We start from the raw sequence: 288,358 nt of genomic DNA, 5'->3' as shown, positions 1-288,358 counted from the left end.
TGTGAAAGCTATATAAGCGGAAGAGAGTGTGTATGAACAACTTGAAAAGCTAAAGGTGGACAAAGCCATGGGACCGGATGGGATCCACCCTAGGATATTGAGGGAGCTCAGAGAGGTTCTGGCGGGTCCTCTTAAAGATTTGTTTATTATATCCTTGCAGACGGGAGAGGTTCCGAGGGATTGGAGAACGGCGGATGTGGTCCCCCTTCACAAAAGTGGTGATAGGGAAGAAGCTGGAAACTACAGGCCGGTAAACCTCACTTCGGTTATTGGAAAAGAAATGGAAGCGATGCTGAAGGAAAGGATAGTGAATTTCCTGGAAGCCAATAAGTTGCAAGATCCGAGACAACATGGTTTTACCAAAGGGAAATCGTGCCAAACGAATCTCATTGAATTCTTTGATTGGGTGACAGGAGAATTGAATCAGGGAAAGCTTTTGACACGGTTCCCCACAGGAGGCTCTTAAATAAACTGGATGGGCTGAAGATAGGACCCGAATTGGTGAACTGGATTAGGAACTGGTTGATGGACAGATGCCAGAGGGTGGTGGTGAATGGGATTCGCTCGGAGGGAAAGGTGAGTAGTGGAGTGCCTCAAGGATCGGTGCTGGGGCCGATTCTGTTCAATATATTTGTGAATGACATTGCCGAAGGATTAGAAGGTAAAGTTTGCCTATTTGCGGATGATACTAAGGTCTGTAACAGAGTGGACACTCCAGAGGGTGTGGAAAACATGAAAAAAGACCTATGGAAGCTAGAAGAATGATCTAAGGTTTGGCAATTAAAATTCAATGTGAAGAAATGCAAAGTGATGTACTTAGGGAATAGAAATCCACGGGAGACGTATGTGTTAGGCGGGGAGAGTCTGATCAGTATGGACGGGGAGAGGGATCTTGGGGTGATAGTATCTGAGGATTTGAAGGCGACAAAACAGTGTGACAAGGCGGTGGCCATAGCTAGAAGGTTGTTAGGCTGTATAGAGAGAGGTGTGACCAGCAGAAGAAAGGGGGTGTTGATGCCCCTGTAAAAATAGTTGGTGAGGCCCCACCTAGAGTATTGTGTTCAGTTTTGGAGGCCGTATCTTGCTAAGAATGTAAAAAGAATTGAAGCGGTGCAAAGAAAAGCTACGAGAATGGTATGGGATTTGCGTTACAAGACGTATGAAGAGAGACTTGCTGACCTGAACATGTATACTCTGGAGGAAAGGAGAAACAGGGGTGATATGATACAGACGTTCAAATATTTGAAAGGTATTAATCTGCAAACGAACCTTTTCCGGAGATGCGAAGGCGGTAGAACGAGAGGACATGAAATGAGATTGAAGGGGGGCAGACTCAAGAAAAATGTCAGGAAGTATTTTTTCACAGAGAGAGTAGTGGATGCTTGGAATGCCCTCCCGCGGGAGGTGGTGGAAATGAAAACGGTAACGGAATTCAAAAATGCATGATATAAACATAAAGGAATCCTGTTCAGAAGGATCCTAAGGAGCTTAGCCGAGATTGGGTGGCAGAGCTGGTGGCGGGAGGCGGGGATAGTGCTGGGCAGACTTATACGGTCTATGCCAGAGCCGGTGGTGGGAGGCAGGACTGGTGGTTGGGAGGCGGGGATAGTGCTGGGCAGACATACGGTCTGTGCCAGAACCGGTGGTGGGAGGCAGGGCTGGTGGTTGGGAGGCGGGGATAATGCTAGGCAGACTTATACGGTCTGTGCCAGGGCTGGTGGTTGGGAGGCGGGGATAGTGCTAGGCAGACTTATACGGTCTGTGCCAGGGCTGGTGGTTGGGAGGCGGGGATAGTGCAGGTCTTTTTCTGCCGTCATCTACTATGTTACTATGTAAGCAGCGTTGATGCAGTGAATTCCGATGATCCTCTTTACAAAAATATTGAAATTGTTACTAAGAAAAAACTTTTTTGGGCAGTATGATACTACAGTTCACGAAAAAGATTTTTTTTTATTGCCTACTCTGCCAATAGATGATACTTAGAGGATTAGGTAGGTACCTGGGACTGAACTGGTTTTATTTTATATGTCCTTGCATATTATAAAATAATACTATCTGTTTTATTGGATTTGTTCAGCAATATTAGCACTTACTGGCCGATTTTCAATGCAGGGCTGAATATTCAATGCTTGGCAGTTTCCGGTGACCCACATTGAATATCTAAGTTTTTTTAGCTGGTTTAAACTTAACCAGTTAAGTTTATAGTGGCCAAAGATAGGACTGCTATATAGGTGGTCTTATTTGGCCAATAAAGTTAGCTGGTGATGCGCTGAATATTCACGGTTAGCCGCTATGGGGGAGATTCTATATACGGCGCCTAAAAAATCAGCGCTAAAATCAGTGCCAACTAAGCGTATTCTAGAATTAGTGCCTAGATTTAGGCACTGATTATAGAATGCGTTTAGTTCGTATTTCAGCACCTAAATCTACGCGCATCCATTTACAGCAATGAAAACATGGTGTAAATCCCTGGGTGTTGATTTTAGGCTCACTAGGCCATATTCTGTAACTAGTGCGCTGGCCAGTAACTGCTGGGTAAGCGTGGGAGCCCTTTCCGCCTCCTGAATGGGTGGCGGTAAGGGCTTCCCTGGGAAATGGCCACACGGCAATTTTTTTACATACCGCAGGGCCAATTCCCTTTTTTTTTTTACCCACTGCGGTAAAAGGGGGCCTCAGCGCACGGTAAATCCATACACCAATGCTATTGCAGGGCTCCTTTTACCGCAGCTTGGTAAAAGGGGCCCTTAATGAGATGGGGAAATCCCAAAATTTCACTGGTTCCCCCCCCCCCCCCATTGTTTCAGACTTAAAACGATGTGATACAGTGTGAGTAATGTTACTTGCGTTTCCAATGTCTCTTCCTACTGCACATCCCTACTAAGATCAGCACGCACATTCCTGAACCTCCACTACCCCAGCTGCAAAGGACTAAAATATAAATTAACATATGCATCCAGCTTCTCCTACATAAGCACACAGCTATGGAGTGCATTACCACTCGCCATGAAAAAAATGGGCGACCTAACTAACTTTCGGAGATCACTGAATACCAGCCTGTTCAATCAACAAGGCACACCACAACGATCCATCCTCATACCAGACAATGAAACTCAAGCCAGAACTGGATAAAACCTAACTCTATACTCGACTACCAAGGTCTACTCTACCACGAATGAACTTTAACGCAATACCACTTTCACATCTCTCATTCCGAATATGAATTCTTTATACTTGACTGCTTAATCTGCTATGTCAATCATGATCTTTAATGCAATACCACTTGCATCTCTCACTCCGGAAATGGCAATCGTCATGACAGAACAATGCAAGCCACATTGAGCCTGCAAATAGGTGGGATACAAATGCAACAAATAAATAAATAAATACTAACTAGGCATGAACATCTGTGCGTCAACTCAGCACTTGTTCCAGTCACTTTTCCAAGTTCCTCACAGCATTCATTCAAAGCAATGGTTATATGGGGAGCCCTGTTCAGATCTAATCACCGAGGATCCCTTTTACTAAGCCACATAGGCGCCTACATGTGCCCAACACAGCCCAATTTGGAACTACCATCCGGCTACTGCATGGCCCCGGCGGTAATTTCATTCTGGACGCGCGTCCAGTAGGCACGCTGGCAATTTTCTGGTGCGCAGTGCTAACCAGGCGGTAATCGGCATTGTACGCGTGCTGATGATTACCGCCCGGTTAAAGCGTGAGACCTTACTGCTAAGTCAATGGGTGGCGGTAAGGTCTCAGGCCAAAAATGGACACGTGCCAATTTTCATTTTGCCGCATGTCCATTTTCAGCCAAAAAAAGGGCCTTTTTTGCAGATGCGCTGAAAAATGAACCTGCGTGCGTCCAATACACATATCTACACCAGCGCAGGCCACTTTTCTGCGCACCTTGGTAAAAGGACCCCTGAATATTTATTTAAAATGTTTATAATCCGCCTATAAATCTGATCCAATTAAACACCCCCTTGGCTAACCTGATGGTTCGAACGTTCCCACCATCCAGTGTCATTACTCTGGCTTTGATCTTTATGTTCCAACTGATAGATTGTTGTCTTCATAATTGTAAGACTGAGTGTTTCTTGTGATAGTTTAATTGCGATGATATGCATAGAATCTCCTGTCGTTTTACTCCAGTGCAGGGGGAGATGAGGATTTACAGAGGAACTCTGAGTCTACAACGTAGTTTAGGCCCAGTGAGGCATCAGGATATGTTTCCGTGAAGCCCTTACATGAAAAATAACCCCAGGAATAGGACCTGTGAGACTTAAAACAACCTCACAATGACTGATTTTACAATATGCAGAAAAATGCCTTTCTGGGAACCCACCAAGCCTCTATTTATATAACCTGCATTTTTTCCTCTTGTAATTTGTTTTGTTTTCATTTCTGGCTCCGAATTTTGACAGCTCTCTGCTCTAAACTGTATTTGAATTTGCGACTTCAGTGGGGAATTATCCCCATGCTACTGTATATCAGGGCTCTGGCTGCAAGGTTACCCCATAGCTGATGTCAGGCCTGAATGATTAGATGAAGAATAATATGTTCCCCAATCAAACCGGCAGCTGTAATTCAATCTCTGAACGCTGGCGATGTCATAAATTTGCGAGAAAGTGCAGCCACAGCATTTTGTGAACAACAGCTGAGCAGCACAATTGAATTACAGCTGCAGGATTCAGGCTTAATCCACAGGTACAGAATTGTTATTAATGACATCAAGGGAATGATCACTGACGATTTTAATGAAATTGAAGTTTAATTTATAGTTCAGACAGAGCCTGTGACACAAAGTGGAGAAGGTTGACCTGATGTCAAATGTTTGAGGGGGAAAGGAACCAAAATCCCCCATAATTAGACTCAAAACACGAAATCTGACAGTTGACGTATTGCTGTAGCTGTGTGACTAGAGAGCCCTGGAATTGTTTAGTTGAGAAGGGATTAAGGGATACATTATTTAAATTCTTTAAAAAATTATGATAGATTATAAATAATTCAATGATAAATAATCACTTTAGTTTACTCTTACACCTTCCCTACGCTCAAGGCATATAACAACATAGTACATTGAAAAAAAACATCATATTAAACAAAGCATAATCCATTCAAGGTAGCATACCTCACATATTAGTTTGGTTTAATCATTTAGATTCCACCATTTGTTTATGCATCAAAGTGGTTTACAATAGCTCAAATGTACAGTACAGGTAAGTATTTTAGGTTTTAGCAAAGCCTTTAACATCGTTTCACAAAGACAACTAATAAACTGAGTGCCCTTAAAGTGACTGACTGTGTTAGGAACTGGTTGTGTGGAAGATGGCAGAGGGTAGCGGAAAATGGAGCTCACCCTGAGGAAAAGGATGTCACCGGTGGTGTACTACACGGTTCGGTTCATGGGCCGGTCTTTTTTAACATTTTTGTTAGCGATTTTGCTGAAGAGCTGTCTGGTAAGGTTTGCCTCCTTGCAGATGATACCAAAATATGCAGTAGGGTAGACACCCCTGATGGTGGAGATAAGATGAGGAAGGACCTAGTGAAGCCTGAAGAATGACCGGAATTTGGCAGCTAAGAATTCTTGCTAAAAAAGGTAGGGTCATGCATTTGGGTTGCAAAAACTCGAAGGAATGGTACAGTTTAGGAGAACTTTTGTGCACGAAAGAAGAGCGGGACTTGGGTTTGATCACATGCGATGATCTTAAGGGTGACCAAACAGGTGAAAAAGGCGATGGTGAAAGCTAGAAGGATGCTTGGGTGCATAGGGAGAGGAATGACCAGTAGGAAAAAGGGGGTAAAGATGCCCCTGTATAAGACTCTAGTAGTACAATTCTGGAGACTGCACCTTCAAAAAGATATAAACCGGATGGAGTGGTCCAGAGGGCGGCTACTATAATGGTCAGTGGTCTTCATCATAAAGCGTATAGGGACAGACTTAAAACATCTCGATATGTATACTTTGGAAGAAAGGCGGGAGACAGGAGATATGATAGAAATGTTTAAAAACTTACATGGCATAAATGCACAAGAGTCTCAGTTGAAAGGAAACTTTGGAATGAGGAAGCAGAGGATGAAGGTGAAAAGGGACAGACTCAGAAGTAACCTGAGGAAAGATTTCTTCACAAAAAGGGTGATGAATGTAAGGAATGTCCTCCTGGTGGAGGTGGTGGAAACAAAAACTGTATCTAAATTCAAGTACACAGGATCTCTAAAGGGGAGGAAGGAATGGTAGATGGAGTAACGCCCCTAGTGGTTGATATATTTTTTTTATCTATTTTACAGCATTTATATCCCACATTTTCCCACCCACACGGGCAGGCCCAATGTGGCTTACAGTAATTTACAAAAGCATACATCAAATCTTCAACAAACAGTCAATGGCATTGTAGGGAAAGGGACAAGTGAGTAATAGCAGAGGTGGGAAAATATGGATAGAAAATAGAATTCAATAGGTAGCGGTGCGGGGCGGGTCAAGAGCGTAAGCCTTTTCGAATAAGTAGGTCTTAAGGTATCTTTTGAAGGTCAGATGATCAGGGATGACTTTCACAAATTTAGGTAGACCATTCAACAGTTGTGCACTAATATAGGAAAAGGTGGAGGCGTAAGCGGTTTTATACTTGAGGCCACCGTAAATTGGGTAATGCAGATTTAGGTACAAGCGAGCTGATCTGTGAGAGTTTCGAGGTGGTAAGCTGACAAGGGCGTCCATATACGCAGGGGCTTCACCATAGAGAATTTTATGCACCAAAGCGCAAATTTTAAATGTTATTCGGTCCTTTACAGGGAGCCAGTGCAGTTTCTCACGCAGTGGCCTTGAGCTTTCAAACCTCGATTTACCATAAATGAGCCTAGCAGCTGTGTTCTGGGCAGTTTGTAATTTTTTCAGGAGCACCCTGCATATATCCAGAGCCGTAGCGAGGGGAGCTGACACCCGGGGCAGGTCGCCGCTGCGCACCCCCCCCCCCCCGGGTGCAGCACGGCGCACCCTCCTTCCGCTGGAGCGCACCCCCCCCAGAGTGCATACCTCCCCCCCCCCCGGAGCGCATACCTGCGGCGAGGGATGGGCAGGAGGGCCGATCCGTCCCGACTGCACGTTGCTGGGGTGTGTTGGCTCCACACTGGTTCACTGCTCTCTTTGTCCTGGAACAGGAAGTAACCTGTTTTGGGGCAGAGAGGGCAGTGCACCAGCACGGAGCCGACACCCCCCAGCGGCGTGCACCCGGGGCGGACCGTCCCCCCCGCCCCCCCCTTCCTACGCCACTGCATATATCCCATTACAGTAATCAAGGCGGCTAAGGACTAAAGACTGAGTTAAACCACTTTTTTTTTTTGCAGTTTGATCTAAATTTTTGTCACAGTATTTGTCAGCACTTAGGGGTGCCACAAAGAAAAGTGAGTAAGCGTTGAGTGTATTGAACAATTTCCTGAACCTTTTACAGTTTCAAGCAATTAGTCAGCAAGCACTGAGTCAGTTTTTCAATTGTTAAAAGTTTTATTGTACAAAAATGTTTTAATAAATAGAATAATTTTTTAAAATGTTAAAACCAGCTGCATTAAAAATCAATCAAAGTGCTCTAGTTATTTAAAGTGCACAATTAGGATAATGTGTTGTGATGATAAATTGTTCCAAACCAATTGTCAATTACTCAGCAATTTCAACTTCAACAGATTTGTCAGTGCTTACCTGGAATGTGCACAACCACGCTTCCCCTGCTAAAATTCCACAATATCAACCGTTGTCCAAGGACACTTGCCAGATAAGTATTCCTAAATACTATTACCCCTTTTACTTAAGATTTTAACTTTTCTATATCTTAACTTTCTTTTAAAAGAATGGATCCTTTGTGTGTTTTATAATAACCCACTCTGAGTGTGCGTTGAGCAATTTTTGTAAGGGGGGGGAGGGAAATGGGACTTGATATACCGCCTTTCTGAGGTTTTTTTTGCAACTACATTCAAAGTGGTTTACATATATTCAGGTACTTATTTTGTACCAGGGGCAATGGAGGGTTAAGTGACTTGCCCAGAGTCACAAGGAGCTGCAGTGGGAATCGAACTCAGTTCCCCAGGATCCAAGTCCACTGCACTAACCACTAGGCTATACACCCCCAAGCGCTAACTTGAAAAACTGAATGAGTGACATTGACAGTGAGAAGCGTGGTGGAGGCTGCATCAGTGTGAGAGATCAATAATCTGCGGTGGTGTTGCCGGACCCGTGGTCATCCAGGGCCCCGTCGGCATTGTCCGCCTCCAGCTGCTGTCGTCTGCCTCTGGTGACCGCTGCCACTCTCCTGGCCGCATGCTGCTGCTGTTTCTTCAGTGCTTCGTCTGCGCTAACTGTGTATTGTTACAGTTCCCAATTGTGGATCGCCTTGCCGGGAACTGTTCGAGCCACTCTGGTCCATCTGGATTTCCATCATCCATCTTGGTCCACCTGGATTTCCACCGTCCATCTTAGTCTCTCTTCCCTTTCCCTTCTTACCCTGTTCTTTCTCCCCTATCTAATGTAATTGTAATTGATTTATCTGTGCATTGTAAGCCACTTTGAGTCTGCTTCATGTGGAAAAAAGTGGGGTATAAATGTTCATAAATAAATATTTTCCAGATTCTACTGCCCAAAGCGTATGTCAGGTTTACAGAGCTCTCCCAGGTAAGTGTTTGTTTTTTTAATTCTTTCTCCAGCTGTAGTAAAGTCCCCAAAATGTTGTTTTGCACTCCTTAACACATAGGTGTAGTCCACTTATCTGGAACCTTTTCTGGCACAGCTTTGGTCTTGCTTGCACGGGGGCCCTTGCTGTTCTGGTGAAGGAAGACCACCACCACCTTCAAAATCGGAGATACCTCTGCTTTAAACTAATAAATAGGAAACAAAACCCTATCCTCCCTTTACTAGAAATGAATAACTACATTGGATTTTTGGACACTGACACTCTCTAATTTTAAATAAAAATGAATTAGGCTTCCCTGAAGAGATATCCTATCTTTTCATTGCAATCCCTATTCTAAAAGAGCCTATACTGTGGAGGACTGAGCCCACTCAACAGTGCCACATCAGACAGCTAGTGATACAGGCCTTTATTATTATACCTTTTACCCTTCAGGCTTGACCAACTCCACTCCCAGTCACGCTTCAGAGTCTATAGATTATTGATCTCTCACACTGATGCAGCCTCCACCACGCTTCTCACTGTCAACGTCACTCATTCAGTTTTTCAAGTTAGCGTTTGGGGGTGTATAGCCTTTACAAAAATTGCTCAATGCACACTCAGAGTGGGTTATTCTGCTTTTCAGCCTTAAGCTGTTACCATGTCACCACAGGCTTAACTCAGGCACAACTTATTAGCAAATAGAATAAAGTTTACTTTCTTCCTCACAACAATTATTTTTCAGACAGATCTCCACCACTGCCTTTTTCTCCAATCACTCCAACTGTTTTTAAAGAGTCTTTTATAGTTTTTTTTAATTGTTTCTCCTGCATAGACACACAGACCAGCTCAATCACACAAATCGCTCTCTTCAACTTCTTGGGCTCCTTTGATAACTGTAACAACTTCCGTTGCCCAAGCAATGGGGACTCAGCTGGGCCACCTGACTCTTCCGAGCCAATCAAATGATGGCACACAGAATGTTTACTGATTTTTTTTTAATATGGAACCCTGGCAGAATCTCCATTTTGAAATCCCCTTTTCCATTAATTTCTATGGGGAAAATGTATTTCATTATAACACACAGTTAACATTACACTCAATTTTAATAAAACAGCACATAACCATCCATGCCATGTCAAGTAGAATCCAATCTATATTTTAAAATTTGAAAACCACCGTCTATTACCATAGTGCACAATTTTGCCCTCAAATTACCCTTAAAATTCAATATATTTTTTCCCAAAATTTCAACAAGGGTTAACTTTTTTTGCTTTCAAGGGCGCAACCATCAGAATTCAAAAATTCACACCAGAAGTGGTGTTAGATGCTCCACAATAAATACAATAAAAATAACCACTAAAATTAAATTTAAAAAATCCTAGCCATCTGAGCCCACCTAAAAGGAAAAACAACCACAAAAGTGGAGAAACTGGATCCGCTACAAGGGGAAACACAGAAACAGAGGAATAGCGTGATCAACAGGACACTTCCAAAGAAACCAAGGAGATGAAAAATAAGGAATAAAAATGTTCTTTAATAGTAGAAGATAAGACTCGACATAGCACTGTGTTTCGGTGAGAAACATCTGCCTCAGGAGTCTGTGTACGGTAAATGCCAGTAGGTGGAGCTGAACCGAATCAAGCCTTTAAAAAGACTAATGATTGGTGGATATGTAGACACAGCATTTTGTGGACACGGTTGTCCTTTCAGTTTAGCTTGTGCTTTCTACCAACGTATCCCGCATATCCACTGGGAGAATAGCAAGGTGATGATTACAAACATGTTGCAACGATCACCCTGGAATATGCATTGAATTCAGGGAAGACAAATATAAGACAGAGATCAAGTGCAAAGCTTTATGGGTCAATATAAGAATTTTAAATTGTACACAAAAGCCAACTAGAAGCCAGTCATGATGAAAAAGGAGTGAGGTAATGTGATTAGACTATTTGGCATAACAGAGGAGCCAGATTTATTTATTTATAGCATTTATACCCCGCTCTTTCCCACTCGATAGCAGGCTCAGTGCATCTTACAAGGTATGGTACAAAGTACCACAGAGGTAACACAAAGTATGGTATAAGGTATGGTACAAAGTATCACATAGATACACAAAGTATAATACAAAGTATCAAGAGATGTTCAAGTTATAAAGAGTAGACCAATGGGAAAGATGTGGGGGAGAGGATTGGAGTATGGGTAGTGCTGGTGGTGTAGGATCAAGTTTGAGGATTAAGTTGAGTTGTTTGGGTATGCTTGTTTGAAGTCTTAAGCAGCTTTCGGAAGCGTAGGTGTTCATTGGTTGTTCTGAACAGTTGGAAGACGTTTTAACAACAAGTGGGTAATACCTGAGTAAATTGAATTGCAGTAATTGAATCACGAGGCCATGAGTGAGTAGGGAAGGTTCAATTGGGAAGGGACATCTAGGTAAAAATTTACCAACTGGAATTGAGGCAGGGCTGCAAAAACAAGTTCTCATTAAGTTGCTAACCTGCTTATCAAACACAAAGGGCCGATCAAGGATAACACCCAGGTTCTTAATTACTCAACAAGGGCTATAGGAGTGTCCTCAAGGGTTGGTGCCAAGTAGATCTGAAGAGGGCAACGAGTGAACCAGGGATGTAGCCACACAACAAATTTTGGGTGGGCCTAGGCAAGAAGTGGGTGGGTACCAAGTGTTCTCCCCCCTTCCAACCACCACCACCAAAAAAAAATATTTCAGCTGGCGGGGAAAATGCTTCTTTCCACCTTGGCAGTATGCTGCAGGCATGCGCTGAAAACTGAGCGTGTGCAGGTGCCAGTATCGTGGAGAGTAGCGTTTTTGTTACCATCAGGGGGCAAGTCTTCAGCTGGCTGAGCTTGAGATCTCCATCAGCTACCGCTAAATGTGTGCTACTGTTGGGTGGGCATGAGCACTAAATGGTTGGGCCCAAGCCCACCTGTGGCTACGCCACTGGAGTGAACCAACAGACCATGGTTTTGAATGGGTTGACAATGAAATGATGGGTGGTTAACCATTTTGATACAGCAGTCAACAGCTGAGGGGACTAATTTCAGAGGCAAATCAATATCGTGGATCAGAAGGATAGCATCAGCATAGAAGAATGCACTGATATCAGAGTCATGGATTAAGGGGACCAAGAAATATGTTAAACAGAAGGAGAGCCAGGAGAGGTACCTGAAGGACACTGGAGAATAAATGGTAGAGTGAAAAGAGAGATACAGAATGAGAGACTGAAAAATTGGCAATCATTTAAGTATGAAGAGAACCATTGAAGCATAGCTCTTGAGAAGCTGATGTCTGCAAACCTTTGTAGCAGCACCGAGTTGTCAACCAAGTTGAAGGCCGTGGTCAAATCAAGCAAAGTAGTTAGAGCTGCCTCACCATGGTCAGAGGCGGAATGGAGTTGTCTCTGTATCTGAGTGTTTGCCTGTGTAATTTTGTTTACTGAATTACTTATTTGTTACTCTTGTAGCATAGTGGGATATTTTCACAGTTTGGTTAGAAGCAATTTGAGCCATCTTTTCGACACGTTCTGATCTCACAGTTCCCTGTAAAAGAAAATGCTCAAATCTATATGTATTTTTTATTGTGCTTCAGGTTAAATACAAATGTGGTTAGAGCACAGATTTTAAATGTCAGCAATGCAAAGTTTCTTTTGCACATTTATTTTTTCGCACTGCACAGTCTCTAAGGTCAAGTAGGATTAATTACATTCGTAGAATTTTATACTTAAAGAAACAGGTGTGGAAAGTAGGTGAGAAAAATATGCAACCTAATTGGTGGAATATTTCTTTGGCGCCCTTTTGAGAATAAAACCTTGGGTTTATTCTGAAATTCTTACTTCCTCCCTTTCTCTAGCATAAGTGATTTTAATATCTCTTTGGCCACCAGGGGGAGCTATAAAACCTTATCAACAGAGCAGAAGCTCAAAGGCTTCCTTTTACTAAGCACTAATGCATGCTTACCACAGGTTATAAAAACCTACTGCGCGGTGCGCTGAGGCATCCTGCAGTACTTTGGAGATCAGCGTGTGCTTCCTACTTGCTAAAAAATAGAAAATATTTTTTAGTGTTGGGGCGTGTTTGGAGCAGAGAGTAGGCGTGCCCAATTGGCTAGTGCAGCTGCATTGCCGTTCGCTAATCGATTAGTGCATGGTTAGCGCGGGAGCCCTTACCACCTAGCAAATAGGTGATGGTAAGGACTCCTACGCTAATTGAGAAATTAGAGTGTGGCTATTAATTGAACATATGGAAAATGCGTCATTTTACAGCCACACTAAGTGGCCTCAGTGCGTGGGAAGCACACATGCAAGTAATAGTCCAGGCCACCTTTTAATGCAGCTTAGTAAAAGGGCCCCTAAGTGTATTGTGTATCCCAGTGGATTTCAGGCACGGCAGCATATAATCGCAGTACTGTAGAAATCACAATGTTAACAACGTAACATAACATAGCAAATGATGGCAGATAAAGACTTGAATGGTCCATCCAGTCTGCCCAACAAGATAAACTCATTGTTCATGGTATGTGATACTTTATATGCATACCCGAGTTTGATTTGTCCTTGCCATTCTCAGGGCACGGACTGTAGAAGTCTGCCCAGCACCAGTGGCATTTACCAAGGGTGGGGCGGTGAGGGCGGTCCGCCCCAGGTGCATGCTGCTGGAGGGGTGCAGAGAGCAGCTGCGCGCCTGTCAGCTCCGCTGGTTCCCTGCTCCCTCTGCCCCGGAACAGGTTACTTCCTGTTTCGGGGCAGAGGGAGCAGGGAGCCAGCGGAGCCGAGAGCCACGCGGCTGCTCCCAGCAGCCAAGAATGCACCCGGGGGGGGGGGGGGGGTTGATGCGCCAGGGGGGGTGTCATTGCGCTGGGGGGTCGTGCTGCACCCGTGGGGGGGGGGGGTGCATTGGCGATCTGCCCCGGGTGGCAGCCGACCTAGGATCATCACTGCCCAGCACTCTTCTTGTACTAAACGTTCTGAAGCTAATGTTGAAGCCCCTTAAAACTTACACTCAAGCCCATCCATATCTATTCAATTACGATCAGGGCATAGACCGTAGAAGTCTGCCCAGCACTGGTTTTGCTTCTCAATTACCGGCGTTGCCACCCAATCTCCGCTACGTTTCCGTAGATCCATTCCTTCTAAACAGGGTTCCTTTGTGTTTATCCCATGCATGTTTGAATTCCATTACCGTTTTCGTCTCCACCACCTCCCGCGGGAGGGCATTCCACTAAATTGACTAAATCTGTGTGTTCCTGCAGTAACCCAGAGAACCAATTCATTCCAGAGAGCCAGATCATGGGTGGTAACAAAATTCAGAACATTATGAACGTAAAGACTAGTCTTTACTGAAGCCTGGTTTAATTGCACAAGTCATGTTAAAAGAAGGCCAGGGTCAGTCAGTTTCAAGTCTGAATTTTGAACAGGTGAAGAATGCAGAGCACATTTGTAGTATGTTCTGTTAACACAGAGAAGAAAACCCCTCTTTTCTCCTCCGTCCCCTCCCCCCATGTATTACGATTTTCTTAAAATCTCTGGATCAGTACTATCATTTCGATTATATCAGCTGTCTTTAATAACATACTACCGTAGTCATGATTTATATAGGTCATGCCAAATGTACTCAGCAGTGCACTCTCATGTCATGGATAGGCTGTACTCCTTCGAGCCTCAACAAAATGGACAGACAAGACACAGATTAAACTAAACTACCCTAGGAACAAACTAGACCCTTCGAGGTAAGAGAACAAAAGCTACAAAAATGTATTCATTTTAATGTGTGAAAAACATTTTCCCATTTCCAAGGAGCAGCCAAAGTAGAAAAGCAGAGACTGCTGTGGGTGAAGAAGGAGCTACCAGACAGCTTCTGCAGACAAAATTTCACTTCACCCCTTATGCGACTGGGAGACTTGGAGGGGCATAATCGAGTGGCGCTGGCCATCTATACATTACATTACATATATTTAGTTTAAGGCTTTTACCATTGCTAAAGCAGTTTTTAATTTCCCCTCTTACCTCTATTTACAAACACAAATTAGCAAATTTTGAAATTTGTGAGCAGCAGCACCATCCTCAAGGCTAAACGTTTGTTAATTTGTCTCTTTTTGTGTCGGAAAGACTGTGGTGTATGAGAAAGAAGATCACAATGGGAAAGAGGCTGTGAGTGGGGGGTTGGATCAGGGGGAACAGGGAGAGTGAGGCCATCAGAGAAGGGGTAGGAAAAGTATGAGTGATGAGACCGGCAGAACTGTGGGTTGTGATCAGAGAGGCTGCAGGTGGGAGGGAAAGAGGACAGTGAGCAGAGCACGAGGTGGCGTTCCTTTCCTTTCCCCGAGGAGCAAACAATTCTAGACCCTTTTGGCCAAGGAAGCCAAGGAGAGTGGGTGGAGTGGGCCAGTCCACGCTGTCCCCAACGGCATAAGAACTGCCATATTGGATTAGACCAAAAGGTCCATCAAGACCAGTATTCCGTTTCCAATAGTGGCCAATTCAGGTGACAACTGCCTGGCAGAATCCCAAAAAGTAGCTAGATTTCATGCTGCCTAACCCCAGGGACAAGCAATGACCTTTCCCAAGGCTATCTTAATGGTTTATAGACTGCCCCAAGAACACGTCCAAATATTGTTTAAACCCAGTTACACTAACTGTTTTTAGCACATCCTCCAACAATGAATTTCAGACCTTAATTATGCATTGAGTGAGAAAAACAGAAGAGAGCTAGCTGATTCTGTGGGTTGTTCCCATACTGATCTTGAAGTCCCGGTTGTCAAGTTCATCGCAAGAACAGGAACACCTTATGGCTCAAACTGGCAGAGAGCTGTGTGATGCCAACAGGAGTAGTCAGGAATGCATGAGCCTTTTCAAAAGCTGGTTTTGCCAGGGTCTAAGTGGCACCGGCCATTTCGATGCCAATATTCTGGTCCAAAGAAATCTTGTATGCGTTACTTTCCCAAGCAACTCTTCTCCTCTTGGTCAGTCAGTTTTCAGCCATGAGGAATTAGTGACGACTGGGGAAATTTAAGAACCACCAGAGATTGGGAAGTGAGACTTGGGAGCTGAAGGGTCACTGGTGGGGAATAAGGATCGCAGGGAAAAGGAAGCTGTTAAACATTATGTGACAAGAACCGGCAAATATGTGTCTGCCCGTGAGCTTGGAAGAGAGAGTGTTCACACTTCCACTGCCTTTTTATCTACAAATTAAATCCAGCCTTTAATACCTGGAAACCAGAAAATTAGTCAGGCTGTGTTAGGCAACTCAGCTACCCTACATCAATGTACTTGGAGCACAATATAACATCATACAATTCTTCATAGCAAATATTAATCTGTATTCCTTCATTATGCATGCTTTGAAATCTGTTTTACTGGTGGGTGCATGCATAAGATTATGTTAAGGAATTTTAGCACTGAATATAAATTTACCAGCTGCTTACCGAGGCCCTCGGACACTGAGAACACAGGCACTTTTCACTAGGAGTGCTTTCCTAAAGATGTGAAATCATTTTCTTTCAGGGCATTTGATTAACTAAAGAAAGATTGCACTGCTAGTGGGGAAACAATTTGTAAGGAATAAATCTCTAGAATTTAGCCCATCCATCTTATCTGAAATATTGACAACTCTCCAAGCCCCTGGCCCCTTGCTTCCCCCTACCCATATATAATCTCCCTCCTCTTCCATGTCACACAACCTGCTGATTAACGAACACATTAGCTCTTTCTTTAATTGTAGTGGAGTAATCTTGGAATTACAATGATTGTGCCCCTTGTTAAAGGTTAGAGGGAGCCGTGCAACGATTCTTTATATACAAAGGTAAAATAAGTCATTCCGTGATCTTTTTACTAAAGGGTTGCCGCATGGCAACCTGGAACTACCGTCTGCCCAACGTGGCCACTGGCGGTAGTAATGCCTCAAGCCAGGGGCGTAGCCAGTATGGGGCCACGGGGGCCTGGGCCCCTGTAGATTTGCCCCTGGACCCCCATGCCAATGACCCAATGACCCCCCCTCCCGCCGCCGCCTACTATCTTTGCTGGCGGGGGACCCCAATCCTCGCCGGCCTAGCCGAGGTCCTCTTCTTCCCAATCCTGTGCAAGGCTTCGTTTTAGTCTGACGTCCTGCACGTTGTACATGCAGGACGTCAGACTCACAGAAACAGAACGAAGCCTTGCAGATCAGCCAGCGTCAGCCGAGGTCCTCTTCTTCCGGCGCAAGGCTTCGTTCTGTTTCTGTGAGTCAGACTAGAACGAAGCCTTGCGGCTTTTAGATCCAAGATGGCCGCCTGACCAGACGTGTGTGCGAGAGCTCCAGAAGCTTACCTTTGAGGACTTGCGATACGGAGCGCTCCCCAGGTACAATGGGGAAGAGAAAAGGTAAAACTGCTGCTCCTACCTTCTCGAGCGCAGTTAATGTACCCACCATGTCGCAACCCACACTGGAGAGCTTCGGAATCCGCCCACCGGGAACGCCGGTTCAAACTTCTAGAAGTTCCATAACACTATCTTTGGAACACAGTACTGAGGGAGCTACATTGAGCCCCCCTTCCGGTTTGACCCCTCCGCAACCTGGAAGGAGTAGCGGAGCTGAGAGAGGGCCGTATGAGGGAGCGTCCGGAGTTGGCGACTTTCCAACGGCTGCGGGAGGACCAGCCCTCGCCTCTACTCCAGGTACTATAACAACAAAAGGGGATATTTACCCCTAGGCATAATCCATGGAGAGTTTTCCCCTGGATTAGGAAGAGGTTCGTCAAAACCTGAAAAAGTCACTATGGACACTCTCTGGGAGGCCATCCAAGGGGTAAACACATCTCTACAGCAGATATTGAATTATGCCCAGACTGAAATAAGTCAATTAAAATCTACTAATGCACAGATATCCACTAAGGTTGAAAATTATGACTCTGAATTAAAATCAATGCAATCTACTGTGGAATTAAGGAAAATAATGCCCAGGCACGTAAAATGGAGTATATTGAAAATCAGCTTAGAAAGAACAACTTAAGATTTTTGAACTTTCCTTCATCTTCGTTTATTTCACCTATTGAACTTTTGAAAAAGTATTTCTTAGAGATTCTGGATATTCCTTCAGAAAGTCACCCTCCAGTGACTAGAACACAGTATTTAAAAAAAGCTCTGCGTTCAACAAATGGAACACCAGAACAACTGCAAAATTTCAATGTAACTGATTTTCTTGAAAGGTCTGAAATTACAGACCGAGCTACATTGCTTGTAACTTTTGCACTGGAGTCGGATAAAAACTTGGTATTGCGAACTTATTTCCGGAAAATGAATGGCATCTTTATGGGAGCTAAAATTCAGATCTTTCCAGATTTAGCGAAAGAAACTTTAGTTAGGAGGAAAGAGTTGATGGTTTTTAAACCAAAAATTCTTCCACTCGGTGGAACTTTTTTTGTTAAATTTCCTTGTAAGTGTTTGATTTCTTTGCATGGAGTTAATTACCTTTTTTCTTCACCCAAAAGATTACAAGAATTTATTACTGCTAGAGAGAATGTGATGGATACCCCTGAAATGGTAACTTCTAGTTAAAATACTGTCTAGGCTGTATGTTCCTAAATTCCTTCTGGTCAATGTGACTTATAACATAATGTTTATTTCTGATATGTATCTAGATACGTGGGTTTATTTCCTGCTCTTGGATCCACCTATTGTGGACAAATTATTTTGATTTTTTTCTTTTTATTATTAGGTTTACTGTATTATATAGAATATTGTGAATTTCCAAAGCATTGTGATGTAATGTCATCTTTATGTGATAATATTAAAATTAATAAAAGAAAATTTAAAAAAAAAGAACGAAGCCTTGCACGGGATTGGGAAGAAGAGGACCTCGGCTCGGCTGGCGGGGGTTGGGGTCCCCCGCCAGCAAAAGTAGTAGGTGGCGGCAGGAGGGGGGTCGTCAGGTCGTCGCAAGGGGGGGGGGGGGGGTCGGCAATGGCGGGGGGGTCAAAGTTGGTGGGGGGGTTAGCAATGGTGGCAGGGGTTCAGCAATGGCGGCGGGGGGGGGGGTCGGTGGCACCGGGGGAGGGGCTAAAATGTGCCCCCTCACCTCGGGCTCTGGACCCCCCTCCCGCCAAAGTCTGGCTACATCCCTGCCTCAAGCGTGAGCCACTTCTAGCGCTTGGAAAATAATTCTGTAATTTCTAGCGCAGCGCTAACATGGCAGTAATCGCTACCCAGTTACTGCCGGGTTACTGCAGGAGCCCTCACAACACCTCAATGGGTGTCGGTAAGTGCTCCCTCCCACATGGCCGTGCGGTAAGAATAATCTTACCGTGTGGCCGTGTCTTTATTACCCATTGCAATAAAAAGGACTGTGGCGTGCAGCAAAAACAGTCCCTGCTGCTACCGCAGAGCCCTTTTTACTGCAGCTTGGTAAAAAGGACCCCACAATTCATTATTATGAGCGCTATGATCTGACTGGATAACTGACATTTGCATTTTGGTTTCTTAATCACATGGGATGTGATTTTGGACATTCAGGGCCCCTTTACCAAGTTGCGGCGAAAGGGGGCCCGTGCTGGTGTCGGCGCGTGTTTATGAAGTGCATCAAGGTCCCCTTTTACCACAGAAGGTAAAAGGTAGGTCTTTCTTTTTTTAAAAAAGAAATGGCCACGTGGCATTTGAAGAACTTGCCACACGGCCATTTCAGGGGGGAGCCCTTGCTGCCACACATTGAGGTGGCGGTAAGGGCCCCCACACTAACCCAGCAGTAACTGGGTAGCGCAAGGCACTGCCCGATTAAATCCGGGTACACAAGTCTTTGGCGCTTCCAACATGTGAGTCTGTGAGGCGAGAATGGATGGGTGGATTTCCCTTGCAGTGGGAGACTAATTCTTTTCCATACTTGGGTATTAGGCTCTATACTAGAACATCACGGTTGTATAGATGTAATGTAGAGGGATTATTGGATTCCATGAGAGAATGGCTATTGAAGTGGGCGCATTTACCAATCTCACTCCATGGCAGAATACAGTTATTTAATATGGTGATATTCCCCAGATGGTTGTATGTGCTCCAGATTCTACCGCTGCGACTATTGAAACGAGATCTGGGAGTGCTAAGAAAGTTGTTATCTAAATTTTGTTCTGCGGGGAAAAAGCCAAAAATGGTCTTTCGGTATCTCTTAGGAGCTTGGAAACATGGAGGCTTAGGACTGCCGGATCTGAGAGTGTACAACCAAGCCTGTCTAATACGGCATTTTGGAGATTGGTATTTGAATGAGCAGAATTTTACACCATTGGAGCTTGAAAGGGAGTATTATGTGCCCTGGCATGTCAACTATTTGTTGCAGGACATAAGAAAACAGCTGCCCAAGGGGCTGCGTAGTAGCATAGTATTGTAGTCAATACATGAGGCCTGGAGATACTTGGTCACTCTGTTAGGGGGAGATCCTGGAACTTCGGACCAGATACCTAGTTGGGGTAATAAGCAATTTCCCCCAGGGCAAGACAATGCTGAACAGGGGTTGACTCTTTTTAGACATGTCATGGATGAGGAGGGTAGATTGCTTAATTGGGGGCAACTTCAAACTAAGTTAGGGGTAGGAACTAGAGATGTCCTAGCCTACTTACAGCTGCAGCACTATTATAAATCTCTAGATAGGAGGGGATTGGCTGCCCGGATGGGAGATCATTTAGATGAATTTTTTTGGCAGTTTCCTGAGGGGGGGGGGGGGGGGTTGTCAGTCTCGTCCCTTCATAAGGAATTGAAAAAATGGGTAGCGAGTCGGCCCCGAGTGGCGATTTTAAGCCGATGGAACCAGGATCTAGGGGAACAGCTGATGGAGTCAGATCTGTTGGCTTTGATTAGGAGGATTTCAGAGGTATCTATCAGTAATGAGCTGAGAGAATGTCAATATAGGGTTTTACACCGAGCGTATATGACACAGGAGCAGTTGTTCCGGTTTGGGGGAGTGGAAATGCCAGTCTGCCCAAAGTGTAAGCAGGGACATAATTCATTTTATCATGCTTTTTGGGAGTGCCCGGGAGTGCAATTGTTTTGGGCAGCGATTCTGAAATATGTGGGGGGTCTCTGGAAATGTTCTCTGCCGATGACACCTGCTGGATTACTGTTGGACAAATATGAGAAGTTTGCGGTTAGTAAACGGGAAACAACACTTTTTATACGGAAAGCAATAGCTGCTGGGAAACGGATTATATTGAGAGGATGGGTTGGAGATGAGAGCCCTTCTTATTGGGCCTGGAGGAATCAACTAAAAACCTTACTGTTATTAGAGAAACGAGAGGCGTGGGGTACTCCAAAGAGAAAAAAGTTTTTCTTGCTTGTTTGGGAACCATACTTACAATCACTCCCACATAGAGCGAGGAGTTTAATTTTAAATACGACCTAATATGGATTTCTTGATGCGGGCAGTGTATATGAGTAGAGGCGATTAAAGGAGCTTAGGTTAGGGTGCACGTGCTGGATCAAAGGAGGGGAAGCACCGGGGAGGGAGCAAGGGGTGTTTTTTTTTTGGGGGGGGGGGTTTGCCTCATCGCACAGGGGGATGAACTATATGGTGGTGGCCATTGGGAGGGGGGATGGGGATAGAGGGGGTTGGTTAGTTCTCTCTCACCGCCTCTGGGGGCTATCAGGACACAAGCCTCCTGGGGTATTGCTGAGGAGAGTTTCTTCATGAGAACGGGGGAGGGAGTTGGGAGTAACAATGTTTAAATGATATGTATTAGTACCGAATTTCTTTGGATATGGAATTTGAAAGCTATTGTTCTACGGGTTGGCTTAAAGGGATTTTCCTAGGAGAGGAAGGGAAAAGGGGGGGGGGGGGGGGTTTAGGGGAGGGGAAGGAAGGGAGGGGAAGGGGTTTACATTGGTGCAACAGTTTGGGTATGGGCCAGCTCTGGGTTGTTTCTGTATAAGATATAATGCTGATGTTCTATGTACAAGGAGCTGTGTTGCTTTGTCTTATGTGAAAAACTTAATAAAAACCGTTTAAACATAAATCCGGGTACTCACTGGCGCTACAAAAGTAAATATATTTTTGTAGCGCTGGATATAATGACACACTGGGGGGTGAGAATTACCGCCGAGTTGGGCTTACTGCCCTTTTGTAAAAGGGGCCCTCAGTATCTTAAGTCTTAATTGTTTGGACATCTTACTTTTCATACACAAAATTGGAAAGACATGATAGCACTACAGGAATGACCAGTGATTTAATTTAGGAACCACGTTTGAATAGTCACTGTTGGGTGACATTTTCAATAACGTTTTGGCTCTCATGATTTAAACACAAAGGGACCGTCTTTGTTCCGAATACATGTGCAAGGCAGAAAGCTCCGTTACAGCACATTGAATCAATTAGATGTTACAACACATATGATCTCCGATACCCGTGTCGGGTCATTTATGGAAGATTGATGTTCAAGTCATTCGATTAAAGGAACTTTGTCCCGATTTTGAAGGTTCTTGGTGCTTTTTTTTTGCTACAAGTAAATGCACCATAACTGTTTTATACTATCGGTCTTCTGTCAGAATCAGCCTCAATGCTCAGTGGTGGCCCGCCTCCTCCGATACAGACTTCCTCTATGCTTGGGGGGTGGGATGTGACTGGGCATTCAGAGCGCAGTGTGCAAGAGTTCAGAGGCCTCTCGCCAGCTTCTTTTCTCTTTCATGGCCATTGCCACAACTACAGGTCCAGGGGAGATATGGTGGTGGTGAGTGGGAGATTGAAGGCCACCACTGAAGGAGCATTTTGAGGGTACATTCTGCCACTCTCCAGCATTTGTAGTGGTACCTGGTCAAAATAGCCCTCCCCCCCAAAAAAAAGACAAACAAGCCCCCGGCAAATCAGCCCCTGACAAAAAGGCCTGCCCACAATTTGGCCCCTGACAAATGAGCCCCCTGACAAAAGAGCCCACCCCGCATATTTTACCTGCTCCTACTGCTGCGACTGTGTGTCTTTCTGAGTCCCGTTGCTGCTTTGAGCTGAGGTATATCTCCTCTTTTCTCTGGAAGCGTTCCCTCTGTTGTGTCCTGCCTCATCTGATGAAAATTCCTATTGTAACCAGGTACCTCTAGGTGTAGCCAAGGATAGAACAGTCTCCTCTAGCCACAGGCTCCCGGTACAGTCAAGAAATAAATGTCCACCAGCAACTTCAATCTTAAGGACTTTATTCCATGCAGGTTTCTAGTAGACCTGATACACAGTTCCAACAGCAGCATTCACCTTCAATCTTAAGCACATGTAATCCACCTGAAAGTGTGTGGCAAATAGTCCCTTTTAAGCAGTAGGCTATCAGCACATACCAGGATTCAATACAGGCTCACAGTCAGCTCCAGTCTGGGCTCTTTATCCAGTGCACAGTAAACAGTAGTTCAATTCCAAATAGGCAGTTCATTCAGTTCATCATCACAGTTAAACCACAAAGCAGAAGTTTCTACCTCCTTCTCTCTTTACCTTCATGATGGGTTCAATACTTTAGGGACTTCTCATACCCAAGGGTTTTCACCCTGCATCTGCTTCACTCTACCCTCTTCTCTCCTGCCCCTGGGACTCCTTCCCACCTGCCTAATCAATCCCTGGCTTTTGCTACAACAGCCAATCATTCTCCTTCCATTAGCTTCCCCCACACCCATACCAGCTGAGTTAAACATTAGACTAATGATGAGCTCCCGCACACAGGGTTTCCTATCTCTCTTTCCCCCTAGTGGCAGCCAATCTACACGTCCTGCCAGCTTACACATGTCTTCCCCTATTGCAGCTAGGAGTCCAGTCCGGGTTCTTCATCTCACCCCCTGGCTCCTTGCCTGCAATGCCTTCTGGGACTTGTATTTCAGACTGAAACTGCCTTAACCCAACTATCCTGGATGTGACTCTATCACACTATGTTCATGTAGGCAGGACACAACAGAGAGAATGTTTCCAGGGCCAGCCAAAGCAGCTTTTTGACACAGACGGCAGACCACAGGAACATTGGTGAATTGCTGGTGGGGGGGGGGGGGGGGGGGGGGAGAGAAGGGCAGGAGAGATACCAGACTGCTGAGAGTAGGCAGGATGAAGAGGGAGACATGTTGGACTATGTTGGGAGGTGGGGATGGAGTGGGAGAAGAAATGCTGGACCCTCAGAAGGAGGGAGGCAGAGTTTTTACTGTTCTTCTTATTTTTGTGAAGGGCTATGGGATAATTTTTGACAGGGCTATTTTGTCCAGGCTATTATGTCGGGGTGTTGTTTGTAGCACCAGCCCTGAAAAAACATGATGAAATAGGTCAGCTAAAAAAAAAAAAAAAAATATGCCCTGGATTAGTAAATCTATACAAAAACTTGCAGACATCGATTCTGCAGTATACCCACACATAGCACTTTGAAGTTCAAATAACAGTTTTGGCCCATCCTTATATTGTTTTCAGGTCACTTCTGGATTTGAAATCCTACTTTTCTTGCTGAGAACATTCACAGTGCTTTAACATTATTAAACATAAACACAGCAAGTACCTGTACACGAGGGAAAAGATGACACGACAGCGCAAGGATTTTGTTTTCCAACACAAACAAGAGCACCCAATGCATATATGATATACAGATTTATTCTTGTTTAGGTTCCGAGCCCTGGACTTTATCTATCAAAAGAAAGTCCCGGGCTTTGCACAAGAATACCTTCATGTGATTTCTATAGCGTGTCCCCTTGGCCTTCCAGTAATGCAGCTTTAATTGGGCTAATTGAGACTAAACCTCTGGAGGGTTTTCCCATCTAAACTGCATCTGTTCAGATGAAGAAAATAATATTATACATAGAAAGAGAAGATTGAGTGTGCTGATGGGAAAGTAACTCATGAGTGACTATGAACCAACATTTCCAGTAATACCACAGAAAGACTTATGGAAATTTGCAACTTGGTTTTTCAGTATTGAAGTGTATTTATTAACGAAGAAGAAAAGTCTGCAAGAACTGAAACACCTGCCGGCTGCCCCCTCGTTTGTGAACTGGGGTTTATTTATACAGTAGAACAGAAAAAGGAAACCTTTCTAGCTGCTTTGTACCTCCTTTTCTTCCTCATGTGCACATACATCCTACGCCTACAACTGCTGCTGCAGGCATTTTCAGGTAAAACACAGCGAGAGCAGGACTCTGCAGAACATGCAGCTTCCAGTTAGCTTGTGATAAGGAGAAATAATGAAGGGATAGAAACAAACAAAAATATAAGGATCATCTATGAACTCAGCTCTAGGAGCTGTTCCTTTATCTCAGCAGAAGATATTGAATTCCAAGATCCCTGTCTTGAAAATAAGACTATAGCACTGGGACATACCTAGCCAATCAGGTTTTCAGGATACCCATAATGAATATGCATGAGATAGATTTGCATACAATGCAGGTAGTGCATGCAAATTTAGCTCTTGCAAATTCATTGTGAGTATCCTGAAAATCCTCAGGAGAACCCCTGCTTTAGAATCTTTTCACAGAAGGAGGGCTCCTTCTGAAGAAGATGTAAGAGATCTGCCTGTACCAGAGATGGTTTTCAAGGGTGACCATGCAGAGAAATTGAAAGAAATCTCAGTGAACCAGGAAGATCCCAAATCGAGAAATTGACAAATTAAAGAGTAGTACATCACCTGGACCGGATGGCATACACCCCAGGGTATTCAAAAAAACTGCAGATCTGCTGTTGGTGATCTGCAGGTAAAATTGTCCATAGTACCTGAAGATTGGAGGGTGGCCAATGTAATGCCTATTTTTAAAAAGGGATTCAGGGGTGATCCAGGAAATTACAGACTGGTAAGCCTGACATCAGTGCAAGGCAAAATAGTGGAAACTATTATAAGTCAACATAGATTCAGCCAAAGGAAGTCTTGCCTCACCAATCTGCTTCATTTGTATGAATGAGTGAATAAACATGTGGATAAAGGTGAACCAGTTGATGTAGTGTATCTAGATTTTCAGAAAGTGTTTTACAAAGTCCCTCATGAGAGACTCCTGAGAAAATTAAAAAACCATGGGAGAGGAGACAATGTTCTGTTGTGTATTAGGAATTGGTTGATGGATAGAAAACAGAGGGTAGGTTTAAATGGCCAATTCTCTTGATGGAGGAGGGTGAATAGTGGAGTCCCGCAGGGATATGTACGGGGACCAGTGATATTTAACATATTTATTAATGATCTGGAAATGGGAATGATGAGTGAGGTGATTACATCTGCAGACAGCACAAAACTATTCAAAGTTGTTAAAATGCATGCAGATTGTGAAACATTGCAGGAAGATCTTAGGAAGTTGGAAGACTGGGCATCCAAATCACAGATGAGATTTAATGTGGACAAGTGCAAAGTGATGCACATTGGGAAGAATAATTCATATCATAGTTATTTGATGCTAGATTCCAATGTAGGAGTCAGCACACAAGAAAAAGATCTAGGCGTTATCGTGGACAATACACTGAAATCTGCCCAGTGTGTGGCGGTGGCCAATAAAGCAAACAGAAGGAATTATTAGGAAAGGGATAGAAAATAAGTCAAAGAATATTACAATGTCTCTCTATCACTCCATGGTGTGACCACACCTTGAGTATTGTATGTAATTCTGGTCACCATATCTTAAAAAAGATATAGCAGAATTAGAAAAGGTTCAAAGAAGGGAGACCAAAATGATTAAGGGGATAGAACCCCTCTCATATGAGGAAAGGCTTACAAGGTTAAGACTCTTCAACTTGGAAAAGAGACGGCTGAGCGGAGATAAGATTGAGGTCTACAAAATCCTGAGTCTTGTAGAACGGGTAAATGTGAATCGATTATTTACTCTTTCAAACAGTACAAAGACTAGGGGATACTCGAGAAAGTTACATGGTACTACTTTTAAAACAAATAGGAGGAAATATTTTTCACTCAATAAGTAATGCCACACTGGGAAAGACCAAGGGTCCATCGAGCCCAGCATCCTGTCCACAACAGCGGCCAATCCAAGCCAAGGGCACCTGGCGAGCTTCCCAAACGTACAAACATTCTATAGATGTTATTCCTGGAATTGTGGATTTTTCCCAAGTTCATTTAGTAGTGGTTTATGGACTTGTTCTTTAGGAAACCGTCTAACCCCTTTTTAAACTCTGCTAAGCTAACCGCCTTCACCACGTTCTCCGGCAACGAATTCCAGAGTTTAATTATGCGTTGGGTGAAGAAAAATGTTCTCTGATTTGTTTTAAATTTACTACACTGTAGTTTCATCGCATGAATAGTTAAGCTCTGGAACTCATTGCCATGGTATTGGTATCAGCGATTTGTGTATCTGAGTTTAAGGAACGTTTGGAGATGTTCTTGGAGGAAAGGTCCTTAGTCTGCTATTGAGATAGACATGGGAAAACCCACTTGTTGTCTCTTGGATCAATAGCATGAACCTTGCTACTATTTGGGATTCTTTCATGTACTTATGACCTGAATTGGCCACTGTTGGAGGCAGGATACTGAGCTAGATGAACCATTGGTCTGATTCTGACCCAATATGGCTATTCATATGTTTTTATGGGAAGAACTGGGAGTTCAGCCAGGTTTGTACAAGTGGAACATTTTATATTCTTAACTTTAATTCCATATAATTTTCCAGATGACCCTATCAGCATGATAATATCACCAGCCAGGATCAGTGCTGACAACTTTGACTTCACAAGATAGCCAAGGGGGCAAGCTGTAAATTCTCCGTTAATATTACTGGTTCTGTTGAAGGGTCTTACCTCAACCTTTTATTGGTCACATGGTTTTCATCCTAGGCTATATTATTACTTTGGGAACAAAGGGATCCTGTAAAAGATGCCTCTCATCCATTCTGACACCACCCCAAGTGTATCTCATTTTATTTATTTATTTAGAAAAAAATTTAATATACCACTCATCCAGGTACAAATTTCTCTCGGCGATTTACAATAGAAACATTCACAATAGACCCAGTTCAAATAAAGCAAAACAACCAACAAACAGTAAACCTTATTGAATCATCCTTCTCAAAACACTTCCCTGAAAATAAGGACTTCACCCTTTTCCAAAATCATGGCCTCCATGATTGACGTCTCAGAGAACTAAGGGGTCCTTTTACTAAGACCCGTAGGTACCTACACATGTACAACACGCGTCAACTTAGAATTACCGTCCGGCTACTGAATACCCCGAGCGATAATCCTAATTTGGGCGCATGTCCAAAACATGCGGCAGAAAACAATTTCTATTTTCTACCGCGTGGTGCTAACCGGGCAGTAATCAGCAGTGTATGCGTGCTGATGATTACCATCTAGTTAACGTGTGAGACCTTACCGCTAAGTCAATAGGTGGCAATAAGGTCTCAGGCCCAAAATGGACACGCGCTGATTTTTATTTTGCTGCACGTCCATTTTCGGCAAAAAAAAGCCTTTTTTGCAGGCGTGTTGAAAAATGGACCTGCGCGTGTCCAATACACACGCCTACATCAGCGCAGGCCATTTTTCAGTAAAACACTACGGCTAAAAACTTTCCTATTCCACTTCCTTCTCTTGTTGTGATCACTATTTCACCAGCTTTATTCTTTTTGCAAATAGGAATAAACCATTAAAATATAAACTTAAAGATATAGTTTGGGGTCGTGCTTTTTCCACGGGTAGGAGACCTGTTTGAAAATAGCCTTTAATACAAAAGGCAGGTTGCTATTTAACGATGCATAATCCATAACTTATGACCAGCTTCTGAAACAGCTGTCCCAGATACCTCTGTTACCAGCCTGAGAATAAGAAGGAAATGAAACATGCTGCTTGGTTTTTTAATCTCCCTATATCACTAGAAACAATGATTGGTTTGCACAGCATTTATCTTCTTTTCAGAGCTTTTCCTGAGAGTAAAGGAGTTGTTGGGTTTTTTTTAATGCAGGTTAATGAACTGTGCAAACCTTCCTTAAACTAAACATCCAAGCTATAGCTTAGTTTATACAATTTTGTTTTTTCTTTTTGTAATATTATGTTGTTGGTTTCTCTGTGATTACTCATAACATGCCTACGAACATAATTCTTTCTCTCTCAGGAGTTCCTGCATTGGGTTTATAGTTTGTAATAAAGCACTGCAAAGGGGCATGCTCTAGCATCAGATGAGATTTGTTATTTGAAGAATTCATGCACTAGATGCTACGAAAGAGTGGCAGTGACATTTCTGCTCCAAGCAGCAATTATTAATGAGGATTTTGTAGCTGCTGGGTCTACTATGCAGATAAAACACATATTATGAGTCTGGGGGTTTGTTGTTGATTCCACCCTAGTGGATCAAATTTTGCCTGTATTTAAAAATAAAAACCAAACCATTCTGGATTTTACAAATTCTTACACAGATCCCACCTCATCTGAATGAAGTGGATTGGAAAAATGTGCCCCACGCTGTCATCCTTCTCCAAGTAGACTACAATAACCCTTTATGTGGTGGGAGTAGCCTCATGATGGGCTGGGGAACTGGGTTCAGTTCTCACTGCTGCTCCTTCTGACCCTGGACAAGTCACTTAGGGGGTCTTTGACTACGGTGCGCTAGAGTTTTTAGCTCACGTTACAAATCAGCTGGCCTCCCTTGCCCCAGGTACAAAAACTTAAGATTGTCAGCCATAGAAAGGTGGTATATCAAATCCATGACCCTTCCTTTGAAGCTTGGAGCTGCTTCGAAATACTGCTGCTAAGAGTCAAAAGAAATTGTACGACGTGACACCTGCCAGCGAGTCTCCTCAGGAGTAGACCCACACTCTGGAATTTACTCCCAGAGGGGCTACGTATAACTCGAGACTACCTCTACTTTAAGAAGCAGGTGAAAGCCTGGCTCGTCTCCCAATCCTTTAACACATAGGGTGAGTTGACTATGCACTCATTCTGCACCTGAGCTAGTTCGCTACACATACTGTAACTTAGATCTGTTCCTTATCTCTTGCTTAACTATACAACAAACTAGCCTTGAGTTTAGCTAACCACCAAATTATTCCAACTGACTGTACAACACACATCTTGTTCCCATCATATATCTGCTCTTGGTCCCTCAGCTAGATGGTAAGCCATATTGTAGAAAATCTTTAGCATCATATCTATGTTAGTTGAATGTTCTAACGCGTGTTTATTAGGTGTATCATTAGTATTATGTTAACATTGTATTGTATCTACAGTATTTGAATCCAGTTCTGTTAAATGTGTATATTTGTGATACTGTTTTTCAAGTTTACCTCATTTAGGGCCTCTTTTACAAAGCCGTGGTACTGATTCCCGGTGCGGCAAATGAGAAAAAGTCCATTCAATTCCTATGGGCTTTCTCCCATTTGCCGCACGGGAATCGCTAGCGCGGCTTTGTAAAAAAAAAAAAAACCTTTATTGTATTTATGTTTATTCTTGGTTATTTTACTATTGCTATGCTGTTAACAAAATTGTTAGTTTTATGTTGAACTGTACCTGCTGTACATTGCCTTGGGTAAATCCCAACGAAGCCAACACCTACAGAAGGTGATCTCTCCACAGGAAAAATGGAAGACAAATATATGAACAGTGGATCCAAAAGAAGTCCTCTCACAAATGGTCTTTATTTAAATCAATAAAACGACCTGACACGAATCGTGTTTCGGCCGTAAAGGCCTGCGTCAGGGGTCTATCGACCTTTGATGCAAAAAACTGGTAAAACAGATGACTCACAGTCAAATTATCTATTGACAAAGATATCGCGTCCAGTCCACCGCTGCACAAGTCTCCCTGTCCTAAGTAAAGTGGAGAAAAGGAAAAACCGGGTCGTTTTATTGATTTAAATAAAGACCATGTTTGGGAAACATCATTTGTGAGAGGACTTCTGTTGGATCCACTGTTCGTATATTTGTCTTGGGTAAATCCCTTCATAAAGGCAGTTAATAAATTCCAATAAATAAATAAATAAAATAAGAGAATGCTTGTGAGAAAGGGCAGCTCCTTATGTAATTATGCTTCATTGGCTCCAGTAGACTTACATTGGTCTTCAAATGTTTTCACGAGACTGAATTTAGATTAGACCTTGTGTGGTCAATTATGTTCACTGATGTCTACTTCATTCCCAGTCTGACTGTAGAATGGTTATTCCACCTTCTAACGAAATGCATTTGGCAGCAACTAAAGGTCAAACATTGTCAAGAGCAGCCCCTCAATTTCGGAATAATCTGCCTGTTGAATGCAAACATGAGCCTTCATATTTATTCTTCCAGAAAAAAAATTGAAAATGTTTTTGTTTGAACAATTATTGCAAAGGTTATAGGCTGTAACTCCAGGTGAGGTGTAGCTGTCTGAATGTGATGGGTTATAATGGGTTTGGGGTTGGATGAGAGGTTGATTTCTATTGTTTTGATGAAAATAGGTGAATTATATTTTGTACAGAAGATTTTATGTTTGGTAATTACAGGTTATGTACAGAAGATTTCATGCTTGGTAATTACAGCTCAGGATGTTTAATGACGGGCTTACTGTAATGTGCATGTACTGATTTTAAGGTAATGGTGCTTTTATTGGAATCCTGTTATTTTTTGTTTTCAATTGTACATCACATAGATCCCAGTTGGATATAGCGCAGTTTATAAGAATTCGTATTAAAAGAAATTACAGGAAAGCAAATGGGAGAAAGCTGAATCCTCTAGCTCTAGTTGTGAATATCAGACTTGTCTCCTTCATGTCATTCCCCCACTTCTTTAAGATTTTGGGAGTCAATTTTCTGTCCTTCACTTTGATTCCTATGTTTAGGTTTCTAGCTTTTGGCTAAAAGTTCCTTATTTGATGGACCTATAAGTGAGGGGGAGGGGTCATTTTAGGAAGGCATTTCTTTTGCATTTAAAGCCTTTTTTACATTAAGAAAAGTTTGTTTTTTTAACTGTGTGGCTCTATGTGTATATAAGTATGTATTCAGATAGTCGAGCAGGTGCTTACATGCATGCTGCATGTAAGTGTTCAGGGAAGATGTTGGGGCAGGGTTGCAATGCATGCATGCACTGTATAAAACACAAAAACACAAACAGATTATGCCACACATTTACAGCTGTCTCGGAGCAAGTGAATATTTGTGCATCTGCATTTGCTTATATTCTGGGTACTGATTTTGTAAAGGCACATAGAGGCATATTTTCAAAGCATTTAGACTTACAAAGTTCCATGGAGGGGCATTTTTGAACGGGGCCAGCCATCTCTAAGGGCGCCCATCTTCGAGGACGGCGCCGCGAAGGGGCAGGGCCAACCGTATTTTCGAATGAGATGGTCGGCCATCTTTCATTTCGATAATACAGTTGGGGCTGGCCAAATGTCAGAGATGACTGGGTTTGAGATGGCCGGCCTCGGTTTTTGCCGATAATGGAAACCGAGGCCAGCCATCTCAAACCCGGCCAAATCCAAGGCATTTGGTCATGGGAGGAGCCAGTATTTGTAGTGCATTGGTCCCCCTGACATGCCAGGACACCAACCAGGCACCCTAGGAGGCACTTCTAAAAATTAAAAAAAAAATTAAAATAGCTCCCAGGTGCATAGCTCCCTTACCTTAGGTGCTGAGCCCCCCAAAACCCACTACACTACCCACAACTGTACAACACTACCATAGCCCTTATGGGTGAAGGGGGGCACCTACATGTGGGTACAGTGGGTTTTGGGGGGGGGGGGTTGAGGGCTCCCATTTACCACCACAAGTGTAACAGGTGGGGGGGGGGGGGGGATGGGCCTGGGTCCACCTGCCTGAAGTGCACTGCACCCACTAAAAACTGCTCCAGAGACCTGCATACTGCTGTCAGGGAGCTGGGTATGACATTTCAGGCTGGCATTGAGGGTGGAAAAAAAAGTTTTTAAAGTTGTTTTTTGAGGGGGGGGGGGTTAGTGACCACAGGGGGAGTCAGGGGAGGTCATCCCCGATTCCCTACGCTGGTCATCTGGTCAGTTCGGGCACTTTTTTGGGACTTGGACCTGAAAAAAAGTGACCAAATAAAGTGGACCAAATTCTCGTGAAGGCCGGCTTTCTTTTTTCCATTATTGGCCAAGGGCACCCATCTCTTAAGCACGCCCTTGCATGCCCCTGGCACACCTTCGCTACCCTTCCGACATGCCCCCGGAAACTTTGGTCGGCTCTGTGACGGAAAGCAGTTGGAGCCAGCCAAAATCGGCTTTCGATTATACCGATTTGGCCGGCTTCAGGAGATGGCCGGCCATCTCCCGATTTGTGTCGGAAGATGGCCGAAGATGGCCGGCGATCTCCTTCGAAAATAAGCTGGATAGTAACCTATAGAACTTTGCTTTGAAAATGGCACTTAGTCCCATTTTCTAATTTGTTTTAAGAGCCCCTCTGTGGAACGTATTCTGTAAACAGTAGGGGCCCTTTTACAAAGCAGTGCTGAAAATTGGCCTTGGCGTACCCTTAGTTAGCTCAGTAAAATGTACAATTTTTGAATTTTTATATTAATGGCCACGCCCTAATGTTGGCATTAGCACGAGCCAGTACTGCCACCTATTTTGGAGATGGTAAGGGCTCATGCGCTAATCATTTACCCCCCCCCCCCCCCCAATATTCGAAAGGAAGAGCACCTGGCTGGTTAAATAGCACTTAACCAGCTATCCTGCGATATTCAGTGGGGGATAGCCAGCTATTCCCCGCTGAATATTACTATCCAGGGCTTTTTTTGAGAGGGTACTTGAGGGTATTGAGTACTGGCACCTTTTCCATTGTCTGCTAAAATTGACCCATGGTCCCCAAGTTTTAATGAAAAATCTCAGGCTCTACATACTAATTCTGCCTGGTTATTGTGGGGTGGGTCTCTCAGTGATCACCCCATCCCTGAAGGGTGGCCTGGCAATTGAGTACCGGCACCTTTTTCGCTAGAAAAAACGCACTGTTACTATCACTACTGCTACTACTTATCATTTCTATAGTGTTACTAGATGTACACAGCGCTGTACACTGGACATGTAAGAGACAGTCCCTGCTCAACAGAGCTTACAATCTAATTAGGACTGAACAAGTGAGTAAGGGTTAGGAGTTAAAAGCAGCATCAAAAAGGTGGACTTTCAGCTTAGATTTGAAGACGGCCAGAGATGGAGCTTGATGTACCGGCTCAGGAAGTCTATTCCAAGCATATGGTGCAGCAAGATAAAAGGAACGGAGTCTGGAGTTGGCAGTGGAGGAGAAGGGTGCAGATAAGAGAGATTTTCCCAGCGAATGGAGTTCTCAGGGAGGAGTATAGGGAGAGATAAGAGTGGAGAGGTACTGAGGAGCTGAATTTTGAACAGATTGAAGGGGAGAGAGATGGCTAAGTGGGAGACCTGTGAGTCGCAATAGTCTAAATGAGAGGTGATAAGCGTGTGGATATTCCCAATTAATGGCTAGGAGATAACCAGCTATATCACACAATATACAGTATATACAGTGGGGGAAATAAGTATTTGATCCCTTGCTGATTTTGTAAGTTTGCCCACTGACAAAGACATGAGCAGCCCATAATTGAAGGGTAGGTTATTGGTAACAGTGAGAGATAGCACATCACAAATTAAATCCGGAAAATCACATTGTGGAAAGTATATGAATTTATTTGCATTCTGCAGAGGGAAATAAGTATTTGATCCCTCTGGCAAACAAGACCTAATACTTGGTGGCAAAACCCTTGTTGGCAAGCACAGCGGTCAGACGTCTTCTGTAGTTGATGATGAGGTTTGCACACATGTCAGGAGGAATTTTGGTCCACTCCTCTTTGCAGATCATCTCTAAATCATTAAGAGTTCTGGGCTGTCGCTTGGCAACTCGCAGCTTCAGCTCCCTCCATAAGTTTTCAATGGGATTAAGGTCTGGTGACTGGCTAGGCCACTCCATGACCCTAATGTGCTTCTTCCTGAGCCACTCCTTTGTTGCCTTGGCTGTATGTTTTGGGTCATTGTCGTGCTGGAAGACCCAGCCACGACCCATTTTTAAGGCCCTGGCGGAGGGAAGGAGGTTGTCACTCAGAATTGTACGGTACATGGCCCCATCCATTCTCCCATTGATGCGGTGAAGTAGTCCTGTGCCCTTAGCAGAGAAACACCCCCAAAACATAACATTTCCACCTCCATGCTTGACAGTGGGGACGGTGTTCTTTGGGTCATAGGCAGCATTTCTCTTCCTCCAAACACGGCGAGTTGAGTTCATGCCAAAGAGCTCAATTTTTGTCTCATCTGACCACAGCACCTTCTCCCAATCACTCTCGGCATCATCCAGGTGTTCACTGGCAAACTTCAGACGGGCCGTCACATGTGCCTTCCGGAGCAGGGGGACCTTGCGGGCACTGCAGGATTGCAATCCGTTATGTCGTAATGTGTTACCAATGGTTTTCGTGGTGACAGTGGTCCCAGCTGCCTTGAGATCATTGACAAGTTCCCCCCTTGTAGTTGTAGGCTGATTTCTAACCTTCCTCATGATCAAGGATACCCCACGAGGTGAGATTTTGCGTGGAGCCCCAGATCTTTGTCGATTGACAGTCATTTTGTACTTCTTCCATTTTCTTACTATGGCACCAACAGTTGTCTCCTTCTCGCCCAGCGTCTTACTGATGGTTTTGTAGCCCATTCCAGCCTTGTGCAGGTGTATGATCTTGTCCCTGACATCCTTAGACAGCTCCTTGCTCTTGGCCATTTTGTAGAGGTTAGAGTCTGACTGATTCACTGAGTCTGTGGACAGGTGTCTTTCATACAGGTGACCATTGCCGACAGCTGTCTGTCATGCAGGTAACGAGTTGATTTGGAGCATCTACCTGGTCTGTAGGGGCCAGATCTCTTACTGGTTGGTGGGGGATCAAATACTTATTTCCCTCTGCAGAATGCAAATAAATTCATATACTTTCCACAATGTGATTTTCCGGATTTAATTTGTGATGTGCTATCTCTCACTGTTACCAATAACCTAACCTTCAATTATGGGCTGCTCATGTCTTTGTCAGTGGGCAAACTTACAAAATCAGCAAGGGATCAAATACTTATTTCCCCCACTGTATATATATATATCCCCGAATATTCAGCGTATAGCCGACTATTGTAAGTGGCTACATCGTCACTGCTACCACCCCTCCAACCCCACGAGGTCGACGCCGCAAGCACTGCATCCTCCTACACCCTCCTCGAGGTCGTATCCGCTGGAGCACCAACCTCTACCCCCTCCACGACGTCGCCGCTGCCGCACCCTTCCGTGAAGGGCCCAATAACTACGCCGGTAAACCCTCCCCAAAGTCACTGGTGCAACAACCTACACCCCCCTCCACGACGACGCCCCCGCCCCCTCCATGCCGGGCCCCCCTGCACTGACATGACAGCGTCTCTCGCCTACGTGTTAAAGCGCTGCAGATCGATGCAATCTTCTGCTGCCTGCAGCGCTTTAACACAGAGGCGACAGATGCTGTCATGTTAGTGCAGGGGGCCCGGCACAGAGGAAGAAGGGAGCGGCGTCATGGAGGGTTGCTGGACATGGGGGGAGGCCACAGGAGAGAGGAGGGTTGCTGGACATGGAGGAAGGGCAGGGGAGAGAGCAAGGCAGCCAATGGGAATGTTGTGTTGCAGCAAGCCTATGATGGGCTTGGCACGCTGTAGTAAAGGGGCCCCTAAGATGGCTTATAATTTTTATATAAAAAGTATTCATAAAAAAATCAAAAAGTGAAGTGAATTAGTAATAATAATAGTTAAAGATTTTTTGGGGGGGCAGGGCGGGGGGTTGACCAATGAAAGAGAAAATGGAGTCTTTTAAGAGCTCAATATTTGTATAGGCTGTGGACATCTGAGGTCTTTTCTCCCTTTTTACAGTAATTGAAGAGAGATTGTTTATGTAATTTTTGCACTTTACACTGGGGAATATGCTTTTATGAGTTACATATTGATGTGCAAAGGTACTCTTGGTTCATAAACCTAAACCTACATGAAGTGCGAAATGATGTCTTCACTTCTGATGAGATCAGTATTCGTATGGTTAGAAGTGAATCCAGATAAAAGTCTTTTAGTTAAAGAGACATTAGAACAAGGTAAATTAACTGAAAGATCTAATGCTGTTTACACAAAAAACATAGTATATAAAAGTGTACTATAGACATCAACTGACATTATGTTCATCAACTTTTAAATTACATTTCAGAAATAAAAAATTCTTGCCCGTTTTAATGGGCTTAACGGCTTGTATTTTATCAAGAAAGTAGGTGCTTAATAGAATTATCCTCTATGAGTGAAATTAGTGTCAGGTTTCTAACTTTTTTCCTCTGTCCTATCACTGCACCTGCAGTTTACTTAGTAGGAGGCTAAATTTAGGTGCTGTGCCATAGTCACTTTTCAATGGAGCCAATTTGAAATTGACCCCTCAGTAATTCATTGTTGAAGATATGTTCCCTCCCTTATAGCACGTACAGCAAAATCTAGATGCAGTAGACTGAATCTGGTAGGTTCTACTCTGCGAGATCGGAAATTGAAAATTATTTGGTCTGTTAGGCTGAGCTCAACATAACATAGAAAAAACTGAATTCACTTCCTGTTTTCACATCGTGCTTTTCATATTACAGTTCTGATGCTTATGAACCAGCTGCAGCTCCCGATGGCCCTTTCAGAGAATGACAGAGGCCTGGACCAGGACAAATTAGGAAGCCCCAGAAGCCTGGAGCTCATAATTTAAAAAAAGAAGGAAAAAAAAGATGTAGAAGCAGTTGAGGCAAATTTGTAGCTGTAGAAGGATGAAAACTACAGTAGCTGAACTGGGGCAAAGTTATCAATATGGGATACTGTTAAGATGTGTACTTTACCACTAACTCATGCTATTTTAGCACATGCCCCATTTTATATAATGAGACCTAGCTACTAATAACTGGGGTTAACAGTAAAATAATACTTTTTAATGATAACCCACAATGATAACTTCCCCCATTAAATAAAGAAAAAAAAAAGGGAATGTCTCTAGAAATTGAAGTCACTGCTATATGTAATAAAAGTGAGCCAAGTATAGGACAATCAAGCCATTGTGACATCACTGATGAGGTTGGCTCTTAGGCATTGGTGGAATGAGGCATTATGACATCACAATATCAGAAGTGAGCCAAGTATAGAGCAATCAAGTCATTGTGACATCACTGATGAGTTGGCTCTTAGGCGTTGGTGGAATGAAGAATTATGACATCATAATATCAGCTCTGGTTACCAGGCACTGAAATTCTTCAAACTAAGGGGTGGGGGTGGGGGGCAGTTATCAACGTGGGCTACCGTTAAGACATGTTATTTTACCACTAACTCATGCTATTTTAGCAAAGGTCCCATTTTATGCAATGAGACCTAGTTACTAATAACTGGGGTTCACAGTAAAATTATGTCTTAACTGTAGCCCACATTGAAAATTCTCCCCCTCCTTAATTTCATGTTCAGTTAGAAAAAATATTAGACAAATATTTTTCCAAAACAGAGGCCCCTTTATTGTGTGAGGCTTGAGTCAAAATAGTCCTGCAGACTCCTCTCCCCTCCCCTCCCCTCCCCCCACAAGGCCTTTTGTGCATCACCTTTTCATAAGGCAGTTAATAAATCTTAAAACGAAATAAATAAATAAAGTAAGTAAGTAAGTAAGTACTTTTTCATCTGATTGGTTCTGTTAAATAGTCAAGACTTGATCTGCAGCTTTGTGTGTCTTAGGGCAGTGTTTCCCAAGCCCAGAGCTTGATTTGCATACACTGCCTCTATTATATGTAAATCTCTCTCATGCATATTCATTGTGGATATCCTGAAAACCTGAATGGCAAGGGGTACTCCAGGATCGGACTTGGGAAACACTCTTAGGGAGCTCGTCATTAAGGTTCATTAGGGCAATACTGCACGATATTTGCCTCTTAACATGTGTAAAATGGTAATATTGTTCATTTTATTACCGTAGCATGTTACTGTGGGAAATATAATAATGAGATGAAAACCATGCCAATGCATGCAAAACGCATTATTATGTAAATCAAATAGATCAGCTTGCGGTGAACACTGAAAGCTGTGATATTTCAGGAAAATGAATGCCGCTAACCAGTGATGTTCCTAGGTTGGCTGCCACCTGGGGCGGATTGCCGATGCGCACCCCCCCCCACCCGGGTGCAGCACGACACCCCCCCCCCCCTCCGGCGCAATGACACCCCCCAGCGCATCAACCCCCCCACCGGGTGCATTCTTGGCTGCCGGGGCCTGTTGTTCTTGGGTAGTATGAATAAAGCAGTTTGTGAGGTTGATTGCAAACTGTGTTTTTCATATATCATGGGAGTGCCTAACCCTGTAGTTCTTAGATACCGCAGATTGGTCATTTGTCAGGGAAAAAAGCTGGAGTTTTACTGCATCTTAGTAAATATACCCCTTAGAGAGAAGAGCTCTCTTCTCTGTTGGTCTTGATAGTTCAACAATAAAGTTATTATTACAGTTAGCGTATCTGGGTTTAAAAAAGGTTTGGACAAGTTCCTGGAGGAAATGTCCATAGTCCGCTCTTGAGACAGACATGGGGAAGCCACTCCTTGCCCTGGCATTGGTAGCATGGAATCTTGCTACTCTTTAAGTTTCTGAAAAATAGAAAGAGGGGAAAAACACAAGAAAATCCAACAAGGGGAAGTAAAAAAACAAGTGGCAATTCAAGATCAACTAACTTCACTAATGCAACTTATAAAAAGACACAAGAAACTAGGAGGCATGAGATTAGCATGTAAGTGAGCTATCGGATCTCTTAAAGCCCCAGCTATTTCAAATCCAAGCTCTTTTCAAACTATCTTTGTCTGATCTTCCAAGCCCTTAAAGGAAATGGCCCTGAATACCTGAAGACCAGGATGATCCTCTAAACACCGCCAATGACATTAAGGTCCTCCCAAGGGGTATCCCTAACCACACCCTCTCCAAAAGACATTACAAGATGTGATACTTCAAGAGAGCCTTCTCCAGAGTAGCCCCCATACTCTGGAATACACTGCTTGAAAAACTTCGCTTAACACAAGACTATCTCTATTTCAGGAAGCAGGTGAAAGCTTGTCTCTTCAACCGGTCTTTAATGGAAGAACTGACTAACTTGTTAATCTCATTCACACACACAATGGGTGACTTGGGCTGCACATACTGCAACAGGACATGTTTCTCCACTCCTACCCTAGCTGAGATAATATTTAACCATCTCTCTGACCCCATGTGCAACTTTCTTTAAATTAGTCACCTTACTTTCTAACTCCTCTTACTCTCTTATGGGGTCCTTTTACTAAGGTGCGCCAAAAAATGTCCTTCACTGTTGTAGACGCATGTATTGAATGTGTGCAGGTCCATTTTTCAGTGCACCTGCAAAAAAAGGCTGTTTCTTTTTTTTGCTGAAAATGGAAGTGCGGCAAAATTAAAATTGGTGCGCGTCCACCTTGGGCCTGAGACCTTACTGCCACCCATTCACTTAGCGGTAAGGCCTCAAGCATTAACCGGGCAGTAATCATCAGTGTGCGTACACTGCTGGTTACCGCCCGGTTAGCGCTACGTGCTGGAAAATTTCCAGTGCACATAGTGGATGCACATAAAAAATGAAATTACCAGCCGGGCCACGTGGTAGCTGGGCGGTAGCTCAAATTGGCTCACATTGGGCACAAGTGGAGGGGCATAATCGAACGCAAACGCCCATCTCCATGGGCACCTTTCTCCGAGGACAGGTACGTGAAGGGGCGGGACAGACTGTATTTTCGAAAAAGATGGGCGTTCATCCTTTGTTTCGATAATACGGTTAGTGCCGGGCAAATGCATCGGATTTGGGCGGATTTGAGCTGGACGGTTTCGGTTTTCAGCGATAATGGAAACCGAAGGCGCCCAGCTCAAAAACGAACACATCCAAGGCATTTGGTCGTGGGAGGGGCCAGGATTCGTAATGCACTGGTCCCCCTCACATGCCAGGACACCAACCAGGCACCCTAGGGGCACTTGTAAAAAGTAAAATAAAAAATTAAAATACCTCCCAAGTCCATAGCTCCCTTACCTTGGGTGCTGAGCCCCCCCCCCAAATCCCACCCAAAACCCACTCCCCACAACTCTACACCATTACCATAGCACTTATGGGTGAAGGGGGGGCACCTAGATGTGGGTACAGTGGGTTTTGGGGGCGGTTTGGAGGGCTCCCATTTACCAGCACAAGTGTAACAGGTAGAGGGGGATGGGCCTGGGTCCACCTGCCTGAAGTCTACTGCACCCACTAACAACTGCTCCAGGGACCTGCATACTGCTGTCAGGGAGCTGGGTATGACATTTGAGGCTGGCATAAGGGGTGGCAAAAAAAAGTTTTTAAAGTTCTTTTTTTTGGTGGGAGGGGGTTTGTGACCACTGAGGGAGTCAGGGGAGGTCATCCCCAAATCCCTCCGGTGATCATCTGGGCAGTTGGGGCACTTTTGGGGGACTTTTTCGTGAAAAAAAAGGGTAAAAAAAAAAGCGGCCTAAATTCTCGCTACTGCCGCCCTTCTTTTTTCCATTATCAGCCGAGCGCGCCCATCTCTCCTCGGCTGATAAACGTGCCCCAGTCCCGCCTTCACTACGCCTCCAAGACGCCCCTGCCAACTTTGTTTGTTCCCGCGACAGATTGCAGTTGGAGGCGCCCAAAATCGGCTTTCGATTATACCGATTTGGGCACCCATGGCAGAAGGGCACCCATCTCCCGATTTGGGTCGAAATATGGGCGTGTTTCGCTTTCAAAAATAAGCTGGATAGGCACCTACGCGGCTTAATAAAAGGGTCCTTATATGTTCCATCTTTGCTTATACCCTACGCTGTCAATTAAAATGTTCTATTACGTATTGCGTTTACATTGTAAGTAGTATACTAGGCCATACTTTGTATTGTTATTTGAATATTTTTACTGCTGTAATTGCCTCCTGTTCATGTTTGATCTATTGTTACTGGACACCACCTTGAGTGAATTCCTTCAAAAAGGCGGCAAATAAATCCTAATAAATAAAAAAATATCAAACATTTGCCTCCAAAGCTTACGACTGCTTATCTCATACCCAGTGGCATTCCTAGGCTGCCTGACACCCGGGGCGGATTGCAGCCCCCCCCCCCCCGGCGAATTTACACCCTCCCCCCCGGGTGCATTTTTACCTGCTGGTGGGGGGGGAGTGCCGCGCGCCTGTTGGCCGAGTCCGCTCGTTCCCGCCCTGCTGCTCCGGAGCAGAGGGAGCAGCAGGGAGGGAACGAGCGGACTCGGCCAACAGGTGCGCGGCACCCCCCCCCCCCCAGCGGCGTGCACCCAGGGCAGACCGCCCCCACCGCCCCCCCTTGGTACGCCACTCTCACACCACAGAAGTGGATACAGCGCTGTGTAGTTTTTCAAGAACTACACAGCGCTGTATCCACTTGTGTGGTGTGAGATAAGAAGTCATTGTTTGCTTATATCTTGTTATTTTGTATGGCTGAGTTTGCCATACCATATCTTTTTATGTGAAATATGAAATGGAATAAAAATTTAAGCTTTGGAGGCAAGTGATCGATAGTTTGAAAAGAGTTTGGATTAGCTGGGGCTTTAAGAGATCTGATAGCTCACTGAGCCGCTCTTTTACAAAGGCGTGCTGAAAAATGGCCTGCGGTAGCGTAGACGCGTGTTTTGAGCGCACGCAGAATCATTTTTCAGCATACCTGTAAAAAAATGCCTTTTTAAAATTTTTGCCGAAAATGGACGTGCGGCAAAATGAAAATTGTCGTGCGTCCATTTTGGGTGTGAGACCTTACCGCCAGCCATTGACCTAGGGGTAAAGACTCATGCGTTAACCGGGTGGTAATGACCTATGCGCGCCAAATGTCACTTGACGTGCGTCCGATACGCATGGCAGAAAATAAAAATGATTTTTCGGCTGCGCGCCAAAAATGAAATTATCACAAGTAGCCATGCGGTAACTCCATTTTGGCATTGTTGGGCGCACGTAGACGCTTGCGCAGCTTAGTAAAAGGGCCCCTTAGATGCTTATCTGTTGCCTCTTACAAATACAAATCAACCTATGCATCCAGCTTTTCCTACATAAGCACACAACTGTGGAACGCATTACCAAAAACTGTGAAAACAATGTATGACCACATAACCTTCCGGAAATCACTAAAAACTTACCTGCTCAGAAAGGCATACCCTACCGATCCACCTTAACTGCCTGAACTCTGCTACACAACTAAATCGAAGCACGTAATCTCTAATATAATAAAACGCACCGTGAACGTTCTGAAGACAACGTTCTGAAGCCACTCAAACACTCCCTGGCTGTAGGGTTCGTGGATTCATGGTGTGAAGCCAGCCAGCCGTCTCTGCCCCGCCCTCGCGTCAAACGTTATGACGTCGAGGGCAAACGTCATGATGTCGAGGGCGGAAAAAAAAACAAACAAAGCGCAGCGTCAGGGAAGGAGGCGGCGCTCCCGACGTCTCTAGCATTCCCTTCGCTGTGTTCCGCCTTCTTCTGACGTCAAGGATGACGTCAGAAGAAGGCGGAACACAGCGAAGGGAAGGCTAGACGTCGGGAGCGCCGCCTCCTTCCCTGATGCTGCGCTGCCAGAACCGCCACCGAGGTAAATTTAAAAAGAAAAAAAAAAAGGGATGTTGGGGGGAGAGAAGAGGGTGGGCAGTAAAGTTGAACAATGGGAGAGGGAGGGCAGGGGAGAAACGACAGCATGGATGCGAAGGGGGGGGGGGAGAAGAGGGCAGGCCAGGCTGGGACATGGGAGAGAGAGGAGCATGGATGCGAGGGGGGGTCATGGAAGGGAGAGAGGGGAATTGCTGGAAAAGGATGAATGGAGGGGGCAGGGGACAGAGGAGCATGGATGGGCATGGATTGGGATGGCAGGGCTCAGGGAGAGAGGGGAATTGCTGGAAAGGGATGAATGGAGGGGGCAGGGGACAGAGGAGCATGGATGGGCATGGATTGGGAGGGCAGGGCTCAAGGAGAGAGGGGAATTGCTGGAAAGGGATGAATGGAGGGGGCAGGGGACAGAGGAGCATGGATGGGCATGGATTGGGAGGGCAGGGCTCAGGGAGAGGGGAATTGCTGGATAGGGATGAATGGAGGGGACAGATGGGCATGGATGGATATGGATTGCAGGACAGGGCTCAGGGAGAGAGGGGAATTGCTGGATAGGGATGAATGGAGGGGGCAGGTGACAGAGGAGCATGGATGGGCATGGATTGGGAGGGCAGGGCTCAGGGAGAGAGGGGAATTGCTGGAAAGGGATGAATGGAGGGGGCAGGGGACAGATGGGCATGGATTGGGAGGGCAAGGCTCACACTCTCTCTTTCATATACAATGTCTTTCTGACTCTCACTCTCACACACTCTGTCTCACACTGTATCACATTCACTCTCTATGTGCCACACAGTCACTCATACACTCACTCTCACAGAGAATCTGTGTCTCACACACACTCTCTCTCTCGCACACACACACACACACACTCTCTCTCACACTGTGTCTCACATACACACTTGCACACACTCTCATTCTCACACACACACTCTCTCACAAACACACTCACACCCAGACTCACTCTCTCTCTCACACACTCACACACTCACACTTTCACTCTGACTCTCACACAGTCACTCTCACATACACTCTCCCAAACATACACACTCCGAGGAAAACCTTGCTAGCGCCCGTTTCATTTGTGTCAGAAACGGGCCTTTTTTACTAGTAGACATAATATAACTCTTCCGCTATACGATTCCATAATATGTTGTTACACATGAACCTTACTCTACTCAACATCACGTTGTATTTGTTCTTACCGGAGTTGGCGATCGCCTCTCCGGTACTATGTAAGCCACATTGAGCCTGCAAATAGGTGGGAAAATGTGGGATACAAATGTAACAAATAAATAAAATAAATAAATAAATAAAAGTACAGGTCTTTATCTGCCGTCATTTACTATATATATGTTACATAATGATTTGTATTTCAGGCCCTTGCATTTGGAGTAATGGAGGGTTAGGTATCATTCTTTAAGATCACTCTTCGGTTGCGTACCTTTTCTTATTCCAGTAACTGATGACAAATTTAGCCCAGCTCGTCAGGCAGTCTCAGCATCAGAGGAACAGAAAGAGAAAGCAGAGGGGAGGGGAGGGGGGGGGGGGGGGGGGTGACGGTGACCACAAACAGGCCCCAGCCGGGGAAACTTCCTGTTTTTCTGAATTCGCCTCATTGCTGCCGTTTTAAAGGAAAGATCTCACAAACTGCAGAGCATACAAATAAAAATCTTCTTCCTTCTGTTCTTGGCCTGGATTTTCTTTCCAGTAGTTTAATGATTTTTTCTTCTGAATTAATAGGAACAATGAATATAATTGTACAGTAAGAAAATAAAAACGGGAAGACTTAGGGGCCCTTTTACTAACCTACGGAAAGCACTAACACGTGCTTACCGTAGGCTAAAATGCACCACTGCAAGGGTGCACTTAGGCATCCTGCAGTAGTTTAGCAATTGGTGCGCGTGACGCATGCCTTAAAAATAAAAAGTATTTTTTAGCACTTGGGGCATGTTAGGCAGGGCTGCCGAGAGACTGGGTCGGGCCCGGCCGTCCTCACCACCCTGCCCCCCGAGGTCGCTGCTGCCGCTCCCTCTTCACCCCCCCTGAGGTTGCCACCGCTCCCCCCCGAGATCACCGTAGTCACTGCTCCCCCTCCACCCCCAAGGTCGCTGCCGCTGCTCCCCCCTCCACTCCCCTCGAGGTCGCCACTGCTCCCCCCTCCCTCCGCCACCAGGCCAGGCCCCCTGCATTGAAATCGCAGTCTCACCTTCGTGAAAGCAGCGCTGCAGGTAGCAGAACGCCTCCCTTCGGCCATCCTTCCCTCCTTGTGTCCCGCCCTCGCGGAAGTTACGTCAGACGAGGGCAGGACACAGGGAGGGAAGGAGGGCCGAAGGGAGGTGTTCTGCTGCCTGCAGTGCTGCTTTCATGGAGGTGAGACTGCGATTTCAATGCAGGGGGCAGATGGTCGACAATGGGGGGCGGGTGGGACTGCAGCGCCGGGCCCCCCTTGGAGGCCCGGGGAATTTTGTCCCCCCTGCCCCCCCTCTCGGCGGCTATGATGTTAGGGTGTGGATAGTAGGCACAGCTATGTTAGTTGGTTAGTGAGTGGGTGCACAAAATTGCACGCATAGTTTATAGAATAATATCAATTACGCATCCAACTTAGAGGCTCTTTTACCAAGTCAATCCTGTACGCTAAGGCCATTTTTACCACTGGGGTAAAATCAACAATTTTTAGATTTTCACTATTAATGGCCATGAGCTAATTTCTCTCACGCAAGAAGCATGCACTAATTCGTTAGCGCAAGGCATAAATCCTGGCGCAAGTTGAGTGTTCATCCCTGGGATTCCATAACACTGTACACAACTTTTCAGGATGTCTTTGACGCACCCATGCCTCTCCCATGGCTACGTGCCCTCTTGAGATCCACACGAAAGCAGTTAGGCGCAGTTGGTGGAGACCCCCAATTGGTGTCAATTAAATGATTGTTAACCCAATAATTACACCAACTAGCCAATAATTGACCCAATTAAGCAATTAAGCAGAGATCCTTGCACAAATTCTGGTACCGATATTTCAGGCGTTTCTCGCCGAAACACGGCTCCGTGTCAAGCCTTTTAATTTTTTTTACACTGTTTTTTAAATAAAATTTGATTATCTCTTACTCACTTCCACAGTGTCGTGTTGATCACGCTGCTTTTGGGGGGCTTTTTTTTAACTGATATTTCAGTGCCACATATAGAATCTGGAGACATGTGCATAGGTAAAAGCATGACTCATTTTACAAGCAGTCTGGACTCATTGCACTTTCTGTCCTCAAAGAAAATGATGCAACCAGGGCTCAGGAATGGCATTAGAGGAGGGATTTAACATGGCAGTGCAGGGCCCGAAGCACTTCTTCAGAGTCCATCTCCTCTAAATGGAGCAGCTAGAGCTGAGTGGGCTGTGGCAGGGTGCCCTCACCCAGCTGCCCTCCTCCTTTCCCGATGTTGGTGCTTTCTGTTCAAAGGAGGTTAGCCATCAGGAGAAGCAGCATTGCACAGATGTAGGAGTCTGCATCTGTGTACTGGTGCTGCTCAACAGAGATTGTGAGAAACATCAGAGAAGGAAGGACAAGAGAAGGATGACTGCAGAGGAGGGAGAAAGGGAAAGGTAGGGAAGAGATGACAGAGATAATGGAGGGTGTGGCGGGGAAGTGAGAGAACTGAAGAAGGGATGGGAAAGAGATGAGGGATGCAAGAATGGAGAACACCTACACTCTGGAATATGCTCTTAGACTACAGACATCCCTTCAAAAATACAACGCCAATCTCAAAATGTTTTTATTCTCAGATACCTATACCTAACCTCCTTTCTGCACAAATCAGATGTGAAACCTAATACACAGCATATGTGTTTCCTTTCCCTACTGTCCTATCTTGTAGTTCTGCCCCACCCCCACCCCTCACTGATAATGTTGTCCAGTACTACCTCCCTATTCTCTATTCTACTTTTCTTTTTTTTTTTTTAGAACGTAAGCTGTTCAGGCATCTTTTTGATGGATGGGATAGGAAATTCTTTAATAAACTTGGAAACTTAGATGAAGGAGGAGGAGGGAGGAGTAGGTAAATAGTGTATATGTGTGAAACCTGGGGAGGGGTTGTGTGTTAGCAAGAGGGGAATGAGGTGTGTGTGAGGAAGAGACCTGTATGTGTGAAAGAAAGTAATAATAATGACAGAAAACAAATGGGAGGTGAGACTACGATCAGCAAGGGGAAGCAGGATGGAAACATCTAGAAAAAAAAAGTGACAGAATAGAATGGGTTAAAAAAAAATCAGAGGCAAGTACAAATGTATAAAAATGAAAAATGAATAAATAATGAAAATGGGATCAGAGAGAAAAGACACCATAGGATAAAGGGTAAGAATAAAACAAGAGATACAAATATTTGAAAACGTTATTGAAAAATACGATGCCTTAGAGGACAATTTTTCAGACCACATATACCAGCAGACTAGATGGACCATAAGGTCTTTATCTGCTGTCACTTACTATGTTACTATCCAGCTTATTTTCGAAGGAGAAGGGTGCCCATCTTCCGACACAAATCGGGAGATGGGCGCCCTTTTCCTAAGGGCGGCCAAATCGGTATAATCGAAAGCCGATTTTGGCCGCCCTCAACTGCAGTCCGTCGCAGGAGCGGCGAAAGTTTAAGGGGGCATGTCAGAGGCGTAGCGAAGGCGGGACGGGGGTGTGGTTAAGGCATGGGCGCCTTCAGCCGATAATGGAAAAAAGAAGGGCGGCCCTGACGAGCATTTGGCCTTTACTTGGCCCATTTATTTTCAGGACCAAGCCTCAAAAAGGTGTCCGAACTGACCAGATGACCACCGGAGGGAATCTGGGATGACCTCCCCGTACTCCCCCAGTGGTCACCAACCCCCTCCCACCCAAAAAAAAAATAAAAACATTTTTTTGCCAGCCTCTATGCCAGCCTCAAATGTCATACCCAGCTCCATCACAGCACTATGCAGGTCCCTGGAGCAGTTTTAGTGGGTGCAGTGCACTTCAGGTAGGCGGACCCAGGCCCATCACCCCCTATCTGTTACACTTGTGGTGGTAAAAGGGAGCCCTCCAAAACCCACCCGAAACCCACTGTACCCACATGTAGGTGCCTCCCTTCACCCCTAAGGGCTATGGTAGTGGTGTACAGTTGTGGGTAGTGGGTTTTGGGGGGGGGGGGTTGGGAGTTCAGCACCCAAGGTAAGGGAACTATGTACCTGGGAGCAATTTATAAAATCCACTGCAGTGCCCCCTAGGGTGCCCGGTTGGCGTCCTGGCATGTTAGGGGGCCAGTGCACTATGAATGCTGGCTCCTCCCATGACCAAATGCCTTGGATTTGGTCGTTTTTGAGATGGGCGTCCTCGGTTTCCATTATTGGCAAAAACCGAGGTCGCCCATCTCTAAGGCCGACCTAAATGTCAAAATGGTCGACCTAAATGTCAAGATTTGGGCGTCCCCGACTGTATTAACAAAACGAAAGATGGACGCCCATCTTGTTTCGATAATACGGGATGCCCTGCCCCTTCACCGGGGCGTCCTTACAGATGGACGCCCTTAAAGATGGGCGCCCAGTTCGATTATGCCCCTCCACATATATGTTGTATATGTTACCAGGCTGTGGGAGCTTTAGGGTTGTTCAGGCCTGAAGTCATTTGGGACTGTTTAGAGGCTTAAATTAGATGACTCATGAGCAAGTCAGGCTTTTTTTTTTTTAAATTTTAATTTCAATTTCACTGTAACCTAGTCATGAAACCACATTGATAGCTGTACCATGAACCTTAATGAAACCAAACTCTTACTGGACATAACTAAACTCTTCCTCCCTATGATTCCCTAAAGGGTCTGTTACACATGAACTTTCTCTTCCACAACATCACTTTGTATTTGTTTATACCGGAATTGGCGATCGCCTTTCCGGTACTATGTAAGCCACATTGAGCCTGCAAATAGGTGGGAAAATGTGGGATACAAATGTAACAAATAAATAAATAAAAATTCTTTTGGGGAACTAAGTAAATATTTGGGGGCTTGTTTTTTTTACAAAGTCACACTTGCGATTCCCATGCAGCAAATGAGAGAAAGCCCATAGGAATTGAATGGGCTTCCTCTCATTTACCGCGCAGAAATCACTAGCGCGGCTTTGTAAAAGAAGCCCTGAGTGTTGAAATGCAAATAAGCCACTTCTTTGCAAAATCTCCACCTAAAGTGTGGTGTAGTTCTCCAGTTTGTCCCCCTCCCCCCTCCCAAAAGCCCCCACTGGTCCTGGGATTCATAAGTACTAGACAGGATGACGAGTGTTTTGCGTAGTTCATGCACTTTGTGCAGCGAAGGGCGACTAAAATGATAGCGGGGATGGGACAACTTCCCTATGAAGAAAGACTAAGGAGGCTAGGGCTTTTCAGCTTGGAGAAGAGACGGCTGAGGGGAGACATGATAGAGGTATATAAAATAATGAGTGGAGTGGAACAGGTGGATGTGAAGCATCTGTTCACGCTTTCCAAAAATACTAGGACTAGGGGGCATGCGATGAAACTACAGTGTAGTAAATTTAAAACAAATCAGAGAAAATGTTTCTTCACCCAACGCATAATTAAACTCTGGAATTCGTTGCCGGAGAACGTGGTGAAGGCGGTTAGCTTGGCAGAGTTTAAAAAGGGGTTAGACGGTTTCCTAAAGGGGCTTGGGAAAAATCCACAATTCCAGGAATAACATATATAGAATGTTTGTACGTTTGGGAAGCTTGCCAGGTGCCCTTGGCCTGGATTGGCCGCTGTCGTGGACAGGATGCTGGGCTAGATGGACCCTTGGTCTTTTCCTAGTGTGGCATTACTTATGTACTTATTTTATTTCTTCAGATATTTTTTATTTATTGGGATTTGTTCAGACGCTCTAGTTTTGCAATAATGTATCTAGTAAAACGTATTTTCCTATCAGTGTTGTGCAGCTCAGATAGCAGTATTGCTCTGGGAGAAAAGCGGAGTCTTTGTAGGTCGCAAGAAAGGAGTGTTATGTCCAGGTCTGAAATGTCCAGACAACAAAGGCAGAAAAATCATTTTGGTTTAGAGATTTTGAATATTAACTTTGGGAATTTGAATGTACAGCATCTCTTCTGTCTTATAGTTTGCATAGTGCAAGAGCAAAAGCCTTTCTCCTATTTTCCAGTGCTGTCCTGCACCAAGAGTCTGCCTTCTTGGGGTTTCCAGTTCAGTGTTTGCATGCTTCTGTTTCTAATTTGCATTTGGTGAGGGTCCGTGTTTTGCATGTGTGACCATGGTGGGGGATTGCATCCCAGTTTCTCTTACTCTATAACCACTGTGGAGGGTGTTTAGGGAAATGCAGGGGAGGTTTTCGTGAATGGATCTGAAGGGTTCATACTGAGGTTGAGTCCTAACCTGTACAGAGTCACGTTCTGTCTCTTGCTTCTACTACTACTATTTATCATTTCTATAGCACTACAAGGCACTGTACACTGTACACCATACACAAAAACCCACCTCCTGGGAAAATCAAGTTTCCTCCCCTCTTATTGTTCCAACGCTCCCCACCCCTCCTCTTTGGGGATTAGTACAAAACCAGCAGGTTAAGAGTACACATGGTCTTTATCCCAGTCTGATAAGAATAATTTTGTTCTAGTTACGAAACCAACACATGTGAAGCTCACAGTGACAACTGAACAACTGTGTGTGTGTATGTATGTGTGGGGGAGGTGTCTCTGGGTGCAGGGTCTTCATACACACTCGAGTGCGAGAACAACATTCTCATGCAACAATCTATCATTCCTTTCTACATCACCTCTTTATGTATCTGAATAACCTCACTTCGCACTCTGAGTTCAAGAAAACGTGATACATGCATGGAAGACCTCTGAAGAAGGGCTAGAAATGGTGTGGATGGGCAGACCAGATAGGTAAAGTGGTCTTTTCCAGCCATCATGTTCTTTGTTTCTATGGGTGTGACCTTGTAGAGATGTAAGAAGGAGTGAAGGAGTAGCTGCCTAGTCGTTAGAGAACTCGGCCAACAACCAGAGAAGCCTGGTTCAAATCCCACTGCTACTCCTTATGATCTTGGGCAAATCGCTTAACTTTGCATTACCTCAAGTGCAAACTTATATTGTGGGCCCTTCAGGGACAAGGAAATACTTAGTGTGTCTGAATGTAACACACCTTGAGCTACTACTGAAAAATGTGTTAGCTAAATCCAAAAAAAAATAAACTTTCCAAATAATCCTCCTCCAAATCTAGAATATAAAAAGTTGGTCTGAAAGGCATTTGAGGAAGATCCCAACTCTATCAAGAGAGGAAAAGCTAAAACAAAAATCACAGGTACAGGTCTCCTGGTTAGATGAACATCCAGAGGCATTGCTAAGTACTTAGAAGACTTGTGATGGGGCCATATAACCATCTCTCCAAGAGACTTTGATAACTAAAACACTCATCATAATCCCAAGTGAGAGGGAATGATTGGGGAGATTCAACTTAGGGGTGATTTGAGAGACTGGTTTGAGAATACCAAGAAGGATGAGGCTGTTGGAGGGGAGCCCAAGAGTGGAGATTGGAGAGGGAACAGATGCGGGGAACATTGGCGAGGTGAAAGGCTGGAACAGGGAGAAGGAAGGGTTATCTGTGATGATAAAAAGGATATGACAGAGAAAAGTCCATTTCAGACACAGATGCATCGGAGGAAGTGAAGCAGACAAGAGAAGAAATGGAAAATGGAAAGAATACTCCAAAGAGTGATGTGTGACAGTTTTTAATTGTTCAATGAATTGTTTATTTGTTGTTTTATTATATATATTGAATGGGATTGTATTAAAATGCTTTAGTGAGTTTTTGAAGAGAATTTATAGTGTAAGAAATACCTCTAAGGTATGCTCACATTGGAATGCAATTGTGGAGTTCCTCAGGGGTCACCGTTATCACCCTCTCCCAAAGTACTGGTTTATTCATATGCTGACAATATTTTCCTCTTATGTGAAGCTCGGGAAAAGTTTGACAACACTATGATATTTTACAAGGAAATTGTTATTAAGACTGATAATTGGGCTAAGGCTCATTTTAAAAAATTGATTAGACTAAAGACTAGGGTAGTCTGGTTTGGAGATTATGAGAAGTTGCCAGTGAAGCGTTTGGAATTGGGAACAGGTGAGATATTAGTGATTGAAGGTCATTCGAAAGTGTTGGGAGTCGATTCAGGCTTAACTTTTGAATTACATGTGAAGACCTTATTAAAAAAAGTTGGCTTTTTTTTTTCCAATTACGGCAGTTAAGAGCAATTCGGTCTAAGCTCCATCCAGATAATTTTAGAACAGTGACACTGGCAGTTTTAATTCCATATTTGGATTATTGCAACTCACTGTTTGGGGGTCTTACTAAAAAGTTGCTACAAAGATTGCAATTCTTGCAGAACACAGCCGCAAGATTGATTTACGGTTTGGGAAAGCATGCAAGAGCATTCCCCTTAGCTTGTGCGATGTATAAATTATTGTATGGTGATGGCTCTGGTAATTTGATTAATTATTTGGATTTTCCATCATCCTTTTCCTCAACTTGGTCAGAATGTAGTTTGAAATTAATGGTATTCAAAAGAAATCCATGCTAGAACTGTCCTTTTTATATCAGGGAGTGAAGCTTCGGAACAGATTGCCTTTGGAAATTCGGAGAATACCATGATGTTATTCTTTTCAAAAAGTGTTAAAGTCAATTTTGTTTGATGAAAAAGGTGTTTTATAGAGATGATGAGGGTTGCATTTTAGTTTAAAATCTATGGATGTTTTTTTTTTATTGTAATTCTCCTGAATGAAGGAATTCTTGTTTGTAATCTACTTAGAATCTTTTGTTTGAACTTAGCGGAATATGAGAATCACATAGCGTAGCATAGCATAACCGCACTGAACCCTGGAAAGGGGAGTTTGGCAGTACATAAGATCTGTTTTGATTTGATTTGAAAAGGAGTTGGAAGATCAACAACAACAGGAAAATGGCAAAACAAGACCAGAGCCAACGTAATTTGAAAAATAAAATGTCCAGATAATGAAGGTAGAAAAACCATTTTATTTTCAGCTTAGTGATTGGGGTGTGTCAGTTTTTGGGAAAGTGTATTTCTTGTAACTTGTGTTTTGTACAGTACAGGAGGAAATACATTTCTGCTTTTGACTTTTTCAGTGTTGCATTTCATACACAGTCCGGCTTCTTGGGCATTCAGGTTCAAGCTTTGTGCTGTCCTTTGTTCTCCGTCCATGTTGTGCTTGTGACCGAGGTGCGGTGCTCCATTAGTGCTGTTTCTCTGTAGGGATCTGAATCGCTCTGTCTTGTTTTGTTTTCCAGTGGAAGGTGCATTATTAGCGGTGTAAATCCTGGGAGTTACTGCTGTCATGATGTGCTGCACCCACTGATTCTGTATTTACAGGTTTTTTATTAAATTTATATTTGTACCCCGCGCTTTCCCACTTTCCCACTCATGGCAGGCTCAATGCGGCTTACATGGGGCAATGGAGGGTTACGTGACTTGCCCAGAGTCACAAGGAGCTGCCTGTGCCTGAAGTGGGAATCGAACTCAGTTCCTCAGGACCACCACCCTAACCACTAGGCCACTCCTCCACTGTTGCTACTATTTGAGATTCTACATGGAATGTTGCTATTCCATGTAGAAGTCGGCCCTTGCAGATCACCAATGTGGCCACGCAGGCTTCTGCTTCTGTGAGTCTGACGTCCTGCACGTATGTGCAGGACGTCAGACTCACAGAAACAGAAGCCTGCGCAGCCTTCTACATGGAATGTTGCTAGTGGAATAGCAACATTCCATGTAGAATCTCCAATAGTAGCAACATTCCATGTAGAATCTCCAATAGTATCTATTTTATTTTTTGTTACATTTGTACCCTGCGCTTTCCCACTCATGGTAGGCTCAATGCGGCTTACATGGGGCAATGGAGGGTTAAGTGACTTGCCCAGAGTCACAAGGAGCTGCCTGTGCCTGAAGTGGGAATCAAACTCAGTTCCTCAGTTCCCCAGGACCAAAGTCCACCACCCTAACCACTAGGCCACTCCTCCACTCCTTCAGCAGTGACTTTAAATATAATTTATATGTTGCAATGAGTGAGAGTTTTACTTGTACTTTGAGTGTCTCTTCTTTAAATATCCAGTAATATTGTCCTTTTTCATGTACAATAAACCTGTTACTGTAAATATAGAATTTTTATTCACACCATTTATTTACAACTCAGCTGTTCTCACCTGTTCTAGGCATGGATCTATTGCTATGGGCCTTGAATTGCACTAGTGCAGAATTCCCCCCCCCCCCCCTGTCAATTTTTCTCCCATGGACCCTTACTTTGATCATCTAGCTTTCACTCCAATGCAGTGATCACAGCTTCCCTCTTTCCCCCTCATCCCTCAAGAGCCTTAAACACTACCTTCACAGCAGGGGCAGACTGAGAGTACTCTGGGTCCCCTCCTGCCATGCTGATGCTGCCGCCACCAGTACCCCCACCCCCGCCATGCTGCCTCCCTCCCACTGTGTTGCCGCTGTCCCCCCCCCCCCCACCTCGAAGGTTCCTTTTTCGTGGGCAGGAAATAAATCCCCTCTTTCCTGCCCATCCGCTGCCTCTACTCTGTGTTAACAAAATGGCTGCCGAGACTTCCCATGGTACCATGGGAATCTCGGCAGCCATTTTGTAAACACAGCAGTGCTGTGCTATTCTTCCTGGTTGCACCAACCAGTTAGAATAGCGGCAGTGGCCACTAGATCACCAGGGCTAGGGTTACCATATGGCTCCAGAAAAAGGAGGACGGATAGAGCCAGCCGGGTTTTACTTCCATTGCTTTCCATTGAAAGCAATGGAAGTAAAACCCGGCTGGCTCAATTACTTCCATTGAAAGCAATGGAAGTAAAACCCGGCTGGCTCAATCCGTCCTCCTTTTTCTGGAGCCATATGATAACCCTAACCAGGGCCCCATGGGGGCTGTAGTGTGCGGTGGCAGGCAACCGGGCAGAGACTCCGGGCCCTCGGGCACTGCCCAGTTGCCCAAATGGTCAGTCCGCCCCTGCTCCACAGGGAGAAGAAGAGCTGAGCTGTGAATTAGATTGGAGACCTTTTGCATGGTACCACCAGCACATACCATCAAAGCCACTGGGTTGGCAGGATTTCTAAGCCTGTTTTCAAAAGCTAATTATATGTGTGTGCAAGTGTATGGAAGAGAATGAATGGGGAGGGAGAGTGCAAGGCTGACGGTCCATCCATGGCATCTAATACTCTGCCACCAGCCCAGTGCAGGCAGAAGAATTGTATTGGAAGGGGTCTGATCAGTGCCGTAGCGAGAGCGGCTGACACCCGGGGCAGACCACCCCACCGCCCCCCCTTCCTACGCCACTGGGTCTGATAAAGAAAAACTTCCATACCTGCTTTCCCTGGAAGCGGTATGATGATGAAAGGTCATGGTTTGTGTAGGACAACCAAAGTGGTTTATATATTATATGCAAGTACTTTCTCTGTCCCTCGTGAGCTCACAATCTATGTTTTACATCCGGGGCAATGGAGAGTGAGGTGATTTTGCCCAGGATCACAGGGAGCTGCCCTGAGAACTGAACCCACTTGCCCGGGTTCTCAGCTCACTGCACTGACAGACCATTAGGTTACTCCTCCACTGCTATAAAGAAAGCTCCTCCCCTTCTCCTCTGGAAACAGTTTAATTATAGAATGTGCAAGGGACCCTCCCAAGGGAGGAAGAGGGGCTGTAATTCAGAAGAATCAAGGTCTTGGTTATAATAATTGGCTGGGAATTTCTTCCTCAGAATTCCAGTTTTTAGTTGCCCCACAGCTGTACTCTGTCTGCTTCAAATTACCCACTTTGCAAACAGAAACAATCATGACAGGGGAACTCCATCCTGCAAATCTGCCATAAGGCACATTAGGAACTTCTGTTCACCTCACGCCTCATTAGGCCCCAAAATGTGGGTTTACTGTACCTGAGGATCTCCTAGAATGCCTAATTAACACCGTGCACCTGGCAGGCACAGATGGCACTGCAGAACGAAACGGTCTCTGAGACGCTACAGCAGAGCTGGAAGCCCAGTAGTTCTACCAGTCAACCTGCTCGGCTCAAACCTTTCTTGTTTATGACTCGCTGTGGCAATACAGCCTGAATAATTATTGAAAGTAGGAGGTGGGCACAAGGGACTTGTGGGTGGGAATGGGTAGGATAAAGGAAGAAACATTCATATCCTCCCAAAACATTATGATTAAAAAAAAGAAAACATAGAACAGAAACAGAACACAATATGAGATATTCCAACTAATGTGTTTGTAGCTTTTGATTCATGAACTGCCACCCCCATTGGTGAACACAGAAAAGCATTAAATTAAAGCAGATTTAACAACAACAATGCATTCTAATGTACGACTGGAATATTTCTTTTTAGACAGGTACACGCATGCACACACACACACACACACCAGTGGCGTTCCTAGGGGGGCAGACACCCGGGGCGGCACCTCGCCCCCCGGGTGCAGCACCCCCCCGGGTGCACGCCGCTGGGGGGGGGGGGTGCCGCAGTGCGCGCCTGCTCAGAGTTCCCTGACTTCGCGCGTTCGCTGCAGCTCCCTCTGTCCCGGAACAGGAAGTAACCTGTTCCAGGGCAGAGGGAGCTGCAGCGAACGCGCGAAGTCAGCGAACTCAGAGCAGGTGCGCGCCGTGGCACCCCCCCAGCGGCGTGCACCCGGGGTGGACCGCCCCCACTGCCCCCCCTTGGTACGCCACTGACACACACAAAAACACACGCACGCAACACACACACCTGAGAACTGGTACTAGTTTGGCCAGTCAGAGCACTGTGGTTCCCTGCTGAACCCCAAACTGTAATAGACAGGCTGCATTAGCCTGCATGTGTCTGTTCCCTGATTTTTGTCAGGACTGCTTGATTAAGGTAAGGAGGTTCGGGCTTGTGGGTTTAATAAATTAACTGTCCTTAAATGCTCTGTGGATGTCTTTGCAGCAGGAGAGCTGGTTTTTCAGGCCTGAGATCTGACTGCTGTCCTAGCTGAGCTCCGGAAAGAAATCTCCAGGGCAAAAGTCTTCCTTTCAATCCCCACATAACATTCTGTCTTAAAAAACTAGTGTTTGAAACTGGTAAGGATGAAACAGGAGTGCTACATTCCTGGAAGTTTCAAAAAGGTCCAAATCTGGAGTTCAGGAAAGCCCCTAAATATGCGTCTTCAAAAGTCCCAGTCATCGCTGACAGACTCTGGACAGGTCCAGGCCTCTATTCCCAACAGATCCGGATGCGAGGCCCCTGAAGCCTGAGCGAGCACCTCCGAAAGACCACACGTCATTCTCTCTCTCTCGTTTACTTGGCTTTACAGTTGGTCTTCGTCTATCCAAACAGTTTTTCGCTGGTCTTCTATAATTCTTTCCTTGATGATGCGGATGAGATCGTCTATGCTGCTCCAGGACTCCACTTCCACGGAAGCATAAAGACACGGCAGGGCCTCCAGCTCCTTCTCCTTCAGACGGCACATGCGTAAGAATTCGTCTTCACTCTCTGGTTTATTCAACAGCCTCCTGTATCAGGAGATAGCAAATGCATGTATGAACGAGGCTACTGCCGTTATCCTCGGTGGCTAGATAAGTCACTGATCACCAGGGGTATAGCCAGACCTTGAGGTGGGAGGGGGCCAGAGGCCAAAGTGAGGGGGCACATTTTGGTCTGGCTCCCCCTACCCGCTGCCCTGCCTCCCCCCCCCCCCCCCCCCACTGCTGCTTTGCCGCCTACCACTGCTGCTGCTGCACATACCTTAGCTGATGGCAATAGTGTAACCAAGGGTGGCTGGGCCCACCCACTTTGCGCTCAGGTTCATCCAGTAGCAGCACACCTATGATGTGGCTGGCAGGGATCCCCAAGCCCCACCAGCTGAAAACTCCCAACAACTGTCCCTCCTGCATACTTTGTAAATAGCAGATCTTCGCCTGCAGCGAGCAACAACTGATACATACTGTTTGCACCGTCCCCGCAGCCTTCCTTCTGATGCATTCCCACTTATACGGAAACAGGAAGTTGCATCAGAGGGAAGGATGTGGGGCCAACATGAGCAGTGTGTATTAGTTGCTGCTCGCTGCTGATGAAAATCTGCTATTTAAAAGGTATGCGGGAGAGGGGGATGTTTGAGAGACCATATGGCATGCAAACAAGAAAGGGTGGAATTCTTCTGCCCACCCATCCCGGGCCCAGGCCCACCGAAAATTGGGTGTCTGGCTACGCCCCTGGCCTTGTCTTCGGCACTGCCGCATTTCTTGCGCCGCTCTCTCTTCCCCTCATGTCATGTCCGGCATGCTTGTGAGGGGGAGAGCAGGGCAGAAAATGCAGTGATGCTAGAGACCAGCGCTGTGAAAAAAACACTTCAGCTGGTGGGCTTTGGGGACCCCCGCCAGCTAAACCAGGGGCACAGATCCAATTGGGGGGGGGCCCAGGTCCCTGTGGCCCCCTGTAGCTACACCACAGCTGATCACATAGGTTATTTTCATTAGTTTATATTGCCAAGATATACTGATGCTTTAGATACCACCTTGCCTTTTGCATTATACACACAATAACTGCTGTTTTGATTTAATATACAAGATGATATAAGGATATGCACATACCCCCTGATATTCAGCTGGCGGTGGGAAGCGCTTTTGCTGTCCATCACCAGCGTTAAAAATGGATATTCAATGCCAGGGTCATTTCCGACGACTGGCACTGAATAATCCGGTTTCATTTTTGACCGAGTTAAAACATGGAAAAGAAAATAAGATGATACCTTTTTTATTGGACATAACTTAATACATTTCTTGATTAGTTTTCTGATCTGATGAAGAAGGGCAACCTTCGAAAGCTAATCAAGAAATGTATTAAGTTATGTCCAATAAAAAAGGTATCATCTTATTTTCTTTTCCATGTTTTAATTTTGTTTGATTTCTATTGATTACCTTTAAGAGTGGACTAACATGGCTAACACACCTCTTTATTTTTGACCGAGGCAACTTAACCAGTTAAGCTGATACTCAGCGTGAACCGATCAAGTGCTCAGCGCCTGGCCTGTTATTTATGCCACTTATTTTAACCGCTAAACATAGCCAGTTTGGCGCTGATTATCCGCACTTGACTAGTTGCGTGATATAGCTGTAACCGCAGATATTCAGCGGCAGATAACCGGTTTTCTCCCGCTGAATGTCCGCTATTTAACTGACCAGGAGCCGTTCCTGTAAGCCTCAAGAAGACCGGGGGGGGGGGGGGGGGGGGGGGGGGGGGGGGGGGACCTAAAACAAACAGTGGGCAAGGAACAGCCCAGAAGCTGAGGAAGAACTCAGCAAAGAAGCTAAGCTTGAACTGGACCTTTGGAAACCACTCTTATCCAGAAGGCAAAGACTGTGGGTGTTTTGTTAATAAGGCAGCAGTGGGAGGGCCAGTAAACAGGGCAAGGGAGAAAGCTGCCCTAGTCCTTATGGTTGAAAAGTAGAAAAGCCAGGGCAATGTTTTGAGTGGTTTGTTTGGGGACTGGAGGGAACAAACTTGAATCAGAACTGTGAAAGAGGAAAAAGAAGAAGAGGGTGGGGGTGGGCCCAGGCCTGGTGACCCAGAGCTTGGCTAAAGGAGAGGAAGCACTGTGCAAACTGACTTGTACCCACTTCAGTTGGGATACTGCAGGGATAATATGGCAGTGGAAGCCAAGGCTGTGTTTGCATGTTTGAAGCCCTAATATGGAGTGGCTCTCGAGAACTATGTTTATAGAAGGATGAAGGCTATTGAAGAGGTGGTCAATGGTGAAAGGCAGCTAATCTGTGTCAGAAGCATCATGCCTGTGACAACCCGCAACTAGCAGAGTGGCTGGCAGATCTCTGAGCATGTGTGGCTCTTAGGACCTATTGATTTTCTTTGACTGCAGCTGCTATTTGTTTCCCCCCACCCCTGAAGCTACCATCCTAGGGGATTACTTTGTTAGCTTAATGGTTAAGACAGACCCAACTCTGGCTTCCCAGAAGAAGAAACTGCAGCTTTTTGGTGCTTGACCCATTATAGAGAATGGCACAATCAGTTCTGAGTATTTCTGTGAGAGTGAGAAACAGAAAACATAAGAGAGAGAGAGATACAGAGAGAGAGAGAGAGAGAGAGATAGCGAGAGAGAGAGAGAGAGAAAGAAAGAGAGAGAGAGAGATAGCGAGAGAGAGAGAGAAAGAGAGAGAGAGAGAGAGAGAGAGAGAGAGAGAGAGAGAGAGAGATGGTATGCAGGTGACTCAGAAAGAGACCAAGAAAATCTTATCCCATACTTGTTTATTTATACGAGGTGCTTCACAATGTACTAACACATGTAGAAATGCCAGTAATCCAAGCATTGACAGAGGAGGACCAGTTGATCCATCTAGTCCGCCCAAGGTGGGAGTTATTCTCAGTACAGTTGGTCCTAAAAAGAACCCATGAACCAGATAATCCAACAGTGGAGATGTTAGGATCAAATACTTTTCTAAGTGCGGGACTCACTGGAGGACAGTATATGTATGCTGAGTGTTGGAAAGCTCCAGGAGTTCAGTCTACATCTCAGGGGAAGAGGAAGACACAGACTATTGCTGTCCACATTGTGCGATTACTGATGTAATGCAGAGAACGAAAAATTAAATGCTTGAAAGGCAAGCTATACGTTACCTGAACCTCTTCATGTTTTTTTCCGAAACCTTGATGAAAAGAACTATTGGGTAGATCTTTGCTTTGATTAAATCCTTGGCGCAGCTCAGTCCAACTTCAAGCAAACAGTGCTTGTTCTGAAAACACAGAGCCTTGTTAAAACGCACAACAAACACGATAGCAGCACATTTTCTAAAAACTTTACATACACCAGTAGCGTACTGAGGGTGGGGCAGTGGAGGTGGTCCGTCCCGGGTGCACATTGCAGGGTGGGGGTGCAGGGAGCAGCCGCACGACTGTCAGCTCCACTGGTTGGTTCCCTGTTCCCTCTGATGTTACTTCTTGTTCCGGGGCAGAGGGAGCAGGAAATCGGCGGAGTCAACAGCTGCATGGTTGCTCCCCTCAGGAGGTAAGAGCAATGCACCGGGGGAGGGGGGGAGACGCTGGACCCAGGAGGGGGAGGGACAACGCTGCATCCCGGGGGGGGGGGGGGTGCACAGCGGCGATCTGCCGTGACAGCCCACCAAGGAACACCACTGACATCCACTGTTCATCCCGGGTACAGGGAAAGACCTGGATTTAAGAATAGCAAATCCACGGGTTATGGGAAATCTGTGCCTTTCCGAGGGAACAGGAAGTTGGAGGTATGGAGGGGCAGAGAGCAGTACGAAGAAAATACATATATAAATCTGTGCCTCAGTTTAGTGCCACCTCTATAACGCATCTAGGTGCCAAGACCTGGACCTGACTAAGTGGCAGAACTTAAATTTGCTTTTTCCTTTTGAACTCATCCCTCTCCGATCCATTATTATACATTCTTTCTTATTCACAATACTTTACCCAACTTACACCCTCTTCCGTTCCCTGCCTCTTCCACCTTCCTCCCTTATCCTTTCTTAGTCCACCTCTTTATTATATACTATATTTAAATATTTTATCCATTTTGTGCTGTCTTGTACATTTTGTTTTATTGTAAGCCGCATTGAGCCTGCTAACAAGTGGGAAAGTGCGGGTTATAAATGCTACAATACAATACAATTATAGAATGCTAGCCTTTGTTGACATTGGTGGCCCATGTATAGGTGTGTGTGGGTCTTATGTCATGACAATGGTAATCTCTGAAAAACCTATCTTTTCAACAAGGCCTACCATGAGAATCCATAGCTTAATTATAACACTTCATCACTCTTCCCTTATTCTGAACGTCTTCCTTCTATACTGTTTGTCTAGCTCTTTTTTGTCATACTCTTTGTAACACCAATTGCATCTTTACCCTGGAATGGCGATGCCATAACAGATCTCTGTAAGCCACATTGAGCCTGCATAGGTGGGAAAATGTGGGATACAAGCGCAATAAATAAATAAATAAGCGTAAGCTGGTGTGCCTACGTGCACCAAGTGAGGCGCATAGTTTATAGTATTCTATGAACTACGCACGTAGCTGGGAGACACACCCATGGCCTACCATTCCTCCTGTTAGGTGTTAGGCACTATGGATCTTGGGTGCAACCTTATAGAAGAGTATCATGCACAAGGCTGCCTCTCAGTCAATGGCACCCTTGACGTGCCTAAATGACGTGTACCTCTAGGCACCAGCTTCTAGAATTGCTCCACATATGTTTAAATATTTACACGGATTCAGCACCGCTATTCACAGAAATAACAGTGCTTGAAGAACAGGATGACCCTCTACACACCTCCAAGGACACTAAGGTCCTCCCAAGAGGTATCCCTAACCACAACCTCTCCAAAAGACATTACACGATGTGATACCTGCAAGCGAGCCTTCTCCGGAGTAGCCCCCACTCTCTGAAATGCACTGCCTGAAAGGCTCTGCTTAACAGAAGACTACCTCTACTTCAGGAAGCAGGTGAAAGCTTGGCTCTTCAACCAGGCCTTTAATGGAAGAAGTAACTAACTCGTTACTCTCACTCACACACACAAGGAGTACTCAGGCTGCATATACTGCAGCAGGACATGTTTACCCACTCCTAGCCTAGCTAAGATAACATTTAAGCATTTCTATGACCTCATGTGCAACTTTCTTTAAATCAATCACCTTACTTTCTAACTCTTCCTGCTTTCTTACCCTTCTATATGTTACGTCTTTGCTTTACCCTTTGCTATCATCTATAATGTCACAATATACATTCCTTATAAACATGAACTGACAGAAATCACCAACAAAATCAAACTCAGCTTGAACATCATGGACTCATGGGCGAATGCATTTCAACTAAAGCTCAATAAAGAAAAAACACACTGTCTCATCCTCTCATTCCAATACAGCATGGACAACCCCATAAATATAAACACCCCAGATTACACCCTCCCTATCTCAGACAGCCTGAAAATCCTCGGCGTTACAATGGACCGTAACCTTACACTAGAGAGCCAAGTGAAATCCACAACAAAGAAAATGTTCCACTCAATGGGGAAACTCAAACACGTGAAACCATTCTTCCCGAGGGAAACATTTCGCAACTTGATACAATCAATGGTACTAAGCCACATAGACTACTGCAATGGAATTTACGCAGGATGCAAAGAACAAACCTTAAAGAAACTTCAGACCGCTCAAAACAAGGCAGCCAGGCTTATATTTGGAAAAACGCGATTTGAAAGCGCAAAACCCCTCCGTGAAAAACTGCACTGGCTCCCAATCAAAGAACGTATTGCTTTCAAAATCTGCACCCTGGTTTATAAAATCATCTTCGGCAAAGCCCGGGGATACATGACAGACCTCATAGACCTACCAACAAGAAACACATCCAAATCAACACGAACATATCTAAATCTCCACTACTCAAGCTGCAAAGGGCTTAAATACAAATCAACCTACGCATCCAGTTTTTCCTACATAAGTACACAACTGTGGAGCGCATTACCAAAAGCCTTGAAAACAACTTATGACCACCTAAACTTCACTAAAAACCAACCTATTTAAAAAGGCATACCCTACCGATCCAACTTAAATGCCTGAACTCTGCAACACAACGAAACCAAAGTACGTAATGGACATAACACAACTCTTCCACTCTACGATTCCCTAATGTGTCTGTTCCACATGAACCTTATCTTACCACAACATCACTTTGTATTTGTTCGTACTGGAGTCGGCGAACGCCTCTCCGGTACTATGTAAGCCACATTGAGCCTGCAAATAGGTGGGAAAATGTGGGATACAACTGTAACAAACAAACAAACAAACAAACAAACAAATAAATAAATAAATAAATAAATAAAATAATGTTCTATTATGTATTGTGTTGACATTGTAAATAGTATACCATGCCATACTTTGAATTGTTTTTGAATATTTTTACTGTTGTAATTGTCTATAACTTATGTTTCATTTATTCTTACTGTACACTGCCTTGAGTCAATTCTTTCAAAAAGGTGCTAAATAAATCCTAATCATAAATAAAATAATAATAATAATAATAATAATAATAAATGTATGTATCCAGTGGTGAATGCAGTTATTCTACAGGTAGTTGGTGATATTCAGCTGCTATTGGTATATCTATACAGATCAGCTTAGAACAGCCTTTTTGCTGGCTTGTTATTTCAATATTTTGACTGCTGTAACTATCTATTGCCTATGGCCAGCTTCTTCTCGATGTACACCGCCTTGGGCGAATTTCTTCAAAAAGGCAAAATGATGGAATATTTTGACACCCACCAGACAGGTCTTAACAGGGATCTGGGCTTTTCTATCCCACTATAAACCATAAAATTCTACTGCTTTGTCACTCTCTTCTCGGCCATCCATCTCTCCCTGTCTCTCACCCCTCACCTAGCCCACCCCATCCTCTTCCTCTGACTGTCATTGAAATGCGTTTGTGTTTCACTTCTATATTCTGGTATTTGTCAACATTTGCTTATTAACAAACTAAAGAAAGCTAATCAAAAATGTATTAAGTTAGTCCAATAAAAAAAAGTATCATCTTATTTTCTTTTGTCTGTTTTGATTTATTTCCATTTATTACCTTCAAAAAGGCAGTAAATAAATTCTAAAAAAATACACTTATCTCTATAACTATACGGTCAGTGGCAGAATATCAATGATCCACACTCCAGCCTTTCTCTGTATAGCACTGGGATGGGCTGTAAGAATTCGTAATGCTGCTGAACATTTACAGTCAGAGGGTTTGTATATTTACCAGCAGTCGGTAAATGTATGAATTATTGGGCCTAAAGAGGCATATTTTCAAAGCACTTAGCCTCCCAAAGTTCCATAGAAACCTATGGAACTTAGCCTCCCAAACTGCTTTGAAAATATGCCTCAAAGTGTCCTAGTATTGGTTAAGGAAGTGCACCCAAGTGCAGCAAAGTGTGCTTGAGTCAATAATCAGCTGGCAGTGGCCAACGTTTTCTTTTAAACACTGATCACTGTCAGCTAAATTAGCCCCAGATACTCAGTTTTAGGCCATATCCAACCACTGGCCCTGAATATCCCAGCCTAATTGTCCTTGTGGTGGCTTCCGGGGTTCATGCGGATAGCCAGTTAAGTGCCATTTAACCGGTCAGATGCCATTCCTGGCCGGTTAAATGGTTTTGAATATTGGGGGGGGGGGGGGGGGGATATGTTAATTTGGAAGTAATTGAACCAGCCGGGTTTTACTTCAATGGAAAGCAATGGAAGTAAAACCCGGCTGGCTCAATCCGTCCTCCTTTTTCTGGAGCCATATGGTAACCCTAGCGCCCTGCATGGAATTCTGATGAGGCTCAGCACAGTACTGCCTCTGCTTAATAAGATTCAAAATGGTGGACGTGACTATGCAAGGGAAACATTAGGAAAGAAATGCACTCACCATGTATCCCTACCACCCTTCACCTTACCTCCACCACCTAAAGCAAATTGAGGGGCGGTGGGGGGGGGGGGGGGGGGGGGGGCAGAAGAAGATAGGAGTACTTGATGAGTTACATTTCTGGAGGAATTTCAGAATCCCTGCTGATATAACATCTTTTCTTTTTTTTTTCAACCTTTTCAACAGATGCATCCACAACCTACTTATCCCGTCATGTGGTGCATTCCAGATCTTTTCACACCACTAAGAAAATGATTTAAAAGAAACAAAAACTCTCTTTAAAATTCATAGAACACTCAGAAAGGTTTTTTTTTTTAATCAATTTTTCCTCAGGTTTAATCCCCTTGTAACCTGTAAGAACTAACACTCCTACTTTTGCATGCTTATGCCTGTGCTTTGAAGTTCACTGTCTGTGTGTAAATAAAACATTCTCGATTTAAGCAGTGCTGTCAGAGAGCAACCCACAGCAATCCCTCAGATATGCCAGCTCTCACAGAGAAAGATATAATGCTTCCCCACCTTCAACTAATGAGGATTTTTCTCCAATCCCAGAAGGGATCCCATAAGACCGAGCCACTGTAACTCAACTTCAAGCAGAAAATACATTTCAAGGAGCAGCTCGGAAAACTTGTGACCCTTCAGTGGTAGCAGACAACAGTATTTTGATTACGGGAAGAATGAGTAAAACGTGATGCACTGCAGGACTTACCTTAGCTGTAACAGCCTCAATATTCAGCGGTGTGATACATTCGTAACTGTTAGGATTCTTTTCCCGGGAATAGATAACAACTTCTGCTTTCTGCTTTCTGTTGAACTCCTCCTTTGATACAATATCTAGAAAAAGACATGATATCCTTGGCCAAGTTTTCCGAAAGATGAATCATCAGACAACTAAATGGAAGACACACTTGCACAGTCCATAGTACCACAACTTGCTTCTGTATGTTGATTTCCACATACCAAAAGAAATGTTTTGGTCAATATTCTTTTTAAACACTAGCTGTGGTGTTTAAATATGTTCATTGCTGCTATCTGTAGAACTGGCAGCACTATAGTTATACAGATAGATTGTAAGCTCTGTGGAGCAGGGACTGTCTCTTCATGTTCAAGTGTACAGCGCTGTGTACGCCTAGTAGTGCTATAGAAATGATAAGTAGTAGTAGTAGTCGTAGTCTTTGGGATTCCGGAATCTTGCTACTCTTTGTCCTTATCTCTTATTTGTCCTGTTTGTCTGTCCTAATTAGATTGTAAACTCTGTCGAGCAGGGACTGTCTCCTCATGTTCACGTGTACAGCGTTGTGTACGCCTAGTAGTGCTATAGAAATAATAAGTAGTAGTAGTCTTTAGGATTCTGGAATCCTGCTACTCTAGGATTCTGGAATCTTACTACCCTTTGGGATTATGTATGGAATCTTGCTACTCTTTGGGATTCCGGAACGTTGCTACTCTTTGGGATTCCGGAATCTTGCTACGCTTTGTCTTTGTCCTGTTTGTCTGTCCTAATTAGATTGTAAGCTCTGTCGAGCAGGGACTGTCTCTTCATGTTCAAGTGTACAGCGCTGTGTATGTCTAGTAGCGCTATAGAAAAGATAAGTAGTAGTGGTAGTCGTAGTCTTTGGGATTCCGGAATCTTGCTACTCTTTGGGATTCTGCACAGAATCTTGCTACTCTTTGGGATTCCGGAATCTTGCTACTCTTTGGGATTCTGCACAGAATCTTGCTACTCTTTGGGATTCCGGAATCTTGCTACTCTTTGGGTTCTGGAATCTTGCTACTCTTTGTCCTTTTCCCTTATTTGACCTGTTTGTCTGTCTTGATTAGATTGTAAGTTCTGTTGAACAGGGACTGTCTCTTACATTTTCAAGTGTACAGCGCTGTTTACGTCTAGTAGTGCTATAGTAGTAGTGACATCTAGCCACTTTCTGTATAGCTGTATGGTGTTTTTGCTGGCCTAAATTAATTTGCATAATCACAAGGACATATGGTTGGCTATCCACAGAAACAGGAAAAACAACCATGCTCTACCCTGGCACAATCTGGATAGTGCCGGGGCAGTCTGTAAGAATTTTCAGCAGCGCTATACCTCTAATTTATTTATTTATGGCATTTGTACCCTGCGTTATCCCAAACAAGTTTGGGTTCAATGTGGCTTTCATCAAACTTTGAAAGCAAATTACAATAAAAGATCTATCATGAAAATGCAAAACAATAATAGATAAAAACATCCAAGCAGTAAGTTAACTCATTTTGAAATAACAAATTAACTAAAAGAATAACAATCACCAACAGTGACGAGGAATTCACTAAATAAGAATGTTTTCAACAATTTATGAAATTTCAAGTACTCAGTAGCATATCTGAAAGGTCCTTTTACAAAGCTGCGGCAAAATCTGGCCTGCAATAGTGTGGGTGCGTGTTTTAAGCACAAGCCGGGCCAGTTTTTACCATGTCTGGGTAAAAGGGCTTTTTTTTTTTCAATGGGCCGGGAAAAGGGCCTGCGGTAAAATTGAAACCAGCGCGCCAGAGCCCTCATCGCTAGATCAATGGATGGCGTTAAGGGCTCAGGCCATAAATAGACACACACAAGGACCAGCCTATGACACTGCAGATCACATGATGCAGGCCTGGTCCAGCACTGGTGACACCATTCCACAGAGCAACCCGATACAGTAATGGCCAGTTCTATAATTGGGTACTTGAGTCTAGGGACCACAATGACGTGTGGTGAGAGTGAGACTCTATTCCATTATAAAATGCTAGTGTAACCTATTATCAGCACGCATTACATTTAGGTGGCTGCAATTACATCAGCCATAGTCCTGGCGTACTTCTGGGTGCCTAAATGCAGGAAGGGAATGTGTAACTTACGGTATTCTATAAGATGTATGCCAAAGTGGCAGCCCCGCCCATGTCCTTCCCATGCTTCGCCCATGTGAAAGCCCCCTTGCAGTTACATGATATGCTATTTAACATAAGAACATAAGGGTTGCCATACTAGGACAGACGGAAGGTCCATCAAGGCCAGTATCTTGTTTCCAACAGTGGCCAATCCAGGTCACAAGTACCTGGTAAGATCCCAAAACAGTTCAATACATTTTATGCTCGTTATCCTAGAAATAAAAAGTGGATTTCCCCAAGTCCATCTTAATAATGTCTTATGGACTTTTCTTTTAAGAAATTATCCAAACCTTTTTTAAACCCTGCTAAGCTAACTGCTTTTAACACATTCTCTGGCAACAAATTCCAGAGTTTAATTACAGGTTGAGTGAAGAAATATTTTCTCTGATTTGTTTTAAATGTACTACTTAGTAGCTTCATTGCATGCCCTCTAGTCCTAGTATGTTTGGAAAGAGTAAACAAGCGATTCACCTCTACCCATTCCACTCCACTCAGTATTTTATAGACCTTGATCATATCTCCCCTCAGCTCTCTCTTCTCCAAGCTGAAGATCCCTAGCTGCTTTAGCCTTTCCTCATGGGGAAGTCGTCCCATCCCCTTTATAATTTTCGTCGCCCTTTTCTGTATTTTTTTCTAATTCCGTTATATCTTTTTTTGAGACACGGTGACCAGAATTGCACATAGTATTTGAGGTGTAGTTGCACCATGGAGCGATACATGTGCCACTACAGAATCGAGCATAGGCATTTTGCTGCCACTTACACACATAAATGTACATTTAGCTGCAAAAGTGATTGTATTCTATACACTTATGCCAGTGGTGTAGCTATAGGGGGCCATGGGGGCCTGGGCCCCCAAACTTGCTCTTGGCCCCTGGTTTGGCTGGCGGGGGTCCCCAACCCCTGCCAGCTGAAGCCTTTGTCCAGTGCTGGTCTCTGGCACCGCATTGCCTGCCCCGCTCTCTCTTCCCCTCACATCCAGCACGCTTGTTTTAGTGAAAGTGAGCATGCAAGCAGATGCCCCCCCACACACACACTTTGGTCTCTGGCCCCCTCCCACCTCGAGGTCTGGCTACACTCCTGATACGAGCTCAAGAGTCGCATAAACGCGGGTGCCCTCGTAGCACTGTTCTTTTAAAAGACTGAAATACCAAGCTGAAATTCCAAGTAGTAATCACTTTCACAGTGAGATGTTAATATTAGATTTAATCCTTAATCAATTATTTTTATATTGAATGGAGAAAAAGACCTCAACAGTCTACGCTTGGCAGCAGATCAAGATTTCTAAGTGCCAGCTTATTTAGACTCCGGTATTATTACTGGTCAAACAAGCTCCATATTTTCTATTAATGTTTGTTAGTTTTTAGTGTTCTGTTAATTTTTAAATATTTTAAAACTAATTTTCTGTGTATCAATTGTAATTATAACAATCCAAGGCACATTAGAAAAATATTTAAAGCATTTAGCTTAGCATTCCGCCCAACAGGGTCTCCATTTCACTGTTATTGAGCTTCATCAGGGGACAAAGCGCATTTCAACTGTTCGTTGTGCCAAGATTCTTTCAAAATGGCGTCCACTGAATCTAAAGACGCCGGCACTTTTAAAAGACTGACCAGTGGTCACATAGAATATACAGAGAGTCCAGATTAAATTCATAAAGCATAGATTCTAAGACATCTTCGGGGCTCCTTTACCTGGCTTGCACATGTTGAACTCCATGGCACCTCCTGAATTGAGAAGTTTCTGTACCAAACTCTTGGCCAGCATGGTGGGTGTGAAGATGACGGGACGCCGGCGCTCACAGTGGAATGGGCGCACCAGACTGTAAGGGATTAGACTCAGCTTCTTTGTGAGGGCACTTTCAGGGTCCAACTCTGACAAAATAGAAGGCATTTTTATCAGCGCTAAAGGAGGGGAGAGGGAAAAGGGAAAGGGAAAAGGAGTCTGCTTAAATACTTCCTCCGACCGCACCTCTGGAACACCCCCAACATTGCTGGCTTTATTTTCGGCACTATCCAGGCATTTTCAGTGGCAACAACTGGTTAAATGCCACTGAAAATGACCAGTTATTTGCTAAGACACAAGTTCATCGGTCAGTGGCCATTCCCAGCTGGTTAACTTGTGCTTAGGGTATTTTTGAAGGGTTTTGTGTGGACCTATTTGAAAATAAGCTCTGGGCAAGGGCCACCTTTGGCTTTCCTCTGTCTTCTCTTAACTACCTTGTCAGAGTCTCCTTGTCCATTTGAAACTTCTTTTCTCTCCGTGTCCAGCATCCGTCTTCTCTCTTCATCCCTATCTATCCTCCCCACATTATCCCTATGTTCTTGCCCCTATCTTCCTGCCATATTGAGCATCTCCCATGTCTGTGCCCCATACCCTCCCCGTGTGCCAGCATCTCTCCCTCTACCCCTCCCAGGGGTCCAGCAAATGCTCTTCTCTTTTTCCTCGTTCTGTCTTCACTTTGCAGGTACAGCACCTCCTCTCTTTCCTCCCTTCCCCACAGATCCTGGCATCTCCTCCTCCCCCACCCCCCTCCCACCGTAGCATCTCTTCTTCTCTCCTCTGTCCCCCACTATCTTGGCATCTCTTCTTCTCCCCCCCCCCCCCTCCCACCACCATCTTGGCATCCTTTCCTTTCTCCTCTCCCAACTCTCTCTCCCTTTTCTTCCATCCATGTGCAGCATTTCCTCCTCTCCCTTCCCTTCCACCCAAATGCAGCTTTTCTACCCCTTCCATTCAAGTGCAGCATTCTACTACTACTACTTATCATTTCTATAGCGCTACTAGGCGTACACAGCGCTGTACACTTGAACATAAAGAGACAGAGCTTACAATCTAATTAGGACAGACAAACAGGACAAACAAGAAATAAGGGAATATTAAAGTGAGGATGATAAAATAAGGGTTCTGAACAAGGACTACAGAAAACAAACACAAATAGGAATGGAAGTGAGGTAGATCCCCCCCTGTTCCCACCCCTTCTATCCAAATACAGCTTTCCTGCTTTTTCCATACAACTGCAGCATGCCCTCCCCCCCTCCCCCCCTCCCCCACCATTCCTACCTCTTCCATTCAAGTGCAGCATTCCCACTCCTGTATATCTGGCATCTTCCCTTACCTGTTCCCTCTGTCTGCCCCCTCCCCCCCGCCACGTGGGCCCTACAAACTTGCAGGTTTGTCGGCACTGTATCTCTCTGGCCGCTCTGAGGCTTCTTTCTGTCTGCCATGTCCTGCCTACGTAGCAAGGAAGGATCCGGGGCTGGTCAGAGAGGGCCTAATGTAAGAGCGCTGGCAAACAGATTGGAAGATGCTGGGCCTGCCAGAGGGAACGGAGGAGGGGAAAGAGAGGTGAGGCAATGCCAGACTCACATGGGAGACTGCTAGGGAATAGGAAGGAAGCCAGTGCGTAGATTGGGCCCCTTAACCACGTGAGCTGGAGAAGAAGCCCGACCGTATGTGTCACACGCTGAATACATGTAACTTGGCACGTCTATATTTTTCGTTTTTGTTTTATTTGTTAATTTATAATGTAGCAATTGGAATGTCAGCTTGTGAAATTTACATCTGCTCTCTTTATCTTTGCACTGTACAGAGGGGCATCTGTCACTTTCTATTTCTCTGGTGTTGAACTGTGTATACAGTGTGGTTTCTTGGGGTTTCAGGAAGATGCTGGACTGGGGATAGTGAGGGGACGGGAATGCAGAATGCAGGGACGGTGAGGGGATGGAGTTACAAAGTCTGCTTGACTGCGAAGATGGGAAAAATATTTATGGCTGCGGGGAGGGAATAGGGATGAATTTTTATTCCCGCATCATTCTGTAATTCAAAACCATTTAACCAGCCAGGAACGGCACCTGGCCACTTAAATGGTACTTAGCTGGTTATTCAGCAATATTCAGCGGGAAATAGCCTGCGGTCTCCCACTGAATATTGCCAAGTAGCGGCTAGCCGGTTGTATCGCCCCGATATAACCGACTATCCACTGATTTCCAGCCTGAATTTGGTGGCCATCTTTAGCCACGTGAAACCCTGGAATATCTTTGGCCAGTTTAAACGTAACCGGCCAGCGCAGAATATCAACTTGGCTGTTTAAGTTCATACTGGCTCAAAATAAATCAGATATTCAATGTCGGTCACCAGAAACGGTCCGGCATTGAATATCCAGCATCACGTTGACCGCAGGAGTTAATATCGGCCCTATTGAAGTGTATTTATTTTCTAGATGTTAAGTTTTAGGACTGTTTTTCTATTTCGTTCTATTTTATGGTACACCATGTAGAATGGGTGTACAAAATTTTTGTAAGTAAATTAATAAATAGTGTGTAATTCAAACTTCGTTCTGTGTGTTCTCAGAGAGTGTGCGAGTGCGTGATTTTCCGAAAGAGAGCATGAGTGCATGTGGCCCCTGATAGGAAAAATGTTGGACAAGCCTGGTGTAATTCTTTGTGCCCAAATATGGGCGCAGATTCTAGCACTAAGCGCTGTTCTATAAACGGCGTTCAACTCCCGAGCGCGTTTGATATATTAGCACTCAGCGTTCATTTTTTTTTCTACGCCATTTACAGAATCTACTCCTAAATGGATAACTATCCAGATACAAGTTAGATCAGAACAACTGCTGTCCTAATGTTATCCGGAGAGCTATTGGGTAGCTCAGTGGCATAGGAAGGGGGGGGCGGGAGGGGCGGTCTGCCCCGGTGCACGCGCTCGGGGGGTGCTGGTCCCACTGGTTCCCTGCTCCCTCTACCCCCGAACAGGTTACTTCCTGTTCCGGGGCAGAGAGAGCAGGGAACCAGCGGGGCCGACGCAGCTCCGAGTGACGTGCACTCAGGGCGGATCGGCCCTCCCGCAGGTAAGAATGTGGTCCGGGGGGGGGGTTCGCGGTCTGGAGGGGGAGTGCGCCGCAGAGGGGGGGTCGCGCCGTGCTGCACCCGGGGGGGGGGGGGGTGCACAGCGGCGACCCGCCCCGGGTGCCATTAGCCCTCGCTATGGCACTGGGGTAGCTGGCTCTGTAATACCACTATCCACATAGTGTCGGCACTGATTGCACTGCATGGATATTCAGGGTCAACTGCAAACCGGACACTGGTGCTGTATATTCCCGGTTTATTTCACAGTGGTTCCCAAACCTGGTCCTGGAGGCACCCCAGCCAGTCAAGTTTTCAGGATATCCACAATGAAAAATCATGAGAGGGACATGCATGCACTGCCTCTTTAATATGCAAATCTCTCAAGAATATTCACTGTGGATATCCTGAAAATCTGACTGGATAGGGCGCCTCTAAGACCAGGTTTGGGAACCACCGCTTCAACATACGGTGAAGGATATCCCTCCTCTATGCATCGATTTAATAAAAATCTCTTAATTTTCTCACTCTGGTATCAAGAAAGCATCTTTCTTTTAGACAGTCTTGCCTGAAGTACACCTCTATCCATCACCTTCATTCTGACATACTTAAGTAGAGGAGTGTGGTAGCCGTGTTAGTCCACTCTTAAGGTTATCAATAGAAATCAAACAAAATAAAACATGGAAAAGAAAATAAGATGATACCTTTTTTATTGGACATAACTTAATACATTTCTTGATTAGCTTTCGAAGGTTGCCCTTCTTCCTCAGATCGGAAATAAGCAAATGTGCTAGCTGACAGTGTATATAAGTGAAAACATTCAAGCATTACTATGACAGTCTGACAGGGTGGGAGGATGGGGGTGGGTCGGAGGTATGCATGGGATCTTTCACTTGCTCATCTTCCAATGTGGTATATATCATTCAGTGTAAAAAATGTAACGAAGGATGCTATATTGGAGAAACAGGCCAGATGCTTGACAAGATTCAATTTACATAGACATCACATGAACAATACAGCCAGTAGGGCCCCCATCCCGGTGGGACAGCACTTCACAGAACCAGGACATTGTACCAGTGATTTCACTGAGAATACTGAAAGGTAACTTTAAAACCATACAAGAACGTAAGACCTTTGAAGTCAGAATGATTGAATATTTTAACACCCAACAGAAAGGACTTAACAAGGATCTGGGGTTCCTAGCCCATTATAAACCATAAAGCTGTATGTCTCTGTTGATCACCCCACCCCTCACCTATCCACACCCATCCTGTTAGAATATCAATGATATGCTTTGATGTCCCCATGCAAACCTCCTACCCACCCCCATCCTCCCACCCTGTCAGACTGTCATAATAATGCTTGAATGTTTTCACTTATATACACTGTCAGCTAGCACATTTGCTTATTTCCGATTTGACGAAGAAGGGCAACCTTCGAAAGCTAATCAAGAAATGTATTAAGTTATGTCCAATAAAAAAGGTATCATCTTATTTTCTTTTCCATGTTTTATTTTGTTTGATTTCTATTGATGACATTCTGACATACAAAACTGCCTGTACTTTTTCTTGCCCGATTCTCCCTCATCTCTACGTTTCCACAGGACACAATTCAAGGTTTTGCTCCGGCGAATAGCGCAGGAACCTTCACTGAGGGTGGAAGAAGAAGCCAGTCTGGGCGTTTCACTTCCATACCTTCCTGCTTATCCGGTGAGAGCTTCACAACTTCCAAGGACGGCCTCCCCAGACTTGGAGAGCAGCCTGTGACTATGCGAACTCTCTCGTTGCTGTTCATCCTTTTATACTTGTTCTCACACCTGCTGACAAACTGAAACAACAGACAAAGATTTAACCCCCGTTCTTTCTGTGGAGAGGAAAGAAACTGCCCTCCCCCCTCCTCTCTCTTTGTCACTATGATTATCAGCCAAGGACAAGGTACTACAGAGTCTGTAACAGAGAAAACAGCATGTGCTGTACTTCATTCACTTGGGCAAACACTAAAGAATGAAAGACTTGTATTATTATTATTTATTATTATTAGCATTTGTATAGCGCTACCAGACGCACGCAGCGCTGAACACCTGACACAGAGAGACAGTCCCTGCTCAATAGAGCTTACCAGAGCGAGGGGAGCTGACACCCGGGGCGGGTCGCCGCTGCGCACTCCCCCCCCGGGTGCAGCACGGGACACCCTCCTCCCGCCGGAGCGCATACCTGCGGCGAGGGACGGGCGGGAGGGCCAATCCGCCCTGACTGCACGTTGCTGGGGTGTGTCGGCTCCGCCCTGGTTCACTGCTCTCTCTGTCCCGGAACAGGAAGTAACCTGTTCCGGGGCAGAGAGGGCAGTGCATCAGCGCGGAGCTGACACCCCCCAGCGGCGTGCACCCGGGGCGGACCGCCCCCCGCCCCACCCCTTCCTACGCCACCGGAGCTTATAATCTAAAAATACAGACATGTATGAAGCTTATAAAGCCACAGACATTCACATCCCTTTTGCACCATTCACGCAATAGAGACTCACCATAGGGAAACAGAAACCCTGGTCAGGCTCAGATGGGATTGGAAGATAGATGGGTCCTTATTTTAGAAGCATTTCTACATATTCATTGCACAAACCTGTAAACGGTGATTTCAGAAAGCGGCTAATTACTCATGAAAATCCACACCGTGCAGAGATTTCAAGAGGGCTTGGTGGGGATGTGGTTGGGTGTGTATCGGGCGGGACAAAAATCTACCCAGATGATATTCTTTTCAATCTTACTTTTTAAGCCCTTTTGCTACCCTCATTCAATCTTTTGGAATTTCAGTCTTCTTCTATGTGGATAACATTCTTTTACTATACCCCACCTCCCCATCTACGCCGTCCCTCGCTCCACTACATACATGTCTCCGGTCAGTTGCTGCCTGGGTTCGGAACCATCAGGTTTCACACTAACTAAGGTTAGCTTTCTGGTTTTCCATCAATTCGACATATCTTTGATACCCCAAACTTCCATGCACTTATTCTGTCCTTTTTTACTTCCTGCTTAGATTACTGCAATATTATTGGCCATCAGGCTGTTAGGCTGTGCTCATTGTTCGGATCACATTTCACCTCTGTTGCAAAAGTGTTATTTCAGTCTAACCGTTCCCTACTGCCCTTCAAGGTCTCTTCGGTCTATAAACGATCATCGACTGGTTCTACCTAGTCCAAGATTATCTTATCTGGAATCCTCTTTTGAGGACATGTCCAGGGGGTTTTGCCCGCCCGTCCATTTGTCCGGATTTCTGGACAAGCGGGCGGGCGGGCAAGTGAGCGGCGCCGTGGGTCCCCCCTCCCCTCTCCTCCCCTTACTTACTATCTGCCCTGATGGGCTAGTGACCTCTTCGGGGCAGGAAAGAGCTCCCTCTTTCCTGCCCGGAGCGCTGCCTCCCCTTGCCCTGCATCCTTCTCAGTCTCGGCTCAGGATTCATAATGGCCGCCGAGAGTTGAAGCGGCCTCGAGAGACTTCAACTCTCGGCGGCCATTTTGAATCCCGAGCCGAGACCGAGAAGTATGCAGGGCAAGGCAGCGCTCCGGGCAGGAAAGAGGGGGGCTCTTTCCTGCCCTGAAGAGGTCACTAGACCACCAGGGCAGTAAATAGTAAGTAAGGGGAGGGGAATATGTGACAAGGGGGAGGGGAGGTGGCAGGAGGGGCAGGGGAGAGGAATATGTGACCCGGGGGAGGGGAGGGGAATATGTGACCCAGGGGGAGGGGAATGTGACAGGGACGGGGCAAGGATGCAAAAGGGGCGGGACAAGGGAGGGGCATGAGTCCTCTTTTTAAGAGGACAAAATATGGTAACCCTACCCCCCGGAAGCAGCAGCCCTAGGTCACTGCCTAGTTCGCCTGTTGAGTAAATTGGACCCGCACATAGGGGTCAGTTTGTATAATTCATCTTAACTACATGAATAAATAAACCCAGGCAGTCTGTATTGAGGAGGTTCAGTAGCTTCTCTTCAGTAAAGACATGATCTCATTCATCGTCCCTTTATGCAATCTCTTTATTTTCTCACTGGGAGAAGATGAATGCAGTTACCTGTAGGATTTGTCCAAACAGGAAGCTTGCTCTGGAGAGACGGGGACTCGCCTTGGGGTCACTCTGAGGAGAAAGCTCTTCAGGTTGCAGTGTATTCTTTAAAAGACAACATGGGAAACCACCATTAAACACAGAAAGAAGTATCCAGCTATTCTAATTCAATGCCATTGGTGCAATGGAGCTGAGAACCAGAGAAACCAAATCCCACTGATGCTCCTTGTGAACCTAAGCAAGTCATTTAACCCTCCATTGTCTCAGGCACAAACTTAGGGGTCCTTTTACTGAGCTGTAGTAAAAATAGGCTTTAATGCACCCTTGCAGTGGGTCTTTCCTGCAAGCTAAGGCCATTTTTACTGCGGTCATAAAACCCCCAATTTTATTTTTCCATTAATGGCCACGTGCTAATGTTCACACCCCATAAATATCTCTGCAGTTTAAATTCTTCAATACTATTTTGTTCTGCTTAATGGACCATCAGAGGTGATCTTCCACTAAGATAACTATCTCATTTTATGGACGCAGGCATAACATCTTATATCATCATCAGTGCGTGTGAGATTTTTAATTATTTTAAATAATTTTAACTGTTTTCACTCCATTTTGTTTTGCCTAAGGGGAGCAGGATGCAAATGCACCGTAGCACAATTTAAGCAGAGGCAAAACATGTGCTGGAATCTATTCCCTTTGGAAGAAAATTCGAAGATAAGTACTTCGTTTAGTAGAAGAGTAATGAAATTACAAATGTGAAAGATGATGCTCATTAAGTAATGAAACACGAAAAAGTGGAAAAATGGAGTGAAAACAGTTAAAATGATTTAAAAGAATTAAAAATCTCACACGGACTGATGACGATATAAGGTGTTACGCCTACGACCATAAAATGAGATAGTTATGTTAGTGGAAGATCACCTCTGATGGTCCATTAACCAGAAAAATAGAGGATTGGAGAATTTAAACTGCAGAGAGATTTATGATGTGTGATTATACTGAGGTACCTGCTGTTACAAAGTAACATAATAACATAGTAGATGATGGCAGAAAAAGACCTCCACGGTCCATCCAGTCTGCCCAACAAGATAAACTCACATCTGCTACTCTTTGTGTATACCTTACCTTGATTTGTACCTGTCCTTTTCAGGGCACAGACCGTATAAGTCTGCCCAGCACTATCCCCGCCTCCCAACCACCAGCCCCGCCTCCCACCACCAGGTTTGGGGCTGTTTGTAGATTGAATATCGAGGCCTAATTGATACACACGCTAATGTTGCCGTTAGCATGTGGCCATTTAAAAAAATTACCGAGAACACTTACAGACACCCAGTGGTGATCCTAGGTCAGCTGCCACCCGGGGCGGATCGCCGCTACACCCCCCCCCCCCGGGTGCAGCAGCGTCCCCCCCAGGGTGCAGCACAGCACACACACACCCCCAGCGCAATGACACCCCCCTCTCCGGTGCATCAAGCCCCCCCCGGGTGCATTCTTGGCTGTTGGAGGGTGCAGAGAGCAGCCGCGTGCCTGTTGGCTCCACTGGCTCCCTGCTCCCTCTGCCCAGGAACAGGAAGTAACCTGTTCCGGGGCAGAGGGAGCAGGGAACCAGCGGAGTCGACAGGCGCGCGGCTGCTCTCTGCACCCTCCAGCAGCGTGCACCCGGGGCGGACCGCCCCCACCGCCCCGCCCTTCCTACGCCACTGCAGAACACCTATTTTGTAGGTGGTACAGGCTCCTGTATAATTTGTCCACTAACTAGTTAGCACATGCTAACGTAGATGCTCTAACTGGATTGCAAAGGAACACCCACTTCACACCCCTTCCACCCTCAAAAAAAATCCCCAGATTATTTAGCACGCAGTCAGTGGTTGCATATTTAAAAGCTACTGCAAGATATTGTAGCTGATACCACAGAAGTCCATTTTTTTGCCATGTCAGGCTTGCATTAGCACCTAACACAGCTTATTTATTTAGATTTTGCTCACACCTTTTTCAATAGTAGCTCAAGGTGAGTTACATTCAGGTACTCTGGATATTTCTCTGTCCCAGGAGCAGCAGTGGCGTAGCTACATGGGGCCACGGGGGCCTGGGCCCCCATAGATTTGGCCCTGGACCCCCCTGCTGATGACCCTCTCGACCCCCCTCCCGCCACCAACCCTCCCCCGCTGCCACCGTCGGCTACCTTTGCTGGCAGGGGACCCTGCCAGCTGAGGTCCTCTTCATCTGGCACAAGGCTTCGTTCTGGTTCTGTGAGTCTGATGTCCTGCATGTATGACTCTGAAACAGAACGAAGCCTTGCGCCGGAAGAAGAGGACCTCAGCTGGTGGGGGTTAGGGTCCCCCGCCAGCAAGGGTGGGTGACAGCGGCAGGTCGAGAGGGTCATTGGCGGGAGGGGTCAAGGTTGTTGGTGGTGGGGTCAGTGATGGTGGGGTGCCCCCTCACCTCGGGCTCTGAACCCCCCTCCCGCCGAAGTCTGGCTATGCCCCTGCCCAGGAGGACAAACAATCTAAGTTTGTACCTGAGGCAATGGAGGGTTAAGTGACTTGCCCAAGATCACAAGGAGCAGCAGTGGGATTTGAACTGGCCACCTCTGGATGTCAAGACCAGTGCTCTAACTACTAGGCCACTTCTCCACTAGCAACATTCTGTGTAGAATCTCAAATAGTAGCAACATTCCAGAATCTCAAAAAGTGGCAACATTCCATGTAGAATCTCAAATATTATTAATTTAGATTTTGCTCACACCTTTTTCAGTAGTAGCTCAAGGTGAGTTACATTCAGGTACTCTGGATATTTCTCTGTCCCAGGAGGGCTCACAATCTAAGTTTGCACCTGAGGCAATGGAGGGTTAAGTGACTTGCCCAAGATCACAAGGAGCAGCAGTGGGATTTGAACCGGCCACCTCAGGATGTCAAAACTGGTGCTGTAACCACTAGGCCACTCCTCCACTCTTAGTGAAAGGGCCCCTTAGATTGTGAACCCTCTAGGGACAAGGAACTAACTACTGTACCTGTGTAACATGGTGTCAGAATTATTGAGCAGTATGTCAGTTGATTGTGCTGAATCAGATACAAATATATATAGCAATACAAAAATACAGCTTTAAAAATATATTTGAAACTGCAGCAGAAACTGGCTCTCATTTCAAGCCCATCTTCCCCCCTCCCTTTTACTGGGAAACTTTTGGGAACACTTAACAGAGACAAAAGGGCACTGCTTCACAGAGATATAAAACTTCCTTCTCCTCCCACTTGAAGGACTGGTAACAAAAGCATGACTAAGGTGGGTACCTGAAGGCTCACCAACATCAAAACACAATTGCAGACAGAGGGTCTGGGAAGGCGTAACTCCAGCTATTGACAACAAAGAACTCAGAGGAAAACCATAAACAAAACATTTGCCTGTCATCAGAGGTATACCTGCCCCCTCCCATCAGCTATCAGACATGAAGACGCCAAGACATGTGCAGAAAGGAAAGACTTATAATGTGATCATGTGAACAGACTACAATAACCATAATGCCTTGCAAAATATCCAGTGCAACCCAGGAAGCAAATGATCCAGGACATGCACCCACCATGCTTCTCTGCTAACTATAAAAAGCCTGGAAATAGCCCAGCTTGCTCTCTTGGGACCTGCCTCTTTCTTTGGGATCTGCTGCTCTGGGCTGGGAAGACATCCCTGCAAAGCAACCATGTGCTCATCAATCTGCTGGACCACAGCATGCTTGTAACAAGGACTGTAAGTTAACCTAGAAACCTTTGATTTGAACCTGTTATTTTGTTGTTTATGCACAAATTCTCTGTAACGATCCTTAAAATACCTCTCGCTTGCCATATTATTTGTATATTAAATAAACCCTTTGGAAGCTAAAAATATGGTCTCATTGTGTTCTGAGTATATGGTATCTTTTAAAGTTATACTGATAGCACATGGTTTTAAAATTTAGTGCCATGCTCTGAGTACATACTTTTAAATCTTGCAGTACATGCTAGTGAAATTACAAAAATATAGCATTTAATTCCTTTGTATTCTTGCAATTGTAAATCATTCTTACCTTATAGGTAAGTGGTGGAGAAATATTAGCGAGTGCTCTTAAAATATTCCCTGCTCTTTGTTCTTAAATATCATATTAGGACTGTGTCAATTTTGTAACATTTTTAATGGATATTAAGAACATTTAAATTATTTCCTGTAACACCTGAATGTAACTCACCTTCATCTATAACTGGGAAGCCATAAGCTATATCCAAATGTACAGTGTGGTGCTATTCTCATCTGCTTTTCCGTTCTCTATCTACCCACCTAGTTTCTCATTTTCATCAAGTTTCCAATGCCCATTCACATGACACAAAAATCGCTAACCCTTACCCGTAATCCTCGGAGTGTGTTATATGAACTCTCAGTGTCATCCTTACTGCCTCTGTGCATTAAGCGCTGGAGTTTTACCAGAAGGAGTTGCTGAGCCCTGTAGGGTGAATTAAACACACCAAGAAGCCAATTCAGACAACTTCTGGAGAACAGAAGAAAGAAGAAGGAACGGCACTATAAAAGATAAAGTATAATCCAACCAAAGCATGCACCTAGTCTAGGAAGCATGAGAGGCAAAGTTGGCCATGCTGGGATTTGAACCTGTGAGTAGATGCACAGACACGATGACGTTTCAAACCCGGCAGTGGCAGCGATTCCCATAAGCTGCTCTACCACTGCTGGCACTCACCTCTCCCCTTTACTGCGGCTGCCTGAAGTAACTTCCTGTTTCCGATTCTAGCCCAGAACGCCCCTCAAAATAGCCGGTTTTCAGTTCGGCGCTAACCAGTTCTTTTCAGTTGCAGTAACTGGTTAAATGCTGCTGAAATATTTATTTATATATTTATTGGGATTTATTAACTGTCTTTATGAGGAGATTCACCCAAGGCGGTGTACACTACGTACAGTTTAACACATAGGAGCCAACTTTTCAAAATGAAAGGGGGTGCTGAAATTTTTATTTTCTACAGGTGGTGCATTCCCCCATCCCCCTCCTCCCCCTTCCTCTCCTCCGAGTTCCAGGCCCCCTCCCTCTCCTCCGAGTTCCAGGCCCCCTCTCTCTCCTCCGAGTTCCAGGCCTCCTCCCTCTCCTCCAAGTTCCAGGCCCCCCCTCTCCTCCGAGTGCCAGTCCGACCCCAGCCCGACCTCTTCTTCCCCAGGAAATGAGGGCGGGACCACAGCTGAGAGAGAAGGGAAGGCTGAAGTGCCGAGCCTGCTCGCCTTTCACTGCTGCCGCCGGGACCCCGAGGTAAGATCACTTTTAAAATTCTGGGCGGCACGCAGGAAGGCGAGGGCGGAGGACTGTTGGGGGAGAAGAGGGCGGGCACTGGGCAGGTCAGGCTGACTGGGAAGGGAACTTCCGACTTCCGGCGGGTGAAAATATTGGGGGTGCTCGAGCACTCACAGCACCCACGGAGTCGGCGCCTATGGTTTAACATAAAACTTTCAATTTTGTTAACAGCATAGCAATAGCAAAATAACCAAGAGTAAACATAAATACAATAAATGAGGTAAATTAAAACCTAATAATAGAACTACCGTGAAATAGTATCAAAAATATACACATTTGACAGCACTAGAATTCAAATACCAGAGATATAATACATTAGCATAATACTAATGATACACCTAATAGGTAGTTTAGAGGGGGATAATCGAACGGGGGCGCCCATCTCTAAGGGCGGGGCAACCCGTATTATCAAAATGAAAGATGGACGTTCATCTTTCGTTTCGATAATACAGTCGGGGACGCCCAAATCATGAAATTTAGGTCGACCTTAGAGATGGTCATCCCCGGTTTTTGGCGACAATGGAAACCGAGGACGCCCATCTCAGAAACGACCAAATCCAAGCCATTTGGTCGTGGGAGGAGCCAGCATTCGTAGTGCATTGGTCCCCCTGACATGGCAGAACACCAACCGGGCACCCTAGGGGGCACTGCAGTGGACTTCACAAATTGCTCTCAGGTGCATAGCTACCTTACCTTGGGTGCTCAGCCCCCCAACCCCCCCCCCCCTAGGTCCGCCTGCCTGAAGTACACTGACCCACTACAACTGCTCCAGGGATCTGTATACTGCCGCGATGGACCTGAGTATGGCATTTGAGGCTGGCACAGAGGCTGGAAAAAAGTATTTTTAAACTTGTTTTTTATGGTGGGAGGGGGTTAGTGACCACTGGGGGAGTAAGGGGAGGTCATCCCCGATTCCCTCCGGTGGTCATCTGGTCAGTTCAGGCACCTTTTTGAGGCTTGGTCACAAGAAAAAAATGGACCAAGTAAAGTCGGCCAAGTGCTTGTCAGGGACGCCCTTCTTTTTTCCATTATCGGCTGAGGACGCCCATCTGTTAACCACGCCCCCATCCCGCCTTCAGTACACTGCTGACACGCCCCCTTGAACTTTGGTTGTCCCCACGACGGAAAGCAGTTGAGGACGCCCAAAATCGGCTTTCGATTATGCTGATTTGGGCGACCTTAGGAGAAGGACATCCATCTCCCGATTTGTGTCCTTCTCTTTCGAAAATAAGCAGGATAATCAACTAGGACTCCAAAATGTATACTGGATTTATATGTCTAGCACTATGGGTGTGTGTCTATAGCTAGGCCCCCTCCATTTAGGCTCCCTGAGGATATATGGTGGGAGCATAACTTAGAACGGCATCTGGACGCTCAGATAACACTAGTATAACTGGCAACCAGCGAATGTTACATTCAGGGCCTTAGCAAGCGACATGCGGGCAGTGTGGCCGCAAATGGGGCAAGGGAAGCATGGGTGCAAAAAATGTTGCCCCTTCCATTGGCTTCCCTTGCACAGTGGGAAGGCAGGGGCACGTCAGCAGTGTTTGGGGGTGTGTTGCACAGTGCACATGCCAGACTTGCTACACTCCTGCAGCTCTACCATCCATAGACTGGCGTAACTGCGGCTGCAGCAAAGATGTGCATAACTTGCAGTATTTTGAAAGGGGAAAGGGAATGGGACTTGATATACTGCTTTTCTGTGGTTTTTGCAACTACATTCAAAGATGTTTACATAGTATATACAGGTACGTATTTGTACATGGGGCAATGGAGGATTAGGTGACTTGCTCAGAGTCACAAGGAGCTTCAGTGGGAACTGAACCCAGGTTGCCAGGATCAAAGTCCACTGCACTAACCACTAGGCTACTCGACAAAGAAGTGGGAGCCCCACCCATGTCCCGCCCCTAGCACATACGTTGTGTACGTTACTTGTACCTTTGTAGAATAGCCCTCAAGTGCCTCGATTGCACAAAACCGGGAACTGTGGTTAGTGCAGTGGAAGTGCAGTGGACTTTGATCCTGCAGAACTGAGTTCGATTCCCACTGCAGCTCCTTGTGACTCTGGGCAAGTCACTTAACCGTCCATTGCCCCTGGTACAAAATAAGTACCTGAATATATGTAAACCACTTTGAATGTAGTTGCAAAAACCTCAGAAAGGCGGCACATCAAGTCCCATTTCCCTTTCCCCCTTTCCCTTATGACATCACAATATCAGAAGTGAGCCAAGTATCGGGCAATCAAGCCATTGTGACATCACTGATGAGGTTGGCTCTTATTGGTGGAATGAGTGGAGGAGTAGCCTAGTGGTTAGTGCAGTGGACTTTGATCCTGGGGAACTGAGTTCGATTCCCACTGCAGCTCCTTGTGACTCTGGGCAAGTCACTTAACCCTCCATTGCCCCAGGTACAAAATAAGTACCTGAATATATGTAAACCGCTTTGAATGTAGTTGCAAAAACCTCAGAAAGGCGGTATATAAAGTCCCATTTCCCTCCCACCCCTTCCCCTTTCTCTATAAGGCACTGCCACCCTTACATACCTGCTGTAGCTGGGAATAGTTCCTGTTTCCAGGTCCCTGTCATTAAACGGATCGACCCTGGCACACAGCCACTCGTACTTCCCCAGGTACATGGTGTCAAGGACATGCACAATCTCATCACACCTCAAGGACAGGGAGCAGCAGTCCACCTGGCTGGAGATGTTGAGATTCAGGCGGATGTAAAATGAATCTCCCGACACGATCTGCCCCTCTTCCAGTTCCTTCATCAGCTTCCTATAACCTGTGGCATTACATAAGTTATCTATTCAGACAGGATGCTGTGAATTTCTGATCTGAGCCCTAAATCTACTGGCTGCTAATCCCACTGCAGGAAATAAAAGCAAGGCTAGAATCCTAACGAGAATCAAGGCAGAGGTGGGGGGGTCTGAAGAAGCTAGCATTTGACAAGGCATAACTGTTGCCAAGCTCCCACCGAAGATGCCCCAGGAGACGCAAGCCATTTCTGTTACAAAGGGAACCCTAGCTGGCACAGACAAGCAAGTGTCAAAGCTGGAATTAGTAAGACAAGTGGGTGACACTACAGGAGTCGCAGCAGGTATTCACAGGGCACTGTCGGGATGCTCTTTACTCTACAGATGGCATTGATAGCATGCTCCGAGCTCCACACTACAGCATTAATTGCTGCAACTGTTGAGAACAGATGTGTCTATATTGCCGGTGTTTAAGTCTTTCTGGAGGTAAGTCTGCACCTCATGACTCCTGCAAAGTCAGTAAAGCATGAACCACAGGCTAAACGAACGGCACCAAATAACAGAAGAGCAGCAGCACCGTTTTCGGCACAACATTGCTTTGGGTTCAAGTCATTTATGCATCGCGTGGTCTCTATAGCATAGAAACTCCCAGAAACCCAGTAACATCACTTTAGCATACAGCAAAAATTTGCAGGCCTGTGCAAGGGAGCTGGGGGGGGGGGGGGGGGGTTACCTTCATGGTTTGATTTATAGTGCAGAGTAATCGGGCCGCTGCACCTCTGGATCGTCCAGTGAGCTTCTTCTTTCGTACACGTGTCCAAAGGAACGCTCTGGGTTTCTGCTTTAATGCAGCCTTCTAGCTATGAACATAAAACAGACACTGACTGTGAGTTAGCAGTACCGCAGTCATACGCCAAAGTGCTCTCTGGAGATCAAACAGTAGCTTCTTTAAAGAAAAAACACAATACACTACCTCTGGTTGGTATTCTGAATCGGTCATTACATTTTTTAAATCATTTTTTGGGGGGGGGGGTTCTTGCTTGATTTGGTCACTAATGACTTTAGAAGGGAGAAGGTCAACAATCCAACTGGATGTGAACAACCGTGTTGGGATATCCCCCAGAAAATCAGCGTGAGAACAGTACAGGAGCGCTGGCTGGGAACGCACGCACAGCTGTCTCATTCACAGCTGCTCATTCCAAAGAATAAATGTACAAGTTCCAACCATGGAGCTAATTTACAGCTCTCGGGGGCAGATGGTCAAAACTCCAGTGCTGTTCCAAACAGTGCTGGAAAAATATCGCCAGATCAGCGTGGTGAAGGAACTCCCTAATGCTCAACACTAATGAGATGCTAATTTAGGCGTGCTCATAGCATTAAGCATTCGTATGGTGGGAGGACGGTGTCTGGCGCGTGCCCTGAAGAGTTCTGCGTTAAGCGCAGCTCTTCAGCGCACGCCCAGAACGTCAGAGGGGGTGGAGGAAGAGGAGCCCAGCAAGCCTGCAAAGAAATGGAGAAGGCTTTTCCCTGCTTCCCTAGTCCCGGGGGGGGGGGGGGGGGGCGGTCTGGCTGTTGCTGATTTTGAATCCTGAGCCCTGACCCGGCAGAGGATGACACTCCTGCAACTACTTGCAAACAGCTTTTAAATTTTCTACCCCGGAGCAACACCGCTTTGCATATCCTTTTTCTAAGCTGACTCGTTTTTCCAAGGTATACGTGGGTGCTTTTTTTTTTTTTTTTTTTAACTACTGATCTAAAATGGATTGCTTTATTAATCACGCCAGTTTAGGTGAGTGAAACGGGATTTTTTTTACGCATTTCCTTCTGCCTGTTTTGTTTTTTGCTTTGGCAGATGTGCAGGTTGACAGGAGAAGCCTGAAGCGTATGTAGACATTTTTTTTTCCGATACACAAACTCAAATTTTTTTTTTTTAGGAGATAACAAACTTTACCGTTTACAATTGCACCCCTGAAGGACGCTGCTTTGTAACCTGTACTGGGGGAGGGGGCTCCTGTGCCTTTTGCTGCCTGCCTTCCCTATTGTTTATGCTGGGCACAGACAGGGCCACCGAGAGGGGGGGACAAAATTCCCGGGGCCCGGGCCTCCAAGGGGGGCCCGGCGCCGCAGTCCCACCCGCACGTGCAGGACGTCAGACGCATAGAAGCCCTGCAGAGTACAGCAAAGATCAGCTGAAAGGAGCGTGTCTGTGGGCTGCGCACGCCGGAGTCAGAAGACAGCACTTCTGTGCGGGGGTTCGGGTGGAAGGGGTCCGGCTTGGTGGCGGAGGCAGGTGGGACTGTGGCTCCGGGCGCCCCTCGGGGGGGGGGGGGGGGCGGTGACAACCTGGGTGGGTGGCGGTGGGGGCGGGGCCCGGTGGCGGCCTTGTCCCGGGCCCGGCCCAGTCTCTCGGCGGCCCTGGGCACAGAGCTGGCGTAGGGTTTCCAGCGGCAACAGCGTCCTTGTTTGGCGCGCTGTCCTCTGAGCATTGGGGGAGGAATAGCTCATTAGCATGCATTTACATGTTCTTTGCACTGGGAGCCGGTGAGCTCATTGGTTCACTCGCTCTTCGGCTCTCAACATTGTGCATTAGCAAATGTGGGTGCTAATCTGGCACCAATGGTCTATAGCGCCCACATTTGCTACTGAGCATCGGGGCCTCAGTCGGTCCCAAACGTTGGTTCTTAACTCAGTCTTTGGGACCCTCAGCCAGTCTGGTTTTCAGAATATCCACCATGTGCATGCTACTAGATTTCACACATATTCATATGTGGAATCGAGGCCAAGCTGAAACCCATTAATTTATTTTGATTTTGCTCACACCTTTTTCAGTAGTAGCTCAAGGTGAGTTACATTCAGGTACTCTGGATATTTCTCTGTCCTAGGAGGGCTCACAATCTAAGTTTGTACCCGAGGCAATGGAGGGTCCAAGATCACAAGGAGCAGCAGTGGGATTTGAACCGGCCACCTCTGGATTTCAAGACCGGTGCTCTAACCACTAGGCCACTCCTCCACTCCATTGCTGGAGAAAACAGTGCAGACTGGCTGTGGAGGAATGTACAGTTATTTCGATCTCTCAAACAAAAGCCCTAGGAAGTCATTATAGAATAAGGGCAGTTGCGCATGCAACTTAATAAATTGGCCGTTAATTGGCGTTATCAGTCAATTATTGGCCTGAATTTTTTTTAACTGGTGCTAATTAACACCAATTAGCATTTGCGCACACAACTGCTCTTAGTCACTATTCTAGAAATTGCGCACAACTTCTAGGGGGAGCATGGACATGGGAAAGGCATGGGTAGGTTGGCGAGGGCCAAGGAGATAGGCATGCAGGTTATAGAATACTAGGGGTTAAGCGCCTACCTCACAAGCTTTTGACATGTGTAAGTGCTCGCACCTAAAGTTAGCCGTGAAACTGCGGACTTATGCTAATATTCTATAACGGCAATTCTATGTGGAGTTGCTGCTATAGAATTTATGCTTACCACCCATCATCCTGGCCCAATGGCGGCCCTACCATTAGGCCACCTGAGGTGGGGGCCTCAGGTGGCAATCTTGTGAGGCAGCATCACCCCCTGCCCTTCCCTCCCCAACCCGCTACCCTGAAATTACCTTTTCCTTTTCTTGTTTTTTAAAAGAAGGCGGCGGCAGTGATTCCCATAGGTTGCCCTGTCGCCAGTCCCAGCCTATTCTCGCTACTGCGGGCAGCCTACCTCCAAGGAAACAGGAAATTGCATCAGAGAAGTGGGCTGCCCGCAGTAGAGAGAAGGAGCCAGGACCGGCAGCAGGGCAGCCTATGGGAGTTGCCGCCGCCTTCTTTTGAAAAAAAGAAAAGAATAGAAAAGGTAATTTCAGGAAAGGGGGTTGGGGAAGGAAGGGACAGTGATGGCAGCGGCAGAGGAGCTGGGGCAGCAGCTCATTTCTTGCCTCAGGTGGCAGATTGTCTTGGGCCACCCCTGGCCCCTAAACTGTGGCGCTTTTTCTTGAATCTACCCCATGTGTATGTGCTGGTGGGGAACGAGGCTCATGTTTATGACAGTCCCAAGTAGAATTAATTAGAAATAACTACATAAGAAGAGAACCAGAAGGAGTGCACAGTAAATTTTGAGGAAGCCTTACCAGTAAGAGCTGATGTCCTTCCCGAAGGCCAGCCTTCTCTGCTAGGGAACCTGACTTCACAGAACTGATAAAAGTTCCTTTCTCATTGCCTCCCACCAAGGTGAATTCTGTGGTGAGTTTGTCTCCATTCAGTACGATATGTTGTACAGGGTGGGTGGTGCTGCGAATGCGACCAATGGATGTGACCGAGGGACGGAAAGGCCTAGGTCAACGAGAGAAACATCTTCTAAGGTAATGTTTCCTCAAAGTGAAAGCAAACTTTCTACTCATCGCAAATACATTTTCCCTTAGCACACAGATCATCAAACAGATGAGGCTACAGTTTCAATAGGGCGCCAAACCTCACACATGTACTTAAGTCTCCACAGAATAAATGTTTTTGAAACTTCTTATTTTCTATGCATAGATCCTCTAGCTATGCTTTGACAACTGACCCATGATTTTCTGATATTGCCTTCCTGTACCTCTGAGATGTTACAGTATAGCATCAAACAACACAAAGCACTGATAAAGGAGTTCACTGACTTTATTATAACCAGGGGGTACTCAGGGGTACTAAGTACAGGCACCTTTTCCATTGCTTGCTAAAATTGCCCCATGGCCTCCATGTATTAATAAAAATGTCCAGGTTCTGCATACCAATTCTGCCTTTTCATAGGTTCTGTGGTTGGTTGCAGGAGGCCTTGCTGTTGGTGGTGGGGGGGGGGGGGGGTCCCCTCAGTCATCACCCCCACCCCTGAAGGATAGACCGGCATTTGAGTACCGGAACCTTTTTTGCTAGAAAAAATACACTGACTACAACCGACTCTAGATACACTAGAACTGCAGCCTCTGTTATTTCAGATAATGCAGCAATCAGTAGTAAAACACAACCACGCTCTTCCCCCCCCCACCCCCCCTTCAGACTGAGCTACGATATCCTTGATTTAGATCTGAGCTGAAGATACATCTTTTCTTGTTGACCTTCCTGGGATTGCTTGGTCGGTGGGCCATGTGGAGGAAGTAGTCAAGGCTTATTCCCTTCTTGATGGATCCCTTTCCTCTTGGTCCTGTCTAAAATTGTATGTCCTTTCCCCTTTCCATATTTTTAGTCTGTACACAACTTTGCTGGCCTTACTGAAAGGTGGTATAGAAAGCATGCAATTTAAAGGAAAAAACCCCGATTTAATCTACTGTATGACAAGACCATTGGGCTACCTACAGCTCTGAAATATAAATCCCTCCTGGTTGCTAGAGAAATAACAAAGATTCCTAGAGTTGGAGTATTTCCGTAACCTGCAAAGCTAAGAATCATGACAGTTTCACCAGATAAATCCCTTTTCTAGGCTGAAGCTCTAAAACCAGCCTATCCCAGGCCACAGGATGCAGCAAAACAGTGTAAGACTGAACAGCTGTAGCCACTTTTCCTGACTGCAGGAATGACAACAGTGCACAGCTGAACTCGCTTAGCTTGGTATCCAAAAATTATTAATTTTGAACTCCTTAAATACCTTTCCAGAGAAAATTTCCTGAAAATAGAGTTGACCTGCTCAAAGTCGTAGCTGTCAAGGCTCTCAGAGTGATGAGAGGAAGAGGAGGAGTGAACTGATGAAGGCCCATAAGAGCACCTGTCATGAAACTCATCTGAAAAACAACGGAAGAATGGTAAGCGGTACAGAACACTGAAAATCAAATGCAATGATAATTATTATCATAATAAATGATGGTGTCTGCAGAGGGGAGACAGGTCTTCATGCTTTTTACAGACACAGCTGTTATTAGGCAGGAAGCAGGTTGCCTCCGTTCTACTTCCACTGTTTCATATTCCCAACATCTCCGAGATTCAAACAAGACAGATTTGAAGATTGTTCCTTCTAACCTTTCACCCTCCACTGCCCCATGTGCAAAGCAGGGCTAGATTTAATAACCCGTATTAATCTATTACCATATGCTATTGCAATTTAACATGGATTATGATCTATTTAACACTCATTAACAGGACCCACTAATAGTAAAGGGACTTAAATGCAATAACATGTATTAATGCAGATTACTTCATCTAGCCCTTAGATCAGGGGTATCAAACTCATTTTAATTTGGGTCTCATTGCCAAATTCTTTGCTGTAAGTGGTCCAACTGACTGGCGGGAACCTCTTAAATATTGTGCATGACTGGGGAGGGAGTTATTGCTGCAATTGATGGGCTCATGGATTTGGAAGGGGATAAAAAAAACCTGAGAGCTCGAATGCACCTCCCTTATACATGAATCAGTGGCCTCATCCTAACATAATCTGCACATACAGACTCCAACACATATAGAAACTTTCCACTCCCTTCAAACACACCACACTTAGTTACTCATTCAGGGCCAGTCTAAGGGTATCTAATGCCTTAGACGAAGCTTCAGTCATGTGTCCCTACCACATCACCTTTATGAGCGAGTCAAGGCCATACACTTCCATGTCTAGTATATCCTGCCCCCCACCTTTCCTCTTCCTAAACATCCCAGGTGATCAGCTTCTCCCCTTCCCTTCCCTAACCTCCCCCCCAAGTCCAGCATCTCCTCTTCTCTTCCCTACCCACCCTTGGTCTAGTATCTCCCCTTTTCTTCCCTAGGTCCAGCATCTCTCCTTCTCTTTCCTATTCACCCTGGGTCCAGCATCTTCCCTTCTCATTCCTATCCACCCTGGGTCTAGCATTTCCCCTTTGCTACTCTATCTCCCTCCCAGATCTAGAGTCTCATCTCCCATTCCTTCTCCCAGTCCCTGGGCCAGTATATTCTCCCCCTTCCCTTCCCCATGCAACCGCTGGGTAATGCTCCATAAATACTCTATGCTGGCATCGGGGCTTCCAGTAGCTAGCTATGCTCAAGTGCTGCTGCAACCCACCCTCCCCTCAACAGGAAATGTGTAAAGGAAGAATTGGCCACAACATCACTAGAGTGCAGGCCCGTACTGGAAAATATGATATAGTAGAATTAGAAAATGTATAGAGATGATAAAACGGATAGAATGATTTCCCTATAGAGAAAGGCTAAAGAGGTTAGGGCTCTTCAGTTTGGACAATAGACAGCTGAGGGAGATATGACAGAGATTTACACATTCATGAGTAGAGTGGAACAGGTAAATGTGAACAAGTTGTGTAGTCTTTCAAGAAGTACAGACTAGGGTACACTGCAGGAAGCTACTGAGAAGTACATTTAAAATGAATTGAAGAATAAAAATCATATCATACCAATACAAGTATAAAGTAAGGAAAAGTTTTCTTCACTCAATGTGTAATTAAAGTCTGGTATTTGTTGTCAGAGAATGTGGTAAAGGCGGTTGACTTAGCGGGGTTTAAAAAAAGGTTTGGACGGCTTCCTAAAGGAAAAGTCCATAGACCATTATTAAAATGACTTGGGGAAAACCCACTGCTTATTTCTGGGATAAGTAGCATAAAATGTATTGAACTTTTTCGGGATCTTGCCAGGTATTTGTGACCTGGATTGGCCACTGTTGGAAATAGGATGCTGGGCTTGATGGACCTTCGGTCTGTCCCAGTGTGGCAATACTTATGTACTTGGGATTCTGAATGGAATCTTGCTACTCCTTGGGGTTCTACATGGAATGTTGCTTTGAAATTCTGCATGGAATCATGTTATTCTTTAGAATTCTAGAATCTTGCTCCTCATTGGGGTTCTACATGGAATGTTGCTACTATTTGGGTTTCTGCCAGGTACTTGTGACCTGGATTGGTCACTGTTGGAAACAGGATGCTGGGCTTGATGGACCCTTGGTCTGTCCCAGTGTGGCAATACTTATGTACTTAAGGTACAATGGCGTCTCCATGGAATACAAAGAACACAGGGGAGTGATAGAACTACAAAATCAGTGTATATTACAACAAATCCCAACCAAGCCAACCCCCCCCCCCCCAACTCCACCCCTCCATATGTCCAAGATAGCATAATCTGGCAAAGACAAAAAGCATGGTTCTTCCCAGCTACTGAAAATTCAAGAATCTACTATGAGCAACTGGCGTGAGAGTTTTCCAAACCGGCTCCCAAGTCTTCTTAAAGGAGAGTCCTTTAACTATGTTTAGGTCTTGTATTCTAAAGCGCTCCATCAGCATGGTTGTGTTGCTTTTCTTTTTTCAATAAAATTTTAATTTTGACATAAAATGAATTGGGAATAAAAATGTTGTTGTTTTTCTCTCGATGCATAATTAAGCTCTGGATTTTGTTGCTGGAGAAGGTGGTAAAAGCAGTCAGTGTAGGTGGGTTGAAGAAAGTTTGGACAAGCTCCTGGAGGAAAGTCCATAAACTGTTAAGGCAAGCTGGAGAAATCAACTGCTTATGGCAGCCTGGAATCTATCTACTTTTTAGGATCTTGACAGGTACTAGTTATCTTAGCCATTGTTGCAAACAGGGTACTGGGATTGATGGACCTTTAGTCTGGCTCAATGTGGCAATTTTTATGTTCTTACATTCTTAAAACAATACACCTTTCATAAAATGAAGACCCTGGCAACTGATCCCCAAATTATGGGCTATGTAGGAAAACGTTCTATTGGTAGTACTTCTTAGCTTCATCGCACATAAAGCTGGAAGTTTCAAAAGACAGTTTGTTGGTTGATCGTAGAGAATGAGCAGGTGTAGAATCTAGAGAAAGGGGCTGGAGGATAGAAGAAAATGAGTTCAGGATGGCATTGTAGAATGATGTGCTGAATTATTGATTATGCTGGATTCAGAAACAAAGATAAAAATTGGCTGCTGAAACATGCCGGTTGAACTAAAAGCTCTGAGCAGCAGATATAGCCCCCTTCTTCCTCTTAGTGATCATGGCCTACCTGAACAAAAGAAATGTTTAGTAGTCAACCGCCTCACAGCTAATACAGCAAGGTCATTGGGAAAGTGTAATTAAACTCTGGAATTTGTTGCCAGAGAATATAGTAAAAGCAGTTAGCTTAGCGGGGTTTAAAAAAAGGTTTGGATAGCTTCCTAAAAGTCCATAAGCCATTATTAAAATGGACTTGGGGAAAATCCGCTGCTTATTTCTAGAATAAGCAGCATAAAATGTATTGTACTGTTTTAGGATATTGCCAGGTACTTGTGACCTGGATTGGCCACTGTTGGAAACAGGATGTTGGGCTTGATGGACCTTCGGTCTGTCCCAGTAAGGCAACGCTTATATTCTTAACTGATAAGGGCTGAAACTGCGAGTCAAAAGAATGCAAACAGGAAAAAGAACTTGGATTGCATAAAATAATTACAACCGCTCTCCAAGTACAGGATATGTAAGTCTCTAGAGAACAGGCCTCAATAAGCAGACTTGGATGTTCAGCAATGTGCAATGCTTACTGTAGACAAAACAGCCTGGGTGTTCAGATAATACATTCCACGGTTCTCAGACAACAGCCTTCAAAGTACAGGGCAGAATCTTATCTGTAATGATAATTAAAAGTCAGATCGGAACATTCCAGGATGGGTTATCTGAGCATCTGGCCTTCAAAGAAACACTACCAGGCCTATACTCAAAAGGATTGAAGAGGGCAGGAGCCTTTGCTGTCCGTTAAATTGCTCACCACCGCCAAAGTGGTGATATTTAGTGGTACTTAACTGGATAGTGGCACTGAATATCACTACAAACAAAAAGTGCACAGGTCAGGGGCACCACTGGGGGTGCTGTTGGGGAGGAACCGGGGGTTATGCAGGTTCTGGCACATGCATAACTAAGTGGGTGAAATAAAGACAGCTCAAAAGCTGTCCTAAATTCATCCATTTAGCTACGCAGGCCCCGGAATTTCCCTCAATTTCCCTTCCCATCTCCCCAACAAGGTTCATATGCTCCCAACCCCGCACCCCCCGCCAATAATACTGTCTGTGTGCCATATATGGCAATCCAGTTTAGGATGGGCTGGAGAAGATTTCAACGGAGACTCCAGAAACTGGAACGTGAGGACAATGACAGGCAGACTTTTATGGTCTGTGTCCCGCAAATGGCAAGATGGATTCGGATAGGCTGGAGTTGGGCTTTGACGGCAATACCAGTAATTGGAACATAAGGACAGGGCCGCCCAGAAATGCCAAAGACAGACAATGATCAAGTATTTTATATCACATTCATTGTTGGTTTAATCATGATTTGATAAGGAGTGTGACTGTTTGGCAGACTGGATAGATCGTTCAGGTCTTTATCTGCCGTCATTTATTCTATTACTATAGAGAAAATTATCTCCTTAACAGGAGACACATTCAAGAAAAAAGTGGATATCCAGGAGCTAGAAAATAACACCCAGAATGAAAGAGCTGGTAGGTTTAAACCTTTAATTCGAAGGATACCAATCTTACGTAAAGGATGCTAATATGAGACAACTCTAGCTTTGGTTTAGCAGAGGATTTCAGATCCAGGAACCCAACACACTAAGAATGTCCTGGCCAAGCTCTTCATTTAGAAGTGTCAAATGGAGAGTGTTCCCTACGGGGCTGGTCTCTGGGGAAGTGATTCGGCACCAAACAAGAGATCACCTTTTAAATAAAGAGCCTATGTACGGGAAGGATTTCAAAATGTGAATCTGCACAAGCAGCAGTTTAGAGAAATCAAAGGAAGCTTCTGGAAATGAGTGCGTCAAAATGGAATGTGTTCACATCCAGAAAATTGTAAAAAATGTTTTGATGTAATCTGCTGAGGTAAGATTTCTAGATCAGGTAGAGCGTGAGATGTGCAAATGAAAATAATTAAGTAAGCAAATAAATAAATAAAACTCTTCACCTCAGGCTGCACTCAACGTGGAAATGAAAAAGAATAAGACCATACTTCCCAAGGACCGTCTTCCGTAATCTGGTACAATCATTGGTACTCAGTCACTCTATGCCGGCTGTAAAGAGCAAATACTCAAAAAACTCCAGACAGCCCAGAAAACTGCAGCTAGACTCATATTCGGAAAATCAAAATATGAAAGTGCTAAACCCCTACAAGAAAAGTTACATTGGCTCCCACTCAAAGAACGCATCACGTTCAAAATATGTACTCTAGTTCATAAAATCATTCATGGCGATGCCCCAGCCTACATGTCAGACCTGATAGACTTACCACCCAGGAATGCTAGAAAATCATCTCGCACATTCCTCAATCTTCATTTCCCCAACTGTAAAGGTCTAAAATACGAACTAACTCACGCATCAACTTTTTTCCTATCTGAGCACACAATTCTGGAACGCACTGCCGCGCAACCTAAAAACGATCTATGAACTGACCGACTTCCGCAAGCTACTGAAGACCCACCTCTTTGACAGGACATACCACAAAGATCAACACGTGAACTCTCCCACATGTAACAAAAACTGTTTTATTAGGTTCTCTTGCTGTATTACTATCATGTTTATAATGTTTTCTTGTTATATTACTTTCTTGTTTTTCATTGTCATGTAACCCAAAATCCTTCTGTAATACCAAATGTCTAATCTATTCTTATTTCCACTATTCATGATGAATTGTAAGCCACATTGAGCCTGCAAAGAGGTGGGAAAATGTGGGATACAAATGCAACAAATAAATAAATAAATACATTTTATGGCGTTTTAATTTGGCATTCTTTGCTTTCTCTATTTTTGGTCTTGGAATCAACTTTATGCGTCTCTTCGCCTTTCCTAATGGATAGACTTTCTTCTATGCAGTACCTGACCTAAGAAATCTTGCTGAGGACCTCCACATGAGCTTTAGCAAGCACAGCTGATGTCAAAATCAGTCTGGTACCTCCCCTCACTTACCATCCAGGTCCAGAGCATCATAACACAGACACTCATTGTCCTCATCAGTGAAGCTGGGAAAGAAAGGAAAGTGGTTATATATTTTCACTTTGACAGTATCATCAGCAGACCTCTGGGGGTGGGGGCGGAGGGGAGATGAGGAACATTCCTTGATTTAAGCACAACTCCTAATCTATCCAGAGCATCAGAGTGAGCAAAGCCAGAGGCCAGGGAACGCTAGATCAGGCCAGGTGCCAAGAAGAGAATGTAGCCAGCCATTTGGGAGTGTTAAGACTAGACTGAGGACAAGCTTGGTGACCATGACTGCTTTGTGCTGAGAAGGGTTTGCAAGGGTTAGTTTGGAAGACTGGCTATAAAACATAAAGACAGACGATAGCCATGATCTAATGCTTGGACTCAGTGTGATTCCCTGCTAGAAAAACAGCACAGGTCGCATTCATTAAAACACAGTTATTTCTGGGAAACTCAATTACATTTAGATTCAGAGAGTGTCAAAAGAGCAGCTGTGTGGAGGATATCGCAGGCAACTTGCTATGTGCTTTTAGGCATTCATCAGCCGAATCAAACCTCTTGACAGTATTTGCTTTATCTGAGCACTAACTGGATGATTTTTAAAAGCACTTAATTGGCCAGGAGTGGCTCCCGACCGGTTAACTGGCACTTAACTGGCTATCTAGCAGTATTCAGTGGGAGATAGCTGGCCATCTCTCGCTGAATATTGCTAGTTAGCGCTGAGTGGATACCCGATTATATCGTGAGATAAAACTGGATATCAGCCAACATTTGGTACATTGGCGGCTAAATTAGGCCGCTGAAAGAGCTGGAATATCTTTGGTCAGTTTAAATTTAACCAGCCAGCACTGAATATCGGCTTGGCTGGTTAGAAATGGGCCAAAAAACGCCCAGATATCCGACCACGGGAAGCAGCAGGTCTACCTCCCGTGGTCTGAATATCGGCCCATCAGTACTTACCACGCTACAGGAAGAGAACCGAACCATCTACCATGGAAGCTACCCATGGCTGATGACCCCGTCTCATTGTGCAGCAAGCACTGCTTCTACACTGGATTACCTGCGAGGAGGAGCATCTTCTTTGCAGCGTCGGACGATGGATTCATTTCCTGGAGGTTCAGGTGCTGTGGAATTGATACTATCTTTGCGACCCCTGAGCTGCTGCTTGAAAAAAATAAATAATTATGAAAAATCTACAGAACGAGCAATGTTTTCTTCAACTTTTCACTCTGTATCTTGCCCTTTCTTTCCCTTCTGGTTCTTATCGATGTGCCATCAGTGTTTTATTCTCTTCCCTGTACGTGTGTCCTATACCCCCATTCCCCGATTCAGGCTTCGGCATTGAGGGGGGGAGGGGGGAGGGTTGAGCCGACTAACTGTATTGGAATCAATGCACAGCTGTCATCTCAACTAGGAGCAATGTCTTAAAAACAGAAAATATAGGCAGGTAAAGACCATCCCCAGATACTGAAAAGCATTTAACCGGCCAGGATCGGCACCTGGCCAGTTAAAAGCTGCATAACTGGCTATCTGCAAATTTTCAGTGGGACATGAGCAGCTATGAACTACTGAATATTGAGTGATATAACCGGCTAAGTTTGGCACCCATATTTGGCTGCGTGAATACCGGGCCTATCTTCGGCTGGTTTAAACTTAACCGACCAGCACTGAAAAATATAAGCTTGGCCAGTTAAGTTTAAACCGGCCCAAAATAAACTGGATATTCAGTGCCAGACACCAGAAATGGCTCGGCATTGAATAGCTGGGATCAGCACCGACCACAGGAGTTAGCTGGGCTAACCATTCACAATTCTAATACAATAAATATCTAAATATCACTTGTTCAACAGTATAAACTTTATTCCACAATGTAATCCCTAATAAAGTAACCTCTTAAAAACTGCAGCCACCCCCCAAAGCAGTTATACCCATACAGAATGTCCATATGACGAGGAGGTTTTTCTTCAAAATATTCTCTTCCACAACAAAACATTTTTTTTTGTAAAATCGTTCCAAGTTTCAAGCTCTCAAAGTTCAAAAAACATTTGTTGTGTAAAATATGGTGTGGATGAAGATTATCTGTGGCACTAAATTTATTTATTTTATTTATTTATTGCACTTGTATCCCACATTTTCCCACCTATTTGCAGGCTCAATGTGGCTTACAAAGACCTGTTAAGGCATCACCATTTCAGGGTACAAAAGATACAATTGGTGTTACAAAGATATCAAGGCTAACAAGACGATCTAATCAAGCAGATATGGAAAGACAGTCAAAATAAGGGGGGATGTGGTGATGTATTGTAGTTAATTATGGATTCTCGTGGTAGGCTTAAAGCTGTGGGAAGCTCTTCTAAGTTGCATATCGAACTGAGATTTAGTGCGAATGATGTTTTGCACATGCAGCTTGTTGAACGTTGAGAACTTGAAACTTGGAACGATTTTACAAAAAACTTTTTTGTTGCGGAAGAGAATATTTTGAAGAAAAACCTCCTTGTCATATGAACATTTTGTATGGGTATAACTGCTTTGGGGAGTGGGTGCAGTTTTTAAGAGGTTACTTTATTAGGGATTACATTGAGGGGCATAATCAAATGGGGCGCCCAAGTTTTCCTGAGGGCGTCCTCGCAGGACGTCCCCGCGAAGGGGCGGGGAAACCCGTATTATCGAAACAAGATGGGCGGCCATCTTTCGTTTCGATAATACGGTTGGGTACGCCCAAATCTCCACATTTAGGTCGACCTTAAAGATGGTCGTCCTTAGAGATGGTCGTTCTTGGAGATGGTCATCCCCGATTTTCGGCGATAATGGAAACCGAGGACGCCCATCTCAGAAACAACCAAATGCAAGCCCTTTGGTCATGGGAGGAGCCAGCATTCATAGTGCACTGGTCCCCCTCACATGCCAGGTCACCAACCAGGCACCCTAGGGGACACTGCAGTGGACTTCAGAAAAAGCTCCCAGGTGCATAGCTCACTTACCTTGTGTGCTGAGCCCCCCAACCCCCCCAAAACCCACTACCCACAACAGTACACCACTACCATAGCCCTTATGGATGAAGGGGGGCACCTACATGTGGGTACAGTGGGTTTCTGGTGGGTTTTGGAGGGCTCACATTTACCACCACAAGTTAAACAGGTGGGGGGTGGGGATGGGCCTGGGTCTGCCTGCCTGAAGTGCACTGCAGTACCCACTAAAACTGCTCCAGGGACCTGCATACTGCTGTCATGGAGCTGGGTATGATATTTGAGGCTGGAAAAATATTTTTAAAGTTTTTTTTAGGGTGGGAGGGGGTTAGTGACCACTGGGGGAGTAGGGGGAGGTCATCCCCAATCCCCTCTGGTGGTCATCTGGTCATTTAGGGCACATTTTTGTGGCTTGGTCATTAAAAAAAAAGGACCAAGTAAAGTCAGCCAAGTGCAGTGGTGTGCTGGAGCAGACTCTCACGGGCTCACGAGAGCCGTTTGTTAAATTTTTAAGAATTTTGGGAGCCAGTTGTTAAAGTAGGCCTCCCCATGGCTACTTTAACAACTGACTCCCAAAATGTGGGCTTGGACCCCCTCCTGAATTCTCTTTTACTTTGCTGGCAGTGATGCTGGCCCCACTAGCCAAGTAAATAGACTGCTGCTGCTCCCTGCTCCTTGTTTCTGACTCTAAGCATCAGGCTGGGACTTTTCATGCAAGTGCAAGAAGGTTCCATCTTGCTGCTCAGAGCCAGAAACAAGCAGCAGAGAATGGTGGCAGTCCATTTATTGGCTGGTGGGGCTCGACAAAGGTATGCCTAGCGTGCCCGCACAAGGGAGGGGAGAGAGAGGCATGTATTCCCCCCCCCCCCCAAAAAAAAAAAGAATTTCAGGGCCGGCTATGCCTGGAGAGAGAGCCCGTTGTTAAAAATTTACCAGCACACCCCTGGCCAAGTGTTCGTCAGGGACGCCCTTCTTTTTTCCATTATCGGCTAAGGACGCCCATGTGTTAAGCACGCCCCAGTCCCGCCTTCGCTATGCTTCCGACACGCCCCCGGGAACTTTGGTCGTCCCCGCAACGGAAAGCAGTTGAGGGTGCCCAAAATCGGCTTTCGATTATGCCAATTTGGGCAATCCTGGGAGAAGGACGCCCATCTCCCGATTTGTGTTGAAAGATGGGCGCCCTTCTCTTTTGAAAATGAGCCCAATTGTGGAATAAAGTTTATGCTTTTAAACAAGTGGTATTTAGATGTTTATTGTATTGTGAATGAGAGTTTTTATGGATTGTAAGGTAAATGAATTAGTCCTGTGTATGGTTATACTATGGAGTTGAGCCTGCAAATAGGTGGGAAAATGTGGGATACAAATGTAACAAATAAATAAAATATATGAATATATAACCCTGCTTATATATATCAACTCCCTTAGAGATCCTATGTACTTGTCCCAAGCTCTCTTGAATTCAGATACTGGTTTTGTCTCCACCATTTCCACCAGGAGGCCATTCCACGAATTCACCACCCTTTCCGTGAAGAAGTATTTCCTCATGTTATTTCTATCCCCTTTCACCCTTCATCCTACGCTCCCGCTTTCTTTCAATTGAAAGAGACTCATCTGCTATGCATTTATGCCGCATAGGTATTTAAATGTCTTGTTTAGTTCTAATTTGTCCAAGGAAGAGAATTATGATTTAAGCAATGAAGACGGGTCGTGAAGAACAGGCTCAAAGCAGCCTAATCACTTGTAACTTGACCGGACTGCTCAGGCCTCCTGTGTTAAAATCCTCACTGCCAGTTCTGGGCTGAGACTGCATCGTTCTTACACTACAGCTGGAACAGCAGCAGGAGGACCCTGAGATAATAAGGTGGGATGGCCTAGTTTTGTTTTTTTTATAGCAGTAATATCTTCCTTTCAAGATTAAAGAGTTTTGGAGTAATATATGATCACTTGTTCAACAGAATAGGCTAAAAGACCTCCCACCAATTCCCAGAAAAAGAATTTAAGTCCTCAGAATTGAAAGAAGGCCTGGCAGGCGGGCTGAAAATAGGCCAGGAACAGAAAGAGATGCTGTGCTGTTTTTTTTAACTAGTTAGAGCGACAGAAAACCTCCAGGCACAATTCTAGGGAAGTAGATCGTCCAAATCATCCCTTGCGTCAGTGGCGTAGCCACAGGTGGGCTTGGCCCACCCATTTATGGCTCAGGCCCACCCAACAGTAGCACATGTTTAGTGGTAACTGGTGGGAATCCCAAACTCCGCCAGCTGAAGATTTTCCCCTGATGGTAACAAAAACGCTACTCTCCACGACATCGGCACCTGCGCATGCTCAGCTTTCAGTGCATGACTGCTGCCAAGGTGGAATGAAGCATTTTCCCACCAGCCGAGATAATTTTTTTTGGGGGGGGGGGGGGGGGGGGGAGAAAACTTGGTGCCCACCCAATTCTTGCCCAGGCCCACCCAAAATCTGTTGTCTGGCTACGCCCCTGCCTTGCGTTGGCAAAGGGGACATCCTAATCTGACCCCGCACTGCAGCGTGAGGCAATGGAGGTTGGGCTTGCCTATCCCTCACTGATCAGGAGGGGGGGGGTCTCCTCTATTACATTCACAGAGAAGAATTAAAGGTTATAAAGGCAATTTCTATAGCAAGTGAGACAAGGAGGGGCATTTTTGATATGACATCTAAGTCCAACTGTGGATGTTTTGCTAAAAACATCCTAAATTCAAGTGGGGAATATAGCCATTTTCAAAACAGAAAAATGTCTATCTTTTTTTTTTTTTTTTTTCGAAAATGGCTATTTGCTAGATGTTTTTGTGCTCTGTGCCAGTGGCGTTCCTAGGGGTGCTGACACCTGGGGCGGATCACCGATGCGCCCCGCCCCCCCCCCCTGGGTGCAGCGCCCCCCCCATGCAGTATGCCCCCCCCCACCCCGGTGAAAGGACACCCTCCTACCCCGGCAAAAGAACCCCCTGCCCCCGGTGCACACCGCTGGGGGGAGTGCCGCGCGCCGGTCAGCGTTGTTCGTTTCCATGCTCCCTCTGCCCTGGAACAGGTTACTTCCTGTTCCGGGGCAGAGGGAGCATGGAAACGAACGAGCTGACCGGCGCGCGGCACCCCCCCAGCGGCGTGCACCCGGGGCGGACCGCCCCCACCGCCCCCCCCTTGGTACGCCACTGCTCTGTGCATCTACCTTTTTCGTTCATTAAAAATAAAATCCACATAAAAAATGGCAAAATCAAGCCATTGAGATGTAGGAGGAGCCAGCATTCTTAGTAGACTGGTCACATAGAGATCCCAGGAGCACAATGGGGCACCCCAGGAGGCAATGCAGTGGACTTCAAATAAATGCACCTAGGCACACATCTCACGGTTGCTCCCTTATCTTGTCTGCTGAGCCCCCCCAACCCCCTCCCAAAACCCACTACCCCTAACTGTACACCACTACAATAGCCCTTATGGGTGAAGGGGGAACTTAGATGTGGGTACAGTGGGTTTTTGGTGAGTTTTGGAGGGCTCACAGTTTCCACCACAAGTGTAACAGGTAGAGGGAGGTATGGGCCTGGGTCCACCTGTATGCAGTGCACTGCACCCACCACTAGACTACTCCAAGGACTGGAGACTGATTGCACATGTGAATAGGGTGAGAATGGCCTGAATGTGCAGTGACCATTTTATGGACCCGGGACCACAGCTAGAACTGGAGGGGGGGAGGTGGGGGGAAGAGACCCGGCCCGGGAGACATTTGTGTTGCGGGACTATTGGTAAAGATATTTTTATTTAAACATATACCAACCACTGGACCACATTTTTAACTGTTAACCCACAGAGCTCAGGCCTTGCCAATTTCCTCTCCGATCCACCTGGATCGTTTTAGATCAATACTAATCCCACAACAGTCAACGATTACAGGCCTAGTCCAAGCACCAGCAGTGAATACCTGAGGCGGCCATTTTCCTGTCCTAACTTTATCTGGGCATTTGCCTGGACGGTTAGCGGACTGAATATCCCCACTAATTGGGTAAAACCTAACGTTGCCCCAACTCTGCCCCAGGCTCCTCTGGCACTAATCAAATAGTGTTGCGGTGGTCACACAGGATTTTCAGTGGCACTGTGCAGGGATGGCCCACTCACTGCAATCTAACTGGGCAGGAGCCTCTCCTGCCAGGTCAGGGGCAGACTGACAGTGATCTGGGTCCCCGGACAATGAGGATCATTGAGTTCCCCCCCAGTCCTGCTGTCTCCCCCCTCCCCAGGTCCTGTTGCCTCCTTGTCCTCCTGCCACTGACCTTGTCCTTTAGTCCGGCTACTGATGCTGGAACTTCCCTCTGCCACGGCCCACCCTTGTGGAAGAAGGAAGTTATGTCAGAAGGGGGTGGGCCGAGGTAGAGAGAAGTTTCAGCATCAGCGACAGACATCCAGGGTAGGTGCCAGTGCCCCTGCCTGCGAAAGTGTGTGTGTGTGTGTGGGGGGGGGGGGGGGTTGGAGACGGGAGCACAGGAGGGGGAGAGAGAAGGGGCATCCTGGTCCCAGACCTGGGGAGAGAAGGATGTCAGGCACATGGGAGAGAAGCACTGCCCTGGACCCTCGGGCACTGTCCGGTTGCCTGTATGGTTAGTGTGTCCCTGTGCCAGGTGAAATCATTCTGAATATTTACCCCTTTATTTCTTGTGCACTAGTGATTTCTGCTGTCTGCCCCCCCCCCCCCTATTTTTTTCTCAATGTCAGTGTTCTTTTCTTTTCTGCAGTGCCTCCACCCCTTTAGCAAGAGGTACAGCTAGATTACGCAAAGCAATCTGAAAGGTGACAAAGTAAGTGTCATGACTGGATTTAAAGACGAACATGCACATTTCAGTGGGCCTACTAGACTACAACAGCCCTGGGTGAAATTCTTTGGCCATTGTGAAGAATGAGGTAACCCAAACCAGGGGCGTAGCTATGTGGGGCCACGGGGGCCTGGGCCCCCGTAGATTTGGCCCTGGAACCCCCTGCCGTTGACCCTCTCGACCCTCCCCTCCCGCTGCCAACCCGCCGTCGCCTACCTTTGCTGGCTGGGGGACCCCAACCCCCGCCAGCCGAGGTCCTCTTCTTCCTTCGTTCTGTTTCTGAGTCTGACGTCCTTGAGTAGTGCTTAGATGGCCATTCTGGCTGTGAAGAACTAAGGCCGATGCCCAGGGGCGTAGCTACGTGGGGCCACGGGGGCCTGGGCCCCCGTAGATTTGGCCCTGGACCCCCCTGCCAACGAGTCTCTCGACCCCCCCTCCTGCTGCCAATCCGCCATCGCCTACCTTTGCTGGCAGGGGACGTAAGGTGCAGGACGTCAGAATCAGAAACAGAACGAAGGAAGAAGAGGACCTCGGCTGGCGGGGGTTGGGGTCCCCCGCCAGCAAAGGTAGGTGACGGCGACGGCGGGGGAGGGTTGGCGGCGGGAGGGGGGGTCGAGAGGGTCGTCGACGGAGGGGTCAAAGTTGGTGGTGTTGGTGGTGTTGGGGTATCGGCAATGGCGGGGGGGTCGGCGGCGCCGGGGCGGGGCTAAAATGTGCCTCCTCACCTCGGGCTCTGGACCCCTCTCCCGCCGAAGTCTGGCTACGCCCCTGACCCAAACACTACTTACAATCTTGGTGATTTCGGAGCTACTGATGGAATTCAAAGAGTTATTGATAGACATAGTGTTGGAAGAGTTGGTATCAGTGCGGCTGCTGTTGGCATCACCATCGTCTTCATCATGTCCCCTGGCGGCTGTCCTCATACACAACAGAAAAACACAAACAGAAGAAGACAGGGAATCAAATGAAGGGCGAGAACCCAAGATGGAAAGAGGAGCAAACACAGGGGAAAAGTGGCAAAGACAAATATACGAGTACATCAGCATAAAGATGTAGACGCAGACCAGGGCGGTGGAGTTAGACACAGAGGGGACAATCTAACCCCACAGGTAAGTTTTACCCATTGCCTTTGCACCAAATCAGATGGGGCAGTTTAGCTTCGACCATTACCTCCTGCAATATTACCCACATATCCCCGGATTCTACAAACGGCGCTTTAAATTTGTGCGCAAACTTGGACATGTGCCCAATTTTGCGTGTGCAATTTAATTGAATAATGAGCTGACGATAATTGGGCACTAATAATCAGATATGGATGCTAATTGGCAACAATTAGAATTTACATGTGCATCTTGCTAGGCGTATTCTATAACGCTGCGCATGTAAATTCTAGTGCGTGGATCTGGAAAGGGGGCATGGCCACGGGAGGGGCATGGGTGTTCCAAGAATTTGTGCACACTGTTACAGTTTCAGTTCGTATAAATCCTCAGGCCTAAAAGTTAGGCGCAGCTCTTGGCGCTACTCTATAAATGGCTTCCAACTCAGAGCGCCGTTTATAGAAGAGTGCTTAGCGCTTACGTTTTTCAGCAACCATTTTTCAGCACCATATATAGAATCTAATCCATAGTTCTGCATCTGCTTTCTCAGCAGGTAATGTTTCAGCTAGAAACAATGTACTTAGTTTGCATTATGCAAAATTATATACCCTGCTTTCTCCTTGGCCCTGGAACGCTTCTTCATGCAAGTAAACCTTTTTGTGGTGTAGCGCACGAGTACTTTTGCCTGCATTGATGGTGAGCAATAATCAAAGCACACATTTCTATCCATGTACATGTTGCTTTACCTGTGCAAATATCTTTGATTATAGCCCTTGATGCTTGCAAAAAAATACAGAGATACACGCACTTACATACGAGAGGGAAAGAGAGAGAATATGAAAATATAACATTCTCTGCATGTCTAATCATCATCTTTATATGGTTTATTAGCAGGACTCTGTGGAAGCCCTTCGAAGGGGGAAAAAAAAGGAGGAGAGAGATGAATTCCTCACGAAACAGTGAGCATCAAACAAAAAAGTGGGGCCAATGTCAGGAGGATATAAAATGTGTGAGGAGAAAGGGACCCTTTCTACAGTAAAGGTCCTTGCATATATATATATATTTTTTTTTTTTTGTACCCCGCGCTTTCCCACTCATGGCAGGCTCAATGCGGCTTAGGTACTTATTTGTACCTGGGGCAATGAAGGGTCAAGTGACTTGCCCAGAGTCCCACTAGCAACATTCCATGTAGAAGTCGGCCCTTGCAGATCACCAATGTGGCCGCGCAGACTTCTGCTTCTGTGTAGAATCTCCAATAGCAGCAACATTCCATGTAGAATCTCCAATAGTATCTATTTTATTTTTGTTACATTTGTACCCTGCGCTTTCCCACTCATGGCAGGCTCAATGCGGCTTACATGGGGCAATGGAGGGTTAAGTGACTTGCCCAGAGTCACAAGGAGCTGCCTGTGCCTGAAGTGAGAATCAAACCCAGTTCCCCAGGACCAAATTCCACCACCCTAACCACTAGGCCACTCCTCCACTGTTGCTACTATTTGAGATTCTACATGGAATGTTGCTATTCCAACATTCCATGTAGAAGTGGGCCCTTGCAGATCACCAATGTGGCCGCACAGGCTTCTGCTTCTGTGAGTCTGACGTCAGACTCACAGAAACAGAAGCCTGCACAGCCTTCTACATGGAATGTTGCTAGTGGAATAGCAACATTCCATGTAGAATCTCCAATAGTAGCAACATTCCATGTAGAATCTCCAATAGTATCTATTTTATTTTTGTTTCATTTGTACCCTACGCTTTCCCACTCATGGCAGGCTCAATGCGGCTTACATATTGTATACAGGTACTTATTTGTACCTGGGGCAATGGAGGGTTAAGTGACTTGCCCTGAATCATAAGATGCTGCCTGTGCCTGAAGTGGGAATCAAACCCAGTTCCCCAGGACCAAAGTCCACCACCCTAACCACTAGGCCACTCCTCCACTGTTGCTACTATTTGAGATTCTACATGGAATGTTGCTATTCCAACATTCCATGTAGAAGTCGGCCCCTGCAGATCACCAATGTGGCCGCGCAGGCTTCTACATGGAATGTTGCTAGTGGAATAGAATCTCCAATAGTAGCAACATTCCATGTAGAATCTCCAATAGTATCTATTTTATTTTTGTTACATTTGTACCCCGCGCTTTCCCACTCTTGGCAGGCTCAATGTGGCTTACATGGGCAATGGAGGGTTAAGTGACTTGCCCAGAGTCACAAGGAGCTGCCTGTGCCTGCAGTGGGAATCGAACCCAGTTCCCCAGGACCAAAGTCCACCACTCTAACCTCCTGACATTTTGCCTCATTTTTTTTCTTTGAGGCCCTTTGAAGGCCCATCAAATAGCATGGAATGCCACGGCCCGTGGGTTCTTTGGGTTCCCAAGATATTGTCATCTTACCCCAGCCTTGTAGAAGCTTCACAGGCTTCCAATTAAACAGAGAATAATTTTCAAAATTTTACGTTTGGTTTTTAAAGTCTTGAATAGCTTGGTATCACCCATGTTCGGTTCAACTCTGCGTAGTTATCAACCAGCCAGAACCTTGAGATCATCTGATGGGTTTATTGGAAGTTCCTTCCTTTACAGTTATTAGATTACATGAATATCGTTCCACAGTTTTTAAAGTGATCGGTCCTAAACAGTGGAACGATCTACCATTGAGTTTGCGAACAGTGAACAATGTTAAAGAGATACAAACCTTACTGTTTCGGCAGGCATTTGGCACCTAGTACAGTCTTATGCTTTTCTTCTATGGCTTTACAGATGTTCACTGAGTTGTGATTTATGATGATATAATGCATTTTAGTCTTTGTTTTCTTTTGTATGCTTTATTGTTTTTTTAAAATTTTATCAAACATATAAACGGCGAGTGACCGACTCACTCGCAAATGCGCAGTAGAGACTTCCCTCTCTGTCCCGCCCCCGCGTCAATACGTGATGACGAGGGTGGGACAGAGAGGGAAATTGCGCCGCCGAGGTTGATACAGCTCCCCCCGCCCGAGGTCGCCGCTACCGTTACCCCCCCCCCCCCGGCCCAGGCCCTCTCTCCGCTACTAAACTTACACATCCATTCGCCGGAACGCAGCAAGCACATCAGCTGAGCTGCCGTCGGCCTTCTTTCCCTGCCTGTGTCCCGCCCTCGCTGACGTTACGTCACAGGAGGGCGGGACACAGGCAGAGAAGGAAGGGCCGACGGCAGCTCAGCTGATGTGCTTGCTGCGTTCCGGCGAATGGATGTGTAAGTTTAGTAGCGGAGAGAGGGCCCGGGCCGGGTGGAGGGATGGTGGCGACTCCGGGGGTGGGGGGGGGGAAGGTAGAGGTGGCGAACTCACGGGGAGGGGGAAGGAAAACCCCAATACCAGCCCGTTTTTACAGGCTCAACGGCTAGTTTTATTATAAATGTACTGTTGTGAACCGCCGAGTACTTTTGGATCGAGTGATCTATAAATATTTTAAATAAATAATGTCATTTTCTAAGTTCCAAGTACAGTGTAGTATGTTCTCTGAGGCTTCCACAACTGGCATCATGATTGTTGCAGTTGTCTGGGTCTTCTCGTATCTGAGTAAGTGGAACCCACGTTTCAGCCATCGGGCTGTGGCTTTCTTCAGGGTATGCTGTGAGGTCTGCAGTTTGTCTCCATATAAAATGTGACCAACAAACTTTCTCACCAGATACCATCCCTTCCCTCATGGGTTCTGTCACCATTTGTCTCTTTTGAGTAAGAGGAGAAAAGCGTAAGCAAAAGAGGGAGGTACGGCAATTGTAAGAGAGGCGATGAGAAAACGACAAGAGAGGTAAACCTCAAGCTCCACTAAATGACCACATCAGGGGACCATAAGGCTTATCTACCAGTGGAGTGGCACTTGAACTGCACTGTGGACAACATCTGGAAGGATGAAAAGAGCAGGTGACGCAAAACTCGCTCCCGTCAAGAGGCATAGGACAGAATCAGTGCTTTGGTGGGTGAGTGTATAGGCAGGGGCGGCCCGACCATTAGGCCACCTGAGGCGGGGACTTCAGGTGGCACTCTTCCAGGAGTGGCATCTCCCTCTTCCTTTCCTCCACCCTGTTCCCCAAGTTTACCTTCTTTTTTCATGTTCCAAAAGCCGGCGGCAGCAGGCGATTCCAATACGCTGCCCTGCCGCCAGCATCCACCTCTTCTCTTTACTGCAGCCTGCCTCTCTGATGTAGCTTCCTGTTTCCTCAGAGGCAGCCGCAGTAGAGGCCCGTGCTGGCAGCAGGGCAATGTATAGGAATCACTGTGCTGCCAGCTTTTGGAACATGGAGAAAGAAGGTAAACTCGAGGAATGGGGTGGACGAAGAAGGGGGGAGGGGGGGAAACGGCATCTCAGCCCTGCCTCTGGGGGAAGGGTGCAGCATCTTAGCCAAGCCTCAGGTGACATCTTGCCTTGGACCGCCTCTGTGTATAGGCAAAGTGCAAAAATGGTTAGGCCCGATAATTAAAATGTTTTAAATGCCCACCATTTAAATCGTCTGTCTGGGGCTAACCAGGCATATTCAGCAACACTTAATAACCAGATAATGCTGCTGAAAATGTCCCGTTAGCGCCGAAGTCAGGATCAGCTATTCTACTACTACTACTACTTATCATTTCTATAGCGCTACTAAACGTACGCAGCACTGTACACTTGAACATGAAGAGACAGTCCCTGCTCGACAGAGCTTACAATCTAATTAGGCCAGACAAACAGGACAAATAAGAGATAAGGGAATTACTAAAGTGGGGATGATAAAATAAGGGTACTGAACAAGTGAGTAAGGGTTAGGAGTTAAAAGCAGTGTCAAAAAGGTGGGCTTTTAACCTAGATTTGAAGACGGCCAGAGATGGAGCTTGACGTACCAGCTCAGGAAGTTTATTCCAGGCATATGGTGCAGCAAGATAAAAGGAACAGAGTCTGGAGTTAGCAGTGGAGGAGAAGGGTGCAGATAAGAGAGATTTACCCAGTGAACAGAGTTCCTGGGGAGGAATGTAGGGAGAGAAGAGAGTGGAGAGGTACTGAGGAACTGCACAGTGAATGCACTTATAGGTCAATAAGAGGAGTTTGAACTGTATGCGGAAACGGATAGGAAGCCAGTGAAGTGGCTTGAGGAGAGGGCTAATATGAGCATAACGACACTGGCAGAATATAAGTCATGCGGCAGAATTTTGAACGAATTGAAGAGGAGAGAGATGGCTAAGTGGGAGACCTGTGAGAAGCAAGTTGAAATAGTCTTAAGCGAGAGGTGATAAGAGTGTGGATAAGTGTTTCGGTAGTATGCTCAGAAAGGAAAGGGCGAAATTTTGGTGATATTATAAAGAAAGAAACGACAGTCTGCTGAATATTCTGGTGTTTTTTCCAGGGGCGGAGTCAGCACTTGGTTGGTTAAGTAGCGATATTCAGCTCTTATATGGCAAAGGTCACTGAATAAATAGGACCTCGTACAAGTCAGTCCTATCTTTAGCTGGGTCACCATAGGCGGTTAAGTGCTGAATATCGTACTTAACTGGCAATGTTTTCGCCGCAACTCTATACCCAGAAGTTCAACGCTGGAGCCCAATCATAGCCTAGACATTGAATTTCTGGGAATAAGGCTGAATATCGGGTCTAAACCTCACTTTCCCATTTCACTTTGTTTCCTCGTTTATGTTTTCTGGTTGGATGTGATACAAGAACACATTAGGTGATCAACTGAGAGAATACAAGTTTCTTAAACGGAGAAGCCATAGGAAGGTAGGGACATGTATATTCTTTTTAACCTTGAAACTCTGCCGCTCTGGTACCTCCGATGGGAGACTTTGGTCTTGGAAGCTGAAAGAAAGAAGGTAGAACTGAAATCAGTTAAATTATGCAACAGTAACAGACTTTATAGCCTTACTCTAAACCGTAACCTATGGCTTCTGGAGAATATGTTGGAGAAGGCCTATGCCTAGGTTATGCTTTATCTCTATACTGAACCCAAGAATTCCCTTCTGATAAAGCGAGGATAGGATTTGATATCCCACCGTTCTGTACGTATTTACTGGTAAAAAAGGCCCATTTCGGTAGGCAATGAAACGGGCGCTAGCAAGGTAATCCCCCACCCTCCCTCACTGTCTCGCTGTGTCCCCTCAGAGACCCACGCCTCCCTCCCTCCCTTCCTTCCTTCCCTCAGAGTTCCAGACCCCCTCCCTCCCTTCCAGTTCAAGGCCCCCTCACGCCCCTCCCACCGAGTTACAGACTCCCCCCTCCCTCCGATTTCAACCCCCCCCCCCGCGTTACTGTCCCCTGGACCCCCCTGCCGTGACACTCTTGACCCCCCTTTTCGCCGAAGACCCTCCCCCGCCGCGTACCTGTGTGCTGATGGGGGACCCCAACCCCCAACACAGCTGAAGTCCTCTTCTCGTCTGCGCCGGCGTTGCTTGCTGAATGGTCTGATCAAGTTTCTGTGCATGCGTCTAATGTCAAACGCACGCACAGAAACTTGATCAGATCATTCAGCAAACAACGACGCGGCAGCCGAGAAGAGGACTTCGGCTGTCAGGGGTTGGGGGTCCCCCGTCAGCACAGGTACGCGACGGAGTTGGCTCGCGCTGCTATGTTGTGATTGGGCACAGTCGCTGCTGACGCACCCGGAAGTGGGAGACGTCATCATTTCAGGAGATGGATACAGAAGCACAAATACCTCAAGGCTTATGTCCTCGCAGTCAGCTTCAGAAAGTTGGAGGTGCGTTTTATTATATAGGTTAGTTTTAAAATGGGAAGACGTATTATCAGCACTGACACTGCTCTGAGGAACACTAAGCGCTCATCAGGGCCGCCGAGAGACTAAGCAGGGGTAGGGTTACCATTTTGTGTCCTCTGAAAAAGAGGACACATGTCACGCCCCCTACCCCGCCCCCGCCACGCCTCATGCCACGCCCCCTTCAGGTCGGGTTCCGCCACGCCCCCCCCCCCGTCACATAGTCCCCTCCCCCCCTCACTTACTATCTAGCCCTGGTGGTCTAGTAGCGTCTTCTCTTCGGGGCAGGAAAGAGCCCCCTCTTTCCTGCCCGGAGCGCTGCCTGCTCTTGCCTGCTGCATCCTCCTCGGTATGGCTGTGGATTCAAAATGGCCACCGAGAGTTGAAGCGGCCTCGCGAGAGTTCAAATCTTGGCGGCCATTTTGAATCCCCAGCCAGACCGAGAACGAAGGATGATAGACAGGGGAGGCAGCGCTCCGGGCAGGAAAGAGGGGGCTCTTTCCTGCCCCGAAGACGTCACTAGACCACCAGGGAACATGGTAAGGAAGGGGAGGGGATGGGAGACCAGGTCACGACCCACGGCGCCGATCGCGCGCCCACCGCACGCACGCGCCTGCCCGCACCCGCGCCCACGTTTGTCCAGAAATCCGGACAAACGTGGGCGCGGGCAAAATCCGCCGGACGCCCCGGACATGCCCTCAAAAAGAGGACATGTCCGGGGAAATCCGGACGTATGGTAACCCTAAGCAGGGGTAGGGCTGCCCCCCCCCCCCAGGATTGCCGCTGTCGCCTCTCCCCAGCCCGCCACGTAGCCAGACCAAAAAAATGGGGGGGAGGCATTTTGCCCCACCTCTCTGCTCCCCCACCTCAACTGCACATATTTTGGCTGGTGGGGGTCCCCAAGCCCCTCCTCCAGCAGAAGCCTTCCTCCATTGCTGTTCTCCGCCGCATTGCCTGCCCATACTCGAGCTTGCGCGGCATAAGGAGGAAAGGCAGCCGCATGGCAGGCAATGCAGCGAACAGCCCTGGAGGTTCTCCTAGCAGGGCTTGGGGACCCCTGCTAGCCAAACCAGAGGCCCCAAAGCTCTGTGCCTGCTCCTCTCCAGCCTCTAAAGGGGGGCCCAGCGCCGGAGTTTTCTCTCTCCTGCTCCTGTCGGCACATGATCACCTGGATCCCGTCAGGAGCAGGAGAGAGACAGACACTGGCGCCTGCTCCCCCTTGGAGGCCAGGCCCAGGGGAATCTTGCCCCTCCTGCCCCCATTCTCGATGGCCCTGGCACTCATTTGAACTTGTAGTCATTGAAGAACCAGCTGGTGTGTAAAACTAGGCCAGTTTAAAAAAAAATTACAGATATTTAGCTCAGCTCCCTAATTGGTTCATTCTGTACATCCAGTTTTCTAAAATCCACCAAGTATTTATTTATTTGTTACATTTGTATCCCACGTTTTCCCACCTATTTGCAGGCTCAATGTCGCTTACATAGTACCGTAAAGGTGTTTGCCAAGTCCAGTATGAACAAACACAGTAATGTTGTGGTGGAATAAGGTTCGTGTGTACAGACACATTATGGAATCATAGAGAGGAAGAGTTATTATATGTCCATTATATTTATTACATTTGTACCCTGCGCTTTCCCACTCATGGCAGGCTCAATGCGGCTTACATGGGGCAATGGAGGGTTAAGTGACTTGCCCAGAGTCACAAGGAGCTGCCTGTGCCTGAAGTGGGAATCGAACTCAGTTCCTCAGGACCAAAGTCCACCACCCTAATCACTAGGCCACTCCTCCACTGTTGCTACTATTTGAGATTCTACATGGAATGTTGCTATTCCACTAGCAACATTCCATGTAGAAGTCGGCCCTTGCAGATCACCAATGTGGCCGCGCAGGCTTCTGCTTCTGTGAGCCTGTCGTGCAGGACGTCAGACTCAGAAACAGAAGCCTGCGCAGCCTTCTACATGGAATGTAGCAACATTCCATGTAGAATCTCCAATAGTATCTATTTTATTTTTGTTACATTTGTACCCCACGCTGCCTGTGCCTGAAGTGGGAATCGAACTCAGTTCCTCAGGACCAAGGTCCACCACCCTAACCACTAGGCCACTCCTCCTCCCTATATGACCTTCATAAGAAGAGTATTGCGGCTCTCTACAGATGAAATACTTCAAAACCTGTACATATCCATTTGGTCAACTCCTAATTCAGTTAGACCAACTAAATGAAATTGAGATAATAAATATGCATATAAATGCCAAGTTTTACCCATAAAGGTTGCAAAATCAGCAATTACACATTCAAAACCGAGAGTGATTTCACTCTTTTTTGGTTTTGGCTGTTCCTACTAGCTGTGCTGCAAAATAACTTATACTCATGCGTCCTTATACTGCTTTAGAAAAGACTGCCTTCAGCAAGCTTTTTCGTAAGATATCTGAGAGACTGTGAACATTGTGACTTGAACACCCCTTTTCTCACACAGACACCCTCTCCAGATCTGCCTTTACATCTTCATTCGATGCGTCCAGTGGTGACCCTACCATTAGGCCAACTGAGGCGGGACCTCAAGCATCACTCCTTTCCACCTCCCACACCGAAGGCAGTCTGGCTTCTCCCCCCTTTCCTTTCTCAACTCCCTTCCCCAGAGGCGGGCCACAGAGAAGAAGCTGGTGCCAGCAGCAGAGTAGCGTATGGGAATCACTGTCGCCGACAACTTTTGGAAAGCAAAAGAGGAAGGTAGACTCGGAGAAGGAGATAGAGGAAAGGAGGGAAGAGATGCCAGACCTTGGCCGGGGGGGGAAGGGAGTTGGGAGAGAGAGAGAGAGAGTGTGAAGGGAGAGATGCTGGATTCGGGGGGGGGGGGGGCCCATCTTATCCTTCACCTCAGGTGGCAGATTGCCTTGGGCCAACCATGAATCAGGGGCATAGCCAGACCTCAATGGGAGGGGGGCCAGAACCCAAGGTGGGAGGTCACATTTTATCCCGCCTCACCTGCTTCCCCCCACCACCGTCGCCACTTCTGCCCCTCCCTGCCGCCGCTGCAAAACTACCTTGGCTGGTGGGGGTCCCCAACCCCCACCAGCTGAAGTGTTGGTCTGTCCCATGCTGGTCTCATATTGGCATAAGTACATAAGTACATAAGTAGTGCCATACTGGGAAAGACCAAAGGTCCATCTAGCCCAGCATCCTGTCACCGACAGTGGCCAATCCAGGTCAAGGGCACCTGGCACGCTCCCCAAACGTAAAAACATTCCAGACAAGTTATACCTAAAAATGCGGAATTTTTCCAAGTCCATTTAATAGCGGTCTATGGACTTGTCCTTTAGGAATCTATCTAACCCCTTTTTAAACTCCGTCAAGCTAACCGCCCGTACCACGTTCTCCGGCAACGAATTCCAGAGTCTAATTACACGTTGGGTGAAGAAAAATTTTCTCCGATTCGTTTTAAATTTACCACACTGTAGCTTCAACTCATGCCCTCTAGTCCTAGTATTTTTGGATAGCGTGAACAGTCGCTTCACATCCATCCGATCCATTCCACTCATTATTTTATACACTTCTATCATATCTCCCCTCAGCCGTCTCTTCTCCAAGCTGAAAAGCCCTAGCCTTCTCAGCCTCTCTTCGTAGGAAAGTCGTCCCATCCCCACTATCATCTTCGTCGCCCTTCGCTGTACCTTTTCCAATTCTACCATATCTCCTCTGAGATACGGAGACCAGTACTGAACACAATACTCCAGGTGCGGTCGCACCATGGAGCGATACAACGGCATTATAACATCCGCACACCTGGACTCCATACCCTTCCTAATAACACCCAACATTCTATTCGCTTTCCTAGCCGCAGCAGCACACTGAGCAGAAGGTTTCAGCGTATCATCGACGACGACACCCAGATCCTTTTCTTGATCCGTAACTCCTAATGCGGAACCGTGCAAGACGTAGCTATAATTCGGGTTCCTCTTACCCACATGCATCACTTTGCACTTGTCAACATTGAACTTCATCTGCCACTTGCACGCCCATTCTCCCAGTCTCGCAAGGTCCTCCTGTAATCGTTCACATTCCTCCTGCGACTTGACGACCCTGAATAATTTTGTGTCATCGGCGAATTTAATTACCTCACTAGTTATTCCCATCTCTAGGTCATTTATAAATACATTAAAAAGCAACGGACCCAGCACAGACCCCTGCGGGACCCCACTAACTACCCTCCTCCACTGAGAATACTGGCCACGCAATCCTACTCTCTGCTTCCTATCTTTCAACCAGTTCTTAATCCATAATAATACCCTACCTCCGATTCCATGACTCTGCAATTTCTTCAGGAGTCTTTCGTGCGGCACTTTGTCAAACGCCTTCTGAAAATCCAGATATACAATATCAACCGGCTCCCCATTGTCCACATGTTTGCTTACCCCCTCAAAAAAATGCATTAGATTGGTGAGGCAAGACTTCCCTTCACTAAATCCGTGCTGACTTTGTCTCATCAGTCCATGTTTTTGTATATGCTCTGCAATTTTATTCTTAATAATAGCCTCCACCATCTTGCCCGGCACCGACGTCAGACTCACCGGTCTATAATTTCCCGGATCTCCTCTGGAACCCTTCTTAAAAATCGGAGTAACATTGGCTACCCTCCAGTCTTCCGGTACTATGGGCGATGCGAGCATGCTCGGTTTCATTGAAACGAGAGCATGCACGGCGCCACTGAAAACAGGAGAGGCAAAAGAGACAGCATGGGACAGACAAATCCTTCAGCTAGCGGAGGTTGGGGACCCCCGCCAGCCAAACCGGGGGCCCCAGAGTCAATTTGGGGGGCCCAAGCCCCCGTTGTCCCCCATAGCTATGCCACTGACCTGAATGCTTCCATTCAAGATCCTCACCAAACATGGAATTTGCCATTAGCAGTCGACCAGACCCTTATCAGTTTTGTCTTGTTGTCGCTCTATTCATATACGTAGCTTTAATCAGAAGCCTACCTGTAGCCCTTTCAGGTTGACTCGCCTCCTATGGCAGGGTTGCCCTGAAATGAAGAAGTCATTGTTTTCTGGTGACTCCTCAGATGTGGATGAGTCCTCAGCCTCTTGCCCGTTGGCTTTAGGACCAGGTCCTCCAAAAGTCTGAGAGATAATGGTTATGGGCAGATTCCTGGGTAAACTCTGTACAAGAGAAAGAAATGTAGATCAGATGTCTTGTCTTGGACAGATCAATTGCATATGATGTACCTCTTGACATAACTGACTGAACTCAAATACAAGACTGTGCTAATATATTTTCTGGGTTTTTTTTAAAATATACAGATATCACAGTTTTAGAGATCAGTGGCTTCCTTTCTTCTTCATGAAGGCTACTTCCCCCACACGTTGAACCCATCTGGGGCCTAATTAACAGAATTATTTCTTCTATCACAATTATCTTCTGTGCAATGAGTGTTACCTATTTCTCCCCAATTATCTCCATGCAAGTTTGTCATGTTCCTCACAGTGCCTTCAGGCCAAAACCTGTATGCTTTTCTAGCTCATTAGTATAAATGAATGAAAGTTTGATCACATTGTTCCTGTTCTGTCTCTGTAGCAGACCAAAGATACAGGGCAAAAACAGCATTAGAAAGAAACACACATAAATAAATAAATTAACGGTGAACTTTGTTGGTTTCTCTGAATAATTAACTATATGGCTTCAAAAATGGGCCTGGCTCTGATACATTTGTGTACAATGCTGCGGACATCGAAAGAAACATGACAGCAGATAAAGGCCAAATGTCATATCCACTCTGCCCGTCCACACCGTAGCGTGACAATAAGCATAACCCATCCACTATCTCCTCCTCTCCTTAAGAGATCCCACATGCTTGTCCCATGCTTTTTTGAATTCAGATACAGTCTTTGTGTCCAACACCTCCACCTGCGAAAAAGTATTTCCTTAGATTACTCCTTTAACCTTTTAAACTTTATCCTATGCCCTCTCATTTTGGAGTTTTCCTTCAATTGAAATAAACTTGCTTTCTGTACATCAACGCCGCGGAGATATTTAAATGTCTCTATCATATCCTCTCTCTCTCTCCCCCACCTTTCTTCCAGAGTATACATACTGAGGTCTATAAGTCTGTCCCCATACGCTTTATGACACAAACCACCCACCAATTTTGGAGCTGCCCTCTGGACTGACTCCATCCTGTTTATATCTTTCGGAAGGTGTGGGATCAGTGGTGTGCTGCCTGGAGCAGGCTCTCATGGGCTCACGAGAGCCGTTTGTTAAGTTTTTAAGAATTTTGGGAGCCGGTTGTTAAAGTAGGCCTCCCCATGGCTACTTTAACAAATGACTCCCAAAATGTGGGCTTGGGCCCCCTCCTGAATTCTCTTTTACTTTGCTGGCAGTGTTGCTGGCCCCACCAGCCAAGTAAATAGACTGCTGCTGCTCCCTGCTCCTTGTTTCTGAATCTTTTCCGGAGATGGGAAGGCGGTAGAACGAGAGGACATGAAATGAGATTGAAGGGGGGCAGACTCAGGAAAGATATCAGGAACTATTTTTTCACGGAGAGGGTGGTGGACGCTTGGAATGCCCTCCCGCGGGAGGTGGTGGAGATGAAAACGGTAACGGAGTTCAAACATGCGTGGGATATGCATAGAGGAATCCTGTGCAGAAGGAATGGATCCTCAGAAGCTTAGCTGAAATTGGGTGGCGGAGCAGTTGGGGGGAAGAGGGGGTGGTGGTTGGGAGGCGAGGATAGGGGAGGGCAGACTTATACGGTCTGTACCAGAGCCGGTGATGGGAGGCGGGACTGGTGGCTGGGAGGTGGGAAATACTGCTGGGCAGACTTATATGGTCTGTGCCCTGAAAAGGACAGGTACAAATTCAAGGTAAGGTATACACATATGAGTTTGTCTTGGGCAGACTGGATGGACCATGCAGGTCTTTTTCTGCCGTCATCTACTATGACTCTAAGCATCAGGCTGGGACTTTTCATGCTGCTCAGAGCCAGAAACAAGCAGCAGAGAATGGTGGCAGCCCATTTATTGGCTGGTGGGGCTCAGCAAAGGTATGCCTAGCGTGCCTGCACAAGGGAGGGGAAAGAGAGGCATGTATCCCCCCCCCCCCCCCCCAAATTTCAGGGCCGGTTATGCCCGGAGAGAGAGCCCGTTGTTAAAATTTTACCAGCACACCCCTGTGTGGGATCCACAATTGCACACATGGGCCTCACCAGAGACTAATACAGGGGCATTATCACCACTTTATTCCTGTTGGCCATTCCTCTCCCTATGCACCCAAACATCCTTCTGGCTTTGGGTGTTGCCTGTTCAACCTGTTAGGCAGTAGCTCTACAGAAGTGATAAGGACAAGTAGAAGTAATAGTACTAGTAGTAAAAGAAGATGGAGAAAGAAGACAGACCCCAATGTAAACAAGTAACTAAACCTGAATTGTACCTCCCTTTTCCTACCAGCATCTACACACTGCCATGTACTACCTGGTCAAGACAGTTGCTGTCCTTGGAAAGACGTCTGACTTTGCACTCCAGGTTGACGATACGGGCCTCTTTCCTAAGCATCTCAATCCTCAGCTCATCATTCCTTTCTTCCAGCTCCCGGATCTGCTTCCTGTATTTATCCTTGTCAATCAGGCACTGTGAGTACTGGGTCTGGGCCTCGTCTCGAGATCGGAAGGCCTGAGGAGAAGGGTCAACAATGAAGCTGCCAGTACAGTTACACTTCTGAAACCCCTGAAGGAGTCGCAGAGAGCAAATGACCTCCTAATGGAGTTTTTTGTAATGACTCTTGTTAACAAGATGTAATTAATTTCTTCATAATAAACCGTAACCTCAATTTGTGACATTTTCATTCTATAACACTATCACTATCACATGACAGTTCCTGAAGTCCTGTTAATTTAAACATGGACCACTGAATTTTACATGCATTCCTGTGGCCCAGGGGCGTAGTTATGGGGCCTGGGCCCACGCAAAGTTCATCTGGGCCCCTGATCTGGCTAGTGGGGGTCCCCAACCCCCACCAGCTGAAGCCTTCTTTAGCGCCGGTCTCCAGCGCAGCCATGTTCGCTGCCTACCCCCTGCTTAGCATCAACATGCACAGGAGCAGCAAGATGAAAGAAGAGCAGGGGGCAGGCAGCGAACGTGGCTCTGCCGGAGACCGGCGCTGAAGAAGGCTTCGGCTGGCGGGGGTTGGGGACAAAGATATTTGTTTGTGAGGGGAAGCAGCAAAGAGGCGAGGAGACGAGGCGGTGGGGGGCGGCGGGGCGGCACTCAAAATGTGCCACCAACCTTGGGCTCTGGCCCCCTCCCACCATGAGGTCTGGCTACGCCCCTGCTATGGCCTGATATTAGTATGTTTTAAAACTGTTATTCCATATCCTTTTCTTTTAGAACTGGGCTCTAATACGTGTAAAACAATGTCTTGGCTCAGATTTAATCCTTTAGGTTTCTTCTGTTTCTTTCACTTCATTCACTAGACCAAGGGCGGTAACCCAGGGGCAGTAACTGACCATTCAGGTAACCGGGTGGTGCCCAAGAGTCCAGAGGCTCTAAGAACCCAGAGGCTCTGCATGGTTGCCCACCATTACAGCCCTCTCCAGTCCTACTTTGAAAGGCCATGGTGGTCTAGTGGCCTCTGCAGGGGCAGGAAAGAACCCCACTCTTTCCTACCCGCTGCCACTACTCTGCCTGGCAATGCCAGCACCGCCTTTCATTAAAAATGGCTGCTGAGACTGCCGAGACCCGTGAGCAGTGGCGTACCAAGGGGGGGGGGGCGGTCCGCCCCGGGTGCACGCCGCTGGGGGGGGGGGTGCCGCCGCGCGCCTGTCGGCTCCGCTCGTTCCGTGCTCCCTCTGCCCCGGAACAGGTTACTTCCTGGGGGGGGGGGGATGTCCTTTCATCGGGGGTGGAGGGGTCGCATCGGCGATCCGCCCCGGGTGTCAGCCACCCTAGGAACGTCACTGCCCATGAGACTACTGTGGTAAACCTCATCAGCCATTTTGAAAACACAACAGCGCCACCACCGGGCATATTAGTAGATTGGGGTTCTTTCCTGCCCCTGAAGAAGCCACTAGATCAACAGGGCCTTTCAAGGTATGGGGTGGGGCTGAGGGCAGTGGCCGGGGGGGGGGGGGGGGGAGGTTCTATGACCTGTATTGCCCAGGGGCCCTGAACACTGTCAGTCCACCCCTGCACTAGACTACAGAGCAGTTATACCAAAGCCCATGCTGGCTAAGTCCACGAATAGCAGCTCAACGTGAACAGCTGCATGAGATATATAGCTTTTCTCTCTGGTACGTTACTATCTGTATAATTATGAACCATGTGGAAGCTACCTGGTCTCGTTCCTTCTCAACCTCCTCGAGCTGAATCATGATGGTAGTCATACGGTGCTTATACATTTCACAGTCTTTCACCAGTGTTGAGCACTTCAGCTCCAGGTCTTCCTTCTCCTCCAGGTACTGAAACAGAGAGTTTCCAGTCACTGAATGCACTGATAACTTATCTTGGTCGCAACTGCTGCAAAAAAGCTCGAGTTGTTGGAGTCACTTTTACACAACCACTGCACTGACAGAAAGAAAGATTTCATCTGAGGAATCCCAGAGACAGTGGCGTAGCCACAGGTGGGCCTGGGTGGGCCAGGGCCCACCCACTTTGAACTCAGGCCCACCCAAAATTGTGACACTCTTGCTGTGGTTGATGGGGATCCTCAAACCTTGCCAGCTGAAAATTTTCCCTCCTTGGGCAGCCAGCGCTCTTCCAAAAGTCAGCCAGCAGCACTTGCATTGAGCTGGCGCTGAGACCGGCCCTTCTGCACATGCTCAGCTTTCACACATGCAAAAGCACTGAGCATGCACAGCCTGGACAGCAGCATCAGTGTGAGGCGAGTGCTGCTGGCTGCCATTTGGAAGTGTGCTGGAGGAAATCTTCAGCTGGCAGGGTTTGGGGATCCCCACCAGCTCAAGTATTTAATATTTGGGGTTTGTGGGCAGGGAGGGGTGGAGAAAGGAGCAAGAGCAAACCGGAGGGGGGGGGGGGGGCAGAGCAGGGCAAATTCCATATCCACCCACCTTGGGCTCAGGCCCACCCTAAATTAACCATCTGGCTACGCCCCTGCCCAGAGAGCAGTGACAAGGCACTGGTGTAAGGAAACTCTCATTGCTATAAATCCTGCTACATCTGCACTGACAAAAGGGTAGTTTGGAAGTCCGCATTTCCAAACCAACATTCGACATGAAAAGAGTTTGCTCCAAATAGCAGAGCCACAGCTAGTTCTTCCTGGCAGTGGCGTAGCCAGAATGTAATTTTTGGGTGGGTCAGTGGGTAGGTTGGGTGGGCATGCATTTCCTCTTCCCTTCTCCACCCTCCTCCCGACATCCCATCTGAGCCCCCCTGCAAGACCCAGTCCCCACCTGCCTACCAGCTCCATGATCGACAAGCAGACGACCCTCGTCTTCCACCCGGCACCGAGCCTTAAAAAATAAACCGGAGAAACGCCTCGCGACAGCTGTGCGCTGCTGTAAAGCAAGCAGCAAATTGCTTTGTTGCGTCGGCCCTTCCTTCACTGTGTCCCGCCCTTGTGGAAATAGGAAGTTACATCAGAGGGTGGGACACAGTGAAGGAAGGGCCGACGTGATGAAGCGATTTGCTGCTTGCTTTACAGCAGCGCACAGCAGACGCGAGGCGTTTCTCCGTTTTTTTTTAAGGCTCAGTGCTGGATGGAAGACGAGGGTCGTCTGCTCATTGATCATGGAGCTGGTAGGCAGGTGGGGATTGCAGCGCTAGCAGAGAACCCCCCCCCCCCCCCCCACCTGCTTGACACCCGGGGTGGACGTTGGCTGGGCAGGCCTGGAGGGAAACTGGCTGGCCCACCTGTGGCTACACCCCTGCTTCCTGGCAGTGATCTAAGGATGTTCCTTATCCGTGCCATGTGGATAGTTTCCCTTACTAGGACACTGCTTTCAAGACACTCATTATGGTGAGATCCCACATTCGTTCAGAAGGGCATTTCTCTAAACAAGGCCAAATTGGTGCTATCTGTTACCATTCAAGAGATGAAAATTTAGTAATTTACATTCTCTAAGCAACATCAGCTTTACTTCTCCATCCCTGGACCAGCAAAGCTCACTCCGGACAGTGGAAAAGTTGCCACGTCACTCACCTTGTCTCTCAGTTCTTCCACCTGCCGAATCTCCTCTTGTAAATTAAAGATCCTGTTCACCAGCTCATGGCGGTCCTCCAGTGCCTCCTGACGATCGTGTTCCAAGATATCCAAGATCGCTTTGTCAGAGTCTGGCAAACTACGCTTCCCCGCCTGGGTCGGAACGGAGTAGATGGGAGTTGAGGATTCAAAGTCAGGTTCAATTTTGACATATAGGAAATCAAATGAAACAAAGTCAACACTGAATAAAATAAATCTCCCTACTGATTCATGTCTAACCTGATAGTAGTATACTAAACTCCAACACTGGAAACGTCTCAGCGAAGAACTGTGGGCCCAATATTCAGCTGGCGGTGATCTGCATTTTTCTGACCGCCACCTGCATTAAGTCTGGAAATTCTCCAATAAATAAGATCTACTATCTACCTAATAGCCCCAAGGGGGAAGAAGGAGATAGAAGAAACGCAGAAAATGTGAATTTCGATGTTAATAATATATTTGCTATATTGGAACAATCTGCTATAATAAAATGCACCTCCAACGTTCTGAAGCTGACTCCGTGGCTTCAGTGAAGAGTTCGCAACATCGTTACAGGGTTCGTAACATCGTAGCATTTGTAAGTCTGTCACATCTCTCTCTGCCCCGCCGTCGCGTCAAAACGTGATGACGTCGAGGGCGGAACAGTGAGAGTGAAGGCAACGGTGCACACTTACGATGTCGACAGACATATCACATGGAACTGTATGGAAAGAAGGGAGGAGCGTCAGGAGCAGGAGTCATTTTCAGTTAGCAAACGCAACGGTACACGATGTCGACGGACCTATCAGTGGGAAATGTATGAGAAGAAGGGAGAAGCCTCAGGCAATGGTACGTGACGTCCAGGGACCAATCACAGGGACGTGTATGGGACGAAGGGAGGAGCGTCAGGAGAAGGGCTCATTTTCTCTGAGTCAAGTCAACGGTGCACAGTTGCCACGCAACGGTACGCGACGTCGAGGGACCTATCAGAGGGAAGTGTATGGGAATAAGGGAGGAGTGTCAGGACGGAGAAGGGGTCATTTTAACTAGCGCCCGTTTCATTGGTCTCAGAAACGGGCCTTTTTTACTAGTCTTTAGATAATGCAACAGAGCGGGCAACACTTCTAGTTTCCTTTATTTTTGAACATGACCTTAACTCTGTTTTGAGACTCTACTTTAAAAATGCTAATTCTCACTTTGGAGGTGAGAAAATATGGATATACCCTGATGTAACAAAGATGACTCAGCAGAAAAGAAAAGCCTTTTTGGCTATGAAAGCAAGGACATTGGAAGCAGGAGCAGCGGCGTAGCAAGGCCGGCTGACACCCGGGGCGGGTCGCCGCTGTGCACCCCCCCCCCGAGTGCAGCACGGTGCACCCCCCCCTCGGTGCGCGCGTGCCCCTTCTCAGCGCGCACAACCCCCCCCCCCCGGAGTGCATCTTTACTGCTGGCGCTCCGCCCTGCTGAGTGCACGTCGTCTCTGGGAGCTGCGTCAGCTCCGTTGGTTCCCAGCGGCGCCGACACCCCCCCAGCGTGTGCACCCGGGGCGGACCGCCCCCCTGCCCCCCCTTCCTACGCCAGTGAGCGGGAGGACCTTTCTTTCTTGCTTATCCCTGTAAATGTACTGTAAGGTTGGGTCAGACGAAATATGTTTTTTATTCTCGTGATCAGCTGAAATCTTTGCTGGATTTGAAACAACTGAAATAACAACTGCTAAACTAGACTGGGGAACACACAGCCTTGTTTAATTATTTATTATTCCTTGCAATCTTCTTTAATTCTTTAACGCCCCCAAGAGCTTGTGGTCTAAGAAAGCAGAATAATATGTTATAATGAGAAAAGTAACCTTTTTCTTTCAATTATTCCTCAAAATTGTTTTTGTAATTTTCTTTTTGTTATTTATTTGGCTGTATTGCATATGACACGTGTGCTCTTCTTAAACGTTTAAAATTAGTAAATAAATGAATCATAAAAGTCTGGAAATTCAATGTCGGACCATTTCCGGGTATAGGGAGCCAGGTAAAACATAGCCGGTTAAGTGCGATAGCTGACGCTCAACTGGCTCTGAAGAACCACATAAATATGGGACTGTGTTTTACGCAGTCCTATCTATGCAGTTACGCCCCCAAAACAGCCAGTTTCAGCCTGAGCGCTAACCGGGCATTTTTCAGTGATGCCAGTGTTTAATCTTGAAGGAGCATAACCTGTACAGAGTGGCTGGTGTAGCTCTGACTTCCTCAATGGTCAGACTGTACAGCAGTGGCGTAGCCAAGGGTGGGCCTGGTTGGGCCCAGGCCCACCCACTTTGGGCTCAGGCCCACCCAGTAGCAGGGATCCCGAAGCCCCACCATCCGAAAACTTCCAACAACTGTCCCTCCTGCATACCTTGCAAATAGCAGATCTCACTTTAATATGCCCTTATCCCTTATGTGTGCTGTTTGTCTGTCCTAATTAGATTGTAAGCTCTGTGGAGCAGGGACTGTCTCTTCATGTTCAAGTGTACAGCGCTGCGTACGTCTAGTAGTGCTACAGAAATGATAAGTAGTAGTAGTCTTTGGGGTTCCGGAATCTTGCTACTCTTGGATTCTACACGGAATATTGACACTCTTGGGATTCCGGAATCTTGCTACTCTGTGTCCTTATCCCTTATGTGTGCTGTTTGTCTGTCCTAATTAGATTGTAAGCTCTGTGGAGCAGGGACTGTCTCTTCATGTTCAAGTGTACAGCGCTGCGTACGTCCAGTAGCGCTATAGAAATGATAAGTAGTAGTAGTCTTTGGGATTCCGGAATCTTGCTGCTCTTTGTCCTTATCCCTTAATTGTCCTGTTTGTCTGTCCTGATTAGATTGTAAGCTCTGTCGAGCAGGGACTGTCTCTTCATGTTCAAGTGTACAGCGCTGCGTACGTCTATTAGCGCTTTAGAAATGATAAGTAGTAGTAGTAGTAGTCTTTGGAATTCCGGAATCTTTCTACTGTTGGGATTCTGCATGGAATCTTGCTACTCTTTGGGATTCCGGAATCTTGCTACTCTTTGTCCTTATCTCTTATTTGTCCTGTTTGTCTGTCCTAATTGGATTGTAAGCTCTGTCGAGCAGGGACTGTCTCTTCATGTTCAAGTGTACAGCGCTGCATACATCTAGTAGCACTATAGAAATGATAAGTAGTAGTAGTAGTAGTCTTTGGAATTCCGGAATCTTTGCTACTCTTTGGGATTCCGGAATGTTGCTACTCTTTGTCCTTATGCCTTATTTGTCCTGTTTGTCTGTCCTAATTAGATTGTAAGCTCTGTCGAGCAGGGACTGTCTCTTCATGTTCAAGTGTACAGCGCTGCGTACGTCTATTAGCGCTTTAGAAATGATAAGTAGTAGTAGTAGCAGTAGTAGTATCTTCACCTGCAGTGAGCAGCAACTGATGCATACTGTTTGCACCGGCCCCACAGCCTTCCCTCTGATGTATTTCCGCCTATGCGGAAAAAGGAAGTTGCATCAGAGGGAAGGCTGTGGGGCCAACGTGAGCAGTGTGTATTAGTTGCTGCTCGCTACCAGTGAAAATCTGCTATTTAAAAGGTATGGGGGAGGGGGGTGTTTGAGAGACCATAAGGCATGCAGGCGAGAGAGGGAGAGACCAAATCATTTGTTGGACAAGGCCCACCCATCTTCTGCCCACCCATCTTGGGCCCAGGCCCACCCAAAATTGGGTGTCTGGCTACATCCCTGCAGTACAGGTTGACATTCAGCCAACAGCGCTCAGCGTTTTGCTGACTGCTGGTAGCATTATTCCCAGATATTCAATGCTGGGCCCTATCTGCACTTCAGAATTGAATATCCGGCTTTGTGGAACCGGCTAACACATAGCCGGTTAAGCAGGGGCGTAGCTACGTGGGGCCACGGGGGAATTGGCCCCCACAGATTACGGCCTGGCCCCCTCTACATTTGACACCCCCCCCCCCCGCCGCCCGCCAGCCCCCCACCCTGCCACTGCAGCATCAGGTATCTTGTTTGCTGGCGGGGGTCCCCAAACCCCGCCAGGCAAAGAGTTTTCCTCAGCGTCAGTCGACTCCGGCGCCTTCGTTGTGGGATCATCTGTTTCTGACGCCTTACATCCTGCACCGTGCATGTAGCCCCGTGCAGGACATAAGGCGTCAGAAACAGATGATCCCACAACGAAGGCGCCAGAGTCGACCGGCGCTGAACAAGACTCTTCGGCTGGCGGGGATTGGGGACCCCCGCCAGCAAACAAGGTACCTGATGCGGTGGCAGGGGCCGGGCGGGTGGCGGCGGTGGGGGGTTTGCAGTTGCGGTCCAAAGGGGAGGGGGGGTTGCAGTGGCAGCGGTCCAAAAGGGGGGAGTTGCGGCGGTGGGGGGGAGGGTCAGCGGTGGCTAAACAGTGCCCCCCACCTCGGGCTCTGGCCCCCCTCCCGCTGAGATCTGGCTACGCCCCTGCGGTTAAGTCTAATATTCAGCATTTAGCTGGTTATGGGTTACCGCATAAAGCTAGGACAGCCTTTTATGCGGTCGCTTTTATGCACTTAACCTGGCCAGTTAAGTGCTGAACATCGGCACACCTAATCAGCCAAATGCCAACCCCACTCCTGGAACGCCCCCCCCCCCCCAAAAAAAATAGCTGGTTTGTAGTTCGGCGCTAACCGGTTATTTTCAGTGGAACTATCCAGTTAACTATCACTGAAAATTAACGGTCACCCTAAACAGGCGATTTAACCGGCTAGGATCCCTTTCTGGCCCGTTTAAATCGCTTTAAACATCAACCCACCGGTTACTTTGAGATGTGCTAATACGGCCAAAAGACAAAGCCATTTACTTTACAGCCAATAAACAAACAGGGTGGTGACATTTTAGGTTTCTTAATAGTTCCAGAAATGGTCCAGGTCTCAGCTGCATTTTATTTAGAAACATCGACATCCACTCAGTCTGCCAATTTGTACCTGACTACTGTGCTATATAACAGACCTGATCTGTGGTTTTCTCCTTTCCTTTGCCACTATGATTTCTTTGTGTCTATTTGATCTGTACTTGAATTCTGCCGTAGATCTCATACAACACATTTATCATCTTTTGTACCTGAATTTCAAAAGGACAGCGTACAGACTTCAAGGAAAGGCATTTTTCAATCTATTTTCTTGGCACAAAAAAGACCTTTGTATTGATGTTTTGTTTAGGGCCAGTACTTCATCGAAGTAAGTTTTAAAACAAGGAGACAAAATGTGTTTTCAGTATTGACAATTCTACAAACTTATTTATTAGGATTTATTTACTGCCTTTTTGAAGAAATTCACCCAGGGCAGTGTACAACAAGATCAAGCTGAACATGGGCAACAGACAATTTAAGAAGAAAAAAAACATTCAAATAACAGTGCGTTTTACTACTTAGCAAGAAAACAGGAGCGGGAAACAGATCAAGGCTCGTCCAACAAAGACCAATATGAAAATAAAGCTTTTATTGGTGATTCTTAATCATGACTCCACACAGCACCGTGTTTCGGCACCCACGTGCCCGCCTAAGCGCAAATAGTTTCGTTCATTACTTATCAAACGGTCTTTTTTAAGACTTCTTTTAGCGTTTCACTTTTTAAAGACAGACTCATTAGTTCTACAACACAACACGATCAAGAGACTCCTGAGGCAGACAGGTGGGTGCCGAAACATGGTGCTGGGTCGAGTCATCATTAAGCATCACCAATAGAAGCTTTACGTACAAATTGAGATCTCCTTGGTCTTTGTTGGAAGAGCCTTGATCAGTTTTCCACTCCTGTTCTCCTGCTTTGTGCTTCCCGTGGGATTCTTTCCACATCCGTGGTTTGTCTACAAATAGTATAATTCTTACAATGTTGACGAAATGCACAATATCTTTATAGACATAGGCGCCAACATTTCAAATGGTTGTAGATGCCAAACAACCCACATTACCCCTCCCTGGACATCTTGAAGGAGTTTGCTCAATACTAGCAGAGAGTGTAAGCGGAGTTACACGTGAACAGTGGCATAGCCACGGGAGGGTCTTGGGGGCCTCGGTCCCTCCAACTTGGGTTCGGGCCCCCAAAGTCTGCTGGTTTGGCTGGCGGGGGTCCCGCCTCACCAGCAGAAGCTTTCCTGCAACAATATACATCACTGCGCTGCCTGCCCTGCTTCCCCCTCCCCTGTGCAGGGCCACTGAGGGAGAGGGCAGGGGGGACAAAATTCCCTGGGCCTGGGCCTCCAAGGGGGGCCCGGCACCAGGGTCATGCCACCAGCGCTGCAGTCCCTGGTCTCACCTGCCTGCCCTCAGCTCTGTCCGCCACCGGGCCCCCTGCATTAAAATCAGCAGCGCCTCAGCTCCGTTTGGAAAGGCAGATTGCCTCCCTTCGGGCCCTCCCTGTGTCCTGCCCTTGCAGAAACCGGAAGTTACATCAGACGAGGGCGGGACACAGTGAGGGAAGGCCTGAAGGGAGACAATCTGCCGCTTTCATACGGAGCTGAGGAGCTGCCGATTTTAATGCAGGGGGCCCGGTGGTGGACAGAGCCAAGGGCTGGCAGGTGAGACTGGGGACTGCAGCAGCTGCAGGGGGGGGGGGGGCAGCGAAGGCAGTGGCAGGGGGCGAGGACGGTGGCCCGGCCTTGCTCCGGGCTCGGCTTAGTCTCTCGGCAGCCCTGCCCCTGTGCACATGCTGGTTTTTAATGAAACTGAGCATGTGCAAGCTTTGTGCATGCTCACTTTCACTAAAACCCAGCATGCGCACCAGAGCAGGAAATCAGTGCAGGCAGCACAGCACAGAATATCACCACAGGAAGGCTTCTGATGGTGGAGCTTGGGGACCTCTGCCAGTCCAGGTATGTGAGGTTGCGGCGGGGGTGGAAAACAGCGGAAAGGAGGGGCAAAATGGGCCCCTCCCTCTCCTTGGGCTCAGCCCCCCCCCCCCCCAAATTGAGGTCTGACTATGCCTCTGCACATGAAGTCAGAAAGGTGCACGAGTGGATATGAAAATCTGAGGTACAGACTTTTTCATTTCTACCCTGCTTGGTTCAGGGAAACAATCCACTGAATTTTAGGAATAAGGATATTTATTTCTCTCACCTAAATGAGTCCTTGCTGTACAATATATCACTGCAGTTATCTTTTGTATATATGGACAATGCCTAAGTCCTGTGCCTATCTGACACTTTACACTGCTTAGATATTGGATGAATTTTACTATTTCAGGCTGACATTCAGTGGCGTAGCCACAGGTGGGCCTGGGTGGGCCAGGGCCCACCCAACAGTAGCACACGTTTGGTGGTAGCTGGCGGGGATCCCAAGCTCAGCCAGCTGAAGACTTCCCCTTGATGGTATTGAAAACAGTACTCTCCACGATACTGGCACCTGCTCATGTTCAGTTTTCTGCACATGCCTGCTGCAGACTGAAAAGGTAGAAAGAAGTGTTTTCTCACCTGATGAGATATTTGTTTTGGTGGGGGGGGGGGGGGGGGGGGGGAGAGCATTTGGTGTCCCACCCACTTCTTGCCTAGGCCCACTCAAAATCTGTAGTCTGGCTACGCCCCTGCTGACATTGCACTCTTTTGCACTCACCTGGATGATGGACTGCAGCTCCTGGATTTTGGTCTTCATCATTTCATTCTCCCGCTCCAGTTCTAGCATTTGTTCTTTTTTAGGCCGGTTCTCGATATCGTTCTTCAGTTTGAGGGACTGGTTCCGCTCCAGCTTGCATTCTTCCTCCACCTTATTCAGCCAGTGCTTGAGCTGGTCAATCTAGGGAAACCCAAGAACAAGGGGAATGAGAGACACAAATACACAGTCTGCCGGAATTCTGCATGACTGCGCAGTACAGAATTTGCCCAGAATTTCCCAGCTTTCTTCATGCAGAATCTTTACTGCGGTAAAGGCCGGCTGGCCGTCCCATTCCCCCCCACCCCCCCAAGCTTCGGTGGGCTTTCCCCAGGTCTACCTTAACACACCCTTGTGGTCTAGTGGACTCTTCAGGGGCAGGAAAGAATACATTAAAAAAAACAAAACTCTCCACGCTGGCCTTTACACCTGCTCTGAGGCATATGTAAATGCCAGCTTGAAGGGGCAGGTGCACAGGCCTTCCCTGCACCCTCTCTGAACCCCTCTGACATGAGGAGGACTGCGTCTGAATTTAAGAACGTGTGGGACGGGCACGTGGGATCTCTTAGGGAAAGGGGGAGATAGTAGTTGCTGTGGATGGGCAGACTTGACGGGCCATTTGGCTCTTATCTGCCGTCATGTTTCTATGTTTTTGTGATTATCACTTTCCCCACACCCATATGACATTAATAACAACCCCTCTCCGTACCCTCCCAATATTAGTATTACCCCCCCCCCCCCCGTATCCCCTGACAAAAACATCACCTCCCCACATCTTTTCGACAAAGCTGATTTCTGAAGAAATATTTTTTAAAAGAATAAAATAAATAAAAAAAGCATCAATCATGAACCTAACCCCCTCCCCCCAACAAAAGTATCACTCCCTAAACCCCTCAGCAACCCCACAACAAATGCAGAATTCCCCCTCCCCCAGACAATTTAGAAGTGCCAAGTCTGATTTACACTGGTATTTGTATAACGGCATTAATAGCACAGAAATGGCGTTTGAGAATTAGCATTCATTACCCAGCGGTGATGTGACTTTACTGGAGGTGCCAAGTTACAGCATCGCCCCCTCCTTTCTTCATAAGCATGTGTAATTTAACCTGTTTCTTACCTCTAACTGCAGGTCCCGGCTTCGCATTACAGCCATGTTCTTTTCCTCACTCAGCTGGGCATATCTCATGGCCAGGTTATAGTTATCATCCTTCACTTTGATCAGTTCATCGTTGTAGTTGTTTCTTTCCTCTTTCATCTTGTCGTACCTCTCTTGGAAAGTCGCTAGTTCCACGCTGATGAGCTTCGATTGCTTTTTCTCATCCTCCAGCTGGCGTAACTTGGCCAAGAGTTCACATCTCTGCGTGTCCTTGATCTTCATCTGCTGCTGTAGCTTAATCACCTCGTTCATAAGGAACTGTGTAAGACCCTCGTGCCCCTCCTCTACTGAAACCAAGAGAGCACCTCATTATCAGCCAAAGGGTTAAAGGCACTTGAGCATTGCTTGCCAATTTTCTGTGGTCGTCATTCCATTTGTGTGGTCACAAGAGGACATGACCCCCCCCCCCCCCCCGAAGGCTCAGGGCAATGATATCTTTACGCACACCTGCCCAGGTCATGACCCCAAACAGGGGTTTTGTGACACTTTTTTTTGGTTCTGACCCACAGCTTGGGAAGCCCTGCTCGAAGGTAAATTAGCATTACTGTTCGCACTCATTATACACACAGCTACACTAAAAAGGGGGAAGTTATTAACATGAGCTACCGTTAAGGATGGGTTATTTTACCATATAATCTCAATATCAAAAAGAGGGGGATTCAAGCAACTTATAATCAACTAGTAAAAAAGGCCCGTTTCTTAACGCAATGAAACGGGCGCTAGCAATGTAATGAGTTCCTGCCATTAATGTTTCCACGGTTGTATTCTGAATATAATTGTTGTTTACATGTGTAAGATTTCTTTATATACAATATTTTTTGTGTAAACTGTGTTACAATGTGGTAAAGAACAACATATTCACCTATGTACCTCGTTAGCCTATGTGTCCTGTTTAGAACACGAGTGAGGGGAGATATGAATGAGGTCTACAAAATCCTGAGTGGTATAGAACGAGTAGAAGTAAATCGATTTTTTACTCGTTCCAAAAGTACAAAGACTAGGGGACACTCAAGGAAGTTACACAGAAATACTTTAAAAACAAATAGGAGGAAATATTTTTTCACTCAATGAATAGTTAAGCTCTGGAACGCTTTGCCGGAGGATGCGATAACGGAGGTTAGCGTATCTGGATTTTAAAAAGGTTTGGACAAATTCTTGGAGGAAAAGTCCATAGTCTGCTATTGAGACAGACATAGGGGAAGCCACTGCTTGCCCCGGGATTGGTAGAATGGAATGTTGCTGTTAATTGGGCTTCTGCCAGGTAGTTGTGACCTGGCTTGATCACTGTTTGGAAAACAGGATACTGGGCTAGATGGACCACTGGTCTGACCCAGTATGGCTACTCTTATGTTCTTAGAACAATTACCCTGCACTGACTATGGCCCAAAATGTCTGAAATGAACATGACGGCTACTCTTAATTGTTCTCAGGACTGTGTCGGATCGTTGGCTAATATTAAGCGCTGATCATTTTGTGATGAAGTTTATCAAATATCTATAGAGATTATTGAGGGGTGGGTGGGAGTATTTCCATTGAGTCTTCCATAGAAGATTTCTATTGGATGGGTAATTTACAATTTACTATTATTAAGTTTTCTTCCCCCAGATTTTCTCCGCTGTATAAAGTTTTTAAATGGCTTTCTCTGGCTAATTCAGGCCTCTTTGTTAATTAAAGATTGAGGGGGACTTCTCTTTCAGCACGCTTCAAGGACAGCACACACCTGCAGGTTACCCCTCGCTACTACACGCGAGCGGAGCAGTAGCCTTGTGCTTAGAGCAGCAGACTGGGAACCAGTAAAGCCAAGCATCACGTTCCCACTTCTCCCACTCAAATAAGCCCCTTCATGCTCCACTGCCTGAAGTACAGTCTTCAGCCTCATTTACTAAGCTCTGCTCATGTGATTTAATGCAAGCCCCATTATTCTTAACGAGGCCCGTTTATTAACTGAGCTTGCTCTAATGTTTGCTGTACTGGTCATGCAGGTTAGAAAATAAGTCCCTTAAAATGTAAGCCAACCAATACTAAGGGAGCTACCCATGGAAAGGGGTGAGCTAATAAAAATAAATAAATAGATTGTCCTCCTTTAACCCCTCTTCCTGCCAACAGCTCTTCATTTCATCTCAGCAGCACAGCCAAACAATAAGTAACTACTCTCCCCCCAGTCTGCATCTCCTGCCCTTAACATATGCTGATGATACTGAATCTCAGGCGCAGAGCTGTCCATTTTTACAGCAATCTGCTCTAAAGTAATGAGATATTTCTTCCTCCTTTTCCCATCAGGATTATTTTATTCCTTTCTTTTCTTCACTTAGATATTTGACTTGAAGAAGAAGGTTCTGTTATCGAAAGCTTGTCAAAAACATGAAATATGATTAGTATTTAGCGTCTGTTTTTCTCAGTAGTAGCTCAAGGTGAGTTACATTCATAGAAACACAGAAACAGAGAAAATGATAGCATATAAAGACCATATGCCATCCATATCATCCACTATCTCTTCCTTCCTAGGGTTACCATTTTTTGTCCCCCCAAAAGGAGGACACATGCCCCGCCCCTACCACACACCCCGCCCCCCTGCCACACCTTCACTCCGCCCCCTGTCACATTTTCCCCTCCGCCCTGTCACATACCCCGTCGCCCCCTTCCCCATCACCCCCCTCCCCTTGCCTTACTACTGTCCTGGTGGTCTAGTGACCTCTTCCGCCTTCAGAGCCCCCTCTTTCCTACCCGGAGTGCTGCCTTGCATGCATCCTTCCTGTTGGTGATCCTTGGCGCTGATTCAAAATGGCCGCCGAGAGTTGAAGTCTCGCGAGGTCACTTCAACTCTTGGCGGCCATTTTGAATCAGCGCCGAGGATCACCAACAGGAAGGATGCATGCAGGGCAGCGCTTCGGGCAGGAAAGAGGGGGCTCTTTCCTGCCCCAAAGGCGGAAGAGGTCAGTAGACCACCAGGGCACTAGTAAGTAAGGGGAGGGAAGGCTAGCAATCTGCTCGTTTGTCCAGATTTCTGGACAAACGGGCAGGCTGGCGAGCCGCCTACAGGATTGCCCGCCCACCAGCCTGGCTGTTTGTCCAGAAATCCAGACAAAACGGGCAGATCGGCAAAACCCGCCCTGTTGCCCGATGAACTCTCAGCCCCCTTGGGCCCTCCCAACAATCGTGATCACCCTAGCACCCCCTCCCTTCTGATAAAATTAAAATTACTCCTGTTGTCCAAACACGATACAGATCATCCTCCTTGGACTCAAATGAAGGAACTTTAAAAAGGGAAAGGGAAATGGGACTTGATACACTGCCTTTCTGTAGTTTTTTGCAACTATATTCAAAGCAGTTTACACAGTATATACAGGTACTTATTTGTACCTGGGGCAATGGAAGGTTAAGGAGCTGCAGTGGGAATCAAACCCAGTTCCTCAGGATCAAAGTCTGCTGCACTAATCACTTGGCTACTCCTCCACTAGCAACACTCCATGTAGAAGCCTGCCCTTGCAGATCAGCAACGCGACCGCGCAGGCTTCTGTTTCTGTGAGTCTGACGTCCTGCACATGCAGGACGTCAGACTTACAGAAGCAGAAGCCTGCGCGGCTGATCTGCAAGGGCAGGCTTCTATATGGAATGTTGCTAGTGGAATAGCAACATTCCATGTAGAATCTCAAATAGGGAAAGGGAAATGGAACTTGACATACTGCCTTTCCGAGGTTTTTGCAACTACATTCAAAGCGGTTTACATATATTCAGGTACTTATTTTGTACCAGGGGCAATGGAGGGTTAAGTGACTTGCCCAGCGTCACAAGGAGCTGCAGTGGGACTCAAACCCAGTTCCCCAGAATCAGAGTCCGCTGCGCTAACCACTAGGCTATTCCTCCACTAGCAACATTCCATGTAGAAGCCTGCTCTTGCAGATCACCAATGCGGCTGCGCAGGCTTCTGTTTCTGTGAGTATGACGTCAGACTCACAGAAACAGAAGCCTGCGCGGCCGCATTGCTGATCTGCAAGGGCAGGCTTCTACATGGAATGTTGCTAGTGGAATAGCAACATTCCATCTAGAATCTCAAATAGTAGCAACATTCCATGTAGAATCTCAAATAGGGAAAGGGAAATGGGACTTGACATACTGCCTTTCCGAGGTTTTTGCAACTACATTCAAAGCGGTTTACATATATTCAGGTACTTATTTTGTACCAGGGGCAATGGAGGGTTAAGTGACTTGCCCTGAGTCATAAGGAACTGCAGTGGGAATCAAACCCAGTTCCCCAGGATCAAAGTCTGCTGCACTAACCACAAAACTGGGGTGCTCAACACCCACTGCACCCATGGAACTGGCTCCTATGCCCATTGTTTGCTTTACCTTGTGTGGTCCTCAGCACCTATTATTTTGCTGTGACTTCAGCTGCTCTTTGACCCCTGTCCACCTCACACACATACACACAAGCTGCTGTCCTAGGCGACTGTCTCCTCCTGCCTGGTGGTTGAGTCAGTCCTCAGTCACCCTGCAGTTTTATCGTCTTTTTGCTTAGGTATGTAAAGCAGTGACTTAGATTGGAATCTTTCAGTAGGATGGAAATTACAATAAAACATTAAAGTCTGTCAAAGAATTTGAAAAAGCAATTTAAGAGAGATAGAGCTTCTCAGAGAAATATGGATGAGGAATGTAACGTTCAGATACTGAATAAGAAGATGAATGTGGGAATAGAAAGATATCTCCTTCCACGACCATCTTATTTCATATAATGGTTGAAAAAAAATTGCCTTTCGAAAAGTACTGCAGTTGCTACATGTTTTATGCAGCAAGAACTGGACAGCTAAACATGGCTTTTTCCTAGCTTTAGACAGGGGCGTATCTGGACTTCGCCGGTAGAGGGGTCCAGAGCCGAGGTGAGGGGGCACATTTTAGCTCACCCCTCCGGCGACCCCCCCCCCCCCCCGGTGCCGCCGCCGCCACCCCCCGCCACTGCCAGAACCACCTCCATGGCCCGTCCGCCGACCGTCTCGACTGCCGCTGACCCTCCGCCCGCTGTCGCCTACCTTTGCTGGTGGAGGACCCCAACCCCCGCCAGCCGAAGCCGTCTTCCTTCATTGTTTCTTCTTTCTGAGTCTGACTCTGACGTCCTGCACGTTGTGTACGTGCAGGATGTCAGAGTCAGAAAGAAGAATCAAACAACAAAGGAAGACGGCTTCGGCTGGCGGGGGTTGGGGTCCCCTGCCAGCAAAGGTAGGCAACGGCAGGTTGGCGGCGGGAGGGGGGGGGTTGCGAGGGCCGTCGGTAAGGGGGTCCAGGGCCAAATCTACGGGGGCCCTGGCCCCCGTGGCCCCATTACAGATACGCCCCTGCTTTAAAATAGCAATAGTATAGGCTGGCCCACCACATTTCCTTCCTCAGAGGTGGCATTTACTTACCCACAATGGTAGAAAACCTTCGTGTGGGCTCTTTCCCCGTCACTAGCTTGTACAATTCTGGGTAGTAGAATTCAAGGCTCTCCAAGAAAACCACATAGCCCCTTTGGCCCTTGGTATGGAGAATGTCCAGCAGCCGACCTAAGAGTGAAGGAATCAACATTGAAAAGAGCAAAAATGTGAAAGAATATTCCACCCACCAGCCATGACTTGGGCTTGGATTTTCAAATACACAAAAACAAAAGTTGGTGCTGTACAACTAGGGTTACCATATTTTGTCCCCCAAAAAGGAGGACACATGCCCCGCCCCCACCACACATCCCACCCTGCCCCCTTTCACATCCCACCCTTTACCTTACTACTGCCCTGGTGGTCTAGTGACCTCTTCCATTATGGCTGAAAACCGGGGACGACCATCTCAACCCCAATACTTAGCTAACACCGCAATGGCACAGTGCTCCCGACGCCCACTAAACAGAGGACGCGGTGGTTCGGTTGGACATCTGTGTCTTTTTGCCAGCTGATGCCTAAGTGTTGTGGTTTGCAAAGTTGCTCAGCGACCTGTTCACAATTACCCTGGAAGCAGGTTCTTTACAACTGAAATGCCAAGCTCTCTGTATAGCGGGTGTCGGGAGCAAGAGGCCTGGGCAGGACCAAAAAGTTATGCCTGTATCTTACAAAATACTGCAAGTTAGGTACTAAATTGCCCATTTTGGCACCAGCGGCGTAGCCACAGGTGGGCTCAGGCCCACCCAACAGTAGCACACATAAGTACATAAGTATTGCCATACTGGGAAAGACCAAAGGACCATCGAGCCCAGCATCCTGTTTCCAATAGTGGCCAATCCAGGTCACAGATACCCGGCAAGATCCCAAAAATGTACAAAACATTTTATACTGCTTATCCCAGAAATAGTGGATTTTCCCCAAGTCCATTTAATAACGGTCTTTGGACTTTTCCTTTAGGAAGCCGTCCAAACCTTTTTTTAAACTCCGCTAAGCTAACCACCTTTACCACATTCTCTAGCAACGAATTCCAGAGTTTAATTACACGTTGAGTGAAGAAAATTTTTCTCCGATTTGTTTAGCAGTAGCTGGTGGAGATCCCAAGCTCTGCCAGCTGAAGACTTCCCCCTGATGGTAACGGAGACGCTACTCTCCACGATACCTGCACATGCTCAGATTTTAGTGTGTGCCTGCTGCAGACTGCCAAGGTGGAAAGAAGCATTTTCCTGCCAGCTGAGATATTTTTTGGTGGTGGTTTTGGGGGGAAGGGGGGAGAACATTTGGTGCCCACCCACATCTTGCCTAGGCCCACCCAAAATCTGTTGTCTGGCTACGCCCCCGGGCCCACCCACTTCCACCTGCTAGGGCCGTGGTATAAATGAGCATGTCTAAATACAGGCACATTAATGCCGATTAATGCTGGCATTCTATAATGAATCTCAGTGCTGATGTAGAAGTGCACAGTATCTAGATGATTAAATCATGGCACCCAGATATGGAACGGCCCCTTATGCATGCTCAGGGTTAAAGTTTGGGCAGAGTTGAGATCTACCCATGTGTAGCACTTGCATGCATTTACACCTACATACATTCGATCAGACATAATGGGAGAGATTTTATATATGGTGCCTAAAAAAATCAGCGCGGAAATCAACGCCAACTAAGCGTATTCCGTAAGCGGCGCCTATATTTTGGTGCGGTATATAAAATACACTTAGTTGATAAATCAGCGCCTAAATCTACGTGCCTCCATTTACATCAATGAAAATGTGGCGTAAATCCTGGCACGTAGATTTAGGCACACTGGGCCATATTCAATAACTATGCGCATAAATTTCAAAACACCTACAAAATGTCCATTTCCCCGCCCATAACCACGCCCCTTTTTGCTTGTGCATGTTACAAGTTAGGCACAGTTCATTACAGAATGTGCTTAGCGAGTTGTGCGCGTAAATTCTAATTATTGCCAATTAGTGCTCATTATTGCTTGTTAAGAGCTGTTATCAATGCTGACTGGCTTGTTAAGCCAATTAACTTCTGCGCATTGTCATAGAATACTCTTGGATTTCAACGCTGAAATCTAGGCAGGCTATACAGAATCCGTGCCTAGGTGTAATTTATTTATTTATTTATTACATTTGTACCCTGCGCTTTCCCACACATGGCAGGCTCAATGCGGCTTACATAGTAACAATAAGAAGAATTACAAGTCGTAAAAAGAATATACAATTTGTAGTAAACGTAATATTAGTGAGGTTAACAGATAAGTAAATTGAACATAGGAGGAGTGAGGTACAGAAGGAAATGGGTGTTAGGAGGTGGACGTAGGAAGATGGAGAGGAATAGATGGAGAGGAAAAGATTGTGGACAGCAATAAGGATAATGGAAAACAAGGTCAATATATAATAATCGTTGGTAAGGATCATGTGGACATGCTTTAGTTAGTTGAATCGTTAGGGTAGGCTTCCTTGAATAGATGGGTCTTCAATGCTTTTCTGAAGGGCAAAAGGCCGTTGATTGTTCGGATTGGTCTTGGCAGAACGTTCCAAAGCTGGCTACCCAGAAAGGAAAAATTGGTTGCATAGAAGGATTTGTACTTAATACCTTTGCAGTTGGGGAGGTGTAAATTAAGGTAAGTACGGGAAGACGTCATACTGTTTCTCGTTGGGATCAGGTTATTCATGTAGGTAGGGGCTTCTCCGTGTAATATCTTGTGAATCATTGTGTAAACTTTAAAATTAATCCTTTCTCTGATGCTGTAATGCCGCAGGATTTGTTTTAGTGTTTCATAAAAACACATACGTGTCTATGCAGTGCTTTTTTTATCTAACAAAAATGTATTTGTTACATTTGTACCCCACATTTTCCCACCTATTTGCAGGCTCAATGTGGCTTACATAGTACTGTAGAGGTGTTTGCCAATTCGGTTGATAACAGATACAGAGTTATATTGTGGTCAGATGAGGTAGGTGTGGATCAGGCATCAAGGGGTCGAAGGAAGTGAAGATTATAGATTATCCAGTACAATCATTAGTTATGCTGTGTTGCTGGGTTCTGGGATTTATGTTGGATTGGTGGGATAGGCCTTTTTGAAGAGGTGAGTTTTGAGTGATTTCCTGAAGTTTAAGTGGTCATGAATTGTTAAAAATGGTGGCAGTACTCACATGTGAGACCATCCTTAAAGGGATAGCGTGGCCACTGAGGGACCTGCCCCCCTTGCACCTGGCTACAATCTCTATGAAAATGGCAGCACGGCCAATATTATAACAGTGCTCAGACCTAGGGGTGCCAACTAGATCCAGATTCACCCGACAGGGTTGATCCAATCCTGGGCTTACCACATTGCATGCATGGACTTGCGGTTCTGATTTCCCCATTGGATTCCATGGCTACAAATCCCTGCATGCATTAAAGTAAACCCAGGACTAGATCAACTCCGTCGGACGAATCTGGATCTAGTTGGCAACCCTACTTAGAACATACGTCTCGTAGGGAAAACAGAACAAGCTGCACTGCTACAAATCCTCGCATAGGATCCTCATTTCACTCACTTATGCAAAATAAAGACAGAGCCTTACCAACTACAGAATACATGACCTCATGTTAGAAATAGAAATGTGCAGACAAAAGAAAAAAAAACAGAGAAATAGAAACAGGCATTTATTTCCTCCAATCTTTATTTATTTAAAACTTTATATTCCACCATTACAAACCTACAAACACAATAAAACCAAACCAATCAAAAGCAGATCAAAAATCATCACTCATAAAACGGACAAGAGTATCATCTCCATGCATGCTCATAAGAACATAAGCATGGCCATACTGGGACCGACCGAAGGTCGGTCCATCAAGCCCAGCAACCCGTTTCCAACAGTGGCCAATCCGGGTTACAAGTACCTGGCAAGATCCCAAAACAGTGCAATACATTTTATGCTGCTTATCCTAGAAATACACACAAGAAAGTAGAGTACTATGGGAGAATTACTGTGGTGGAGTTTGCAGGCGTGGAGGGGCATAATCGAACGGAAACGCCTATCTCCATGGGCGTTTATCTCCAAGAACGGGTCCGTGAAGGGGCGGGCCGAACCGAATTTTCGAAAAAATGGACGTTTTTGAGCTGGGCGTTTGTTTTTTTTAGCGATAATGGAAACTAAAAACGCCCAGCTCAAAAACATCCTAATCCGAGCCATTTGGTCATGGGAGGGGCCAGGATTGGTAGTACACTGGCCCCCCTGATATGCCAGGACACCAACTGGGCACCCTAGGTCAGTGCGGTGGACTTCAGAAAAAGCTCCCACATGCATAGCTCCCTTACCACGGGTGCTGAGCTCCCAACCCCCCTCCCCCAAAACCCACTACCCACAAATGTACAACACTACCATAGCTCTTAGGGCTGAAGGGGGCACCTACATGTGGGTACAGTGGGTTTTGGAGGCCTCCCATTTACCAGCACAAGTGTTACAGGTGGGGGGGGGATGGGCCTGGGTCAGCCTGCCTGAAGTGCACTGCGGTACCCACTAAAAGTGCTCCAGGCCTCTAGGACTTGTTGCTGCTGTATAACCTTGGCATACCAGTTGACACCTGAAGACTAATCTCTCTGAAAACGTCCTTTATTGGAATAACCGCGTTTACTCACAGTTAACTGCAGATCAGAGGTTCTGCCCCACCACTGGCAACGAGTCTCCCTGGTAGTGAGATTAGCAGGTCAGAGCTGGCAGAATGCTGTACAATGCCCTCTTTCAGCCACATTCAAGGTAAGAACTAAGTTCTCTAACGTGGCTAACACATGGAAGGGATCTAAAACTGGCTAACAAAAATGGCCACTACCTCATGGAATACCGGAAACACAACAGGGCACACTCTGACCCAGTAGGCAGGGGGAAAAGCACCATGGGAGAAGAGCCTACCAACTACCAACATTGTGAGACTGTAACACAAGCTAATGAAATCACGGAGCCCAATACACTACACCCACCACAATGCAATGCTGATGTGACCCTGTAGTGCACCCGAGAGCCACATCTGACCCAGGGAAAGGCTGTGAGAGGATCGAACACATTCTGCTGTCATGGAGGTGGGTACGGCATTTGAGGCTGGCATACAGGCTGGAAAAAAAGTTTTTAAAGTGGGGTTTTTTTGGTGGGAGGGGGTTAGTGACCACTGGGGGAGTCCGGGGAGGTCATCCCCGATTCCCTCTAGTGGTCATCTGGGCAGTTGGAGCACTTTTTTGGGACTTGTTCGTGAAAAAAAAGGGTCCAAAAAAAGTGACCCAAAATCACGGTAAAAACGCCTTTTTTTTCGATTATCAGCTAAAGACGCCCATCTCTCCTTGGCTGATAATCATGCCCCAGTTCCGCCTCCACCACACCTCCGACACGCCCCCGTCAACTTTATTCGTTCCCACGACGGAGTGCAGTTGGAAACGCCCAAAATCGGCTTTCGATTATTCCGATTTGGGCGCCTTTGCTAGACAAACGTCTATCTCCCGATTTAGGTCGCACTATAGGCGTTTTCTCTTTCGAAAATAAGCTGGATAGTCTCATATTTTGGTCTAACTAAACTAAAACTTAAAAAAAGAAGAAAAAAGTGATACAAAGAAATTAGCGCGGCTAGTGGAGTATGATGGTAGGAGGGTGGGCATGTGTCTATGATTAAAAGGTCAGCAGCAAAGCAATATACAATCAGCTGTGACCAAAATATGAGACTACTAGTAAAAAAGGCCCGTTTCTGACACAAATGAAACAGGCGCTAGCAAGGTTTTCCTCGGAGTGTGTATGTTTGAGAGAGTGTATGTGAGAGTGACTGTATGTGAGAGAGAGAGTGAATGTGCGAGTGTGTGTGTGTGTGTGTGTGTGAGAGAGAGAGAGAGAGAGAGAGAGAGAGAGTCTGGATGCGAGTGTGTCTGTGAGAGAGAGAGAGTGTGTGTGTGAGAATGAGAGTGTGTGCAAGTGCGTATGTGAGACACAGTGTGAGAGAGAGTGTGTTTCACACAGATACAGTGTGTGCGAGAGAGAGAGTGTGTGTGAGACACAGACTCTCTGTGAGACTGAGTGTATGAGACCAAGAGAGTGTGTGAGTGACTGTGTGGCACATAGAGAGTGAATGTGATACAGTGTGAGACATAGAGTGTGTGAGAGACAGTGTGTGAGAGTGAGAGAGAGAAAGACATTGACTGTGAGAGAGAGTGTGTGTGACAGAGATACCGTCCCCCTCTCTGGTGTGATGCCTCCCCTCCCTCTCTCTGGTGTCAGGCCCCCCCCTCTCTCTCTGGTGTCATGCCCCCTTCCCTCCCTCCCTCTCTCTGGTGTCAGGGCCCCCCCTCTCTCTCTCTCTGGTGTCAGGCCCCCCCCTATCTCTCTGGTGTCTGAGCATTACTGTGCAGGACGCTGAGCTCTGGCTGTGCTTCAAGGAACTGACCAATCCTATTTAATAGAATGCACCTCCAACATTCTGAAGCCGAGAAACCTCATGTGATTGGTCACTTCTGCTTGTGATGAACCTGGAAGTACGTGATGTCAATTGAGGAGATGGATACAGAGAGCAGGAATGCCTCAGCCATGCAGTCAGCTTCAGAATGTTGGAGATGCATTTTATTATATAGGATGCCTGCAAACTCCACCACAGTAATTCTCCCATAGTACTTTACTTTCTTGTGTGTATTTGGTTGATATTAATGATATGAGTGGAGTTTAGCTGCGTTGTTTGGCAGTTATCCTAGAAATAAGCAGTGGTTTTTTCCCCAAGACCATCTTAATAATAGCTTATGTCCTCGGAAATCTACAAAATTGATCCCTGCTGTTACACAATCTCAAATAACTTGGCTTCCAAATGTGTAGATCTGCAATCAAAAAGGGTACCAGCTTATCTTACTGTATGTGGTTTAACATTTGCTAATAACTGTGCAAAATACAAAAGCTATCAGAGATGCTGCACATTCTGATTCCCAAAGCTGGCAATATTCAACTCACAAAACCACAACTAAAAGCCTTTTTTCTATCTTTGTGGTCTGGACAGCTCAGCCTCTGTAGCCTGTGTCTTCCTCAATTTTCAGGGGGTGAGCTATTACATGCTGGCTGCAGCATATATCTTCTCATTCTGCTGTGAATTTGTGGGCGCTGGTTGAAGGTGGTGTTTCTTCCATGGGGGGTGGGGGGGGGGACACTCTCTATGTGTGTGCTTGGGATGTGCAGATACTGGGCTCTTTCATTAATATTTGGGTCAAGTTTAGCAGGCAATAAAAAACAAATTGTTAAGTGCTCAGTACCACCGAGAGCCTCCTGAAAAAACCTTCTGCTTCTTTATGTTTTTATAGCACAGGTACCCAATACAGGTCGTGTTTTGGTGGAACACCTGCAACAGGAGTCATCAGTATCGGTAACACAGTCTGGGTGGCATCCTTTGTTCTTACTCTGTAAATGGGCAAATACCACCACACAAATAAACAAGAGCAAAGTAGCCTATCCTGTCAGAATGTGGCAAAAACACTGGCAAGGCTCATAAGCGTGAAGAGTACTTTTTGTTGCATGTTTTCATTTTGGAATTTTTCCGTATGCAATAATTGTAATGGCTGAGCTTTCTCTTCGCGTACTATGGGCTACGACTGAATGGCCTCCTGAGCACACGGTTTTCTCCTTAAGTTTTTCTTTTCTAAAGTTTTTGAATTCATTATAATGGTTTCTTCCTTAGCAGTCATCTTATATTTGGTAATTCCCTGCTTAGGATAAATATTTGGTCATTTAAACATTTTTCTCCCTTTTTATATTATAGATTTTAGTCATGCCTGAGCCAAACCCAAACCATTTTGTGTATAGATTGCTGTACTTTATATTTTTATATATATCTCAGATTTATTTATTTTCACTTAATTATACACCTCACAGAACTCATCCAATGCATGGTATAATAAAAATTCAGCAATAATATAACATTAAGGAGTTCTTTTACTAAGCTGCGGTAAGCAGTAACACGTTCTTGTCCAAATATTGGAATTTACTAACAAGACCTTAAAAATGTTGAGAAAAGATAATCTCACTTCTTTATGTTTTACGGACAGTGCCGCTCATACTGGTATAAAGAAGTGAGATTATCTTTTCTCAACATTTTTAAGGTCTTGTTAGTAAATTCCAATATTCGGACAAGACTTTTCCTAGAGAACCAACAGCACTTTGCCATACAGGGACTCCTGAGGCAGGCCTGAGTGGCCAAAACACAACTTGTGTCGAGTCCAGTGTGTTATTTGATTCACGGTATGTTTTGTTATACAACTGATTGAATAGTGAATCTGATCTATTGGGTCACACCTGCTAATGGCCACATGCTAATGGGAAAATTAGCAGGTGACCATTATTGAAGAAATAAGAAAATTGTCCATTGTCCAGCAGCGCTAAAAGTGGCCTTAGCACGCAAGAAAGACCTGAGCTGGGAATAGCACAAGCAACATTTTAGCACTGCTTAGTAAAAAGGTCCCTGAAACAATGTATTATCCTTCCATCCCAATAACTGAACTACATCACCTCCTAAATGTCAACCACTCCCAAACGCCCCACTAAACAGCCATGTTTTAACCCTTTTCTGAAACTGAAGATAATTTCCTTCTAACCGAACCACAGTTTGGGTTTGTTGTATTCAAATACCTGCTAATGGGTATTCGGCAGCTTCAACCCAGGTGGCGTAGGCAGTGGAATGGGGAAGGCCACTGAGGCCAATATAGCCCTAGCTCACACAGCGTCAGCAATTTGGGGGATGCGGGGGGCAGCGACAGAGCTTGGTTTGTTTGGCCATCCAAAGCAAAACTATGTTCCCCTGCCTCTGCCAACTGGAAATTACAAGTTCTTTTGCTGGGACGAGCAGAGTGATCTCGTAAGTTTCTCATTAAGGGTCCAGCTTACTAAGCCGCGTTAACCATGTATGTGCCTACAAGATCCCTACAGGTGCCTACACGGTTAGCGCACGCGCTAATTGTAGGTGCGTTAAAAATGTTAACGCACCTTAGTAAACAGGGCCCTAAGATGCTTTGCCCAGTCCGGCTATACGGCCTTTTATACTGTTGCTCCTCGGGCCAAAAACCTTACAGCTTAGGGGCATGTAAAATAATCAACAAAGAAATGTCTGAGGGGTCTTACCTGAGCGGTTTATTTTAGAGAGCAGCATGGGGGAGCTGAGGACCTCTTCCTCATCCTGCTCATCGATGACCTTGCACTGACGCAAGTAGGGGGTTAGTTTAGCTGGATTAATATAGCGACTTAGCATATGCCGATTGCATTCCACATTGTCCCATAGTGCCTCCTCTTCCTCGTCCTTCAGCGTTTCCATGCCTTCGTCCATCTTTTCTTTACCTAAATGAAACAGGCAAATACAGAAAATATGAATTCAGTGGCTTTCTCCTCTTGGAATTGTTCTACTCTTATAGACTAAGTTTTCCCAAACTCCAGGCTGGCAGACAGGAGCAGAACAGTAGTGCAGCTACAGGTGAGCCTGGGGGGGGGGGGGCACAGGTCCACCCCATCTGGCCCACCCCAAATGTTCAGCTGCAGCTAGCTCGCTCTCCTCTCTCCTTCTCCCGATCCAGTTGTCCTCTATCTGTGGCCCGGCAACTTCCCCTCGTCTACCTCAGCATCTTTATCGGCACTTATATATTCTGATATTTGTCAACGTTTGCTTATTTCCGATCTGAAGAAGAAGGGTTACCTTCGAAAGCTAATCAAAAAAAATGTATCATCTTATTTTCTTTTCCATGTTTTGATTTATTACCTTCAAGAACTAATCAAAATGTATTGCTAATTCAATAAAAATGGTACCATCTTATTTTCTTTTCTCTGTTTTGATTTATTTCTATTTATAATCTTGCACACATGTAACCCAATTTTCCATAGATCCTCTAGATAGGAAAAGAGGCATCCATGTTGGGGTGTTCAAAAGATGTGGAGCCTTTTGTAAAATAACTATAAGAGTGTGGGAAAAACATCTATATTTGATGCCGTGTCCAATGGAAACAGCCATTTCACAAAACAACATGATCAAAAGTGCAGCGGCATCAGTTGGCAGTTGAAACATGTACATGTTAGGACTTACACGTGTAAGCATTGATGTTCACCACCTACATGTGTCAGTGTCACCCAGTGGCGTAGCTAGGTGGGGTCACAGGGGCCTGGGCCCCCCCCCTAAATTTGCTCTGGGCCCCTAGTTGACTGGCAGGGGTCCCCGACAGCTGAAGACTTCGTCCAGCGCTGGTCTGCGGTAGCACTGCCGCATTGTCTGCCTTGCTCGCTCTTCCCCTCACATCAGCACGCTCCTTTTCGTGAAATTGAGCATGCTCAGTTTCACTAAAAGGAGTGTGCCAGACGTCAGGGGGGGGAGAGAGCAGAGCAGGCGATGTGACGGCACCGAAGACCAGCGCTGGCCAAAGTCTTCAGATGGCGGGGTATTTGAGATGGTGGTGTTTCAGCTGCCGGGGGTTCGGGACCCCCACCAGCCAAGATGTTACAGTGGCGGCAGTGGGTGGTGGAGGGGGAGCAGGGAGGCGGCAGCGGAGGGGGGGCTGTGGCGGGGCAGTGACCAAACGTGCCCCTCCACCTTGGGCTCTGGCCCCCTCCCACCTCGAGGTCTGGCTACACCCCTGGTGCCACCCTGTGCATACATAAATTATGGATTTTACAAAACTGGATGTCCAAGGGGAACCAGTTAATGAGCAAGGCAAGAAAACTCAAGTTTGGCATTTTTGAGGTGGTTTCTAATGATAGAGAGGATTGGTACAATTTCCTCCTCCGTACCCCAGATCCAAATGAGCAGCAAGCTGGCACTTACCATGCCGCAGAGTGGGTGTAAATGCCAATGTCTAGATCAGCGATTTTCAACCAGTGTGCCGTGCCACATTTGGTGTGCCATGGCTGGTCTGCAGGTGTGCCGCGGGATTCTCAGCGGCTGTGGTGGCTGGCATGGATCCCCAAGCCCCTCCAGCTGAAGATGCCCCCCAAAGTGCCAAGGAGCTCCTAAGCACAGCTCGGCAGTCAGCAGATGCTTTCTGAGCCGCCGATGTGGGTACTCTGCGCATGCTCAGTTTTCGCATATGCGCTGAGTACCAGCGTCAGGGACATCCAACATTGTTTTTCTTTTCAGGGTCAAGGTCACTGAAGTGTCAGTCAAAGCTGTTGATGAAGCTTCTCCTGCAATTGCCTGTTAAAGTTTTCTACCTGTGTGTTTTTTTTTCTCATTTCTATCTTGCCTTTATCAAATAACTTTAAAAAAACCATTAGTCTATAATATTAAGTGTGTGTGTGTGTGTGTGTGTGTGCGGGGGGAGGGGGGAATAACTCAAGGGGGCAAGGCAGGATGAGAAGGGGGTGGAGAGGGGAGGACATACGTCCTTAAAAAACTCACGGTGTGCCTTAACAATTTTAGCGCCTTGTCAGTGTGCCGTGAGGTGAAAAAGGTTGAAAATCTCTGGTCTCGATTTTATGAAGTTTTCATATATTTCCATTGCAAAACAGGAAATTCACATATACTTCTCAGGCCCACCCAAACCACTTCCAGAACACATCCCTCTGAAAACTGTACATGACATGGATATATACATGTAAGCAGTGGCTGTTCTAACATTGCCATTTAGATGTGTCACACCAGTTACACATGTAAAACCCACAATTTACACATGCAAAAGCCACACAAGCCTTTAAATTGATCATCTGCATTTCCTATAAATAGAATTCTAGTAACACACACCTCTGCACGGCTTTAAATGTGGAGATTTTTACTTTGCAAAGGTTTTGTCACTCAAGCGGCATCATGGTTTAATTGGACAGAGTCAGCATGGATTCAGACGAGGTAAGCCTTGCCTCACCGATTTGCTTCGTTTTTTTTTGAAGGCGCAAATAAACATGTCAATAGAGGTGAGCCTGTTGATCAGTGGCGTACCAATGGTGGGGCGGTGGGGGCGGTCCGCCCCGGGTGTCAGCAGGTGGGGGGATGCTCTGCTTCCGCTGCTCCCACCCAAAGGCTGCTGGCGCCGCAGTCCCCACCTGCCTACCAGCTCTGTCGACAGACGACAGCCCTCTTCTCCTGCCACTGGCACCCTGCCTTTTTAAAAAAAAATCTGTGAAGCGGCGGCGCAGTGCAGTGCCTCACGTCTGCTCTGCGTGTAAAACAAGCAAATTGCCTCGTCGGGCCTTCCCTCACTGTGTCCCGCCCTCACGGAAATAGGAAGTTACATCAGAGGAGGAGGGTGAATACTGAAGTGCCACAGGGATCTGTACTGGGACTGGATGGCAGAGCCGGTGCTGGGAGGCGGGGCTAGTGCTGGGCAGACTTCTACGGTCTGTGCCAGAGCCGGTGGTGGGAGGAGGGGCTGGTGGTTGGGAGGGGGGATAGTGCTGGGCAGACTTATACGGTCTGTGCCAGAGCCGGTGGTGGGAGGCAGGGATAGTGCTGGGCAGACTTATATGGTCTGTGCCAGAGCCGGTGGTGGGAGGTGGGGCTGGTGGTTGGGAGGCGGGGATAGTGCTGGGCAGACTTATACGGTCTGTGCCCTGAAAATGGCAGATACAAATGAAGGTAAGGTATACACAAGAAGTAGCACATATGAGTTTATCTTGTTGGGCAGGCTGGATGGACCAAGCAGGTCTTTTTCTGCCGTCATCTACTATGTTACTATGGTGTTAACATACTATAAATGATCTGAAAATTGGAACGACAATAACCCAAACAATAGTTACCTGATGCTAGAGTCCATCTTAGGACTCAGCACCCAAAAAAAAAGATCTAGATGTCATTGTAGACAATACACTGAAATCTGCCTAGTGTGCGGCAGTGCCAAAAAAAAGCAAACAGGATGCTAGGAATTATTAGGAAAGGGATGGTGAATAAGACCAAGAATATTATAATAATACCTCTGAATCACTCCATGGTGCGACCTCACCTTGAGTATTGCATTCAATTCGGGTTGCCGTAGCTCAAAAAAAATATATAGCGAAATTAGAAAAGGTTCAAAGAAGAGCGACCAAAATCATTAAGGGGATGGGACTGCTTGGAAAAGAGGTGGCTGAGGGAAGATATGAATGAAGTCTACAAAATCCTGAGTAGTGAAGACGAGTAGAAGTGAATTGTTTTTTTTTTTACTCTTTCAAAAAGCGCAAAGACTGGGGGACACTCAATGAAGTTAAATGAAAATACTTTTAAAACAAATAGGAGGAAATACTTTTCACTCAATGAATAGTTCAGCTCTGGAACTCGTTGCCGGAGGATGTGGTAACAGTGGTTAGCGATCTGGATTTAAAAATGGGCTGGACAAATTCCTGGAGGAAAAGTTTATAGTCTGCTATTGAGATAGACCTGGAGAAGCCTCTGCTTGCCCTGGGATTGGTAGCATGGAATGTTGCTACTATCTGGGTTTCTACCAGGTACTTGTGACCTGAAATGTCCACTGTTGGAAGCGGGATACTGGGCTAGATGGACCATTGGTCTGACCCAGTATGGCTATTCTTATGTTCTTATGTAATAGTTAGAAAACAAGAAATATTCTTTTTGGTATTTTGGTAAAACCTTTATCACATATATTTGAATTTCTCAGATAAAGAGGTTTTTTAGAAAATCCTCAGATTTCTTGGACCCCTTCTATTCCTGCTCCATACCTCTCACTTCTTGCTCTGATTCCTCATGCCCCACCCCTGTGTTTTGATCTGCCTGATCTGTCCTCTCACCCCTTGGCCACCTCCATAAACCCCTGGAATCCCAAGGCTTACCCAGAGGTGATCATAAGTACATAAGTATTGCCATACTGGGAAAGACCAAAGGTCCATCGAGCCCAGCATCCTGTTTCCAACAGTGGCCAATCCAGGTCACAAATACCCGGCAAGATCCCAAAAATGTACAAAACATTTTATACTGCTTATCTCAGAAATAGTGGATTTTCCCCAAGTCCATTTAATAACTGTCTATGGATTTTTCCTTTAGGAAGCCGTCCAAACCTTTTGTAAACTCCGCTAAGTTAACCGCCTTTACCACATTCTCTGGCAACGAATTCCAGAGTTTAATTACATGTTGAGTGAAGAAACATTTTCTCCGATTAGTTTTAAATTTACTACATTGTAGCTTCATCGCATGCCCCCTAGTCCTAGTATTTTTGGAAAGCGTGAACAGACGCTTCACATCTACCCGTTCAACTCCACTCATTATTTTATAGACCTCTATCATATCTCCCCTCAGCCGCCTTTTCTCCAAGCTTCTAATCTAGCAGGACAGGTGGGAGTTGGCTCCCTTTTGCTCCTGCCCTGTCTGACTCCAGGTTCAAAATGGTGGCTTTATACATGCATTTTAGAAAATATGAACCACCTCTGGATTCCTGTTGCTTTTCTTCCTCTCTCCCTTTCTAGAATGTTTACATGCAATATACAGATTACTCTGTAAAGTTTTACGATTCATTGTACTATAATGTTACATAACTGTATTTCACTCTATGAGCAGCGTTATGTTCTTTATGGTTTTTCTTCAAATTTGTTTACTGTTTGAAAACTCATAAATAAAAGCTTTTTAAAATGGTGGAAGTCTTGTGGTATTACCACGAGTGGGGTCAACTTTTCCTATAAGGGCTTACTCTTTGATTGTCCTATGCTTTCTTGAATTCCTTGACAATATTTGCCCCAATATCGCCATTCGAAGGGTTTTGCGTATATCCATCACCCTTTCTATGCAGAAATGCCTCTTCAGTTTTCCCTTTTTACATCAGTGTGCCTTGTTAGGATTTTTTCCACTGAAAACATTTGCCAAAAATTGAACTGATGTAACAGTTATTAAATTCCAGGTTGGAGTTGTTCCATCTCCTGCACAGAAAAACTGATGGGTATGTATATAGCAAAATAATACTTGTGTGTGTACGACTTTGGAGTACGTAGCACAAAAATGCCTTCCAGCAAATGTATAGAAGGAAGGATCATCTTTTTACACTATATGCTTTACACAACGGACACCTGTGAAAAACTGCCTGTTTAGAAATGACTAGAACAAAAATGTACCCTCTTAACATTCGTTCAATGCCTCACAACTAAATTAATGAATAAATAAGTAGGGTATCTGTCACTCTCATTGACTGGAGGGTGAGCCCTTGGTCGCTGGAGAGGGTGTCCCAAGCCGAAGACCCAGAGGCCACAACTGGCTGTAGACAAGTCATCTGCATGGGCACCGAGCAGGAGCACCCGAAACAGCCAATACCAAAATGGGCTTTGGCGGAGCTGCAGCACGAACAACCTGAAACGCTTGGGGCAGCCTATCCTTAGATGGGCTTTGGCTGAGCTGAGACAGGAATGAACTGAAGCACTGGAGCTTATCCCAAGACGGGCTCTGGCTGAGCTGAGACAGGAACGAACTGAACCACTGGAGCCACAAGGCAGGAACTAGTTGAAGTCCAGGCACCACAGGAGCCAGCAACATACCAGAAAGAGAGGAAGTTGCAAAGGCAGGAAAATGCTGAATCAGCAGGTTTAAATCTCCCTCCCCTGCCCGAGTTCATCTGAGGGAACCCTGCCCAGCACAAAGAAGAACGTGCCTGCCTAAGGCCTCTGTTCCTGAGGAAGTCTGGGAATGCGCGGCCCCCCTGCCGTGATGACCACGATTGTCAGCGCCCAGCTTGGGGCAATCTCACAGCTGAACTGCAACCCCCCCCCCCCCCCCCCCCCCCGTGGGATGGTAAATGTGGCAGAAGCCGTGACAGTATCCTCACTAACCCACGGATTGTATAAAAGTTGCTAAAAATTGTGTGTGCAAATTTGAGCAAGCACCCGATATGCATATGCAATTAATTGAATAATGATCCAATTAGCACCGATAATTGAAACCTTAACAAGCAATTATCGGTGCTAATTGGATTTCATTAATATTATTTACACGTGTAAATTTTATGCGCAGGTCCAAAAAGGGGGTTGCGGCCACGGGAGGGTCATGGGTGGATCAGCGACATTCCTTTCATTTACACACATTGTTATAGAATAAAGGGGATCCGTGCCTGGGGATCTACACCTAGATTTCATTGATTAAATGGTCGTACTTAAATGTAGTTGCAGTTCCAGGTGCTAAGTACTATCCTATAAAAGGCACCTAACTTTAAGTGCCTTTTTCTAGAATAAGTTTTTATGTCTCCACATTTGAGATAGTTTTTAAATAGATATCCCTGTTTATCAGTCTATTTTTATGTATGTTTTTTATTTACATATATAAAATAGTCCACTGATATATGTATTTACTGCTCATACATATATAATTTACAATCTATATATATTTATTTATTTAGATTTTGCTCACACCTTTTTCAGTAGTAGCTCAAGGTGAGTTACATTCAGGTAGTCTGGATATTTCTCTGTCCCAGAAGGGCTCACAATCTAAGTTTGGACCTGAGGCAATGGAGGGTTAAGTGACTTGCCCAAGATCACAAAGAGCAGCAGTGGGATTTGAACCGGCCAGCTCTGGATTGCAAGACTGGTGCTTTAACCACTAGGCCACTCCTCCACTAGCAACATTCCATCTAGAATCTCAAATAGTAGCAACATTCCATGTAGAATCTTCAATAGTAGCAACATTCCATATATTTATTTATTTAGATTTTGCTCACACCTTTTTCACTAGTAGCTCAAGGTGAGTTACATTCAGGTACTTTGGATATTTCTCTGTCCCAGGAGGGCTCACAATCTAAGTTTGGACCTGAGGCAATGGAGGGTTAAGTGACTTGCCCAAGATCACAAGGAGCAGCAGTGGGATTTGAACTGACCAGTGCTCTAACCACTAGGCCACTCCTCAACTCCAGAATCTTGCTATACTTTGGGGTTCTACATGGAATGTTGCTACACTTCAAAATTCTTTATGGAATCTTGTTACTCTTTAGAATTCTAGAATCTTTATTTATTTATTTAGATTTTCCTCACACCTTTTTCAGTAGGGCTCACAATCTAAGTTTGTACCTGAGGCAATGGAGGGTTAAGTGATTTGCCCAAGATCACAAGGAGTAGCAGTGGGATTTGAACTGGCTACCTCTGGATTGCAAGGCTGGTACTCTAACCACTAGGCCACTATGTGGGGCATTTTTGAAAGAGAAGGGCGCCCATCTTTCAACACAAATCGGGAGATGGGCGTCCTTCTCTCAGGGTCGCCCTAATCGACATAATGGAAAGCCGATTTTGGGCGTCCTCAACTGCTTTCCGTCGCGGAACATAGCAGGTTTTTATATGTTCCTTTTTATATATTTTCTTATACATTTATAAGTCTTTTAGAATTTCAGTTGTGACCCCTGAAGCAGACGGGTCGGGTCCCTTGAATAACCAATAAAGTGTTATCTCAACACCATCTCCCAAGTTGGTTTAGTCTGTGGTCAGCCTTTACTTCTCTTGTGCTGTGCCAATTTTTTAAGTGTCATTTATAGAATTTAGTCCTAAAAGGAGTGAGGGAATCCCCAGAGGTGCTACAGAAAAGAAGAGACACCTGCAGACTGCCCAGAACACGGCAGCGAGGCTTATCTTTGGTAAAACACGATTTGATAGTGCGAAACCCCTTCGCGAAAAACTACACTGGCTTCCAATCAAAGAACGAATTGCTTTCAAAATCTGCTCACTGGTTCATAAAATAATCCACGGATATATGATCGACCTGATCGACCTACCAACAAGAAACACATCCGAATCAGCAAGAACATATCTAAATCTTCACTTCCCAAGATGTAAAGGACTCAAATATAAATCAACATGCGTGTCCTGTTTTTCCTACATTAGCACACAACTGTGGAACACATTACCAAAAGCCTTGCAAAACACGAATGGCCACCTAAACTTTCGGAAAAACCTAAAAACTCACCAGTTCAAAAAGGCATAACCCACCGATCCAACATAGATGCCTGATCTCTGCAACACAACGTAACTAATTCACGGTACAGACTGGACACAAATCTTCCGTTGCACGATCCCAATGTGGTTGCGCCACATTAACTCTATTGAACTACTTAACCACAACATCACCTTGTATCTGTCTACACTGGAGTCTGCAAGTGCTGCTCCAGTACTATGTAAGCCACATTGAGCCTACAAATAGGTGGGAAAATGTGGGATACAAATGTAACAAATAAATAAAATCAATAAACATGAAAAACAAGGGGAAAAACTGCCAAACTGACCAGAAAAAGAGGTGGACCAAGAGCGGAAGAACCACAAGGTCTAAGCTGCAGTAAGGCACAAAAGTAAATCAACCATTCACCTCCCGATATTCAGCCAGCTGTGGGCAGCGCTTTTGCTGTCTGCCACCAGAATTAAACCCAAATATTCAATGCCAGGCTGTTTCTGACGACTGGCATTGAATATCCGGTTTTGTTTTTGACCACGACAATTTAAGTGGTTAAGACAATATTCAGCACTAACCGGTTAAATGCTTAGCAGTTTATTCAGCCTATTTTAACCACTAAACATAGCAGATTTGGCACTGAATATCCATGCTTAACGACTATGTCATGTGATATAGCCAATTACCCCCAGATTGTATATAACGCACCTAGAGATCCACACTGAAATCCAGGCGTATTCTATAAGAACGTGCATAACTTAATTGGCTTAGCAAGCTAATTAGCATTGATAACAGCACTTAACAAGCAATAATGAGCACTAATTGGCAATAATTAGAATTTATGCACATAATTCGGTAAGCATATTCTATGATGCAGTGCGCCTAACTTCTAACGCATGCAGGCAAAAAGGGGTGTGGTTATGGGCGGCAAAATGGGCATTTCATGAACGTTCCGAAATTTACGAGTGTAGTTATAGGATTTGGCCCTCTGCGCCTAAATCTATGTGCCGAGATTTACACCATGTTTTCGTTGGACGCACATAGTTTTAGGCAGTGGGATATCAACTAAGCGTATTTTATATACCATGCCTAAATCTAGGCGCTGCTTATACAATACGCTTAATCAGAAATGTTTTCCGCATGGAATTTTTAGGCACCATATATAGAATCTCCCCCTTAGCAGCTAGCCGCTAACTGCGGATATTCAGCGGGAGATAACTAGTTATCTCCTGCCGAATATCCATGGTTAGGTGCTAAAATGCTATTTATCTGGCCAGGAGCCATTTCTGTCTGGTTAAATAGTTTTGAAGATTGGGCCCTCAGAGTCTTGTGAGAATAAAACACGAGAATACCAGGGGTATCTTTGGATAACACTCCTTTATTGGTGCCCCCCCCCCCCAAATAAGTAACTACCAAACATAACAAGGAAAATCAAAGAGGTAAAAGTCACTTCAACTCCCAAAAGAATCCTTATGTCAAGTGATTAGACATGAAGTGATGTCCTTCAAGGTAAACTCCCCTCCTCTCTTTTCTTCTTCTCTGGGTCTCCAGTATAGTTCCCCTCTTCTCCTCACCACACAGTCCCTGGGTCAAGACTTGGATTAAATAACTGTCCTGGGCTCAAACCTTTAGCCAAAAACCTCATTCTCATTACACATCTCCTAGGTAGAGATACAAAATATGAAAAAAAAAAAACCCCTCTCCACCCCAAGAAAGGTGCTTAGTCATGGCGGGAGGGGAGGGGGAGCCTGGGCTCCTCCCCTTTCACCCTCAGGCTGCTCTAGTTCAGACTAAACTGCTGGATCACTTGGGGTTGCCTAGATTTGTCATCTACAGCAGGCCGACAATGCAATCAAATTAAAACTTCCCTTTCCTGAGACTTTGTATCTGCTGTTCTTCTGGTAGGAGAAAAACAGTACTTGCCTGTGGACTGGGTGAAGGAGAGCACTCAATGAATTTTTAAAGTACCTCCCATGATGCATGACAGCTAGGTCAGACTTTTAACTTAGAAACTCACTGGGACCGCCCCCCCAATAAAAAGGTTTTGGGAGACTCTTTGGACACAGCTGATGGGCATATGCCATAGGATTATAAACACAAAAGATTTCCACCAAATGAAAATGTCTTAAACAATAATGTAGTCGTGCATGACTTGTAGAACATCAGTTCTATTAACACCCAAATCTACCTGAAAAGAAAAAGGCCTCGCAGAACTCCTAGATCGTAAAAATCTACCAGAGCTGACCAGACTACAACGATCTTCTGTTCATCATTGGCCAGAAGAAAAACTTCCAATGGCTAAATCTTTCACGCAATTTTTTAACATGCTTATTTCAATACTTTTTAATTCATTTGTGATGCCCTAATGCAGCTTGTGTTCACCAAACTAGAGAACAAAGCAGGACAACATTTATACGTTAAAGTGAAATTGCTAGTGCTGTGCACTTATCTTTCTTTGTCAGCACTGTCTGTTATTGGCACCGAAAGAGCCTATGCTGGACCATATTTTCTTCACCCCCTCGCCCCAAGCCGATGATGGCTAGCGTTTCGCGCTGCTGCCTCAGGGTCTTGGTGGCGGGGCTACTTTCGGAACAGTCTCAGATCCGCTTCTCCGTGCCTCACTCAGCACGACTTCATTATTGTTTAAGGCATTTTCATTTGGTGGAAGTCTTTTGTGTTTAAAATCCAGCAATTTCATATTTCCACACCCTACTGGTTTTGTGATTTTGGGGGGCATATACCATAGCCAATGGACGATTAGTCTGGTGGCCAGTCTACTACACGATGTATCACCCATTCATGAGGGATCTCAAATTACTGGCCTATTTCTCTGAAAAGCCTTCTTAATTGCCAAATGTTTGCATTTTGCTTCAATGGACTCAACTGGATCCACCTAATTTGACACAGTGGAGATCTCAAATGCACGAACTTTTGCGCATAAAATGTCTTTTGGTGGAGACAAGGGTCACCCAGCTAAACACCGAGGACACCCTTTTTGGATGCCTTAACAGCAAGAGTTCGCTCAGTTTTGATACACAACTTAGAAATTTAATTATTAGCACCACCTGAGGGATGATTTTATGCGGAAGGAGCGAGGACAGATGGGTGGGAGAGGGGGATTTATCGGGGTGTTGTGTGTTCTGGTTTGCTTCTGGTTATGCTGGGCCACATTGTATATTCCTGACTTCTTGCTATATGAGAGTGTATCTTGACCATTATTGATTAGTAATGTTTGAAACTTTAATAAAGAAAACTTAACATAACTTAGAAACTCGCTCTCAGGTGCATTTGTCAATATCACTAGTATGGTTCAAATCTTTCTATTCCTAGTACTCACCAGTGTTAACTTTGGGTTCCCCCAAAACATCAGGTCTAACCATGCCACTTGCTCAAGAAAGTAAAATTCAGGAAATCTTTTTTATTTAAAAAAAAAAAAAGGATACAATCTACCAGTTAGGGTATTCAAAATGCATTGGGGAGCTCAATCCCTTGCTCTAAATATCTCAACAAGGTACAATTGGAATGTGCCTCCTTAGTCCCATTCAGGCTATACTGTTGTAACACCCACTAATCAACTTAATGCTCATTAATTTGTAGGTACGTACATGCTACATCACTTTAGTATGCAGTAACATTTTTAAGGCACCCTAATGAACCGAATGAGCACTAACTAATGCATATCTCTACCTTCAAGCATAATATAAATGATGGTGATTGTAGCAGCAGTGGTAGAAAAAAGTCATGGTAGCATTGTAGAGCTTGATGTTCCGAGAGAGAGGATGAACCAGTCCTGAAATCCCACCCGTTGTATTCATGGACTTGTAATTCTGCTTTCTTAAGAAAATTGGAATTATAAACTCATACATGCAATGAGAATAAAGCCAAGTCTGGTTCAGCTTATCCCTACAAACTTTGCAGTTATTTCTTAACCCTACACCAGTACAAGAGGTAAAGAATGCCTCCTTCCTCAAAGAATTTACAATCTCTAATGAGTGTCTTGGCTATAGAAAGACACTGGAATATTCATCCATTTTTTCTTAAGGATTGTAAGGTCTTAATATGGTGAAAGAGCTGTTTAGACTTCAGAAGATTCTGCTCAATGGCCTTCTGGTCTTGCACTGAGATGGCATCACAGTATCACAAACAACAGTTGTATGAAATGGAAGAATCATAACAGCAGAACATTGAGAAAAGCCATATGTTTCACCCCATCTGTCCCTCTCCATAACTTCCCCCATGTGGTTCCCTCCAAATTTCTCTGTGCTGCCTGTACATCTGCTCTCTCTCCATTTCTCATTCCCTGTTACAACCCTTAGCTTCCTCTTCACACAAGTGTTCTGATTATTCTATCTGACACTGCTTATGTCTTTTCTTTTTGCATCTCTGTTCTCCAATGCATCTTTTCCATCTGTCTCATTTTTCCCTTGTCTTACTTCTGTGCATCACTCTCTTCATATGTGTCTAATTCTTTCGCACAAGACCCTTCATGCAGTTTCATTTTGTTGCTATTTCTCCTCATTCCAGCTATTAAATATTTCATGCATTTGCCTATTCCTGTCTCTCTTCTCCATGTATACCTCCTCCCCTGTCTAACCTTCCACTTTAATCTGCATTTATGAAGCCATCTGGAGGAGGGGTGGTCTATTAGTAGCATCACTGGGCTATATAAGCAGGTAAGGACATAGGGCATAAGTTTGAGAATCTCCTTTCCCACAGGCTAATTATTTGACCTTGGTCAAATGACTTTAATTTCCTGTGCCTCCTGGTTTGCAATTCATGGGTACTTTTGAACCAGCCTATGCTGCAGATTGAAATTAGCTGGGAACTAGTCTTTGCAAATGCCTACATGAAGGAGGAGTGGCCGCTGGTTAAAGCAGTAGGTTGGGAGCCAGGAGTTCAAATCCCACTGATGTTCCTTCTTGCGACCTTGGGCAAATCACTTCATTTTCTATTGCTTCAGGTGCAGACCTAGACTGTAAACCCTCTGGGAACTTGAATGTAACTTAGTATGAGCTATTGCTCAGCTGTGTGTTTCAAAAATCTCTGAAAACATTCTTCTTCAACAAGGCCTACAATGAAAACCTATAACTTCACTAAGTCCACTACCTTAACAACTCTCTTCCTTCTTCCCTATCCCCTTCCTTAATCGCCACACATAACTAACTGTATCTGACATCCAGCTATGACAATGTTATCAAATCCATGTAAGCCACATTGAGCCTGCAAATAGGTGGGGGAATGTGGGATACAAATGCAATAAATAATAATAATAATAGGTTGATTATTGCATAGTTTGATGTATGTTGGTATGTACGATACATAGAGGCACATTTTTTTAAAAGAAACGTTCAAGTCGCGATTTGGACGTCTTTGTAAAACGTCCAAATCTGGGGGGGGGGGGGGGGGGGACCGTATTTTCGAAAAAAGGACATCCATCTTTCATTTCAAAAATACCGTCAAAGACATCCAAATCCAAGGACGTCCTTAAATTTGGACGTCCCTAGATTTGGACGTCTTTGACTTTAGGCAATTTTCGAAACCAAAGACATCCAAGTCAAAAACGTCCAAATGTAAGCCATTTGGACGTGGGAGGAGCCAGCATTTGTAGTGCACTGGTCCCCCTCACATGCCAGGACACCAACCGGGCACTCTAGGGGGCACTGCAGTGGACTTCATAAAATGCTCCCAGGAACATAGCTCCCTTACCTTGTGTGCTGAGCCCCCCCAAACCCCACTACCCACAACTGTACACCACTACCATAGCCCTTATGTGTGAAGGGGAGCACCTAGATGTGTGTACAGTGGGTTTCTGGTGGGCTTTGGAGAGCTCGCTGTTTCCTCCACAAATGTAACAGGTAGGGGGGTTATGGGCCTGGGTCCGCCTGTCTGAAGTGCACTGCAGTACCTACTAAAACTGCTCCTGGGACCTTCATGCGCTGTCATGGACCTGAGTATGACATCTGAGGCTGGCATAGAGGCTGGTAATCAATATTTTTAAGATGTTTTTGTTTGAGGGTGGGAGGGGGTTAGTGACCACTGGGGGAGTAATGGGAGGTCATCCCCGATTCCCTCCGGTGGTCATCTGGTCATTTTGGGCACCTTTTTGTGCCTTAGTCATAAAAAAAACATGTCCGGGTAAAAACATCCAAGTGTTTGTCATGGACGTCCTTGCCTTTTTTGATTATGGGTCAAAGACGTCCAAGTGTTAGGCACGCCCAAGTCCCGCCTTCACCTCTGACACTGCCCCTTGAAATTTGGACGTCCTTGCGACAGACTTCAGTTGGAGATGTCCAAAATCGGGTTTCGATTATACCGATTTGAACCAGTGGCGTAGACACAGGTGGGCCTGGGTGGGCCGGGGCCCACCCACTCAGGGCTCAGGCCCATCCAACAGTAGCACATGGTAATGAAAATGCTGCTCTCCACAATACTGGCGCCTTCGCATGCTCAGTTTTCAGCGCATGCCTGCTGCAGACTACCAAGGTGGAGACTGGAGAGAAGCATTTTCCCATCAGCTGAGATATTTTTTTGATGTGGGGGTGGGGAAGAGAACATTTGGTGCCCACCCATTTCTTGCCTAGGCCCACCCAAAATCTGCTGTCTGGCTACGCCCCTGATTTGGAGGTCTCTGGGAGATGGGCGTCCATGTTCCGATTTATGTCGAAAGATGGCCGTCCTTCTCTTTCGAAATGAGCCCAATAGTAACCTAGTAACATAGTTACTATGTATCGTAAATACCAGCAACTTAGTTGCTTTTTTCATTTTGTACAGTTAGTATTTCATTTCCTATGTACCATACAGTTAAGTTATTTACTTTTTCAGATTTCAATAAAAAATTGAATTATTAAAAAAAAAAAAAAGCTAAATAAAGAACAGAAAAATACTTTTTCTTCATGATGCAAAGGTCTACTGAACCAGAATTAGCATGCGAACAATAGCTCGCCATATCGTGGCTTTTATGCATGAAATCTCCTTTTACAATATTTGAGATGACAACAAATTCTGCAAATTTCCATACAATTTGCAGTATCGAATTGCAAGTGTTCAGGAAGCAAGGATCAGGTGCCTCTTGGAAAGAGATAGCGGCTCCGTTTATTTACCTGGTACCTGCCAGAACCAGCATGAAAGGATATCAGTTGTACGAGCATTACCATCATGTAAATAGACAGCATCCTCAAGCACAATTCATTAGGTTCAAATTACAGCCAGACTGTAATAAATGCAAAACACATTGCATCAAAGGATACAAGATTAAAGAACGTAATGCAATAATACCTCAGCTCCCCAGCCACGTGCAGACTATACTTCTCTCTTGCCCCATAATCTAGATTATCACAGATCGCACAGTAAACCACCCTATCTGTACCATCAACACTGGAAGCCATGAATTCAGCACAAACACAGTGAAGTTAACATGACAGTAATTCTATTCAGGTTTAGCAGGTAAGCACCAAGGCACTCTGCTTGCCAAATTTAGGCAACACAGGTAAAACTGGAGACAAATGCAATAGCAGGAAGCATAGAAATCTTTTCTACACCTATATCAGAGATTTCACTAGCCACACCAGAGATTTCAGGCAGTAGGTGAACTCAACAGTGAAAGGAGTCTTCAGAGCTTTTCTACATCACCTCTCTGAGATTCCCGAATCAACCAATCACTTGCAGAAAGACCATTTTTCTCCTCTGGTGCATTTTAGCACGTTTTATCCCCTGGGCAGTTCTATCAAGTTTGTCAAACAAACAGCACAGAGCAAAGAAATTATACAGCACAGAGCAAAAGTCAACTCTTACCTAGAACGTCCACCAACTAGCAAGAAGAATGAGGAAGGAGCCAGTTATGCTCTGATGAATTCTCCTCTTGATAAAATAAACCTTGTGCATTTGGTAAGAGTTATATCATTTAATAGGTGCATCTTTATATTTTGTTTGGTGGTCTCTCATGTCCTTCTTTCTGTCTGTCTGTTCACTAGTCTTTCCTCTCTGTTGGGCTTTGCATGCTACAGCAGCACAGCGTGACACTCCGGAAACTGCAGCTCACCATCTTTCACAGATGTAGCATCTATATTTAGCTGAAAAGGAGGTGCTGGGAAGAACTTCACTTCCCCTTTTTGGTTTTAGTTAGACACGGGTGAGGGTGATTTTCAAATGTACGATTAAACAGCAGAGGAAGATCAAAAGAGAAGTGGTCTGCTCTTTTGAAGAGTTAGAAGGCCAACACAAGCAACATTAATGGGATTCAAAAGAGATAGGTGTAGAGTGAGTTAGACAGACCTTAACCTTCCATTGAAATGCACTGGATTGGATGAAGTTTTGGGAGGGAAAATATATTAAAATAAATGAAAGAAGGATTCAGCTGTGTCTGGGGCTTAATGGCCCTTGCTTTGAATGACTATGGGGCTAACCAGGGTTTGAATCCCAGTTCGGTCCCTTCTTTAGCCAGGGCTGGAAATACTATTCATAGCTCTTGGGAGAGATAGCCTCAATCCAGGTGCGTAGCCAGATAGTGGATTTTGGATGGGCCTAGACAAGAAGTGGGTGGGCACCAAATGTTCTCTCCCGTTATCTTTAAAAAAAAAAAAAATCTCAGCTGGCAGGAAATGCTGCTCTCCACCTCAGCAGTCTGCAGCAGGCATGCACTGAAAACCGAGCATGCGCAGCTTAGGAAGTTCAGACTGCTGAAGTGGAGAGCAGCATTTTTGGCCCCAACAGAGGGAGGTCTTCAGCTGGTCGAGCTTGGGATCCCCACCAGCTACTGTTAAGGGTGTGCCGTTGTTGGGTGGGCTTGAGCCCTAAGTGGGTGGGCCCTGGCCCACCCAGGCCCACCTGTGGCTACGCCACTGCTTCAGATCTGCATTAACTGGGCTGCAAAGAAAGCCACAACCTGTAGCCCATAGTCAGTGCATGAGCTGAGCTGGGACTAGGCGTGAATGACATTTTATTTGACAAACATCATAGCCCGACAGTGGCTAATTTGTGCTGGAGACCTAAAGAAGTAGGAGGAAAGTTTTTTGTTTTTTTAGAAAAGGTAGTTTCTTAAACCAAAATGATCACTTGTGCCTAGACAGTAAGGTTGGCTTTCTCCTGCTCACGTCTTGTCTGTTCCCACTGTCCCTTTGGATGCTACCTTGTCTCATGAAGATTAATGAGCTGATGCCAAAAGCAATGTCTTAACAGGTCTCCACTAAAGCTTAGTGTGGAGATTCCTAACACAAGCATAACCCCCTCCCACAAATATGTATCCTGTAGGGCAACAGCCCAACCAAACTAGCATGTATACGATGGACCTGTGACAGTGCAGTTTTTGACCTTCTACCTGTAACAAAATCAAGAACAGCATGTTTAATTCTCTGCTGTGAGCATAGGAGCCAACTTTTCAAAATTATTGGGGGTGCTAAGCCCAATGGAAATAACCCCTCCTTGGACACATACCAGGAATTTTCTCAATATTGGGGGTGCTCAAGCACCCACAACACCCACAGAGTCAGCTCCTATGGCTGTGAGTAATGCGTTCAGTTCTGGTCGCAGTATCTCAAAAAAGATACAGCGGAATTATAAAAGGTTCAAAGAAGGGCGACCAAAATGATAAAGGGGATGGAACTCCTCTCGTATGAAGAAAGGCTAAAGAGGTTAGGGCTCTTCAGCTTGGAAAAGAGATGGATGAGGGTCTACAAAATGCTGAGTGGTGTAGAACGAGTAAAAGTAAATCCATTTTTTTACTCGTTCCAAAAGTACAAAGACTAGGGGACACTCGAGGAAGTTACATGGAAATACTTTTAAAACAAATATAAGTACATAAGCACTGCCACGCTGGGGAAAAGACCAAAGGTCCATCAAGCCCAGCACTCCGTCTCCGACAGCGGCCAATCCAGGCCCCAAGTACCTGGCAAAATCCCCAAATTTAATAACGATCAATGGAGGAAATATTTTTTCACTCAACGAATAGTTAAGTTCTGGAACTCTTTACTGGAGGATTTGGTAACAGCAGTGGGTTTTAAAAAGATTTGGAAAAATTCCTGGAGGAAAAGTCCATAGCCTGCTCTTGAGGCAGACATGGGAAGCAACTGCTTGCCCTGGGACTTGTAGTATGGAGTGTTACCACAATTTGGGTTTCTGCCAAGTACTTGTGACCTGGCTTGGCCACTGTTTGGAAAACAGGATACTGGGCTAGATGGACCACTGGCTACTCTTATGTTCTTATCTTGAAGTGGCAACAATGTTAATTTCAACCAGCTTTGATACTTCTGCATTCCTCAACTGCTTTCAGTCTCTCCACAATGAAGATGCTGTGCACTTGGTTTCCGTGTGATGGTGAACGTGTGATCAGTTCTGCTAACATTGGTGAGCTCTGATGCAGCCAATCCTAGAGACTTTTCCATAGCTCCGGCAGTGCCTACCCACAGCATTGATAATAGAAATTCTAATAAATTGTCTGCAGAAGCAATCAATTTGCTCTCTTTTTTTTTTCCATTTTCTTGCGTTTTGGCCTTTTTTTTTTTTACTTGGTTTTGGTTTTTTCTTTCTGGGCTCTTCTCACATGTTTGCCCAGGTCACTATGGATAGATACCTTGTGCTACCATCCAGGCAACATCAGCAAGATTCACAAACTTTACTGAACATTGGGTTTTGTTTATTTATCCCTCTGAATGCTACTTATGCTGTCCTCCAACTTTGATTGAAGCCTGCATTAGAAGAATAATTTCAGCTACTCATTGCAGAAACCCTACAAGACACAACACTGTCCATCTGCTGTAAAAGGCTGAATGGGTAATTATTTCACTCTTCTCAGGGCATGTGTTTGGTGCAGTGCGTTATTTCCAGCCAAAAAGGTGCCGGTACTCAAATGCCAGGCCACCCTTCAGAGATGGGGGTGATCGCTGAGGGACCCACCCCTCAATAGCCAGGCCCCCTGCAACGAGTCACAGAATCTATGACAAGGCAGAATTGGTGTGTAGAGCCTGAGCTCTTTCATTAAAACTTGAAGACCATGGGTCAATTTTAGCAGACAATGGAAAAGGTGCTGGTACTCAGTACCCCCAAGCACCCCCTCAAAAAAAGCCCTGATTTGGTGTGAGTCAGACTAACTGATAGTGTTTTGTTAGGAAGAATTTGTTAGCTGTTATAGGAAGTTAGACACCACTACTACTACTACTACTTAACATTTCTAGAGCGCTACTAGGGTTACATAGTAACATAGTAACATAGTAGATGACGGCAGAAAAAGACCTGCACGGTCCATCCAGTCTGCCCAACAAGATAACTCATATTTGCTGCTTTTTGTGTATACCCTACTTTGATTTGTACCTGTGCTCTTCAGGGCACAGACTGTATAAGTCTGCCCAGCACTATTCCCGCCTCCCAACCACCAGCCCCGCCTCCCAACCACCGGCTCTGGCACAGACCGTATAAGTCTGCCCAGCAGTATTTCCCGCTTCCCAACCACCAGCCCCTCCTCCCACCACCGGCTCTGGCACAGACCGGATAAGTCTGCCCAGCACTATCCCCGCCTCCCGCCACCGGCTCAGACCGTATAAGTCTGCCCAGCACTATCCCTGCCTCCCACCACTGGCTCTGGCACAGACCGTATAAGTCTGCCCAGCACTATCCCCGCCTCCCAACCACCATCCCCGCCTCCCGATCTTGACTAAGCTCCTGAGGATCCATTCCTTCGGCACAGGATTCCTTTATGCTTATCCCACGCCGTGCTGTACAATTTAACATAGAAGGACAGTCCCTGCTCAAAGAGCTTACAATCTAAAGGACGAAATGTCAAGTTGGGGCAGTCTAGATTTCCTGAATAGAGGTAAAGTGATTAGGTGCCGAAGGCGACATTGAAGAGGTGGGCTTTGAGTAAGGATTTGAAGATGGGCAAATTACTGGGCAAATTACTGCTAAGAGAAACATCATTAGATTTGCTTCTTTGCTGCTTTCCAGTTGTACAAGTGATCTTTACTTATATCAGAATGTTTCATGTCAGGATACTTACTGCCAGTGAACAGAGTTGAATCATAGTAGATGACGGCAGAGAAAGGCCAGCACGGCCCATCCAGTCTGCCCAAAAAGATAACTCATATGTGCTACTTTTTGTGTATACCTGTCCTTGATTAGTATCTGCCATTTTCAGGGCACAGACCGTAGAAGTCTGCCCAGCACTAGCCCCGCCTCCCAACCACCAGCCCCACCCCCCATCACTGGTTCTGCCACCCAATCTCCGCTAAGCTTCTGAGGATCCATTCCTTTGTAAATATTCATGACCTTTGTGAATCCATGACCTTTGTAAATAGTTCCCTTGACCTTTGTTTCGGGCACACTTTTCTGATCATTGGGGAGGAATGCAAAATGATCTCATTTACAAAAGCTTGACTACATTTGCATGCTAATTGCACTAAGGCCTGGCCCGGCTCGTTGTTTCCCCACACTAGACCCCTCTGATCATTCTGCACTGGTAAATGCAGGTGCTAGTACAGCGCTAATGGCATTTACTTTTGATCATTAGCACCCTGGGTTTCCTTCTACATTACATAATGGTTAGTACATAAGTACATACAGTAAGTATTGCCACACTGGGACAGACCAAAGGTCCATCAAGTCCAGCATCCTGTTTCCAACAGTGGCCAATCCAGGTCACAAATACCTGGCAAGATCCTGGAAAAGTTCAATACATTTTATGCTGCTTATCCCAGAAATAAGCAGTGGATTTTCTCCAAGTCATTTTAATAATGGTCTATGGACTTTTCCTTTAGGAAGCCATCCAGACCCCTTTTTTAAAGCTCGCTAAGCTAACCACCTTTACCGCATTCTCTGGCAATGAATTCCAGAGTTTAATTACATGCTGAGTGAAGAAAAATTTCCTCCGATTTCGTTTTAAATTTACTACTTTGTAGCTTCATCGCATGCCCCCTAGTCCTAGTATTTTTGGAAAGAGTAAACAAATGGTTCACATCTACCCATTATAACGTCCTCGTTTTTGTTTTCCATTCCTTGCCTAATAATACCTAACATTCTATTTGCTTTCTTAGCCGCCACAGCACACTCAGCAGAGGGTTTCAACGTATCATCAACAACGACGCCGAGATCTCTTTCTTGGTCAATGACTCCTAACGTGGAACCTTGCATTACGTAGCAATAATTTGGGTTCCTCTTTCCCACATGCATCATTTTGCACTTGCTCACATTAAACGTCATCTGCCATTTAGACACCCAGTCGCCCAGTCTTGTAAGGCCAGCTTGTAATTTTTCACAATCCTCTCGCGATTTAACAACTTTGTGTCATCAGCAAATTTATGGTTCTAGTATTTAATAACATAATAATTATAAAGCAGTGCGCAGCAATGATAAATGGAATAAAAAAAATAAAGCAATAAAGTGTTTTAGTGAAACAATGAGTAATATCAACTTCAGTACAACTCCCACTGGAATCCAGAGCAGGTAAAGAAAATAACGGAATGCCTTCAATTCAAAATACTAACCTCTGAGCTGAAATGAGCTGGAACAGAAAGTTGGACTGGGTTCAGTAAGGGCAAACCCTGGTGAATAAGGATTTGCAAGTCTTTCCTTCTGATTTTCCTTTTCTCTTCTGGTTACGTTTTGAAAGATATTTTGTTCAGACTGTTGTTTTTACACGGTGCACTCGAATGTTCTTCCTCTTAATACTGAAACAGGCAAGGTCTTGCTTCACTCACTCATTCATTCACTCTCTCCTCCTTTAGCTCAGGGGAAATTTGCTTTCCCTCTGAGGCTGGCTCAGTGCTGCAAACTGCACTTTTCCCACCTCAGCCAGGTTCTCCCATGAAGATCTCACAGTACACTTTCCCCTGCTGCTCTTTTTAAACATGGCAGAACATCCCAAATAGCTGCCACCACTCCCAATTACCACAGAGAGGCAAAATCGGCTCCGCAGGGGAAGGAAGGCCTAGAACTAAAAGTGTAGCTCCAAACAGCCAATGGGGAACTTGACATGGAAGTTAAATACACCAAACTAGTGACTGATTGGCCATGCTATCCTGCTCTAGTGCCTTTAGGTTACACATAGCAGGCTGGGTTGCACCATGTTAACATAATAAATGCAGGTTCTCAGCAGTGGCGTAGCCAAGGGTGGGCCCAGGTACGCCCACTTTAGGCTCAGGCCCACCCACCCAGTAGCAGCACACCTATGATGTGGCTGGCAGGGATCCCCAAGCCCCACCATCCGAAAACTCCCAACAACGGTCTCTCCTGCATACCTTGTAAATAGCAGATCTTCGCCTGCAGCGAGCAGCGGCTGACACATACTTCTTACATCGGCCCCACAGCCTTCCCTCTGATGTAGTCCCGCCTATGCAGAAACAGGAAGTTGCATCAGAGGGAAGGCTGTGGGGCCAACATGAGCAGTGTGTATTAGCTGCTGCTCGCTGCCGATGAAAATTTGCTATTTAGAAGGTATATGAGGGAGGGGGATGTTTGAGAGACCATATGGCATGCAGGTGGGAGAGGGAGAGACCAAATCACTTGTGGGACATGGCAGAGTTTCTTCTGCCCACCCACCTTGGGCTCAGGCCCACCCAAAATTGGGTGTCTGGCTACGCCCCTGGTTCTCAGTGTGCAGAGAAAACTCTGTACCAGTAAGTTGCTTGTGCAGAAAGCAATTGACCCAGGACAATCTAGAGCCCACAAGCATGAAATATGCAAGTAGGAAAAGGCAAATTAGTTCACGGAAACCTCCCCAAGGCAAAAGGAGCCATAAAAAAAAAGGTTGGAGACCATATGTAGGAGGATTAACAGAAAAGTCAGCCTGCCTATATTTGGAAACCCTGAGGCTTTCATCTTCACATTTCTAAGGGGTCCTTTAACAAAGCGGCAGTAAGTCCGACGCGGGCTTACCACTCACTAAAAGGGAAGTACTGCTTGGCTACCACAGCAGCCCAGCGGTAATTCCCACCCCCAGCGTACATCTTATCTGGCACTGGTATGTACCCAGCGGTAATCAGGCTGTGCCACGCACTGCATGGTTACCCCCTGGTTAGCAAGGAAGCCCTTACCGCCACTTCTGTTCTGTTGGTGGACCAACTTTATAATGCAGCATTATAAATTTTTTTTGTTTTTTTTGGTTTTAGTATGAATGGTATCATATTTGGTTAGTTATTTCTTCAGCGTGGATGTTTTTTTTGTTTTGTGCTTTCCTATCACAAATTGGATTTCTTAGTTTTTATTTCTTGTGTTTTAACTGTATAAAATGTAAACCGTTCTGATTTGCTGATGCAATGAGTGACGGTATAATAAACAAATAAACGATACAATGTGATACCCGCAAGCGAGCCTTCTCAGGAGTAGCCCCCACGCTCTGGAATTTACTCCCAGAGAGGCTACAAATAACTCGAGACTGCCTCTACTTCAGGAAGCAGGTGAAAGCCTGGCTGTTCTCCCAAGCCTTTAATACATAGGGTGACTGACTATATACCACTCTGCACCTGGACCAGCTTGCTATAGACACTGTAACTTAGACTACTTCCTTACATCTTGGTTAACTGTACAAAGAACTTGCCTTGAGTTTAGCTAGTAGATTTTAAAAAAATCTCCCAATCAAATACAAAGAAAGTGTCCAAATTTATTAAATGCTCTGCTTAGATGTAAGTTTGTCTTTGCCATACACACAGCAACTGCAAAATTGGATGTCTGTACTACTTAAGACCCTGATGAAGCCGTGTTTGCCTGTGAAGTGGGTCTCGTTGGTTTTTTTAAACAGCAGACATTTTCTGTTGACGCCAATGAATTCATTTACATCACAGGCGCTTTAAAAACTGATTAATGTTCAAGTGATATGAAAGAAATGCTGCATATTTTTGCATTTTTCTATCTACAGTTTTGTGGATGAGCATTTAATACATGTGGACACTTTCTTTGTATTTGATTGGGAGATTTTTTTTGTCTACTGAGATTTGTGGTGGTCTCCTATTTTTCCTGGGGGTTTTTTGTGACTTAAGTTTAGCTAACCATCAAATTAACCCAACTGACTCTGTACCACCCATCTTGTTCCCATCATATATTACTACTACTACTATTAAACATTTCTATAGCGCTACTAGACTTACGCAGCGCTGTACAAATCAACATGAAAAAGACAGTCCCTGCTCAACAGAGCTTACAATCTAAATCGGACAGACAAATAGACAGCTAGGGGTGGGGAAATTGCAGTGGTAGGGGTGATAAGTGAGGGTGTTGAGTAAGAGAGTCATGGTTAGGAGTCGAAAGCAGTAGCTCTTGGTCCCTCAGATATATGCTAAGCCGAATTATAGAAAATCTTTAGCATCGTATCTATGTTAGATGAATGTTCTCATGTTTATTAGGTGTATCATTAGTATTACGCTAACATTGTATTATATCTCTGCTATTTGAATTCCAGTGCTGTTAAATGTGTATATTTTTGATAGTGTCTCATGGTAATTCTATTATTAGGTTTCAATTTACTGTTTTCAAGTTTACCTCATTCAGGGGGTCTTTTACTAAGCCGCTGTAGTGTTTTTAGCTCAAGGTAGAAATCAGCTGGTGGTAAACACCAAGACGCCCATAGGAATATTTTATTTGTTACATTTGTACCCCACATTTTCCCACCTATTTGCAGGCTCAGTGTGGCTTACATAGTACCTACCGTAAGACGTTCGCCAAGTTGGTTGATAACAAATACAAGGTTATATTGTGGTTGAATGAGGTTAGGTGTGTGTCAGGCACCATGAAGGTCGAAGGGAATGAAGATTGTATACTGTCCAGTACGATCATTGGTTATGCTGTGTTGCTGGGTGTGGGGATTTATGGTGGATCGGTGGGGTAAGCCTCACATATCCCTACAATAAACCAAGCTGCAAACATGGGAAAAACATTCAGCATAAGGGGATCCTTCACATGCTCATCTTCAAATGCGGTATATATCATTCAATGCAAAAAGTGTGAAGAAGGGGGCTACATTGGAGAAACAAGCCAGATGCTAAAGGCGAGAATCAATTTACATACACTTCATAGTAAATATCACAATGCCAACCAGGATGTCACCTCTGTGGGACAGCACTTTACAAATCCAGAACACTGCATCAATGATTTTATGGTGAGAATACTGAAAGGAAATTTTAAGACAATTCAAAATGATGAAATATAATGGGTGTCTCGGCATTTACTGCCAGCTGATTTCTACCGTGAGATAAAAATGTAACCGCGGCTTAGTAAAAGGCTGCCTGATTATGTTTATTCTTGGTTATTTTACTATTGTTATGCTCATAGGCGCCCCGTATAAGAGGCTTGGGGAGGCTAAGCCTCCCCAGCCCAATCGTCGACTTCCGCTTGTGGTGCAGCCCACCCTCCCGCCCCGCGCATTTTCATCTTTTATTTCCGTGGCAGCAACGTCAATGAAGAAAAAGACTACAGGCTCGCCGCCAGCTTCTCCCTTCTCTCTGCACACAGTGTCCCGCTCTCGCGGAAACAGGAAATGCATCACCGCAGAAGGCGGGACACTGTGTGCAGAGAGAAGGGAGAAGCTGGCGGCGAGCCTGTAGTCTTTTTCTTCATTGACGTCGCTGCCACGGAGCGTATGGAGGTAAGCTCCGCCCCCTTTAGCCTCCCCAAACAGTTGGGCTACCGACCGTCTATGGTTATGCTGTTAACAACATTATAAGTTTTATGTTAAACTGTGCCTGCTGCACACTGCCTCGGGTGAATCTCTTCATAAAGGCAGTTAATAAATAAATAAACCTAGACACTACTACAGACAGTTCATGCTCACATATAAAAGGATATTTCCTTCCCCCTTTCTCTGGTCTTCTTCCTCTTTCTGTTCCCTCTTCTGCTTAGGCATGAAGAGTTACGAGTATTCAGGAGCCTCCTTCATCACGTCACAGCAATTTCTCTGTCTTTTATTACCCTCCCCCCCCCCCATTCACTACAGGGAATGGCAGAAAGGAAACACAGTGAACCCAAACTAGTTGCATTTTGTATATACGACTCTCCTCAAATCGCTATTTTTCAACCGATCTTGCAAAAAACTTTTTGACGTGAAAAGACGGCTGGCTTTAACCCAAGTCCCTGAGGAAAGATTGTTTGAAACCTGCGGTGTCGGGCGTTTCTAGGGGAAGTCAGGCAATCGGTCGAAAAATAGCGATTTGAGGAGAGTGAAGCGACAAGTCAACAAACCTTTTAGAGATAAGTTCACATTTTGATTTATTTTGAGTTGGAGAACTATTGAAACAGATAATAATAGCACGTACAGAAAAATTAAGAGAAGCCCGATGAAAGAGGTGCTATACCACTTGGCAAAAGAAATATATTGCCTGAAAATAAGTGGATTTTGGCTGAGGGCACTCTTGGATATTTATTTTATTTTTGTTACATTTGTACCCTGCGCTTTCCCACTCATGGCAAGCTCAATGCGGCAATGGAGAGTTAAGTGACTTGCCCAGAGTCACAAGGAGCTGCCTGTGCCTGAAGTGGGAATTGAACTCAGTTCCTCAGGACCAAAGTACACCACCTTAACCACTAGACCACTCCTCCACTGTTGCTACTATTTGAGATTCTACATGGAATGTTGCTATTCCACTAGCAACATTCCATGTAGAGCTCGGCCCTTGCAGATCACCAATGTGGCCGCGCAGGCTTCTTCCACAATGTGATTTTCCGGATTTAATTTGTGATGTGCTATCTCTCACTGTTACCAATAACCTACCCTTCAATTATGGGCTGCTCATGTCTTTGTCAGTGGGCAAACTTACAAAATCAGCAAGGGATCAAATACTTATTTCCACCACTGTATGTAATATAAACATCGGGGTCCGTATTGCTGAGAAATATGTATATGTAGCAGCGATTAGTCTTGGTTCTAGTTTATTACTATAGGAATATTATGGGCATCTACATGGTTAGCGTGTGCTAAATTTTAGCACGCGCTAAAAAAACTAGCGCGCCTTTGTAAACAGGGCCCTTAGTGCGCGGTTTGTGCAAGCACCTGCAAAAATGACCATGGGATGCCTCAGCACGCCCCATGGCAATACCATTTTAAGCTGTGGTAAACACACTTTAGAGGGCCCCTGAGTCCATAAACGAAAATGTATATACAGACATGAAAATGATTTACCAATATCACCAACTGGGTTTAAGGAAAGCACCTACAGACCAGGCCATAAAGCTCAGAATGAAATCTGAAGTCTACAACAGTACAGGACCAAATGAGATAAATTAGAGCAGAACTAATCAGAAGAATAATTCCCTGCATGTTTTATATCAATAGCTCTCCATTTCCCACTGTGCAAAACTGTAAAGTTAATGGAGTCTCAATCAATTTTCAGAGGCTGCTATTACACTTACGAAAACTGAAGCCCTTTTAAAATATATATAATTCCCATTATTTCCTAAGTGCATTCATGATTAATTACATGAGATTAATATAAGATGAAAGGACACTTGCAGCGTAAATCAAATGTTTTACTATTGCTGAACTTCATAGGTCTCCGGCAATGAAAATCCATACATATTCATGATTACCTATAAAAATATCTCCCCGAAAGCTTCATATTCCCTGTGGGAAGTGCTGAAAAGTATGAGAGGAGATGCAGTGGAATTACATCTGACAGCCCGAACATCAGAATGCTAAAGATTTCAGTTAGGATGGTACGAATGCGTCAAAGGCAAAAGAGAACATTTGAGTTTTCAACTGAGATTTAAACACGGAGGATCTGTGGTCAGCTGAAGGGAAAAGGATTGCTTCAGATTAGAAGAGCAGTGGATACAGAGGCCTTTTCATTAAAAGCAGAAAGGTTGGCGCTTGAAGGGGGAAGATGTTTGTGGTATGGAATGAGTTATATAGGGGTAGTGACGTGGATGATTTTGAAGACCAGCTGAATAAAGGGGCTTCCTCTACAGAAGAGACACAGAGGCCTTTTTGCAAAGCTGCGTAGGCGCGTACGCGCAGCCTATGTGCGTCAATTTTGAACTACCGCGTGGCCCAGGTGGTAATTTCATTTTCTACGCGCCCTGGAAAATTTCAGGCATCTGGCGCTAACCAGGCGGTAATCAGCATTGAACGTGTGCTGACAAGTACCACCCGGTTAACGCATGAGACTTTACCGCTAGGCCAATGGGTGGCAGTAAGGTCTCAGGCCCAAAATGGACATGCGCCAATTTTTATTTTGCCGCAAGTCCATTTTCACCTAAAAAAGGCCTTTTTTGAGGGTGCACTGAAAAATGGACCTGCACGTGCCCGATACACGCGTCTACACCAGCGCAGGCCACTTTTCGGCGCACCTTAGTAAAAGGACCCCAAAATTAGGAAATCTATCGCTTCTTCTGCAAAAATGATTTATACAGACCTATCAGGATTCTGACTCTGACGAGATACAGGGTACGTATTGGCTTTTTATTCCCTGATGACATTTATTCAATAACTTTGGCCCGATGGCTCTAAGGAGGGAAAGTTCATTTTCTAAATGTAATTTGGGAAAAGAGCAGATAAGTCAGGCAGCTTTACATAACAGTAGTACAGATGAACAAAGAAAATGATGTCTTCAAAAACAATACAGGGGTTGATAAAGCGATTTAATTGGCCAGAAAATCCTTCTGGCCAATTAAATTGCCTGTTTGAAGCTAACCAGTAATTTTCAGCGATACTTACCCGGTTAGCATTGACCTGAAAGCCAGCTATTTTGAGGGCATTTGGGGGCGGAGTCACCACTTAGCCAATTAAATGCTAATATTCAGCACTTAGAACATAAGAACATAAGAGTAGCCATATTGGGTCAGACCAATGATCCATCTAGCCCAGTATCCTATTTTCCAAACAGTGGCCAAGCCAGGTCACAAGTACTGGCCAGGTTAGCTGCATAAATGGGACTGTAAAAAAGTCAGTCCTATCTTTGGGCTCCTTTTATAAAGGTACACTAGCGTTAATCTCTCTTATCTGCACCCTTCTCCTCCACCGCTAACTCCACACTCCGTTCCTTTTATCTTGCTGCACCATATGCCTGGAATAGACTTCCTGAGCCGGTCCGTCAAGCTCCATTTCCGGCCGTCTTCAAATCTAGGCTAAAGGCCGACCTTTTTGATGCTGCTTTTAACTCCTAACCCTTACTCACTTATTCAGTACCCTTATTTTATCATCCCCACCTTAGTAATTCCCTTATCTCTTATTTGTCCTGTTTGTCTGGCCTAATTAGATTGTAAGCTCTGTCAAGCAGAGACTGTCTCTTCATGTTCAAGGGTACAGTGCTGCGTACATCTAGTAGCGCTATAGAAATAATAAGTAGTAGTAGTGTTAAAAATTAGCACACGCTAACTGTGTGGCGGACCATATGAATATTATGAGCATCTACACAGTTAGCACACACTAAGTTTTATGCGGTAACCCATAGTTGGTTAGGGGGCCATTTTACTAAGCCGCGGTAGACTCTAAACGCATGCAGCACATGCCCAAATGAAACTACCGCCAGGCCAGCGTGCCCTACTGGCTGTAATTTCAGATTTGGCATGTGTCCATAATGCGTGGATGAATTATTTATTTATTTCTTCCTACACTCGCCAGTTCTGGCAGTAATTGGCACTTGGCGAGTGTCGGCCGGTCACCATGCGTGTAGCATGTGAGCCTTTACCGCTAGATCAATGGGTGGCGTTTAGGGCTCAGGCCAGTTTTGGTTGTGCACTGGTTTCATTTTTACCGCAGGCCCTTTTCCCGCCCCATTAAAAAAAAGCCATTTTTTGTAGATGGGGTAAAAACTGGCCCAATGTGCCTACGCTACCGCGGGTCACTTTTTACCGCAGCTTAGTAAAAGGACCCCCTAAGTGCTGCCTAACCACTTATGTGTTATGCAGCTCTGGAAATCCAAAAATTCAATGCTGGATCCCAGACAGGGCTCAGCATTGAATTTACAGGTTTAGAATGAGAATAATGAAGTGGCTTCAGTGCTGATGCAAAGAAACCTACACACCATCTGATCCAAACTCGTTGGCTCTTGTTTCTAATATTGTCACTGTAAACAACCAACCAACCCCCCCATTCTAGTACCCCAGTAATTAACATCCCACACCCAGGGGCAGCCGACACTCGCAGTCAACTGGGACGGGTCCTATCGGCAGGCAATAGGGTTTCGGTGAAACACCATCAATTCAGGCTCTTATATTTTCCACCAAGACTCATAATTTAAAAATCACATATAAATTTCATTTACTATTAAAAAATGTATTATAATAAAAACTGCCTAACATATATCATAGGGAAAAAATAAACAATAACCAATCAAATTATGAAAACCTGATCATTCCTTGCAAGTACTCATATAAGAGGTAGCCAGATATTATCAGTAGCTTTAGAGGACAGTCCTCAGTGATAACAATCTTCAGAAAGTCTACGCTGCATCGCACCAGAACACCATTCTCTAATCCAAAGAAGATTTATGGATTTTAAAGAACTCCGGCTGTTATGTATCTTCACAGTAATGATGTTTCAAAGCAAATTCTCAATATAGACTATATTTCTCTGAATAAACAACTTCCTGAAGGGAAACAGTGAATAGATTCTTCAGAGGAATCCATATGCCCCAGGATTCTATATATTGCGCCTTAAATTCTGGGTGGAAATTGAAGCATACTATACGTGCAGCTAATCAGCGCTGTTAATTTGATGTTAACAAGCAATTATCAGCACTAATTGGCATTAACTAACATTTATGCGCACAACTCGCTAAGCGTATTCTGTAACGTGGTGTGCATAATGTCTAAATTGCATAGTTGAAAATGGGGTGTGACCACGGGCAGGGCGTGGGCGTTTCTAAAATCTATGCACGTTGTTATAGAGAAAACGCAATGCCTAATCCTCTCATCCCAACACTCCGTGCTCCTCCCTACTAATTTTAACATCTCAGGCACCACAATCCCCACATCTGATAACTTAAACATCCTTGGAGTGACATTAGATAACCATCTCTCGCTCGAAAGTCACGCAAAATCCACTAAAAAGAAAATGTTCAACATGATGTGGATACTGAAACGCGTAAAACCATATCTCCCTCTGAATACTTTCCGGAATTTGGTGCAATCCACAGTACTTACCCACACCGACTACTATTACAGTATTTTCTTAGGCTGCAAGAGCAACATCCTGAAAAAACTTCAGACTGCCCAAAATACAGCAGCAAGACTCATTTTTGGCAAATCAATTTGAAAGTGCAACACCTCTTCGTGAAAAACTTCACTGGCTCCCTATCAGAGAACGAATCAACTTCAAGGTCCACACATTAATCCACAAGATTATCCATGGTGAATCCCCGGGCTACATGCTCAATCTGATTGACCTTCCCACCAGAAACATGTCTGTAACTTCGCGAACTTACCTCAACCTACATTACCCCAATTGCAAAAGACTCAAGTACAAAACTTATTATGGATCCAACTTTTCCTTCCTAGGCAGGATATGCTTTGATGTCCCCATGCATACCTCCTACCCACCCCCATCCTCCCACCCTGTCAGACTGTCATAGTAATGCTTGAATGTTTTCACTTATATACACTGTCAGCTAGAACATTTGCTTATTTCCGATCTGAGGAAGAAGGGCAACCTTCGAAAGCTAATCAAGAAATGTATTAAGTTATGTCCAATAAAAAAGGTATCATCTTATTTTCCATGTTTTATTTTGTTTGACTTCTATTGATAACCTTCCTAGGCAGCCAACTCTGGAATGCCCTCCCCAGAACTATCTGATCAATCAGTGACTATCTACCCTTCCGGAAATCACTAAAAGCCCATCTGTTCAAGCAAGCCTACCCAAATGAGCCACACTAATCCTAGGAACCCATCTACCCATCACATATCCAAGAGAAAACGACATTGACCTAGACTACTTCTCCCACCAAATTTCCCTATGCTTATCCCATGTCCCATCACCCTCCACCTCCTCTACCTCTCCTACTCCCTTCACTTTTGCCCCTCTCTACCTACCTATTTCTTTTATTATTCTGCTATACTTAATTTATATTTCTTCATCATTACTCTGTAATCCCTGTTACTATGTAAGCCGCATTGAACCTGCTTTGAGTGGGAAAGCGCGGGATACAAATGTAATAAATAAATAAATACACCCGCTTTCCTGGGGATTCTGTATAGCGCAGCTAGAGATCTGTGCTGAAATTCAGGTGCATTCTATAACTAGGTGCTTAACTTAATTAGCTTAACAAGCCAATCAGCATTTTTAACAGCACTTAACAAGCAATAATGAGCACTAATTGGCAATAACTATAATTTACATGTACAAGTCACTAAGCGCATTCTGTATTAAACTGCACCCCTCAATTCTAAAGCGTGCAGTTCAAAAGAGGCGTGGTTATGGGCAGAGAAATGGGAATTTTGTGGGCATTGCAAAATTTACCCGCATAGTTATAGAATATGGGCCAGTGCACGTAAATCTACGTTCCAGAATTTATGCCAGGTTTTCATTGGTGTAAATGGATGCGCATAGATTTAGGCACTATATTAACTAAGCATATTCTATATACCGTGCCTAAGCCACATTGAGCCTGCAAAAAGGTGGGATAATGTGGGGTACAAATGCAATAAATAAATAAAATAAATAAAATAAATCTTCTAGAATACGCTTAGTTGAAAATGTGTTCCACACAGATTTTTTTGGGAAAGGGAACTTGAAATACCACCTTTCTGAGTTTTTTGCAACTACATTCAAAGCGGTTTACATATATTCAGGTACTTATTTTGTACCTGGGGCAATGGAGGGTTAAGCAGTGCCATAGCGAGGGCTAATGGCACCCGGGGCGGGTCGCCACTGCGCACCCCCCCCCCCCGGGTGCAGCACGGCGCAACCCTCCCCCCTCTGCGGCGCACCCCCCCTCCGGACTGCGAACCCCCCCGCCCGCATTCTTACCTGCGGGAGGGCCGATCCGCCCCGAGTGCACGTCACTCGGAGCTGCGTCGGCCCCGCTGGTTCCCTGCTCTCTCTGCCCCGGAACAGGAAGTAACCTGTTCTGGGGCAGAGGGAGCAGGGAACCAGCGGGGCCAGCACCCCCCGAGGGCGGGCACCCGGGGCGGACCGCCCCTCCCGCCCCCCCCCCCTCCTACGCCACTGGGGTTAAGTGACTTGCCCAGAGTCACAAGGAGCTGCAGTGGGAATTGAACTCAGTTCCCCAGGATCAAAGTCCACTGCACTAACCACTAGGCTACTCCTAGGCACCATATACAGAGTCTCACGACTTTGGGCTCAGACCCCCTCCATAACTGCAGTATCTGTTGAATGCTTAGTGGGGATGCCCAACAGGGCTGTGCAGTCGGTACATCAAACCTTCAACTCTGACTTCGACTCCTCTATTTTTCTACTGACTGACTCCAACTCCTACTGATGTTAGGAGTGGAGGAGTGGCCTAGTGGTTAGAGCAATGGTCTTGACATGCAGAGGTGAGCCCTCCAGGGCTTGAAGCTTGGCAGGAACTCGGAGACAAGGCAGGGCTTGGAGCTTGGCAGGAACTCAGAGACAAGGCAGGGCTTGGAGCTTGCCAGGAACTCAGAGACAAGGCAGGGCTTGGAGCTTGGCAGGAGCTCAGAGACAAGGCAGGTCTTGGAGCTTCGCAGGAACTCAGAGACAAGACAGGGCTAGAGCTTGATCAGGACCAGAAGCAGGATCAGGACCACAGTAGGAACAAAGCAGGAGGAGAATTACAGGAGGTCTTGGCAGGAAAATTGCGAAGGCTTTGAGGAAAAGGGTCCTTCCTTAAATACCTGCCAGGCTGAAAGCTGAACTCCTCAGGCACCCGGATGCTGCCCCTTTAAGGGCATATCTTCAACACAAGTGCATGCCTAGGGAACCCCCTTAACAGACCAGGCCAAAGCACGCTGAAGAATAGCATGGGATTCAGCCTGACCCTATGGCATAGATGTTTGCTATTTAGAAAAACCTTTAAAACCTGGCTATTTGAGAAATGTTTGAAATAAGTTTAATATTGGATTCTGTTTTGTAATTTATTTGATCTTTGTCTTTTTTCTTGATTGTTACTTCCCAGGTATGCCTGGTTCTTTTTGATGTAGACCGCATAGAACCAGCAAGGTGGTTGTAGTTTAAAAGTACTGTTTAGTTTAGAAAAATCACCAGTCGTATAATTCTATCCTTACTCTTTAGCTCCAGGAATCAAGTGGAGTCTATATTGCCATTGCAACAAGAACGAAACTGGGCAGACTGAATGGGTTTTATGGTTCTTATCAGCAAGGGCGGACTGACAGTGACCTGGGCCCCCAGGCAGTAAAGGTCATTGGGCCCCCCGGCCGCTACCCATTGCCCCTACTGCCCTACTGCTGTACTGCCGCCCCTTCCCACACACTACAGCCCCCCTACCACCGCAGTTGCTGCCCCCTCCCACACACCACAGACCCCTGAGCCTCAGTGAGCCCTCCCCTTCCCGCTGTAATCTTGCAAGTCTTGGCAGTCTCGACAGCCATTATTAAAACACAGCGGGGCAGGGCAACGTAGTGGCAGCAGGCAGGAAAAAGTGGGTTCTTTCCTGCCCCCACAGAGGTCACTAGACCACCAGGGTCCTTCAAGGTGGGACTGGGGAGGACTCACTGAGGCTCCGGGGGACTGTAGTGTGTGGGGGAGGGGGAGAGAGCCTCTGGGCCCTTGGACACTGCCCAGTTGCTGATACGCTCTGTCCGCCTCTGCTTCTCAGCACTGTACCAAGGGCTGTGCAAGTGGTCTGGCCAACATGGCACATATATGGAAGGGTGCAAATATTGCTCCCAGATCACCGTCTCCTCTCATTGATGGTGAAGTGGGTGGGGTACACAGATGCCAGTGGGTGATTCACACAGAGGATAACTGTACCTCAGTGCGTTCCCTGTTCTTATCACCCATCATATTATATGTATGATGACTTTTTGCGATCACCATAGTCACTATTTTACATTTGCCAAAGTCCTTTTTGCTCCTCTCTTCTCCTGCCGTGATCTTTCAGTGTTCTGTAACTGAACGGAAGCCTGTTTATATTAAAATCACTACTACAAAGGTTCCCCGTAGCTCCCAAACCAAAGGACATTCATCGAGACGTTAGAAACTACGGCTGATATCATCTGTCAGTTTTGCTGCTGCTTTATAGCATAACTGGAAGGCTCGTTGGAAGCGTTACCAGTTTACAGAGCGATGTAAGTGTTGCCTCTGTGTCTGAGTCAAAAAGCCGCTACTTTCCTACCCATGCAAATATTGTTTATCCTGGAAAATAAGTGAACAAAGCCACACGTAGTCTTCCTGTCTGTGGACACGGACTCACCGACACCAGACCTCAGGGCCAAGGTTACTCTTCCTAATCTCGCTTTGTTAGAGCAAATGCAGAACAAAGAAGAATCCTTCAGATACCGACTGAGTGAATTTAGAACGGGGGGGGGGGGGGGGGGGCAACCTCAGTCCTTGAGGGCCGCAACCCAGTCGGGTTTTCAAGAGTTCCTCAATGAATATGCATGAGATCTATCTGCATACAATGGAGGCAGTGCATGCAAACAGATCTCAAGCATATTCATTGGGGAAATCATGAAAGCCCGACTGGGTTGCGACCCTCAAGGATTGTGGTTGCCCCACCCCCCTGATTTAGAGGAAGATTCCAAAGTCAAATTCTTTCTGTATATAAGTACATAAGTACGTAAGTAATGCCACAGTGGGAAAAGACCAAGGGTCCATCGAGCCCAGCATCCTGTCCACAACAGCGGCCAATCCAGGCCAAGGGCACCTGGCGAGCTTCCCAAACGTACAAACATTCTATACATGTTATTCCTGCATTCCTGTTTCAGAGATATTCAGACTGTGAGACCTCCAGGGACAGAAAAATACCTACTGTATCTTAATGTACACTGCTTCAGTAGCCCCCAAAAAAGTTGAGATATTGTGGCTGAACAAAAGGACACTCCATTAACACCTTCCACTGCAGCTACAGGCATGTTCACAGGGCTGGCTTAACCCATTGAACCAGGTGAGGCTGGAATGTTGCTACTATTTGGGACCTGGGTTGGTCACTGTTTGAAGCAGGATACTGGGCTAGATGGACCATTGGTCTGACCCAGTATGGCTATTATGATGTTCTGAATTGACTCCTCCCTGTCCTTCTCTGCACATATTCAGCTGGAACTGCTAAAACCTGTCATTTCTTTCTCTATAATATCAGCAAAATTTGCCCTTTCCTTTCTGAGCACACTACCAGAACTCCCATCCACACTCTTATCACCTCTCGCTAGACTATTGCAGCTTGCTTCTTACAGGTCTCCCACTTAGCCATCTCTCTCCTCTTCAATCTGTTCAAAATTCTGCTGCACGACTAATATTCCGCCAGTGTCGTTATGCTCATATTAGCCCTCTCCTCAAGTCACTTCACTGGCTTCCTATCCGTTTCCGCATACAGTTCAAACTTCTTTTATTGACCTATAAGTGCATTCACTCTTCAGCTCCTCAGTACCTCTCCACTCTCATCTCTCCCTACACTCCTCCCCGGGAACTCCGTTCACTGGGTAAATCTCTCTTATCTGCACCCTTCTCCTCCACTGCTAACTCCAGACTCCGTTCCTTTTATCTTGCTGCATCATATGCCTGGAATAGACTTCCTGAGCCAGTACGTCAAGCTCCATCTCTGGCCGTCTTCAAATCTAAGCTAAAAGCCCACCTTTTTGATGCTGCTTTTAACTCCTAACCCTTATTCACTTGTTCAGAACCCTTATTTTATCATCCTCACTTTAATATTCCCTTATCTCTTGTTTGTCCTGTTTGTCTGTCCTAATTAGATTGTAAGCTCTGTCGAGCAGGGACTGTCTCTTTATGTTCAAGTGTACAGCACTGCGTACGTCTAGTAGCGCTTCAGAAATGATAAGTAGTAGTAACTTTCTCACAAGTCCCACTGAGCCTTATCAGTAGCATCCTGCTGGATCCCCTCTATTAAAGGCGTAGGGATGGGCCAGCAGCAATTGGAGCACTTTGAAACAGAATCACTGCCATCCCAGCCCTGCACCTTTTAAGAGGGCAGATATGAGAAGATGCTGTCATGTAGGTTGAGTGTCAAGAGCTGCCTAAACATTAGACATAAAATGATGTGTCCCTCATATCTTTAGAAAGGAACTGGTGCAACTTCAGAGGTGAATTTAAACATAGAAATATAGAAAAATGAAGACCATATGGCTTATCCAGTCTGCCCATCCATGTCAACTACTCTCACTTTCACTCCTTTAGAGATCCCATGTAGTTGTCCCAAGCTTTCTTAAATTCAGGTAGTCTTTGTCTCCAGCACCTCCATCAAGGGGCTGTTCCATGAATTCCTCAACCTTTCCATGAAGAAGTATTTCCTCGATTACTCCTGAGTCTGTCCCCTTTCACCTTCATCCTATGCCCCCTAGTTCTAGAGCTTCCTTTCAATTGAAAGAGATTTTCCTCCTATGCATTCATACCATGTAGGCATTTAAACGTTTCTCTCATATCTCCCCTCTCCCTCCTTTCTTCCAAAGTGTACATATTCAGATCTTTAAATCTGTCCCCATTATGCTTTATGACAATTTCCCCCCACTCCTGTGCTTATTGGTACCTGAGAAGTAAATCCAGCCTCTCTGATACCTTTTTTTTTATTGCATTCATTTAAGACATTTTTGCAGAGGTATTCATTGACCTGCTGGAGAGCGCTCAGCTCTGAAAAACTGATCACAAATGTTTTCTCAGTCCTGTAAGACGGTGCCATCTATAAATCGTTTGTTGGCGTTTACGTCTTTGTAATCAATAGGAGCAATGTGGCAATCGCACTGCTTTATTCATGACAGAAGGTAAATCATACACTGGGAGAAATGTTAGTAGGGAGGGAGAAATAACTTTTGCAGGAGGAGTCCGGTTTGTTACAGAGAGAATTGTACCACAACAAGAAATGGAACTCACTTCTTTGAGGGGGTCCTTTTACTAAGCAGAATTGGAAAAGGTGCAGCGAAGGGCGACGAACACGATAGCGGGGATGGGACGACATCCCTATGAAGAAAGACTAAGGAGGCTAGGGCTTTTCGGCTTGGAGAAGAGACGGCTGAGGGGAGACATGATAGAGGTATATAAAATAATGAGTGGAGTGGAACAGGTGGATGTGAAGCGTCTGTTCACGCTTTCCAAAAATACTAGGACTAGGGGGCATGCGATGAAACTACAGTGTAGTAAATTAAAAACAAACTGGAGAACATTTTTGTTCACCCAACGCATAATTAAACTCTGGAATTCGTTGTCGGAGAACGTGGTGAAGGCGGTTAGCTTAGCAGAGTTTAAAAAGGGGTTTGACGGTTTCCTAAAGGACAAGTCCATAAACCGCTACTAAATGGACTTGGGAAAAATCCACAATTCCGGGAATATCATGTATAGAATGTTTGTACGTTTGGAAAGCTTGCCAGGTGCCCTTGGCCTGGATTGGCCGCTGCCATGGACAGAATGCTGGGCTCGATGGACCCTTGGTCTTTTCCCAGTGTGGCATTACTTATGTACTTATGTACTTATATGTAAGGTGCGTTAAAAAATGGCCTGCGGTAGTGTAGGCATGTGTTTTGGGTGCGCGCAGATCCATTTTTCAGCTTGCCTGCAAAAAATGCCTTTTTAAAAAATTATTGCCAAAAACGGAAGTGCGTAAAAATAAAAATTGTCACGCATCCATTTTGGGTCTGAGACCTTACCGCCAGCCACTGACTTAGCGGTAAGGTTTCATGCGTTAACTGGGCAGTAATGGCCTACGTGCATCAAGCGGACATGCACCAGAAAATAAAAATGATTTTTCAGACACGCGTATCGGACGCGTGCCAAAAATGAAATTACCGCAAGAGCCACGCGGTAGCCGGGTGGTAACTCCAAATCGGCACGCATTGGGTGTGCGTAGAGTTATGTGGCTTAGTAAAAGGTCCCCTAATTTCCTTATTGTGGTTTTATCCGTGTTTTCTATATTGGAACCCTCGGGAATTTTTTGAGGACTATTGGCAAGTTTAATTTGATAGTTTTAAGTTTTCCTTACGTTGTTATTTCCTGAATATGGATTGCCTTTAAATTTGGCTTTTCTGTCGTCCACTGCATTGACCACTAGTTGCCCTTTTGCTCTGCAAGGACATCTGTATGGCCATTTCTGTGAGAATGCTGCCAGACGTCCTTGTCCCTGGATTTTTGGCAGTCATAATTTGGACATCTGAGTTGGTAAAATGGCTGTTCATTTCGAACGTTCTCACGTATTTTCGAACAGGAAACCCCGATGTATTTCCTGTTTGAAAATGGCTGTGAGATAGATGGGGGGGGGGAGGAATTTCCTTGGATGTTATGAGCAGGACGTCCCCATTCTGATTTGGACGTCCTATCAAAAATGCCCCTCTAAGCTTCCTATTTAGGAAGCGCTAAGTGCTCCCACGTTAACTCTGCATTAGCCATTTAGTGCCAGATTCTATGTAAAGTGTCTTAAATGTAGGCGCATCAGAATAACGCGCGTAGCACTATACTATAAGCTGCTTCTGCAGCCTCCAGCGTTCCATTCCCCCTCACTGTCCCGCCCATGCGTCAAGACGTAATGGCATCAGAGGGCGGAACAGTGAGAGGGAAGAGAACGCTGGAGGTGACCTGACGTCAGGAGGGATGTTACGAACGGAACGGAAGCCAGCGCCAGACAGCCAGAAAACATTCAGGTACAAATCGAGGGGAGCAGAGAATTGCGGGACATCGAGGGGAGAGAGGGAGGGAGGGAGGAAGGAAAGGGAAGGGGAGGGCAGGGCAGAGGAGAATTGATGGATATGGAGTGGCCTAGTGGTTAGAGCACCAGTCTTGCAATCCAGAGATGGCCAGTTCAAATCCCACTGCTGCTCCTTGTGATCCTGGGCAAGTCACTTAACCCTCCATTGGCTCAGGTCCAAACTTAGATTGTGAGCCCTCCTGGGACAGAGAAATATCCAGAGTACCTGAATGTAACTCACCTTCAGCTACTACTGAAAAAGGTGTGAGCAAAATCTAAATAATTGGGGATTCTACATGGAATGTTGCCACTTTTTGAAATTCTGGAATGTTGCTACTATTTGAGATTCTAGATGGCATGCTGCTAGTGGAGGAGTGGCCTAGTGGTTAGAGCACCAGTCTTAAAATCCAGAGGTGGCTGGTTCAAATCCCACCGCTGCTCCTTGTGATCTTGGGCAAGTCACTTAACCCTCCATTGCCTCAGGTCCAAACTTAGATTGTGAGCCCTCCTGGGACAGAGAAATATCCAGAGTACCTGAATGTAACTCACCTTGAGCTACTACTGAAAAAGGTGTGAGCAACATCTAAATAAATGGATGGGATGGGAGGACAGTAGAGGAGAGAATCATGGACACAGATGGGAAGGTAAGGAAGAGGAAAATCACTGGACATGAAGGGGAGGGAAGATCTGCTGGACATGGAGGGGAGGGCAGGGAAGAGAGAAAAAAAAAAGCTTACATGACAGCCTTCCTAGGGCCCATTTCATTGTTGAGGAAACGGGCATGGTTCCACTAGTTTTTAATATTAGCGCACAGCCATTTACTGCCCTGTTTTTAAAAAGACCTTTTTCCCGCTGCAGTAAAAAGTGACCCAGTATGTGCCAATTGCACACGCCAAAATTATCGCAAGTCACTTTTTATCGTGGCTTAGTAAAAGGGCCCCTTCATTATTCACACCTCTTTAGAACAGTTACCCAGAAGTGATTCTTACAGGAAAAACAATATATCCCTGCATCAGCTGGTGTCTGGCTGGCTGGCTAGACATCCTCAGAGAGGACAGGACACTTCTAAGAAGCGGTGAAATAAATTTACACAGGTCCCTAACAATTCTAATAGCTCCAGTCAGATTAATTCTTTCTGTTCATCTAGTGGTAAACCACAGAGGCACGTGTACATCCTGGGCCTGCAAAGTCCATTTCATCTCATGGAAGGTGAAAATTGTACTAGGGGGGAAAAGCTACCCATTGTACAAGTACAAAGGTGACTTTGAAAACTTCTCCCATCCACAGCAGTGATTAATTCTTCGTTCACAGGCTAATGTTTTCCTGCATTCTGCCAGTAATAAATAACCAATATGCTTTAATGCCTTGTTATTATTCATCGCTTTCTCATATTTATATTTTGATATTTTGCTAGAGGGGAAATTACATTTGATTCTTCTAACCAGGGCACCTCCCATTAAGATAAAGCTTTCTTTCCAAGGGTATCCAGAGAAAGATGGTGACAGTAATTAATAATGCATGGTAATGATATGAGCAGATAAAGGCAACCCATAAAAATAACCACAAAGAAAAACAAGCAAAATTTTTAACGGTATGCGTGTTTAGTTTAATTTTCATACCAACTATCATTACCCTGTGATATGGTCTAAGGAAATAGAAGAGGTTCATGAGGAAAATGTGTCAGAATATTGCAAGCTCTGGGCTTAAGGCATAGCACCAGAAGACCTGGAATATCTTGCCATTTGTGAGACATCGTTGAAGGTCGCAAGGGACATCAACCAAAATCTCTCAGAACATGAGATGACAAGAATTTTGTGTCGTAAGATCCGAAAGAAAAAGTACACGTAGATCTAGATTTTACTTATTTATTTTTGTTATCTTGTGCAGGACACAAAATGCGAACGGCTGACGGTTTGACTCCTGAGGAAGCAAGCTGTGAAACGGAGGCGCTCTGTCAAGCAAACCGATGTGAATCATATGAAAATCAAGATATAAGTGTCCTTGAATTTTAGGGTTCCTGGTTCTGGTGATCGAGGACTTTGTCCTGGTTTAGCCAGTTCTCTCTCATCCCTATTAACAGCTATGATCTAAGCAGGGGCGTATCTGTGTGGGGCCACAGGGGCCTGGGCCCCCGCAGATTTCGCCCTGGACCCCCCTACTGCCGCCGTGGGTACCTTTGCTGGCGGGGGACCCCAACCCCCACCAGCCGAGGTCCGCTTCCTCCTGCCGCTGCGAGGTTTTTTAAGTTCATCGGGATTCATCCTCCGTCACTCTGTGCTGCTGTTCAAAGAAGCTGCTAGCTGAATGCAGTTTTCGGACTGAGTCTGACGTCGCTGCTGCACGTTGTACATGAGTCTGACATCCTGCACGTACAACGTGCAGCAGCGACGTCAGACTCAGTCCGAAACTGCATTCAGCTAGCAGCTTCTTTGAACAGCAGCACAGAGTGAAGGAGGACGAATCCCGATGAAGAACTTAAAAAACCTCGCAGCGGCAGGAGGAAGCGGACCTCGGCTGGTGGGGGTTGGGGTCCCCCACCAGCAAAGGTACCCACGGCGGCGGGGGGGGGGGGGGGTCGGAAATGGCGGCGGCGGCGGCGGGGGGGGGGGCTATAATGTGCCCCCTCACTCTGGCTTCGGCCCCCGCTACCGCCGACTTTCAGATACGCCCCTGGATCTAAGTACAGCACTTTCCCTCCGTAATAAGATTAGTTTGGTGGTGCTACTTCCATCAGAGGTAAGGATGGAAAAGACAAGGTGCATTACGTTTAGCTTCATGTGCCTAAATTTGGGCTGCAGGGCTTCAGGTTATAAGAGAAGAGGTATGTTACTTGAAATTCTGAAATCAAGTACATTCACTGCTGGGTTGGCCACTGTTGGATTGGAAACAGGATACTGGGCCAGATGGACTGTTTGACCCAGTATATTCCTATGTTCTTATGTCTTTATTAGTGAGCACATTGATGGCAGAGTTTTGGACTGACTGTAATTGTTTTCTGAGGACCAATCTCCAGCATTGGGACATTGGCCACCCTTGGCATCTCTGCAATTTGATATCTCTCCTGTCCATCATGTGGAATGGAAAGCCTACAACCCGTAGGTCAGAATCAAGAAGTAATTTACATTAGACCTATGGCAGGAAATGAGCACAAGCTGTCGGAAGAGAGAAGGACCCACTTCTGCGACCAGCAAAGGCAAGAGCAGTGCTTAGGCTAGGGTTAATCTAAATCCCACATAGATTAAACACACAGGAACTAAAAGCACTCTGGTGATCTCCACAGAATCCTCATGAGAATCCTCATTTCAGTAGCTGCAATGTCAACTAAAAATTTTAGAAATTACCGTACGCTTATTTGTGAAAAGTATGACCAGCAGTTAAAAAAGAGGTGATAGTGCCCTTGTATACGTCTCTGGTGAGGCCCCATTTAGAGTACTGTGGGCAATTCTGGAGATCGCACCTACAAAAAGATATAACTGGGATGGAGTTGGTCCAGAAGGCGGCTACTAAATTGGTAAGCGGTCTCAGTTGTAAAACGTACAGGGACAGGCTGATGAACCTCAACTTGCATACACTGGAAAAGAGGCGGAAGAGAGGGAATATGACAGAGATGTTTAAATACCTCAGTGGCAATAATGTACAACAGGTGAGCCTTTTTCAAATGAAGGAAAACTCCGGAATGAGAGGGCATAGGATGAAGTTAAGAGGATATGGGCTCAGGAGTAATCTAAGGAAATACTTTTTATGGAAAGGGCGGTGGATGCATGGAATAGCCTCCCAACAGAAGAGATGGAGACAAAGACTGTGTCGGAATTCAAGAAAGCATGGGACAGGCATGTGGGATCTCTTAGGGAGAGGAGGAGATAGTGGATAATGCAGACGGGCTATATGGCCTTTATCTGTTGTCATGTTTCTATGTTTCTAAAGTGGTCTTAAATGCTTATTGAAAACAAAGTGAATTACTACAAGATGACGCAAACAATGCAGCAAGCTCAGGAAGCGACACCCCATCCAAATCCTTGCAATCAAAGATGACACTTACATTCTTCTTTACAGGTACAAAAATCTAGGAAAATAGGTCCCTGAATTCGAGGAATTAGCCTTGACCTGTGACTTGCAAGCAACTTAGTACCATCATCTAATTTTAAAAATGTGCTTCAATCACTTGAAGCAAATGAAAACATTTACCACTTCCCATATTATTATTCTGCAGATTAATATACTGTAATGTTATATGCACTTAATAAAGAAAATCTTAATTTTTTAAAAAGTGCTTCATTCAAGTAGGGTTGCCAACTGGATCCAGCTTTTCCCGACAGGGTTGATCCACTTCTGCACTTACCCCCAGTGCATGCAGGACCTTTAGCTTTGCTTTTCTTAGAGTATCCAATGGGGAAATCAGAACCACAAGACCCTGCATGCAGTGGGGTAAGCTCAGGAGCGGATCAACCCTGTCGGGCGAATCTGGATCTAGCTGGCAACTCTACTTTCCAGTGGAAGTAGCAAGATTCAGACATATCACCGGAGTGATGGGCTTAGGCCAGGCTTGTCCAAGTTAAGTCCTCCAGGCCTGCAAGCAGGCCAGGTTTTCAGGATATCCCTAATGGATATGCATAATATAAACCCTATAAACAGTTATACTTAAAAAAAAAAATTATTATGCAATTTTAATTATACAAACCCCCTATCACATTATTCTATATAACTTAATCTTCACATTCGTGTTGATGCCCCTGTATAAGTCGTTGGTGAGGCCCCACCTGGAGTATTGTGTTCAGTTCTGGAGGCCGTATCTTGTTAAGGATGTAAAAAGAATTGAAGCGGTGCAAAGAAAAGCTACGAGAATGGTATTGGATTTGCGTTACAAGACGTATGAAGAGAGACTTGCTGACCTGAACATGTATACCCTGGAGGAAAGGAGAAACGGGGGTGATATGATACAGACGTTCAAATATTTGAAAGGTATTAATCCGCAAACGAACCTTTTCCGGAGATGGGAAGGCGGTAGAACGAGAGGACATGAAATGAGATTGAAGGGGGGCAGACTCAAGAAGAATGTCAGGAAGTATTTTTTCAAGGAGAGAGTAGTGGATGCTTGGAATGCCCTCCCGCGGGAGGTGGTGGAAATGAAAACGGTAACGCAATTCAAACATGCGTGGGATAAGCATAAAGGAATCCTGTGCCGAAGGAATGGATCCTCAGGAGCTTAGTCAGGATCGGGAGGCGGGGCTGGTGGTTGGGAGGCAGGGATAGTGCTGGACAGACTTGTACGGTCTGTGCCGGAGCCGGGGTTGGGAGGCGGGGCTGGTGGTTGGGAGGTGGGGATGGTGCTGGGCAGACTTGTGCGGTCTGTGCCAGAGCCGGTGGTTGGGAGGAGGGGCGGGTGGTTGGGAGGTGGGGCTAGTGCTGGGCAGACTTATACGGTCTGTGCCCTGAAGAGCACAGGTACAAATCAAAGTAGGGTATACACAAAAAGCAGCAAATATGAGTTATCTTGTTGGGCAGACTGGATGGACCGTGCAGCTCTTTTTCTGCCGTCATCTACTATGTTACATTCATACACGCTCACTATACATACTGGACTAATCCAATACAAATACCACAAATAAACTCACTAATACACCTCAATCCTAACTACCCATTCTATTCAATAATGTACACATGCTTTTACAGTCCATAATCAGTCTCCATTGTCATCATATCTCCAAAATTCTTTTACACAAATCCAATGTCATACCACCCAATGGTGGTTGATTATCCGATGCACATTCCACACTGCTCAATATCTCAATGTATAATTGCAACACCATTCCTTGAAAATGGCTGAATGATGAACCCAATTGTGACCACGTGTGTCCAACTGCCCTCTCAGTGCAGTGTGCCGTAATCTTTGTTGTACCAGTTGCTTAAACTTGCTGAATATTTGAACGAGTAATGGATATGCATGAGAAAGATTTGCATGCCCACTACATCCATTGTATGGAGATCTCTCTCGTGCATATTCATTAGATGATATCCTGAAAACTTGCTCTGCTTGCAGCCCTTAAACGAGGAAGAAAGAACAATCATTCACTGAAGGAATGATACTAAAATCTGAATCTAAATCCCAAATACTTGCTAATACCTGATTGGCACAAAAGAGGCTTAAACTGCCCAGCTCAATTTTAGTGAAAGGGGGGTATTTATCAGAGCTGCCAAGTTACCCATTCCAGGAGGGAGACTTTTTGGCCGATCCTGAATGTCTGCCAACCTCATCCAAGCACACCTAAAACACTTCTCACATAACATACCCAACATCCGCCTACCTAAATCCTCTTTTACCTCAGCTTATGATCAACTGTATTTAAATCATGTACTGACTTTATCATAACCTTACTCTGTAAGCCACATTGAGCCTGCAAAAAGGTGGGATAATGTGGGGTACAAATGCAATAAATAATAAATAAATAAATAATAATCCTGGTGCATTATGGGACCTGCAGCACTGATCTCAATGGATAGAATCATGGACAACAAGTCCCACACTGCTTTGGGATGTCATTTTAAAACCAGGACCGGCCAAAAAGTCTCCCTCCTGAAATGGGTAACTTGGCAGTGGGGCTGGTGGTTGGGAGGCGGGGATAGTGCTGGGCAGACTTATACGGTCTGTGCCCTGAAAAGGACAGGTACAAATCAAAGTAGGGTATACACAAAAAGTAGCACATATGAGTTCTCTTGTTGGGCAGACTGGATGGACCGTGCAGCTCTTTTTCTGCCGTCATCTACTATGTTACTATGTTACTATGATATTGTATGTGGCTGTGTTTTAGGAGGAGACAAGGGGAGCTTAGAAACAAATCATTTGATCTATATAGCTAGAAAGGCTGTACAACCAACGCAATTAATATAACTGAGTGCTGCAGATCACGAAATTGTGTCAGTAGTCAAGAGTTCGTCATTTGTGACATCGTACTGCAGTCTGCAGGGCCCTGAGAAATCATGGCTGCTTCATCATCTGAAGCACCACAGAGAGGCCAGAAGGGAAACAAAATCTTGTTTCAGGTTAAAAACAAACTGATTCATTTTTTCCATTCCCACAGGAAGCTCCTTTCTTCTTCTCAGACTCAACTCGTACAAAAATACTCTTCTTTTTACAATTTCGAACCTAAGGATCTGCAGGTTACTTTCAACGGGTTGCAGGAGAGGTAAATCGAGCTACAGAAAAGAAAGACAGAAAGGAGACCCTGCCACTGACAAGACAACACCAACCATCTAAAATATCCAAACCAGAGTGAAATCCTTAACAAAAATAAACGCAGTGTGGTTTTTCTAGCAAAAAAGGTGCCGGTACTCAAATGCTAGGCCACTCTTCACCTTATGCCTGGAACAGACTTCCCGAGCCCATACGCCATGCGCCCTCCCTGCCCATCTTCAAGTCCTTACTCAAAGCCCATCTCTTCTCCCTTGCCTTTGGCGCCTAACCACCTTCCCCATTCATGTTACCTACACTGACTACATAGTTTGTAACCTCTAGATTGTAAGCTCTCCTGAGCAGGGACTGTCCTTCCCCATGTTAAACTTGTACAGCGCTGCGTAACCCTGGCAGCGCTATAGAAATGCTAAGTAGTAGTAGAGTAGGGTGATCACTGAGCGACCCACCCCATAATAGCCAGGCCTCCTGCAACCAGTCACAGAATCTGCAATCACAAGACTGAATTGGTGTGTAGAACCTCTGAGCTCTACCATTAAAACTTGGGTTCCATGGGTCAATTTTAGCAGACAATGGAAAAGGTGCCGGTACTCAGTACCCCCAAGTTCCCCCTCAAAAAAAGCCCTGAATAAATGGATCAAGATTCTATGCAGTGAGTGAACACGATCAAGTTGTCCTTTTAGACCTGAATCACAGGAGGTCAGGGCTGGTGTTAAATGTGCCGGGGGGGGGGGGGGCCCAGGGTAGAAACTCGGGAGGGGCTCTGAAGCCCACTAGCCAGCTGCATCTCCTTTAGCTTTAAGCAGCCACAGGGACCCCCTGCAGCAAGGCAATTGCCTTTGCTCCCCCTTGTTGGAGGTGGCAGTAAGAATGTTTTGCATTCAAGATTCTACACAATCAAGTTGTCCTCGAAGACAACTTGAAACAAAGGAATCTTGTATAGAAGGCATGTAGTCAAATAAGCTTAGCCACGGCTTTTTTTTGAGGGGGTACTTGGGGGTACTGAGTACCGGCACCTTTTCCGTTGTCTGCTAAAATTGACCCGTGGACCCCACGTTTTAATGAAAGAGCTCAGACTCTACACACCAATTCTGCCTTGTCAAGCATTCTGTGACCGGTTGCAGGGGGCCTGGCTATTGTGGGGTGGGTCCCTCAGTGATCACCCCACCCCTGAAGGGTAGCCCGGCATTTGAGTACTGGCACCTTTTTCGCTAGAAAAAACACACTGCTCTTTAGGATTCCAGAATCTTGCTATACTTCGGGGTTCTACCTGGACTGTTGCTACTCTTTTGAGATTCTGCATGGAATCTTGTCACTCTTTAGGATTCCAGAATCTTGCTATACTTCGGGGTTCTACCTGGAATGTTGCTACTGTTGAGATTCTGCATGGAATCTTGTCACTCTTTAGGATTCCAGAATCTTGCTATTATTTGGGGTTCTACCTGGACTGTTGCTACTCTTTTGAAATTCTGCATGGAATCTTGTCACTCTTTAGCAGGGCTTTTTTTGAGGGGGTACTGAGTACCATCACCTTTTCCATTGTCTGCTAAAAGTGACCTATGGACCCCAAGTTTTAATGAAAGAGCTCAGGCTCTACACACCAATTCTGCCTTGTCATGCATTCTGTGACCGGTTGCAGGGGGGCTTGGCTATTGTGGGGTGGGTCCCTCAGTGATCACCCCACCCCTGAAGAGTGGCTTAGCATTTGAGTACCGGCACCTTTTTTTACTAGAAAATACTCACTGAGCTTAGCAGTGATTAGATGGCAACACTAGTAATTGGGAAGCAAGGCCTGTGCTGGGCAGACTCCTAGGGTCTGTGCCCTGATCATGACTAGACAGATTCAGCTTCAGTAGCTGGAGAACAAGGCCAGTTCTGGGCAGACTTCTGCAGTCTGTGCCCTGAATATGGTAAAGACAAATCAAGATCAAGTGTATATATATATATATATGTAGTATCACTTCATACCAGTGGCGTTCCTATGTCGGCTGCCACCCAGGGCGGATTGCCGTTACGCACTCACCCGGCGCATCACCTCCTGCAGGTGCAGGGAACAGTCTGTCAGTTCCGCAGTGCCCCGGAACAGGAAGTAATGTCAGAGGGAGCAGGGAACTGGTAGAACCAACAGCTGCGCGGCTGCTCCCTGCACCCCCTTGCAGCGTGCACCTGGGGCAGGCGGCCCCCACCACCCTGCCTTTGGTACACCACTGCATCATACTTTATGCTATGAGTTTATCTTGTTGGGCGGACTGCCGTCATCTACTATGTTACCACATAAGACCTGCATCAGATTGAGCCAGCTGGGTTTTACTTCCATTGCTTTCAATGGAAGTAATTGAGCCAGCCGGGTTTTACTTCCATTACTTGGAAAGCAATGGAAGTAAAACCCGGCTGGCTCAATCCGTCCTCCTTTTTCTGGAGCCATATGGTAACCCTACACAGGAGGCAGCAGTAAGAGTGTTTCACTGTGTTCATAAAAGTGTAAAAAGAAAAGGTGGGAGGTTGACCACTGATACCAAAGACTGGAAAGATGAATCCTGAAGTGAAAACATTTATTGATTAAAAGACTCGACACAAACGTTGTGTTTCAGCCGCTAGGCCTGCATCAGGAGTCTACAAAAAAATTATTTACTGAACCTAAGTTGCAGGGCTGGTGTTAGGGGTGGGCAAACAAGGCAATTGTCCTGGGCCCCATGTTAAAGGGGACCCCATACCTGCCTGAAGTTGAAAGAGAGACAGCCTGCAAGCAAGCTTTGCCCCCCCCCCCCCCCCCCCAACATCCTAGCATCTGCTCTGGGCCCCATCATGTCTAGCACTAGCCCTGCTAAGCTGCCTAATTCACCAACACCATATTAATGGTAATGACACTCCTAGAAACCCCAAAATCTGGGGTCTGGGCAGAATTGTCGCTAAGCACCCAACTAAGAATTTCCAATGGTATGCACGTCAATAAACTGTGATTTCTTAATTTAAAACAGCAACGCTATCTGGAGCTGCAGGAAATAGTAACTTGCCTTTTCTGGACCACACGTCATCCTCTGGCTTATTGAAAAGGACTTTTCCCCAGTCTGTGCCAAGGATAAAAAATCCTTCTTGAACACAAAGTCAATAGTCTGATCTATAGATCTCTGATCTACAGATCTATTTCTATGGTATCTTTCTTTCTTTCTTGCTTGCTTGCTTTCTTTTTTTTTCTGCACTACTTTAGAACAAAAGGTGATGTTTTTTATTAAGGCTTAACTCCTGGTTTTAGATTCTTGATCCCAGTCTTCACACTTGCAGTGCTCATGCTCTCCATGAAATGGAGTAATGTCTGTATAGTATTCTAATGAGGGTCAGCACATCAGAACCCTGACTTAATTAAAGTTTTACTGATAGATAAGGGAGGATATTGTTTACCCTTTCCAAAAATACTAGGACTAGGCGGCATACAATGAAGCTACAAAGTAGTAAATTGAAAACAAATAAGAGAAAATATTTCTTCACTCAACATGTAATTAAACTCTGGAATTCATTTCTAGAGAATGTGATAAAAGAAGTTAGCTTAGCAGGGTTTAAAAAAAGGTTTGGCTAACTTTCTAAAAGAAAAGTCCATAAGCCATTATTAAGATGGACTTGGGGAAAATCCACTGCTTATTTCTAGGATACACAGCATAAAATCTATTTTACTATTTTGGGATCTTGCCAGGTACTTATAATGTGGATTGGCCACTGTTGGAAACAGGATATTGGGCTGGATGGACCTTTGGTCTATCCCAGTATGGCAACACAGTTCTTTACTAAACTGTGCTAGCTATTCCTGTGTGGCAAATGCAATAAAAGCCCATTTGAATTGAATGCAATTGCCGTTCTGGGAATCACTAGCGTGGTTTAGTAAAAGGGGACCTAAGTTTCCTCAGAATTATATAAAACTCAGCTGAGACCCAGGGCCTAGGTCAGTGATACTGTTTACATTCAGAACCCAGTGAGTCAAGTACATAAGTAATACCATACTGGGAAAAGCCCAAAATGTCCATCGAGCCCAGCATCCTGTCCCCTGACAGCGGCCAATCCAGGTCAAGGGCACCTGGCAAGCTACCCAAACGTACAAACATTTTATACATGTTATTCCCGAAATTGTGGATTTTTCCCAAGTCCATTTAGTAGCAGTCTATGGACTTGTCCTTTAGGAAACCGTCCAACCCCTTTTTAAACTCTGCCAAGCTAACCGCCTTCACTACGTTCTCTGGCAACGAATTCCAGAGTTTAATTACGCATTGGGTGAAGAAAAATTTTCTCCAATTTGTTTTAAATTTACTAGACTGTAGTTTCATCGCATGCCCCCTAGTCCTAGTATTTTTGGAAAGCGTGAACAGACGCTTCACATCCACCTGTTCCACTCCACTCATTATTTTATAGCCCTCTATCTTGTCTATCATTTCTACTAATGCCACTGCTTTAAACTTTATTTCCCTTTGCGAACTGACAAAACAGGCCTCATACACGCCTTAGTGCGTTCCTGTATAGACTACTGCAATGCTCTATTTAATGGCATTGCACACAAAAAGAAATACGGTGCTTACAACTTGTACAGAGCGTTGCTGTCAAATTGATTACTAGTGGCCACAAATATGAATATGTCACCCCCCTCCTTAAGCAGAAGCATTGGCTGCCTGTGGACACATGAATTAATTGTAAACTCCTCACATTCGTTCAGAAAATTCTCACTACCCAACCAGCCTCCAATTCTTGCAGGTTATTTGATTCCTTACTCCTCTAGTTGCCCTCTTCAGTCTTCGCAACAACACTTTTGATTCGTCCCCTCCTTTCATACAGTTTTCTTGGGTGCTCTGTGGAGATCTAGGTTTAACTAAACTAAACTAATATCTCAGGCCCTACCCTTTGGAATGCTCTTCCTTCTGGATTGTGTATCCTGCAATCTCACTCAGATTTTAAGGCGGCCCCTAAACCTTTTACCTATTTAAAAAGATATTTGAACCCAGCCTCTAAATTGGTTTGTCTGCCCTTCCTTCATTGCCCTTGCCCTTTCGAGGACTTCTGGTTAGTGCACCCTGTTTACTAAGCAGCGCTAAGGGTGTGCTAGCGTTTTTAGCACGTGCTAAAAGCTAAGTCGCTCACAGGAACAAATAGATGTCTCTAGCATTTAGAGAGTCTGTTAGTTTTACTGCTTTGGATGTAGTTCTTTGATTCCCTTCTGCTTTTCTATCCTAATTGTAGTTCCTTTCATTATTATGCTTCTTATCTTGTTTGTAAAACTGTAAAGTGCTCTGATGGTACGTTCCCTGTAGCAGTACATCAAATAACGTTGAACTTGAACTCATAACACTGAAACAGGAAATACTGTGGCATGCACACTGCATCTAAAGCCGAGGTTTTCAACCCTGTCCTCAAATACCCTTTAGCCAATCATGATTTTAAGGGTATCTACAATGATCATGCCTGCAATACCCCCCACTGCATCCAAATTTATTTCATACATATTTATTTTGGACATCCTGAAAACCCAATTAGATGCCCAGATTCCATTAAAGAACGCTGGGACCCTACATTTAAATGCCTGCAGTTACACCAGACCCAGGGCAAACAAGGGGCCCACCGTGAACCCCGCCCTTGTTTTTGTAAAACTCGAGGCCCCCCTGTACCTTTTGAAAGAGCAGTTCTTTGCCAGCACTGAGAATAAGCAGCCAGCTACCGTTAAACCCCGCTCCCACCGGCCCCACAGTCTTTCCCTGGTGTGTTCTCGCCTATGTGGAAACAGGAAATTGCATCACAGGGAAGGTTGTGCAGCTGGCGCGAGCAGTGTGTATCAGTCGCTGGCTGCTCCTGCTTGATGCCGGTGAAGAACTGCTGTTTTAAAAGGTACGCGAGTAGGGGCCTCAATTTTTGTAAAAACAAATTGGCCAGAATTAGTGCCGGGCCCTCCTTAGAGGACAGGCCTGGGGAATCTCCCCCCCCCCCCCCCCCCCCCCCCCCCCGGGACCTGGCATAAATGAGGCCCAAGGAATTTTGCCCCCTCTCTCGGTGGCCCTGGTGTAACTTAGTAAATGAGAGCCCCCCCCCCCCCCCATACTCCATGCTATCCCACGGATTCTATATATGGCACCCAAAATTGCGCAAGTAAATTTCAGCATGCGCCCAATTTGAGCAGTTGAGGGGCCATAGTCTTCATGCACATGACTGTCGGTTCTGCCAGTCCCCTGCCCCCTCTGATGTCAACGCTCAGTTCTGGGGCAGGTGACCGGCAGAGCTGACAACACACTCATGAAGGAAGGGGGTGATGCGCTTGGAGGAGGGGAGGTGATCCACTCCGACTTGCAACTAAGGGGCCCTGTTACAAGGCTTACCAAAACGTAGCCTGCTGTAGTGTGGGCGTGTGTATTGGGCACGCGCTAGACCATTTCTCCACTGTGTCTGGAAAAAAGCGGGGGTTGGGCTGGGAAATGGATGCGAGGCAAAATGAAAACCAGCGTGTGTCTATTTATGGCCTGAGCCCTTAACGCCACCCATTGACTTAGCAGTAAGGGCTCACGCATTACTACTACTACTATTTGACATTTCTAAAGCGCTACTAGGGTTACGCAGCGCTGTACAATATAACATAGAAGGACAGTCCCTGCTCTGAGAGCTTACAATCTAATGGAACCCTCACGATAATTGTCCAGTGTGTGCAAACTGTTGATTACTGCCAGGAGCACCCTTGCGGTAGAAAATGATTATCTACCGTATGTTTCGGCACACACCAGACTCAGAATTACCACCAGGCACTCGCGCTACCTGGGCGGTAATGCCGATTTGACGCACGCTGCACGCGCATAGGCCCTTACACACCCCAAAACAAGGTATGTCAGTGCTTTGAGGTCCACAGTGTCCTTTTCCGGATGATTCTTCCTGATGTGGAACCCAACATTATATACATTCAATATAGCTGGCATTATTTTCCCCTATGTATATAGGGGATGTATATATGGTGGATATGTGGAATGTATATATGGTGGATATGTGGAATGCCCTCCCGCGGGAGGTGGTGGAGATGAAAACGGTAATGTAATTCAAACATGCGTGGGATAAACACAAAGGAATCCTGTTTAGAAGGAATGGTTCCATGGAATCTTAGCCGAGATTGGGTGGCAACGCTGGTAATTGGAAACAAAACAGGAGCTGGGCAGACTTCTACGGTCTACGCCCTGATCGTGACTGAATAGATAGGGATGGGCTGGAGTGTAAATTTTAAGGGGCTTCGATGTTAGCTTCAGAACTTTTAGTGCAAGACAAGTGCTGGGCAGACTTTTACAGTCTGTGCCCTGAGAATGGCAAGGACAAATCAAACTTGGGTATACATATAAAGTATCACATACTATGTAAATGAGTTTATCTTTTTGGGCAGAATGGATGGACCGTAAGATCATTATCAGCCGTCATTTACTATGTTACTCTTTGGGGTTCTACATGGAATGTTGCTACTAATTGGGATTCCAGAATCTTGTAACTCTTTAGGATTCCAGAATCTTCAGAACTTTTAGTGCAAGAACAGTGCTGGGCAGACTTCTACGGTCTGTGCCCTGAGAATGGCAAGGACAAATCAAACTCGGGTATAAGGTATCGCATACCGTGTAAAATGAGTTTATCTTGTTGGGCAGACTGGATGGACCGTACGGGTCTTTATCTGCCATCATTTACTTTGTTACTATGTTACTCTTTGGGGTTCTACATGGAATGTTGCTACTAACTGGGATTCCAGAATCTTGTAACTCTTTAGGATTCCAGAATCTTCAGAACTTTTAGTACAAGAACAGTGCTGGGCAGACTTCTACGGTCTGTGCCCTGAGAATGGCAGGGACAAATCAAACTCGGGTATAAAGTATCAAATACCATGTAAAATGAGTTTATCTTGTTGGGCAGACTGGATGGACCGTACGGGTCTTTATCTGCCGTCATTTACTATGTTACTATATATCACTTTGAGCTTTTACACTTTACATTTCATATTTAAGGAACAAGTTTTATAACAGGGCATCTAAAAAAATTCTCTAAAACGTGCTTATTTTATAAAGATGAACCTTGCGGCTTGGGATCCTCATATAATTACATTCAGAGAATTGATTTTTGGGGATTTAGCATAGATAGAAAGCTCCCAGCATGCGAAGCGAGGATGTTACAATACATCATTGACAGGAAGGACATCTCTGCATGACAGAGAGAAAGATATTGTTATGAAAAGAGCAGATAAGGAGGGGTGCTACTGTCATTCAGTCTTTTAATCTATACAAAAGAGAAACAGACTGTCAATTTACAGATTAAGGGGCCCTTAACGTGGTCTCTCCTGGACAATTACTGCTCATCTTCCTCCGCTGAGACTATTTCTAACTTCTTTATCCTCCTCACTACTTTCCTTATCTCACAATGGTCTACAGCAGTGATGGGCAACCTTTTGAGCTTGGTGTGTCAAAATTCACCAAAAAACCGAGCATAACGCAGGTGGTGTGTCACTTCAAGAAAAATCACTGCTACTAGGACCGCCCCCGGGCCCCCCCTCCACCCGCTACCGGGCCCGGAACTAACCTTAAAGCTTCCTTTCACGCAGCAAGCAGCAGCAGGGCAGACCTCTCCTCCTTTCTTCTGTGCTCCGCCCTCGCAGACGTTACGTCAGGCGAGGTCAGGATACGGAAGGAAGGAGTGGCCTGCCCTGCTGCTGCGACGTGAAAGGAGGCTTTAAGGTTAGTTTCCGGGAGCGAGGAAGGAGGGCAGACCACACTGCGGTGCCGCCACGTGTCATCGAAAATGGCTACGCGTGTCAGTGCTGACACGCGTGTCATAGGTTCGCCATCAGGGGTCTACAGCAATAACTAGCGGATTATTATACTTGTATTGTTGATGTTAATTTTTTTATTTCTTGTTTTTTTTTCTTTATCTTCTTAAAGAAACTTGCTATGCTATTGGAGTTTTATATGCTGCCAGTTTTCCAGTAGGATTCGCAGCAGTTTACAATACAAAAAAACGCTAACTTTGGAGAGGATTAACAACTCAAGAAGCAAATAAAATTAAAACAATAAAGAAAAAAACTAGTTAAAACACTAAGGGCCCTGTTTACTAATCTGCACTGTAGGCGCCAGTGGTGTACGAGGGCGGGGCGGTGGGGGTGGTCCGCCCCGGGTGCACGCTGCAGGAAGGGAGCAGAAGCGCAGCTGTCGGCTCCGCCGGTTCCTGCTCCCTCTGATGTTACTTCCTGTTCCGGGGCAGAGGGAGCAGGGAACCAGCGGAGCCGACAGCCGCGTGGCTGCTCCCAGCACCCCAACAGGTACGAAGAATGCACCCGGGGGAGGGGGATTGATGCGCCAGGGGGGTGTCATGCTGCATCCGGGGGGGACAGATGATGTTGCACCCAGGGGGGTGCACAGCGCGATCCGCCCCAGGTGGCAGCTGACCAAGGAACACCAGTGGTACATAAGTACATAAGTACATAAGTAGTGCCATACTGGGAAAGACCAAAGGTCCATCTAGCCCAGCATCCTGTCACCGACAGTGGCCAATCCAGGTCAAGGGCACCTGGCACGCTCCCCAAACGTAAAAACATTCCAGACAAGTTATACCTAAAAATGCGGAATTTTTCCAAGTCCATTTAATAGCGGTCTATGGACTTGTCCTTTAGGAATCTATCTAACCCCTTTTTAAACTCCGTCAAGCGCGTTAGCATTTTTATCACACGCTAAAAATTAGCGCACACTAATGCTAGAGACACCTATGGGTGTATCTAACAATAGCATATGCAAATTTTTAGAGCACACTAAAAACACTAGTGCACCTTAGTAAACATGGCCCTAAACTTGGAAAAATGCAAGAAAATGCTTACCACAAAACGCATGAAAGCATTTTGCAGTGGTAACCCCTTTTCTGTGCGCTAACCCTACATCAGTGGCGTAGCTAAGTGGGGCCAGGAGGGCCTGGGCCCCCGTAGATTTGGCCCTGGACCCCCCTGCCGACGACCCTATCGACCCCCCCTCCAACCGCCAACCCGCCGTTGCCTGCCTTTGCTGGCGGGGGACCCCCAACCCCCGCCAGCCGAGGTCCTCTTCTTCTCGCAAAAGGCTTCCTTCTGTTTCTGACACAGAAGGAAGCCTTTTGCGAGAAGAAGAGGACCTCGGCCGACAGGGGTTAGGGTCCCCCGCCAGGTAGGCAACAGCGGGAGGGGGGTCAAGAGGCTCGTCGGCGGGAGGGGCAAAGTTGATGGTGGCGGGGTCAGCAATGGCTGGCGAGCAGGCGGGCGGGTGTGGCAGCAATGGCGGGGGGGGGGGTCAGTGGCGCCAGGGGGGGTGCTAAAATGTGCCCCCTCACCTCAGGCTCTAGACCCCCCTCCCACCAAAGTCTGGCTATGCCCCCGCCCTACATTATTTATTAATTTTTAAACATTTTTTTTGGAGGGGGTGTTTTCATGGGCAGAGAAAGGGCATTGAAGTGTTAACCAGCTAGTGCATTCATGTAAGTGTACGCTCTCTGGCTAATGCCGAATTAACGAGGGAGCACAGTCCCTCCTAAATAGGAGGAATTAGGTGCTCCTGTGTTACTTTTTTGCAAGTCTCATGTGCTAATATAAAGATTAGTGTGGGACCTGCAAAAAGCCCTAAATTCTGCCATGTTGAATTAGTGCGCAGGAAAGTCCATCGTTAAGACAAGCTAATTCTAGACTCTAATGCCCTTAGTAAAACAACCCCAAAGATTATTTGCATTTGGATCATGATCCACTGTAAGCCACATTAATCTGAAGCTTGTTTTTGGGACAATGTGGCATATAAATGTCATAAATATATAAAAGAAATAAATCCATAGCATCAGACTATGGAATTAATGCAAAAGGCCTGGGAAAGAAAACATTTTTGGATGGTGGAATATACTTGATAAACAAAACATTAGATAACAAACCAAGCAGACTGATTGTATCTTTAAAATTTTTGGTGTTGAAACCATTAGCTATTTTCTTTAATCATTTTTATATAGAGTAGGATGGGTTAAAATCATATATTTGGGATTTTTTTTTTGTTACACTTGCACCCTGTGCTTTCCCACTCATGGCAGGCTCAATGTGGCTTACATGGGGCAACGAAGGGTTAAGTGACTTGCCCAGAGTCACAAGGAGCTGCCTGTGCCTGAAGTGGGAATTGAACTCAGTTCCTCATTTCCCCAGGACCAAAGTCCACCACCCTAACCACTAAGCCACTCCTCCACTGTTGCTACTATTTGAGATTCTACATGGAATGTTGCTATTCCACTAGCAACATTCCATGTAGAAGTCGGCCCTTGCAGATCACCAATGTGGCCACACAGGCTTCTGCTTCACGTACGTGCAGGACGTCAGACTCACAGAAACAGAAGCCTGCGCAGCCTTCTACATGGAATGTTGCTAGTGGAATAGCAACATTCCATGTAGAATCTCCAATAGTATCTATTTTATTTTTGTTACATTTGTACCCTGCACTTTCCCCACTCATGGCAGGCTCAATGCAGCTTACATGGGGCAATGGAGGGTTAAGTGACTTGCCCAGAGTCACAAGGAGCTGCCTGTGCCTGAAGTGGGAATTGAACTCAGTTCCCCAGGACCAGAGTCCACCACCCTAACCACTAGGCCACTCCTCCACTCCCTTTGGGATGTGGAGGACATGTGGAAATAATTGTCTACAGTACTTGAATTGCAGGATAATGTTTGGCTGGTGGTGTTTGATACGTTTCTTTATACTCACACATCCCCCAGAGGAGACAATAAATATTAAATATTATAGGAGTTTATTTATTTACATCATTTACTATCCCGCAGAAGCCAGAAAATTCTTGGCAGCTGACAATAATAACACACAATTTAAACACACAATTAAAATATAAAATTAAACCATACTAATAGCATAACATCATACTCAAACCTTATAAAATAGTGATCCCTACTTAGTCAGCCAGAGGCATACACTAAATTGCCCTGACATCATATTAAACATTTATCACAAGGCCCTATCTTAGATGTTACAAGTCTATTTTTCCACTGTTAGACCATATTTTTGCTGAAATAAGAAGACCTTTCTTAAAGATGGTCATAAGTACATAAGAATTGCCATACTGAGACAGACCAAAGGTCCAACAAGCCCAGCATCCTGCTTCCAACAGTGGCCAATCCAGGTCACAAGTACCTGGCAAGATCCCAAAAAAGTACAAAACATTTTATGCTGCTTATCCCAGAAATAAGCAGTGGATTTTCCCCTACTCCATTTTAATAATGGTCTATGGACTTTTCCTTTAGGAAGCCGTCCAAACCTTTGTTAAACCCCACTAAGCTCACCGCCTTTACCACAAATGAATTCCAGAGTTTAATTACACGTTGGGTGAAGAAATGTTTTCCCCAATTTGTTTTAAATGTACTACTTTGTAGCTTCATCGAATGCCCCCTAGTTCTAGTATTTTTGGAAAGAGTAAACAGACGCTTCACGTCTACCCGTTCAACTCCACTCATTATTTTATAGACCTCTATCATATCTCCTCTCAGCCGTCTTTTCTCCAAGCTGAAGAGCCCTAGCCACTTTAGCCTTTCCTCATAGGGAAGTTGTCTCATCACCTTTATCATTTTCTTCGCCCTTCTCTGCACCTTTTCTAATTCCACTATATCCTTTTTGAGATGCGGCAACCAGAACTGAACACAATATTCGAGGTGTGGTCGCACCATGGAGCAATACAAAGGCATTATAATAACCTCCTTTTTGTTTTCCATTCCTTTCCTAATAATACCTAACGTTCTATTCGCTTTCTTAGCCGCAGCAGCACACTGAGCAGAAGGTTTCAACATATCATCAACGACGACACCTAGATCCCTTTCTTGGTCGGTGACTCCTAATGTGGAACCTTGCATTACGTAGCTATAATTCGGGTTCCTCTTTCCCACATGCATCACTTTACACTTGCTCACATTAAACGTCATATACCATTTAGACGCCCAGTCTCCCAGTCTCGTAAGGTCCTCTTGTAATTTTTCACAATCCTCCCACGATTTAACGACTTTGAATAAATTTGTGTCATCAGCAAATTGAATTACCTCACAAGTTACTCCCATCTCTAGGTCATTTATAAATATGTTAAAAAGTAGCGGTCCCAGCACAGACCCCTGGGGAACCCCACTAACTACCCTTCTCCATTGAGAATACCGACCATTTAACCCTACTCTTTGTTTTCTATCTTTTAACCAGTTTTTAATCCACAATAGGTCAGTATCCCATGACTCTCCAATTTCCTCAGGAGTCTTTCATGAAAATCCAGATACACAACATCAACCGGCTCACCTTTATCCACATGTTTGTTTACCCTTTCAAAGAAATGTAATAGATTGGTGAGGCAAGATTTCCCTTCATTAAATCCATGTTGGCTTTGCCTTAATGCCAATTCCACCAAATTGGACCTAAACCCTGGATATCCTTCGATGATAGTCCTCCAATCTCACATCTCATTTTGAAGGAACATCTAGTGAATGCTGAGAAGCAGATCTTAAGTTTTTTAAAGGTTTATGAATTTTCAATAAGGCAGATATATTGTTTTTACATAGTGCATGATCTTTTTAAAGACCACTTCGTTTTTTCACCCAACAGTACAATCTCTACTACATTTTCTTTATTGTCAGACTCCTGAGGCAGTCACGCCACATGCTGAAACACAGTGCTGTGCCGAGTCTTGAGCACTGATATTACTCTATTCTGCAGTGCATTTTTCTAGTGAAAAAGCTGCAGGTGCTCAAATGCTAGGCCATTCTTTAAGGGTGGGGTGATCACTTACGGTCCCACCCCACAATAGCCAAGCCCCCTGTAACCAGTCACAGAATCTATGACAAGGCAGAATTGTTCTGTAGAGCCTGAGCGCTTTCATTAAAACTTGGGGACCATGAGTCAATTTTAGCAAACAGCAGAAAAGGTGCCGGTACTCAGTACCCCCAAGTACCCCCTCAAAAAAAGCCCTGCTATTGTGTACTGTTGAGTTTTGAGTACTGATATTATTTTATTTTGTACTGTTTTACACATATTGTATTCTGAATACTGATTTTATGTTTGTTTTTTTTATAGTGTTTTATACACACCATAGCTATAAACTTTTAACCTTGCAATGCTGGGGTTTTTCCAGCCTCCGTTCCCACTTCCTTGCTTTTTGATGTTTTACTCATGGGACTGTTTTGTTCAGTTACCTTCTGGTTTCTAACTAAACAGCACCAGGTGTATAAGTAAGCATCACGGTATGTAGCAATGTTCTCTCTAATTTTTGCTAGGCCATGTGCGCATGGAAAACATTTTCTTCCAGATTTATATAGTACACCTAGAGACCCCGCACCAAAATCCAGGTGTATTCTATAACAATGCGCATAACTTAATCAACCAGTGTCTCTCTCTCTCTCACACACACATCTTCTCCCACCTGCATCAGCGATAATGGAAACCGAGGACGCCCATCTCAGAAACGACCAAATCCAAGTCATTTGGTCGTGGGAGGAGCCAGCATTCATAGTGCACTGGTCCCCCTCACATGCCAGGACACCAACCGGGCACCCTAGGGGGCACTGCAGTGGACTTCACAAATTGCTCCCAGGTGCATAGCTCCCTTACCTTGGATGCTGAGCCCCCAACCCCCCCCCCCCAAAACCCACTCCCCACAACTGTACAACACTACCGTAGCCCTCACGGGTGAAGGGGGGCACCTACATGTGGGTACAGTGGGTTTGTGGTGGGTTTTGAAGGGCTCACATTCATCACCACAATGGATCCACCTGCCTGAAGTGCACTGCAGTACCCACTAAAACTGCTCCAGGGACCTGCATACTGCTGCCAGAGAGCTGGGTATGACATTTGAGGCTGGCATAGAGGCTGGCAAAAAATATTTTTAAATTTTTTTTTTGGGTGGGAGGGGGTTAGTGACCACTGGGGGAGTAAGGGAAGGTCATCCCCGATTCCCTCCGGTGATCATCTGGTCAGTTTGGGCACCTTTTTGAGGCTTGGTCGCAAGAAAAAATGGACCAAGTAAAATCGGCCAAGTGCTCGTCAGGGACGCCCTTCTTTTTTCCATTATCGGCCGAGAACGCCCATGTGTTAAGCACGCCCCAGTCCCGCCTTTGCTATGCTTCCGACATGCCCCCATGAACTTTGGTCGTCCCCGCGACGGAAAGCAGTTGAGGACGCTGAAAATCGGCTTTCGATTGTGCCGAATTGGGCGACCCTGGGAGAAGGACGCCCATCTCCCGATTTGTGTCGAAAGATGGGCGCCCTTCTCTTTCTAAAATAAGCCTGATAGGCATACTTATGTGTTACTATATACAACTTATGTACCCTGTTACAAAATTACCCTCTGCCAGTCTGCTAGATTAGTGTCCTTTTAAGTAGATGCTTTCCAACCAAGCTTCCACTTTGGACGTGGGAGGAGGTGTCACCCCTCAGACCCTCTACAGATGCTCCCATCATATCAGCTGTGTGACTGTTTCCCATGCAGCACAATCAGCCAGATCCCTACCCGCAAAACTGGAAAATTTGGAGATGCATGTCTTAATGTTATTTATTGGCAAGAATGAGATTTTTACTGCTCTTGTGCTTTACGCCCCTCAGAATGAGACGTTTATTTCACTACAGACCCTGAAGACTTTTTATCACATTTCATTACAATGTGCACCCATCCCTAGAGCTAGCAAGCCCCCCAGGCACCTTCCATCTCAGAGGAATGCAAACTAAAAGGGACAAAATCTCTTACTTGACATTTTCTTCACCCTAAGGAATCTGCCCACCCAAATGTTTCCTATCAAGGCTCCCACCATCTGGCAAAGTGCAAATGAGAATGCAGAACGGACATCACAAATTATTACAGCAGGAAATTTTGAAAAAGGAAGCCAAAAGCACATGAAAAGAAAGCTGCAGCTGCTATTTATCCCATGAAGGGTGAAGTTTGGGTTTAGTCCTTTCAGGATCTGATAACTTCAGCTATTTTCTTACCTGCTGCTTGTGCTCTGCGTCTCCTGCACAGGTGGGAGGAGGGGGGTGCAACTTCTTTCCCTCCCTGCCCCGTGCCTGATGGGTGGGGGGTGGGGTGCTTGGATCCCCCCCCAGCAAGCGAGTCCCAGGACCTGCAGCAACCCAAGAGTGGGGCAGAGGCTCTGAGGAACCTGAGCCGGTGAGAAACAACATAAAAAAAAAAGACAAGCTAGGAGGCGCAAATGAAAATGACAAAGAGAAAAAAAAAGTACAGGAAATCGATTCTAAAAAAAAAAAAAAAAATGTCTGGTGATTAAAAAAAGCCTGTTCAGCTACAATTCAGAGTTGAAGGTTCCTGTGAAGTGGAGCTGCCCTGCTCACTGAGCAGACTTTCGAAGGCAGTGCAGGAAGATATGAAAGTGGGGTTTGCAAAGCAAAGTGTTTTACATTTGTCTATCAGAATGAAAAGAGAATTTGGTTTCCCCCTACCCCAAAAGAAATCTGCGAGCAGGGATTGTTTTGGTGGGCTGGTAGAAGAAGGTTTCTTTCTGTGCCTTGATCCGGATTGAATCCAGAATCAGTGGGATACAGAAAGTCACTTCTGACAGCTTCATTTAACCCTGTGCTCATGGGTCTCTCTGATCCATAGGTGCCAAACACAATACACGTCATTACACCTCCCTGGACACAATGAAGGAGCTTGCTCGGTACAGGGAATGCTCAGAACCCACTGGCTGCCACATGGCCTTGCTCCTGGGCTCTGATCTGTTTTCCCAGTAAACACATGACTGCATACCAGTAAGACTTACTGAACAGCTAGCAGCCAGCACTGCCTTCCGTGCTAGCAGAGAGGAAGGAGGCAGGCTGGTTTGAGGAAGTAGGGAATAGATTAGCAGTTCCATTCTTAGGAAAATGTTTGAGGGGGTACTTGCAGTGCCATAGCGAGGGCAGCTGACACCCAGGGCGGGTCGCCGCTGCGCACCCCCCCCCCCCCCGAGTGCAGCACGGCGCACCCTCCCCCCTCTGGAGCACACCCTCCCCCCTCCGGAGCACGTACTTACATGGGAAAGCGGCGAGGGATGGGCGGGAAGGCCGAACCGCCCTGAGTGCATTTCGCTGGGAGCTGCATCGGCTCCGCTGGTTCCCCCTGCTCTCTCTGCCCCAGATCAGGAAGTAACCTGTTCTGGGGCAGAGGGAGCAGGGAACCAGCGGAGCCGACACCTCCCAGCAGCGTGCTCCCCGGGCGGACCGCCCCACCACCCCCCTTCCTACGCCACTGGATCCTTGTACAAAGGCACGCTGAAAAATGGCTTGCGGTAGTGTAGGTGCGGGTTTGGGGCGTGCGCCAATCCATTTTTCAGCGCGCCTGTAAAAAACGCCTTTTTTAAAATTTTTGCCGAAAACAGATGTGCTTCAAAATGAAACTTGCCACGTGTCCATTTTGGGTCTGAGACCTTACCACCGGCCACTGACCTAGTGGTAAAGACTCACACAGTAACTGGGAGGTAATGTCCTACGCGTGTCAAATGCCACTTGGCACGCAGTCGATAAGCGCAGCCAAAATAAAAAAATATTTTTCAGATGTGCGTATCGGACGCACACCAAAAATGAAATTACCGCAAGAGCCACGTGGGAGCCGGGCGGTAACTCCATTTTGGTGCGCATTGGGCACACATAGATGCTTAACGTGGCTTAGTAAAAGGACCCCCGAGCAGGGGCTTAGCTACGGGTGGGCCTAGGTCCGCCCAGTTTGGGCTCAGGCCCATCCAGAGAAACTCCCAACACCTCCGTCACCGACGTGTCTCCTCACACCCTCTCCCACACCCACCATAGCGCTTCCCTTTAACGCTATCGGCACTGCCTCCTCACCTCACAGTGTCCGTTTTCCACCCCCATGGCAGCGCTTGCAATTTGCTATCGTTGGCGCGCTGCCTGACATAGCTGACAGACGCAGCGTGACGTCCTACTCCAGGACCTTCCCTCTGCCGCATGCATTCTGCCCTGCATAAACAGGAAGTTGAATTAGCACGGCAGAGGGAAGGCCCCGGAGCAGGACGTCGTGCCGCATCTCTCAGCTGTGTCAGGCAGCGCCGACGATAGCAAATTGGAAGCACTGCAGCGGGGTAGGACACGGAGACTGTGAGGTGAGGAGGCACTGTACTTGCAGGGGGGAAGTTGCATGGAAGGGGAGACGGAGTGGTGCTGGATTTGCAGGGGGGAATGGGAGAGGAGCTGCAAATGCAGGCGGGCGGGCGGGGGGTTGGAGGGAAAGGGGAGGTGAGGTGCTGGACATGTAGAAGGGGGCTGGGATAGGTGCTGGATATGCAGGGGATGGCTGAAGGAAAAGGAGAGAGATGTGGATCATGTGGGGAGTAAGGTAGAGGTCCAGCATGGAGTGGGGTAGGGACAGAGCATGAGTGCCCACATATCCAACCTGATTGGCCCACCCAAAAATTGCTTTCTGGCTACGCCACTGCCCCCGAGTCTCGCGAATCCTGATCACTGGCGCAGAAGTTCCATCTCCTTCTCCTTTCTTTCCCCAGTCAGGATTCAGGACCCTTCCATCCAGTGAAGCCAGACCCAAATTCCTTAACTTGACTTTTCTAGGCAAAATCAGTCCTCAGTGAAATGGCCAACGTGGTTCTGTTTTGTGACCACCTTCTTGAGGTTTATCACTCTGGTAGCACTTACCTGCTTTTAAATTGGACATGACAAAAGGGAAATGAGTTTGCCTATGAAAATGGAACAGCAAGTATTTTTATTGCATCTCTAATGTATTAACTCAGATGCTAAGCTTAAGTTCATAATACCTTCAGTTCCAAAGTGCATTGTTAGAGGTGATACTTTATTTCAGACTTTACACAACAATGGTTATATAATAGTAATAAACAAAAGTAAGAGGGAGACAGGGATACTCTGTTGTCAAATAAAACCCATATGATATTTTGTGGGGGTTGTAGGTTGGGGTAGAAGGAAGTGGCAGCACCTGAAAAACACTTCTTGAAATCACTTATTTCAGGAGAATGCCTGAAGGGCTTAGGGTTCTTTGTTGATTAGGCTTATAGTTTTAGATATTAACATCTGATGTATTTCTCTTCTCCTCCATTTGAGGCGCTGTTCCTCATAACTCCACAAAACACACTGGCTTTTAACGGGACTGGTTCCAGACTGTCCAAGTCTGGTCGCCGCATCTCAAAAAAAGATATAAAGGAATTGGAGAAGGTGCAGAGAAGGGCGATGAAAATGATAAAAGGGAGGGAACAACTTCCCTATGAGGAGAGGCTAAGAAGGTTAGGGCTCTTCAGCTTGGAGAAAAGGCGGCTGAGGGGTGATATGATAGAAGTCTACAAAATAATGAGCGGAGTAGAGCGGACAGATGTGAAGCGTTTGTTTACACTTTCAAACAACAACAAAACCAGGGAACACAAGATGAAGCTAGAATATGGTAGATTTAAAACAAATAGGAGAAAGGTTTTCTTTACTCAGCGTGTAGTTGGACTCTGGAACTCGTTGCCGGAGAATGTGGTGGCAGCGGCTGGCCTTACGGAGTTTAAGGGGGTTTGGACAGATTCCTGAAGGAAAAGTCCATTGAACATTATTAAATTTTTATTTTTTTTTGGGGGGGGGGGGGTTTGCCAGGTTCTTGAAGCCTGGATTGGCCACTGTCGGAGACAGGATGCTGGGCTTGATGGACCCTTGGTCTTTTCCCAGTATGGTGGTGCTTATGTGCTTATGGTCCGAGGGGGTATAGGATCTTGGGCATTCACCTGTCCAGAATGATAAAGCACTGGGGTAACCCACATGGAATAGAGGTGACAATCAATTTTGGAGGTCGTATCTCTCTTAAGGGCATCAAAATACTTGAGGCGGTTCAGAGGAAGGCGACAAAATGATATGGGGCTTGTGCCAAAATAAGTATGAAAAGAGATTTGAAGACCTCAATATGTATCCCCTACAGGAAAAGAGGGATGGGGGAATATATGATACGGACATTTAAATATTAAAAAGGTATTAATATGCGAACTAATCTTTTTCAGAGACGGAGAAGTGGTAGAACTAGAGGTCATAGGCACTGCTCCTTCTAAGCTGAGCAGGAGTCTTCCATCTGCATTGCTACCAGTAGGTGGCGGTGCTTCAATATTGTATTTTCAATCGCTAGGCACAGGCAGGTTCCCTGGAATCCTGCAGAGCTTACCTGTCTCTCACTATTGAAAATGAGATAGTGAAACAGCACCACCCACTGGCAGGACTGTAGATGGAGGACTCCCAATCAGCTTACAGGGAGCAGTGGTAATGAGTTGAGATTGTAGGGTGGGAATTTTAGGAGCAGTGGCGTTCCTTGGTCGCATGCCATCTGGGGTGGATCGCTGCTGTGCACCCTTCCCCCTGGGTGCAGTGTCGTCCGTCCCCCCTCGGGTGCAGCACGACATTCCCCCCGGATGCAGCGTCCTCCTCCCCACAGCACATCACCTCCAAGCCCCCCCCCCCCCCCAGGTGCATTCTTCTTACCTGCTGGGGTGCAGGGAGCAGCCGCGCAGCTGTGGGCTCCGCTAGTTGCCTGCTCCCTCTGCCCTGGAACTGGAAGTAACAACAGAGGGAGCAGCCAGTGGAGCCGACAGCCGTATGGCTGCTCCTTGCACCCCTCCTGCAGCATGCACCCGGGGCGGACTGCCCCCACTGCCCCGCCCTCGGTACGCCACTGTTTAGGAGCAAAGTCAGGAAATATTTTTTCACAGAAAGGTTGTGGATGCCTGGAGTGCCCTCCCGTGGGAGGTTGTGAAGACAAAACCAATGATGGTTAAGAGGCAAGATGAGTGGCATGCGCTCAATTCTACCTACAGACGGCGCTACTATAAAGGGAGACCCAGCAAATTTTCTTCATATAGTAAAAGAAACATCGGCAGTATGCATCATCTAATTTTCTATAATCATTTCCGGCAATAATTCCAGATATCAATAGATTTATTGTTAGATCCCAATGACCAAGCAGTAAGTTTCTACTTTCTCATTAATTTGGGACGGTAATTAGAATGACTTATTTTTTTTAGTATGTTAATATCCTTGTTTGTCTTCAGGCAAAAAAAAAAAAAAAGTCCAGTATACACAGCAGTGCTCTGAAATGACAATGCGGAAACACTTAATTCTTCTTTTGGGTCGTTTATAAATGTTTTGGTTCATGAATCTCAAACTACTGGAGACAAAGGCCTCTTGAAGGCCATCAACAGAAAAGTAATATCAGGATATAATGCCGCGATGAAATGGAGCTCCAGTAACTTGCTGAAATGAGAAATCTCTTCAGATAGATTGCCGGTACGGGTGAGTAGATGGCAAATGAGGTTTAGCACAGACTAATGCAAAGGCGCTGCATTTTGGCAAAGTTAATAAATGTACCTACATGATGTCAGAGGCAAAGTAATCACTAGATGCAATGTTTTAAAAAGAAGCTGGGAGCCTGTTCATGACCAGTTGTAACACAATAACAGTATTAACAACATAAGAATAGCCATACTGGGTCAGACCAATGGTCCATCTAGACCAAGTACCCTGCTTCCAACAGTGTCCAAAGAGTAGCAACATTCCGGAATCCCAAAGGGTAGCAAGATTCCGGAATCCCAAAGAGTAGCAACATTCCATGCTACCAATCCTAGGGCAAGCAGTGGCTTCCCCATGTCTGTCTCAATAGCTAATTATGGACTTTTCCTCCAGGAACTAGCTCAAACCTTTCTTAAAACCCACATTCGCTAACCACTGTTACTACATCCTCCAGCAAAGAGTTCCAGAGCTTAACTATTCATTGAGGGAAAAGGGAAGGGGATGGGCTTGATATACCACTTTTCTGTGGCTACAATCAAAGTGGTTTACATACTATATATGCAGGTATTTTGTTTTGTACCTGGAGCAATGGAAGGTTAAGTGACTTGCCCAGAGTCACAAGGAGCTGCAGTGGGAATCAAACCCATTTCACCAGGATCAATGCCCACCCACTTCACTAACCACTAGGCGAGTGAAAAAATATTTCCTCCTATTTGTCTTAAACGTATTCCCATGTAACTTCATTGAGTGTCCCCTAGTATTTGTACTTTTTGAAATGAGGGCAGATAAAGAACAATATGGCCCATATTGTCTGCCCAGGAAGGTGACTAGAGTTGTAGAGTTGAGAGTTGTACCTTTAAGAAAGCATGGGACAGGCATGTGGGATCTCTTAGGGAAAGGAGGAGATGGTGGTTGCTGAAGATGAGCAGACTGGATGGTCCATGTGAACAGAAAGATGCATCATACTGAAGGCTCAGGCCGGCGCATGCAGGGGGGTTGTGTTTCTGCTCACTGCCAGTGAAGAACCAAAGGATTCAAAGATACCAGGGGGAAGGGGGTTGTGGGAGTGGAGTTAGGTGACCCCCGTTCTCCTGGAGGGAGAGATGCCCAGAGTCTTCAGCTGGCAGGGCTTGGGGATCCCTGCAAGCCACATCACTGCTGTGCTGCTGCTGGGTGGGCCTGAGTCCTAAGTGGGTGGACCTGTGCCCACCCAGGCCCACCTGTGGCGTAGGTGCGAGTTCCAGCATTCAGTCCATCCAACTTCTTATATCTTTTAGCTGACCTCTCATTCCCCTTCTCACCACTCCATATCCTCCCCAGCTTGCCCAAAATCACCAAGATGGGTCTCAGTCTTTGGGTGCATTGGAGAGATGCTACAGAGGCTAATTTTCACAGCTCCTAGGGATAATGAAGTGTGGCCATTGTTCAAGGGTGACACCTAGTGGCTAAATATAGGACTCATGATTGTAGCATTCCAGAGGGGCTGTGGTTCATGGCTCAGGGAAGGACTGTTGATTTGTTGGGTAGTGAATATAATATAGGAGTAGAACCCTCAGGTCATTGTGAATAAACGGTACATGGCACCAGGATCCCAGAAGTAATAAAACCATACAAAAGAAGCACACAAGAGTGTGTCTGCCATTTTGCATTTTTGAAGAATATTCCTGTTTGGTCCACCTCCTGTCTACCAGCACTACATGTTAGACACTGTGATATTCAGGTAAATCTTAAGAATCACCCAAGGGGTAGGATTTTGAATGCACAGTTTTGTTACTCGGGCTATGTATGGACAAGTGGCGTGCAGTTCATTTTTGGTAATGGGGGTGGGAGGGTTATTAATGTCTGAGAAATGGCACAGGATAATCCTGCTTCATGATCTACTGTTATTTCTGCACAATTTCTTCTTTTTGTTTGTTGTTGTTTGTTTGTTTGTATCTTGTTTGATTAAGTGCCTTCGATAACAAATATTGGGGAAAAAAATCATTCAAGGATGTGACCAGTCAACCTTTTTTTAAATTAGATTACATTCTTTAGAAGACGAGGAGGTGGAACAAACAGGAACATTCTCCCAAAATGCAAAATGGTGGACACACTGTTTTAATGTCCTTCTTCCATATGGCTGTATTGTGGGTTGAGCTTTGTTTGGTATAAAAGTGGAAAATAAAAGTTTGCATATCTAATGAGCTGTGAAGCATTAGGCTTAGACGTCTGCCTCAGTGACACTGCCAAGAAATGGAAGGGAGACAGATGGCAGACCTGTGACCAGCCTCATAATATGAAGTACCACCAAACACTGTCAGAAGTCCTCTGGGGGGAATCTTGAGATAAACAGTGATGCTGTTGATTGCTTCTTTAATCTTTGCATTCTCCTTGACTTTACCTACTGTTCTCGGGAATGCTTTTGAATTGTTTGCATGCAGACATTTCACTTGTAGGGTGAGTGCAAAAAATAGAAATAAAAAAATCCACCACTTCCAGTAAGGAAGTTCATTGTTATGCACAGATCTGAACTGGAGAGATTGCAATAAGATAATATAATGTTCAACATCATGGATTTACCTTTGTACAAGGATACATTGTTTTAGATTAGCCATATTTTCTAACTATCATAAATTAGAAAAGGAACTGGAAAACCTGACAGAAGGTAATAGCCTCAAGGCCGATCTAGTTTGCCCAGTTTTCTGTTCCTTTGGCTTTCTGCAGAGACTACATGAACTCTTAAGAACATAAGCGTTGCCATACTGCATAGTTCCATCAAGTCTGCCCAACAAGATAAACTCATAGCCAGTGACGATCCTAGGTCGACTGCCACCCGGGGCGGATCGCTGATGCCCCCCCCCCATATGCAGCATGACACCCCCTCCCCGGTGCAATGACCCCCCCCCCCCCCCGGGTGCATTCTTAGCTGCTGGGAGCAGCCGCGCGGCTCTCGACTCCGCTGGTTCCCTGCTCCCTCTGCCCCGGAACAGGAAGTAACATGTTCCGGGGCAGAGGGAGCAGGGAACCAGTGGAGCCGACAGGTGCGCAGCTGCTCTCTGCACCCTTCTAGCAGTGTGCACCCAGGGCGGACCGCCCCCACCGCCCCGCCCATTGTACACCGCTGCTCATAGCATGCGTTGCAAAATACAACATAGTTACATAGTAGATGATGGCAGATAAAGACCAAGACAAAAAAAAAACAATAAACTTCCATTCCTGCCTCTCTTCATGTCCATTATGCAGGAAACCTGCACCCCCCCCCCTCCAAAAAAGACCTACCCCTCCTGCTGCCTCTTAAAAGAAGGCTTCTCCTACACTTCTCCCTTCATCGGCACCCTTCACTCTCAGCCATTACTTGAGTGAGCTGTGCAAGACGAAATGACATGGCTACCATTGCAATTGCTGTTGCTTGTCTTGTGGCCGAAATGGCATGGCTACCATTGCAATTGCTATTGCCTCTCATGGCCGAAATGACTGTCTTGTGGCTGAAATGGGATGGTTGCCATTGCAATTGCTGTTGCCTGTCTAGTGGCCGAAATGGCATGGCTACCATCGCAATTGCGATTGCCTGTCTTGTGGCCGAAATGACTGTCTTGTGGCCGAAATGGCATGGCTACCATTGCAATTGCCTCTCTTGTGGCCGAAATGACTGTCTTGTGGCCGAAATGGCATGGTTGCCATTGCAATTGCTGTTGCCTGTCTTGTGGCCGAAATGACTGTATTGTGGCCGAAATGGCATGGCTACCATTGCAATTGCTATTGCCTCTCTTGTGGCCGAAATGACTGTCTTGTGGCCGAAATGGCATGGTTGCTATTGCAATTGCTGTTGCCTCTCTTGTGGCCGAAATGACTGTCTTGTGGCCGAAATGGCATGGCTACCATCGCAATTGCTATTGTCTCTCTTGTGGCTGAAATGACATGGCTACCGTCGCAATTGCTATTGTCTCTCTTGTGGCCGAAATGACATGGCTACCATCGCAATTGCTATTGTCTCTCTTGTTGCTGAAATGACATGGCTACCGTCGCAATTGCTATTGTCTTTCCTGTGGCCGAAATGACATGGCTACCATCGCAATTGCTATTGTCTCTCTTGTTGCTGAAATGACATGGCTACCGTCGCAATTGCTATTGTCTTTCTTGTGGCCGAAATGACTGTCTTGTGGCCGAAATGGCATGGCTACCATTGCAATTGCCTCTCTTGTGGCCGAAATGACTGTCTTGTGGCCGAAATGGCATGGTTGCCATTGCAATTGCTGTTGCCTGTCTTGTGGCCGAAATGACTGTATTGTGGCCGAAATGGCATGGCTACCATTGCAATTGCTATTGCCTCTCTTGTGGCCGAAATGACTGTCTTGTGGCCGAAATGGCATGGTTGCTATTGCAATTGCTGTTGCCTCTCTTGTGGCCGAAATGACTGTCTTGTGGCCGAAATGGCATGGTTGCTATTGCAATTGCTGTTGCCTCTCTTGTGGCCGAAATGACTGTCTTGTGGCCGAAATGGCATGGTTGCCATTGCAATTGCTGTTGCCTGTCTTGTGGCCGAAATGGCATGGCTACCATCGCAATTGCTATTGCCTCTCTTGTGGCCGAAATGACTGTCTTGTGGCCGAAATGACATGGCTACCATCGCAATTGCTATTGTCTCTCTTGTGGCTGAAATGACATGGCTACCGTCGCAATTGCTATTGTCTCTCTTGTGGCCGAAATGACATGGCTACCATCGCAATTGCTATTGTCTCTCTTGTTGCTGAAATGACATGGCTACCGTCGCAATTGCTATTGTCTTTCCTGTGGCCGAAATGACATGGCTACCATCGCAATTGCTATTGTCTCTCTTGTTGCTGAAATGACATGGCTACCGTCGCAATTGCTATTGTCTTTCTTGTGGCCGAAATGACATGGCTGCCATTGCAATTGCTATTGTCTCTCTTGTGGCCGAAATGACATGGCTACCATCGCAATTGCTATTGCCTCTCGTGGCCGAAATGACATGGCTACCATCGCAATTGCTATTGTCTCTCTTGTGGCCGAAATGGCATGGCTGCCATCGCAATTGCTGTTGCCTGTCTTGTGGCCGAAATGACATGGCTGCCATCGCAATTGCTGTTGCCTGTCTTGTGGCCGAAATGGCATGGCTACCATCGCAATTGCGCTTGCCTGTCTTGTGGCCGAAATGACATGGCTACCATCGCAATTGCAATTGTCTGTCTTGTGGCCGAAATGACATGGCTACCATCGCAATTGCTGTTGCCTGTCTTGTGGCCGAAATGGCATGGCTACCATCGCAATTGCTATTGCCTCTCTTGTGGCAGTCGGAGCTTAACCCAGTGCTTCAGACGGAATTTTCCTGATTAGCACATTCAGTTCTAGTTTTGTTGTTGATAGCTTTCATATTTAACAGATCATTGAACGTGTTCACAGCAAGAAACCTGCCTAGAGTTAACAAATCCTAAATGTATACAGGTACTGAAACTAATTTTGCCAACGATTTGTTTTTGATTGATTTGGGCATAGAACCACATTGAAACCCAAACTACCACCAGCCCAATGTGGGTAGTTCCACCCCCAGCGCACGCCTTTTCCGGCGCTAGTGGAAATATTGATACAATATTACCACAGGGGGTTACCTGGCGGTGACACTGCCCGGTTACTGCAGGGTTAGTGCAGGAGTCCTTTCCGCCACCTAAATGGGTGGTGGTAAGTGCTAGGGTTACCATATGTCCTCTTTTTGAGGACATGTCCGGGCATCCGGGCGGGTTTTGCCAATCTGCCCATTTGTCCGGATTTCTGGACAAACGGGCAGGCTGGTGGGCCCGCCAGCCTGCCCGTTTGTCCAGAAATCCGGACAAATGGGCAGATTGCTAGCCTCCCCTCCCCTTACTTACTACTGCCCTGGTGGTCTAGTGACCTCTTCAGCCTTCGGGGCAGGAAAGAGCCCCCTCTTTCCTGCCCGGTGCGCTGCCCAGCATGCATCCTTTGTGTTCCTGATCTCGGCGCCGATTCAAAATGGCTGCCGAGAGTTGAAGTGACCTCACGAGACGTCAACTCTCGGCGGCCATTTTGAATCGGCGCCGAGATCAGGAACATGAAGGATGCATGCTGGGCAGCGCACCGGGCAGGAAAGAGGGGGCTCTTTCCTGCCCCGAAGGCTGAAGAGGTCACTAGACCACCAGGGCAGTAGTAAGGTAAGGGGAAGGGGTGACGGGGAGGGAGGGTGACGGGGTGTGTGACAGGGGGGAGAGGAAAACGTGACAGGGGGCGGAGCGAGGGTGTGAAAGGGGGCAGGGAGGGGTGTGTGGTGGGGGCGGGGCATGTGCCCTCCCTTTTGGGTGACAAAATATGGTAACCCTAGTAAGTGCTCCCCCAGAAATGGCTATGTGGCAAGCAGCGGAATACCGAAGGCAAGATGGTGGGGGCGGTCCGCCCCAGGTGCATGCTGCAGGGGAGGTGCCGGGAGCAGCCGCGCAGCTGTCGGCTCTGCTGGTTCCCTGCTCCCTCTGATGTTACTTCCTGTCCCAGCCAGGGGCGTAGCCAGACACCCAATTTTGGGTGGGCCTGGGCCCAAGATGGGTGGGTAGAAAAACTCTGCCTTGTCCCAGAAGTGATTTGGTCTCGCCATCTCTCGCGCCTGCATGCCATATGGTCTCTCAAGCATCCCCCCTCCGCTGCATACTTTTTAAATAGCAGATTTTCACCGACAGCGAGCAGCAACTAACATGCTGCTCATGTTGCCCCCACAGCCTTGACTTTGATGCAACGTCCTCGTTTCGCATAGGCGGGAATACATTAGAGGGAAGGCTGTGGGGCCGGTGCAAGCAGTATGTATCAGTCACTGCTCACTGCAGGCAAAGATCTACTATTTACAAGGTATGCAGGAGGGACAGTTGTTGACAGTTTTTGGCTGGTGGGGCTTGGGAATCTCTGCCAGCCACATCATAAGTGTGCTGCTACTGTGTGGGCCTGGGCCCACCCTTGGTTACGCCACTGACCAGCATTCCAGGAGGTAAAAGCAATGCACCCGGGGGGGGGGGGGGGGGGGGGGGGGATGCTGACCAAGGAACACCACTGGTGGCAAGTGCCCCTTTTCACCTCTATGTATTCATTTCAAATATTTTAAACCCTTTTTCACCAGTTAACACAGTTTTTGAAGTTTCTTTTTCTAATTATATATTGGCACAATCTAAGATCAACAGCTCCCAGCATGCCTCAGGCCTTGTATTCCTCCTCTGACGTCTCCATGTATCTGAGAGCAGTGCAGCAGAAAATCTTAAGCATATTGATTGATTTAAAAGACTTTTAGACAAACTTCCTGGTCTTGGAAAAAGATCACCCAAGGCAATGCACAATAAAATCAAAGAAAAAGCATAGGAATGATCAATAGAAGTGTTACTCCCAGAAGCAGGATAGCCCGAAGAGAAAAATTCACTTTTTGCAAGCCCATCCACTGAAACCCTCACTCACATTTCTAGCTTCATCTTCCCTGCCCCAGTCGTCAGTAATTGCTTTATTTTCTGTACATGAAGGAAACAACCGGATATTTCACGATGTCTTTCAAATATTGGTCTTCAGAAGACAAAGCAATTACTGACACATTTATTTTCACGGTAACTCAAAGATTTTCCTTTCTTTCAATGCCAAGCACCATTACAGCACTCATTATTGAGTAGCTCACACATCGCCATCAGTACTTTCTCGTCAAGATTATTAAACAAGCAAAGTTACCACAAATATAAGAGTCGGCACTCAAAGCAGTGGCATTCCTAGGGGGGCGGACACCCGGGGTGGCGCCCCGGCCCCCAATGCAGCGCGGACCCCCCCCCCCGGTGAAAGACACCCCCCCCGCGAAAGAGCCCCCCCCCCGGGTGCATGCCACTGGGGGGGGGGGGGTGCCGCAGCGCACGCCTGCTGCGAGTTTACTAACTTTGCTCGTTCGCTGCAGCTCCCTCTGCCCCGGAACAGGAAGTAACCTGTTCCGGGGCAGAGGGAGCTGCAGCGAACAAGAGAAGTTAGCAAACTCTCGCAGCAGGCGCGCACCGTGGCACCCCCCAGCGGCGTGCACCCAGGGCGGACCGCCCCCACCGCCCCCCCCCCCCCCCCCTTGGTACACCACTGACTCAAAGCAATTTAACCAACTAGAAATCACCTGTTCAGGACTAGCCACTAATTTTCAGGAGTGCTTAACTGGTTAGTGCCAAAATAAAATCTGGCCATTTTAGGGGTATTCCGGAGATGGAGTTGGCACTTGATCAATTAAGTACCGATGTTTAGCACTTAACCAGCCAGGCTAACCTCATAAATAAGACCACCTAAAAGTCAGTCCTAGCTTTATGCGGTAGCCCATAGCCGATTAAGTGCTCAGTATCGCACATAGGCGCAGATATGATCAGAAGCCTGGCACTGTTCCAAACAGTGTTCTAAAATTAGTACCAGAACAGCGGGGGGGGGGGGGGGGGGGCATTAATGCCTCTATGGTCAGAGCTAATAGCATGCAAATTTAGGCACGCTATTAGCTCTGATCATAGGGGAAAACTCCCTTATATGAAAGGGAATGCCGGCTCAGCGCATCCCAGGATGCACTGGGCAGGACAGGGTACCACCATTTTGGAGGCAGTGCTGGAACAAGGAGGGTGCTACTCCCTCATCATCATTTGAAGGTACCGGTGGTGGGGGTTTTGGGACTACTAGGCTACCAGGTGACCTCCAACCCTTTCTTCTGTTGGGGGTGTGGTGGGCGGTCAGGTTGGGATAAGGGAGCGCTAGACCACCAAGGGAGGTCTCTTCTTTTGGGGGGCAGGGAGTCATCAGGTCATCTTCTGTCAGTGGGGGTGTCGGGTCAGGTCTGACTAGGCTGGGGCAGGTTGGCTCTTCTGTCATGGAGTGGGGGGCTATTGGTCCCACTGGAACGCCAGGATGTTTTTATTGTTTGGGGGGTGGGATTAGGTTTGACAGGTCTGGAGAAAATCACGGACCTGTCAGACCTGTTCTGCTGGTCTCCCTCATTCCTCCCTTGTTTGGCAAACCCTAATGCCAGCTCCAAGATGGCGTAGGGTTTGCAGCTCTGCCCACTGATCATAAAGGAGGAATGCGGGAAACCCTCGTTTGCATGCATTTGCATGCTATTAGCAGTCAGAGCCTGCAAGCGCATTGTACATGCAATCGCAGGCTCTGATCATCGGGCGGGCGCTAGTGCGGCGCTATTGGCCTCTAGCACCCACGTTTGCTTTTGATCATCTGCCCCTTAATTAGCTATGTGTTAGCCAGCTCCACAAACCCGGACATAGCCTGGCATTGAATTTCTGGGTTTATCACCGGCGGCGGTCAGCAAAACGCTGATCGCTGCCAACTGAATATCAGAGCCATACAAATTTTGGAACAGAAGAGATGCTTCTCCCTTGTTCTGCTCTGCTAATAATCTAATCTAGGAAGACTCAGTGCAGTTTATAGCTATGCAAAAAAAAAAAAATCTATGGGTCTATATTCAAATGGGACATTCAGTGATGTCCCAGTATTCACCAAAGTGCATGAGTAGTTTAGGCATCTTTTCAGCAGTGGTGCAGGTTTACCTTGTGCTACTGATAATACACATACAGTGGGGGAAATAAGTATTTGATCCCTTGCTGATTTTGTAAGTTTGCCCACTGACAAAGACATGAGCAGCCCATAATTGAAGGGTAGGTTATTGGTAACAGTGAGAGATAGCACATCACAAATTAAATCCGGAAAATCACATTGTGGAAAGTATATGAATTTATTTGCATTCTGCAGAGGGAAATAAGTATTTGATCCCCCACCAACCAGTAAGAGATCTGGCCCCTACAGACCAGGTAGATGCTCCAAATCAACTCGTTACCTGCATGACAGACAGCTGTCGGCAATGGTCACCTGTATGAAAGACACCTGTCCACAGACTCAGTGAATCAGTCAGACTCTAACCTCTACAAAATGGCCAAGAGCAAGGAGCTGTCTAAGGATGTCAGGGACAAGATCATACACCTGCACAAGGCTGGAATGGGCTACAAAACCATCAGTAAGACGCTGGGCGAGAAGGAGACAACTGTTGGTGCCATAGTAAGAAAATGGAAGAAGTACAAAATGACTGTCAATCGACAAAGATCTGGGGCTCCACGCAAAATCTCACCTCGTGGGGTATCCTTGATCATGAGGAAGGTTAGAAATCAGCCTACAACTACAAGGGGGGAACTTGTCAATGATCTCAAGGCAGCTGGGACCACTGTCACCACGAAAACCATTGGTAACACATTACGACATAACGGATTGCAATCCTGCAGTGCCCGCAAGGTCCCCCTGCTCCGGAAGGCACATGTGACGGCCCGTCTGAAGTTTGCCAGTGAACACCTGGATGATGCCGAGAGTGATTGGGAGAAGGTGCTGTGGTCAGATGAGACAAAAATTGAGCTCTTTGGCATGAACTCAACTCGCCGTGTTTGGAGGAAGAGAAATGCTGCCTATGACCCAAAGAACACCGTCCCCACTGTCAAGCATGGAGGTGGAAATGTTATGTTTTGGGGGTGTTTCTCTGCTAAGGGCACAGGACTACTTCACCGCATCAATGGGAGAATGGATGGGGCCATGTACCGTACAATTCTGAGTGACAACCTCCTTCCCTCCGCCAGGGCCTTAAAAATGGGTCGTGGCTGGGTCTTCCAGCACGACAATGACCCAAAACATACAGCCAAGGCAACAAAGGAGTGGCTCAGGAAGAAGCACATTAGGGTCATGGAGTGGCCTAGCCAGTCACCAGACCTTAATCCCATTGAAAACTTATGGAGGGAGCTGAAGCTGCGAGTTGCCAAGCGACAGCCCAGAACTCTTAATGATTTAGAGATGATCTGCAAAGAGGAGTGGACCAAAATTCCTCCTGACATGTGTGCAAACCTCATCATCAACTACAGAAGACGTCTGACCGCTGTGCTTGCCAACAAGGGTTTTGCCACCAAGTATTAGGTCTTGTTTGCCAGAGGGATCAAATACTTATTTCCCTCTGCAGAATGCAAATAAATTCATATACTTTCCACAATGTGATTTTCCGGATTTAATTTGTGATGTGCTATCTCTCACTGTTACCAATAACCTACCCTTCAATTATGGGCTGCTCATGTCTTTGTCAGTGGGCAAACTTACAAAATCAGCAAGGGATCAAATACTTATTTCCCCCACTGTATATCAGTAGCACAAGGTAATATATTTGGGACTATGCTCTAGCCCCCAGATTCTATAAACGGTCATAGCCGCCGAGAGGGGGGGGGGCAAGGCCCGGAACTCCAGTCCTACCCGCCCTCCGTCATCGACCGTCTGCCCCCTGCATTGAAATCGTAGTCTCACCTCCGTGAAAGCAGCGCTGCAGGCAGCAGAATGCCTCCCTTTGGCCCTCCTTCCCTCCCTGTGTCCCGCCCTCATCTGACGTAACTTCCGCGAGGGCGGGACACAAGGAGGGAAGGAAGGCAGAAGGGAGGCGTTCTGCTGCCTGCAGTGCTGCTTTCACGGAGGTGAGACTGCGATTTCAATGCAGGGGGACCGGACCGGTGGTGGACGGAGGGGGGGAGCGGTGGAGGTGAGCTTGGGGGGGGTGGAGGGGGGAGCGGTGGTGACCTCAGGGGGGGTGGAGGGGGGAGCGGCGACAGTGACCTCGGGGGGGTGGAGGGGGGAGCAGTGGCTGCGGTGATCTCAGGGGGGTGGAGGAGGGGGCGGCGAGGGCGGCAGGAGCGGGGCTCTAGGCCTTACCCCGGGCCCGGCCCAGTCTTTCGGCGATCCTGTAAACGGTGACTAAAGCTGCGTACGCAACTTAATTGTTTGACAAGCTAATCAGCGCTGATTATTGGCCCACTAACAAGCAATTATGGGGACTAATTGGCACTAATTAGAATTTAAGTGCGCTACTTATTCTGTAAAGTGGTGTGCGTAAATTCTAATGCGCGGATCACAAAAGGAGGCATGGCCATGGGAGGGGCATGGGTGGGTCATAGGCATTCCTGAAAATGACGCCCAATCTGCACCCAAATTAGGTGCAGGCATTTTAGTTGGTGTAAATGACCCGCATCTAACTTTAGGTGAGATTTATAGAATAGCACTAAGGGCCCTGTTTACTAAGCCGCGTCATAGGCGCGCTCGCAATTTTAACGCGCGTTAACCGTGCCTGATTACCACTGGGTTCTCACCTGTGGAAATATTTTTTTAAATATTTCTGCTAGCACTGGACATAGCGCATGCTGGGGCTGGAACTATTGCCAGCGTCCACGTTTGGCCGGCGGTAGCTTCAGATTTGCGTGTAGTAAGCTGCGTTGGGCTTACTGCCGCTTTGTAAAAGGGCCCCTAGGTTACGCCTGGTTCGGTACATTGAGGACAAACATGCAATCTAGATGTACAGGCCTGTGGTTTGTGACTACTTATGACTGCCCCTGGAACGTCTCGTTTATATTTTTTTATTTTTATTACATTTGTACCCTGCGCTTTCCCACTCATGGCAGGCTCAGTGCGGCAGGCAATGGAGGGTTAAGTGACTTGCCCAGAGTCACAAGGAGCTGACTGTGCTGGGAATTGAACTCAGTTCCTCAGGACCAAAGTCCACCACCCTAACCACTAGGCCACTCCTCCACTGTTGCTACTATTTGAGATTCTACATGGAATGTTGCTATTCCACTAGAAGTCGGCCCTTGCAGATCACCAATGTGGCCGCGCAGGCTTCTGCTTCTGTGAGTCTGACGTCCAGGACGTCAGACTCACAGAAACAGAAGCCTGCGCAGCCTTCTACATGGAATGTTGTTAGTGGAATAGCAACATTCCATGTAGAATCTCCAATAGTAGCAACATTCCATGTAGAATCTCCAATAGTATCTATTTTATTTTTGTTACATTTGTACCCTGCGCTTTCCCACTCATGGCAGGCTCAATGCGGCTTACATGGGGTAATGGAGGGTTAAGTGGCTTGCCCAGAGTCACAAGGAGCTGCCTGTGCCGGGAATCAAACTCAGTTCCTCAGTTCCCCAGGACCAAAGTCCACCACCCTAACCACTAGGCCACTCCTCAGTATATGTATACTGAAGCACTTAAAGTGAGATGAAAAGTGGCAAAATTCAGTCACGCTCCATAAATCTTGTTTGATTCTATTGTATCTGTTTAAAGCTATAGAGTTGGCTCACTGCTATCGGCCCATATCGATAGTAACAAGGGAACAGGGAGAAAGGAGAAAATCTTTGAGGAAAGAAAGGAGAGAGCTGTGAAAATAACAATGGTGCTTAGACAGAACTCCAGTAATTGGGAAATAAGGCCAGAAGTCTATGGTCTGTGCCCCGATTATGGCTAGACAGATCTGGATGGGCTGGAGTAACGCTTTGACGACAACTCCAGGAGTTGAGAGAAATAAGGTCGGTGCTGGGCAGACTTCTACAGTCTGTGCCCCAATGGCAAGGACACTTCAAGGTCAAGTATGCATATGTTATATCGCATATGTTATGAGTTCATCTTGTTGGGCAGACTGGATGGACCACGCAGGTTTTTTTTATCTGACGTCATCTACTATGTTACTATGCCATCAATCTCCATAGCAAAGAAAGAGGAAGTGAATCAACAGCAGATAGTAACTCATTTCCTGTCTTCAATCTCACTGATGCATTGATATGGGACTTTGGAGATCACAATGCTGTTCTTTTTTTTTTCTGAGAGTCACATGCCTAAAATAGAAATCCTTGGTATTGTGAATTGCCTCTGTTTGACTTCCTTTAATCAAAGTTCATCTCATCATTAATGCTAATTCTTACAGTGATATCAGAGTTATGATGGGTTTGATTCACCTGCAGAATAGTGAGGTTGGGGCGGAGAAGCTCAGAGCAGAAAAAGACTTTAATCATTAGGAATATGCACACACAAAAAAATTCTTTTTTGTTAGTTTGTTTCACGACCTCTTTTCCATCATTTCATTCATTTATTTGCCAAGTTAAGAGCATAAGGATGTAAGATAAATAATGCTGAGTCAGCCCAAGATCCATCAAGCCCAGCATCTTGTTTCTGACAGTGGCCAGTCCAGTCACAATTACTCAGCAGATCTCAAAAGTAGTGTTGTTCCTCATAGTTTCTTTCCAGGAATCTCCAGCTAATAATTGTTATGGGCTTTTCCTCCCAGAACGTGTACAAATCTCTGTTGAAGGTCCATCTATGCCCGTCGCCTTCACCAAGTGCCTCGGCAAGAGTTTCCAGAGTTTAATTTTGTGCTACGTGAAAAAAACATATTGTCCGTGATTTGGTGGTTAGTTTCTTGGAATATTGTTTTGTTTATGTTGTTTGAGAGGTTAAACAACTTCTCCCTAGTTAATTGTTCCAAACAATTAATGATTTTATAAACTTCTATCCTATCCCCTTTCTGTTGTCTTTTCTCCAAGCTGAAGAACCCTAAATTATGTAGCCTTGCTTCATCAGAGAAGTTGATGTTATATATGCTGGGCAAAAGGCAGATATTTTGGAGGTGGCCCCAAACCTTGTACAAGTCTGTACAACTGCTTTGGGCAGGCATGAGAACCTTTCTGCAATTAGGGACCTAGAGCAAATTGTCCTGGCTGCACCCCATTAATGCTGACTCGAGAAGGTGATCTATCTCGTTTATAATTTTTGTCACACTTTTGTGAACCATTTCTAGTTCTGCAATATCCTTTTTCAGATGGAGTGACTAGAACTGTACTCAAGGTATAATCGGACCAGAGATCCATACAGAGGTATAATGATATTCTCAGTTTTGTTTTCTATTCCTTTTTAAATTAACCCTAACATTCGATTTGCTTTGTAGCAGCTATGGGCTGATAATGATAATGATAGACTATGATAGTAGAGTAACAAACAGATATTATAAGTCATATCATAGTCAGTAGATGTTCAGAAGTTCATGCAAGGCAAGAGGCTTCGTAGTTCTGAGGGCTGCAAGGGTGGATGGAGGTAGAAATCTGAAGAAAGAAAAGCTTGTTGCAGAGATGGGAGGGGTGATTAAATAGATAGAAGCAATTCAGAGACGACGTTTAATGTGAGCAAGTGCAAAGTGATGCATGTGAGAAAGAGGAACCCGAATTATAGCTACATCATGCAAGGTTCCACGTTAGGAGTCACGGACCAAGAAAGGGATCTAGGTGTCGTTGATGATACGTTGAAACCTTCTGCTCAGTGTGTTGCTGCAGCTAAGAAAGCAAATAAGAATGTTAGGTATTATTAGGAAAGGAATAGAAAACAAAAATGAGGACGTTATAATGCCTTTGTATCGCTCCATGGTGAGACCGCACCTCGAATATTGTGTTCAATCCTGGTCACTGCAGCTCAAAAAAGATACAGTGGAATTAGAAAAGGTGCAGAGAAAGGCAATGAAAATGATAAAGAGGTAAAGAGGATGGGACAACTTCCCTTTGAGGAAAGGCTAAAGTGGCTAGGGCTCTTCAGCTTGGAGAAAAGGCGTCTGAGGGGAGATATGATAGAGGTCAATAAAATAATGAGTGGAGTTGAACAGGTAGATGTGAAGCGTCTGTTCACGCTTTCCAAAAATAATAGGACTAGGGGGCATACGATGAAGCTACAATGTAGTAAATTTAAAACGAATGGGAGAAAATGTTTCTTCAATCAACGTGTAATTAAACTCTGGAATTCATTGCCAGAGAATGTGGTAAAGGCGGATAGCTTAGCGGGATTTAAAAAAAAAGGTTTGACCGGCTTCTTAAAGGAAAAGTCCATAGACCATTATTAAATGGACTTGGGGAAAATCCACTATTTCTGGGATAAGCAGGATAAAATGTTTTGTACATTCTTGGGGTCTTGCCAGGTATTTGTGACCTGGATTGGCCACTGTTGGAAACAGGCTGCTGGGCTCGATGGACCTTTGGTCTTTCCCAGTATGGTAATACTTATGTAATATATGTATTTTATGCCCGGAGTATAGCAGAATAAGAGGAGGAAAAAGCCTCAGAGCCCCACCTTCACTCAAGCAAGTCATAGAGAATTAAAGGCAACTACCTCATTGGCATTTAAAAAAAAAAACCCTCAGTTTCTGTCAAAGCTTCTGTGCAATGCAAAATAAATGAAATTAAAGAAAGCTTAAGTGAGTTAATTGATGATGCTGAGGCAAGTTTAGCTTTTATTATGGGAAACAAGGGCTAATTAGTCAAGATTGCCTGATTGTGGGAGATCTATGCCCCCCCACCCCATGCTATCTTATCCAACAGTGTCCTTGTATAGGGGAAATAAGGGGGGGACTTGCATAGTTTATAAGGATTTTTTAGAATTATTTAAAGCTTTCTATACTTCAGTGATAGAAAGGTTGGAAATTATGTCTTTTTGTTTCTCTTTGGACTCAGATTCCCGTACACTGGGTGTACTTTTAATTTATAAACCATTAGGGAGCTGGGCAGAAGCATTAGACCATTATTGTCTACAGAGCCAGTTCAGGGGTGGTGGATGCCCTAGGCAAACCTTCAGTCTTCCACCTGCTCTCAATTAATTTTCAGAACCCCAGCCTGCAGCTCCCTCCTCCCAAAAGATTTAGATAATTCAACTCAATATTGTACAACTTATATGGCAAAAACCTTGCTTTTGAGAACACTCTATTGTATAATATTACTGCAAGGATATCTGTGTACGTCTAGTAGCGCTATAGAACAGAGGCGTAGCCAGACAACAGATTTTGGGTGAGCCTAGGCAAGAAGTGGGTGGGCATCAAGTGTTCCCTTCACCCCCCCCCCCCCCCAACCAAAAAAAAATTATCTCAGCTGGTGAAAAAATGCTCCTTTCCACCTTGGCAGTCTGTAGCAAGCATGCGCTAAAAGCTGAGCATGCGCAGGTGCCGGTATTGGGGACAGTAGCATTTTCGTTAGCATCTGGGGGTAAGTCTTCAGCTGGCGGAGCTTGGGATCCCCACCGGCTACTGCTAAACGTGTGCTAATGTTGGGTGGGCCTGAGCCCTAGGTGGGTGGGCCCCAGCCCACCCAGGCCCACCTGTGGCTACGCCACTGCTATAGAAATTATAAGTAGTAGTAAGTATATCCGATTTCACTATTTTTATGGAAAGGAGGAAAAGTCTTCAGATGCTCAGCATTTCTTGCTGAATTGTAAATTTTCCCAATTTAATTTTTTATCATTAATTTCCTTGTAATACGTTGTCTGTTACTATTTATCTTCCGTATCAGACATTCATTCTAAACAACTAGAACATTAAGGACACTTAACTCGGTTTGATTTTTCTAACCGTCGGTTTGCTCTCAACAATTAAACTCAACAATCACAATCATCACACAAATCTATATATATAAAAGGCAACCCCAACGTTCTATGAAGCCTCCAGCCGGAAGTGTGAAGCGCCAGAGATATCCGGTTTCCCCATGAGTGAATGAAAACAGCACAGCACGAAATCCCTCTCTCTGTAACAGTGAAGGACTCAGAGGGGGGAGGTGAGAGATGCCCTCACTCTCTCTGTAACACAAACACAGCACAGCAGGAAACTTAACACTGAAGGACTGGACTCGGAGGGGGGAGGGGGAGGGAGAGAGGGCAGAGGGCAGGGACACTCCCACATGCACACTCTGAAGAAAACCTTGCTAGCCCCCGTTTCATTTGCATCAGAAACGGGGCTTTTTTACTAGTATCCTATAAAGCGTCCAGGGTAAAGTATGTACTGATGGTTTATTTATTTATTTATTTATTGCGTTTGTATCCCACATTTTCCCACCTATTTGCAGGCTCAATGTGGCTTACAGAGTTTTAATATGACATAGAGGGGCATAATCGAACGAAAATGTCTATCTCCATGGGCGTTTATCTCCGAGAACGGGTCCGTGAAGGGGCGGACCGAACCGTATTTTCGAAAAAAAATAGACGTCCATGTTTAATTCGACAGTTTGTGAGCTGGGCGTTTTTGTTTTTCAGTGATAATGGAAAATGAAAGCGCCCAGCTCAAAAATGAATACATCCAAGGCATTTGTTCGTGGGAGGGGCCAGGATTCGTAGTGCACATGCCAGGACACCAACCGGGCACCCTAGGGGGCACTTTTACAAAAACAAAAAAAAAAAGGTAAAAGAGCTCCCAGGTGCATAGCACCCTTCCCTTGTGTGTTGAGCCCCCCAAATCCCCCTCAAAACCCACTGCCCACAAGTCTACACAATTACTATAGCCCTAAGGGGTGAAGGGGGGCACCTACATGTGGGTACAGTGGGTTTGGGGGGTTGGACAATAAGCATTAAGCAGCACAATTGTAACAGGTAGGGGAGGGATGGGCCTGGGTCCACCTGCCTGAAGTCCACTGCACCCCCTAATAACTGCTCCAGTGACGAATAACGCGGTATAATCGAAAGCCGAACTTGGACGTTTTCAACTGCACTCCATCGCGGAAGCGTACAAAGTTGACGGGGGCGTGGTGAAGGTGGGACTGGGGCGTGGTTATCACCCAAACAGAGATGGGCGCCTTTCGCCGTTAATGGGAAAATAATATGCATTTTTAGCGAGAATTTAAGGCACTTTTCCTGGACCCTGTTTTTCCACGAATAAGGCCCCAAAAAGTGCCCTAAATGACCAGATAACCACTGGAGGGAATCGGGGATGGCCTCCCCTGACTCCCCCAGTGGTCACAAACCCAATCCCACCACAAAATATGCCGTTTCACAACTGTTTATTTTCACCCTCAAATGTCATACCCACCTCCCTGACAGCAGTATGCAGGTCACTGGAGTATATCCTGAGTGTATATCCTGAACCCCGTTCTGCCTAGCCTTTGTGTACATCTTGTCTCCTTAGTCTGTCTTGTGTTTCTGGCTTAGTGGCTGCGGGCAGCTTTCAGTCCTAGCCTAGTTCCGTGCCCAGTCTCCCTTGTGTATCCCAGACCCAGGGTGGGTCCTCTGGATCTTTAGTTCCTGGCTTATCCTGCAAGCTCAACTCCGGAGGAACGGTGGCCAAGCGCAGGTGAAGCTGTTCCTGTTCTGCCTGTTCTAGTTGCCTGCCTCAGTACTACTCCAGTCCAGAGTTCCAGTCCTGCTCTTCTGTGTATCCAGTTCCAAGGTGGTCTTGCCTGCCGCTGCCGCTCCTCGGCAGTGGCCCAAGGGCTCACAAATTCTGGTTCTGCCTCGAGGACCTGACAGCATTGGTCAGATCATAGTTGATTAACGTGTGCAATATTTATGGAGTAGAAAGAGGGTTTTCAAGATGTTGCATAACATATTCATCTGGGGACAAAATTAATACTGAATTAGTAGAGCCCAAACTTCGATGTGCAAAATATAAACCAGTAAAGGCCATGTTAGTTTGTTGGAATCAGAGATGGTGCTGTACTGGAGTTAGTTGCCCCTTTCAATCTGAGAGTATGTAGAAGAGAATCATACAGGGGCCCTTTTACTAAGCTGTGTAAGCGTCTACGAGAGCCCAACATGCTCCAAAATGGATTTACCATCCGACTACCCCTTTCATTTTTGGAGCGCGTCCAATACGCACGTCTGAAAAATATTTTTTTTATTTTTGGGTGCACGTAATGGATGCACGCCAAGTGGCTTTTGATATGCATAGGTCATTACCGCCCGGATTCTTTACCACTAGGTCAATGGATGACGGTAAGGTCTCAGACCCAAAATGGACGTGCGGCAATTTTGATTTTACCGCACGTCCATTTTCGGCAAAAAAGGGCCTTTTTTACAGGAGCACTAAAAAATGGATTAATGCACACCCAAACCCCCGTGCCTACACTACCGCAAGCCATTTTTCAGTGCGCCTTAGTAAAACAAATCCCACAATGTTTGGAATTCTGCGGCTTTAACTCAACTGAAATCAGCTTGTCAGTGCTTGGAGCATGGTTGGATAATAACTCAGGAAGAGGAAGTGAAAAATCTATTGAGATCTTAGATTACTTTATATAAGAAGGGAATAATGAAGGCCAAATGGAATATCATAGGGATATGATTGCCAGCAGGCAAAATAGTTCACCCCAACTTAACTCTGCTCTTAGTGCTAAAGAGTTAGATGTTTATTTTATGGATAGCATCAAGGTGGCAAGAGCTTATCTCCCAGATGCTACAAGGGGAATTATTTATTTATTTGTTTGTTACATTTGTATCCCACCTTTTCCCACTTATTAGTAGGCATCAGTGCCGTAGCGAGGGTGCCTGACACCTGGGGCGGTTCGCCGCTGCGCACCCCCCCCCCCCCGGATGCAGGGCACGGTGCCCCCCCTCCGGAGCGTGCACCCCCCCCCCCCGAAACGCACCCTACCTTTCAGCGGGGGGCAGGCGGGAGGGCCGATCCGCCCCCAGTGCACGTCACTGGGAGCTGCGTCGGCTCTGCTGCTTCCCTGCTTTCTCTGCCCCGGAACAGGAAGTAACCTGTTCTGGGGCAGAAAGAGCAGGGAACCAGCGAGCCAACACCCCCCCAGCGCGTGCACCCGGGGCGGACCGCCCCACTGCCCCTCCCTTCCTACGCCACTGGCTTACATAGTTCCGGAGAGGTGGTTACAGACTCCGGTGTGAACAAATACAGTGTAAGGGTACCGTTACAGTGACAAATACAGTAAAGAAGTATCAGTAAATAGATTGGGGTGATTCATCCCAAGCAGAATGCTAGGGTGGGTTCATGTGTCGGGGTTGAGTACTGTCCGTTTCTTGGTTAAATTGTCATATTTCATTATTCGGTATTTACGTCAGTTGTGGGGTATTGCCTTTTTGAAAAGGTGAGTCTTTAGGGGTTTTTTGGGAATTTTAGATGATTATTCGTGGTTTTCATTTGTTATACGGGCCCTTAGGGAAGGGGTATTCCCAAATGAAAATAGTCATATGTGGATGACCTGTCTTCTTAAAGCAGGTAAGACTGATGCTAATGATTGTGCTAGCTATTCACCAGTGGCGGACTCCCATTTTAGGATAAGCTGATGGAAGCTGTTGCGACTTCACGTTTACAAACTTATCTTGGAGATGTTGAGTTTTTGCTTCTGACTCATTTTGGCTTTGGAAGTCTTTATAGAGCTGAAACCCTTCTGGTATCATTAGGTGAAGAGATTGGAAGGATTCTGGGCTGGGGAGGGGCAGGCAATTTTGATGCAAGTAGGGTTGTCGGCCATTTTTTATGTAATTGATCATGGTCTTTTGTTAAATAAATCAGGTAGTATGCTATAACAGGCAAGTTTCTCACTTATTTTGAATAATTGTACATGTAGAGTAAAATGGAGACAGCTAGTAAGCTCGCCTTGGAGAATGTTATCCCCTCTTCAATGCTATCCCCTATTTTCTGAGCTCTTTGGGGTTCAAGTTTCAGCAGTCAGAGCTGGTGACATTTTATTGTTGATTCTGTAACAGACAGCTTGGAAGTGTATTTTTTTTTTAAACAGATGTTAATATATGGATGAATGAAAAAAGCAAACTTGCTTTGGACTGGTGGGAAAGCAAACGCTTTCCCCAAACTGAACTCAGTAATCTAGGGTAAGGCTCTTCAATTATCGTGGTCTTTGAAGATTCTAGATTTACCTCTGCATTCTGCCTTGTTTAGGAAAATATTTTAGTTTCTGGTAATACAGAACTAGCTGAAAAATTTGAGGTGAAAGTAAACACCTAGGTGCAGAACTAGGTTACTTAAAAAAAAAAAAAAGACAGGTACAAATCAAGGTAAGGTATGCACAAAAAATGGCACATGTGAGTTTATCTTGTTGGGCAGACTGGGTGGACCGTGCAGGTCTTTTTCTGCCGTCATCTACTATGTTACTATGTTTACAAGCATCAGCTCACGAGACAAATTAAGTGTTAACTTTCTACCGCTAACTTCCATCAAATCATTCAATCTATGAATCTACCATTGACTGATAATCATAATAATTGTTTCATGGCAAATGGCTATGGAAACAGTCGCAGGCACTGCAGAATATTGCTGCGAAATCTATTTTAGGAGGGTGACCCAGGGACACGCCACTCCATTTCTTATCCAGCTGCACTGGTTACCTGTCCAAACGTGGATTATATTTAAGCTTTTAGGTTTTATATTCAAAACACTTCATGGAATGTATCTAGTAAATTTGGTGCCATTGACTTGCTTTGGATTTCTGACCATCCCATCCTGGTGCATTATGGGACTTGCAGCACTGATTTCATTGGGCAGGATCAAGCACTACAAACCCCACACTGCTTTGGGATGTAAGCACAAAACCAGGACTGGCCAAAAGGTCTCCAGCCTGGAACTGGGTAACTTGCCATCTCTGGGATAAGGAGAGCAGGCGTTTTCTAATTCAGGGGTGGGCAACCACCATCCTTGAAGGCCACAACCCGGTCAGGTTTTCAAGATTTTCACATGAGATCTATTTGCATATACTGCTCCCATTGTATGCAAATGGATCTCATGCATATTCATTGTTGTCAAGACTTGAGGCTTGATAACTTGAGGCCTCAATATCTTGGAGTATAACCTTGGCACACCAATCACCCGAAGTCTCTATTATTTTTATGAAGTCTCTTTTATTGAATAAATCAAAGATAATTTACTCACAGACAGATGTTCAGAGGTGCTGCTCCAGGACACAGAGACTCCTTAATCTGAGAGCTGTTGGGGGTGGAGATCTGAGGAGAGGTAGCTATATTGCAAGGGAGGAAGGATAGTTGAACAGGTAGAAATAGTTCAAAGCTGGGTGACTGGAATGTGCGATACCTCATTAAGGAGGAGATATTTTCAACGTAAAAAAACAGGTTTGTTACAGGGAGTTTCAGCAGGACAGAGCTGTCTGGAATAAGATGATCCATGCTCCATGTCTCTGGCTAGATGGTGGTGGAATGCCTCATGGCTGAAGGGACAAAGAGGTGTTGAGGCTTCACACAGGCTCAGAGAGGACAGAGCCTGCCATCGGGTAGCAAGGGGTGGCCCTAGAGGACGGCACTCGATTGGGGGGAAAGGTCATACCTGGCTGACCTCCCAGGACAGAGATAGTAACATAGTAACATAGTAGATGACGGCAGAAAAAGACCTGCATGGTCCATCCAGTCTGCCTAACAAGACAACTCATATTTTTGTGTATACCTTACCTTGATTTGTACCTGTGCTCTTCACGGCACAGACCGTATAAGTCTGCTCAGCACTATCCCCGCCTCCCAACCACCAGCCCCGCCTCCCACCACCGGGATAGTGAGAATGACTAGGAAATGATAGCAGGAAGACAAAAGAGCCAAGCTTGGCAGAGAGAGAGAGAGGAGGTCTGGCCAGCCTCACAACCAGTGGTAACAGTTCTTACATAGCCAAGCAAGTGTGGTTGCACTGCCTGTGAACTACATTACCCACAGTGCATTGTTCATGTATCTTTGCAGTGAGAAAGTGCGGCAATGATAGTCCTTAGAACTGAGAATAACAGTAAAAGCATTACACACGTTTTAGGATCATGTTATAAACTAGTGTGAGGCTGTCAGAGGACAGAACAATTGTGGAAATCTTGAAAACCTGACTGGGCTGTGGCCCTGGATGACCCTGGTTGCCTACCCCTGCTCATAAATATCACCAGATGTCATCTAGTAGTAATAAGTACCCATGCATTTTACACCAGCGTAGGCAGTTTGAAAACAGTCCCCAAAGTCTTTTATATCAGGGCAGAAAACTGTGGAAATTGTTTGGAAACGGCTGTGTCTAACGTTGGCAGAATCACAGAGGTCTTCTGTCTGTCAAGTACGCTTTTAGTTCCTTTTCACTTTATTTCCTGTAAAGTCTTTATTTTCTTGTAATTATATGTTGCAAACAAGACCATAACTGGCCAGCAGGGTTTTCTTCTAGAAGAGCAATGCTTTTTTTTTTTTTTGTTCTGTTTCAAATCCAACACCCTCACTGCCATAGCAACCTTGGCACTCTGTGATAATCTGATAATTGATAGCTCAGTGCAAAATGGGTGACAGGCATCACCAGAGAGACTCATTATTCGGCACACCCGTCTCCTTTTTGTTGTTGTTGCTAGAAAGATGCCCAGATTGAGAGTATGAAGTCTACACTGCATTCATTCTTATTTGATTCCTTTTTGATAGCCCCCCCCCCCCCCCACACCTTTCAAAGGGTTGATTGACAGCAATATTGCAGAGAGAATGCATGACGGCTAGAGGAATAAATGAATGCATTCGGAACCTTCAGGTGAGATTCTGACCCAGGATTCCAGCAGGCTTCCAGATGTGAAAATGATAAGCTGGTCAGACTTCTGATTGGTTAACTCAGATCCATTCCTGGGAGGTTAATGCAATTTGCATGTTGTTTTTTTTACCCCCCCCCCGAGAGGCAATTGCCCTGCTTGGTCTACACCCTTTAGTCAATTTGAGGGGGCTGAGGAAAGTTATGCTAATAACTGGAGCCTGAAATGCATAGTCACATATCTTTCTGTCCCATTTCCAATTAAAGATGAAAATAAACAGCTAGCAGTGTAAGCAAAGCATTTACAAAGCACCTGCTAGTACTCCTCCAGGTATTCTTTCACATATAAATTATTGTGCAATGTGATTGTACTCAGAATACTAGTAAAGCCAGATTTATCCCACTTTAATACATTAGGTTATAACCGTATGCCCGTTTTATTTAATAAAGCGATGTTAAAGCACATAACACTAGACAGCGGTTTAATTTATTTCACCATGTAAAGGAACCTTGGGAAAATCAATTTTCATTTACAAGGTCATGTGTCAATGCTATAAGTTAACTAGTTGCAGTGTGTTGTACATATTACGCACTGTGGAATATTTAGAGTATAAATCAGATTGCTGAATTCAGGACTGAACATGCATGGATGAAGTTTTCTTTGGGCCAGTTCAGGTGATGCCGCAGGAAGACACATACCCTAATACCAATTGCAGACATAACAAATCCAAATGCCGTGCTTTCTCTAGTTAGTCTGTTTCACCTCTCAAAAAGGTGTTGTCCTCTAAGATGCTGTTCAAATCACTTTAATTTCTTCTGCTCTTCTTTACCTTCTGGTAAACCCTGTCATGTCTAAATGCAGCCTGTTCTGCCACATCTGCACAGGTAATTATGCACTTCCTTTATTTGGACTCCGTCTGTCTGATTACCTTATTCCTTCCTCATGTCACTGGCTGACTGTGATTTTCCTCTCTGGCAAGTGAAGAATCCTATGCGACATCGCATTAATGTAATCATCCGGGTTCTGACTCCCGACATTTAAGGATTCTTCACTTAGGAAAGAAATCCGTCAAAAGACGGAGAACTCAAAACACCCCACAGACAACAACACAATGAGAAAAAAGTGGGAGGATGACCAAGGATTCCAAAGACTGAGAAGATGTATAATAATAAAGATATTTATTAAGGTATAAAGACTCGATACAACATTGTGTTTCAGCCGTTAGGCCTGCATCAGAAGTCTTGTTATCAAATACCTTGGGAGCTATTGATGAAGACAATCCTCAAGACAAAGAGACGCCTTTTTTGCCTTTATTATGATCAGCTGTCTTCGTTATAGCCTTTTGCCAATTGCGGTAATCTACTACAAGCACGTAGTCCATCGAGACCACCAAGTACACTTACCTCCATAACGATCTTTTTAAAGACCCTCTTTGTCTTGAGGATTGTCTTCATCAATAGTTGCACGACTAATATTCCGCCAGGGTCATTATGCTCATATTAGCCCTCTCCTCAAGTCACTTCACTGGCTTCCTATCCGTTTCTGCACACAGTTCAAACTCCTCTTATTGACCTATAAGTGCATTCACTCTGCAGCTCCTCACTACCTCTCCACTCTCATCCCTCCCTACATTCCTCCCAGGGAACTCCGGTCACTGGGTAAAACTCTCTTATCTACACCCTTCTCCTCCACCGCTAACTCCAGACTCCGTTCCTTTTATTTTGCCGCACCATATGCCTGGAATAAACTTCCTGAGCCAGTCCGTCAAGCTCCATTTCTGGCCGTCTTCAAATCTAGATTAAAAGCTCACCTTTTTGATGCTGCTTTTAACTCCTAACCCTTACTCACTTGTTCAGTACCCATATTTTATCATCCCCACCTTAGTAATTCCCTTATCTCTTATTTGTCCTGTTAGTCTCTCCTAATTAGATTGTAAGCTCTGTTGAGCAGGGACTGTCTCTTCATGTTCAAGTGTAGTGCTGAGTACGTTTAGTAGCGCTATAGAAATGATAAGTAGTAGTAGTAGTCTTTGGGATTCCGGAATGTTGCTACTCTTTGGGATTCTGGAATGTTGCTACTCTTTGGGATTCCGGAACCTTGCTACTCTTTGCCCTTATCTCTTATTTGTCCTGTTTGTCTGTCCTAATTAGATTGTAAGCTCTGTCGAGCAAGGACTGTCTCTTCATGTTCAAGTGTACAGTGCTGCGTACGTTTAGTAGCGCTATAGAAATGATAAGTAGTAGTCTTTGGGATTCCGGAATGTTGCTACTCTTTGGGATTTCAGAATCTTGCTACTCTTTGGGATTCCAGAACCTTGCTACTCTTTGCCCTTATCTCTTATTTGTCCTGTTTGTCTGTCCTAATTAGATTGTAAGCTCTGTCGAGCAAGGACTGTCTCTTCATGTTCAAGTGTACAGTGCTGCATACGTTTAGTAGCGCTATAGAAATGATAAGTAGTAGTAGTAGTCTTTGGGATTCCGGAATGTTGCTACTCTTTGGGATTTCGGAATCTTGCTACTCTTTGGGATTCCGGAACCTTTCTACTCTTTGGGATTTCAGAACCTTGCTACTCTTTGGGATTCCAGAACCTTGCTACTCTTTGCCCTTATCTCTTATTTGTCCTGTTTGTCTGTCCTAATTAGATTGTAAGCTCTGTCGAGCAGGGACTGTCTCTTCATGTTCAAGTGTACAGCGATGATAGTTGGAAGTGAAGGATTATGGCACTATGGTCCAGGAAAGGCCAGTTGCAATAGAGTCAAATGCATAAAGCAACAGAAAGGAACTACAGCCTCCTCCCTCCACCCAAACTCCCTAATCTTCCATCTTCATTTATCTGCTTTAAGCTGCTGACTCTGAAATAACTGGCATAATGGCCTACATCTCTGATGCCAGTAAATGGAGCCTCACCTGTGCTATTTTCTCTCTGCTTTCAGTAGACAAATAGCCTCATGGTTAGAGCAACCGGCTGAGAACCCGATAAGCCAAGGTTCAAATTCCGCTTTTCCCTTGGGCAAGTCAATCTATTGCCTATTTAGGACTTGATTTACCACTCTGCATTAATGTAAGGACACTTGTTATTTGCTATTCAGTGCAAGCCCCATTATTATCAGTGGAGCCTGATTATTAATGGCCTGTGTTCACGCATTAACTCAGGTTAGTAAATGAGGCTTTTAACATGGGCAGTACTTCAATGCAACTCACCCTGAGCTTGAAGGGAAGAGAGTTTAGACTGGGCAACATTTTGAGGAAAGGGTGAGGAGCGGGGGGTATTCTGAAAATTGGGCACCACCTTAACCAGGATAGAGAAGCAAGCCAATGGCTCTAACATTTAAAGAGGAAATACAGCAGCTTTTAATCTAATTCATGACAGTCAATGGAAAACATCGTTTCGCCTGAGGCATCTTCTAAGGAAATTTTCAAACCTGGGGAGCTAGAATATCCCAATAGAAAGATTGTCATAATGGCTGAAGTAGCTGAGGTGCAATTTTAATAAACAGCTGGTAGATATAAATGATTCCAATTTACCCCTATCAAGCGCTAGACAAGTTTAGACAAGTTGTAAGCACAAATGAAAAACAGGTTTTGAATTATCTGTATGAAAATGCAAGAAATCTAAAAATAATAGGTATCTCAGAGAGCTGGTGGAAAGAGGATAACCAATGGAATGCTGGGATAGCAGAGTGCAAATTATAGCAGACCTCAGTAACAGGGGCCCATAATGAGGTGCCAAAACATCAAGATGTCAGATGTGTGTATAGATTTTTTAAGAAGGTGAGAGTGTGCTTGAACATCTAAGAAGATGCTTAAAGATAAGTTTCTGTTATTTAAAAAGCATTTATAACATCGAGCACGTTGAATCGAAAAGAGTTTTGCCACAGAGCTGTTCTTGCAATTTTTGTAAGATTACACAGTACAGAAACCAATTTTGCAGCCTTCTTGAGTGAACTTCATTCCGCCTTTAAATGTGGAAAAATAGCCCTGGTAGTATCATTAGTCTTTTATTTATTTATTTTATTTTATTTGTTGCGTTTGTATCCCACATTTTCCCACCTTTTTGCAGGCTCAATGTGGCTTACATGGTACCGTGATCGGCTTTAACCGATTTCGATATGAAGAAATACAAGTTGTGATTAATAACAAGGTGATATGGTAGAGTGAGATACATGTACAGTATGGTAAAGACAATTGGGGACAACTTAGAAAGGGAAAGGAAGAGTTAGGATATGTCCGTTACTTTCTTTGGTTAAGTTGTGTCGCAGATGTTCTGGTTTTTTTATGTTGGGTCGGTGGGGTATGCCCTTCTGAACAGTTCTGTTTTTAGTACTTTCCGGAAATTCATGTGGTCGAGTGTGGTTTTTACTACTTTTGGTAGTGCGTTCCACAATAGTGCGCTCAGGTAGGAAAAGCTGGAAGCATAGATGGATTTGTATTTGAGTCCTTTGCTGCTTGGGTAATGGAGGTTTAGGTATGATCTTGCTGATTTTATGGCGTTTCTGGGTGGTAGGTCGATGAGGTCTGTCATATATCCCGGTGCCTTGCTGTAAATGATTTTGTGAACTGTCGTGCAGATTTTGAATGCGATACGTTCCTTAATTGGAAGCCAGTACAGTTTTTCTCTGAGTGGTTTGGTGCTGTCAAAACGTGTTTTTCCATATATAAGCCATGCTGCTGTGTTTTGGGCGGTTTAAAGTTTCTTTATGATTTGTTCTTTGCATCCCGCATAGATTCCGTTACAATAGTCTTTTGTGGATCATGCCCTTGTGCTGTCCTGTCTAAAAAAATATCGGTATCTCTGGTACTGTTTTCCATGCATGTGTGAAACAAACTGAAAAAGGCAACCAAAAATCAGGGTCAAAGTCCAAAAAAAACCCAAGGAACAGAAAATGTTTCCCCTCTGCACATGCCTGCTTGACACAGGTTCCTTTTTTGCAGACATGTTGTCGGAAGTGGAGGATATAACAGGGTCCTGTGGTTCTCCATGGTGTGTTTTCTTCTTCGTTAGAGTTGTGGATACCATATTCCAAGGACCCAGAGAGATAGCAGACTGAGAAAGTGCCCTGTGACTGGTGTAAGAGCCCCCGATCTCTGGAAGGAGTTTCTATTTGATGTTTTTGAGTCCTAAACCAGCATGTCTCTGTGAACACCAGAAGGAAAGCAATGGATCATGAGTCAGTGTAGAGCGCATGGTAGCCTTAACAGAGTGGGATTAGAGCAGTGGTTCACAACCCAATCCTCGGGACACACCCAGCCAGTCAGCTTTTCAGGATATCCACAATGAATATGCATGAGAGAGATTTGCATACGATTGAAGCAATGTATGCAAATCTCTCTCATGCATATTTCTTGTGGGTATCCTAAAAACCTGACGCTGGATGTATCCCAAGGACTGGGTAGAGAAAACCCTGGATTAGAGGTTTCCATACAGCAGGGGTCTTCAAATCCAGTCCTTGAGGTCCACAACCGAGCCTGGTTTTCAGGATTTCCACAATGAGATCTATTTGCATTCACTGCTTCCATTCCATGTAAATATATCTCATACATAATCATTGTGGAAATCTTGAAAACCAGGCTGAGTTGTGGACCTCAAGAACTGGATTTAAGGACCCCTGCCAAATGGCACAGACTGAATCGAATTCAAGTGACTGCAGGAAAACTGAAGAGAGCAGGTCTGGATCATTTTTTCCACACAAAAGCCTAATTAACTGGCTGCCTATACAGAGTCCGAATCCTTTGTTGTGTCTGCACAGTAGTGACAGCTGCTGGCACCCTGCTGCAGAACAGAAATCCAGATTAGGGAGCTGCCAAACTGGGCTGGATTAACCATTAGGCAGCCAAGGAAATTGCCCAGGGCGGCATAAAACATAAGCATCGCCTCACTGGGTCAGACCAAAGGTCCATCTAGCCCAGCACCCTGTCTCCGACAGTGGGCAATCCAGGTCACAATCACCCGACAAGATCCACGGAGCAAAGCATTTTGTACTGCTTGTCCCAGGAATAGTGGATTTTTCCCTACGTCCATTTAATAACATTCTATGGCCTTTTCCTTCAGGAAGCCGTCCAAAGCAAAACTCAAAGAACCATCAGCAAATTTGTTTACTGCAGGGAGGGAGGCCAATTTTCAGAGTTCATTCATCTGAGTAAACGACTTTTGGAAATTGCCCTCATTATGTACATATATATATGAAACAAAATTCAGCATTTGAAAGCACAATGTTCAAGTATGAATTTTAACAAGATAGTTCTGAGGGAGGTGATCATGGTTATTGAGTTTAATTATCAAAATCTCAGGGTCTAAAAGTTAATTGAGAGGTTCAAAGCTGAACGTTTCCCTAGGGCGAGTAATACCCTTGCACCAGTCCTGCTGCCAGTTTCAGGGATCCCTGACAGGAAGTGTGATAACCTTTGCATTTCAAAGAAGCCGCTTGGGTCTTGCCACTTCTTAATTGGGAACTGGAGAAAGGCCTCCTGTTTTTATGGGATTTCATCATTATTTTCAACATCAAAAGCACTTTGGTTTATTATTTTGTTTGTTCCTACTGCCTTGCTTTATTGTTACTGCTGTCTGGGTATCATATTACTCTAATTATCTAATCATTATAACTCTAGTGAATATGTCTTTGTTATGTGTGTTCTTAGTAAACCTTTCAGTTTGATTCTGTTGGGGTCGTAATTGCCTTTGTGTTTTATTTATTTTTATTTTATTTTATTGCATTTGTATCCCACATTTTCCCACCTATTTGCGGGCTCAGTATGGCTTACAATATATATTGTGAATATGAACATACAATATGTAACAGATCGATTATGGGTTAACATTGTGAGGAGTTATGTGAAGACAGAGTCAAGTCAAGACATCGTTTGGCGTAGAAACACTGGAATGGAATGGAAGTGTTGAGCTGCAGGGGATGGAGTGTGTGTGTGCTTGTATGTTTGCGTGTTTGTGTGTGTGTGCTTGTATGTTTGCGTGTTTGTGTGTGTGTGTGTGTGTGTATGTTTGCATTTGCGTGTGTGTGTGTGTGTGTGTGTGCGTGTGTGTATGTGTGTATGTTTGCATTTGCGTGTGTGTGTGTGTGAGCTATAAATGTAAGACCCCCAAATTCATGCTGTATTTATATGTGCATGATGAGGTGCACAGAGTGCCTGGAAAAACTCTGGATTTCCTTCCCCACTGTAAAAGAATCCACGCTTTCACTTCCTTCACTGGTAAAAGAATATGGCGGAGGGCCGAAGTGCACGGAGCCGCCCATAATATGGCACCGTGCACCCACGCTCCAGCTGTGAGGGGGAGGGCAAGCTGCGATAGGCAGGGAGCCATGGCGACTGGAAGAGAGTTTTCGTGCCAAGAGGGGCTCCCTTCAGAGAAGGAGGGGCTGGAGCCTTGGGCTTAAAGCCCACAGAGCTACTGCACGCTCCATCTTTCTTTCCTGAGGTCACAAATGGGAGCAGCCTACCCCCCCCCCCCCCCCCCACTCGCTCTATTTATTGTTTTGTATTATATTACGCATGTCGCATTTTGCAGGGCGGGAATACCCGAGCCTGAGTGTTTAAAGGAGCACTAATTCATCAAGTTACGATTTGGTGCAGATGGGTTCGCTGCACCCAGGTTGGACACGCCTTGCTGAGTGGCGGGAGCGTCCTGTGTACTGCATGTAGCGTATTTGTTAGTCTTGCTTATGGCGACAGACTGGGTGCTTTCATTGTAGCTTGTTAAGAGCTTCCAGTGTGGTTCAGGTATCCTGTTTTGATTGTCTGTATTATATACAGTTATGTCTTCTAAAGCTGCAGCCAAGTTGTTCCCCACTTAATCCAAAGTGAATGTGTTATTTATTATTTCATGTTCAGAGTATTAAAGGGCCGGGACAAGGTGTCACGGTTGCTCATACTGGGGTTGACTGGCCAGAAAGGCTCTTGGCTGTTTAAATTGCCTGTTTGGACTAACTGGTCATATTTAGCGGTTCTTAACTGCACCGTGCCACTGAAAGCGTCCAGTTTAGCGCACAACTTGAAACTGGCAATTTGAAGGCGTTCTGAGGGCGGAGTCAGCACTTAACCATTTAAATAGGACCACATAAAAGTCAATCCTATCCTTATTGCAATTCGTCTTAGCCAGTTGTGCTGAATATCACACTTAACCGGCTGCATTATAGCCATATTCACATATAGCCATTCACATATATCCAGAAATTCAATGCCGGAGCCCGATTATGGCCCAGCATTGAATTTCTGAGGATAATGGCAGTGGCAGTCAGCAAAACACTGAATATTGGGCCCACTAATTCCCCCTCATATGGTTGCTAACGCCGGATTAGCGCCCGCATTTCCCCAGTGTGGAAGAACAGAGGGGGGTCTGGCGCAAGTTTGCAGGGAATACCGTAGAGCTCATTTAATTTAAATGTAGCTCTCCGGTATTCCGCCCATAGGATCAGAGCACTGTACTTTGACTGTACGGGTCAAATAACACCTTAATCCTATGCCAGCTCGGAGCTAACATTAGGGTTAAGGCTCTCCCCCCCACCCCCATCCATGCCAGGCATCCCAGGCTGCCACCGCAACACCTCCAGCCCCCCGTGTTGCTTACAGGGGGGGGGGAGCTTGGGGGGCATTAGGCCACCAGGGCCTTGCCTTTGAGGGGGGTCCAGGTTTGGGCTTTTGATAGCCAGGCCCAATCCTCTCACACTTTCCACCTAAATTTGCATGTTATCAGCATTGATCATTAGGGAGTTAATTCCCTGTGCTGTTGCAGCGCTATTTATAGGGCGCTGTTTCAGAACAGAGTGGGGAACTGATCATCAGGGCCTAAGTTAAGTGAGTAAGTGGGAGCCCCGCGTGTGTCTCACCCATGCTCCAACCCTGTGTACACTCCCCTATGCATTATCCACCATAATATATATATATAATGCATATGCAAATTAATTTGACTATTATTGAAGTTAATTAGCACCCCATTAGAATCTGCATGGCACCTAAGGTTATCTGTGGAAATTGGTGCTAAGCACGAAAGCCATGTGCCTTTTATAGAATCATGCTTAGCATTGATTAATTATGTATTTTCAGAATAGTACTTAGGCTCCATGATAGCTTTTATGTACATAAGAACATTAGAACATGACTAGCTATACTGAGTCAGACCAATGGTCCATCTAGCCCAGTATCCTGTTTTCCAAACCGTGGCCAAGACAGGTCACAGGTACCTGGCAGAAACCCAAATCGTGGCAACATTCCTTGTAGAACCCCAAAGAATAGCAAGATTCTGGAATCCTAAAGAATCACAAGATTCCATTCAGAAAGTCAGAGTAGCAACATTCCATGTAGAACCCCAAAGAATAGCAAGATTCTGGAATCCTAAAGAATCACAAGATTCCATTCAGAATGTCAGAGTAGCAACAGCCTGCATTGTGTGGGAAAGCGCGGGGTACAAATGTAATAATAATACAAATCCCAGGGCAAGCAGTTGCTTCCCATGTCTGTCTCAGTTGCACTATGGACTTTCCCTCCAGGAATTTGTCCAAACCTTTTTTAAACCCAGATACGCTAACCGCCGTTACCACATTCTCTGGCAAAGAGTTCCAGAGCTTAACAATTTGTTGAGTGAAAAAAAAAAATGTTCCTCCTATTTGTTTTCAAAGTATTTCCATATAACTTCCTTGAGTGTCCCCTAGTCCTTGTACTTTTGGAACGAGTAAAAAATTGATTTACTTCTACTCATTCTACACCACTCAGGATTTTGTAGACCTCAATCATATCTCCCCCCCCATCCTTCTCTTTTCCAAGCTGAAGTGCCTTAACCTCTTTAGCCTTTCCTCATATGAAAGTTCAATCCCCTTTCCCATTTTGGTCGCTCTTCTTTGAACCTTTTCTAATTCCACTATATCTTTTTTGAGATACGGCCAGGGCCGTGCCGATGCGGTAAGCGAGGTAAGCACCGCAGGGGGGCGCCCACCTTTGGAGGGCGCCGCCGCGGTGCTTACCCTCGCCCCGCCGAGGACTTTAAATCTTTTGGCACCAGAGAGGGGGGTGCCGCCGCTCCCGCTGCTCTTCATGATCCTGGCACCCCCCCCTCCCGCACCAGCCCTTTAAATTTATTTGCCGAGCGAGCGCAGCACCTCGTGTGCAAGTAAAAGAAGCGGATCCGATCATCTCATTGGGCCTTCCCTCACTGTCCCGCCCTCCTCTGACGCAACTTCCTATTTCCTCTAGGGCGGGACAGTGAAGGAAGGCCCAATGAGATGATCGGATCCGCTTCTTTTACTTGCACACGAGGTGCTGCGCTCGCTATCGCGTCGGCATTGGCAATTTATTTTTAAAGACGGGTGGCAGGGAGAAGACGAGGCAGGGTGAGGGTGGGGGACAGATGGGGTGACCGTGAAGGTGGGGGGGGGACTCGGATAGCAGAAGGGACTGGGTGGGAGACAGATGGGGTGAGGGTGGGGGGCACTTGGATAGCAGAAGGGACTGGGTGGGAGACAGATGGGGTGAGGGGGACTCAGATGGGCAGAAAGGACTGGGTGGGAGACAGATGGGAGAAGGGGCATGGAGCTGGAACTGGGGTCTGAAAAGTGAGCAGGAGGGAGAATGGGGTCAAGCCTGGGGCAGGGGTGGATGGGAGAATCAATGGATCTGGAACTAGGGGCAGCCGCAGGTGGGAACTGGGAGCCGAAAAGAGGGGGCAGTGAGAGAGGGGGGATAGATCTTGGATGGAATGGGGAGTGAGAGGGAGGGCAGACCCTGAATGGATGGGAGGGCAAAGAGGCATGGATGGGAGGGCAGGGCCCAGGGAGAGGACAAATTGCTGGAAGGGGAGGGGAGAGAGGATTGCTGGCTATGGATGGAGGAGGGAAGGGCAGAGAGGGACAAGGATGGACATGGGGGCCCAGGGAGAGGACAAATTGCTGGAAGGGGAGGGGATTGCTGGCTATGGATGGAGGAGGGAAGGGCAGAGAGGGACAAGGATGGATATGGGGGCCCAGGGAGAGGACAAATTGCTGGAAATGGAGGGGAGGGGAGGGGAGAGAGGAGGATTGCTGGCTATGGATGGAGGAGGGAAGGGCAGAGAGGGACAAGAATGGACATGGATGGGAGGGCAGGACCCAGGGAGAGAGGAGAAATTGCTGGAAATGGATATAGAGCAAGAAATGAAGAAGAAAGGAGAAAAGTAAAGAAATAAATGGAAAGGAAGCCCTGGAAACGGAGTTAAGAGGACAGATAGCAGCAGAATCAGATACTGGGCCAGCATGATCAGAAAAAGAAAGTCACCAGACAACAAAGGTAGAAAAAAATCATTTTATTTTCATTTTAGTGTTTGGAATATGTCCACTTTGAGAATTTACATCTGCTATCTTATTTTGCAATGTATAGCAATTTGTTTCTAAGAATATTGCTGACAATTCCTTTCAGTGTGGCAAGTGGTGAGCGATCATTTTCATGGGGGGGGGGTGATCATTTTCACGGGGGGGGGGGGGCGCCAACTGATAGTCTGCAGGGGGGCGCCAGAGACCCTAGGCACGGCCCTGGATACGGCGACCAGAACTGAACACAATACTCAAGGTGAGGTCGCACCATGGAGCGATACAGAGTGTGCGCACATACATGAATAAACGATAGTATTCTAAACATTTATGCCCATAGGGCTAGATTCTACATATGGCACCCAAAAAATTGGCACTGAAAAAAAAGCACAATTCTATAAGCCGTGCTTAAAGTTAGGCGTGGTTTAAAGAACATTTGCACCCGGGAATCGCGCCTAACTGTACAGTGGGGGAAATAAGTATTTGATCCCTTGCTGATTTTGTAAGTTTGCCCACTGACAAAGACATGAGCAGCCCATAATTGAAGGGTAGGTTATTGGTAACAGTGAGAGATAGCACATCACAAATTAAATCCGGAAAATCACATTGTGGAAAGTATATGAATTTATTTGCATTCTGCAGAGGGAAATAAGTATTTAATCCCTCTGGCAAACAAGACCTAATACTTGGTGGCAAAACCCTTGTTGGCAAGCACAGCGGTCAGACGTCTTCTGTAGTTGATGATGAGGTTTGCACACATGTCAGGAGGAATTTTGGTCCACTCCTCTTTGCAGATCATCTCTAAATCATTAAGAGTTCTGGGCTGTCGCTTGGCAACTCGCAGCTTCAGCTCCCTCCATAAGTTTTCAATGGGATTAAGGTCTGGTGACTGGCTAGGCCACTCCATGACCCTAATGTGCTTCTTCCTGAGCCACTCCTTTGTTGCCTTGGCTGTATGTTTTGGGTCATTGTCGTGCTGGAAGACCCAGCCACGACCCATTTTTAAGGCCCTGGCGGAGGGAAGGAGGTTGTCACTCAGAATTGTACGGTACATGGCCCCATCCATTCTCCCATTGATGCGGTGAAGTAGTCCTGTGCCCTTAGCAGAGAAACACCCCCAAAACATAACATTTCCACCTCCATGCTTGACAGTGGGGACGGTGTTCTTTGGGTCATAGGCAGCATTTCTCTTCCTCCAAACACGGCGAGTTGAGTTCATGCCAAAGAGCTCAATTTTTGTCTCATCTGACCACAGCACCTTCTCCCAATCACTCTCGGCATCATCCAGGTGTTCACTGGCAAACTTCAGACGGGCCGTCACATGTGCCTTCCGGAGCAGGGGGACCTTGCGGGCACTGCAGGATTGCAATCCGTTATGTCGTAATGTGTTACCAATGGTTTTCGTGGTGACAGTGGTCCCAGCTGCCTTGAGATCATTGACAAGTTCCCCCCTTGTAGTTGTAGGCTGATTTCTAACCTTCCTCATGATCAAGGATACCCCACGAGGTGAGATTTTGCGTGGAGCCCCAGATCTTTGTCGATTGACAGTCATTTTGTACTTCTTCCATTTTCTTACTATGGCACCAACAGTTGTCTCCTTCTCGCCCAGCGTCTTACTGATGGTTTTGTAGCCCATTCCAGCCTTGTGCAGGTGTATGATCTTGTCCCTGACATCCTTAGACAGCTCCTTGCTCTTGGCCATTTTGTAGAGGTTAGAGTCTGACTGATTCACTGAGTCTGTGGACAGGTGTCTTTCATACAGGTGACCATTGCCGACAGCTGTCTGTCATGCAGGTAACGAGTTGATTTGGAGCATCTACCTGGTCTGTAGGGGCCAGATCTCTTACTGGTTGGTGGGGGATCAAATACTTATTTCCCTCTGCAGAATGCAAATAAATTCATATACTTTCCACAATGTGATTTTCCGGATTTAATTTGTGATGTGCTATCTCTCACTGTTACCAATAACCTACCCTTCAATTATGGGCTGCTCATGTCTTTGTCAGTGGGCAAACTTACAAAATCAGCAAGGGATCAAATACTTATTTCCCCCACTGTATGTGCAACCATTTGCACCTACTTTAGGCATACATCCCCGTTATTCTATAACAACGTGCTTTAATTTTAGGAATGCCCCCTTACACCCATGACCCTCCCATTTCCGTGCCCCCTTTTCATATAGCATGTAAAATTTAGGCGTGAATTCTGCGCCTAAATTTACGTGGGTAAAGTTCAATTAGATTTAATTAGTGTCAATAATTGCTTGTTTAAAAGCCAATGATTGATGCTAATTAGCTTATTTCATAAAATTATGTGCACACGATTTTTGGCGGCTTTTACAGAATTAGGGGGCTATCGGACGCATAAATGTGATCGCCCCCCTGGGCTGTAGAATTGCTCTGTATCACAGGGGTGTAGCCAGACCTCAAGGTGGGAGGGGGCCAGAGCCCAAGGTGGAGGGGTGCACATTTTGGCTGCTGCTCCACCACCACCACCCCTCTGCCACCGCTGCCCTCCCTCCGCTGCCTCGCTAACCCCCCTCTGCCGCCCACTGCTGCCGCTGTAGATCTTGGCTGGCAGGGGTCCCCAACCCCAACCCCCACCAGCTGAAGCGCTGCCTCTGGAAATACCTTGGCATGCTCAGTTTCACTAAAAGGAGCGTACCCGACATGAGGGGCAGGCAATGCGGCGGCACCGCCGCAGACCAATGCTGGATGAAGTCTTCAGCTGGCGAGGGTTGGAGACCCCTGCCAGCCAACCAGGGGCCCAGAGCGAATTTGGGTGGGGGGGCCAGGCCCCCATGGCCCTATCTAGCTATGCCACTGCTGTATCAGCTTTGTAGATTTGCTCATACATTCCGCATTCATTTTCTGTCTGTTATGAGGATGCTTTGTTACGCATCAATAATCTGGTGTGGCCAAGCCAAGTTGGCATCGTCCATTTGTTAGGACTCCCTTGTGTTAAGTCACTCCGTATATTTCATTCCTCATTGCCCTGATAATGGTATATCCAAGTGGCAAAGTCACCTACTGCAGCCTGCTGGATTATTTCCCTGCTGTACCCAATGCTATTCTTTAAAAACTTTTATGAAAGCGTTTGCTCGCAGGCTAGTGTCAGCTTCCAAACAGGTCTGCCGCCTGTGCAGTCTGTTAAACAGATTCTGGGTAATTCTTGAAAAATAACCTTCGCCCTGGGGAGCCCACTATTCTCTCCCCACAAAGATCTGTCTCTAAACACTCTCAGGCTGTTTTTCTACTCTATTAATTAGACATAAGTAACAGCTGTGTTCCTCTTCTGCTTTCCTGTAGGTGTGGGAAGACTGGAATTCACTGCTAGCTGAACTGATTTAACCCTTCTCTGAGCTGTGAAAAGAGCTGCCTCAGAGATGCCATTGCTCATGCAGTTGTTTCTGGGTGCACGGAGCATCTTTCATCCGAACAAGATTGTGTGGGGCCGATTCTGTTCAATATATTTGTGAGTGGCATTGCCGAAGGGTTAGAAGGTAAAGTTTGCCTTTTTTGCGGATGGTACTAAGATTTGTAACAGAGTGGACACCCAGGAGGGAGTGGAAAACATGAAAAAGGATCTGCAGAAGCTAGAAGAATGGTCTAAGGTTTGGCAATTAAAATTCAATGCGAAGAAATGCAAAGTGATGCACTTACAGGCAGATGATCAAAAGCAAACGCCGGCGCTAGAGGCTGTTAGCGCCATACTAGCGCCGGCGTTTGCTACCGCCCCATGATCAGAGACCTCGAGCGCGTGAAACAACGCGCTCAAGGGATCTTAGAGCAAGTAGCATGCAAATGAATGCTAAACAGAGCTCCTAGCGCAAGTAGCTTGAAAATGCATGCTAATCAGCACTTAACACATTCATCCCCAATGATCAGCGACCAGCGCGCCAAAGATTGAGTTGCTGGCCGCGACAAACCCTACGCCAGCTCCGAGCTGGCGTTAGGGTTTGCCGATCATTGGGGAGAAATGGTGAGCTCTGTCCAGCATGCATATGCATGCTGGCAGGCCCCCATTCCCCCCTACAGCAAACCTGCCAGTGACGGCAGTTCAGGACATCCAAAATTTGAACGTTTCTGTGACGGGGCAGTTGAGGACGTCCAAATTTTGGACGTTTCTGCAATGGACAGTTAAGGACATCCAAAATTGGATGTTTCTATGAAAAAGACGTCTTTCTCATAGAAACATCCAATTTTGGACGTCCTTAACTGCCCATTGCAGAAACGTCCAAAATATGGATGTCCTCAACTGCCCCGTCACAGAAACATCCAAATTTTGGACGTCCTCAACTACCCCGTTGCTATACCTCCGACACCCCCTTGAAATTTGGCCGTCCCTGCAACAGAGCAGTTGAGGACGTCCATCTTCCGATTTAAAGATGGGCGTCCTTCTCCTTTCATTGGTCTCCAGCCCAGACCTGTCAAACAAGTGCGGGAGGATTGTGCTGAGCACATGCTCTGGCACAATTCTCCCGCACTTCTACTCCATCATCAGAGATAATTGTGCTGCTTAAATTTGCATGCATTATCTCTGATCATAGGTCTAATAGCACCCCGTGCTGTTCCAGCGATATTTTAGAGCGCTGTTTGGAACAGCGCGGGGCTTTTGATCATCTGCCTGTTAGAAATTAGAAATCCACGGGAGACGTATGTGTTAGGCAGTGAGAGTCTGATACGTACAGACGGGAGAGGGATCTTGGTGTGATAGTATCTGAGGATCTGAAGGCGACAAAACAGTGTGACAAGGCGGTGGCCATAGCTAGAAGGTTGCTAGGCTGTATAGAGAGAGGTGTGACCAGAAGAATTGATTGCCCCTGTATAAGTCGTTGGTGAGGCCCCACCTGTGCTACTTTTTTGTGTATAGCCTACTTTGATTTGTACCTATGCTCTTTAGGGCACAGACCGTATAAGTCTGCCCAGCACTATCCCCGCCTCCCAACCACCAGCCCCGCCCCCCAACCACCGGCTCTGGCACAGACCGTATAAGTCTGCCCAGCACTATCCCCGCCTCCCACCACCGGCTCTGGCACAGACCGTATAAGTCTGCCCAACACTATTCTTGCCTCCCAACCTCCAGTCCCACCTCCCACCACTGGCTCTGGCACAGACCGTATAAGTCTGCCCCGCACTATCCCCGCCTCCCAACCTCCAGCCCCGCCTCCCACTACCGGCTCTGCTATCCAATCTCGGTTAAGCTCCTGAGGATCCATTCCTTCTGAACAGGATTCCTTTATGTTTATCCCACGCATGTTTGAATTCCGTTACCGTTTTCATCTCCACCACCTCCCATGGGAGGGCATTCCAAGCATCCACCACTCTCTCCGTGAAGAAATACTTCCTGACATTTTTCTTGAGTCTGCCCCCCTTCAATTTCATTTCATGTCCTCTAGTTCTACTGCCTTCCCATCTATGGAAAAGGTTCGTTTGGGGATTAATACCTTTCAAATATCTGAAAGTCTGTATCATATCACCCCTGTTTCTCCTTTCCTCCAGGGTATACATGTTCAGGTCAGCAAGTCTCTCCTCATACGTCTTGTTACGCAAATCCCATACCATTCTCGTAGCATTTTTAATAAGGAACAAAGGTTAATATATGAGTGGAGAACGGTGGCCCCGTTGGACCTATATAAAGAAGTAGAGTGGCTGGAAGCAGTCAAGTGACAGTATCTCTCAATGGTCATAAGAGAAGAAAGTTAATGCATGTGTACAGTCGTCTCAAGGAGACAGATGCCATTTTTCTCCCAGCACCTGGAAGTTGGTAAGAAAAGTGCAATTGTTTTCAGGTATGTCAAAGATTAGGAAGGATAATGAAGAGGATATGAAGTTACTCTGCATTTTATAGCTGAACCTCTGACGACACTTTTGCAAATACAGTAACTGTGTCGGGTTTAATGGAGAGAAGAGAAACTGCTACACAGGGCTGCCGAGATGGGGGGGGGCAGGAGGGGCAAAATTCCACAGGCCCGTGACTCCAAGGAGGGCCTGGCCCTGGGGTCTCTCACCATCTCCTGCTCCCAGGCCGCCAGCGCCGCAGTCCCCACCTACCTACCCTCAGCTCCCTTCTATCTGCCATCCAACCACCTTCATTTAAAAAAACAAAAAAAAATCTCAAAATCGGCAGCACATCACCTTCTGTGTGAAAGCGGCAGATCGCCTCGGGCGGGCCTTCCCTCACTGTGACCCGCCCTCCTCTGATGTAACTTTCTATTCCCGCGAAGGCGGGACACAGTAAGGGAAGAGAGAGTTGTTTAAGCTTATATGTGTTCATGTCATAGAGATATAGTTTAAAAACTCCGGGGATAGAGGGATTATATTATTTTTCAAAATTGTTGATTTTAGGTGTGAATGAGAGAGAGTGCATGATTAGACTGTGAGAAGAAATGTTATATGTTTAGAGAAATGTTGAATAATGTGAATTTTGCAAAGATGACATAGCATTTAGTTACTATTTTGTGATATATGTAACTAGGAGAAAGGATTTACTCAGCTGATGTTAATATATGTATATTCATTTGGGATATCTTGAAAACAAGGCTGGCTTGTGATCCCCCAGGGCAGGTTTGAGAACCACTACTACACCATATCTCCTCCTTACATCATCTTTTGCTCCTCCTCTCCTCCCCCCCACGCACCCACCCCCACCCCCATCATGTAATATAATGTAGGGAAAGGGAAGGGCAATAGGCCTTGATATACTGACTTTCTGTGGTATTTTGCAACTACATTCAAAGCGGTTTACATATATTCAGGTACTTATCTTGTACCAGGGGCAATGGAGGGTTAAGTGGGAGGGTTAAGTGAGTTGCCCAGACTCACAAGGAGCTGCAGTGGGAATTGAAACCTGTTTCCCAGAATCAGAGTCCACTGCACTAACCACTAGGCTACTCCTCCACTGGCAACATTCCATGTAGAAGCAGCAACGCGGCCACACAGGCTTCTGTTTCTGTGAGTCTGACATCCTGCACGTATGTGCTGGACGTCAGACTCACAGAAACAGAAGCCTGTGCAGCTGATCTGCAAGGGCAGGCTTCTACATGGAATGTTGCTAGTGGAATAGCAACATTCCATGTAGAATCTCAAATAGGGAAAGGGAAATGGGACTTGATATACTGCCTTTCTGAGGTTTTTGCAACTACATTCAAAGCGGTTTGCATATATTCAGGTACTTATTTTGTACCAGGGGCAATGGAAGGTTAAGTGACTTGCCCAGAGTCACAAGGAGCTGCAGTGGGAATTGAACTCAGTTCCCCAGGATCAAAGTCCGCTGCACTAACCACTAGGCTACTCCTCCACTCCATCCTTCTCCATATTCTCCCTTAAATCTTGCTCTCCTGGCCCTAGATCTAGTTTGCCACTGACTGAACAGGATCACATTAAGGGGTATTTTTACCAAGCCATAAAAAAAGTGGCCAGTGCTGGTGTCAGCACGTGGGTTTTCCGTGCCCTTTGGCCACTTTTAGTGTAGCGATAAAATGGCTGCCGTGCCCTATTTTTTGTAATGGCCATGTGCTAATTTCCCCATTAGCGCATGGCCGTTCTCACGGGAGCTTTTACTGCCACCTATTGAAGAAGCGGTAAGGACTCCCGTGCTAACCGAGCAGCATGGCAATGTGCTCACACTTCCTGATTAACACACGCAAGCCTACTCTCTGCCCTTGGACACGCCTTCCATGCTGGAAAATAAACAAATATTTTACAGCGCGGGATTAATGCGCACTGAGCGTGAAACTACCAAGGACACCTTAGCGTATCCCATGTTACTGTCCTTTTAGCATGTGGTAGGCTCACGTTAGGGCCACCGCACCGTAGCAAAAGGACCCCTTAGGGATCCTCAAAAACTGCATTTCTTTGCTTCCTCTTTCACGTTTCACCACAATTTTAAAAGCCTCCCTGAGTGGTTGTCATCATGTCATGCCTGCCTTGTGCTAACTCTGCAGAAAAATACAGTGTTGGTAGGAAAGGAAAACATTAGTTTCTCATTCTGAGCTAACAAATGATCTTTTGTATCAAAGCAGGAAAAAAAAAAGAGAGAGAGAATTGGAAAACAATTTCAGCAGCTCTTATCTCTTCATGCCAAAGGGCATAAACTGTGGTTTTAAAAGGGAAACTGGTATCCTTTGTTCCGCTAGTATAAAAAAATGTGAAGATGATCTATGTTTCAGCTTGAGATATGATGTTTTTAGTCTCTCTCTTTGCAGGTTTTGCTTTCTGTAGTTTTCTGCTCTGCGATTAATTAATATCAGTCCATCTGGAGTAAATTATGTCTTCTTGTTTAATGTTTCCTTTTCATTGCGTATATCTAATTGTTTATATAGACTGCAGGAACAGGAGCTAATCGTACGAGAGAAACACGAGCACTGAGAATAAAAGATGAAAGGGATGTCCTATCTCTGAAAAGATACTTTTTATATCATTCTGTGTCATTGCCATCTGGAACATAAAAAAAACCTGACAGTATATTGTTTATCACATTTGTGAGTTAGCGTTCACTGTCTGCAAACTTTAGATGCATTAAAGTAAATGGGGGAAACACAGTACATGAGTTCTAAAAATATGCAGGTCAATTTTCAGTCTGGGGAAAAACTCAAAACATCTAATCTAGACTTTACAAATTATTCCTATATTTGGTGGCACTATGGGGTTAAAATTTTTAAAGTAGATACTAACATTTATGTGCTAATTATAGGTCAGATTCTATTTATGACTCCTAAAAAAATTGGCGCCCCCCCAAAAAATACTCCTAGGCATGTTCTATAAACTATGCCTAAAGTTAGGCGTGGTTTATAGACTATATCTAAATTTAGGCATAGTTTATAGAATATGCCCAGTATCCATTTCCTGTGACTATATGTAGTTGCAGCCATTTACGCCAACTAAAAGCCGGTGTAAATGCCGACGCCTAGGTAATGCTCAGAACGGCAAATTCTACAACACTGCGTGTAAATTCTTGGAACGTCCATGATCCGCCCATGGCCACACCCCTTTTCAGATCTGCATCTTAGAATTAACACGCATCACTTTATAGAATACCCTTACAACGTTGCGTGTGTAAATTCTAATTAAAGCCAATTAGTGGCAATAATTGCTTGTTAAGTGTCAATTACCGTGACTTATTGGTTTGTTAAGCTAATTAAATTGTGCACAAACACAGAATGCAACCAGATTTGCGCATGCAACCTAGGTTACAGTATGTAGAATTTGGGGGAGTGTGAGTAAATGTCAATGGCTTACCTAGCTTGGTTGCCACCTGGGCGGGTCGCCGCTGCACCCTCCAGCATGTCATACCCCTCTGAGGCATGTCACACCTCCCCAAGGTGTGTCACACACTTCCCCGAAGCACATTACCCCCCACCACCCTTCCTCCTAGCATGGGAGTACATGGCGCAGTCGTGCAGCTGTCAGCTCAGCTGGTCCCCTGCCCCGTAACATGCTGCTCCATGCACCCCCTTGCTGCCTGCACCAGTGGCGTAGCCACAGGTGGGCCTGGGTGGGCCCACTTAGGGCTCAGGCCCACCCAACAGTACCACACGTTTAGTGGTAGCTGGTGGGGATCCAAAGCTCAGCCAGCTGAAGACTTCCCCCTAATGGTAATGAAAACACTACTCTCCACAATACCAGCACCTGCGCATGCTCAATTTTCAGCGCATGCGTACTGCAGACTGCCATGGTGGAAAGAAGAATTTTCCCGCCAGCTGAGATATTTTTGTTGGTGGTGGTTTGGGGGGGGGGAGGGCACTTGGTGCCCACCCACTTCTTGCCTAGGCCCACCCAAAATCTGTAGTCTGGCTACGCCCCTGGCCTGCACCCAGGGTGGACCGCCCCCATCGCCCTGCCCTTTGTACTGCCCTTACTACTGGTAAATGTTTACAATAAGGACATATATTCGTGTTTCTGTGGCAAAAATCCACCTAAGCCAGTGGTTTCCAGTCTACTAAGAATGCTGGCTTTTCCTACATCCCAATGGCTCATTTTGTGTGTTTTTAGCTTGGACGTTTTTCCCCCTGAAAATGATCCAAAAAGATAGATGCGCCGAACACAAAAATGCCATTTTCAAAACAAAAGGTAGGATGTTTCTCTGGTTTGAACATGGCCATGTTCACTACTGGAATTTTAGATGTTTTCTACAAAACGTCCAAAACTGGATTGAAAATGCCCCTCTATGTAGAATTAGGAGGCGTATGTGTATCTTTGGTATTTAGGTGGAAGTACTTACATGAGCTCTATGGCTGGCATATGTGCTTGTGCCAAAATTATAGGCACGTATACACCGGGTCAGAGTAGCATTTTATAAAGGAAAGTAGAATAGACATTTTAAGGACTAGAATGCCTTAATACAAGCAGTTACAAAAGTAAAAATGCCCTGAGCACATAATGTCTAGAAAACGGCCATTTTCGAAACAACAAGATAAGACATTTTTCTGGTTCAGAAATAGTTTTGTTCACCACTTGATTTTTGGACATTTTCAGCAAAACGTCCAAAATTGGATTTATGCGTCATATCGAAAACGCCCTTTAAAATGAATTAACTTGTTTTGTGGTATTTTGGGAATGGGAAAAGGTCCCGCATTAGAGGGGGGGACATTTTACTAAGGCTTAGTACAGGCTAAATTCTAAGAAGCCGGTAGGTATATAATTTATTTATTTATTTGTTGCATTTGTATCCCACATTTTCCCACCAATTTGCAGGCTCAATGTGGTTTGTTAGTATTTAATGCACATTAATGTGTTAGCATTCGCTAATCTTTAGTAAAAGGGTCCCTAGATTTGGTAACACAGAGCTCTGGTAGCCCTGTCGGCCCATTTTCCCCTCAAACAAAACTGGACACCCTCTGTCTACCCACTTGGACGTACTCCCACTCAAATGCACTGCACTCAGTCACTAACTATTCACACAATCGCTTACCCGCCTCTCCACCAACTCTTAATATAGCACAATCGGTTACTCACTCCCCAAACAGTTACACAATCATTCAAATGTACCACCTACCTACTCAAACGTACTACAATGCACCCCATGTCCAATGAAGTCACACACTTATTCACACATCACCCACTCAAAACACACCACAACCAGTCATTCACTGTCCACATGGCCACACCCACACGCGCAGCATAGACACATGATCCACTGTCTCCTCCTTTCCCTAAGAGATGTCATATGCTTGTCCCATGCTTTCTTAAATTCAGACACAGTCCTTGTCTCCGCCACCTCCATTGCGAGGTTATTCCATGACCTAAGTATACATTCAAAGCCATCCCCTAACCCTATCCCATTATTCAAGCATAAATTCTGGAATTCGTTGCCAGAGAATGTGGTAAAGGCGGTTAGCTTAGCGGGGTTTTAAAAAGGTCTGGGCGGCTTCCTAAAGGAAAAGTCCATAGACCATTATTAAATTGACTTGGGAAAAATCCACAGCTATTTTTGGGATAAGCAGCATAAAATGTGTTGAACTTTTTTGGGATCTTGCCAGGTATTTGTGACCTGGATTGGCCACTATTGGAAACAGGATGCTGGGCTTGATGGACCTTTGGTCTGTCCCAGTGTGGCAATACTTATGTATGTACATGCACCCTTACCTCCACCCACTCCCAAAATGTTTAATTTGTGCCCTTTAATCTTATAGAGAAACACACCTTCTTGTCATACTTTTCAGTACACACTCCTAAAATGCACTACATATTATTAAAGATTAACGAATAACTCTACTGAATTAGTAAAAAATTGATGGAGTTATATAGACGGTAACTAGTTATGAAAGGAAGCATTTCATGCCCAACATTATATACTATAATTAATTATCGATCTAACTCATTACTGAACATTGTTTCTCTGGCAAAAATCTATGCCTCTCTCCCTCGTTTCAAAACAATTACTTCTTTTGCTACTGGTCAGGTCGTTCTCCCTCCTTCACCTGATAAAGGAGATGACAGATCCTTTATCAGCACAAACATAACAATTTAAATTATTTGCTGTCCTGACAAAATTTACAGGCTTTCACTTTTGATAGATTTTTAGATTTTAATGCAATTACTTTATAAATTAAATTAAATTTACTCTTGGTATTTGTCATAAGACTTTGATTATGGGAATTGTAACTTGATTATATGGTCTATAGCATAACAGGAATGGAATCCGGTATGAGGACAAATAAACTTTAACTTTTAGCAACAAATATTAGATCAGTTTTATTTGGGCATATCGAATGGTGGCTGTCAGCATTTAGTGAATATGCCAGCTGCTGCTGTTAAAGTGAAACTTTCACCCACAAAATCACAGCATATACAAATTTTTTGTTACATTTGTACCCTGTGCTTTCCCACTCATAGCAGGTTCAATGCGGCTTACATATTATATACAGGTACTTATTTGTACCTGGGGCAATGGAGGATTAAGTGACTTGCCCAGAGTCACAAGGAGCTGCCTTTGCCTGAAGTGGGAATCAAACTCAGTTCCCCAGGACCAAAGTCCACCACCCTAACTAACCACTAGGCCACTCCTCCACTGTTGCTACTATTTGAGATTCTACATGAATGTTGCTATTCCACTAGCAACATTCCACGTAGAAGTCGGCCCTTGCAGATCACCAATGTGGCTGTGCAGGCTTCTGCTTCTGTGAGTCTGACGTCCTGCACCGTCAGACTCACAGAAACAGAAGCCTGCGCAGCCTTCTACATGGAATGTTGCTAGTGGAATAGCAACATTCCATGTAGAATCTCCAATAGTAGCAAAATTCCATTTAGAATCTCCAATAGTAGCAACATTCCATGTAGAATCTCCAATAGTATCTATTTTATTTTTGTTACATTTGTACCCTGCGCTTTCCCACTCATGGCAGGCTCAATGCGGCTTACATGGGGCAATGGAGAGTTAAGTGACTTGCCCAGAGTCACAAGGAGCTGCCTGTGCCTCAAGTGGGAATTGAACTCAGTTCCCCAGGACCAAAGTCCACCACCCTAACCACTAGGCCACTCCTCCACTCAAGTGCAAATTACTACATTTTTATGGACCTTCCACAGGGAGGACAGTCAACATAGAAAAAGAGAAAAATGAAGGCAGAAAAGACCATATGGCCTATCCAGTCTAGTTGTCCATGCCATCTACTATCCCTTTCTCTCAAAGTATATACTGTCCCAAGCTTTCTTTTTCACCACCTTCACCCTGAGGCCATTATATGAATTTGCCACTGTTTCCATGAAGACGTATTTCCTCAGGTTACTTCTCAGTCTATCACCTTCATCCTTTGCCCCCTCATTCCAGAGCTTCCTTTCCAGCGGCACAACGAGGGTGGGGCGGTGGAGGCGGTCCACCCCGGGTGCACACTGCAGGAGGGGTACAGGAAGCAGCCGAGTGGCTGTCGGCTCTGCTGGTTCCCTGCTCCCTCTGCTGTTATTTCCTGTTCCAGGGCAAAGGGAGCAGGGGACCGGCGGAGCCGACAGCCATGCGGCTGCTCCCAGCACTCCAACAGGTAAGAAGAATGCACCCGGGTGGGGGGCTTGGAGGTGATGCACTTGGAGGAGACGACGCTGCACCCGGGGGGTGTCGTGCTGCACCGGGGGAGAGGGGACAACACTGCACCCAGGGGGGCAGGGTGCACAGTGGCAATCCGTCCCGGATGCCAGCCGACCAAGGAACAACACTGTTCCTGTCAATTAAAATAGACTCACCTCCTGCGAATTTATGCCACAGAGGTATTTAAACATCTCTATCGTATCTCCTCTCTCCTGCCTTTCTTCCAAAGTATAAATAATGGGGCCGATATTCAGACTGCAGGAGGCAGCCTGGCTATCTCCCACAGTCACCATTCAATGGAGGGACATTTCCGGTGACCAGCATTGAATATCCAGTTTTATTTTTTGGCCAGTTTAAACTTAACCGGCCAAGGCAATATTCAGCGCTGGTCGGTAAAGTTTAAAGCGGACAAAGATAGACCGGCTATTTGGGCAGCCCAATTTGGCCGCCAAACATAGCCGGTGATGAGCTGAATATTTGCGGCTAGTTGGCTATCGCGCAATATAGCCAGTTAGCCACAATGCGCTGAACATGAATATTCAGTGGGAGATAGCTGGCTATCCCCCGCTGAACATTCACAGATAGCCGGTTAAGTGCTATTTACCGGCCAGGAGCCTCTGCACTAGAAGGTTGGTGACTCCTTTGTACTCTGGTACACAAGGTTTTGTACTGTGATTCTCCTCCATATCTAGCCTCCTTGCTCATCCTTTTCTCGTTTGGTTCACAAGGTTTTGTATTGTGGTTCTCGTACATATCTAGACCATGTTCATCCTTTTCTCATTTGGTTCACAAGGTTTTCTATTGCGGTTCTCCTCCATATCTAGACTCCTTGTTCATCCTTTTCTCATTTGGTTCACAAGGTTTTGTATTGTGGTTCTCCTCCATATCTAGACCTTGCTCATCCTTTTCTCGTTTGGTTCACAAGATTTTGTATTGTGGCTCTCCTCCATATCTAGATTCCTTGTTTATCCTTTTCTCATTTGGTTCACAAGGTTTTGTATTGTGGTTCTCCTCCATATCTAGATTCCTTGTTCATCCTTTTCTCGTTTGGTTCACAAGGTTTTGTATTGTGGTTCTCCTCCATATCTAGCCTCCTTGTTCATCCTTTTCTCCTTTGTACTCTGGTTCATAAGGTTCTGTATTGTGGTTCTCCCCCATATCTAACCTCCTTGGTCATCCCTTTCTCCTCTTCATACTTTCTTCAATCTTCCACAGGTTGTCTCGTAATCCTCCCCTCTGTTCCTCAAGCCCATTTAGAATCAACTAGGACTGGGCTCTTCTTCTTTTTAGGTCTTTTCCACTGGAACACTTTGCCTCCAGGGCTCCTACCTGAATCCTCTTTCCTCAAATTTAAGCGCAGTTCATTAAAGAATATGCTTAAGAAGTCGTCTGCATAAATTCCAGTTATGTCCAATTAGTGCTCATTATTGCTTGTTAACTGCTGCTATCAACACTGATTAGTTTAAGCCAATGAAGTTATGCGCATTGTTACAGAATGCGTCTAGATTGTGATACGGATCTCTAGGCACACTATATAGAATCAGGGGGTACGTGCCCAAATTTGGGCCACTTTCGGGGTCCTTTACTAATCCGTGGTAACATTTTTAGCTCACAGTAGAAATCAGTTGGTGGTAAACACTGAGACGCCCATTATATTCCTATGGGCATCTCAGCATTTACAGCCAGCTGATTTCTATCACAAAAAAACGCTAACGCAACTTAGTAAAAGACCCTCTTAGAGTCTATTTGGCATACCGCTTTTTAATTTGGGGGTCTGAAACTCTGGAATGATCCTCTGTCATCCATTCAGGCTGAGCCTTCATTTAAGGCTTTTAAATCCTTGCTTATCTTTTTATTTTTCTCAAGCTTTTGCTACGCAGCAACGTAGTAGATGATGGCAGATAAAGACCTGTATGGTCCGTGTAGTCTGCCCAATAAGATAATATCATTGTATGTGGTATGAAGTGATACATCATATGCATACCTGATCTTGATTTATCCTTGCCATTTTTAGGGCACAGACTGTAGAAGTCTGCCCAGCACTGGATTCCCTACCTAATCTCTGCTAAGCTTCTTTGGATCCGATTCTTCTAAACAGGATTCCCTTGTATTTGTCCCACACATTTGTGAATTCCATTACTGTTCTCATCTCTACCACCTCACGCGGGAGGGCATTTCAGGTATCTACTGCTTCGGGGGGGGGGGGGGGGGGGGTGACATGTAGCGGTGACCCGCCCCAGGTAGTGAACAGGCTAGGAACGCCACTGAGAGGGGGAATCCCTCATACAGCCCCACTTCTGAGTGGGGTTATGCATCTGTATCAGCTGACGGCCAGACCTAGGATAACAGTAGCTGCTAAGAAACATTTCCTTTACCGTAGCCCAAAGAGGCTAATCTATGTAGGAAAAGTAGAATGCAGATAGAAACCTGCTATTTGTGCACTGGGACATCATGCACTGGAAAGTTATGGCCAACATTCTCACAAAAAAAACGTCCATAATTGGTATTTTCAAAACCAATTTTTAGACGTTTTTCTATGAAGTCCATCAGAAGTGCGTTCTAATCACAAGGGGGCATGTCAGGGGCGTGTTAAGGGCAGGATCTGGGTGTTCCTAACGCTTGGGATGTTTTTCAGCCATAATGGAACAAATCAAAACCGTCCAGGACTACAACTAAGATGTTTTGAGCTAGACCTGTTTTTATAACGAATAAGGCAGAAAAAGGTACCTTAAATGGCCAGATGATCACTAGAAGGAATCACGGGTGACCTCCCCTTGTTCTCCCAGTGTTTACTAACCCCCTCCCACCCCCCAGCCCAAAAATGTGATTAAAACCATTACTTGCCAGCCTCAGATGTTATACTCAGGTCCATTAGAACAGCATGCAGGTCTCTGGAGTAGTCTAGTAGTGGGTGCACTGCACTGCAGACAGGTGGACCCAGGCCCATACCTCCCCCTACCTGTTACACTTGTGGAGGAAACTGTGAGCCCTCCAAAACTCACCAGGGTTTTGAGTGGGTTTTGGAGGGCTCAGAACCAGATAAGGGAGCAATGGTAAGATGTGTAACTGGGTGCATTTTATGAAGTCCACTGCAGTGCCCCCCTAGGGTGCCCTATTGCTGTCCTGGGATGTCTGGTGGACCAGTCTACTAAAAATGCTGGCTCCTCCTACATCCCAATGGCTTGATTTTGTGCATTTTGCACTTGGATGTTTTTTGTTTGAAAATGGACCAAATAAACCCCCAAAATATCCAAATCACAAAACCTTGTTCAAAACAGTATTTTCGAGGGAAAAAAAAAAAAAAAAGACAGACATTTTTCTTTTTTGAAAATGACCTTCTTTCCTATTCAGATTTTGGATGTTTTTTGCAAAACGTCCAAAATCGGACTTAGACGTCATGTCGAAAATGCCCCTCTCTATAAACTATGCCTAAGCGTAATTTATAGAACATGCTCACGCACCGTTCATAGGCCACATAAAACCAGGCCTAAATACCAGCATATAAGTTAGGCACAGATTGGATGTATTCTTTAATAGTTCGCAATCAGGGGCGTAGCCAGACTTCGGTGGGAGGGGGGTCCAGAGCCCTAGGTGAAGGGGCACATTTTAGCCCCCCCAGGGTGCTGTTGACCCCCCCATTGCTGAACCCCCCCGCCACCAACTTTGACCCCCCCCCGCCGATGACCCTCTTGACCCCCCTCCCACCGCCAACCCGCCATCAGACTAGAACGAAACCTTGCGCGGGATTGGGAAGAAGAGGACCTCGGCTCAGCTGGCGGGGGTTTGGGGTCCCCAGCCAGCAAAGGTAGGCGACGGCGGGTTGGCGGCGGGAGGGGGGTCAAGAGGGTCATTGGCAAGGGGGGTCCAGGGGCAAATCTACAGGGGCCCAGGCCCCCGTGGCCCCATACTAGCTACGCCACTGGTTCACATAGTTTTTTGAAATGCCCACAACCTGCCCATTCCATTCCCCCTTTTCAACTGTGCACATCAGAATTTACACACCCTACATTATAGAATACGCCAAGAAAGTTGTGTGTGAAAACACTAATTAAAGCCAATTAGTGCCACTAATTGGTTGTTAAGTACCAATTATTGGCGCTGATTGGCTTGTTAATCAACTAAGCTGTGGCCAAATTAGCATGCACGATTTAAGATGCCATTTATAGAATTTGGGGGGTTAGTGTGCATTCCGATGCCCAACTGTGGGGTGAGGATTTACACCAGCTAAAACCCGATATAAATTTTGGTGAACAACTTGGTTGTGCAGCCCCAAATTATGTAACAGTGTACGAAATTCCTTGGAATGCCCCAAATCCTCCCATAGCCCCTCCCTGTTTGGGGTGCACATGAGAGAATTCAGGCGCGGATTTTTATAGAATCACCACATGCAAATCTAAGCCCTCTCCTCAAAACCATTCACTGACTCCCTATCTGTTTTCGCATCCTGTTCAAACTTCTTCTACTAACCTATAAATGTACTCACTCTGCTGCTCCCCAGTATCTCTCCACACTCGTCCTTCCCTACACCGCTCCATGGATAAATCCTTCTTATCTGTTCCCTTCTCCACTACTGCTAACTCCAGACTTCGTGCCTTCTGCCTTGCTGCACCCTACGGCTGGAATAAACTTCCTGAGCCCCTACGTCTTGCCCCATCCTTGGCCACCTTTAAATCTAGACTGAAAGCCCACCTCTTTAACATTGCTTTTGACTTGTAACCACTCGCCTCCACCTACCCTCCTCTCTTCCTTCCCGTTCACATTAATTGATTTGATTTGCTTACTTTATTTTTTGTCTATTAGATTGTAAGCTCTTTGAGCAGAGACTGTCTTTCTTCTATGTTTGTGCAGCGCTGCATACGCCTTGTAGCGCTATAGAAATGCTAAATAGTAGTAGTAGTAGCAATTAATATCAAAAATTGATTGTTAACAGTCAACTATTGATTGTTAAAGGCTCATTAACTAATTTATTTGCTTGCAGATCTCAGGATTGTGGGCAATATTTGGTACCCCAATTTGGGCACCCTGGGGGTATATGTGCAGTAGCTGAATTTTCCTGTGAATGTATATATTTTTTTCTCCCATCTTTATTCAGTCCAAGTTCTGCTTCTTTTCCCACAATATACATTTGGCTGTTCTATGTATAATGCACTGCAGATTTCTTTTAGAATAAAAGATATAGGCAGCTGGAATCACTGCTACCAACTGCATTAATGCTTTTGAATAGCACCTTCTCCTGGGTGTCAAACCAATTTCTCATATTATCCAATGGTTAGTTCAATGAATACATAAACATTCTGCACCAGATTTGTATAACCGATCTCTTGAAACGTTCCACGTGTCCTGTATTACTCTGCATACTGCAATGACCTGCAGCAAAGTGATACTCTGTAGAAAGTTGCTCTGGATATTTCCAGCCCCACCAGTGCTGGCCTTCCAACAGCCACCTAATTTGAAACAGAAATTAGTGAAAAGCAATCTCCTAATACAAGTTGAAAAGGAAGAGAATAGCATACGTCCCTGCAATATACCTAGCTGCAACCTGTGCCAACACATCTCACAGGATCCCACAGTCAGACTCATGGGAAAAAACATTCAGCATAAGGGGATCCTTCACATGCTCATCCTCAAATGTGGTATATATCATTCAATGCAAAAAGTGTGAAGAAGGGGGCTACATTGGAGAAACAAGCCAAATTCTAAAGACGAGGCTCAATTTACACACACACGAAATTAAACTCTCCAGGGCCAACCAGGATGCCACCTCTGCGGGACAGCACTTTACAAAACCAGAACACTGCATCAATGATCTTATGGTAAGAATACTAAAATAAATGTTAACACAATCCAGGAACGTAAGACCTTTGAAGTCAAAATGATTAAATATTTTGACACCCACCACCGGACAGGTCAACAAAGATCTTGGATTTCTATCCCACTAAAAACCATTGGACTATACTGGTTTGTCACTCTCTTATCAGCCATCCATCTCTCCCTGTCTCTCACCCACCCAGTTCTCAGTTTCTACTACTTATCACTTGTATAGCGCTACAAGGCATATGCAGCGCTGTACACCCTACATGAGAAAGACAGTCCCTGCTCAAAGAGCTCACAATCTAAATATGGAATGTTGCTAGTGGAATAGCAACATTCCGTGTAGAATCTCAAATAGTAGCAACATTCCATGTAGAATCTCAAGTAATAGCAACATTCCAGAATCTCAAATAGTAACAACATCCCATGTTCCACTGCACTAACCACTAGGCTACTCCTCCACTAGCAACATATCTAGAAGCCTGCCCTTGCAGATCAGCAACGCGGCCGCACAGGCTTCTGTTTCTGTGAGTCTGACATACGTGCAGGACGTCACACTCACAGAAACAGAAGCCTGCGCGGCCACGTTGCTGATCTGCAAGGGCAGGCTTCTATATTACTACTACTACTACTTATCACTTCTATAGCGCTACAAGGCATACGCAGCGCTGTACACCATACATGAAAAAGACAGTCCCTGCTCAAAGAGCTCACAATCTAAATAGGACAAACAAACAGACAGAACAACTAAGAGGTAAGGGAATTAAAGAGGTGGGGGTAGAAGGGTACAGGGCAAGTGTTTCTCACCTAACCCACCCCACCCTCTTCCTATGAGACTGTCATTGAAATGCGTTTGTGTTTTACTTATATATTTTGATATTTGTCAACATTTCCAATCTGAAGAAGAACGGTTACCTCTGAAAGCTAATCAAAAGTGTATGAAGTTAGTCCAATAAAAAAGGTATCAGCTTATTTTCTTTTCTATGTTTTGATTTATTTCTGTTTATTACCTTTAAAAGTGGATTAACACGGCTACCACACCATTTTTACTCTGTTATATCTTGAAACTGGTCTTCTCGTAAACTCCTTTGGCGATGTCACTGCTCTAATGATCTCTTTAATATTCAGTAGAAGAATTAAAACAAACCAGCTCATTGTGAGGAGGGTTGGAAGATCGCCATTGATCGGGCCAAGTAAGATTTGCATATGAATCGACAAATGTTTTCCCTAATGAGAGGAGAAAAAGTCAATAACTCTGTTGGGTTTTGACGGTAGGAAATATTTTCATATCATTACACCTAGAGTCCGATTTCGGTGCTAGGCAATGCATGGTGCCCTTGTTGAAAATAGATTAAACGGCTTAGTAGATACCATATGAAGTGTGTGACATCTACGTGGCCAATGTCAGGGGATAGGAGGGAGGAAAAAGTGACAGCGAGTGTCTTCTTGTTATGTACATCCTGTTCCATTGATAAGCACTACCTGGGAGCTGAGAAGATATGAGGGAGGTGGGATGGGGTAGGATAAGTGTGGGCAGAAGTATAACATCAGAAGAGCAGATCAGTAAAGAAGGGTAAAAGAATCAATGAGTTGGGAGTGGGGGAGGAGAAAAGGAACACAGTGCGTGACAGGATGTTAGATATTAGGGAAATCATTGGCAGTGTAGGTGCAGCAGAAGGAACAAAGAGGGCACAGGTGGCAAGAGGAAGTGAAAAAGGGATGGGAGGAGGGTAGTAATGGAAGTATAGCATTGTAAGGACATGAAAGGGGCACCTGAGAGTGAAGGGAGGGGAGGGGAGGGGAGGGGAGGGGTGTGGAGTAGACCAGTAGACAACAGCCTATCAGGAATTTGGCTGAACAGTTCAGGAATTTCATGTCAGGGTTGAGATGATAGCATGCATAGGGTTACTATATTTTGTCCCCCAAAAAGGAGGACACATGCCACGCCCCCTTTCACACCCACCCCACCCCTTTCACACCTCGCTGCGCCCCCTGTCACATTTTCCCCTCCCCCCTGTCACATACCCTGTCGCCCCCCCTCCCCTTACCTTAATACTGCCCTGGTGGTCTAGTGACCTCTTCGGGGCAGGAAAGAGCCCCCTCTTTCCTGCCCGGAGTGCTGCCCTGCATGCATCCTTCCTGTTGGTGATCCCGGCGCCGATTCAAAATGGCCACTGAGAGTTGAAGTCTCGCGAGGTCACTTCAACTCTCGGTGGCCATTTTTAATCGGCACCGAGGATCACCAACAGGAAGGATGCATGCAGGGCAGCACTCTGGGCAGGAAAGAGGGGGCTCTTTCCTGCCCCGAAGGCGGACGAGGTCACTAGACCACCAGGGCACTAGTAAGTAAGGGGAGGGGAGGCTAGCAATCTGCTCGTTTGTCCGGATTTCTGGACAAACGGGCAGATTGGCAAAACCCGCCTGGTTGCCCAGACATGCCCTCAAAAAGAGAACATGTCCGGGTAACCCTAAGCATGCATGAAAGATCTATGCATGTTATGTCTACTACTATTAATCATTTGTATAGTGGTATTAGGCATTTCCAACACTGTATACATTATCTGCAAGTACTTTCTCTGTCCCTAGAGGGCTCACAATGTAAGGGGCCCTTTTACTAAGCGTCTACGCATGCTCAACGCGCACCAAAATGGAGTTACTGCCCAGCTCCCATGTGGCTCTTGCGGTAATTTCATTTTTGGCGTGCATCTGATATGCGCGTCTGGAAAATAATTTTCATTTTCGGCCATGCATATCGGACGCACACCAAGTGGCATTTGGCATGCATAGCTCATTTCCGCCCGGTTACCGTGTGAGACTTTACCGCTAGGTCAATGGCTGGCGGTAAGGTCTCAAACCCAAAATGGACACATGGCAATTTTCATTTTGACACCCGTCCATTTTCAGCAAAAAGTTTAAAAAGGCATTTTTTGTAGGTGCGCTGAAAAATGATTCTGCGTGCGCCCAAAAACCGCGTCTACACTACCGCAGACCATTTTTCAGCGCACCTTTGTAAAAGGACATAAGTACATAAGTAATGCCATACTGGGAAAAGACCAAAGGTCCATCGTCCCCCGACAGCGGCCAATCCAGGTCAAGGGCACCTGGCAAGCTACCCAAACGTACAAACATTTTATACATGTTATTCCTGAAATTGTGGATTTTTCCCAAGTCCCTTGACCTCTAAGTTTTGGTACCTGGCACGATGCAGGGTTAAGTGACTTGCCCAAGGTCACAAGGAGCTGCAGTGGGAATTGAACCCATATTGCTAGGATCAAGACCCACTGCACTAACCATTAGGCTACTCCTCCATTCCCATGTCCCATGCATGGCGCAAATATCATTGCACTGCACCGAGGTAACAGGGAAAAAAAAAACAACCCCTGAAGATTTTTAAGAATGCACAAGCTAAAATTCCCATTAGCATGCTTTTTCCAATATCCAACCACTTTCTGCATGTTCAGAATTTGGCAGAATTGATCTCAAGGATCTAAATGATTTGTTTAGCTACATGCCGTGCATGGCAAAGATGGGAAGTGAAAGTGAGAAGCTGAGTCCAAGCTTCGCAGTTTTTGCTCCAGGGTTATTCTGCCAACCTCAGTTTCCTGCAGCTTTACTGACACAAAACTTACTTTCCTTCTTGTGCTGATTTTGCTTTTTTTTTTTTTTTTTTTTGCCCTAGTCAGTTTGTACATTAATTTCAAGCAATACAAAACAAAAACAAAAAAAAAAAAGAGAGAGAGAGAGAAAGAAAGACCAAAACCGCACTGCTGACTGCAGAGGAACTCGAGCACTGATGGCGCCTGAAAAAAGAAGTAGTCGAAAGCCACGGTTACAAGAAACAATTAATTTACTAAAACTGATTGTAGATAAAATCTGTAAAAAACAATTTAATCTTGATTCTAGATAATCCAACACAGCCATGTTTTGGTGACACTGTCTGCGTCAGGGGTCCATAAAACAAATATGGATCCCTTTAATAGATTTAGCACGCGCTTAGTGTGTGCTAAATGATAAGAACATAGTAACATAGTAAATGACGGCAGATAAAGATCTGTACGGTCCATCTAGCCTGCCCAACAAGATAAACTCATTCTACATGGTATGTGATACTTTATACCCGAGTTTGATATGTCCTTGCCATTCTCAGGGCACAGACCGTAGAAGTCTACCCAGCACTGTTCTTGTACTAAAAGTTCTGAAGATTCTGGAATCCTAAAGAGTTACAAGATTCTAGAATCCCAATTAGTAGCAACATTCCATGTAGAACCCCAAAGAGCAACATAGTAACATAGTAAATGACGGCAGATAATGACCTTTACGGTCCATCCAGTCTGCCCAACAAGATAAACTCATTTTACATGGTATGTGATACTTTATACCCGAGTTTGATTTGTCCTTGCCTTTCTCAGGGCACAGACTGTAGAAGTCTGCCCAGTACTGTTCTTGTACTAAAAGTTCTGAAGCTAATGTCGAAGCCCCTTAAAACTTACACTCCAGCCCATCCATATCTATTCAGTCATGATCGGGGCACAGATTGTAGAAGTCTGCCCAGCACTCTTCTTATACTAAAAGTTCTGAAGCTAACATCGAAACCCCTTTTCTATTCCCAGGGGCATCTTATCATTTAGTGCATGCTAATCATTAGGGAACACTAAGGGTCCTGTTTACTAAGGTGTGTTAACGTTTTTAGCACGTGCTAAAAATTAGTGTATGCTAACCATGTAGATGGCCATAGGAATATCAGGGCTGCCAAGAGACTGAATGTTCTCAGCACACTTCTTGCAGTCAATAAAGTAACACACACATGGATATCAGGACAAACCATGAAAGGCTTACTCCAACTTAGATAACTAGGACAAGGCATGTATGCCAGTAGGTATAAAGAAGTTAAATAGTAACAGATACAGACTCTCGGATTCTCCTCTCCATTCCTAATTTTCTTAGTTATGGAAATATTAGTATAAAGCTGGTTCTCCCCAGAGGGATATCTGGTGTTGGACGGAGGCTTTACCTTAGTCGAATGTAGTCCTTGCTTTTCTCCTTCTCAGACTTGATTTCCTACCACCTTTTCTCCTTTATATGGCAGGCAGCGGTGGTAGTCAGATTCCCTGTACCTGTGTTCCCTTGAAAAGAATCCTGCAGCTTTCCTAGTACATAAGTACATAAGCATCGCCATGCTGGGACAGACCAAGGGTCCATCGAGCCCAGCACCCTGTCACCGACAGCGGCCAAAACAACAAGCAATTTGTCCCGCCCATCCTAGAAATACTGTATTATTCCCTCATCCATTCAATAACATTCTATGTTTTTTTCCTCAAGGAAGCCGTCCAATCCTTTTTTGAAGTCTGCTAAGTTAACTGCCTTAACCACCTTTTCCGGCAGCGAATTCCAGAGTTTAACTATTCGTTGAGTGAAGAAAAATTTCCTTTGATTCCTTTTAAATTTACCACACTGCAGCTTCATCGCATGCCCCCTTGTCCTAGTATTTTTGGACAGCGTAAACAGACGCTCCACATCGACCCGTTCCATTCCACTCATTATCTTATAGACCTCTATCGTATCTCCCCTCAGCCGCCGTTTCTCCAAGCTGAAGAGCCCCAGCCTCTTCAGCCTATCCTGATAGGGAAGCCGTCCTATCCCCTGTATCATCTTTGTCGCCCTTCTCTGCACCTTTTCCAATTCCACTATGTCTTTTTTGAGGTGCGGCAACCAGAATTGAACACAATACTGGAGGTGTGGTCACACCATGGAGCGATACAAAGGCATTATAACATGCTCATTTTTGTTTTCCATTCCTTTCCTAATAATACCTAACATTCCATTTGCTTTCTTAGCCGCAGCAGCACACTGAGCAGAAGGTTTCAACGTATCATCAACGACAACACCTAGATCCCTTTCTCGGTCCGTGACTCCCAACACTGAACCTTGCATGACGTAGCTATAATTCGGGTTCTTTTTTCCCACATGCATCACCTTGCACTTGTTCACATTAAACGTCATCTGCCATTTAGACGCCCAGTCTCCCAGTCTCGTAAGGTCCTCTTGTAGCTTTTCACAATCTTCCTGCGATTTGACTACTTTGAATAACTTTCCTGGCTCTGAGGCTGATTCCCACTCCTGGCACTTTAAGGTCAGAGTTTTCCCTAATCAAAGACATTTAGTAAAAAAAAACAGATGCTGTAGCCTGGAGGTTGATAGATAAATTCAGTTCCCCTGCACAGAAGGGAATGTCCAGAGACTCTGAGCCAAACCCTGGTCTCTCTACTTGAAGGTGAGGTAGCTGGGGATCTGAACCAAAGACAGGCCCCCTGCCCCCAATTGGGCTGGGTATTTATATTGGCAGAGTTTTCCCTCAGACGGATGTATCTTCCAACATGTCAGGAAGGAAGAAATTCTATTTATATATTTATAGGGATTTATTATCTTCCTTTATGAAGAGAGATGTCCCTGTTCTAGACATTGTGGGGGTTAGAAAAACAGGTCAAAATTCCTATATCCTGGTACAGTGACTAAAGATTCCAGCACTGATCAACGGGCGGAAATTTATATAGATTGATAGATATTGACACAAAAAATATGCTTTTTATGCTTATTCCCCTGGATTCTTAATAAAACACCCACATTTTGGCTCAGATCCCAGATGCACATGTAATCTAATTAGTCAATTAAGTGATAACAACCAATTACTGGAGTTAACAAACACTTAATTGGCAGTAATTAGGAATAATGTATGAATCTGCCCTATGCCCTATTCTATAACATGTGTGTCTAAATTTCATAGTGTGCAACTTAAAAAGGTGCATGGCCATTCCCAGAACTTAGGTACAGTGTTCTATTTATTTTATTTAGATTTTGCTCACACCTTTTTCAGTAGTAGCTCAAGGTGAGTTACATTCAGGTACTCTGGATATTTCTCTGTCCCAGGAGGGCTCACAATCTAAGTTTGTACCTGAGGCAATGGAGGGTTAAGTGACTTGCCCAAGATCACAAGGAGCAGCAGTGGGATTTGAACCAGCCACCTCTGGATTGCAAGACCAGTGCTCTAACCACTAGGCCACTCCTCCACTAGCAACATTCCATCTAGAATCTCAAATAGAAGCAACATTCCAGAATCTCAAAAAGTGGCAACATTCCATGTAGAATCTTCAATAGTAGCAACATTCCATATATTTATTTAGTTAGATTTTACTCACACCTTTTTCAGTAGTAACTCAAGGTGAGTTATATTCAGGTACACTGGGTTATTTCCCTGTCCCTGGAGGGCTCACAATCTAAGTTTGTACCTGAGGCAATGGAGGGTTAAGTGACTTGCCCAAGATCACAAGGAGCAGTAGTGGGATTTGAACTGGCCACTTCTGGATTGCAAGACCGGTGCTCTAACCACTAGGCCATTCCTGCACTTCTAGAATACCTGCATTTGTGTACGCAACCGCCATATACACCAACCTTTAGCAGGCATAAATACTCACACCCAAAGTTAGACACAACCCCCCCCAAGATTCTATATAGTGCAACTAGGGGCCTTTTTGGTAATTTCATTTTTGGCATGCATCCGCTATGTGCATCTGAAAAATATTTTTTTATTTTCTGGCATGCGTCAGCTATGCGGGTCAAGTGGCATTTGACGCACGTAGGTCATTACCGCCCAGTTACCGCATGAGACCTTACCGCTAATCAATGGCTGGCAGTAAGGTCTCAGACCCAAAAATGGACGCACGTCAATTTTGATTTTGCCTCACGTCCATTTTCGGCAAAAAGGTTTTTTTACAGGCACGCTGAGAAATGGTTCCGCACACACCCCAAACCCACGCCTACACAGGCCATTTTTCAGTGCACCTTAGTAAAAGGACCCCCTAGTGCTCCGCTTCGAAATTCAAGCATATTCTAGAACAACGCGCATAACTTATTGGCTTAACGAGCAATAAATAAGCACCAACTGGATAATAATTAGAATTTATGCACACAACTCACTAAACGCATTCTGTAGTACACTGCACCTAAATTGTAACGCGTGCAGTTAAAAAAGGATGTGGCTATGAGCGTTTCAAAATTTACATGCATTGTTATAGAATACGCCAGCATTTATGCCACGTTTCTATTGGTGTAAATGGATGCATGTAGTTTTAGCCACTGTGAAATCAACTAAGCATATCTATATATATAAAAGGCACTTTGAAGCCTCAAGCCGGAAACTTGAGGCGCCCGAGATATCCGGTTTGGCCTGCAGGCTCCAGTCACTGTAGCTCCTCCCTCGCGTCAAAACGCGATGATGTTGAGGGCGGGGCGGCCCTCGCGTCAAAACGCGATGACGTTGAGGGCAGGGCGGCCCTCGCAACCATGTCCCTGAGGGACAAAGGGACGAAGAGGAGAGGTGTGCAACTCGGAACGGAGGCACGGAGGGGGTGTATGCAACTCGGGAGGGAGGACGGGGGGGGGGGGGATTACCCTGCTAGCGCCCGTTTCATTTTTGCCAGAAACGGGCATTTCTTACTAGTTGTATATATCTTTCCTAAATATAGGTGCCACGTGCACGCTTAGCCGGAAATTTATTCCACACAGACCATATATACGCACAATATTTTATTTGTTTGTTTGTTTGTTACATTTGTATCCCACATTTTCCCACCTATTTGCAGGCTCAATGTGGCTTACATAGTACCGTTAATGGCGATAGCCGATTCCGGTATGAACAAATATATGGTGTGAATAATACAAAGTGATATTGTGGTGGAATGAAGTACGTGTATGGTAGGTTGGATTGGGGGGGTCTTAGAGAGGGAGAGGGGAGGAAGAGTCAGGTAATGTTCATTAAGGTCTTTGGTTTCATTGTGACGTATGTGTCCAGGTATTTTATGTTGAGACGGTGGGGTCTGCTCTTCTGAACAGGTCTGTCTTTAGTGCTTTCCAGAAGTCTAGATGGTCGAGTGTAGTTTTTACTGCTTTTGGCAGTACGTTCTAGTTGTGCGCTTAAATAGGAAAAGCTGGTTGCATAGACGGATTTGTATTTGAGTCCTTTGTTGCTTGGGTAGTGGAGATTTAGGTATGATCGTGTAGATTTTGTGGTGTTTCTGGCTGGCAGGTCGATGAGGTCTGTCATGTATCCCGGTGCCTCGCCATAAATTATTTTGTGAACAGTCGTACAGATTTTGAAAGTGTTGCGTTCTTTGATTGGTAGCCAATGCAGTTTTTCTTGTAGTGGTTTGACGCTGTCAAAACATTTTTCCCAAATATTAGTCTGGCTGCTGTGTTTTGGGCGGTTTGAAGTTTCTTTATGATTTGATCTTTGCATCCCTCATAGATTCCATTACAGTAGTCAGCGTGACTTAGTACCATTGACTGTATCAGGTTGTGGAATATTTCCCTCGGAAAGAATGGTTTCACGCGTTTAAGTTTCCACATTGCTAAAAACATATATAGAACATATATACATATATAGAACATACATATATATATATATTGTTATGACCTGGTGAATGTGAGCCCTTGTGCCCCGACTGAGCACGGCGAAGATGAAGTGGCACCGCACTCGATCAGGCAGCCAGACAACCCCTAGCTTCACCTGGGGAGCGACCACCATTCCCTGGGAGTTGAGCCCCCAGGTGCAGGCGGCCACCAGGACTTCTGGAACCGGCGGGGTTGCACAACCGCTGACCAGACTGGCAGGCAGGCAGACACAGTCCAGGAGCAAAGAGTCAGTGAAGCAGCAAAACAGAGAGCAATCAGAAAGTCTGGGCAGACAGCAACACAACGCGTGGTCAGTAAACAATCCAAGGTCAGGAACACAGGAAAACACTGGAACAGATGCAGACCACAACCTCTAAGCGAATAGAAGCTGAAGCATGGAAGGACTGGAAACAGGGCTTTAAATAGAGCAGGAATTAGGCTCAACCATGAACAGCTGTTCCAAGATGGCTGCCCCCATCAGCAGAGGTGCCTGCATCCAAATATGGGCTTCCTTCCTGACCTCATTACTCCAAGATGGCTGCCCCCTCCTGAGCTAGCCAAGATGGCTGCTGTCCATGATCCAACCCGGATGACGGCTGCTAGGTTAGGAAACAGAAACCAACCCATCCTGGAGAAGTGTAGCAGAGCGTAACATATATATAGAGAACATATATAGAATCTGATCCAAAATACGCACTAAGCTTGCATCTATAAAGGACGTTGTACGCAGAGCGCCCTTTAAAGAATGCTGGCTTAGCGTGGATGATCCCGATGTCTAACTTTGGATGCCATTTATTGAATCGAACCCATTCAAAAGGCTTTATACGGGTAGGAGAGACTCTTGACTGGGAAGTTGAATACTGTCAGCAATACTTGAAGGATGTTATGTGGTTGTAACCAAAACAACAAGCCAGGAAGTGGGAAATGAGGGAGGGCCGGACAAATCACGGGTTCAGCAAATAAAATTTATTGCATAAAAAACAAATGTGAAGACTCAACACGGCACCGTGTTTCGGCATACAAAATGCATGCCTCAGGAGTCAGATGGTGCGGAAATGAGAATGGGATTATGCAGCTAAATAGGAATAGTGAGGTGGTCTTTAAAAAGACCACGTATGTATGACCGATGCACTATATAGCAGGGCTGCCGAGAGACCGAGCCGGGCCTGGGGCACAGCCACCGCCGGGCCCGCCCCCCAGGATCGCTGCCGCCACCACCTCCCCTCAGGATTGCTGCCGCCCGGCACAACTGGAAATACCTTGGCTGGTGGGAATCCCAAGGACCGTCAGCAGAAGAGACTTCTCCTCCACTCCAGCGTTGCTCTACTTCGCAGTTTTGCCGCGTGGCCTGCCCTGCGGCTGTTTTACCTCAGGTCGCACTTGCTCAGTTTCAAAACTGAGCACGCACGCCTGGGTGGAAAAGCAGCTGCTTGGAAGGCAATGCGGCAGTCGACTGTGAAGAAGATCTCTTCTGCTAGCGGAGGCTCCCCGCCAGCCTGATGTATCTGCTGCTCCTCTGGGCCCGGCGCCAGAGTTTTCTCTCTCCTGCTCCTGGACACGATCACCCAGGTTCTTTCACGAGCAGCAGAGAGAGAGACAGAGACCCCGGCGCCGGGCCTGGGGAATTCTGCTCCCCCTGCCCCCCCCCTCTCGTCATCCCTGTTATATAGAAAAAAGTGTGGCAGTTCACGCCTAATACTTCAACGAGTAAAAGCGCCTTGTAGAGTGAAAAGTAATGTATCCGGTAGAGTAAGAGTGAGAATGCTGCTGCTTCAGCTACAAGGCGATTTTACTCATCGAAGTATTAGGCGTGAGCTGCCACACATTTCTTTTTATGCAATACATTTTATTTGTTGAACCAATGGTTTTGTCTAGCCCTCCGTCATTTCCCACTTCTTGGTTTGTTGCAATTTTCCTGGGACTTTTTGTGATCAGTTACCGCTTGGTTTCATTGTAACCAGTGGCATAGCTATGGGGGGCCATGGGGGCCTGAGCCCCCCACATTTCTTCTGGGTCCCCGGAGCAAATACCTTGGCTAGCGGGGGTCCCCAACCCCCACCAGCTGAAGCCTTGTCCAGTGCAATGCAGCGCTGGTCTCCGGCACTGCCGCATTGTCTGCCCTGCTCTCTTCCCCCTCACATCCTACACGCTCCTTTTAGTGAAATAGTGTGCAGGACGTAAGGGGGAAGAGAGAGCAGGTCAGGCAATGCGGTGGCGCCGGAGACCGGTGTGGTACAAGGCTTCAGCTGGTGGGGGTTGGGGACCCCCGCCAGCCAAGGTATTTGCTGCAGCAGTGGGTGAGGAGCAGCAGGGGGGGGGGGGTGGCAGACCAAAATGTGCCCCCCAACCTAAGGCTCTGGCCCCCTCCCACCGTGAGGTCTGGCTAAGCTCCTGGTTGTAACCACGACTCCCATCACGTTTGACTGCCTCTATGGTTGGCACGGTGGGGACTTGATAACCACCATTTAAGCATGGGTGACTGGAGCCCACACAGAGTGGCGGGCATGGCTCTGGTCACCTTGTTAGGCAGACTGGATGGACCGTGCGGGTCTTTCTCTGCCATCATTTACCATGTTACTTTCTCTGCCCCTAGTGGGTTCACAATCCACTTAGAATTTTGCTGTGGACCTGGATATTTCATGCTGGTACCCGGACACGGCCCCAGCATCGAATACCCAGATCTATTGACCCCTATATTTGTGTATATAAGAATATCGCAAGGCCTTGTTGGGTTATCTGGAATTAGAATCAAATTGTTTTTACAGATTGTATACTGGATCAGTTTTAATAATTTAATCGTTTCTTGAAATTGTGGCTCTTTACTATTTTCTCAGGCCCCCTCCCTGGTTGTGCTTCTCATGTGAATGTTTCATGCTGTGCATGACTTGTCAGTATTTTGGGGTTTTGGAGGGGGGAGGGAGATCCTGTGAAAATGGAAGGAAATAAATCTTTTAAAATACTGTTATCGCTGTGAATGAATATTTAAAATCTGCAAGTGATTTTTTTTTTTGTCTTTTCCTTATTAACTAAGGGATAGAAGTAATCACATTGTCCGTTTTTTTCACAAGTCAGGGCTATGGTGTCATGTTTGCCAGTTGGCACAGTGGGCTACTGGGAGCAGCTATTCTCAGCATTATCAAGGAATCAAGCTTTCAGAACACCAGAAATGTCCTGATTTCTGTCTCTTCTCAGCTATTGTCAGACATCAGTGGCATCACAGCTGGGCATCCATTCTCCTTCAGAGAAATTTCACACCCTCCTACACTCCCACAAAGGAAGGGGACCACCAAGACCCGCTGAGAGCTGTCAGCTATAGGACCAGGTGAGGAGGGAGCTATACGAAGTGACAGGCCGACTGCCGCTGTTTCTCTGTTCCAGCTGAAGAGGCACACAGCAGGATCCAAAACCAGAGAGCGCAAAAGGAGGAATAATTACATGATATGTTTTATATGTGTGAGTCAACAATCGATAGCTCCCAAAGTTCAGCTTGGGTCTCATTGGATTTCACGCCTCACTATGTACCTGAAAGGCTGAGTCAGTGGTGTAGGGCTGTAGGCAGCAGTGAGCCTCATTGGGTCCAGGGCCGGGCGTTAGGGGGCTGACAAACAGGGCAATTGCCCTGGGCGCCCCTTACCATAGGGGGCCTTGATCCTGCCTCAAGCTAAAGGAGGCATAGGCTGAAGGCCAGCCTTTGGGCCCCCTTTCCGGTTTCTGCCCTGGGCAGTGGCTTTCCGTGGTTGCCTGACACCCAGGGCGGATCGCCACTGCTCACCCCCCACCCACGACACAGGCCCCACCTGCCAACTAGGTTCCAGCTCCGTCCACCCCAGCGTGGCACCTCGCATCTGCAGCGCTGCTGTAAAAAGAAGAAAATCGCCTCGTCGTCGGCCCTTCAAAACTGTGTCCCGCCCTCTGACATAACTTCCTATTTCCTCGAGGGCGGGACACAGTGAGGGAAGGGCCGACGACGAGGCGATTTTCTTCTTTTTACAGCAGCGCTGCAGATGCGAGGCGCCACGCTGGGGTGGACGGAGCTGGAACCTAGTTGGCAGGTGGGGACTGCGTCGGGGGGGGGAGGTGGTTCCATGCCAAGGGGGGGTGTGGATGGACAGAGCGGAGCACCCCCCCCCCCCCCACCTGTTGACACCTGGGGCGGACTGCCCCCACCGCCCGCCCTTGCTACGCCACTGGCCCTGGGCCCCTGAATGTCTAACACCAGCCCTGAGAATTAGTTGAGGAGTAACTAAGAGGCCATTTTACTAACCTGCATTAGGCCTAACGCTGCTTAAAATGGAGTATCACATGATGCACTCAGGCATCCTGCGGCAAGTGCCATTTTACCATATGTTAAAAAATGTTTCATTTTTTTGGGGGGGGGGGGTGTACCTGCATGAACCAGTTAGTGTAGCTACATTACCGTGTGCTAACTGATTAGTGTAGAATTACCGTATGAGTCCTTATTGCCTGCAAAATGGGTGGCAGTAAGAGCTCACACAGTAATATTTATTAATGGTGGCATGTTAATGGCAACACTGGCAAAATGGTCATGAAGATAAAAAGTGAAAAACTGGCCATTTTACGGCTGCGGTATGTGGTGGATACTTGGAATGCCCTCCCGTGGGAGGTGGTGGAGATGAAAACAGTAACGGAATTCAAAAATGCATGGGATAAACATAAAGGAATCCTGTTCAGAAGGAATGGATCCTCAGAAGCTTAGCGGAGATTGGGTGGCAGAGCCGTCAGTGGGAGGCGGGGCTAGTGGTTGGGAGGTGGGGCTAGTGGATGGGAGGCGGGGCTAGTGCTGGGCAGACCTCTACGGTCTGTGCCCTGAAAATGGCAGATACAAATCAAGGTCAGCACATAAAGTAGCACATATGAATTTATCTTGTTGGGCAGACTCTCTCTCTGTCGTCCTCTACTATGTTACTATGTTATGTATAAATGGCCTTATCAAATGGGAAAAACTCATACAAGGACGCGCTCAGATATAAACTGAGCACTGGGGAGGAATATTAATTCCCCTGTTTAGCTTGCATTTGCATGCTACTTGTGCTCAGAGTAGTGAGCTCAGTGGCGTACCAAGGGGGCGGGTGGGGGCGGTCCACCCCGGGTGCACGCCACTGAGGGGTGCCGCGGTGCGCACCTGCTCCTCCGAGTTCGCTAAACTTCATTCGTTCGCTGCAGCTCCCTCTGCCCCGGAACAGGAAGTAACCTGTTCCGGGGCAGAGGGAGCTGCTGCGAACGAACGAAGTTTAGTGAACTCGGAGGAGCAGGCACGCGCCACGGCACCCCCCCCCAGCGGCGTGCACCCAGGGGGTGTCATTTCGCCGGAGGGGGGAGGTGTCATCTAGCGGGGGGGGGGGCGCATCGGCGCTCCGCCCCGGGTGCCATCCAGGCCAGGAACGCCACTGGGTGAGCTCACTGTTTCACACGCTCGTCAGCTCTAAGCATTGTATGCCAGTAAGCACAGGCACCGGTCCAGTGCTGGTCTTTACGCCTGATCATCAGCGCCTAAACGTTTTGGGAGGAGCCATGGCATGGGTAGGGAATGGGCATACCAGCTAGCATACTGTGATTAGGGCAGACTAGCTGATTAACACAGAGCACATAAGACATGCCAAGAGCTCATGTGTTAAGCTTTTGCCGGTCTCACAAGCTAATCGTTTTTATTAATTTGATATACCATCTCTTTTGAGCATGAGAACTCTTCCTCTCTACGATTCCCTAATGAGTCTGTTACACACGAACCTTATTCTACCACAAAATTACTGTATTTGTTCATACCGGAATTGGCGATTGCCTTGACGCTACTATGTAAGCCACATTGAGCCTGCAAATAGGTGGGAAAATGTGGGATACGAATGTAACAAATAAATAAATAAATAAAATGAGTCAAGGTGGTTTACAGGTATTTACACTGCTCCTAATGGGCTCACACTCTTAAGTAGTACAGTGATACCTTGGTTTTTGTCGATAATCCGTCCGAAAACAATCAGCGAAATCCGAAACCGACGATAACCGAGGCAATTATTTCCATATGCATCAACACTGGAAAGCAATGGAATCTTTTGGCTAGACGCGCGGGGTGATGCTCACACAACGAGAAACGCCGCCACACTGAGCCGGAGAATGCATGGGTCGCATTTGTTTTCACAAAATTAGCAGCGAGGTCACATGGGCACGCCGACGAAATCCGAGACAAATTTTTCGTGGAAAAAATTGATGAAAACCGAAGTCAACGAAAACTGAGGTATTACTGTGTATTTATTTATTTGGATTTTGCTCACACCTTCTTTCATTGGTAGCTCAAGGTGAGTTACGTTCAGGTTCACTGGGTATTTCTGTGTCCCTGGAGGGCTCATAATCTAATTTTGTACCTAAGGCAATAGAGGGCTAAGGGACTTGCCCAGGGTTACATGGAGCTGTAGAGGGAATTGAACCCAGTTCCCCAGGATCTCAACCCACTGCACTAACCATTAGGCCACTCTTCCACTACCAGTGCATAACATGCAAAAGCCAAAAATGAAAATGCCCTAAAAAACAAATGCACTAAATTTACAGGTAGCATGCAGGAAAATCCCATGTTAAGGGAAATGGGACTTGATATACTGCCTTTCTGAGGTTTTTGCAACTACATTCAAAGCAGTTTACATATATTCAGGTACTTATTTTGTACCAGAGGCAATGGAGGGTTAAGTGACTTGCCCAGAGTGACAAGGAGCTGCAGTGGGAATTGAACCCAGTTCTCCAGAATCAGAGTCTGCTGCACTAACCACTAGGCTACTCCTCCACTAGCAACATTCTATGTAGAAGCCTGCCCTTGCAGATCAGCAACGTGGCTGTGCAGGCTTCTGTTTCTGTGAGTCTGACGTCCTGCACGTATATGCAGGCCGTCAGACTCACAGAAACAGAAGCCTGAGCGGCCGCATTGCAGATCTGCAAGGGCAGGCTTTCCAAATGGAATGTTGCTAGTGGAATAGTAACATTCCATGTAGAATCTCAAATAGTAGCAACAGAATCTCAACATTCCATGTAGAATCTCAAATAGGGAAAGGGAAATGGAACTTGGTATACCACCTTTCTGAGGTTTTTGCAACTACATTCAAAGCGGTTTACGTATATTCAGGTACTTATTTTGTACCAGGGGCAATGGAGAGTTAAGTGACTTGCCCAGAGTCACAAGGAGCTGCAGTGGGAATCCAACTCAGTTCCCCAGGCTCAAAGTCTGCTGCACTAACCACTAGGCTACTCCTCCACTCCAAGCTGTGCTATCTGCAAATTTTAGCACATTTTCGTAAAAGGGCCCTTAGATTGTAAATCCTCAGGGAACAGGGAATTACCTGAATATAACTCACCCTGAGCTACTGCAGAAAAGGATGTGAGCTAAATCCAAAGAAATAATTTACCAAACACTCCTCACTCTATATTAGGATGACATTAGGAAGATTGTTTCTGGATGCTGCGTCTCAGTACATTCAGTTCTGAGAGGAACTGATGTCCTGTAGCTTCAACAATTCCCTGCCAATGGAACATACAAACGACAGACTGATTAACCAGCTGGAATTAGAAAAATGCCACTTTGCAGATTGATTTTTTTTTTTCAAAAAGAGCTTAAATATTTTAAGAAATACCTTTTAAATTTTTTAAATGTTTTAAATTAGGAGCTAACTAGCTCATAAATAAAAGAATAGAGCCTGCCCAGTGAAGCACTGCTTAAGTTATTTACAATTTCCACCAGGATGGTCTCTAGGGATTCAGCCCTTCCAAGTAATCCTGAAAAGAAAGAAGCATTTGGGTCAGATATGTGTAATGGTACACCTGCTCAAGACACCTGGAACTCACAAACCCATTAGCTTCCTCAGACAGGCTCCAATCCAATGACAGTCAACACCAGATTTTCAAATACAAGTTCATAGCCATAAGAACATAAGAATAGCCACACTGGGTCAGACCAATGGTCCATCTAGCCCAGTATCCTGCTTCCAGCAGTGGCCAGTCCAGGTAACAAGTACCTGGCAGAAACCCAAATAGCAGCAACATTCCCTGCTACCAAACCCAGTG

The 288,358-nt window shown here is 45.8% G+C and overlaps 1 protein-coding gene across 1 annotated transcript; it reads right to left on the bottom strand.

Moving 5' to 3' along the window:
* Positions 1 to 56,861: 56,861 nt before the first annotated feature.
* Positions 56,862 to 163,889, bottom strand: CARD11 (caspase recruitment domain family member 11). Its single transcript, XM_030211885.1, has 24 exons — positions 163,813 to 163,889; positions 147,342 to 147,554; positions 138,214 to 138,351; positions 132,779 to 133,104; positions 131,626 to 131,805; positions 124,049 to 124,201; positions 122,223 to 122,348; positions 120,367 to 120,564; positions 117,880 to 118,059; positions 111,942 to 111,993; positions 105,879 to 106,003; positions 98,368 to 98,471; positions 97,296 to 97,348; positions 91,057 to 91,189; positions 89,567 to 89,768; positions 86,184 to 86,310; positions 85,239 to 85,479; positions 81,748 to 81,844; positions 77,389 to 77,484; positions 75,025 to 75,157; positions 70,178 to 70,357; positions 66,296 to 66,420; positions 60,794 to 60,909; positions 56,862 to 57,678 (listed from the first exon to the last, which is right to left on the bottom strand). The coding sequence occupies exons 2-24, from the start codon at positions 147,541 to 147,543 to the stop codon at positions 57,474 to 57,476; spliced, it is 3,492 nt and encodes a 1,163-aa protein (XP_030067745.1). The 5' UTR covers positions 147,544 to 147,554; positions 163,813 to 163,889; the 3' UTR covers positions 56,862 to 57,473.
* Between the last annotated feature and the right edge of the window lie 124,469 nt (positions 163,890 to 288,358).

The sequence above is a fragment of the Microcaecilia unicolor genome, chromosome 8 (genome assembly GCF_901765095.1).
Source record: "Microcaecilia unicolor chromosome 8, aMicUni1.1, whole genome shotgun sequence".
In the NCBI taxonomy this organism is placed as follows: domain Eukaryota; kingdom Metazoa; phylum Chordata; class Amphibia; order Gymnophiona; family Siphonopidae; genus Microcaecilia; species Microcaecilia unicolor.
The sequence above is the reverse complement of the archived record's forward strand: the minus strand, read 5'-3'. Positions and strand labels throughout refer to the sequence as shown.

Bases quoted from the DNA above. Each gene is read 5' to 3' on its own strand.
- CARD11 (XM_030211885.1), bottom strand. From the start codon at position 147,543: ATGGACGAAGGCATGGAAACGCTGAAGGACGAGGAAGAGGAGGCACTA. The intron at 86,311-89,566 runs GTAAGGCTTCCT...TTATGTTCATAG, and splicing joins AAGGACATCAGCTCTTACTG to CTAGAAGGCTGCATTAAAGC. The intron at 60,910-66,295 runs GTAAGTCCTGCA...CTGTGTTTTCAG, and splicing joins TTGAGGCTGTTACAGCTAAG to AACAAGCACTGTTTGCTTGA.